General features: G+C 43.0%; 8 protein-coding genes, 1 long non-coding RNA gene and 2 other non-coding genes across 17 annotated transcripts; 8 read left to right on the top strand and 3 right to left on the bottom strand.

Moving 5' to 3' along the window:
* Nucleotides 1-275: 275 nt before the first annotated feature.
* Nucleotides 276-3,690, top strand: LOC146668771 (uncharacterized). Its single transcript, XR_014912010.1, has 4 exons — nucleotides 276-1,025; nucleotides 1,949-2,097; nucleotides 2,797-2,961; nucleotides 3,039-3,690. It is a non-coding gene; the product is annotated as an uncharacterized LOC146668771 (long non-coding RNA).
* Nucleotides 3,691-12,425: 8,735 nt separating this feature from the next.
* exosc9 (exosome component 9) lies at nucleotides 12,426-20,565 on the bottom strand. 2 transcript variants are annotated; one of them, XM_085410760.1, is made up of 12 exons: nucleotides 20,420-20,565; nucleotides 20,115-20,209; nucleotides 19,906-20,025; nucleotides 19,033-19,135; nucleotides 18,795-18,932; nucleotides 18,570-18,652; nucleotides 17,621-17,753; nucleotides 16,982-17,070; nucleotides 16,713-16,859; nucleotides 12,730-12,899; nucleotides 12,601-12,673; nucleotides 12,426-12,504 (listed from the first exon to the last, which is right to left on the bottom strand). In XM_085410760.1, the coding sequence occupies exons 1-12, from the start codon at nucleotides 20,483-20,485 to the stop codon at nucleotides 12,441-12,443; spliced, it is 1,281 nt and encodes a 426-aa protein (XP_085266886.1). In that variant the 5' UTR covers nucleotides 20,486-20,565; the 3' UTR covers nucleotides 12,426-12,440. The 2 variants fall into 2 exon arrangements, with proteins under 2 accessions (XP_085266886.1, XP_085266885.1); XM_085410759.1 differs by lacking the exons at nucleotides 12,426-12,504; nucleotides 12,601-12,673; nucleotides 12,730-12,899 and adding exons at nucleotides 15,615-15,953; nucleotides 16,052-16,127; nucleotides 16,234-16,400.
* trnai-aau (transfer RNA isoleucine (anticodon AAU)) lies at nucleotides 15,002-15,075 on the top strand. The gene has a single exon. It is a non-coding gene; the product is annotated as a tRNA-Ile (tRNA).
* Nucleotides 15,370-15,441, top strand: trnaq-cug (transfer RNA glutamine (anticodon CUG)). Its single transcript has one exon. It is a non-coding gene; the product is annotated as a tRNA-Gln (tRNA).
* A 1,482-nt stretch (nucleotides 20,566-22,047) lies between the features above and the next one.
* On the top strand, nucleotides 22,048-30,456 carry clgn (calmegin). Its single transcript, XM_085410761.1, has 15 exons — nucleotides 22,048-22,266; nucleotides 24,853-25,110; nucleotides 25,216-25,289; nucleotides 25,454-25,512; nucleotides 26,340-26,481; nucleotides 26,563-26,644; nucleotides 26,787-26,979; nucleotides 27,120-27,309; nucleotides 27,683-27,796; nucleotides 27,887-28,043; nucleotides 28,310-28,525; nucleotides 28,639-28,755; nucleotides 28,847-28,976; nucleotides 29,070-29,209; nucleotides 30,153-30,456. The coding sequence occupies exons 2-15, from the start codon at nucleotides 24,853-24,855 to the stop codon at nucleotides 30,225-30,227; spliced, it is 1,947 nt and encodes a 648-aa protein (XP_085266887.1). The 5' UTR covers nucleotides 22,048-22,266; the 3' UTR covers nucleotides 30,228-30,456.
* A 2,223-nt stretch (nucleotides 30,457-32,679) lies between these two features.
* On the bottom strand, nucleotides 32,680-40,929 carry scoca (short coiled-coil protein a). 2 transcript variants are annotated; one of them, XM_085410762.1, is made up of 4 exons: nucleotides 40,688-40,929; nucleotides 35,179-35,250; nucleotides 34,980-35,060; nucleotides 32,680-34,315 (listed from the first exon to the last, which is right to left on the bottom strand). In XM_085410762.1, the coding sequence occupies exons 1-4, from the start codon at nucleotides 40,749-40,751 to the stop codon at nucleotides 34,173-34,175; spliced, it is 360 nt and encodes a 119-aa protein (XP_085266888.1). In that variant the 5' UTR covers nucleotides 40,752-40,929; the 3' UTR covers nucleotides 32,680-34,172. The 2 variants fall into 2 exon arrangements, with proteins under 2 accessions (XP_085266888.1, XP_085266889.1); XM_085410763.1 differs by lacking the exon at nucleotides 40,688-40,929 and adding an exon at nucleotides 37,308-37,431.
* Nucleotides 40,930-70,741: 29,812 nt separating this feature from the next.
* On the top strand, nucleotides 70,742-207,946 carry maml3 (mastermind-like transcriptional coactivator 3). Its single transcript, XM_085410764.1, has 6 exons — nucleotides 70,742-71,883; nucleotides 131,314-132,057; nucleotides 138,761-139,699; nucleotides 200,719-200,964; nucleotides 205,256-205,334; nucleotides 206,714-207,946. Exons 1-6 carry the CDS (start codon nucleotides 71,506-71,508, stop codon nucleotides 207,784-207,786), a joined length of 3,459 nt encoding a protein of 1,152 aa, XP_085266890.1. The 5' UTR covers nucleotides 70,742-71,505; the 3' UTR covers nucleotides 207,787-207,946.
* LOC146668778 (general transcription factor II-I repeat domain-containing protein 2A-like) lies at nucleotides 162,554-163,779 on the bottom strand. The gene has a single exon (XM_085408360.1). The coding sequence runs from the start codon at nucleotides 163,727-163,729 to the stop codon at nucleotides 162,554-162,556; it is 1,176 nt and encodes a 391-aa protein (XP_085264486.1). The 5' UTR covers nucleotides 163,730-163,779.
* A 17,759-nt stretch (nucleotides 207,947-225,705) lies between the features above and the next one.
* Nucleotides 225,706-246,631, top strand: naa15b (N-alpha-acetyltransferase 15, NatA auxiliary subunit b). The gene is made up of 20 exons (XM_085410772.1): nucleotides 225,706-225,902; nucleotides 236,099-236,183; nucleotides 236,274-236,378; nucleotides 238,290-238,447; nucleotides 239,089-239,223; nucleotides 240,758-240,911; nucleotides 241,298-241,417; nucleotides 241,518-241,613; nucleotides 242,063-242,169; nucleotides 242,506-242,578; nucleotides 242,694-242,863; nucleotides 242,959-243,111; nucleotides 243,668-243,796; nucleotides 243,912-244,125; nucleotides 244,222-244,415; nucleotides 244,504-244,612; nucleotides 244,704-244,802; nucleotides 244,945-245,088; nucleotides 245,770-245,867; nucleotides 246,290-246,631. Exons 1-20 carry the CDS (start codon nucleotides 225,849-225,851, stop codon nucleotides 246,485-246,487), a joined length of 2,595 nt encoding a protein of 864 aa, XP_085266898.1. The 5' UTR covers nucleotides 225,706-225,848; the 3' UTR covers nucleotides 246,488-246,631.
* Nucleotides 246,632-249,911: 3,280 nt separating this feature from the next.
* On the top strand, nucleotides 249,912-257,508 carry LOC146668780 (ras-related protein Rab-33B-like). The gene is made up of 3 exons (XM_085410779.1): nucleotides 249,912-250,480; nucleotides 253,119-253,297; nucleotides 253,386-257,508. Exons 1-3 carry the CDS (start codon nucleotides 250,262-250,264, stop codon nucleotides 253,711-253,713), a joined length of 726 nt encoding a protein of 241 aa, XP_085266905.1. The 5' UTR covers nucleotides 249,912-250,261; the 3' UTR covers nucleotides 253,714-257,508.
* On the top strand, nucleotides 257,334-276,548 carry LOC146668781 (uncharacterized). 5 transcript variants are annotated; one of them, XM_085410777.1, is made up of 9 exons: nucleotides 257,339-257,578; nucleotides 262,221-262,457; nucleotides 265,378-265,475; nucleotides 267,241-267,313; nucleotides 269,655-269,993; nucleotides 271,649-271,861; nucleotides 271,967-272,440; nucleotides 274,148-274,210; nucleotides 274,501-276,548. In XM_085410777.1, exons 2-8 carry the CDS (start codon nucleotides 262,385-262,387, stop codon nucleotides 274,192-274,194), a joined length of 1,317 nt encoding a protein of 438 aa, XP_085266903.1. In that variant the 5' UTR covers nucleotides 257,339-257,578; nucleotides 262,221-262,384; the 3' UTR covers nucleotides 274,195-274,210; nucleotides 274,501-276,548. The 5 variants fall into 5 exon arrangements, with proteins under 5 accessions (XP_085266902.1, XP_085266899.1, XP_085266900.1 ...); XM_085410773.1 differs by having other exon boundaries at nucleotides 257,338-257,578; nucleotides 271,649-272,440; XM_085410774.1 differs by having other exon boundaries at nucleotides 257,338-257,578; nucleotides 262,292-262,457; nucleotides 271,649-272,440.
* Nucleotides 276,549-279,317: the final 2,769 nt, after the last annotated feature.

Here is a 279,317-nt window from a genome sequence, read left to right on the forward strand (position 1 = left end):
GCAATCTAAGTTTGATGGTGTAAATGGCATAAATATTTATTCACTATAATGAGGCTGTGAATTATACTGTGTGTTTTCTTTGTGTGCATGTGTGTGCGAAGGGAGAGGACGGGATACCTGGCAATTACCCTTTAAGAGAAGATGGTAGGAAACTGAATATTCAAATAAAAGCTAGAAATATTTGCTTAAAAATATACTGGTGGCAGGGGTGGGGGGCCAAAGCCTAAAGACCCTAACCCCCCCCCCCCCCCCCCCCCCCCCACACACACACACACACACCCCTAACCCCACAAACACATTATGAATATGGTGAGTTAACAAACAGTAGACACAATACACACATTCAAATACTGTACTTTAGTTATAAATTTTGATAAAGCATTACTATAATGGATAATATATAATATGTAATATAATATATCTATATCACTAAAGCACTTCTGGATGGATGCAAACTGCATTTCGTTGCCCTGTACCTGTGCATGTGCAATGACAATAAAGTTGAATTCTATTCTATTCTATTCTATTCTATTCTATTTTCTACTCCAAGGCATTACTTTTGAGATTATTATATATTTTTGAAAATATAGCATAATGATAATACTAGTTATTGTAAACTTTACAAACCACCCAGCAGTATGTAAAGTCAAATTATGAAATACAAGTAAATAACAATTGCAGAACAGAATGTCAGTGTAATGAACACACACTTCGTTTTGACAAAGCACACTGCTTAGGTAAATGATCTGAGTAGTTGTTCATCACTGAGCAATTTGTTAATATGTGTTTCGAGCCAAATAAATGACAGGGAGAGAGACAGTGACGTCAGAACACGTCATACTATAACCTCCCGGGAGCGGACGGAGGGGGTCAGTCGTTGGGATGCGCATGCGCAGACAGAGTGCTCGAGCGGCGGGCCTTGACCTTTCGGGAAAAAAAACTCACGGACGGTGACAGCGAAACGGATAACAGTCTTCAGTACCTGCTGGACTTTGAAGCTGTGGATTCTGGGACTGTTAGAAAAGGTAAAACATTTTCATTAAAACCTTATTACTGTTTTGTTTTTGTTACTCGTCATTGTAGCTTGCTGTTGATGTTGTGCTAACAGTAGCGATTAGCTAGATACGTTAGCCGTTGACGTCAGCGCAATTTAGTATCCGGTATACAGAAACTGTTTTCCTAACAAAACCACTGTTATAATTAAGTGAAGCTGCTCCCAGATAATTTGAACCTTTGGCTTCTAAAATATGTGGTTCAATTGCGTGCCTGAAGCCTGTTGTGAGCTCTGTGTCTGATCTAGAAACTCTGAAATCTTGTAGATCTGAGCCGTACATTAAATACTCACATGAACCTGTACTTTGAATTCTGTATGAGCTGTATAAAATGCAGCTATGCATAAGAGTTTTGAATGAATAATTAGATTAGATAACTCTTTATTGTCTAATCGAATTATATAGAAATGAATAGAACGTGGTTCTTTAGACTGATGCCATAGAAGAACCTTTTTTGGTGCCACAAAGAACCTTTCAAACAATGGTTTCAAACATGAGAAGGTGTGTCTTTGACTGTTCCTGCATAACTTAGTTTCGGACTAGTTGACAAGTTATGCTCCGGTCATTTGATGTTTCCAAGATAGATGTTCTTTTGTAATATAGTTAATTTTTTTGTATATTTCATTTATCCACCATCATACATCATACATACAAGCTAAGAAGAGGTCGTTATACTAACAAGAGGTATCAACGCTGGGCCAAAGTTCAGCACATGGTTAAAGTTTGTAATCCAGCCAGGGTGTAAATATCACTCAGCAGCCAGAGCTGAAGCAGGTAGCATCAACACATAAATCTACTCTACCCGGCTTAAATCACAAGAGCACCTCTGACCAAAAAGCTGTAGATTTTTCTTGTTTGCACAAATTAATCCAGATTCACATTAATTGTGTTCACAGCTCCAACAAAATGAGGAAGAGGAGGGGGAGAAACACAATTAGGTTGAATTACAATTGGATGGAAGGCGAGGACAAGAAGAAGGAAGCTTAGGATGAGGAGGAAGAGAAGCAGCAGGAGCATCTTTAGGGATCCCTATGATGTCATTGAGGTTTGTTTCATTAATATGGTCCTCTCACAAAGAAAGATGACTTGTTTTAGTTCACCTACTTCCTGTATTAAATAGTGATATGCAAAATGTTGTGAAAAACCATGGAACAGGCACGTATAGTGCATCTGCAGGTAAATGAACATCAAATCTCTGAGACAGACTGAAATCTGTATATTTATCACCCTTATGATAAAACCCATGTCAGCCATTGGTTTATGGACTTTGTATTTTGAAGCCTCAATATTTGCTTTATTGCTGTTGCTATGTTGGGACCATATTAGGATGAGGGATCAGAATCTGGAGTCGTGCACACTATTGTTTCATTTAGTGTGTATCCATAAGATTTGTACAGCAGATCCAAGTTGTGCCTTGAAAACAGGAAAGTCGTCTGCATAGAGGAGAACTGTAATAGCAGGCTTGTACAAAGTGAGGCTTTGTGCACTCGTTTTACTTCTGTCACCCTGTTTTGATGCAGATTTCACTTGAAATCAGGCAAGAACTGGACTTATTTTTTATGTGTTCTTGTGAATTGATTGTGTATCGCATATGTTTGATTTGACTTTCTGCAAGACAACAGTCGTCCACTGGCCAAAAAAGTTTTCCAAATACCTCCACGTGATCTAGCCTGGATTTAGAAAAGAATAGCAAAAAAAAATCTGCACCTCCTGCTTCAGATGAAATTTGTGTTTCTGTGTTCAGAGGCAGCGGCGAGAGGGGAGACCTCGGCTCATCCAGCTGGAGAGCCTGACCAGGAGGAGTCGAACATTAACTCATTTCTTCCAGGGCACCCTGCAGACTCGGCTACTGGCAACAGCAAGGGATGACGTGAACGCCAAACTGGAGTCCATCACAGGTCAACTGCAGGTATGCGAGTCAGACCTTCTGGGGAGGGTTTCACTTTTCTCTCTTCTTTATAATTGACTCTTTTCTCTCTCTTTCAGCTCCTTGTCTCAGAGTGAGAGGGATTTGAAGCACAAAGGGAGGAACTTGTCGTTTGGTTGGCTGATATGGATGTCCGCCTGAGAGGTTGACCAGCTGACAGGAAACACCAGTGAAAAACTGAAACAACTGCAGGTGTGGGCTTGTTTTGATATGACATATATTTGATATGAAACATACGTCAGAGACATTATCCTAAACTGGACTAACCAAGGACCATGAGTACAACATGAAACGTACATTACATAGTGTAAGGCTGAAGTTCATTGATCATTTTAATCATAAACTTGTTGTTGAAATATTTTTACTGAACATGCAAACATCTGCTGATGAAAATGTGTTGATTTATTGGTCTGTTATGAAGCTATTGCTATTTCTAATGTGTTTTATCACTTTCTGATGTTTTATTAATTAAACAATACATGTATTATTTGTTGTGTTATCTGTAGATATAGTATTTATATATATTTATTTATAGTATAGCCAATATATTTAATTATTACTGTTTAAAACACTAATATGTGACATGTATTAGTAGTGATGTTGTGCTGAGGGTTAAAATGCCTTTTTGTCTTTTGGTAACTACAAAATGACAATAAACCATTAATATATGTCTATGCTGTGCTCGTATTTATTTTACCCTACTCAAATTCAATTTATGATGCATTTTATTTTGAAAGATTTAAAATGGTTTTTTAAAGAACCACTCAAAAAAGGTTCTTTAAAATGGTTCTTTTAAAGAACCATTTGAAGGAGCTTTTTAAAAAAGGTTCTTTAAAGAACCATTTTTAAAAAGGTTCTTTGAAAAACCATTAAAGGTGCCCCAAAGAACCATTTCTTGATGGTTCTTTGGGGCACCTTTAAAGGTTCTTCAATGAACCACTGAAAGAAATGGTTCTTCAAAGAACCATTGTTTGAAAGGTTCTTTGTGGCACCAAAAAAGGTTCTTCTATGGCATCAGTCTAAAGAACCACTTTTGGTTCCAGTTGGCACCTTTATTTTTCTGAGTGCAGGAAAATGGTGTTGATGGTGAAACTGCCAGCAGAGGGGGAAGAGGACAGAAAAAGTGGTTTAAAGATGAGGTAAGAGAGGATGTACAGGAGGCTAGCATGACAGAGGAAGATGAAGATGAAAAAGATAGAAGGAGATGAAAACCACCCAAGAGGAGCAAGTTGAAAGAAGAGGTTATGACATGAATGTAAAATAATAATTTCGTTAAGGCCTCGGCACAGAGAGCTGTGATTATTGTTAGCTCAGTGGTTAGCATTAAACAGTCATTTGACAACACTGAGCGAATAGCTTTGCAAAAGATAAAATAGTAACAGAAAAGGGAAAGAAAGTTGAAACACACAAACAGTTTGTGCATTCCTCTTATACACAAACAGTGCATCAGCAGGATCAGGCACTAAGCCCTACAGCCTCTGGGGTCTTGTCTTAAAGCATGAAAAGCACAGGTACTTTTTTACCCAAAAAAGATGAAAAGGAACATTTTTTTTAAAGGTCGCTGCACAGACAAGTGCAACTTGTATGTGCATGCACTCATGAAGACATGCACATGTATGACACTTCCTGAAAAGGAGTTACAGGTGTGACGGGTAGCTGCAGCTGATTGACATCTGGGAGGCCTCACCTCTGCTAGTTCAAATCCCTGAACTGAGCCTCTCGGTCATGTCTGTGCTTTTTGGGCTTTTTTGATGCAATTATGTGAGAAGCAGCTTCTGTGTTTAATTTTTGCTGAGTGAACCTTGATTTTATTAGCACCAATTATCAGATCTGCACGTCTGCTTTGCATACGTTCAGTTTATGAATGCAGCTTACTAACCAAGCTAGCTTGTTACCTGCTAATATAATACTCCAGCCTCTCGTGCAAATATGGTTATGTTTGGCTCTGAAAACATACAGCCATGGCCAAATCCTAACGTTGAGGTTTTAAATACAGAGAGTCGTTTTTACTGAATGACTTTCTGTGTGTTGTTTAGAAAAATTCTCTTTAGTGTCAGTGTCAGAGGAATATTTGCTAATTTCTAGTTGTGTGAATACTTCTGTTAAATAAATAAACTTCAGTTTATTTTACCTTTTGTTTGGTAAAAGTCAGACCAGATGCCTTAAGGGAAGAACAGTAAAGGTCTTAAAGGACTGAAGCCTCATAAGCTTTACACGTCACACTGCCACCAACTGCCTGAAAGTGTCTGTTTGACTTGTTGTTATAAGATTGAATGATGAATTAGCTGGAAACATGGTCAGAGTTGTTGTTTCAAGAACCAATTATGGTTCAGTGAAACTGGTACTTTTAGGGCTTTAACCCAAGAGCCATGTAAATCTACTGGAGCAGACTGAAGTATGCCTCAGTCATACACACAGCTACTCTTATAGATCAATTCGAAAACATTAATAGCTCTTTTATGATAGCACATATTCTGTCTCCCCATGCCAGCATTAAATTGCCCTAGACCCCACATGTGAGAGTTATTCTGCATAGCTATGGCTGGTTAAATGTTCCTTTGAAATCCAAAAATGGATCCATTCAACAGTTCAGGTGGTAGTTTGGGGATTTCTATCAAATCCAGTAAATTCAGGCTATATTTAAAATAAACAGCTGTATATATGTAAACACACAGAAAGATCCTGATCATTTTGAACAAGACCCATCACGTTTGCACTGCTAGAAAACTGTCTATGTTGTAACTTCCCTGACACAAAGTCCTGCACTTTGACTTGTGGCCACCAGCACCCCAACCAGAACTATTAATACAGACTGCACAAGTGCAAACGCTCTCATGTGACCAAGTTTCATTTCATCGCTTCTGCTCCAACAGTTTGTCACTCAAACGCCATTTGAGCTTGCAGCTACACCACCAGCTATGATGAGTGACTTCCACACGCATCGCCTTCATAACTTCTCTAAGGACTGGAAAGTTGAAGGGAGCTCTTTGATAGGCCGAGCGTCAAGTCTCAGATATCGCTTCCTCACTCATGCAGTGCCTGTGTCCAATCTAAACCCAGTTCCATTCATTTGAACCAAAAACAAATGAAGATAAGTGCCCTTGCCAAAAGCCTGGCAGCAGAATGACACCACGAAATTGTTGGAAGCATTATGGGATGGGGCTATACAAAGAAATCAGCAGTGACTGACGGACACTGCAGGCAAATTCTGCCCACCGTGATATTGTTGCTTAAAAGAGTGGAAGCTTCTGGCACAACGTTCATGCACGGAGAAATAAAGTGAGTGAAAGTTTCCAACAGCACAACTTTGATAGTTTCATAGACACATTTTTGGCTTCTGTTCTTCATCCTTGTAGACACGATTGGAATAGAGTCTAAAAAAATAAAAACAATCAACCATATGCATTCACATATATATCTACCAAAGATGGGGCAAGATGGGGTTAAAACGAATCACTAAAGAGGGAGTGCCCATAAGAATACGTGGGTTGCATTATATTTAGTCCATATAAACAGGAGAAGGGGTGATGTTTGAGTTTAGCTCCACCTAGTGTCGCACAACTCCATTGATTTTTTTTTTTAAAAGGCAAGTCAAAATAGATTACTAAGATGTGAAAGTTGTGCTTTATAGCAAAATCCTCTTTGCCACAGAAATAAGCTTCAGGTTCAGCTGAGGTCTTGGTTCAGTGTCACTCTCTATAACAGGTGGATGCAATCAACACACTCCTCTAATTAGGACAAAGGAGCTCAGGTTTCAGAGCAAAGGATGCTGTAGATGTTAATAATAGCTGTTTTCCTGCTAGCTGGGGAATCATTGCAGACAATTTTTCCTGGAAAAAATTATCTTCCTTCTAGGGACATGAAAGATTGAACATGAAACATCATAAAAATTAGACCTTTAACTTTAAAACCCAACAAAATAAGACCTAGAACTGCAAGATCTAATGAAAGTTATTTATGCTGCTTTAGTGTCACTGCCTGCCAAAAGGCCCAGTTCGTGTTGTTAGTAGTAGTTAGTCAGTGTCAAGTAGCTTTTCTGTGTTAACTGGTTTCTGCTTTTATCCAAATTTCATTACTTCAGAGTAAAGTTCTGGTCTTCAGCAGTGGGTCTGAAAAATCTCCCACTGCAGCCATGCAAGAACTGGCACTCAGCTCCTGAAGCCAGTGTGAAAACGTCTTCACAGATTACAGAGAAACACACTGATGCCTCTTCATGTTGGGGAGAAAATTCTTCTTGCAACAGCTCCAACAAAAAAAATGTTTTAGCCTCGATAGATAGTTTTTCCCTTCATAACAACTCAGAGTAGTGTGAATTTTTTATAACTCGTCCACACGGACATATATATAAGAGCATGGCCTGTTTGATAAGAAGGTGTCTAAACACATGCTGTCTGGCAGGTCCCACCTCCACTGCTTCATGCCATTAAACTGCAGCACTTCACTGTATGTGGAGTTTGTGCTTTATTCCTCCCAAACTGGTTAAGTCTGATCCGTGATGATCATCTCTGGAAAAAGGAAACTCCAGCTCTAAACAACATTTTTCTTTGAATGTGTTAAAATGCCTCACTGGGAGTTTATATCAACAATAATAATGACAACAATATGACTTTTTTTTTTTACTGGTGTGTGAGCAGAGACTCATTTGCAAACTTGCAAAAAGGTGCTTCTAATTTGCATTTGTTTTAAAGTCAGTACAGCATTTCCCATCAGAAATGTTAATATCAACTAAGAGTAAAAGGTGCAGTGATGGTGAATAATATGTAAATTTGGTTCCCCCAGCTTTTGTTTTCAAGGCAGCAGCACTCAACAAATGTTATGCAAAACCTGATAACCCAGCACGAACTTCCCAAGAGCTACTTGTGATGACAGGAATGTTTGGCTAAACCAGTCTTCAAGTGCCCCCATAAATGGATTTGTTATGTGGCTGTGAAGGAAAGTAAATGACAGTCAGCCATTCTTGGTCCTCTCTGGTTTTCTTGGGAAGCTTTGAGATGTGTTTGGGCTCCTCATCATACTGTATGAATCCTTCTCCACAAAAAGATGAAAAAGACCAAATTTTCTGAAAAATCTTCAAAGTGGGTTCACCTTTAAATATGGTATGTCTCAGCTTACCCTGCATGAAGTCATTTAAAGGCACTACTCTACAAAAACACATCTGAAGCATATGTGAAGGTGTTGGTGCCTGTACTCCAAGTGCACACAATCATTGGCAACCACCAATGTTCCCTCTAAGCTGCGCGCGTGCGCAATTGCGCACTGCTGGCACGGTCTCTGCGCACAGAAAATCTGCGTTTCGCACAAAAACAAATCTAACCTGAATTGAAATTAAAGTAAATACGTTAACAATTCTGTTTTGCAGTGTTAGTCAGTAAGTGACTGGCTGCTCCCGTATGGGATTAGAACGATGCCACCTTATCCCACAGTCCAGCCAATAATGCGATTCACATTCATATATACGCAGCTAATCAACGTCGCTGACAGGCTATGACAGCGTCCTTATGTGCCGACACCGGTGTTTTAGCTAGCAAAGCGGCGTGGCTGATGTGGAGTGATGCCACGTTAATGACAACGTGTACAACCATTGGAGATGTGAGCAGGACAGACGAAACAATTGACGGACAAAGTGTGGACTTTATACCAGTTTTTAAATGGTGTTGATCGGTCACGTAAAACCAGAGTAATGATAAAAATATCTGCAATGTTTGTTTTTTTCCTGAATACTGTCGTTGTTTATATTTACTGCGGGAAGAAACGGTAAAAACGGCGTTTTATAAGGAAAACTCTCGAAAGCGCTCTCCACCTGTGAGCAAAGACAACCCCCCTCCCCCAGCCTTTCCTGTTGGTGGAAAAATGTACTATGTGGACCAATCAAAAAATTATATGGCAACATGGCATTTATTGTTTAGGAAGGAAGGAAGTTTTAGGAGTGACGGCGGTGTTTTGAGATGTGAGAGATTTGCGACGTTTAGCGCAAATCTTGTGTAGTTAGTGTGTAGTGTAGTCAAAAGTTTTGTTGTGTGTGTCAGAACAATGAGGCGACTGCTGAATGTTACAGGTGTTACAGCAGTGATACATCTCCTGTTGTCACAACTGCAGGTATCAGGCTGTTGTTCTCCTTTATCTCATAGTGGACATAAATTATTTTTTGGAGTGGCACAAACAATTTGTGTGGCATCAGATTTGATGCAGAACAGCTGATTGTTCTGTGAATAGTTTGAAATGTTTCTTTAAAAAAAAACGCCTTGGCTGCATTTTTAGGTAAACAGCTGCAAAAAACGTTGTTGTTTGCATAACTCAGTTACTTTTTTGAAGAAGTAACTATATAATTAATTGCCCAACATTGGTCATTATATACTGTATTTTGCAGACAGAGAGTTACAGGACTCTCTCCTAGACCACAGACTCATAATACAAGTCAGAGCAAAAAATAAAAATAAAAAAATAAAGTTGTGTTTTCAAAATTGGAGTTCAAGTTATTTTTACTTCCAATAGCGTTAACATACTACACAGGTCATGAACAAGATTTTTTTTTTTTTAATTTTCATTGTAAGTGGGTTGAAGCAGTTAATTAAAAGTCGTCTAACATAAATGTAAATGCTGTAATTTAATAAACCATGTAACTTGGATGGATTTGATGCTGGCGTGACCACAGTGCACACGCCTAATGTTGCTCACAGTGGTCCAAGTGTCCGCTCAGGGAGTTTGTGTGTTCGCTCAGACACATAAAAAATTAGCGGGAGCATTGGTTACCACCATCCCTACCTGCCATATTTGTCCCACCTGTAACTTTGTCTTGTTCCCCAACATGAAATTAAGTTCAAAAGTTTCAAAATTCTGGAAAAGATCTTTAATGTAATGAAAGTTATCACAACAGGACTTCCACAGATCCAGAAATGGAAGCTTCAGTGGAAGTGTTGCAGTATTGCCCAAGCTGACAACTTAAAATGGGAGCTTTTTACTCCATATCTTTATGCTTAGAATAGCTTTGCATTATTCACAGTCCAAAATAATCCTTATTTACCTTACACTGGGTCTTGATGCAGCTCCACGTAGCGCCTCTACTTTTAAACAACTTTCTTCCTATTGGCTGTCCCTCGTAAACAGAATGACCAAACAGCAGGTAGGTGGGGCTTCTGCACTCATGGCCAGAACTGTGTGCCTGCGATGGCCATACTTAGTATCTCTGCTCTCACTGACATCATGCAGAGCCAATAGCAGAAGAGCATCTTTTTTATGTATATTTAAAAAGCTGCAAAGAGAGTGAGCTCAGGTACACTTAACCCTGTGATAAATCTAGCCAAGTTAAGAGACTTAACCTGTTCCAGCACTGTAATACAGTATTGGCTATTAAATAACCTGGTGGAGTGTCTGCTATTGGAGTAATATAGACCCTGCTTGTGCACTGAGTGGTCACATTACGAGTTTGATTTAACACAGCATCCCTGTGTGTCACTGAATACACCCACTAGGCCACCTTGGGTTGTGTGTCAGACCACTGATGGCAGTGATGAGGGGTGGTGAGCATTCACAGTCACTGCTTTGTTCAGTACTTTTCCACTGACTGAGACACCAGGCCGTGCACGTGTATTTGTTTGTAAGTGTGTCTGCCCGGGGAAAAAAAGACAGGAACCGTTGCTGTATCTTATCAGCCAACCAGAAGAAAAAAGACATAAAAAAAAACTGAGTAGGCTTTAATGAAGAATTGAGGAAGAATGTAATTAGAGGATTACACAGTCATACAGGACTTTACCAGAGCAAATCTGACAGAGTTACATAGCAGTATATCATGTGTTTCTGTTTTGAGGAAATAACTTTGGAAACACAGACATCTGAAGTGAAAGCAGAGGTGTGGCTCTGCGATGGGTTTTAGATCCTTCATCACCATGTACTGGTGCACTAGGGAACAAGTCCCGAGCTGCTTCACAATCCTGACCTCTGATTCATCAAATAAACTAGTACACAAAGGATGCTGCACAGGTGATCAAGCCGATACGGGTAAAAGCATGCAGATGCACAAGAAAAGAGAATTTGAGTCATGTGAGTATTTGCATCAGGTGCCAAGAGGCTTCCAGGAACAGCACGTCTGATTTACAGGGGCTTAAAAGACTTTTTTTGTTTTTCTAGTGATTACATATCACTCCATCAGTAACCAAACAGGATTGGTGACTTTGTTAAGATAAAAAATACATACAGATATATCGTTATATAATCTTCTATGCACATGCGGAATTGATCAGACGTAACCTTAAAACTACCTGCCTAATGTTGATTAGGCGACCTTGCACAGCCAAAATTGCTCTGATTCCCAGAGCTTGGGTACCGGACCTCTGGGTGTGTCCGCTTTGACGTTTGTAACGGATCCTTTGTGGATCTTTTAGGTTACAAGCGTAGGCTGTATTTAAAAGGTGGACATAGCTACTGCATTGTCGCCCTTTGAACTCCATATTCTGTGGTCTGAGAGCAACTATATTGATGATATTTGATGCCAGGTTGTTTGAAGCCGCTTACATAATCTTACCTCTCTGAAATAGTTGTGAGTCTGAATCTGTGTTTGAGGTATTAAATGTTGGCTGTGATCTATCCCAATTAGAAGCCCTAGGCACACAATGTACCAGTTACTCAAAGAGAAAAGAATCCCGCCCCACTAATTACATAATAAGTGGACTTGCCATGTTTCATTTTGTCAGATGTCAGCTGCAAGCTTCATAAATGTATTACATCATCTTTAAAAAGTAAAATCATATTTTAGATTTAAACCACACACATCGCCAGTTATCCTTTTCTAGGATCTGTGCAATTTCCTTACTGATTTAAACTATGTATGTCCCATTGTTGTCTGTGCTTATTATCTGAGGTTTGCTGTTCATGTCTACTTTTTTTCATTGCACAAACAAGTGTGTTATACCAGTTTCATATCTATTTAATTCAGTTTTATGAGTGTTTTCATGAGCAGGATTTGCAGGAGGTTATGCAGTGAGGATTAGAAGAGCAGAGGAAGTGAAGATGGATGGATGGAAAAGTAAAAGGTAAGTTTGGCAAGATGGTAGTGAGACCTGCTATGATGTATGGATTGGAGACGATGGCACTGACAGTAGACAGGAAGTTGAGGTGTAGGTGAGGATGCTAAGTTTTTCATTGGGAGTGACCAGGAAGTGACAAATAGAGGAGATGTTGAGGGCTAGTGTGACAGAGGAAGACAAGGTGAGATGGGGAGCAGATGACCTGTGGTGACCCCTAATGGGAGCAACTGGAAGCAGAAGAACAGGAGCATATGATGCTTTAAACGGTTTAAAGGTTTGATAATCTTTAATGAAGCAAATAACCAAAAATCTGTATTCAGTACAGTTAGAAACAGCATGTTAATGTTTTGTTAATGAGTTGCAGTCTCATTTAAATCCAGCTCAGTGTTTATAATCAAACGTTTTGACGTTTTGGAACAAATCTCCATCTGCAGCCTTTCCTCATTTTCTCTGCCGTTTCTTGGATGCTGCTGCCCCCTTCTGGTGAGACTTGGAGCCTGTATTTCTGAGAGCAATAAAAAATGAATTGAGAACCACATCAATATGTGCGTAGCCCTTTGTCTGTTGACTGTATTCATTTGAAAATAACAGCTTTGCTTACTTTGGTTTTTCTGACACCTCTGGGTTTAGTATGACCACCTCCTCCTCTTCAATGTCTGATATCTCAACCACATCTCCCAGTTCAAACATCACTTTTACATTAAACTGTCCAAATAAATAAATAATAAACCACCTTCGCCCACGTCCATCTTTGTCACTTCTTCCACTTGCTCGTCACCACTGTTGTCATTTTTTTCCTCTTCATAGTCATCTTCATCATCCTCCTCCAGTCCCCAGCTGTTCTGCAGCCCCTGCCCCACCTGTCCAACACCAGGGACTGGCACCACTGGGGATGGCACCCTAGCATGTGTGGTTAAGGAGACTAAGAACAAGGACGTGAAACACATTTTCTTTGTTGCTATCAATTTTTTTCTCAGCATTAGCATAGCCTAGCCTAAAAATCAAACACAAGAACAAAATGCCTATAGCTTGTTAGCTTCTGATTGGCTGCTCCTTGTAAACAAAAGATTTAAACAGAAGGTATTGAGGGATATCTTTCTAAATTTATATGGCATGGGAAGAAATCTAGACTAAAGATACAGATTTTACAACTGCCTACAGATGAGGGGGGCCAGGAACTTCCTAACCTTTTATATTATTACTGGGCTTGCTATGCACAAATAATCTCAGGGTGGTTACATTCCTTTCTATTCTTCTTGGAGGTTGAAAGAGGAGTTAATAAATAACTTCATTGTGTTCAGCTTTACCTCAAGGAGATAAATATGATCGTCTGTCTGCTGTGAAACATTTATATACAGTATACTGTCTTCTCTGCCCATTATAACAGTTGGTGCACAATTAAGAAGTGTTTATGGATGTTGACAGAAAGCAGAAAGGCAGCTTGGCGTTCTGCAAGCTACCCTCTCATTATCCGACAATTAAAAGTTTGGAAGTGTCCGTCTCGTGAAAGTGAATCTCCAGGCGGGCAAACAGTTGGTTATACAGGAACTACCACATCCCAGGCCCCCTGTACCCCGAGCTTTAGTTGGCTGTTGGCTCTTTAAATAATGTCTGAGCGAGACAGAAAAGGTCTCACTCAGACACATGGTGTCGTCTTCTTCTCCGGTCTCACTAATAGTTAGTCTAGAGACACAAACACCCACTTTCAATGTTACAGGCTTTCCCCGACCCTGACGTGGGTGTGTCTGAGAACCATTAGACCAGTGCTTCCAAAAGTGGAGGGCGCTTGGACAATACTCACAAGGCATCTAATTTTGTGTTTCTTTTCAATTACCTTCATCATTTCAAATGTTGATAACTAAAAACAGTATTTTGGATTTTGTCTCACTGGTTCCCTTGGCCAGAGTTTATTCAATAAAGAAAGAAACTGCAAATTTTACATTAGCTCGAGTGATTCATATATTTGGCTGGTGAAGACTCACAACTTAGGAATGGACAAAATGCATACAGCCAGGAGTGGTCCTAGCCTGTTTGGTGCCCACACACTCCCTCTGTTGTCCCCTGCCCCCCTACCCCCCGACACACACACACACACACACACACACACAAAACATATTAAGGATTGCACATTGACATATTTTATTGTGAAAACTGTTGTCGAAACCATACTGGATTTAACCAGATAAATATTTTACATAGTGAGAGATAGAGAGTATCCAAATGGAATCTTTTCTCTTTTTTTCTAAACCGAGGACCTGATGGCTTTGACCTTTTCTTGTCCATCTTCCATCAGTAATTTTGCACTCCAGTATCAACACCCAACCCCACAACATAACCTAACAGACCTACACTTCAGTGCACAGATTAGGTTTGTAGAGGTTTTTTGTTTTTGTTTTTTTTTTAGATTTCACACAACTCAGGGAAATAGTTAACACATAATGGGCTTGCACTGACAATATTATGAATGAAATGTGCACTATTTGGAAGCAGCATGCCCCCTCCCCTTTCGACAGGTTCAGTTTGAGCAGCAGCAGCAAGGGGGCGCACCGAGGGCCCTCGCGCTCACTTTTTGCATATATGTGTGTGATAAAATTTAGTGAGCAACTCTTATTTTTAACTGGAGAGTTAAGCAAGGTTTATTAGCTTTTACAAGAAAACTACAATGTTTTGCTGATTTGGTGAAGGGTTTTCTTATTTGTGTGTAGAGTTTTGCAAAAATAGCCAATAGTTACAAATAATGTGCTTAAGCCATCAGAAAAAAATGTAAATGGTTTAAAGCTTTCAGCACATAACCAAAAATCTGTAGTCAGTACTCAACAGCCTACATTTAAGTGTGAACACCAGGGTGTAGGACCAAAAGTGATTTAAAAACTGATTTAAATGTGATTTCGCATTAGCGGTTTGAGTGGTGTTCTAACATCCGCCACAGAGGTGCTATGTAGCTGCCATTTGTTATGAAACGTGTGAGTTATTTAAGTATGACTGATGGGCAGGTTCAACGTGGCCGGTTAGCTCAGTTGGTTAGAGCGTGGTGCTAATAACGCCAAGGTCGCGGGTTCGATCCCCGTACGGGCCAACTTTATTTTCTTTTATGTTGTTTCAAGCAATTCGCTAATACAAACATCTGGTCATCCGGCAGTTTTCTTCCATTTATCGAGGTTTTGTTCGCATGCTAGTCCATATCGGGGCTAGCTCATCACAAGTATGCTAACTAACTTCAGCTAACTTGCTTAATGAAGCAAGAACATTTTTCTTTTCTTTTTCAGAAAATCTGTATCGTTCTCAGTGAGGAAAAGTAGTTTTATAGACTTTAACGAAATGCCATCATGTTGTCTATATCGATCAAACCTTCTCATTGTGTCACAACGGTGGTTCCATGGTGTAATGGTTAGCACTCTGGACTCTGAATCCAGCGATCCGAGTTCAAATCTCGGTGGAACCTAAATTTTTACTTCTCTCCAGCTGCTACTCCTTATCATTATCATAATTGTAAATGTCTTCCATTGACAACACGTGCTTACTTTAATTAGTTTACACATTGAAACGATGTTAGGATATTTACAGATTCTCAGTTTGCATTTATCATTCATAAAACCCATTAGATGAAGCCAGAAACGCTGTTAGAAAAAAAGCTATTTAATTTTATTTGAAATCGACGTAGGAAATACATCCCTGCAAACAAACTGAAATATAAAAGTCTGGTGTGCACAGATGAACTATCTTTTAACATTTTCACTTTCTGTACATTTGTTTGAAACAGTTACAAACATCAAGTTAATGTTTTATTTCTGAGCTGCAGTCACTTCAGGTGGGACTCGTTGAAATCCAGCTCAGTGTTTATAATAAAACCTTTTGACGTTTTGGAACAAATCCCCATCTGCAGTCGTTCCTCATTTTTTCTGCCGTTTCTTGGATGCTGCTGCCCCCTTCTGGTGAGACTTGGAGCCTGTAGTTCTGAGAGCAATAAAAAATCAATTAAGAACAACCACATCAATATAAAAATAATATTTATCTGTTAATTACATTCATTAGAAAAGAACAGCTGTGCTTACTTTGGTTTTTCTGGCACCTCAGGATTTAGTATGACCACATCCTCCTCTTCACTGTCTGATATCTCAACCACATCTCCTGTAAGACAACAAACTCTCAGTTCAGGCACATTTTTATTCTTTTCCTCTAATCAGCAAACCTGACTTTTACATCAAACTGTCCAAATAAATAAATAATAAACCACCTTCGCCCACGTCCATCTTTGTCACTTCTTCCACTTGCTCGTCACCACTGTTGTCATTTTTTTCCTCTTCATAATCATCTTCATCATCCTCCTCCAGTCCCCAGCTGTTCTGCAGCCCCTGCCCCACCTTTCCAACACCAGGGACTGGCACCACTGGGGATGGCACCCTAGCATGTGTGGTTAAGGAGACTAAGAACAAGGACGTGAAACACATTTTCTTTGTTGATATCACAGACTGTATATAAAATCTTGATGTAGTCATTCAGTTATAAACCTTAAAAATAAAATTCATGTTGTTGACTTAAAACTGCCAAGACCACTAACTCATTACAAAAGCATTTATAGACGTAACAAATCCAGTGAAAAGTGGCATCTGTTTTTGGCAATTGCCCCCTGCTGGCCATTTGAAAGAATGCCATGACACAGTGTCCCATTTTTCATATGCTTTATATCCAAGCTTGTAATTCGGTTCAGGATACGTCTGAGGTGCAGCTTCGCCCTTCTGGATAATGCCATTGGCTGTTTCTGTCACATCTGTCATCTCAACCGGAGTCTCGTCCTTTTTCAGAGCTGTGATTCGGTCCTGTGGCATGGACTCTGCAAATCCACACTTTCCACCGGCCTTCCTGTATTTAAAATACGCATTTTAAATACAGGAACACAGGAAAATACACTGTTTTTAATTTAGCTTCGAAAATGATTCTAGTTTAAGACTGAAGTTTGGCAGTGAGACTAAGTCTCTGCTCACCTGGCTTTCCTGTCATTCAGCAGGGCTTCACTGATGAGCTCTGTGATCTCAGACACTTTGACACCAGCTATCTTACTGCACCTCATCACCTTCAACAAAACACAGAAAAATATCTATTGCTCTGATAAAGAATTATTGTACTGAACAGTTATTTCACCAACATATCAGCCAAGTATCTGTTGATTTTAGAGTAAGCAAAAAAAAAATCATTTGGGCCTTGTAATATTTCACTGGCAGAGGGATGAACTGATTCAATTATATTCCAGCAGATTTTGGGAGCAGCCTGTTTCAAACAAAGCTGAAGATCAGACAACTGGACAAAGATCTTAATTAAACCTCATGAGGTTCTGCCATGATGTCTACAGACCTCTGTGGCCTAGTCACAGAAAATCTGTGGACAGACCTCAGCGGGGAGTGTATGCAACAACATTTGCAGGACAAATAGTTGGAAAACTCCAAACAAGAAAGACTCTGCTGCTGCAGATACCTTCAGCACATGTCATATCTCCCATTCATAAGTCCTCATGAAACTTTGCATTTTGAGAAAAACAAAATAGAATTAATTTCTTAATTTATGCCTTTTGGAAATCAGCCCATTTTCACTCACTCACAGTAACAAAGAGCTTTTAAGGAGCTCACCTGCTCTTTAAGCAGCATAATGCCTCCGCTGGACTGGATGGAGCAGATCTCCCTGTGTTTGTTCATGGCGATTACCAACAGGCCATCCATCACTCGCTCCTCCCGCTCACACGGGTCCACCAGCAGGTAAGTGCTGCAGGGAAACAATGAGGAAGGTTAATGTTCAAACAAGTGGTCACCTGCAGGTACTCAGAAGGTCAGCAGAAAATAAGAGGACTGTTTTAAGAAAACAGCCCGAGATCAGTTAAGTTACTCTCCTGATCGCCTGCATGTTACTACAGTTAAATGCTGAGGCTGGATCAGGTGACCCTGAACGCGCACTCAGTTGTGCCGCTAAAGTCAAATTTATATTCACTCTCACTGGCAAATTTATTAGGTACACCTCGCCAGTATCAGGTTGAGATGATCTGAGTTTTATCATGTGTGCACTGATCATAAACATGTTGAGCAACAACCCTCAGGCAGGCTGTGGAGTTGAAACAATGCACATTTGTTCCTGAGGAACCCAGAGTTTCCCAAAAAAAAGGTCCCTCATAATATCACACCATCACAGGCAGGGTGGATTCATGCTTTCACATCGTTTACCCCAAATTCAGTTGCTATCATGCAAATGTCACAGCAGAAATCAAGGTGCTGTCAGACCAGGTGATGTTTTTGCATGTGGGAAAAGAAGATCAGCAGTTTCTGAAATACCCTGGCCCGTGTAACACCAGCAACCACGGCACTGTCTTCATGCCTCAATGCACTGAGCTTCCTCTCACTCCCCAGCTGGTCGTGGCAGGCTGATGAGGGCTGCCCCTCCACGAGTTTTGTGCTGGTGGAGGTCTGAAGTGACTCTCTATAAACACTACTGAATATACTGAGTTAACTAAAACCTGCTGCACCTGTAAACATGACATTAACATTTTGATACAGAGGAGAAGAAATCTTGTGAGAAGCAGTGTTTTACCCTTGTTGGAAGAAGGCGAAGCTGACGCTGATGGGCATGTGGTAGATACTCAGAGGAATGGGGTCTCTCTCCTCTGGACTGTACTGAAGACAGAAATTAAAAAAAAAAAAAAAAAAATACAGCTAACATAAAGCAGAATTCTCATGAAAACAATAACATCATCAATTTTCTCCCAGCAGGTCCAGGGAAGCTCAGACACCACCTGCTGTGGTGCTGCTGACTCACCACTGTGACTTCCTGTCCTTGGGTGCTGACGTCAGGGCGCCTGAAGTGGCACAGAGCGGTGATGGCGGCGATGCTGGCGGCATCCATCAGGTTTCCATCATTATTCAGTGTGTGAACATCCACCCTGATCTGCCACACCTAGAGACCCGCAAGCAGGCACCACCACCATCATCATCATCATCATCAATAGATAAAGCTTCTCTCTGTCTGTCGTGTCTGTCTTGTGTGTATGTGTTACCTTTTCTCCAGACACCACACACAGAGACTCTGTATCGATGCACTTGGAGTTTCTCAGGCATCTCTCCAGCTGTCTGTTTAGCTTCACTGACAGCTCAGACTGTCTGGAAACACAGAAAACCCCACAGATGATTTACACTCTCTGCACCAGCAGTCTGTCTAAATGAACCAGACAGCCCCAGGGGACGACCACTACTTGGAAACTTGTGATTAACAATAACTGCACAGGTCATCTATAATTCACCAGCTATCATTCTCCAAACACAGAGGTCCTCTTACATATTATTTCCATGTAAACCAGAATTGTTGGTAAGCTAAGGTAGCTACTGTAGATCAAGTCTTAATTACCTCACTTCGAAGCCAGGAGCAGGAGACACATAGATCAGATGCCCAAGCCACCTCAGCTAGTTCCTTACGCTATGAAGGAGTAGCAGCTGTACTCTGCGCGCCTCCTGAAAGAACGAGCTCCACACCCTGGCTCTAAGACTGAGCACAGACGGCCTTTGGAGGAGCTCATGTCTGTCGCTGGCATCCACAATCTCAGTCACTAACCACAGCTCGTGGTGACATAGATGAACAGCTGTTGTTTCATGGTAACCTTTCTCCTCACCAAAACAAAAGTGCCACCAGTCCTTTTATCAGTCTCCCGCTGCATACATCCCCAACCCAATTGGTACTCCACCCTCATCCAACTGGGAACCACGGCCTCAGAACATGGAAGCTTATTATGGATGCTTTCCAGTCACCAGATCTAATTAAATTCAGGAACAATGTCCCTACACTCCATAGAAAAAAAAAACCCCAAGCTTATTTCTTTATATTCCAGCGAACATAAATGAATGAGCTGAATTCAAAGAGTGAGGTTCGTCCTCACCTTCCCTGCTCAAATCCCGGTGAGGCCATCGGGGACAGCTCGATGTTGAAGAACATGATTCCTTCATTCGGTCGGTTTTCTTTAGGAGCCACCAGCTCGCACGACACCTGCGCCATGACCCTGCGGGGAGCCGTACAGTGAATACAGAGCTCAGTGTACACAGATGCTCAGTTTGGCACACGATTGCAAACATGTGGCTGCAGCTTCACCTGGTTTGTCCCAGATCCACAAAGCAGCACCCATAGTCAGTCCCAAAGCTGATCTTAATCTTCCTGTAGTCATAGGTCTGCCGTCCATCCAGGCGCTGAAGGAAGAGAACAGAAACAGGACCCATGAGTGCGGATGAAAGCCTGTAGGTGTGCTATGGTAAGGCACTATAATACACATAAATCCTCTCTAAAACAGAGCAACGATGCCAGGATAGGACACTGATATATGACCATCATGTTAAATCCTCAGGCTGCGCGCGCGCACACACACACACATAACAGCGCGTGCTGATTATCGCACCCACCTTTTTCTCTTCGATGGCTTTAAGCAGGAAGTCCCGCTCGCAGTTGGACAGCGGTGTGTCCTTCATTCTGTTTTTGTTATAATATACTGATCTAATTCACCGTTCCAAAAAGCATGTGGCCGCCATCGATGTTTTTTTAAACTCTAACCCGGAAGTGCAGAAGACACGTGAACGTAAAAGCGGCTAGATGATATATTTTTTTAAAATAATTGGCGTATCTAAAATTATTAATATTAAGTATTTTATTAAACTCGTTTAAATTCATTTAGAATCTTTATTTGTGTCGTATTTCATTATTTTTGATATGTTGGGCGTAGAATTTATTGATACGGGTCTTTTATTTTGAAATCCCAGCGCGGTGTGATGGTTTGATGCCTTTAGTGACATATTGAAAGCTTGTCCTTTATAGCTCTCAGTAGCTGCTTTTTATTGTTTTGGAGGAATTTGGAAATTTTGGAAAACACATTACAAAGCAATAAAAAAAATGGGCAAAATGTATTTAGTATGAGGATATTCCATTCTTTAAATGTTGTTTTATGTTATGCATGAAAAATAATAATAAAATTCATGTTTTGTCACTCAGTTACACTGAAATATATTTGATAGAAATGTCTGTGAAGGTTCTCAGTCATCCAGGTGAGAGTCCTCTTTTCCTCATGCCTGGCAGCTCCATCTTCAATGCCCTCCTCTGCACAAGTCCAAACTATCCCAGCCTGCCTCTTTAGCTTTGTCTGTTAACTGCTCCAAAACTGACTTCTCCCTCTGATGTACTCATTTCTGATCTTGTCCATCCTAGAGGCTCACAATGAAAATTTTAGCATGTTTAACTCCACCTCCAGCTCGGCTTCCTGTCTTTTTATCAGGACCACCTTCACAGCAGGTCTCATACCATCATGAAAGCCTTCACTTTCATTCTTGCTACTGTCTTTCTACCACAAATCATCACTAACACGTGTCTAAATCCCCTCTACCTGCACTTTCTTCTTCATGTGTTGCTTTGGATGGTTGACTCCAGGAATCAAAATACTTTATTCATTCAAGAGGAAATTATGTTATATGTCATATTTAAAATAATCTACCTTCACTAGCTTTGGTTTCTTCTGTCTTCACCATTAGGTCTGCCTCCCTGTTCTAGTCTTGGTTTTTCCGATTTTCATTCTTCTTCACTCCAGAGAATACCTCCACCCTTTCAGACTCTCTTCTAACTCCTCCCTACTCTCAGGTCACAGGTTAATCTGCAAATCATAGTTCATGGAGACTCCTCCTTCACATCATCTGTTAGCTTGACCTTTACCCTGACAGACAAGAAAGAGCTCTGAACTTGTTTATTTTACTTTTTTCTCTAAATTTTGTATTAATAAATGTATTATTTAGAGAAATGTATTTTTCTCTAAATAATGTCATTAAGCTTTTTCATTTGTGTAATTTGTAAGCTATTTTTATTTATATATGTATTCATTTACATTTTTTTTTAAATATTCAATATTCAAGATTTGTTTAGTTATGTGTTTAATGCTGAGTGTTCCTTTTCAGTCATTTCATACTTATGAATACCGCTATGCTCTTAATTTCTGCGGTGCCTGAATGCACCCTTTACGCTTCCAGCCACCCTGGTGCGCATGCTCAGTCGCAAAGGAACCTGTCCTCAGCGGCGCACCGTTATCCGGGCCGAGCTGTCATCCACGGTCCATCTCCTCCAGCAGATAACCGTGCTCTCCTCGACTGTATCCTAGTAGTATTCAGCGGGCTCACCCCACATAACTCTTCCCGTGTTTTTGCGTGGAGAAGCAGTTTTCATCGACGGAGTTTTTTTTTTCTTTTCTCCGTGATATCCAGAAGGCGCAAAGGTTTGTTTGCGCTCATTCAATCTCTCTCCATCCTCCCTGTGCGACATCACTGCTAATGTAGCCAGCTAACCGTTGCTGTTCATTCATTTCTGCAACCGAAGAATGCGATATTCGGCGGCCTTTTGCTTTCAAATTAATTATTAGCATCTTTTAATTTAAACACCAGTGTGTGTTGAATTACCGGGCTCCTGGTACGAGCCCGTTAGTTTATTTCTGGCTGAGCTTATCTTGTGCTAACGTTTGCCGTTTGTGACTGGCGCGCTAACGTCAGCTAGCCGAGCAGCTCCTGCAGCCAGAGCCGCTCTCTGAAAGAGCCTGGACGTTGCTGTGTTTGGTGGCAGCCATGTTAGCGCCTCTGACCTTTTATTTTTTTAGTTTGTTTTTTTTATTCCTATTGTGTAAACGTGTGTTATGACAATGGTTATAAATGGAAAAATGTCACATTGGCGCTGTTTAGAGTCAACCAGATGCTGATAAGGCATATAGCCCCTGCACACTTCAGCAGGAGGACTGAAGCGTGACTGTGGGGTAAAGATAATGACAGCTGTTGAGTACTAGATTATGTCCAGTAATAAATCTGTTTGCTAAAGGGGGAGTTACCTGCATAACTGATAGACTGACACCAGGTAAGATATGGTCGATGTGTCCTTGCAGAGTATTAGCATGACAGGCCAAGTTGAGACACCTGAAGCCTAAAACCCCAAACCATAGACAGAATAAAAGATGGGTGTAGCTCCTTGGTTTGAAAAGGGAAGCCAGTGGGGAAGTGGCTTACCTAGTGGTGCTCCAATCCAAATTTTTCCAGTTCCAAGATAAATAACTAGACCTCACATGTCTGCAGATAGGGTTTGATCTAATTGAGCGTTGATCTAATGCCAGTATTTGATTGTGCTGTATTTCTCATTGTGTGAAGGAAACTAGGAATCATTCTCTCGGTGCTAAGGCAACATCAAGCTCAACTTAACTCTGATATACTGACGTTTTAAAATAAACTTAGGAACATTCATACAAGATTTTATAATTTGCTAATAAAAGCTGATAATTTAGTTTAGAAATTGACTCCTTTTATTTCAGTGAGAAGAATAATGCATGACATCAGGCGCAACACAAACAATATATATTTTTTAAAATGTATTGGTAGTTTTCCATTTCTTTTCTGTCTGAGACCTTTTACTGTTCAGCTGAAATTGTGCATCGAGTGTTTCACAACAAGTCACAACAGTGGAACCAGTGTCCTCCTAGCTTCTACCAAATATAATGTCTCTCTGAACAAATGTACAGAGGTATAGTAAACAAATGAGTCTTTGCTGAGCTTCTTGATCCTGGTACCACAGTTTCTAGTTGAATAAAAAATATATTCAAACATGAAGAAAATCAGTTGATGTTGAAGGTGTGAAATACCTCCAGACTGCTGAACCTTTGCTGTTAACTTCCCCCAGTCTAAATTAGCTCTTCAGCATAAATACAGGACATAGAACTGGGCTGTTTATGGGCTGTTTGTTGCGGATATCCCATCCAGCTTTTTGAGTGAGGATCTGGGCCATATCTTTGGTGCATTCCTATTCAATTTAATTATTTTTACCATAAGCCTGATCAGTTGCTCAGGCAGAATAAACTAATTTATTCTGCTATATTTTCAGTTTACTCGTTTACTCAACGTTCATTAAACATCACACCTTTAACCAGACTAGCGCACTTCAACCAGGCATTAGCATCTCCACATGGCTGTCACAACAGGGGAAGATGAAACCGTGATAAAACAGAATGGTTACACCCCATCAAACTTACCTGATTTTTAAATGTTGAGCTCTCTTTCAAACTGAGCTTCGCTTTCAGTCCAAAGATGCAAACACATGAGCAACAGCACAATGCCTTTAAAGATAAGACAGCTTTTTCATTATGCTGCTCTTTCATCATCTCTCCCTTATGTTCATCACAATCCTTTTGATCCTCCTGCACTCTGTTGTTAGCAAACAGAACAACACCAGTTTGGGAATTAAACTTAATTAGGAATTAAGGGAAAGCATGCCGCTGTGCTGTCTCCAGTGATGCTTTTCATTTCCTGCTGCTCGCAACAAGAGCGAGCGGGTGTGGGCTGATCAATGGGAGGTTATTGAAGCTGATGTTCAGCATGCTAAATCGCCACCGTTTAGATTTCAAATGCGTATTCATACTGTGCATGTGCTGCAAAAAATAAGAAAGATATTAAAAGATGTGTAGTGAAGTAGAGGTGTTGCTCCTAAGGCGTTTCTTCTGGTGGAAAAACACAGCAGAAAATGTGCAGATTTTTTATTTTAAGAGTCATGATCTGAAGATACACGTCCCTGATCTTGTAGGATTGTGTCCTAATGTAACCTCCATGTCTGTAGTTTTTTTTTTTTTTTTCCCCTCTAACCCTCACCCACTTGTCTCTCCTCTATTTTTATCCCTGACACGACACACACACTCCCCGTTGTTCTCCATAAATAAAATCCATCTCACTCACACCTGCCTCTTCTTCCCATCCCCCTCCCGCACCCTTTTTTACTCTGGCTCTAACACCATGCACATCCCTTATCTCACACTTCTGTAACCCTCCTGCTACAGATGAAATTGGAAAAAGGCTGGACGTGGCTCCTGCTGCTGCTTCTATCCACCCTGGCTGTGGCAGCTGTGGTGGCCCACGAGAAGCAGTCGGAGGCCGATGTTTCAGACGTCGTCGTTGACGACGACGATGATGACATGGGCTTAGATGAGGAAGAGTTAAAGGTCCTGATGGCGGAGGATGAGAGCGAGCAGGTTAAAGAGACGCACAGCAAGAGCACAGCCAGCGAGAAGGACACTGACTCCAATGTCTCCTTCCAGGTCTGGAGCAGAGCAAAAAATCAGGAAATCTAGTAAAATGAATTGAATCAGAAGATTATTTGATGGCTGCAAAGCCTCTTATTGTATCCTTTATTATATCACCAGGTAACATACAGGACTCCTGTTCCCACTGGAGATGTGTACTTTGCAGAGACATTTGATGATGGTTCACTGGACAGGTATTGTTTAACACACAAACTTCCAAAATACAGCCCAAACTTATTATATGGTCTCCCGCAGAGATTTAGCGGATCAAAGAGTGTTTCTCTGTGTGTGTGTGTGTGTGTGTGTGTGTGTGTGTGTGTGTGTGTGTGTGTGTTTTTCATGATGTTGATCTCCACAGATGGCAGCTGTCAAAAACAGTGAGGGAGGACGCGGATGGTGACATCGCCAAATATGACGGTTTGTTGCTGTTCTCTTCCTCCTATTCAAGATGCGTGTGGGCGTTTTCCTCACATCACGTATTCCTCATGCATGATTCCATTGTTTGAAAGGTCTGAAAATCGTATTTTAAGTTGCATTAAATTCAAAGTAACGCAAGTATATTGAAAGTACTAAACAAAACTATCAATTAAGCCTATAACAATCAAAGCAAACCACGCTTTAAGTCAGGCTCATTGTAACATATGTAAGCGCTCAAATTAGTACCTAAACCAGCCTTTTCTCTCATAGCCAACAGGGGGCGACTTCAGTGGTTCGAAAAGGAAATCCGACTCCTCTGGGTTCTGCGTTTAGTTCTACTTCGATCTTGTCATATCGGCAAAATGGCAAAAATGCTTGATTCTTCACAACAAATTTTCTAACCAATGGGACTGGTTGGCAGTTTTTAAATAACTGACTGAAAATTCGCTCAGTCAGTTATTAAATGTAACTTCTTAAAACCTGCAGAAATTATGCTTTTAAATGATGATGATATTTATAATAGTTGGTCTAACTTGTATAGTATTGGCCACCTTTTCTTTTTGGTGCTAATTGTACTTCATTTGGCAACATAACTGCTGCAGCATGAGGTTACAATACCTGAGCCAGAAACTGGTCCTCTTAAAGCTGTCTGACACACAGTGAGCACCACCACACATCCCAAAAAGTAGGCTTTTATGAAAAACGTTACCATATAACCCACAGGACTAAAAGCTGTGGCAGTAAAAATAAAACTCAGACTTGTTCAAAAGAGAGAATCGTCCATAATAATAAGTGTTACTGTCCATTTACCGTGTCTGTGGCTGCAGGGAAGTGGGCTGTGGAGCAGCTGAAGGAGAACAAGGTTCCAGGAGACCAGGGCCTGGTGCTGAAGTCCCGGGCTAAACACCACGCCATTTCTGCAATGCTGGACAAACCCTTTGTGTTCAAGGATGAACCTCTGGTCATTCAGTGAGTTCACACTTTGTCCCTCGTTATGTAGAGAAGTCGCAACCTGGACCCATTAAACAGTTTTGTTATGTGGCTTCGTAGGTATGAAGTTAATTTCCAAGATGGTATCGACTGTGGTGGAGCATACATCAAACTGCTTTCCGACACTGGCAGTCTCAACCTGGTTTGTATACATGTTTTATAATCCACCATAATTAGCAAAACCTCCAGATTTCTGTGCTGTAATCTGATATTTGTGGTAGAATTGGGTGAATTTCTCTAATCCACCAAATGCTTAAGTATTTTTTTTCTGTTCTGCACTACAGGAGCAGTTCCATGACCGTACACCCTACACCATCATGTTTGGACCGGACAAATGTGGCGAGGACTACAAGCTGCACTTCATCTTCCGCCACAAGAATCCTCTGAACAGAGACATGGAGGAGAAGCACGCAAAGAGAGCCGACGTCGACCTCAAGAAATTCTACACTGACAAGAAGACTCACCTCTACACGCTGCGTATGTAGCTAATTTGAAGACATTTAGCACTCAGTGTTGTTTTGTAGTATGATCTCATTTTGGAGTAAGACTCAGATTTCATCAGATGACATTAAAATCCACTCTACTCTTCTACTTTGGTCACTTCTGTCTGGCATCAGTCCTGAACCCGGACAACAGCTACGAGCTGTTTATCGATCAGTCGAGCGTGAGCCGTGGCAACCTGTTGGAGGACATGGTGCCTCCGGTCAACCCACCCAAAGAGATAGACGACCCAAATGACTCCAAGCCAGACGACTGGGACGAGAGGGCCAAGATTCCCGACCCAGAGGCTGTGAAGCCCGATGACTGGTGACTATAGTCTCCATACTAGTGTACAGAATGACACACAAGTTGAGGCTAGAACTGATGAGCGAAAATGTTCAGTTATTCTCAGTCTGGCTATCTGTCAGAACAACACCATCTACAATTGACAGGCAGAAAACTCTTCCTTGCTCTTATTTTGAAAGTTCAGTTCTGTCCATTTTGTTCATTGGTCTCTGTCTTTGCAGCTAAGCTTGGACAAACTATTTTGTTGTTCTTTAAACCACATCTTTGATATATATTGTGTGTCAACATTAGGAGTACAGCGGAGGTCATCAGATGGGGTCTTTATTGGGTAAAAGAGCTGAAATGTAAAAGCATATTAGCAAATAACAAACCCTGCTGTATGTGTGTAACAAAGGGATGAGGATGCACCTGCAAAGATCGAAGACCCTGATGCACTGAAGCCTGAGGGCTGGTTGGATGATGAGTCGGAGTTTGTCCCTGACCCCAATGCAGAGAAACCAGAAGATTGGTAAACAAACTCTTTCACCGTGGTCTTACAGTCATGCTAACTGGAATGAGGAATGGTTCAGGGTGACAGCTTGTCGCTGTGTTTCCTTAGGGACGAGGAGATGGATGGAGAATGGGAGGCGCCGCAGATCCCTAACCCAGCCTGTGAGACGGCTCCTGGCTGCGGGGTGTGGAAGCGTCCCATGATCAACAATCCTCAGTACAAGGGCAAGTGGAAAGCCCCCCTGGTGGACAATCCTAACTATCAGGTAACTATTGTTCTGTGGTTTTATACACATAACTTAAATTTATGTCACAGTGTCCACCAAGTTGCCCCTGCACGGTTGGTACTTTACGATTTTCATAGTTTTTTTAAATTAATTTATTATTTTTTATCTCTAGACAAAAGCTAAAACCGTGATGTTTGCTAATGTGTATTATTAGTACATCTTATCAGCAAAACAGCATTGGCCAGTATATTTGTATTTGTGGGTCCTTCTGACTGTATCCTCCATGCTTTGTGTTGTCTCCTAAGGGAGTGTGGAAGCCTCGTAAGATCCTTAACCCGGACTATTTTGAGGACCTGCAGCCGTTCAGGATGACACCATTCAAGGCTCTGGGACTGGAGCTGTGGTCCATGACCTCAGATATCTACTTTGACAACTTTATTATCACCTCTCACAAGGAGGTTGCTGACCGCTGGGCGTCTGACAGTTGGGGGCTGAAGAAACTGGTGGCCAGTGCTAACGAGGTCAGGAGCACGTGTGCGGGGTTGCTGTGTGCGTGTGACGTACCACAGAGCTGTCACGTTTCTGTGCAGAAGTTCTCACGGTTTACTCTTTGTCTCTCCCTCCATCTCAACAGCCAGGGATTTTTGCTCAGCTGATGATGGCAGCAGAGGAGCGGCCGTGGCTCTGGGTGATCTACATACTGACAGTAGGCCTGCCTGTGGGACTGCTCGTGCTCTTCTGCTGGCCAAAGGTACTAAGACCCTGCTAAACATTAATTTAGACTTCAGATCATAGGCGCAGCTTCCTGACTTTTGCTGTGATGTCTCGTATTTGCATCCCAGAAATCGGATGATGACTACGTGTACAAAAAGGTGGATCCGCCCAAGGCTGATGTGGAAGAGGAAGAAGAGGAGGAGGAGGAAGAGGAGGAAGACAAAGGAGCTGAAGCTACAGAAGCAGCACCAGCTGCAGGTGACACACATTCACCTACATTTATACTGCACTGTTCTGGATCATATTTTCTCCCCTTACTCTCCTCTTTGTTTTTTTTCCCTAATGCAACAGAAGAAGCCGAGGAGGATGCAGAAGCAGGAGGGGACAATGTAGAGGGTGACGACGATGATGAAGAAGAGGAGGAGGAGGAAGAAGAGGAGGAGGAAGGAGAAGAGGAAAGCAAAGCTCCAGGGAGAACATTAGAAGATGAGGTTGGTGTCATCTGTTCAACAGGGGGAAATGATAAAAAATTAACAGCTGTGCAGTCAGGGAACTTCTCAAGTCTTTGACATATTTTCTTTCTATTTACCACCAGAAGAGGATAAAATGAAACTATCAAGATGTGACTTAAGTTTAGCTTTAATTTAAGGGGTTGAACAGAAACAGTTGCTTAAATTGTGGAGGTATTACAGCCATTAATGCAGTGACTGTTTTGATTTGTCTCACTGTGCTGCTAAAAGCCCAAACTCACTCTCTGTTTACAAGATGACTGAAATGAGATCAAAATATGTTTTTAGAGAAAGTAGATCCAACAGATTTTCCGTAGCTGAACTGGTGGAAGCTTGCCTCTGGATCACTCAGGGTCTCTCAGCCTGTCTCCACGTTTGTTATTGGCACACTCGAGTCTGCTGCTGTCTGGGGCTCTCTTTGCCCTTATAGATATCCTGCAGTAGAGGTGGGCCGGTAGTCCAAAGCATCCCTTAATGAGGGGCTAATGTCCTCGCTCAGAGCGGTGCAAGCAGCAGTAACCCTAAGGGGGCAAAATATGAAAATCCAAACAGCCTCAAACTCCAAACTTCACTTCAGCTGACAGCGATACATCTGACAGGTTTTTTATTTTTTAGCTACACAACGAACAGAGATTTTGATACAGTACACATCACCTGTTTCTTCACCTTTTAACCAAATAAAACTCGACATTGCTGCAGAATTGTAACACAGCCACTAGAATAAAACTTTAATCTTACAGGTCACTTGGGAACTGTCGTTTGCGTTTGCAAGACGGGCTTTATGGTCAAAACTGCCCAATAACTCTCAACCTGACATGTCCCCAACACCTCATAAAGCTTTTAACATTTTAATAACGTGTCAGCTGCACGAGTGCTGTGGTACAGCTCCAGCATCAAAGCTGACGCTTCGCTTTCTGTCTCGCAGATGAAGGATGAAGGAGACGTTGCCGAAGAGAGCCACAAACAAGCAGTGAGAAAGAGGAGGGTACGGAAAGACTGAGGAGGCAAACGTCATGCCCGCTGTCTCCTTTCTGCCCCAACGGGGAAGAGGTGGAAGGGTCATCTCTGCCGCCGCCGCTGCTCCCTCCTCCCTGAGCGGAGCAGCATGCATTTCCTTTAACTGGTAGCCTGCTCTCACCCCACCGGCTGCCCCATCCACTCCTCCTCCTCATCCACCCACCCCCACCACATCCTGTACCATCCCCTCGTCTTGTTTCTCCCTCTTCCCATCTACTCAGATAAGCTCCCCAGAGAGTCTGTGCATTTAGCTGTTTACCCTCCTCCTCCTCCTCCATCCACTTTTCTTCATCCTTCTCTCCTTCTATAAGCCATCGCTGTCGAAACGCCTGTCAGCCCTAAAATGAAAAAGGCCCCGCCTCTCCTCCACCACAGTTCCTGCTCGCCGTGTTTCTTCTGCCATCATATCCTCTCCTCTCGGAGCAGCAGAGAGCGCCTGTGCGTTGTTCGTCCCATTTTTACCGCATATCGTAGGGGCTACTTCTCTCAAGTTAGACTCCATTCTCTCAGTGTCCTTTTTCTTTTTTTAAGAACGTGTTCAAGGACACCGTTTGGCAGATTTTCTAAATGTTCGGGTTTCAAGAGCAGGAGAGGATGCCGGGCTGTGAGGAAGGCTGTGTGAGATGTTACTACAGCTTCAGGACAGACAAATTCGTCTCAGCTTAGGGTTAAAGATTACCTCTTCTAAAAAATAAAAAAAAATGATATGTTTAGATTTCAGCTAGTTTGTAATGAGCATTAGTTCCTTTCATGTGTGTTTTATACTAAGTTATAGCATTTAAGAACTGAGGATTAGCACTGGTTACCATATTTATTGTTTTTGGTTGTAATTTCTTTTGCAGTACAGATAAATTTAATATTGCAGTGTTTTAAATGACTCGAGGCAGATTTCCTGAAACTAAAAGCCTCTGACGTGCTTACTTTGAGCCAAGGTCTGAAATCAAAGTGAAACTTCAGCGCTTTGAGCAAAAATAAGTACAGTTCAAGTCTCGGCCATCAGTTGGAAGACAGAACAAAAAGCCGTGAGGACGTGTCTCATTCAGCAGTGCTTTCCCAGAATCTATCCCGGCTAGCCGGAGGTCAGATCTAGTTTGCAGCCTGGGGAAGACGTTGACGCTCGTTTGTTTTCTATTACTGTCTCAAGCTTTTTGTAGTTCACCTTCTCGCCACACACTGGCAGATATCCCTGTTTACATTTGTTTGCAAATTGTACATTGCTCTTGAAAATAAACTTATTTAATAAGAAAACTTATTCTGGGATTTATTCAGACCGGACAAAGATGCACACACCCTCTGTAAACACTTTTATGATGACTTTATGGACTTCAACAGTTTAGAAATGAATGGTCCCCATTAAAGTCAAAAATAATGATAAAGCAGGGTATGCTTTAGAGGAGGCCTCACTCATCATCTCTGGTTTAAAGCTGTCAATGAATATTAGGAATTTGATTATACAATTTGCGTAAATAATTGATTATGGAGACAGGAGCACAGAATGCAAGGCTGGATTTTTCAGACGTGCTGTTGGGGTCGATGGAGTGCTGTGTATACAGTGTGTTAAAGTCAGAACAGCTGATGGGCGGGGGACTAGGTCAAGCTCTCTAAGCTCAAACAAATGCTGATGGTGGACACACTCATTTTGTGGCTTTAATATCCCTGTGGTACTTTTTTTTTTTTTTTTTATGGCAAACCAAAGAAAAATCATACCCCACCAGTTTTAATCACTGGACAGGTTAGAATCCAGCTGGAGGCCTGTGGAAAATGTGGAGTGCAGAGATTTAGAACTTTTAACTGTATTCTTATAAACTTTATAAATTTCATAAACCTAATAGTTGTTCTTGTCTTTCTGTGAAATAACAAAAACATTGTTTTATAAATGCACAACAGTCGAACGAGTATCAGGGTCACTTCAGGAAAAACAATCATTTTGAGAATAAAGTTGAGATTAAAGCCTTCTATAAAATGCCTGTGTAGATGAGTCAGTGAAATTTTACTTCAGAATCTGTTTTAATTACAAGGAAACGATTTCTCTTTTAGAACGCGAACGCAATGCGGCGATAAGGACGTCGAAGAGATGGTGCAGAAAGCTGCATCTGCTCAGACGGGAAAGAGAAAACACAAACTTGGAGTCCCGTCAGTCTGAGCCATGAACTACCTGGGCAATAAACTTTTTCTGTAATTTTATAGATTTATCATATTAAAAAAAAAACACAGACATAATGCTGAAGTTGTTCCTTTTTCTTATATTAAGACGTCTCAGGGGTTAAATCTTTAGTTAAGTGTGTGTAGCTCATGATGTCAAATGATTTTTACATCCCTGCTCTACAGTCTGAGAAACACAGCACCAACCAATGGGGGGGTGCCACAGTGGGTATGTCCAGCTTTCATTTACAGACTTCAGGTTGTACAGGTGACCAAAATAACCAGCGAGAGGCTCGATCTCAGGATTTTATTAAAACAGAATTTAAAGGCAAAGGTGCAGAACGTCTACATACAGGATGACACGAGGACGTGTGCAGGCAGGGCACAGGCAGCATGCTGGAAACAAATTAAAATCCTACTGTACAACTGTACAAAATAACATCAATAAATTACACCATGTACAGCACTCACTGCCTCCCTTCGCCTTCCTAATTCCTTACTTTACAAAAAGCACATTACTGTTTAGGATAATTGGGAAAATTCATTTTAAAAGCTAATTAAATCCTCGCTCAAAGTAAATTTCACCTGGCCCCTCCCCTCCACGTCCCTTTTTATCTGAAGAAGACGACAATGTGCACACCCTCCCCCCTCCGAGTACATCAACTCATCTTACGATCAAACCCATCTTGCAGGCCTGGATTAATGGATCGATAACACTCCAGGCCTCTTTGCAGCTTTTTGCTCCTGCAGTTAAAGGGGAAGGCAGGGAACAGATGCAACTTTTAGAGTATTTATCCCGTGGCTTTTGGAATTATTTGGACCAAACACGCACTATTAAGTTCACAGGTCTGCAAAAACACAGAAAATCCGACTTGAGTGATGATAATAAAGACAAAATCTGGTACAGAGTGCAAGTTTACAAGACTTTTAGTATCTGTGCTTTTATTTATATTGCTAACAAGCTTTCAAAGGTATCTGCACATCCTGGATCCACCTACTCTTGATTTAAAAAAGTTCTTGGTAACTTTATACAGTCTGGTTTTCAGTGATTATTGATTTATTGACATCTCAGTAGATATGCTAATCGGCCAAACAAACAAACAAAAAAACATACATAAACAAATATCACTCAAACATGCCAAATACACTCTGCATAATACTGTTCAGCTTGCCAGCTTTTAAGTGGAGGAACACAGTCGTGCTTTACAGAGACAAGGTGACATCCAAGACCTGAACAGATCCAGCTGTCGTACAAAATACTTTACCAAAAATAAATAAATTAAACCAGTGCTGATAATGAGGTTCATGGTCAAAGAGGATCTGTAATATCTGTGGTTTGTTTTGGGGTCGCCTTTAAACAGAACACGTCAAAGGCGGGACATTCGCAGGAAATCAGAACCGGCCTCAAACAGAAACACAGCTTTGTTTTGTTTTGTTTTTACACATATCGGATTGACAGCGAGCATTAGGGACAAACTTGAGGTAAGAAGACCCTCAACCTCTTAATTTACTGTTATTGAGTTAAAGGGGTGACATCTACTTTGTAGTGTTTAGAGGAAGCTGATGAAAAACAGCCCTGGTCCAAATGAAATTATATACACATATTTCTTACATCTATAAGTCCGTTTATGGGGTTATTTGATATTTATTTTGTTAGTTTTGACTCGGGTAAGTGGTTAAAGAAACTCCCATATCTGCTGAGGAAACAAACCCCTCTCCACGTCTCCATGATGGGTTTCCTCTCCCAGCTGCTGGCCCAGGACTCCAGCTTTTTACTGAGGGTAACTCACTTCCTCTTGCTCTTGGTGTCGGTGGTCTGGAAGACGCTCGAGGCCGACATGAGGTTCTCAATGTACTGACCGAGGACCTGGTTCTCAGACTTTAGCTTCAGGTTCTCCTCTTTGACTGCATCGACTCGTGCTGACAGGTCTGGGACAAAAAAGGAAATGGGCAGCTAAAAGGCATACTCTTCCCCATTAGGTCCCCTTTCTTAGCATTTACTGACCCCCTGTACAATTTTTGTCACACAAATTATCACTTAATTATTAGTATTTAATAGATTCGCATTTATCCATCCATGTTGTAAATGGGCCTGGGTCACTCAGGAAGCTGTCTAAGCAGACATGCCCAGACCCATCTTAAAGCTTTAGATGTAGAAATTTACCAGAATACACACTGAAAGATCAACATGTGACTTATGTAAATTATTTCTGTATTTTTTCCTCTATGAGGATTTTTTTTAAAAACCCAAACCAGTTTTTTACTTATCAAAATCTGCATTTAATGCTTTACAGCTCATGCAGTAAGAAAGAATACGTAAAAGGAGAAAAGGCAGCTGCACAGAGAGAAACGTCCAGCGTGTTAAATCAGAAACATGTGATTTTTGGGGGTTTTATTGAATCTGTTTTAGGGAACAAACGCAGGATGTACATACAAAAAAAGGCCCTCGGATATCAGAGGAAGTTTCCAGATATAAAACCAGAAAATGGGCAGCGTGTTGTATCATTTTAGAGTGTTTCATCCATGAGGTCATTGTTCCCGTCTGGTAAAATTTAATTTGTGTGTTAAGAGGGTTTGTTTTTGTTTTTTTTACCTTCCAGTGTGTGCTGAAGTTCCAAAACCTGATTTATCAACCTCGTCTTCTCCTCAACTTCCACCTGATTCTCCATGTCTCCTGAAATAACAACAATACACGTCAGCATCATTATTATCATATTATTATTATTAGTAGTAGTAGTAGTAGTATTTCTACATAAGCTAACCCTGAGGGAGACTGTTTCACCCACACGTACCATCTATGTCGCAGTTCATGGTGATAAGCTCGTTCTCCTGTTTGGTATACAGGGCTGCAGATCCACCATCCACTGTGAGACAAAGAAAAGCGCCGTTATAGCTGTGAGTTGTAACATGGAGTTTATATTTAAGAGGCACTGTACAATCTCTCTCTCTTTTCATAAACAACAGTAAATATGGTGCCATCAGTGTTTACATTTTCATGTCAGTAGAGTTGGTGTGTCAGGCAGGGTGGCCTACTTACATTACAGAACACGCGGACAAGATTCATATGGGGAGGATATAATGGAAAGTCTATATAAGACAGTGATTTTAATTATTAGCAGAATCACTGAACATTACATTTTAGGTTGATTATTATATGCTCTACAGATGACACACTTCCAGCTGTAATGATTCCCCCTTTTGTTTACTCTCAGTCTTACTGCTGGGCAATATGTCCAAAAACTTGAATTTCATATCAGTGGATATCAGTGATCATTACAATATAAGACAAATTCCCTTCAAGTTTAAAGTCACAGTGCTGAAAAATATTGAAACTGCTTCTGGGTAGTTTTCTATATTGTCATAAATATCATTATCATAAATTTTCTTGAATTACTGTGACATAACTTTGAAGCTCTACTGCTCAGCTCCCTGGCACTTTGTTAGTTCATGTCTCCTGCCAACACGAGCTGAGGTATGAACCAGACCGAGACCTGTTCCATCCTGCAGTGTAAAGCCAGGTTTATTCCAATCCTAAAGCACTGAAACTGGGTTACCACAGTAGATCATCTGTCTCCATCTCTCCCTATCCTTTTGTTTTTGGCCAGTAGTAGCAGAGAATCCACCAGCACCCTGTTGTCCAACAACACGGGAAGCTGCGTTTGTTGATTTGGCCAAGATTTTACACGGGATGTCCTTCCTGTCACAATCCTCCCCATTTATCCAGGCTTGAGACCAACACTAGGAGCACTGGCTTGTGACCGGGTTGCACTCTTGTCAAGTTGCCTTTGTCTTAATAAACCTATTAATTTACTTATTACATAATTATAAAGAGCTCACTCATTTACTGATAGTCTGCAGAGATTAAGTGCCTTAACTGTTACAGTAATTCATGACTAATTCTAGACCAAACAGTGACACAAAAAGGATTTTTCTGAATAAGGATGACAGCATTTTTAACCTTCCTACACACTGAGTATGTACTCAGCTCATCCCTAAAATTATAATGAGTGCACCAGCAGCTGAAATAACAGTTACAGTTATTTTAATGCGGAGAATGCTTTATAAAGACTATCATAAGATATTTATTACTATTATTCTACTGTTATTATAAACTATAGAGAATTTGGGAAATTTTGATTCAAATTAAATGCACTGTATCAGTGATTTAACTGATCAACAAAGTAACTTTGATCGTTTGTGTGAATAGTGTAATTTTGTTTGGCTTGTTTGGATTTGGTAACCGTTACCGTGTCTGAGTGAGTGATGATAGCATGATGGGAGCACACACCGCACCCAGGCTGAGAGTGCTGTGGTCATACTGCATCAATAAAACGCGTGTTAGGAGCCAAATGCTGCTTTGGATAAAGGCGCTCATTAGTTCGCCGGTCTGCCGTCCAATAATCGAATCGATGCTGACACTGAAGCAACGATTAAGCAGCAATGAGCGCCAAAACATAGCATTTAGCTAAAAAAACACATACAGATACACAAAGCTCCACCTCCTAGCACATCACGATTCCTACTCGAAGCCACGGCCGAAACATCGGACAAGGTGCTGGAGGCAGTTTTCCCCGACAACACAAGCCAAAACAGCACAAATGTGTCCGATAATGGGCGTAGATAGATTAGCTCCATAAGCTAACTAGCTCAGTGGCCAACCAAGCCAACGATTCTGAAACTTAATTTACTTTCAACACCAAAAACGTTTAAACGCGTCATAAGAAGAAACCAAACAAAACCACCTGGTCTGTCTGATATTTAAATTTTCGCTGACAAATAAAATTTACACCGTGGCACCGAGCGAAGAGCAGCTAACTGCTACAAGCAAATTGTTGGCTAGTTTTAAGTTCAGACAGAAATACGTCCCGAATTTTTATACTTCGAATTTAGGAACACAGCAGATGTAGGAGTATGAACTCACCTAAAGCAACAAAAAAAGTCTTCTCCGATTAGCGGAGTTACCCTTGCAAACAGACACACAGCTGTGATGATGATGACGAGGAGGAGGAGGATGACGATGACGGCTACATCGCTGTGTGTTACCACACCAACCGACTAGTGATGGGTCGTTCGCGAACGAAATGGCTCTTAGAGCCGGCTCTTTGACGTGAACGACGCGAGCCGGCTCCTTATCGCGAGCCGTCACGTGGGTTTTTTTTTTTTTTTCTTTTTCTCAGCCTCTCTCTCGCACTTTTTTCCCGCTTCACTCTGCACGCGAGCCTTGTGCTTTACGCTGGGCAGAGGGGGGGAGGGGCGGTAGTTACACTCAGTAGCACAGGAACAGAGACAGAGAGAGAGAAAGAGAGGCAGGGACAACAACATAAGAAAGGTATAGTAATCATCCACAACTATTTTCGGTTGCAGATGATAAAGGATTCAGAAAGTTTATTCATGCAGGTCCATATGACAGAGAATGTGCATCTTCTGTTTGTTTTCATATTATAATTTATATTTAATTGTGTTGTGGTTTGCAGTGTTTTGTGTTCTTTTCACTTTAAATTTGTAAAAGGAAAAAGCTGAAAATTTAAATAGTTAAAACTTGAAATGTGAATAGTTGATTTTTGTATTATATGATTTATTTATTACATTTTATGTGGAGTGAATAAATAAAAGTATATTTACGGTGGCCCCTAGAGACAAAGCACATACAAACTTCAAATCACGTACGAACTCTGAAGCATGTACAAACTCCAAAACACGTAAAAACACGTACAAACTCCAAAACACGTACAAACTCCGAAGCACGTAAAAACTCAGAAGCATATAAAAACTCAAAACACGTACAAAAGACAACAGAAGTGCTCCAGGATGCTGGGCACAGTGTTGAGCCTTTGTTATCTTGTGGCTACACAAGCCAGCAAGTACCAACGACCGGATTTGGTGTGTGGTAATAACAGGTAAATGAACTTTTTTTTAAATTATTTGAATATATATGAGTGCCTGTGTATAAATACACAAACAATACACACATGCTTTCAATTGTGTAATTTAAGTGATCTAGTAGCTCTGCTTTGGAAGTTCAGTTCATGCTAGAAATGTGTTTTGGAGTTTGTACGTGTTTTGTCTCTAGGGGCCACCGCATATATTTATATATAAACATATATAAATAAAACCACTTTTTTTACGTTAGTAATTCCTTTTGTGCATAATTTTATATTATTGTTAATAATAAATTAATTAAAGCAACAAAACAACCTGAAGAGCCGGCTCTTTCTAGTGAGCCGAACCGAAAGAGCCGGATCTCTAAAAAGAGCCGGAAATCCCATCACTACAACCGACAGGGGGAGCAACATACCACATGCATTACGCACCATCGGAGACTTTCTCTAAACTTCCGGTTTCGTGATGTAACAGAAATGTTGGATTTCGTGGGTTTTTATCATATTTTCATTTTTATTAAATATGTTGGAATTAGTTCTATTTTAGACTCGCAAAATACCTTTATGTGGGTTTGCCACAAGGCTACTAATCCACTTTACGGCACCTGCCATTTTGATTTCAGGCATGAAGCCAGCAGCAGCTGAGACTGTGCCCTTAACCAACCCAATCAGCATGCAGTCTAAGTATAATAAAATAAATTAATGAATAAAAAAGAAGACTCGCCCAACCAAAGTGTGGGGTTGTATATGTAGAGCCAGATGTAATATATTTTAGCCGTTTAGCTCTATTCAATAAGTGTTATGTCACGTGAGTCCCCTGAATTATACCCTGTTTCTTAACAATGAGATATGTCAGCTCTGAACACACACACACAAACACACACAGCTTTCCTAACAGATGCTCGTGCTTAGAAACCCCAGCGCGCGCACACACACACACACACACACACACACACACACACACACACATCTATGCACATCTACAGTTTTCTATGTGAATGCATGAATGAAGTGTTATCTGACCTGTGTGAGCATTATTACATGCCTGCATGTCTGTCTGTCTGTGTGTGGCACCCCTGTGGCCTCAGCTCCATATGCTGCTGCTTGTTAGCCAAACCCAAACCCTGTGGGGGCACTGCTGCCTCAGCCAACAGTTGTCTGAGGCCAGTTTACCCTGTATCCATCCTCCTGTGCGTTCCTTTCTGCTCTGTGGAGTGTGTGTGGCTTCCAAGGTCTTTATGAGTAGCATTCTAGGATTATTAGGTAATAGGAAACTGGGTCTTTAGAGGGGATTTGTAAGAGGAAACACAACACAACTAAGGTTTCCAGTTTGCATAATTGAGGGTGTATCTGCTTTCACTGGCAAGTGGGTAAAGACCACACAGACCACAGATTAAATTTAGGAAACCCTGAGATTCTTTGTGTGTCAGAACTGAATGTGAAAAGCAAGGGATGGATCTCACTGTGAAATTGCACACTCAGTGGCTAATGGCTTGTGATTACAAAATTTTCCATAACCAGAAGCTACAGACATCTTATATATTGTCTGTGATTTGACACAGGCAGCTGAGCAGCATCTAACTGGCTAAACTGTGTAACTGAACTGTAAGACAGCTGCTGATGTTGGTACCTTAATAGTAACACATATATTAACAAGACAATAACTGTTCAAATTAATTTAAAGTTTAATTAGTGCATCAACTTCCACAATAAGTGTTCCGGGCATTTCAAAGTCCGGGCTTCATAGCAGGAATTCACAAACCTGTTGATGATTCTGAAGGTGACTGCAGCCATCTTTATTTACAGTCTGTGGCGTCTACTCTTTTCTCTTTGCTTACATGCTGTTCTCGAGCTACTTACTTCAACTCTAAATAAAATATTATAGTTTGAGATTCATGTGTACATAGTGAAGATTAGTAACAATCGGAGAGTGTGAAATCCAAGAAGTAAAAAGGAGCCACACCCCAGCCAGTAATGCCACACACCCATATAAACACTGTGGTATTGTTTCTACCTTATAGCCCTTTGTGCAGTCACATGCTTGTAACATTAAAAACAACGGTCTCTGACCGTTTGCTCCAGGTAAAATAAATAAATAAATAAATAAATAAATAAATAAATAAATAAATAAATAACAATAATAATCAGAACATAACCTCACCTGTAACCCAAAGAGCGCATGCTTTTGAACAATAAGCTGTTTTTTAAAGCAACTTTTTAGTTTTAAAACATAGAGCTGCACACTGGAATCAGTTTAATAGAGGGGGGTTAGCTCCTGTCTTAGTCTTGAGGCGACTATCTGTGTAAAACTGTGACTGACAGACCGACGTTTACAATCTGGTCGACTGGCTGCAGGCTAAAAGCTGTTTGTGCAAATAGAAATAAAGGACAGGTTAGGGCTAAATCTGAAGAAGTGGATTACCTGTATCGTCTGCCAGAGAGATGTTAGTGAACGTCCCATCATCCTCGTCCACTGTGGCCTCCATGGCCTGAGTTTGCTTTTCGTCCTCCACTTTTATTCCTTTCTTTCTTTGATTATCTCACAGAGTCGTGAATGTGTGTTGATCTTTCCGGGTTTTGTTAGTCTCCGTTTCTTCTTTCTGTTTGTCTGTTCTCCCCCTCTGGCTCTGCCTTCTCTCACACACACCTGCTGCCTTGAATTGCTTGCCACGGTTACCTGCTCTACCTGCCTGGCAGCTCCGGTTACGTGGCTGTCGTGGGAATGGGTCACCATGGCGACCATTTGACCAAAACACGAGACAGACTGCTCAAGCAATAAAGCTATCGGGGGTCAAAGTTTAAGCTCCTGTGAAATGGAGTAATGGCGAAGAGGCACATTTAAAGTATCTTCAAATTAGGATCGTGAGCCATGTGAGCACACTGCAGTCCCCAGCTCGGTGACTCGGGACAGTATGCTCCTCAGTTTTTATTTATTCATTCATTTATTTATTTACATGAGGTTTGAATTTGAAGGCTTCAGCTGACTTAAAATGACCGGAGAAATCTTTAACGACAAAGAGCAGTTTCCTCAAATCTGCGGTGCATCCTGCACTCTGGTGGCTGAAGCTTTGCACTGCAGCTCACTATCCACTGTCTGTGGACTAGAACAGGGGGGTCAAACTCATTGTAGTTCTTAGGAGACTTCCTGCGGGCCAGAGCCTGGATGAATTATCCTGTAGGCATTCAAGGCATGTTCCCAGGGGTCCATGTACAGTTAGAGGCCCATCCAGGAAACCGTGAAAAATAACTTGTCTTCTCTTAAATGTTAATCTTAAAACTATATCTTATCAAAACATAAATAAATATGTTCTTGAAATGACAAAAGCGATATAACTGATAGCCTGTATTTTACCTGGCTCTTTCTCCCCAAAACTGCTGAGGCTAGTAGTTTCTCAAAGTCCTCCAGCTAGTAGAAAGAGTACGTCTGAAATGAATGAATCAGAGAAACAAGAACGTCGATCTTTTATTAAAATGGCTATTTTTACTTCAGTTTAACATTCTAACATCTCTGCTCTGAGTAGCCCCTTGAAAACGTATTACCATATAACACTAAAGGGATGTTTTATAAAAACAAATGTTTTAAAAATTATCTGATACCCCTACAAAATATTGTCTCTTATTTAAACTTTTACATGGATGATATTTGAAATAATAAAGATCAAAATGCTTTCTTAAAGATGTCATTCGGATGGATAGCTGACGTTTGCAAATGTTGTAGGAATGCTCGCTGTTAGCTGGGTTATTTGGGTAACAGATTAAAAAGGGTTTGTCTTATGAAAGATTCCTACAGTGGTGTATGTCCTGAAAACATTTTTATTTTTTATCTCAATAATGATAAAGCCTGCTGTGTGGCACAGACCAGCCAAGACATTTGCAGTTCATTCTTAATGGCCAAGGTTCTAATATTTGATTCATCTGTTAGGAACCTTTAAACAGCCGGTTCCTGTGTTTGTGTTTTGCCCTTATACAACCAAGCTTGGTTGTGTGATCATTTCACCCTCTGCTTTGGCAGCGGCCAATGCTCTAATGGTGAGGCTTTACAATGCAGTCCCCAGAAATAATGTTTAATGTCACATCGGTGTCTTTTGTGTGGAATTTATGGTGCAGACACAGGGAACACCATTAATGCAGATACCCACTGCAGCTGCATTAATCCAGTATGAACAATGGTCAGAAACCTAAGGCTCCAGAGCTGCATGTAGCCTCCATCTCTGCTGGCTCCCTGTGGCTTTGAGAAAGAAAAAAAACCCCACATGAATATGAATACTTTTTTTAACATTCCAGTTTTTATTTATGGTTTCTATAAGTGATTCTTTATGTTCTACAGTTGTATAAATGTGTATCATATGCACCAAATAAAAATAATAGTATGTGAACCAGAGCCAACATCTTTCACCTGGTGCCTTATTAAAGTGGCTGGCATAAATGAATGCACACAAATGTCTAGTCCTGAGCTTTAGACTCCAAATCCCCCCTAAAAATGACAGGAAAACTGAGAATGCAACAGGACCTGGGCACATTTATTTGCCTTTTACTGTTGTGATGGCTGAAGTTACAGCCACTCATATTGGGTAACATCTATCAAACATCACAGCGCTACAACAGACTTATACATAACACTACACATAGTTGTTTTTCCTTTAAATATAGGATTTAATTTACAGGGTAAAAAAGAATTGGTTTTGGTGTAGTGTATTCTAAAATAAGTGTGCACATTTTAGTTTATAGTGTTATGTGTATGATTTAGTCTCCCAGAGTCTGTTGCTCCCAGCCCCTTGAGCTAAGAGGTGGAAAAGGGGTGGAGCAAGCCTATATGGAGACCTGCAAATTGGGTCATACCACAACTCTGGATCATAGGGGGGGGATGGAATTTGTTATGTTGGTTTTAGTGAGTTGTACCCTTTTTGTGTCCTTGTGGGCTGATCAGCTACTATTTAAGTTTTCCCTTTGTCTCATTTCGGTAGGTCCGATTGTTTGAGTTACTAGTATTGGGGCACGCTGGTTTTTGAGTTATGTTCTGTTACCTTGCCCTTATTTATGATTTAGATTTTTGTATAATTTAACCAAGTTTTTTTAACAGGGTAAATAAATAAGGTAACAAACCCTTTTCAGACTTTAACCTGTGCCTGACTTTCCTCAGTCCATCACTACTGATACACTTGATCTGCAGCTGGACTTTAATCAAACTCATATTGAAATTGTCAAGAGCTGTTAAGCTGCTATGTGTTTTAAATATTACCAGACTGGTGTATTTTAAATTTGATTCATATACACAAACACAGCTAGGACCTGCACAGCCTTATAGATACACAGAGACGCTAAACATTCTGATATGAGTATGAATATGTTCTTTTTCTTTTCGTTTGTTTGTTTGCTTCAAATGCAAAGTTATGGAGTCAAAGTTGAAAGTTAAAACTTCCATATTTTAGGCTTTTATTTAATCGAGTCTGTTTTTGTTTCTAAAAGTGTTTTCTGTGTGAATGTTCAGTTTGCACTAAAAAGGACGTTTTTAAAAAAGAACAACAAAAAGAACAACAAAAGCGAAACACAACATCAAGGACCTGAAGACCTAAAACTTTCTGAAGTTTGCAATTAGCATTTTGAATAGGAATCACTGATTAACCTGACATTTACCTCTTCGAACTGTGGTAAGAGGCTGGAGCCCACATTAAATGTAATTACTGGGGTCAGAGCACCATCTTGTGGTCAGATCACTCACAGTGCAGCTAAAACGATATTATACATCAGGTGTGCCCAACAGGAAGCCAGGATCTACTCCGGCTCACTGGATGGATTTATAAATGTGAAAAGTGAGGTCATTAATTGTTCCAATTTTCATTGTAATGCTGGTGTGATAATAGCATCTTAAATGTGGAAAGCATTTTTCTCAGTGAGTTGTCTGATTAATAAAGACTGAAATGCTGAGTTTGATTACCAAAACTCAACATGTGAAGCTCCTGTCCCTTTTTGGTGATCTGTAAATTGTGGTGTGCTCTAGTAAACTCAATGCATGTGAAAAAACTAAGAAATATTCTTTACTTTTATTTTTCTAATCTTTCTGTTTGTCTGATGTGATGAGAAACACAGTAGCATGTTGAAATCTGGTGCTAACGAAGGGATTTGAACAGTTAAGCTCAAACAGATGATAATCTGTCTTCTTGACCAACTGAGGGCCGTGGGGTCCTGGAGCCTATTGCAGGATTAACACAGATGTGACAAATGTGTCCCATTTAGACCTCGGGACTCCCGGGCCGTACTAGGCACAGATGTTCTTGTATACTGTGCCGGCCACTTCGTTATGGCACTCGATGTTTGCCCTGCTTGCTGTTGGATTGTCTCAGGGTCATCTTTACACGTTTTGTCTGGTGTGGATCCAGCCTCTACAGATCTTGTGCTGCGAACTTGTTCCTGTGCTGCCATGATTAGTGCCTCTGTGCTGTCTTTCAGTCCACCAGTGTCCGGATTTCTGGATATCAGCTACTTCTTCTATCTGCCGATGGTGCATGCCGTGTAGGGGCCTGTCCTTCCATGATGGTTCCTCTCCTTGCTCCTCTTCGTTCTCAGATGTCTGTTGCTTGAGGAATTTACTGACCACACTATCAGTCTTCCTCACTACTGACTCACCATTTCTTGACCACCTTCATTGCACTTATATATAACATATATATTTAGATAGATAATAGAAAATGTTAGTATTATTAAGTAGAAATAAAACAGTGCGTAGCTTTAGAAAAAAATCAGCCATCCCTGGACCTTGACAGTTGTGTTAAAGGGAAACCTGGAGAGAGGAGCCAAATGCAGGATGATGAAACAGCAAAATGAACAGAAAGCAAAGTTTTTTCATGGTTGAGGAAAGAACCAAAAACTTCACAAAGTCAAGGACTTACACACAAAAGGAATCCACAGAAGAAGCACAAACGCATAAAACGCATGTTCAGTGCAGGTGAAAGGAAGGAAAAAACAAAAGCATGAAGTAAAACCAAAATAAGACACATGATCGTCCTGATCTTTAAAGTAAAACAGGAAATAATCAAAATACAAAATTACCATTACTGTTAAAGATGTGACAGCACTAAGCAAGAGACAGATTACTGAGAAAGCAGGAGAAACTAGATAACAAATGCAGCAGGGACCTTGACAAACACTGATCAGAGGATAAATGTGGGACAAATGAATGTAAATAAAACTGTGAAGTGCCTGAATCATCCACAGGGGATCATCGCTGCCCTGCAGACTCTGAAATGTTTCACCACTGATCGGAGAAACATTTCAGAGGCAGTGCCAGGTTTGGGGTTGAACTCCTGTTCTTGGTGTGCGCAGTTTTTAGTTGCCCCCACAAAGCTGCAAAGAAAGCGACATTTATATGAACATTTTCACAGGAAGGGGAGAGTCGTTAACAGGAAAAAGTTTGGTAATAATCCAAACTTGCCCTTCAGAGTGCTGCCTCATCAGCTCTCTCCGAGGGCAGCTTCTGCTGATTTCAGATCTGTTTTATTATCACTCACAGAGTATAAAGGACGACACTGCCAGCTAAACTTGGCTGGTGACAGTAAAGCTGCTGTTCCTCACAAAACCCTCGATGAATAGTAGAAGGCAGACGCAGCACGACATTTCAAAGTTTACAGGAGGGTGGTAGACGATGTCGAGTGGGATGGTAAGCGGCCGGTGATGGCTTCTAGCACCTGAGACAGTTTGACCCTTACGCAACCTGGAAGTATACGACTTCAAACATGCACGCACGCACGCACGCACGCACACACACACACACACACACACACACCACAGCTTGATTCTGGGAACAAATGAAGGCACTGAGGAACAAACCGTATTTGACATTTCTTTAGTCTTAAAATGTATTCACTGTGTTTCTTATCTTTTTCTCCTTTTGTGCACTTAATTATTGTAACGTAGTGCCTCCCAACAACCAGAGCAGTATCTGTGGTGGGATCAGCACCATTTACAACTTTAGCGAGAGAGTAAAGCGTGTGTTCTGTTCTCTCTCTTTCTCTTGTGATAGTCCACAGACCAGATGCCCACTTTGGCACCAACACCCAATCAGTGTTATACCAGGCATGGGTATACACACACACACACACACACACGTACACGCACTCTAACAGAAACACAAGAGGCAGTGAAAGAGCACTCATCCATCTGTCCATCTCCCAGATGATGGTGCAGAGAACACATCAGCATGCTTGTGTCTGCTGCAGCCTCTTCAGCGTTTTGTGTGAGCATGTCTGTGAATGAGCCTATAGCTGTTTTCACCTTTTTTGAGACTGTTTAACAGTCTTTAACCTGCAGCTCTCAAGTACAAAGTCCATACAATGTTAGATTGCGCTGATGTGCAAATAGCCCGGCCTGTCTAAGGGCAAAATGTCAAATAGACATGAAAAAGCAATCTGTTTTTTCATTCACACAAGTTTTCTTCTTTTTTGCTACAGTCAGCAGGACTTTGAATGTATTTCTACATGTTATGTGACCTCTCTGTGAGTGAGGTGGCTCATAGGTGTACATGGTACCGAAGCATTTTTGACTCTTTGTTTTGTCATCTGATCTGAGGATGTTTAGAAGGGAGGAGCAGGACTGTCAGATATTTCCGTTCAATTCAGTTCTATTTATACAGCGCCAAAGCACAACAACAGTCACCTTAAGGTGCTTTATATGGTAAGATAAAGACCGAACAAGAATACAGTGAAAACAGAGAAAACCCCAAGAATCACATAACGCCCTGTGAGCAAGCACTATGGCAACAGGGGGAAGGAAAAACTCCCTTTTAACAGGAAGAAACCATCGGCCGAACAATCTCAAGGAGGGCCAGCCATCTGCCGCGACTGGTTGGGGGGGAGAGGAGGAAGACAGGAAGAATTGATCTGCCTGACAGATCTGGTGAAAGCAAACAGGTGGTGAGGATGAAGTAGGAACTCCTATTCAAGGCCTCTGCCAGTGGAGTCCTTAACAATTTCTCTTGCAAGATCAGGGAAGTTGGAGTCCAAATGGAAAATATTCACAGATACCATTGCAGAGCTGGCTGTGAGGAGCTGGACATGGCAGCAACAAAGGACCTGCTGGTGGACTCCAGCGGCGAAGGCTTTCTGGGCCTGGTTGGTCCAGGAGTCTTCTTTTTTTTAAATGTTTATTTATAAGATTTTAAGGTCAAAATTACATAAAATCACACTACACAAAGGAAACAAAATTCAAAAACAATAACATCCAAACACAGAAAGAAAGACAAAAAAGAGAAAAAAACAGAACAGAAAAACAAGAAAAGAAAAGAAAGAATAAACCAGTTAGTCAGTCCAAATCAAAAGTTCAAGAGAAATGCTAGTGTCCGAGGAAGATGATCTTCTGTGTGAGGTTAGACAGGGCAACAGAGAGTTCACCAAGTCAAGAAGATGTGGGGAACAAGTCCAGGAAGAAATTGGGGTCACGTAAACTCAAAGTGCAGTCACATGGGTTAAAGTTTATGTTGAATCCCCCTTAATATGATTGAGAAAAGGACCCCAGAGTTAAACAAATTTAGTGTGAGCGTCAGCCAGACGATAACGAACCTCTTCAATATACAAACATGCAATCGTCTCACGTGGTCCAGGAGTCTTCTGAAGCAGCTCATGTGTATTGAAGGACCAGAGGCTGCAGCCAATGCAGCTGCAGAATACGAAGCTCAAGAGTGGGAGGAATTCAGGGAGGATGACTTACAGGTGGCATAGGGAACAAGTTGAAATTTCACCAATTTATTCAGGCCATGTAGCAAATATATGAATATTTTGACTCTTCGGCCTTATATATATATATATATATCTGTGTGTGTGTTTTCGATCATATGACACTAATCTCAAGTTTTTCATTCATCCACAAACTAGTAAAACTTCACTATCATATAATTCGTTATTGCAAAACCCCATCAGTACTTTATATTAATGCCCTTAGTGTTTGTCCATATAATGGATTTCATTTTAGTTAGTTAAATAGTTTAGTCAGTTAATTTTATTCAATTTTATATTATTAAAAAGAAATATATAAGATCAGGAATTGAGTTACCATGTGACTCTTAAGGCCAATCACCTGCTGCCATTTCCAGCTGCTCTTTTATGCACAATTCACCACAGCAGGCAGCTCCACATGTTTGATTCAGCACAAGTCAGGAAAATGAATCTGCCCAGTTAGGAAGTACCAAGTATTGTGAATCCAGTGTTTTAGTGTCAGAGAAGGTGACAATTTACAAAGGTAAATATGTATAAATTTGCAGGTGGTAGCTACAGACCATTTCTCTTCTTATCCATCCTGACTGATTTTTCTCGAGTTTTGTTCTTAGTTTTCTGACGTTATTTACATTAAGATGTAAGAAACGTCCCCTCTGCTGCAACCGCCTCGCAGATTCATCCCATTATGTGTCCTTACCCACAGCTACAGAAAGGGTCAGCGGCCTCAGACTACTAAAAGATAATCAGCTGTGCTGTTCTGTGTGCAAATAAGTGTGTATGCACGAGCCATTATATACCATCTGTGATGCTCAGTGTGTGTGTGTGTGTGTGTGTCCTTCTTTGTAGCTTTATCTGTGGAGTAATTTAATCACTCTAAAATATTTAAGAGCTTGTGGGCAAATGAGGCACTTGACTGAGGATCTACATTTTCCCTTATCTATCTATCTATGGTAAAAGTCCATTCCAGGATTTGCAGGCAGCCACAGGCTTCAGTGTTACTTTAAGGTCTTCAGCATTCATGTCCCCCACACTCACATTTCTCTATCCCCCCCTTTTCTCATTCACCCTACTCACTCTCATCCCACTCACACACACTCTGCAGGGGGAACACACACACATATGCGCGCGAGCACACACACACTCCTGAAGGAGGACTTGAGGTAAGAGGGAAGTCGCCTGCACTGTGAACTGCCGTTTCTTTAAGCCACTGGACAGGAGAACAGCGGAGGATTGTATCAGCAGTCTTCCCCACACTAGAATACAATGCACTTACACTGTGGCTGTAAACTAAGCAGCATTTAGTCGACACAGGCAGAGCGTTAATTAAACACACAGAGGCTGCTTGAATTAATTTGATTACCAATTAACAGCATATATACCGTTATATTGCATTAGTGACTGCTCCATCCATTCATCAGTTTTCTGCTTCTTATCTGTGTCTGTTGATTTTAAATCTTCTTCTTCTGGTCATTAATCGCAGTTCGTGACCATAGGTGAGAGTAGGAATGTAGACTAACTGGTAAGACCTGTTTCACCTTTACCCTTATCTCTCTCTTTGCTACAACAAACCAGCACAGTGTCAACACAGTCTCAGGATGTTCCACAAATACCATACTTCTAACTCATGAAGACGTCTGTGAAGGTTCTCAGTCATCCAGGTCAGAGTAATCCAAGGAGCTTGGAAATAAAAGCGACTGGACTTCTTTATGTTGAGGACCCTGAGATATAAGATCTAAACAGATTCAGTGGCAAAAGGCAGCTGCAGTCCAGTGAATGCTTATTGTTAGCATTGGAAACTAAACGCTTGCTGCAATGCTGGTCTCCACCAATAAAATTTACGGCTTAAAAACATCCCACATAAAATAAATTATTCTTATACAGTCGTTATGAAGGTAGAAGTGAACTATCGAGGTCAAAATTGTTCATTGCATCTCAACTTGTTTGGAGTTTTAACACACGAGTCTGGGAGATTGATTCATTTTTTGAAGCAAGCCTCAAGTGGCCAGTGGTGGAAGTGCAAGTGTATTCACTTTCTTTTTAGCTTCTTTTTAGCGCTTGAGCCTCATTTTTGAGATACATAAAATCCAGCACAGTATTCTGTGAAAAAAAAATACTACTTAAAGTATAAGTCAATAAGGAAAGTTTGATACCATCATCCTCTCACACCACTCACTCACCCACTCACAGTTTCTGATGTTAAACATTAATCTGATTTTGGTCATTTTCATAGAAGAATTTCATAAAAGAGCTCTCTTTTGGATCAAACCGGTTTTTAATAACTCTTTGGCTCATTTAAGTCCCTCAGAAGCAAAGGATAAGCTTAATGAGACATGTTAGATGAGCTTTTAAAAAAGGCTACTTATCTCATTTCTTGAAAAGTTGGCATTTTGAAAGTATAAAGGTTTCTACCCCCAGTACTGAGACACAGATGCATTTAGGGCCCCCTGTGAGTTGGGGGCCTGGGGCTTAATCCACCCACCATCATCAGTTGCATGGTGTACAGTGACTTTAATTTTAAAAAGAAAAGTTTATCTCCTATAGCGTGACTGACTTTTAGGTAATGGAAGTTCAGTCCTCCAAACAAATATGTGCTCCGACATGCACACTCCAATAGACAGTGACATTTCCTGCATCTCTTCCAGAGCTTCGTCTCCCCAGAAACAATGGATGGATCGTCTGGATGGCTGCTGGTATGAGATGTTGATGTATGGAAGACAAAGACAACCAGAAAGACACAACTATGTGTGTGAATGTGTCAAAGACAGAGATAACCCAAATTACCTCCAGAGATGGTCTGTTTTGCACGTCACGTAGAAGCAGAAATAATCACATCTATTTCCCTAAAACTAAATCAAACATGCAGCTGGATCAAATATACGCCAAAATAGTTTCTTAAAGAGGCAATCACAATCCATCCATTTTTTCCCACTTATCCATATCAGGGTCTCAGGGGAGCTGGAGCCTATCCCAGCTGTCATAGGCCAAGACAGGGGCGGTCGCCAATCTGTCTCAGGGCTAACAGAGAGACAGATAAACATTTGCACTCGCACTGATACTTACGGCCAATTTAGAATCACATATTAACCTAGCATGCATGCCTTTGGACTGTGGAGGGAAGGCCAAGTATCCAGAGAAAACCCACACAGGCCCACTTATTGGCAGCACTACAGTGAGAATAAGCAGATTTCTCCAGTTGGCCGCTAGATTCAAACACAGGATCTTCTTGCTGTGAGGCGACACTGCTAACCACTGTGCTGCCACCATACGCAGCAGCTATTCAGTACAGAACAAAATAAATCCTGACATCTTGAGTGAACTTGATTAAACACCGTGGGTGGCTGAAGGAATATTTTCCCATTTCGGCATCAGAGAATAGTTTTAATGTCAAATCCAGTTAAAACGACTTCTAAAATTCCATTCAGTGGATTTAAAAACGATAAACTGAATTCTATTCAGTTTTATTTTTGTAGCGCCCAATCACAACAACAGTGTCCACAAGGTGCTTTACATTGTAAGGTAAAAATGCTACAATAATAGAAAGAAATCCCCAACAATTAAACAACCCCATATGGGCAGCCACTTGGCAACTGTGGAAAGGAAAAACTCCCTTTTAACAGGAAGTAACCTCCAGGCAGAACCAGGAAGAGCATGCACTCTGGTGTTCAACAGTATCTTCTTTCTTTTTAGCTCTGTTTTGGTCTCCGCCATATCCTGTTAAGCGTTACCTTACATTCAGCAGCAGCTTCAGCCTGTCTGCTGTTTGGATGCGCAGTTAGACTGCAGCATGTCTCGAACTTCTTTCTTAAAACAGAGCAGAAGAAAACAATGTAATGAAGAGACACCAAGTAGGACTAAAAGGAGCTGACATCTGATCTACTGTCACTCCAAAATTACTGACTATAGCTGCTTTTTTGAGGAGTGAAATTTTTGCTGTGAAATTTTTGCTTTTAAATCAGAAATACTAAAAAAAATTAAATTCTAGATAAAATTCAGGGATGGCGCTGCCTTTTTGTTTTTCTGTTTTTGCTCAGACGACAGTCAGATTTAATTGTTCTTTCTGCCTTGCGTCACCATGACATGACAAGAAAGTGTGAAATAACAGTGATTAAAGGATATTCAGTGAGTGTTTGGTGAGTCAGTGTGTGTGTGTGTGTGTGTGTGTGTGTGTGTGTGTGTGTGTGTGTGTGTTTGTGTGTGTGTGTGTGTGTGTGTGTGTGTGTGTGTGTGTGTGTGTGTGTGTGTGTGTGTGGTTATTGACATCAGCTGGTGCTTCTCCATCTCCCTCGTGCTGTTACGTCATGATGGTGTCATGAAGTCAAAAACATATATTATAGCTTAAATTTAGAAGTCTGTCACATTGTTATGTGTCAGCTGGTTGGAGGTGGTCATGGAGGATTTAAGCAGATTTTGTTTATTAAAATCATTTTCACTTGTCCCTTTTGTCTAAATTGATTTTATATTTTTTATGCTTTTCCTGTATTACACACATGTCATTACCACCTGAGCCATCCCCGACTCTGCCCTTTCCTCTAACAGCCTGCAGACTCATTTACATGTGAAGAACTTGGATTTTCCATTAAATTCAGTGGATAAAATATAAACTGAGATATTGTATTTAGTATTTGAAAGTGATGACATGGGAAGCCACACAGGTTTAGCCACTGAGCTGCTACAATTTAGCATTTTCCAAAAAGTAAATCTGGACTCCTGACTTTTGGAAATTCACAGTTTTCTGCTCATTTGGTCAAACGGGAATGTGACTGAAACTGTGAGAGGTTTAGGGCTAACATCAGTTTATTTTTGCTTGGTTTGCTAGTTCTGGATAATGTTAGCTTTGTAATGTATGCACAGTACTGTGCAAAAGTCTTGAGCCACCCTTCATTTCTTTATATTTTGAAAAGAAAATATGAAACAGGTGCAGCAAATTAACTTAAACATGCAAAATAAATGTAAATACTCTATACAAGTATTTTCATACAAACAGAGATTATAATAATGGAATGATCTTGAAGGTCAATATTTGGTACAACCACCTTTATTCTTCAACACAGCCTGAACTCTCTCTTTAAGTAGTGTTCAGGAATGGTTCTCCAGGCTTCCTGAAGGACATTCAAAGCTTTTCTTTGGATGTTGGCTTCCTCCCCCATGTTTTACAGATAGCTGTAAACCAGCGGTGTCAGACATAAGGCCTGGGGACCAGAATCAGCCTGGCAAAGACTCCAATCCGGCCCACTGGGTGGCTTTGGAAAATATGAAGGAGGTTGAAGTTATTCATTTTTGGACTTTTAACTGTATTTTTATAAGTTTTACAGCTTTTCCTGCTCATAAAGCTGAGTTGAGATTCTACTTTATTGCATATAAACATATGTCAGGTATTAAATGTGTAGTGAAACATCTTTACACTGACAGAAAGTAGAGCTTCACTCGTCCGGCCCACTTTAGATCAAAGTGGGGTGAATGTAGCACTCGATGTAAAATGAGTTCGACGTCCCTGCTGTAAACCTTCACTAACCTGACCTCCTCCACATTCAGCAATACAACAATATGAACCGAAAATTTCAAATTTTGCTCCATCACCATGAGAATTGTTGATGCTTTTTCACTCCAGTAGTTGAGAACTATTGCTCCATTTTCAGCTAACATTATGAATTAAGCGTTGGCAGAATTATAAAGCTATGTCGCCTACGCCATGAAATTAAGACTTTATTTATAGTCTTGTATGTGTGGTGGTCTAGTATTGCACACACTTGCTAATATGCTCACTCACCAGTTGTTCCATAAGAGTCCACCAACACCCTGTGGCTGGTTTCTCCTTCCTTGGCCCGCTGTTAGTAGATCCTCACTAAAACACATTTGCCCTTTTCCATTAATTTCCCTCTTCACATCTGCACATTTTCCCTCCACTGAACACATGAGAACTGCAGGTTAACGTCTTGTCTATGCCAGACCTTAACATGCAGCATTGTTACAACATAATCGACATGATTCGCTTCATCTCTGAGTCATCATTATGTCTCGTTCACAGACACGAGTGTGTGCACATGATTGTCTTCCATAAAATCCAGTGTCACAGTATTGTTTATGGCAGCCATGTAATCCCCATGGTTTCAATACGATCATCACTATATCATTCTCATATGTAAATAGAGCCTCGTGTCTGTGTGTTTATAACATTTATTTGTGAGGACAAACATAGAGCAAGTCCTCCTCCTGTTACTCATTAGATTTTACAGCGATGACTTGGTTTAAGGTGAGCATAAAGTTAGATTTAGGTCAGGAAAGCAGTGCTCATGTGGTAAATCTAAAGGAAATGAATGAAAGTCCATGTAATGTCCCCTGAAGTGATGGAAGTATGTGTATTTTTGTGTGTTTGAAGGCCTGTGTGTCTGTTTTTGTGTATGCATACAGAGTTAAGATGCACTCCACTATTAACCGCAGCGGTGTGTCAGTTATAATTGTGTGTGTGCGCCTCTGTGTGCGAGTCCTCGTACGACTCGGTAGCGTGTAGTGTACTTAAGAAATTAACATATTTTGAAAGGAAAGAAGATGTCGTTCCTTAATGAGAGAGGGCATGTGCATCTCATTACAGCATCATTAGCATAATTACCCAGCATCCTTTGTGATCATGACACGCATGCTGCATGAGAGTGTGTGTGTGTGTGTTTGCATTGTTTACACCAAAGATTATTTTTCTCTGCCTTTTTATTGTCATTAACAGTCCACCCCCACATTCTCTTACCTTTGTCACTCTAATTTGTTTTATCCACTCATGCTCATTTATCTTTTTTTCCCTCCACCTCCTGAAAATCTAGTCCAGCAGCAATAAGAGAAAAAAAAAAGATCTCCGTCCCATATTTTTTAAAATAAGTCTTTCTTCAGTGGAAGTCTGGTTTCGAACCCATCTTTTCTCTTTAGCTTTTTAAAACAGCTGATCCTGCAAAAACACATGTGATTCTCCTCTGCAGCCTTCATGGCGAGTGCGGTCACTGCTTCTTGTTACCCAGCCAGAGGTTTTTAAGGCTGTCGCAGTGCTGTGCACAGAGAGTAAACACTGTGGTAATGTGTGTGCATGTGTGGGTAACAATAACATTCCTGTAAGAAAAGCAGCCGTTATTGCAGCACATCTGAGCCTTAGGACGGGCCACCACAGGGAGAGAATATTCACACACACACACACACACACACACACACACACACACACACAGTCCATGTGCAACATGAAGTGAGGCATCAAACCTAAACAAAAGAAAGAAAGAAAAAGAAAGAAAGCTAAGCATAATCTTAGCAGTCTAGTCTGGATGGACAGCGTGCATCTATTCCACGCGATAGAGAACAGAGTAGATTGTTAACTAAACACTTTCTCTGGTGCAAAACATGAGCGATTACTGTCATAAAGAGGTGTGATAATGCTTCAACTCCAAAGTCCTTCATCACACCGCCGGTTTTTGTAAACTTTTCTGCAGCCTGACCTGATATCAGTCACATTCTCCTTTCAATCCTGCATTGCTCCATCCTTGGACCTGATCTCTGTCAAGACTTCTTGATGAGGTTGTGGGCTCAGTCATTAATTAACCCTTGTGTGGTGTTCGTATTTTTGTTACTCAGCCAGTGTTCATGGGTCTGGTGGACCCGCTAGAGTTTTGGCTTTCCAAATTAACACTATCAAACAATTTTATGTTAAATTACTCAACAGATGTTTACTTCATCCCAATTACAAGCCATATGAACAGTAAACATGGTTAATTTTTTTCCCTTTACCTTTGTTAGATCACATTTATGAATTAATGTGCTTCTCGTTTTTCTTTTATATAAAATGTTATAAATAAATCAGTTATAATCAAGTGGAGTGAGTGGAAAGACACAACACATTTACACGTGAAAAAATAATTAATTGTTTAATTTTTCTTTTGAAAAAAACTGAACACGGGTCTCACAGACCCGAACACCATACAAGGGTTAAATAAACAATGAGTGACATCACGTGTTTTATACCACCTGTTGCTGTATTACACTCTCAGAAAAGGACTTTATTATGCCTTGATGATGGCTTGTCAGCTACTTATTTCTACTTTTGTGGTTAACACTTATAAAAAGAAAAAAAAAATTTTTTAGTAAATAGTAAATTTAGTAAATCCATCCATCTATTCTCTTCTTCTTATCCAGTTCAGGGTCACGTGGGGCTGGAGCCTAATCCAGCAATTCCCCTTTTTTAAATTTGCTTGGAAATGGACTGGCAGATGAAAATACCATAGTTTGCTTTGTTTTTTTAGTTACACTTGGAGTAAACTTACTGACCACTCTGAGTTTGATCTCCCTGACATCTGCTTCTAGCACAGGAACAGCACAGGCTCAAACCCAGAACTCCTTTGAAGGAATAATGCTGGTATGCTGCTGGTAAAAAAGGAAACCTGTCAAAAGATAATAAATGCTTCATTTATTACATTTATCATGCTTGTGATTTACTTACAGGAACCTTAAAGTATATGAGTAAAATGAACATTTTAACTGATTAATTTTTAATTAGACTGAATTCAGACTCTCTCATGTTACTGCATCTTAAACTCTAGAGGAAGGAGTTCAAATCTGTACTTTTACTGCTTGGGAACTAATGTGTACATTTTCAACCCTCTAATCGGTATGCATGGCTATGTAGAAGTTCCTTTTTACTGCACTTCTGTTTGTGAGAATGAAGTTTACAGCACCAAAAGGTGTGTCTGCGGGGACATTCTGCCATGATCGCACACACAGACAATACCAGCTGCTGGTAAACATCTGGATGTGGACAGTGAACAAGCATCAGTGTGCTCTTAAGTAAGGTTGTCTTTCTATTTTTTCTGGCCATCCTTGTCCTTTTATTCCTCAGTTTCTCACCACCACCACCACCTCCTTCCTTCCATCCCCTCCTCTGCTCTCCCTGTGGCTCATCAATATATCAACCAGTGTGATTCTCTCTTTATCTCGCTCTTGGAGGCAGTGCCACGTACATTAAATATTCAAAGGAAGACCGTCTAGTGCAACAACCCAGCAACCTCTGCACAAAGAGAGAGAGAGACAGAGGCTCGGTGTTCTCCATCTCTCTGCCACCCTGGGGATGGGAGTCTCCAGAAGAGCCCAAAGGGAAGGAGAACCCCTTTCTCCCTCTGGTTATCACTGAGCGCGTGCCGAGGGTCATCTCTGGGTGAACAGTGTGGCCTGAATGTCAAAAAGCTGCAGAAGCTGATTTGTGGAGCTCAGAGGAAAACAGAAAAGACCACAGCAGGAGGAGGAGGAGTTATGTGGTGTAAGTGTGGGAGGAAATGTTCAAATTGGGTTTAGCACATTTCCCTTTGTGGATGTTTGTGCTTGAATCCCTTTGATTGGTTTTTAATTTAACATAGAGAGCCACAAAGATGCAGCAGATACACGGGCATCCCAGTTCGCCCTGCTGATTTTCACGACAGTTCTCAACCCTGAGTGAGTGTGTGTGGGTGTGCATGTGTGTGTTTGTGTGTCAATGTGTGTGCCTTTTGTGTAAACTCATTCTTTGCCACCCACACTTGAAGTCGTGAGCAGACAAACCGGCATGACAGTAAGAAGAGAAATACGTCTCTGCCTTGTTAAGGAGTGAACAACAAATGATCTTTTGTGCTTCTGTGCAAGTGAAAAAGTCAGAGGCAAATCCAGTGAAAACAGCTATTAACATGTCTTAATAATCACTTTAGCTCTGTCTCTCAAAAGCAACTGCCTCCTTTAATGGCAAAGACTGGCTAACTGTGTGTGTGAAGCACCATCTCCAGCAGCATTATACCTTTACATGTTGAGGCATAAATGATCTGAATGCTGAGAGCTCGGGCCGGAGCTTTTTCCTTGTCTTTTTTTTTTCCTATGGTGAGAAACCCATATTTTAACTTAACAATGGCTGCCTCAGAGACCAAATGCAGCTGGACACTCCCCCGCTCAAAAATCCTGCAAACATCCACACACAACCACCCACTCCCACAGTGTCAGTGCTGACAACTGAAATGGATGGAAAATAAAACCGCCTCACTTTAAAAAAAAAAAAAAAAGGCCGTGAGTGTATGTATGCGTGTGTGTGTGTGTGTGTGTGTGTGTGTGTGTGTGTGTGTGTGTGTGTGTGTGTGTGTGTGTGTGTGTGTGTGTGTGTGTGTCTTCCTATGTTTGTAACTGGTTCTGCTGCCCATTCTGGATGGCTTAGTCCTTCAGGAATGAATGGAATGTTATTTTACACACACACACACACAGACACACACACACACACAGCACTGACTGTCTTTATCAAACTGCTTGCTTGTAGTAGTAGCAGTCATGTGTTAGGTGCACAGGGGAATAAAGGAGGAAGTTACACTGATACGTCAGGCCAAGGTCAAATATTTGCAAGCCTTGTTTTGATTTGGTCTTAAATGGTTTTGTTTTTTCCTGTTTTTGTTGTTTGGGTTTGTTTTGTTTTTTGTTGCTGTTGTTGTTGTTGTTCGCTTTGTTTTTTGTTAATAGCCTTATTAAACACCGTATAAATATTGCACGAGCTATTTGAAACCACTAATCAGATTTCTCTATAGTCCACTATAATTTAAAAGTCACTGAAATGGGTGGATAAAACTCTTGATATCGGATTAGTTTGAGTGTGGCTAACCTTGTCAGTGCTGGCACCAGCACCCTTCCTTTGTTGCACATTGATGTCCACATGCCTGTGTGAAATGTGCCACACCAATAAGCTGAAATTTATTTCTGCTCAATATAAATTTTTATCTCTTTAAAAGCTTATAGTGTGACTCCGTTTCTCTTGTGGCCCTGTTTGCTCGCTCAGTCCAAAAGCAGTACGGTCAGTAAGCCTAGAAAGATGCCGTAGATCTGCCAGTCAGTTCCCCAGTGTTTGAATAGTAATCTAAGTTCATCTAATCTTAGCATGAATTTTTTTTGCAGCTTTTTTAAATGGTCAGTGTTTGTAGCATCACATTAAGGTAGGAAACTGTTATTTGAGGTTCAAGATTTGTCTCTGAAACACACGAGTACAAATAAGTATCCCCTGTTAAGGGTACATTAGCAGACCTTAGAAGCTGTCATCCCATAGTCAGTGCACACTCAAAGTTTAAATTCTTTACTTTCTGAGCGTATAACTCATACAAGTTATAATGCTGGCTTTAAAGTCCAAACTGTAGAACATAGCTCACATATTTTTGGTGTAATTCCCATGAGTTACACTTCCCAGCAATTACAGACAATGAATCCCATTATTTAATAAGACTGGAAGCTAATTTGGAAAACATGATGTTAGTTGGTGAAAAAATTAAGCCATGTTATTTTGTTTATTGGAGAATTGAATTATGTTCATTTGGCCAAAGCGATAAATAATAATTGCAATAAATCTTCACAAGCAATACAAACTATATGCCAACTAAAAGATGAAATATTCATGTTTAGCTGTTAGAGATGTCACTGTTACTCTGTTGGTTGGTTTTATCCCCACTTTGAATGAAAACACAGCTATTTAATATTTTGCTATTAATTCTGGTACAGACATTCACGTACCAAGGACTGAGTCGCATTAGCTTTGCTGATCTTCAAATTGAAATATATGTGGTGGTTTCTCTAGGTGTGGAGAACAATATAGCATGAACATGTTGACTAAATAGGAGATTTTTTTTTATCTGAACAGGTGTATGCCTGAATGAGAATTGTTGCTTTAAACAGTGGTGGTAATAGTTGGGTTTATCAGCTAATAGGCTGTTGTGATTCAGGTGTATTAATGACTTCATCAAATTACTTATTTAATAAAGGCTCCTTTGTCTGGTCGAAGATTAAAAGCTGTAGTTCTGCAACCTGCGATTAGTCTGAATGCCAGAAACAGTTTAGACTTTAGGTCTTCCTTTTTTTTTTAAAAAATGAACTATCCATAACTAAAGAGTTGACTTCTTTTTTTATTTTTTATTTAACCCCTTCTTTAATGTTACAGTTAAAAGCAACACAACAACTTTTGCTGAACTAGTCCAACACTCGTTCACCCAAAGTGATGCGCAAAGTTTTCACAGAGTTTGGGCCCCATCAGCTGTTGAAGAACACGCTCACATGTCAGTTCACATTTGCATTTACATAAGGAGTGTTGTGGTTATTGGTGAAATAGGAGCCCAAAGGAGACACGCGAGCAGGCAAGGATCAAAATAAATATGAACCTTTGTAGCAGTAGCCCAAAAGGCAACTAACTAACACGTCCATGGATGAGCAGAGGAAGCACTAGGGAAAATACCAGGAACTCGGGAACCACAGGGGATAGCAGAAAACCCACAGTAAACAGTATGACGTGACAACAAGCAGAAACAGACTGAGGGTAAAAAATACACACAGAGACACTCAGGGAAGGTGAACACAGCTGAGGCAAACACTCAGGTGCAAGCAATCAGGGAAACGAGTCTGAGTAAAGTAAGCCTGAATACTAACACCCGAAAAAAGGGTTACCAAAATAAAACAGGAAATGGGGAACACCTAACGCAGACACGAAGGTACAAGGGCAAGCAGAGAACCGTAACTGTGAAAATATAAGACCAATCAGAGAGCAACGCAACTAATACCTATAATGGAAGGAGCATATTAAGGAAATACACAAAGTTGAAAAGCTAAACAGTGAGTTAAAAATCAAAATGAACACAGTAAATAATAAAGAGAACTTAATATCATAAATACCCCCAAAAACAATCATTTCTCATGATATTACTTCTAAAAGACTCAAACATTTGGAAATGAATTGCATTTCATGGCCCATAACATGTTGTTCAATCAGGAAACTGCAACACAACACTGCACATCCTGTTCAGATCGAATGTGCCGTACTCCCTTCTTTCCTCTATGTGCCTGCCAGTGTGTGAGCTAAGCTTCCCATTTTGTTCTCTTTAACTTTACTAAATTAGCAGCTTTATTCCATTCATTAGTGTTGACCACTGCTTGTTATTGTTTCCATTTTCCTTGAAGGTAACAATGATGTGTAACACCTGAGTGGAAATTCCTCAAAGTCAGTCAGCTGTTTAATGGCGATACTCTGTTCCTCGTACTTGGACTGGACTGTGAGTGCAAATAGTACTCAGCTTATTTAAAGTAGAGACATGCAATCTAAGTCTTCCTTCTTGACCTTTGCTCTTATGTATTTTATAAATTTATATTAAATGCTATCTGTCAGCGATTGTCTCTAAACTACAGACACACAGCAGTTCGCTTCATAATGAGCACAAAACTGAGATTAATCACACTCCTGACACGTATACTACAAAATAGCTGTGTGGTGCAGTTGTTAGCAGTCACTGTTTCATTGCTTTGTGATCAAAAAACAATGTGTGCTAATTTAACTCTGGCAGCCACTCTTCATTGGCTCCCTGTTAAATCCAGTTTTAACTTAAAATCCTTGTCCTCACATGAAAACGCCCTGAAGGATCAGACCTCGTTATTCCTAAAGCCCTCACAGGGTGATATTTCCTAATAGAGCACTTTGCTCATACACTGCAGGCTTACCCGTGGTTCCTCGAGTTTCTAAAAGCATAACCAGAGGCAGAGCCTTCAGCTATCAGGCCCCTCTCCTGTGGAACCAGCTCCCAGTTTGGATTGAGGAGGCAGAAACCTCTCTGCTTTTAAGGTTAGGCTTCACTTTTCTTTTCGCTAAAGCTTGTAGTCAGGGCTGGATCAGGTGACCCTCAACCCTCCATTAGTTTCGCTGCTATAGGCTCAGGCTGCTGGGGGAACTTCCTATGATGCTGAGTATTTTTTCTCTTGTTTTCACTCCACATCTATCACTTCTCTTTCCATTGTTTTCCCTTTTTTGACAAATTGTCATAGAAGGCGCCTGCTCTTCCCCGACCCTGTTTCTGTTGGAGGCCTCTTTGGCCTTAAAATGGAGTTCTTCCTCCCCGCTGTCACCAAGCGCTTGCTCGTAGGCAGTGGTGTTCTCCAGCCCTCCGTGATCCTGAATTGGAAAAGTTGTCAAGAAAATGGATGAATGAGTGAATTTAACATAGCACAATCTGTTATGTTTATGTCTACGCACTGTTCAGGTGTGCTGTCATTGTCAGTAGCTGTAGTAACAGTCTTCCCAGCATTTCTGTTTGTGCTCTGTTACCTCGCTGGTCTCTCGTTAAGTTTTAACATTCATCAATATCTTTTTTTGTCTTTTTTATCTTTTATTTTGATGGTTAGTTTTTCATCAAATGACCTAAAGGTAATCTTTTGTTAGATATTTTTGCATCAATTCTGCATTTGGGGCCTCAAATGCTCAATGTGAAAAGGGCCTAGAGAGTAATCATAATAGAGCAGCAGGAATAACACAGGAGCATCCGTGGAAGAATAAATATGAAAACACAGCCCATCCATCGTGTGTGCTTTGCTTCCTGAATGATTAATTGAACATTTTTAGGTAGTCTAAGTAATTACCTCATCATTTTGGATGGATAGATGGCTGCCAGCTTGTGAATATCTGAGTTTAAATGAGCACCAGTTGGAGGATAATGATCCGTAGCCTAAATGTTCCAGGTAAACTTTTTATCACTGTAAAAACCGAGTCCTCTATAATTTAGTCACAATGCTAGGTGCTATCAGTTTTTAAGATAGATACAGGAATGGACAGTGCACAAGAGAGGTGAAGAGGAGAGAGGGTGGAGCAGGTGGGCATGAGTGTCAGGGGTGATTTGTTAGCATAGCAGCAAGAGTGAAAGGAAAAAGGTTTACAAGATGGATGTGAGACCTGCTATGATGTATGGTAGCAATGACAACAAGACAGGAGGCCGAGCTGACGGCGGCAGAGCTGAAGACGTTAAGATTTTTGTGACCAAGGTGGACAGGATTAGAAATGAGTATGCCAGAGGGACAGTTCATTTTCAGCAGTTTGGAGACAACTCTTTAGTTATTATTAATCTCTGTCTCTTCACCCCCAACTGGTCGCTACAGATGGCCGCCCCTCCCTGAGCCTGGTTCTGCTGGAGATTTCTTCCGGTTAAAAGGGAGTTTTTCCTTCCCACTGTCGCCAAAGTGCTTGCTCATAGAGGACCATCTGATTGTTGGGGCATTCTCTGTTTTCTCTATATTATTGTGGGGTCTTCATCTTACAATATAAATCAGCTTGAGGCAACTGCTGTTGTGGCTTTGTGCTATATATAAAAAAATAAAACTGAATTGAAAATAAGGTTAAAATGGTTGAGACTGTGGAAATGATGTTGAATTTGAGACTGCCGGGCAGAAGGCAGAGAGACAGTTGGTGTGACTTTTTTACTCTCCCCGAGCACAACATGCCACATTCACCTAAGCACTTTTTTTCTATGCTTTTAAGAGCTTTCTAACTGACATTCACATTCTGATGGATACATCAGAGAGTAACTAGGGGTTAGTATCTTACCCAAGGATATTTCACATGCGGACTGGGGGAGCCAGGGATCGAACCACCAACCTCAGGAGGCTCAGGAGGCCGAGCAGGTCATCTGCTCGGCCTCCTGAGCTACAGCCACCTGTGATGCTGAATGTATGAAAAGTAGGAGATATTTCAAGATCTTGACAAACTGTTTTGATAAAGAGTATCAAAGAGTATATAGAGATCCAAAAAGCTTACATGAAATCTGAATTATAAAGCGCATGTCAGAGGACATATTGTATGCTAATTTTTTATGACAAAATTCATCTGCTTTGAAAGTGGTTCATTAAATGTGAATTTTGTATCTACTATGAAAGGCAGGCTTTTTTGCAGTAAGTTTAACTGTCCAGTGGGCTTGAGATCAAATTGCGCTGCAGATATCTCATGAGCTAACATGAGTTTGGCACCGATGATATCAACATATAAAATTTGCAACTGCACATCAAGATACTGTCACCGAGGAAAGTTCAGTCACTGGGGATGTGTGCTTATTTACACTGTGATGAATCCTTCTTTAGTTTCTTGGATTGATTTATCTCAGATTGACAGATATGAACATAGTTGTTCAGCTGATGAGGTGACTGTAATCCCACGTACTGGATTCCAGTGTTTACCATGAAGCCACTCATCCTACGAGCTTATATGGGATGAGTGCATAACCAGGGCTTTGATCCAGCTGCTATGCCAATTGAATGATATTTCATAGCCTTATAGACCAGAAGTACAACCAGAGGAAATGATGATTGATCTTACTTACTGATACAGTTTGGACCAAACATAACATTAATTATTCCAAGGGGGAAGGATCCACAGTAGAATTTCATATCCACAGACGCTGACTCGAATCTAAAAAGGAACTCTCTCAGTCGGGGGATCGCACTCTTCTGAGGTGTAGAGCAGTATAAGCACGTAAAAAAAGAGCACCGGATAAGTTATTTGAGCCAATATTTCGCCCAGGGCTAGTGGAGACATCTCCTTGCTCAACCCAGAACAACGAGGAGTGAACCAAAGCCTTTCGTCTGTCTACAAAGCAAAGCGAAAGCCAAGATGTTCCAAGAAAATCCTCGTGGCTTCGGGTCTAGCAGATCGGGGATGATGAAACACAGGGAAACAGTGTAGTAAGAATTTGCTTCTGCCACTATATTTCTTTCCATAACATTGGCATGTCAACGAAGATGTGGGGTCCCTGTTTTTACATTTCAGGGTTAGAGCTGCTGCTGTTTGACACCAAACTCCACGCAGATTACTCGGCCATTAAATGTTCTTTCAGGACTCTGAATATTTTTTCCTGTGTGACAGTCAGTTGATGCAGTTGAGTTCTCTGTCTGTCCATTTAGTTATAACTGCTCTTTTAACTAGTTCCTATTTTATTTAAAGTAATCACTGTTATTGATGAGCCCTTCCTGTGGGCTGCAGGGCTTTCTCACAAAAACACAGTTCATTATTATTATTATTATTATTATTATTATTATTATTATTATTATTATTATTATTATTATTATTATTATTATTATGAGGGACTTCTTTACTGAAGATGCTGGTTGGCAACCTGGAGGCTCGTAAGACAATTTTGTTCCAGGTAGGAAACTGTATTACAGATAGAGAAATCATAACAGCTGTTCATAGATGATAAGAGATTGCACAGATAAGAAGCTAGTTTACCCAGCATGGCTTTGTAAATACAGATACACCAATGCTGTTGTCTCCTTTGGCATAATGAAAGCCAAGATAAATAGATTTGATATTAAATGTAAACAACAGTAATACACAGATTTCAGACACATTATCAGGACAATATGCAAGAAGGTCCTGAGTTTGACTCCATCGTCCGTCCGGGGGATGTCAGTGTGGAGTTTGGGTGGGTTCTTTCCGGATACTCCAGCTTCCTCGGATGATACTTTTTAAATTACATCCTCTCCCAAAGTACAGATGCCATCATTACTGTAACCACAACTGCTGTCGTTTCTTAACTCTGAAGCTAACCACCGCCACACCGCCGCGCGGTGTCATACGACTTGTGTCAAGTGTCATTACTAGCTCCGGAAGTGGTGTGCTCCAACACGTCACAAGCAAGACCATACACAGCGCTCGGTGAAGAAATGTCATGACTTTCTCTTTAAAATTTTAATCTGACAATCTCCACAGCTTTTCATACGCTCTAGTTTTTGCTATGGTTTGGGAAAGATGGCTCACAGAGGTCAGAATATTTCTAAGCCTCAATAAACGGTTTCTCCTCATCTCTTACGCTCCACACAAACGAGACACCAACAGCAGTAAGCCGCTAAAGCGGAGCTAAGAAGGGAGCGAGTGGAGGAAAAAACAGTTTTCTCCTCCACTTTTTTCAGGAATGGTGTGTCTGTTGTCACATAGCAGCACGTCAACAATCACCAACACACTGAGGGTTGCATAGGAAAAATCACAGCACCAGCCATTTATAACAGATGGATGCAACAGCCATGACATCTCCCAGTGGTTTTGGTTTTGTCAGTATTTTGGCTGCACCATGTTGGGTTTTTGTGACCATATTTGTTGGACGGGCTGCACCACGTAGTGGAGTGAATTAGTTGTCATATTAATCAAAAAACTCAGTTTCAGGGCGTTTTTTTCTACTTCAGGTTCTGTATGATGTCAGTAAGAGAACATATCACTAATGCTGATATCTCAGCAGCACTGCTTATCCCTGAGCCGCTGGCTGTGAACACAGAAGCCCTGACCAACTCATTTTGATTGCGATGGGCAGCCAATCAAAAGAAAGTTGGCTTAAAGGGGCGAGAGCTAAAATCTGGGGTCTGCACCAGCATTCAATGAAAGACAAATAAGGATTATTTTCACCTGTATATCACGTAGCCTTCATCTCAGTCATCAGTTAAAATAGCATGTGCCTTTCTTTAGATTTTTGCTTAGTAGAAAAAAATTAATACACCCAGTCATGTACATCCAGGATCCACCAATGAAGCGCCAGCAAGGATGGGCTGGGCTAAAGTTGTTCTTCATACTGCAAGTGTTGCTGCAGCATCATCCTCTTTAGACTTTTGCTCTTCTTTGTGCACACCGTGAGTCTGTGAGGATGTGCCCGAAACCTTTCTGAGTTTCTACAACTGTGAATCATGCAAAGCTACTCCAAAGTCCAAAATAAACACATGGAAATTTGCATATTAGGTCTCAAGATATTAGACATCTTTTGTCTTTCTTTTTTTTCCCTAACAAATCTTAACGCATTCTTTGCCTGAATCTAACAATATAAAATAGACATATTTTTCACCAGTTTTTGAAGTCAAAGACATGAAATGTTTTTCTGTTAACTGGACTCTCAGATCAGAAAACACCTCTATGTTTAGCTCAAAAGCACAGCTGCAAAAACATATTGCGTCATTCAATTAAAATGAATTGCAACAAAAAAGGTTGGGAAACCGTGGTCTGTGGTATCGGTGTGGAAGAGTCCTCACGGAATAATCTTAACACAAATGACTTTTAGCTTCAAAACACTCCAAGAGGATGTTTTGAAACTAAGACCATCAAATATGGTGAACTTCCTGTAGACGAAGAGAAAGCTAAATCTGCCCTCTGCGAGCGAAGCAATCGTGATCACTGGTGCTCGTGCAGGAACCAAATAACCTTTTAACACTGAGACAGGAAACAGAAATGAATAACATGCAATGGAGTGGAAGCAGAGACACATGCTGCCCATGTTTAATTGCCAAGCAGAGTGCGATTGTGTGCGTGCGTATGTCTCTGTTGGTGTACAGTATGTGAGGGGGTGAAGGACTGTGCGTGTGAGTACATGCGTGTGTGTTGGTGGGATGGTTAGAAAGAGACAAGGGAGCACATATGGCCCGAACAGTCGGGGATGGAGCTCAGAACTCCCACATGACATGGCAGATAAAAATAAAAATGGGAGAGAGAGGTGCACAGACAGTGACGGAGAGAGAGATAACTGGGCTCTGCTGCGACGTAACAGAAAAAAAACCACATGTGTTTGTCTGGGTAACATTCACATTGCTGTCCATTTGTGTGTGTGTGTGTGTGTGTGTATGTGTGTCCAAGTCTGTGGTACTCTTTGGTGAAATGAGAAGAAGAACAGAGTGTGTAGACTGTATATAAAAGATGGATGTCACCCACTGGTTGGTCAGGTCCTGTTTAAAAGTCTTAATTTTAGCATTCTGGCTGCCAAAATGGTTTTTTTTTCTGGTGCCAGATGTGAACGTATTTGGACAAAAGGTTGGAGTGCCAAACTATTTAATTCAGTTTTATTTTTTATTCACAACAACAGTTGCCTCAAGGTGCTTTATATTGTGAGATAAAGACCCTACAACAATACAGCGAAAGCAGAGAATACCCCATCGATCATGTGACACCCTATGAGCAAGCGCTTTGGAGACAGTGGGAAGGAAAACCTCCCTTTTAACAGGAAGAAACCTTCAGCAGAACCAGGCTCAGGGAGGGACGGCCATCTGCCGTGACCGTTTGGGGTTAGGGGAGGAAGACACAACACAGACACGCTGTGGAAGAGAGCCACAGATTAACAGTAACTACCAGCTAATGTTAGCAGCTTGGTTAACAAGGTAAATCCACAGACCACATGGGTGCATCTCACAGACCCAGATACCGCTTCAATCATCATCATCATCTGGTTTGTTCCAGTGCATACACACAGCTGATGCTCCAGCTGTTGTCACTGGAGCAACTGCAAGATCTACCCAAGGTTCTTCATAAATGACGGCGTCAGTGTATCCGGTGCGTGGAGCACCACACAGTCGCTTCCATCCTGCAACACTTGCATCAGACTGTGGGCCTGCCTGGATCGGATAAGTGCGAGGTAGCCGCTGAAGATGTGCAAGCCACCGCTCTTGCCATTGTGCAGGCAAAACAGGTGTGGGAGGTTTCTGTGTTGTCAGTCTGACCATAGCAGCTCCATATTATCTAATTCATCCCTTATCAGGCGATCGTGGCTCAAGAGTTAGGAGTTCGCCTTGTAATCGGAAGGTTACCGGTTCGAGCCCCGGCTCGTACAGTCTCGGTCGTTGTGTCCTTGGGCAAGACACTTCACCTGTTGCCTACTGGTGGTGGTCAGAGGGCCCGGTGGCGCCAGTGTCCGGCAGCCTCGCCTCTGTCAGTGCGCCCCAGGGTGGCTGTGGCTACAATGTAGCTTGCCATCACCAGTGTGTGAATGTGTGGATGACTGGATATGTAAAGCGCTTTGGGGTCCTTAGGGACTAGTAAAGCGCTATATAAATACAGGCCATTTACCATTTATCCCTCTTCTCCACATGTCCGAACCAGCTCAACCTTGCCTCTCCAAATGGTCTCCAAACAGCTCAACCTGAGCTGTCCATCTGATGACTAAAGTCCAGCTGTGGATCAAGCATACAGATGAAGCTGCATGGACCCCCGGTTTAGCCAATGTGCACTCTTAGGTTAGGAAAACATCATGCAGGTCAAAATGTAGTCACGAATGTAGAAAAGTGACAAAAAAAAGTAGGACACACACCAAAGGACATGCTGTGTGTCAAAACTGCACTAATTGAGGCTCCAGAGATGAAAATGTGCTGATAAATTGTTTTGATGAAGCAAATTAGCCTTGGAGCATAAACCTTTTCATATGTACAAGACTATGAATATGTTTAATTCTTTGTTATTTTTTATTTATTTATTTTTTGGAGCCACCTTTAAGTGGCCATCATGGGACCTGTCGTTTTTTCAGTGTTGGGTTCATAATTTGGTGATTATAACTTGGATGGTCATGTGTCAGTGAAACATGCAAAATATCTGTGATTCATGACATGCACTGAGCATGAGAAGTCAGATACTGGAAAGTGATAAGAAGACATGAATTACATGGTCACCAGTTCAGTGGATCAGCACTTGTTATTAATACTAAAGGTCTTTAAATTTAATTGGATACACTTTCACTCTCATAAAGAACATCTGAATGTTTAAGAAGAAGCACACCAGCAAACATCTTAATGAAAGAGAGGCCTGAGAATAAAACGGCTATGTCATCATTATCACTTCCTGCTTAAATTCTTTCAGCGGTGATTCACCAGCCCCTGAAAAGATCTCACTTTGCACATTTAAAAGTCATTTTTTACACCTTTTTAAATAAGCGCGGCCAGGATTTGTGATTAGTGTGTGTCATATTCAACAATAATGGCTTCCTGTAGTGGACATTAATACAAATATTTGCATTTAGTGTTTAAAAATTGACGTTAAACCTTCCAAACTCCCATCTTCTGTTTTCAGCTAACAATCTGTATGCTGAACTCAATTTAAAAAATAGTCATTATAAAATAACATGTTCAGTCCTCTTTAAAAATGCTCCAGCGATGGATAATTACAAGTTATAGTCATGGACTTCAGTCTGAGGAGGAACTCATTTCCACCCGTTTACCTGTGTGAAATGGGTGTAACCTGCAGTGGGCCTGCAGAGCTCAACACACCACGACTTGAGTAAATAGGCAAAACAAGCAAATCAAGAAAACACCATCATCTGTTTGGCAACACAAGTGGAGCTTCTTCTTTCTTTTTTTTAAAGGAAGCTGCAACTGCTGAGCCATCAATCAAAGAGGGGCCTTTGTGTAATCCATACATTTGGCTGCTGTCTCTGTTTTTGTTTGTTGTCTGTATGTGAAGAGTATTTCTGTACCTGCGCCTTGCTTCCATATCTTCTGGAGAGATTTCTGTATTTGTGAAAACTAAACTTAAACTGGTATGAAGTGTGTAAATATTTAAAAGGCCTTAACTATCTGCCGCAATAGAGGACAGATGCTACATTTAAACTTTTGCCTTCCAACGAGCTGCCTTGCTTTGTTGTGTTGTGCATTTATAGTTTGTTTTTTGTTTTTTGCACACTTTTCGCTCATTTTTGCATTTTGTTGTTTTAAAGTTTGTATGTTTGAGCTAATTTTTAAATTCTTGGATTGTTTTATGAAGTTGCAAAAAACTGAGTAACTGCTTAATTTGGTATGATGCGATCTTATGCGCAAGAATCAAGTGATAATAATTTATTTATAAATCTCCAAACAGTAAAGCCCAACCACCCCTGCAAGTTTAAACTATGGCTGACTTTAATGAAATTTTGAAACTACCTCTTGTGTTTGGGCTTTTTTCCCTACTCGTTTCTGCTGAGTTTTAGATTTTCAAAGACATTTAACATTTTGATTCTTCATCTATATTTGCGGCTCATTTTTAGTGTTGTATAGTCTTGCGTTTCTTTTTACCCCCTAAACGCAGTTTCTGTCTCTTTGCGTGCTTCTCCCTTAAGTTCCAATATGTTAACCTTTCTCTTAACCCTTTATTAACCCGTTAAAACAGCTCAGGACAGGTCACACGTCCCCTGGTGGATTCCACTCCGTGTTTTCCTGGTTTCCACCATCGGGCTCTTCGCACAGCCTTTAGCTGGTTTTTACTAAACTCCTGATATCACTCCGCTGGCATGGTGGAGAAGCGGACCTGATTATTGTGATGGTGGCAGGCAGTGACTAGAGACTTCCGCCACTGCTTCCCGTATCCGCGTTTTGCGCCGTCTGTCCTACTATCTGGTTGCTTCACAATCGGACTACCGAAGGCGCTTGTGCGCTTTCCCCCCAACTCAACAACATCTTACCCGGGATTTCTTTCAAACCAAAACCAGATGAGATGCAAGTTCACTGGGAAACTCTGGAGCCCGTTCGGTTTAGGCAGCAAAACTTTTTCTCAGAGGACGGCACGGTGAACCGGAGAGTGGACTGTTGCTGTAGCCGCCGCTGCTCCTCTGCGGGACGGTTTGTGCGCATATGAGCGCTGGGTGCCCACTCGCACCGTCGCTGTACCGCTGTGTGTTTTTGCTCTTATCAGCGTGGCAGCGGCTTTATTGTTGAATTCAGTTTGGGGGCTTTGTGTTGTTTGTGTTCAGCACTTGGAAAGAAAAGAAGAGACGCTCAGCCGCATGACCGAGAGCCTCGCAGCCCTTTAAACCTTCCACTCCCGGTTGTTGCCCTCTTCTTCAGCGGCCGTATCTTCCGCCCGCTGCTCGGGACCTTTCGCCGGCGGAGGACGCGCAGAGAAAGCGGACTCTAGGTGGTGGAGTGGAGGTGGAGGTGGAAGGAGGAGGAGGTGGCGGCGGTGGCGCTGAGCTTAACTGGGAGAAAAGTTCTTCCAAAATAGCCGCCGCTCGGCCCCGTGATGGGGGACTTCGCCTCCCCCGCTGCCGGACCCAACGGCAGTATCTGCATCAACAACAGCATGAACCCGGCCGCCGCGAGCATGGGGCCCGCCGCGAGCGTGGTGGGAATACCTAAGCACAGCACGGTGGTGGAGAGGCTGAGGCAGCGGATAGAGGGCTGCAGGAAACACCACATAACCTGCGAGAACAGGTACCAGCAAGCCCACGCCGAGCAGATGGAGATAGACCGCAGGGACACGGTCAACCTGTACCAGCGGACTCTGGAGCAAAGGGCCAAAAAGTCCGCTAGCGGCAGCAGCACCAAGCAGCCCCAGAGCAAGCAGCTGGACCCGGACTCTGCGTCCTCCGCGGAGCAGAGGAATAACACGCTCATAGCGGTAAGGACGAGCTGACTGCGACGGCCACCTACAACTCACACACAAACACGACACACTTTCGCTCATTTCCCCTCCATCTCTGCTTCCCAGCCTCTCTCTCCCCCCCAACCCCAAGCAAGCTGCACAGCTTCTTCTTGTTCATCACTCAGAAAACTTGTTGAAAACATGCTCGCTAATCGCTGCTTTCTTTCTCAGCGCTCGCTTCACTTTCTTTCCTCCAAGTTCTTTTGTTTACAAAGAAGTCCGGCCCCTCGTTGGAGCCAACAGGCTGCAGTTTGGGGCTTGGATTGTGCTCTGTGTGGAAATTAGAAGCCTGGCAACTGATATTTGATCTTATTCTGCGAGATCAGTGTTTTTTGTTTTGTTTTTTGGGAGGGGGCACTTTCAGTTGTCAGGTTCTGAAACTAGTCAGTAACTTCTGGAGGATGGCTCGCGGTGTGTTTGCATCTAAAAAATAACTTCTGCTTTCTTGTTCTTGGGTGGAAATTGTTCTGCAACACAGGAGAGCATTAGCATTGCAACACTGCTTCCTTGCTCTCGGCAGCAGCAGCAGTTAATGCTCCAGCCTGCACTGTAACCTTTGTCACATACTCTCAAAATCTGCAGTCTGTCCCCAGTGTCACACACACACACACACACACACACACACACACACACACACACACACACACACACACACACACACACACACACACACACACACACAGCTGACTTCAGATGAATGCCACAGTAGTTTGTGAACATTTGTTACACTGTCATTAACTCCTAGCTCTTCAGGTTCGCTCGTGAATGCAGCGATCGCATAACATGCCTCAATAGCTGCATGCCCTTGTGAAGATATTGCACTTGTCATTTGTCATTACAGTCAGAGTGGGTTTTATAGGAGTGCTAGGGTGTTTTCCTGTTGGTAGGGGGCAGTGGTAACATATGGAGGGCTGGTGAGTTGCTCGTGGCTGTCCAGGCTGTGAGAGATCTTCACTCCCGGTGTTTGGCTGTTTGTGTGAGAGAGGTTGTAGGCAGACACTGGCAAACTGTGTGGTGTCCCTGCCTGCTCCCCGTCTCCCGTGGGCTCTGCTTTCCTTTAGAAAAGACCAAAGGATGCATGTGGGGAATGTCAACATTGTTATCCCTTTTGTTGCTGCAATGAGCCCAGTTCCCCCCCTTTTGAAATGCAAAATACGGAGCGTCTTTTAATTTCTGAGGCAGCCTCGCTTGTTATTTAAGAGCAAACCAGAGCAGCTCCAGCATGAGACGAGCGGCAGGGATTTTAATAGTGCAGGAGCTCCCAGCGGCCCTTGTGGACATTAAACCGAACCGCCCATTAGATGGCCGGCAACAAATGCTCCGAGAATGGAAGGATTACTGCTTAAAGGCACAGTGGCATCCCTCTCCGTCTCTCTCTCTGCTCCTTTCCCATTCACTGATGGCGACAGCTTGTACGCAAACACAGCATTCAATAGCTGAAACACACAGAGCTGTGTGTTAGCACCCTCTTTATGTTACATTGTAAGTTCTTGGCAGTGTGCAGTCGCGGAGATTAAAAGGAAAGTCTCCCATCCCTCGCCGTTTTACCCCTCAGAAGAAGGGAGCTGCAGCTAGATGGCTGTATGTAGTCACTTCACAAGCAGGCATTCGAGGAAAGCCAAGTATTCCGATGATGGGATTATGCAGATGTGCATGCACAATTTCAACAGAGGCCGTAATGTGTAGCGTGTATGTTGCAGACCGTATGGGGAGGGTGTGCTGTGAACATAGTATTGGCTGAAAAAGCACAATCATTTCACGATTTAGTTAAAAAGATGAAAAGCTGACATCATAAGACTAAATTCACACACACTTCAGCTGTGAAACGTTTGTGCTCTACTACAGGTTGGCTTTGAGTGCCAGTATAGTAATCACCACTTTGAAGAATGTCAGGAATGCCTACAGTGTGCAAAAAAACCCCAACCCCAACATCAGCCAGTTTAAAGTGCAAAAGCAGCAATACAGTTAAATACCTTCAAATGCAAATAATGTCTTTCTGAACCAAATCCAAACTGTGTCAGTGTAATCTTTTATATTTGGTATTGTGATGCTCATCTCAGCACACTGTGCTTTGGTCTAATGGTTCTCAGACACACCCACGTCAGGGTCGGGGAAAGCCTGTAATCATGGAAAGTGGGTGTTTGTGTCTCTAGACTAACTATTAGTGAGACCGGAGAAGAAGACGACACCATGTGTCTGAGTGAGACCTTTTCTGTCTCGCTCAGACATTATTTAAAGAGCCAACAGCCAACTAAAGCTCGGGGTACAGGGGGCCTGGGATGTGGTAGTTCCTGTATAACCAACTGTTTGCCCGCCTGGAGATTCACTTTCACGAGACGGACACTTCCAAACTTTTAATTGTCGGATAATGAGAGGGTAGCTTGCAGAACGCCAAGCTGCCTTTCTGCTTTCTGTCAACATCCATATATCGTGTTACACTAACAGTGGAATAGTTGAACGCTCATTTACATATTAAACACTTCTTAATTGTGCACCAACTGTTATAATGGGCAGAGAAGACAGTATACTGTATATAAATGTTTCACAGCAGACAGACGATCATATTTATCTCCTTGAGGTAAAGCTGAACACAATGAAGTTATTTATTAACTCCTCTTTCAACCTCCAAGAAGAATGAATAAAGTTTTGATTTTGTCACTTACCATGGCTATCAGTACAACATATTCATGCTTAGTTAATATTAAACTGGACCTGTTACACATTTCCTTGTTAATACAGGATACTCGCTTTAAACATGGTCAAGATTTCAAATAAAACCAGAATCTCAGGTTTAATACTGCTCTGAACACTTTTTTCTGCTTTTGGCTTTTGCATGATGTCGCTGAAGGCAGAGATCCCTAATATGGTCATCTTTGGGATCAGATGACCATATGCCCCACCCACCTTCGGTTTAAATCTTTTGTTTACAAGGAGCAGCCAATCAGAAGCAAGCAAGCTATAGGCATTTTTTCTTGTGTTTGATTTTTAGGCTAGGCTATACTAATGCTGAGGAAAAAAGATGGCCCAGTAATTTATGATAAAAATAAATGTTTATTAGCAAACAGAAGCTAAATTTACTGAGTGTCTGAGGAGGCGTTTTCACCCCTTCTGTGAGCTTGTACGATCAGCGCTTGCAGCCCGCAAGCCATCATAGATAAAATCTGGACTGTCATAGCGTAAATGGACATAAAGCTAAATTTGAGCTCTAACCGTGTCAAGTGGGATGCAAGTACAACAGAAATACAGAGGCTAGTAACAACATTGTTACTGTGGGTTACTAAGTAGGTGAGGCACAGTTCCATAAAATGTGCTGCTGTAGTTGTACGATCAACAAACAAGACCATTTTACAACAAAATGAGACCTGCTGCAAGGTCAGGTGCACACCTGTAAAGCTTTGGGACTGCATCCTGCACATGGTGACAAAATATGCCAAGAGAGATGGACAGATATGCAAATTGTGTTAGGTCAAAGGTCAAAGTTCAGCTCACACTTACTGCACAATTAAGAATTTTGAATACGTTCTACAATTCTAAAAGTGTTTTTTGGGTTTTTTGACTAACTGCCCTACCTCCTACCGTAAGCCCCCTGCTACCACACACTCTCATGGCACTTCATGACATTGTCATCACCTCTAATCTACTTATTTGGGTTTTTGGAGCCAAATTTTCCAGCATTTTGTGTCACTGGACTCATCTTTATCAGTCTGCCTGGTCTTAAATGTGCAAATAGTCTCCGTATACAGATGTAATATTTTCTACTTTTAAAAAACGACCACATTTGAAGGTAAATCATTTTACTGCTCACTCCAAAGCCTGCGCTTAAAGTTATACTCGTGGCAGATTTTTGTACTTCATGTGTCTGAAGCGCTTATCCAATTCAGGGTCACAGGACCAGGCTGAGCTCAACCCAGCTGTCGTAGGGTGAGAGACACGGTGCAACCCGGACAGGTCACGAGTCCATCACAGGGAGACACGAACCGTTCACCTTCACACCTACAGGTGATTTAGAATCAGCGGCTAACCACACCTGCATGTCTTTGGACTGCGGGAGGAGAAACTATACAAACTCCAAACAGAGAAACACCAGGCAGCCGATCGAATTGTGCTGCGTTCCTTTGCCTCAGAAGTTGGATGATGACATCATACTCAAGTTGACCACATCTTAGTAGCAGAAATCATTTGTTTTTCTCCCTGCCAAATTAGCACCCTCACAAGCAATACCACTTACTGATTTCTGCTGTTTAGGGCGAGTCATCACTGTGTTGTTTTGACAATATATATGCTGCAGACACGAGATGTACTTCCTGTTGAAATACAGTTAAAAACATGAACATTTTTATCCATGAAACCAAACAAATACGCTTCTGAGATTTAAAATCTTTGCACCTGGTTGGTGATTTTGTTTCCGTATCCCGTTCAGCATGAAATAAAACTTGTGTTTGTGTTATGATTGTTTTAAATGATCTGCCTTTAGGTTGTTGAGCAAGGGGTCAAAAGTTTGTCACCGTGTACGCCCATTTCTTTGCTTTATTTTAATGAGATGGGGGTGTTTTTGATTAGGGTTTGGGCAGCTCTGCTCCTCCTTTAAGATTAAATAGTGTCAGAAACGTTAACACCGACAGCTCAGAAACTGGATAACAGATGAATTTTTTGTCAATATTCTTCCACTGCTGAATATTAAAGTCCATGATGTCAGTATGATCCCCTATATTTATCCATTTGATGCGTTCATCTTCCCAGAATGACATTTGACAGTCCACAGGGAGCAGGTGTGAAGCTGTTCATTACATCTGTTGGTGGGGAGAGAATTAGTGATGGCAGCTCGGGCCTTTGAGACCACAGTCAGGAGAGAAATTAGTGTGTAATCTTGCTTTTTTCCACCCTTCTATGACAACTGAATTCAAAAGTCTAAAAGTGAAAATTGCATGTTGATAATGAGGGAGTGACACACAAATCTGATTCGGGTGTATCTAATGTCTTAACACGACGAGACGTTACCTCCAACAGAACACGTTCACGAGTGGCTGCCGTGTTTTAGCGTTTTTGCTGACGTCGTGATGGAAGCACGGGGGAGGAGGGGGAATGTTGCGAGGATCCAGCCCGTGACCTTTCAGTCAGAGGCACGTGTCTCCGATCCAATGGGCCGTGATGTTGCTTAAAAGCAGAATCGTGACCCGTACTTTTTTCTGACAAAACATCCAGTCAGATCTGATTACCTCGTCGCTAACAAGTTTGCAGCTGCGAGGCCGAGGTGCACAGCAAGGGGCTCGTTAGTTCCACTAAAACACAGTAGCTCAGGACAGTCTGTCTTCGGCTCTGCTCGCTCCTTGGCATTCACCTCGCAGAGGAATGTCTCTCTCTCTCTCACACACACACACACACACACACACACACACACACACACACACACACACACACACACACACACTGTTGTCCTGCTCGACTCTTGGCAGCAAAGGCCTGAGTGTGGGCGGCTGAGTTTTCATGAATCTGAGGCCATCCCTCCCTTCCTCTCTCCCTCCCTCTGTTCAACACTTCTCTGGTTTCAGCGTTAGTAAAGCACTAATGTAGCGTACATGGTCCTGGTAGCTATAGCATTGTTAAAGTCAGCTGGGACCGTTGCCCATTTGCTATATTTAAACCAGCGTGCTGGCGAGGAGCTTACACTCACCAGTACGCGCAGGCACACACGCAGAGCGTGACGTCGGCGAACACCCGTGACATCACAGTCATGCTGTTTTCAACTCATTACACGCTAATTTGACTGACTCCCTCTGCTTTTTTTCTGACTGTTCCTTTTTAACTCCCTCTCTTCTGCTCTCATGTGCTCCGTGTTAACATTTTTGTCACTCTCCAAAAAGTTGATTCTGTTCATCTGGACGCAGCGTTTTGTGGGAGAAACGTTTCGTCACTCATCCAGGTGACTTCTTCAGTCTCAGCTGACTGCAGGTTTCAATCTTATAAACAGCACATTTGCATAATGACTGAAAGCAGCCCACTGAAGGAACAATGGGCTGGGAGGTCAGTTCCTTAATCTTAATTATGCAAATTCTCATGACCATTGAGAAGCATCAAGACATTTTTGTCACTCTTTTTTTTTTCTTGCTCCTTCTCACCCTCGGCCCTGAGTCCCTGCACACACACACACATGCACACAGCTCTGGATGTTTTTGATTTGGGGCGGCTGCGACCACATTCCCTTCCTCCCACGCTTGTTCACATGTTCTACAGGAACACACACACAATCTGCAGAGACCCTTGAATATTCAGAGGACTCTTGGCTCTTTAGAAAGTTTTAACTAGCTGAAACAAAAAGGATTTCAAAATAAAATTTAAAGCTAATCCGAGGTAATAAATCGTTCTCGATGAGAGTTCTTCCTCTTTGATGCCCGTACAGGGATCCAGAGGGTCGTCACGTTCGCGTTTCAGGCCTCAAACGTTTTCTTACCTGTTTTCACAGGATTTACAACTTTGTGTTGTTTTCACCTGCTGAAAGAAATCATTTAAATTTCAAATTTATGACTTTTAGAAAACCTTCATCCCTTAATCGTCGATTCCATATCAAAGGCGTTCGCACGTGTTCACAGTCTGCAGCTGCTTTGTAAAGTCACTGTTTTCTACTCTGTGCACAGATTTCTCAGCTTGACTGTAGTTGATTTTTTAGGGCATTTTTGTTCCAGTTTTGGATGGATGACAGAAAGTGAGGTGACATGTGACAAGAGGCATTAAAACCCACACTGCTGTTTCCTCTTCAGTCGACCCACCTGCTTGTAGGTAGCTGCTGAAGGGAAAAAAGCGAAGAGCTACAGGATTATCTCCCTGTTTTTACATTTTTTTTTTGCTCTTTACCGTGTGTTAATATGCTGTATACACAGCAGAACATGTTTGAGAATCAAATCCAGGTGAATTAAATATTTTTTATTGTCATAATGAAGGCTTGGCGACTGTCTGCTGTAATTTTCAATTGTGGAAGACTTAAAATGGCCAAGCTTTGATTTTATAGCCTATAATTTTCTGCACTTACTGTATGAACCAGAAACCATCAGCTGACATATTATTTAATCACAGACAGGCAGGTAATTTGCAATTTTGATGATCACGTGTTCATTATAGGCACCGGTAGTAAGTTTGTGAAATTTCTTCCTTCCTGGTTATAACAACTGTAAGTGGGATTATTACAAAGTGGGAGCGTTTAAGGACCACAGCAACTCATCCATGAAGTGGCAGACCACGTAAAGATACAGAGCGAGGTCTGAGGAGTGTAGTGTGCAGAAGTCACCAACTCTCTGCTGACTCAGGAACCGCAGAGCTGCAAACCTCCTCTGGCATTAACATCAGCACAAAACATGTGAGCTGGGAGCTTCATGACATGGGTTTCCATGTTAGGTGTCATGTGTAGGTGAGCCAGTACTTTTGTAGGGTTTTACCTTACCTTACAATAAATAAAATTGAATTGAATTAAATTAAATAGTCTTTTCCTATTTTAGTAACTTTCAGAGGGAAATATTGTAATTCTTTAGCTGAAGTCGTCACCTTACATATTATTAATTGGCATGAATGTCAACTGGATAGATGGGTAAATGTTAAAATATTAGTTCCCAATGTTTTTAGCTACCAACCCATTACATAAAAGAAGTGATATTTCTCTGATTTGTTTGCTATATAAGATATACAGAGCATAAAGATCAGCAAAAGCATAAGATTAGGTAAGATGTACTGTAATCATCCCAAAAGTTAAGAAATTGTTGTGTCAATGGGGCCAGAACATGAAAAATAATCCAGCTCCGTGAGATAAATACGACATCATGGAACAAAATAACTCAGAAAGTTTAGAATAAAAGTGATGAAACTTTAACAGGTTTTGTGTTGGAGTGTTTGTGTAATCCTGCTAACAGACAGACAAATGTTGCTGTATTCACACTTAGTCTATATGACCAATAGCTCATGGTGTCTAAGGTTAGCCAAAGTTCAGTTCTGACCCCGCCGCAGTGTTCTCTGTAACATTAACTATTATCCTCTCACAGTAAAAATGGCGCAGTCTCACTAAGTAAACAGCAAACCTCTGGAAAGAGTCGAGTATCTGTTGTCTTATCTCTCTGGCCTGTGCGCTGCCTTTTGTTTGGATTGTGCCAGAAGGCTGCTCGCTTTCTCCACTGTATTCACGTCAGTAAGTGTAGTATTAAAGGAGCAATACTCAGCGGCAGTTTAGATTTTGCATTATTGATAGCAGGATGGTGGGAAGCCATCTTTGTTGCTTTCACCCCTGGTGTACTCACACAAACACTGAGTTGGTAAAATATGGATGAGGTGGTTATCGGAGATGCCCGGGTCCCCTCCGATCCTCTGCGAGTAAATGCGCTTTACTTAGAAACGTCAGAATGAAGGAATGGTGACGGCTACAACTCTCTCTGTGAAGACCGAATGAACAATTTGCTGTTTTAACATGTAGCGTCTGACTTGGTAGTTTGATCTGTACACACCACACACACCAAATGAAAAACATTTTGGCTGTGGCTTTTTTTCCTCAAACACCAGCACTCTGCGAGCTAAGCATCATCCACACAGAAACCATTCTACAGCTAAACAGGGTTTCTAAAACAATGGCCTTAGTAAGGGAGTCCTGTCATAAAGACGTAATTCCCTCTGCCTATTAAACTGGGACACAGAACAGGAACATTGCCACATATGGATTCATACATGTGTGTGCACGGGAGAGGGTGCAGAGATACTGTGAGAGTTTGTTTTTAGGGAAATACTGTAACAACACACTTTGTCTGCAGCAGATGGGACCACATTTGTGTTTGCTGAAGGTTGCAGTCCAGTAGTAAGAAGGGGTAGAGTCGACTCCTCCACATAACCGTAGAAATTGCAGCGAGGCCCGGGCAGCAGTTTAAAAATATTTTCTTATTACTAAGAAAGAAAAGAACCACTGTATTTGGGAATTTAATACCAAATGTGGCCACAATACAAACTCAACCAAAAACTCCTCAGTGTGCCTGGTTGTCAGTATTTCTTCCAACATTTTCCCCTAAATAGGCCCCACTCCTACTAAAACTTCGAAGGGAACGTACTGTGACAACCTTCTAACAAGATCTTGGTGTAATTGTTTTGTTCTCTTGCAGGGAAATTGGCAGAGTATTAAAATGACTTGTTATTTTTAAACCGAGTCTTGCCGGTGTTGATCTTTGGAATTGTTACGAACTCGCTTATCTGCCTCGTGCTTTGTGAATTCAAGTATTGTACTATGATTCCAGCATTTCTGCCGGAGCTGTTAGCCACCAGATAACGCCACATGACATTTTCATCATATGCAAATGCTGCTGTCTTTATAGCAGCAGTGGAAAAGAAAAAAAAAACCTATTGTATTCAAAATTTGTCTTCATTAAGAGTGCAGAAGAATGTGTTATATTCTTATTAGATTTAAGTATCCTGCTACATCTGCACTTTTTTTCTGTTGCTTATGGTGGAGACTTGAAAGTTAGTTTAGTCCACTGGTTCCCAATGAGCGGCGTAACCCTTCTGAAAGGTCACACGATAAATCTGTGGAGTCATGACATGATTAATGGGAGATGACAGAAGAAAACTTCATGCGTAACTCCACTGTTTACACGAGATCCTGATAATTTAACCTCCTTTGGCCCTAGCCTGGCTTTCAGCATGCTGGTATGTTAACAGACCTTAAACTAGAACATTAACTAGACTCTTGCTCCTCCTGTGGGCTCTGTTTTAGGCTTTAGATAATCTAGTCAGATTAGACAGAGCAGAAGACTTTGGCCAATCACACGTGTTTTCAGAGCACATCTGTGAAGGAAGACACAGAGGACTGTCACCTGGGAGAGCGGGTATGGAATCTCGTGTGAAACTAGTGTTGACTTCCTTGTAGTTTGTGTCAATGTGACGTTTGTAAGGTGGGAGGAGCTTACAGCAGAGAAGAGACGTCTAAAAACACTGCAGCCAGAGCTTCAAGTCTATGTGCTTAAATATAAACATGCAAAGTAACAAGTTTCAACATCTCGCCCTGAAATGTAAATGAAATAAACAACATAAGGAGGCAGAATGTAGAAATAATGTGAAATTATGTCCAGCTGACTTTGAAACACTTTTCTGTTCAAGGCTAAAGCTTTTATTTTTTTTGGCATTTTTGAAGCTTATTTGAATGACACACGTTAATTTCATGTTAGTCTGACTTGCTGTGCATTTACAGTGAAACACTTGAGGGTAGCTACAGAGGAAATATCACCTAATCTTTGACAACCAGTTTTCAGTTTCCTGTTGGTGGCGGGCGGCAACCCTCTGACCTTCCTCTTACTGATTTGTCAAACTCAGGGACAGTTTCCATCACTTTTTCACTCTCCCCGCCAAAAAACAAACAAAAAAGAAAAACAGTATCGTGGCACTTTTAAATCATTTGTTTGTCCTCCAGTTTTCCTCCTGTTACTCATTTGTGCCCATCGCACAGTGACTGCTTCTAATTCCCACGCAATTTGGTCCTTTGTTGATCGTCTCTCTCCTCCTACCTTCTTTTGACCTTTCTTTGTCGTCCTTACACTCTGTCCTCCCTTCTTTCCTTTCAGTCATTCAAATCCACCCTTTTCTTTTTTCCCCTCCACCTTGCCACCCCTCCCTCCATCCATCACTGCGCTCCATGCCTCCGGTGATCTCCGGTTCAGTCTCAGGTAGCAGGCTTAGCCCTCTAAAGCTTTCTCCACGTAGGCCGGTGTCAGGAAGAAATCCTGTGCTAAGAGGGAATTACCCACCACATGTGCTCCTGCAGCACACACAGGCACGTAGACACAGGATTTTACTGCACGCTGGACTTAACCCATCGGCTCTTCGTGCTAACGTTGTTCATATGAACATCATCTGCATTTTTCTGTGTTGCTGAATGTTAAAGCTGGTATCGTGTGCCTCTTCCCTCCTTTGTTAGATGACATTTGTTGTTCTTTCCAGTGCCGGCCAGATCCCCCGCACCTTCCTATCGAGCCAGCGTCATGAATTTTTTATGAATGTTTGCGTGTGCAACTGTGTGCAGGGGGCCCTCAGCTGCATCAATAGCCATTAGTGGAGCAGCTGGGGTAATTGTGCCACAGTGGCTGCAGTGCAGGAGGAAAAACACACACACACACACACATTATCTGATAATACTGCAGAGGGCAATAAGGAGGAAGAGGGGGAGCGAGGCGCAGTGGGGAAGAGCGGGATGGTGTGAGCGAGGATATTAACTGTGTGGTGGAACAGTTAGCGGCGTGCTACGACGCTGACTGATAGCTGATTTTTACCTGGTGATTGCAGCCTGGAAGTCTTTAGAATGTGCAGCAGCGCGACCGACATGCTGCCTATGACAGTGATTGTCTGGAGACCGTCAGTGCTGCACAGAAGCACACACATCTGGCTGAAAACGAGGGCCCAGGGGCAGATGTTGTCAGTGCTGGCTGGTTTATTTCGCCTCACGCGGCACTGGAACAAATTTCACTGTTAAATTTCAGCAAATTATCTGCAGCTGGATTTTCCTGCATCTAAAGCCGTGTCTGACCTTTTTTTTTTCCACACGTTACTTGTGCAAATAGTGTAAACTCACCAAATATTGCCCCACAGCAGCCAACATGAGAAGGACGAGCCGATAGCTGGAATCAAGTTTCACAAATATATTTTCAGAACTTTCCAGGAAGTCCTGTGATTTTGTTCACTTTTCTTCTTTCCTTTTCTTTTTTTTTGGTTCTGTCTCTATATGAGAGAAAGTTCAATCACACCGCTACAGCTGCCCAAAACTAGCAAACAATAATCTTGTCCCCTATTTCTGATACCTCTATTCTCCCGGCACGGATTTTTGCAGATTTAATCAACAGCTTTGAGTTTATTTCACAGTGTAATCTAACCTCACAGCTTCTTACTTTAGAAAACGTTACAGTTTCATGCTGTAGCTGAGAGGTTAGCACGGTGGCCTCACAGACAGAGGGACCTGGGTTTAAACTTGGTGTTTGCCTGTTTCTTGTGCGGGTTTTCTCGTCGTGGAGCTCCATTTCTCACGGTTTAGTTAATTAAAAAGGTTTCCTATTTTAAGGCAAATAAGCTACATGCTGTTTGTTTACCATAGTACTGTCCTTTTAATATTCCTGCTGTGTTCAGTACAAGTAAAAGATTATTATGAGCTTTTTTTCTTTTACTACGCTGTAACTTTACTTATTATTGCTTCTCATTTGGGCAGCGGGAGCGCCGTGGTTAGCACTGTCTCCTCATCGAAAGAAGGTCCTTGGTTGAAGTCCCAGCTGAGGCCTTGCTGTGTAGAGTTTGCATGTTCTTCATCAGGCTTGCATGAGTACTCCAGCTTCCTCTCACAGCCTAAAGATGTGTGGGTTAGGTTAATTGGTGATTCATAATCAGCTGTACGTGTGAATAGTTGTGAACGCCTCTCTGTGTCAGCCTAGCAGCCTGTCCAGGGTGTCGGCCTGTGACAGCTGAGATAGGCTTCAGCTCCCCCGCGACGCTGGACAGGATAAGTGTAAGAAGATGGATGGATGGGTATCTCTTCTGAGCAGGATCTCAGCTTGCATGGCTTCACCTGTATGCCATGAATTTAGTTTCTTGCAGCTGCATTCAACATTATAACACAGTGAAGATGATTATGACCAGATTATGGATCTTCCTGGTGAATCATTTCTTAGTACATTAAATGGTTTGAGACTAATTTGCGAGTCTCAAAGTTCAAAAACACTCAGGAGCACTGATGGTTGAGCAAAATCTGACAGAGCCACAGTTAAACATTGGCCACGAAAATATTGTGCGTGTGTTTAAGAGCTATTTTAAGCCGTTAATCACATTATTCAATGACTAAATCACATTTTGAACGACTCTGAAATGCTTGACTCTTGCACTCTTGCACATCACGTCACATTAGTGTGCAGTGTGAGGCTAACATTAGCATTGTTAGCACCAGCAGCCTCCTGCTACTAATGCTTAGCTGCGAAAATTTTAGAAACTGGAGTAAACTGGTACATGTGTATGAATAAAATATGAATAATTCGTCTAACCACCAAACATTTCTGGTACCGCCTGCAGGTTCACCAGCGCTTAATTGCTTGGTTTACTAATCAGACATATCCACAGGCCAGATGTGATTAATTTCTACCGCAGTCTCTGTCACGTGGCCTTTGTTAGTGAAACCTTATAACCTCATGCGTGGACTCGTACACACACTGACATACTGTAAAGAGAAAACAATACTTTAGTATGCTATAAAAACGCACAGCAGCTCACTGTTGTGCTTTTTCCCTCGAGGGATCAGCATTTACAGGAATTAACTTCAAAGAATGGTATTTTGGTATATTTTTATAGAAATTTGTTAAATTAATTGACTTGTGGGGATCCGTGAACTGCTATTAGAGACAAAAACGTCTTGTGGTTTGAGCAGCACAGCAGCTCTCAGAGTCATGTAGTCCATATTTGCCCTCAGATGCCGCTGAGAGCTTCGGAAAAGTAGACATATTTATTTTTTTGTTTCAATTAAGCTCTAAGAAAGGGTTTCCCATGGTTATGGCATTTACACAAGCCTTCCTCGCAGATCCTTGTTCGTTTTTAGCCTTTTTTAGCAAAGAAAGCCAGTACAGCATGGAGGTCTTGAGCTGTGTACTTAAAGAGGATTTGGCTATCCCGAATCTGGGTAAAAATCTGTTGCGATCGTGCAAATTGTGGCTCCTTTAAGCCGTTTTCTAACTGAACTTGACTCATCCCTTTAATTTCCTCCAACGCTGAGAATGAACTATACCCACCCCTGTGATAGTGAAGGGTAACAGGCATCAGTATCCAGTGGCTGAAACATGCTGTACGGTGCTACAAGACTTGTCAAATGCAATCTTAGAGAAATTGATTTTTACAAAATGTGTTGGAGAGAAAAGGTCAAGTCTGTCAAGATTTAATCCAGCAAGAGATAATACATCTGAACAGTCATGATGAAACTGGATCAAATGCACCGCGTAGCACACTGGTGCTACAGCGCCTAACGCATTTCCCAGAAGTAAATGAAACAGTAGATATATACACAGAAAGATCCAGATGTGCTGCTCCCTCCTCGTTATTCTGCTCTCTTTTTCTCTGCTACGTTCACTTGTGCTTGTTTTGGTTCGCGATGAGTTGAGCGTTGTTTGGTTGAGCTGAATTACTCCGTCAGCAGCCTGTCTCTAGATCACTTCCTGGATGGTTCCTAAAATAGAAGCAACAACGATCACAACCAAGGAAACATGCCAGCTGCTCTTTTCAAAAGCACTCTCACTTTCTGCCCTCTCTCTCTCACCGTGTGGTATTAACTGTATTCATCAAATACAGTTGTCAGAATCACAAACTGTCAGCCAAGACTTTTGACTGCTATTCACTGCGCTTCTTTAGGTTATGCAAAATTTCAAATGATTTATTTATTAGAAAATAGAAGAATTCAACTGTTTATATTGTTTATTACTGAAAGCGTTTAGAATGAATAAAACTGTGAGAGTTTGTGCAGACCTGGAGGAGGGTGAACGAGAGTTTAGACATCGTCTGACAAAGAATCAACAGCTACAAAGTAATCTCACACGAAATGCTCAACCTCCGTTTGGGAAACAAACCACAAGAAGAGTGCAGCACACGTGCAGTCGACTCGTCTACAGGTGCCACTTCTTTCTGCTGTTCCCTCAACAGTAGACTCGGAGAAAAGTCACGTAATTTAATGGCGACGTTGCCAGACGGTAACGGTAACATAAACTCAAGTATGATGATCACAGCTGTGAGTGAGAGGGATGCCTGGTTTATATTTTCCACATTAAATTAAAAAAAAAAAATCTGAATCTCTAAATTGAGAAAACAGATACTTTAAATATAGGTTCAAGTGGGCCAAAAGGTACCTTACTTTTTCATTAGTCACACAGTTGATTATTGTTATGATCATCCCTTTGTTTGGATGAGTTTTGCACTTCCCTGTTCGCCTCTCTGTTACAGAGATTTTAATCTGAAGGGACTTTCTGGAAAACTACAGGTGCAGCACAAAGATTCATTAATAAACAGGGGATGATATTTAAAGAATGACGACCTGAGATTAAGGCAAGTTGCACCACTTTTATCATAAATGTGAAGCCATAAAGAGCGGAAGCTTCCAGTCCTACCCGCTCACTTTATTTTTCCAAGAAAGGGTAAAAACTTTTTTCCTTTAATACCTTTAATATCTCTGGTGCCTAAATTTCTTTCTTGTACAGTGAGTGCAAGGATAGCTAAGCTAAGCTAATCTAACAAGGAGGCATATAATGACAGAAAAGATGTCATAAATATTCCTACAGAAACCGAAATTTTTTAAATATTAAACCGTTCCTTGAAAATTTAAGTGCATGCTAGTGCAAAACACTGCGTTCTATTTTCTGGGACCTTGAAACTCTGTCAGCGCGGTGTCACGACCGCCACGCAGAGAATGTAAACAGGCAGCGACGACTGGTGCGTCGCTGCATTCCTGCTATAAACGGCGGCCCTGCTGGACGGAGTGCTGGAGATTCCCAAGATACCGTTGTGCAGTTTGATAGTAGTGGATATGACACTTGGCTGGTAGTATTGTTTCTCCAGAAAGTTTTACTGCCTTTTGCAAGAATGCGTATCTACAGTATGTCATTTCGTCTGTCTCTGTGTGCATCTTAGTGTGTCTGTTACACGCTCTGTGACCCGACTTCACTTCTTTCTTGTCGACACTCTCGGCAGTGCATCTTTTTTCAGTTTTTTTCTGCCTTCACCTTTCAGGCTCATCGCCCGCTCCCCCTCTCCCGTCTTTCTGCCTGTCAGCCTTTGCGGATCCCACCATCTTCTCATCCTCTGCTATCTGTACCTCCCTTTCCTCCTCTCTGTGCCTTCTAGTCTGCTCTGGCAGAGACTGAGGACTCTACTGAGGAGACGAGATCGGCAGATGTTTACCCGGCTCTCTGCTGTCACAAACCGTTCACTTCAGTGTATCAGCAAAGCACTGGAACTCACAGGATGATTGCAGAGTAGTAAAAATAGCCAAGAAAAAAACTACATTTCCCTGAAGATTTTGAGCAGATTTGGGTCAGACGTGGTTTGATTTTTGTCAAGCAAGCTTTGTGGAGTTAGAGGCTTAAAGCTCAGCTGAAACTCTTTAGTGATAATGCCCTCAAAGTCTGTGAGAAGTTGTAGCAGTTTTAAAATGCGACTGAACGCAGGGGAAAGCAGTGATTATGCTCTTTTTAAAGCTTTGTAATTGACACTTTTCCCGATTCGTGAAAACAGCGAGTCTGGGATTCTTGCTTTATTTTCGGCTTGTTGACAGTTAAGGAGCCATTGGGTTTTTTTTAATGGATACTTAATGACTCCAGCTCGAAACATAACAAAGAAAGCCCCCCTCGAGGATCCTAACTGTCAGCCAGCGGAAGTCCCCGGAGAGAAGGAAAAGTCCTAATCTTTGTTTTGCACATACGCTAAATATTTTTGGAACATTAACAGTATATTTTCCACATCATTGCTTTTCCAGTTCATTACACCTGTGTGCAGAAGAAAATGGGTTGGGGAAATAAAAACAATGTGGTATTTTAAAATGCCGACTCCTTTCAGCGCGCAGACAGCAAGAGAGCGAGATCCTTTTACTTTTAATGTCTTAAATCAGACTGGAATCACTCTGGGAGCGGACCTTATCCCTCATAACTTTTAGACATACTAAAGACGTCTAAAGCTCTCTTCATATCTCAGATGTAGAATCACAGAGTATGTAACCTAGGCCTATTGTAAAATTCTCATACTTGTGTTTAGCAGTTTGGCAGACATGCAATCTATATTTTGTGCAAAATAAAAAAAAATCTCATTATGACAAATAACTCTTCTTTCAGATCTTAGTTTGCTCTTGAAGTTAATACGAGAAAAAAAAGCACTTGTTTCATTCTTTAAGGCCTCATTTCCTCACTGTATGAGAAGAAACCCCATCAAGCTGGAGGTCCACTCTAAATAGCATCATGTGGGTGAACCAGTACTGGTTAGGCTGAACCTCCAGTTTGCAGCTGATTTCACTACACGAACGAGGCCTACTGTCACTGGGGTCTTAGATTGCAGCTGGTAGCTGCAGTTCTTCTGCTCCTGATAGCTGCTGCAAGCTAGAGGGCCACTCTAAGCAGAACCTGCAGCAGGTGGAGAACTGGTTCATTCGTGTGATGATATGCAGAGCTCAGTAAATATGGAGTTCATTCCCTGGATGGGAGACAAAGCTGATCATGGCGCTCAGTCATTCATTTGTCACAAACTACCTAAATAACAATATAAATCACTAATGTGCACACACACGCGCGCGCCAGGTTAGTCAATGTGCGCTGTAATTGCATTGCACCTGAAGTGGCTTTGTTAGATAGCATTACTGAAAAGAAGATGAAGGTGGAAGACTGAACATTTATACAATTTTGAACAACAGTGTATGAATGCATCTGCACTGTTGCCCTTTATGTACCCACAGGGACAGCAAAGACTCCCATGGGGTAAGTCCTGCATGGTGACACAGATAATCACTCTCTTAAAACAGGAAGTCCGGCTGTAGTGTGCCTGGTGACAGCACGCACATCTCAAAACGAGTCTCAGTGGCTGCTTTGGATGTGAGTGGTCAGAATCTGAATGATCCAGCTGTGGGGACTGTGACGCAACCCCACAGCGGGCCAGTATTTGCATTTATTTCTCTGAGCGTGACTCTGTGTAACTCTCACACTCACAAAGGCACAAAGAAGGGGAACCGCGCTCGTGGCACATGAAACGCAGCTCTCCCGTTGGTGAGGAGGCGCTTTCTGCCCTGAAGGGGAAGCAGAGTTGAGAAGCTGGTAAAAGAAATGGCACGCAGCCCGAGCTGGTACAGCTACAGTCCACATGAGCGCTCTCTCTCTCTTTGTCTGTCTGTCTCTCTCTCCCCCTCGCTCCTCCCATCAAGTGGCTGTTTTTGTGGATTGTTCTCCTGCCGTTGTCATAGCGACTGTGATGCAGACATCCCGAACAGGCTGCCTGTCTGCTTGGATATGTCAAGTGTGTGTGTGTGTATGTGTGTGTGCGTGTGATAAAACGCCAGAGTGCTCTTGGCTTAGAGAGGAAGTGTTTTGAGAATTATGTAATGTCCTCTTTTTTAAAAGGGGGGCAAACGTCAAGAAGAAGAAAAAACATCCTATCTGTCCGTATCTATGTTGCCGTCTGCTTTATTTCTCACTAAAAAGGAGAGTGTGGTGTATTAGCGCCATGGAGGTTGTGTTATTTTTCTCCATGTGTAGGTAGACGTTTATATCCTTACCGTCTCTTTTTGTAAGTAAGATGCCGTTTTTTAAAAATGTGCACGCACTGTCAGGCTGTCAGGGTGACATGAGGCTCTTTCCTGTGCGTAAAGTTTCCACTGTAACTGTGGGCTCGGTGCCAGTTTCCACCATGGATAGACGGAGGGGTGGAAGGGGGCGGCTGAAAAAGGAGGAGGAGGAGGAGGAGAACATAGGGATGGGATGGGAGGACTGAGCAAAACAGGAGAGAGAGAGAGTGAGAGAGCTCAGTGCCAAGTGGGAGGTGTGTGAATCCTTGTGATGCTGCCATTCTCCTGCAGAGAGCCCTGTTATTGGACATCATAAGGGGGTCTATAAATAGACCCCTAATCTGTGAAAGAGAGAGCTAAAAATAGAGACAGAGCAATGCAAACACGGAAAGAGGGGGACGAGGGAGTTTGCAGGCAGCAGTTTGATGATAACGACCTGGAAAGAGTTGTGAACGGCGCAAGAAAGTTCAGAAAAGTCTGGAAACACAAAGCAGCCGCGGTTGTGGAAAAGTTTGATTAAGAAAAAGGGTCGTGGGTACCTGTAGCTGTAGGCCTGCTGCTACTTTAAGGGACCGAACTTTTGTCAGCTCACTGACATTTTGAAAAGAGGTTTTCCTCAAGCAGCTACAATCTGGAGTTAATCCAGCACTTTGCTTTTAGTTCAATCAACTCCTAATGGAGCGTTCACCATCAGAGAAAACGCTTTCTTGGTGGCGCATTCAAGAAAGCTTGGCTGTCCAAAGGCTGCTAAAGAGTTCAATTCAAAAATCTATATTTAGAGTTTTAGCACAGAAACATAAGTTCTTTTTACAGCTCTGTAAATTGTGCAACCTCAACAACCTCTGACCCACTAAATCCAACCCTAGCCTAAAAAGAAAATCTAAACATGCCAACACGATACTAAAGGTTCCAGCACCTGTGCTGAACATCTGACAGAAGCACATTTGTATTTCAAACTCATCATGACGTCATGACTTTAATGGCTGTCTAAATTCAAAACACACAAGCTCCTTCTCATGGGTTAGCTACTGTCACACGAGTAAAGCGAGGAAAAAGGAATAAATAATATTCATGTAGAAAATGAGTTCTTTGTGTTTGACACAAGCTTCAGTGTGTGGATCTCTGAATGCTTGCCTGACCTTCTGATGAAAAAAACACGGTTGAGCTAAATGGTTCCAGTGAGAGATAGTTAGTTAAGGCCGGGATCGTACTTGTGGACGAGCAGTTGTCAGTCTTGTGCGCTTCTCTTATTGGATATTGGAGTGAAGGGTATTCAGACATGAGCACAGAGCCATTGGACTACACTCTGAAGACTGTTTCAAACCAGCGAACCTCCACATTATCGTGCAGACATCATAGCAGTGGGCGGCACTTCAGGCGATTAGTATTATGTGTTTAGCCTGTGATGGATGGACGACCTCTTCACATTCACACACACTGACTCTGACCCTAAAATGGATAAGCAGTTAAGATGGATGAATGGATGTTTTGGAGACATTTTTATATTCTGTTAACTGCTACTAGGGGTGGGGGAAAAAATCGATACTGTGTAGTATCGTGATATTTTGTTTGCTAATAATGTATCGATACAGGGACAGCAGAAATCGATATTTTGTTACAAAAAAAATTTTTGTGGACTGGAACCATGTTGATCAGCTCCTTTTTCTGAGCAAGAATCCTGACATTCCTTCACTGTCCAAATGTGTTTAACTTTTTTTTTGGCAGCAATAAACATGACAGTTTACTTATTTTAATTTAAGACATGTTATGGGCAGGGATAGCTCAGTAGGTAAAGTGGTCGCCCCATGATCGGAAGGTCGGCGGTTCGAATCCACTTAACGGCTACCCTGAGGTACCCCTGAGCAAGGTACCGTCCCTACATACTGCTCCCCGGGCGCCTGCTTAGTGGGCTGCCCACTGCTTCACTGAGTGAATGGGTCAAATGCAGAGAAAAACAAGTAATTTCCCCATGGGGATCAATAAAGTATCCATTATTATTATTATTATTATTTTATTTTAATTAAGCTTAAAACTTTTTTATTTAATGTAAAATTATATTTTGTTTTAATTTACTTTCAAATTCTTCAGTTGCTGAATGGGCTGCAAAGTTTTCATAAATTGCGAAAGTTCAGAATAGCTATAATTGTACCAGATGGTTGCATTCAGTTAAGTTGGACTAGACTGTAATACAAACCGTCCAGTTTGTCAACAATAAAACTGACTGAAATGAGAGAAAGACTGAGTGTGAGACTTTGATATTAGATAAAATGAATATTGATAAAGTTTACCTTTATGTACAGAATCTGAATATCGCAAAATATTTTAAAAAATTGCAATAATATCGTATCGTGCGTTAAGTATTGTGATAATATCGTATCGTGGGATGTATGGTGATTCCCACCTCTAACTGCTACAACCAGTTTTTCAATGCTACAGGTAGCACACATGCATCTACAGGTAATGTGCTGCACTGTGATTTAGGGCGCATTCATGAATGAAATGATCACTCGGATTACCACATGACACATGGACCTTATGCCTAACATGTTTCTGTTATGAACACTGATTTCTTTTTCTTTCTTTTTACTGAAAACATGGAGCATAAGTGTGACTGCTTCAAAAAACAAAACAAACAAAAAAGCATATCTTAATTAAAAACCTGAAAAACCGGATATCAAAATAGCCAATTATTCTGGCACAGCTGTAAACATGTCACAGTAGGTTTTTGCAAATCTGTGAAATCTGAAATCAGTTTACAAACAGTGAGCAGATTTGTGTGGGGTTTTTGTTCCTCGGTTGAAACCTGGGGTTTGACTAGTCTTACTGCATTTTTTTAAAGGTTGTATTAATAACTGTACTCAAAATGTGGTGTTAGCTGCAACTAGCCTAATAAACTTTAGCCAATCTAGAAGCTAGAGAAAGAAAAATGGATGCAAAACACCGTGAATGGAACCTTTTACTACAATCACACACACTTTTTTGTATTCCCATCATCTAATGGATGCATCATGGACATCAGGGGTTCGGTATCTTGCCCAAGCATGCTTTGACAAGATGACCCTCCTAAGCCACAGTCGCCAACATCCAACATGAGGGCGTGTTCCTCCTCCCTCAAGTTTAAGAGCATTAAAAATAACCTTGACATCGCCGGTTGCATCTGAAAGATTCAGGGTGAAATGATCTCATACACTATTAGAAAGCCTTCATCCCAACAGCGCATTCTTCTAATAGAACACACAGGTGTAATTACATCAGATCTACCTGGGCTTTAATCACGGGGCAGCGGGAACACACACAGTCAGCATTTTTATCAGCTTTACAAGCCTTTGTTTTTCCCACTTTTGCACTTACTGAACACCACTTTTCCTGCAACACGCAACTGTGTTGCTTTGAGTCTGTATTATGTGTAGTTTTCTCATTGCTTGTAAAATCAGCCACTAAACCTATCCATGTTTGCGATTGTTCACCATCTCTTTCATGCAAACAAGCTGATAGCTAGACTGGAAAATGCTGGGTTGATTTGCCGAGCTGATAACCACCTTTGTGTGGTCACTTAGTCTGACTGACGTTAGGGTAAGTGAAGCCAGATAAGGAAAAGATATATATGATGAACTTGCCGTACAGTACAGTCATCTGACTTTCTGTATCACTGCCTGAATTAGTGCAACTTCTTGTTTTTTTCCCCCCACTTACTTTTTCAAGAATGCACAGAATGAACACTTTTAGACTCGTGGCAGTAATGATACGAATAACCGAATCACTTTTGTCTGTCCTTGATAAACAGACGTAGATGTTGTGAAAGAGATAAAGTCAGGTTAGCGATTGCTTGCATTAAATGGCTGCAAATCGGCTCCTGTCACACAAGAAGGAGTTGCTTGATAAAATGCTTCTGACAACATTAAAGGCAATTAAAGGTTTATGATGATGGATCATCTGTGTCAAGCAGGATTCCTGTGTCTACAAGTCATGTGGAAATCAGTGGCTGCAGAGCGGCGTGTGGGTTTATTAAATCATGTCGAACGCTAAGGTGCAAAAGTGAGAACTACGGGGACTCAGTGTGAAGTTTCCTCCTGAATTTCAACTCCTAAGATAAACTTTGCAAACTTCGACTCTCCTCCAACCTCTCCCCCTCCTTCTCTCATTCATAGCGAGTCTTTAATTATGTTCGCTTGCTGAGTGAGTGGGGAGGCTGGGGGTGCATGTGTGTACTCTACAGTTGCCCGCATGTTTAAGCCTGTAATTAGTGTTCTTTAAGACGACAAAAATTCTGAGAAAATGTTAAAAAGAGCAGGCCGAGGCGCATGCGCGATCGCGCGCGGGGCAGGCGGCGAGAAGTGAACAGAAGAAAAGAAGGAGGCTGCGCCACAGTCCTCCTTAAAAATAATCTTTGCCTCTGCTCTCAGAACTTTGAGAAAAAGGTCACCGAAATGTTGCAGTGGAGAAGAAAAGGTAATAATTTGTCATGACTGAGCACATGTCGGTGTGTTCATCAGGACTTAAAAGGGAAAGTTACAGAGAGAGTGGTGGACTTGCTGTGAATTTGAGTATAATGAGGCTATATTTAAAGCTGTATGTCTGCGTGTGTGTGTGCGCGCGCGTGTGTGTGCTCTTCACAAAGTGACTCATCTTTTGTATTTGTGCACACAGAGTAACCCAACCCAACCCAGCGAAGCAGCAGAGCAGCACTCTCGCTGGGCCTGCCGTTTCTTTCCTGTTATTTTCTTCGTTTTTTCTCTTCCTTCTCTGAGACCCGCGTTGCCCTTTCTGCCATTTTTTCTTCCCTTCTTTCTACGTTAGCTTTTTGTCCTCTCATTCCTCTCACGTTTCTTGCTGACTTTGCTGACTTTGTGGCTCTGTAGCTTTTTCTTGCAGTCAAAAACTCTCACCAGGGTTGTGTCTCTGGTTTGTCACAGGCAGAGTGAAACCACTTCGTCACTTCCCCCCTTGAGCTTCAGGTTGCGTGAGGTCTTCCTGCCCTCCACTGGGGTTCCAACACTGCACTGAGTTTCTAGGGTGCAGCTGCAGTCCACGCACAGCTTGGAACTCATTTAACAGACTTTAATGTGAAAACAAGCAACCAGTGCAGCTGACTGATGATTTAAATGCTGAAAAAAAATCCTGTGAAATGTATGTGATAGGTCCCTGTTGTCCAACCGGGGGTGATTTCAGTGCATTTCACGATGTAGCACAATCAGCACATGCAGGTGCAGTCACTAGGTCTTTGCCTCAATCCATATTGCTCCTTTGGGTGTGCATGTGTTTGCTGGGTTCATTGTGTCAGCACTAACTAGGTGACTGGGACCAGAAAAAGTCCCACAATCAGGACTCCTCAAAGAAAAATGTAAGCTGTGAACTGGATCAGAGCTTTTGTAGATCTTCTGTAGTCTTTCTTTTTTGCTTTGCAACTTAGGCTCAAGTTACCGTAGGGTGGGGATTCCTGAACAGTTCACAGACGAAGACAACAAAGAAAGTAATATTTGTCTGTCACCTTTTCTCTTTTCTCTCGGTTTATAGCTGTCAGCACCATCTGTAAAGATTTGGTTCCTGCATCACGTGATTGAAGTATGGGAAAGACGAGCAGCACAGCTTCTGTGCGCGACCACCGCGCCTGGTCATGTAGTATCCTCAAAGGTTATTTTTGTCCAAGATGAAGTAGCAGACATGGTTGCTGTTGTCGTCTTTTGCTACGTGTGTGTTTGTCCCGTTTGTACCGCAGCATCTCACTGCGCCAGCCACGCTTTATCGGTCTGACGCTCAGTAGTAGCGTGTTACATCCTAGTGGGCGCCAGTGAAAACGAGGGGAACGTATTTCAAAGCAAGAAAGGGATGACAGTCTCTTCATGCTTGAATGAACGACAGGTACGTTGGAGGAATAACTGCACAAACCCATTAAATATAACTCAGACGTCCTGTCTCGCTTTCTGCTGGAATATTTACTTACACTACATCATTTAGTCCCCCTGGCCTTCATCGGGAATGTGGCTAACATCCTTGCATTCCCATATAGTATTTGCACACGAAGGAAATGCCTTAATCGTTCCAACATTCAATAAAAGAACTACTGGGAGTAATCTGAGTAATGAGTCTGCCCCTTGCCTGTATATGTGCCAGCAGCCAGCCAATAGCATTAACAGGACCATCAATGGGACCATATTAATCTCAGATTACATCTATATAAGTTCAAAGTGCTTTAGATTCAGAGAAAAACACAGTGGGGTCTAATCCAAACACTGTGGTACGTCAAAACAGAGCGTTATTGACCACCAGCCACTCATACTGTACACAATGAACGGAGTAAAATTGGAAGTATCATTAAGTATTCATAGGTTTGTCCAATCACAGCCCTATAGAGGTTAGATATTACAGCTCCAACTGAACCAATGACTATTTGGTCCATCTTTTTTTGCAGTCCTCTGATTGGATGTAGAGATGACTGGGACATTTCCTATGTGTTTGTATGCATACACAGTATATAAGAATGTAGGGAGCAGACTCCATGGAAGACCGCTCAGCTGGCTGGGAGATGGTCTGCGTAGACTTAGACTGGAGGAGTCAAAAATCATGACCATCGCTACTATTAAAGAGGTCCAGAACTAAATATATAAATTATTGGCTCTTGGTGAGAGCATTTATTAAGGCACAAATGAGTGGGCAAAATGTTAACTAAGGTGTTGAAGAAAATCGCACATCTTTATTGGTAGGTAAAGATGTGGTTGTGCCAAGATGTCCAGCCCTTCTTTTCTATTTATTCACGCATCTCAAAGAAACGGTCTGTGAGTGTCTCTGCCTCTGGTCAGTCTTCCTGCCCACCCTTCTGCTTCCCCCTCTCCTCTTCCTCTCTCTGCTTTTCGTCTCTGACTGTCATTCCACATTTATGACCGGCCTGTGATGTGTACCCAAGACCAACGGGGCACGGCAAGATGGCCACTGTTGCCCTGGCAACAGAGTGGAGAGCAGGAGGAGAGAGTGAGAGATGTTTTTTCCTCCCTTTTCCTTTCCTTTTTGGTTGGATGTTCAGGTTAGAGGGGAAAGATGGAGACTGTGAGAAAAGGGCAGCAGTGACACAAGAAGAGAAGCTAAAGCCTGTGCTCGTAATCGATATCCTTACACTCTCACTTCTTGGTTTTGGAGTGAGGATAGTTTTACTTTGTTCATCGGTTATTTGACAGAGACCCCTAGTCTGTGGGCGTCTGGGACTGTAAGAGCGAGTGTGTGCTGCTGTGTTTGTGTGTAAGTAAGGGAGCACTGGTTGTGGTCTTTCGCTGTCTTTCTTGATGCGGTGCTGGATTAGAGGGGTTACATAATGCGCTCTGAGCTTCAAGCAGCATACGCTAAGAGGATTACCACAAGTCTACTAAAGACACTGGTCCACAGACACACTTGCACGCGCACACACACACACCGCGTGCAGCCGTGCTCTAAAATGCAGTGTCCACCAGCGTGTACAAATATACTCACATGTACAACGCGGTGCACATCTTGTGTCATTTGTTTTGGCTACTCGCAGGCTAACTATACAGGTACTAATGGACACACACACTCAGGATATCTCTGACTGGGGATATGCTAACGTGAGCTTCTAATCTCACTCGTCTGTCACCAGCCACAAACACAAAATAGAATTTTCTAATCTACATCTGACATCTAATAGAAAGTTCTAGAAAGTAATAAAATGATGGTTGTGTACCCAAAAAGAAGTGCAACCACGCTCCAGCCACGCTTAAAGCTGAGTTCCCTCTGTGGTTTTCCAGCCTGCTTCAGTTTTATTCATATAGAGCTACTTCACAACAGCAATCATCACAAGGTGCTATATATTGTGAGGAAAAGTTCCTGCAACCCCAGTGGTCTGGCACTCCCCTATGAGCAAACGCTTGTAGACGGTGGCGTGGAAGAGATCTCCAGAGAAAACACCAAATGAGGGGGTAGTCGTCAGCGAGCGGGGTTGAATGGAAAGAAATCTATAGGAGAGATCGTAGACAAAAGTTAACGACCTGAAACGGTGGTATATAAACAGCCGGAGAGTGAAAATTTCATCATTATAAATCATTATATGCACACTTTTGTTTACAACAGATAAAGTTAAAAAAACTAAACTAAGCAAATCATTGAGAGAGAAGAAGAAGAGCGAAGCAAAGAAAACAAACTTAGAAAAATGAAAAGCAGTAGATTGAATATGAGCACCTTCTCTGTATGTAACTGCTCAGATTCAGGTGTAATTATCAAGTTAAAGCACTAATTAACTACTATATTAAATAAATATGGTGTAGGAATGGCTTTAAATTGTAGAATTTGCTTCACTAAGTTATTTGAAGATGCGAATTTGTTTGTTTGGAGGCAATGTTTGTTTGATTGATATGTGACAGCGGGATCGTTGGGAGATTTGCATGTAAAACACTGACGTAGCCACCGGGTTGGAAAAGTGAGGCCAGCGGGGAAGTGTCTTAACGTGCAGAGACCTGCTGAGGGTCGCTACACGCTGGTTTCAAAACAAATCTGCATCACTCAGAATATAAAACTTCATATATTTTTCCATGAGTCATCGTGGTTTGGAGGGTAAGATGAGATCAGATGGGTAGGGATGTTTTTATTGATCCCTTTAGGGAAACCCATTCAGCCATCCTGAGCAGTAGGGGCGTTGAGGAGCCACCATGCAGAGCCTGTGAAGAAGCTCTAGATATGTAAACTTGTGCCTTGATTAAAGGTAAAATGCAGGAGAATTTATCTGTAGTATGTAACCTTCCTCCTGTGAGGCAACAGTGAACCATGTGCTGCTGAACGTCACGAGCTAAATTCACTCTTTCTGATCTCGTGGTCCTCTTTCAGTCTAAATGAGCAGATGTGATGCCTTAAAGAAAAGTCCAAAGAGAAGTTTCAAGCGTGACCTGTCACCGTCCTCTCACCCAAATATGGTTACTTCTCACTCCAGAAAACAAGGCCAGAATGTTAAGGACTTCCCAATAATAGTTGACGACCGACATCACGGTGGCTACTTCCGCTTGTGTGGTTACGATCTCTTGCGTCGTACGGTTTGAATTCCATTCAGAAAACTTCCATTATAAATGAGTTTTAAAGTCAACGCTCTTTTGTGCTGTAAAAAGGAAGAGGTCTATCTCGTGTTTGCTGTTACTTTAAAGGGAAGTGGTCAAGGCCAAAGCCGTGTGGCACCGAGTGATTCAAATCAGTGTGTCGCCTGAATCAGTGTAGCAGATCGTTAAATGTCTTCATACTTTAGCATAAATCTTTACTATGATGTCTGTTCTGCATGAAAAAAATTGGCAAAAAAAATGAATCAGAGGCTTCAAAATTTTTAGCTTTTTAGTTGCGAGGGAAGCTAACGGGAGATCAGCTCTGAGCATGCTGTAAGCATGCAAAACACAGAAGCTCGGGGAAGCTGCTGCAAACACGGCAGAAAAACCTGGATATTGTTTGGCAAAAGTGATTAAATTCGATCAGGCACCGTCTTTGACGTCTTTGAGTTCTTCTCTGTCATCGGTGAAATACATCTGCTGTTTACAGGCGACACAAACGTGTCTCCTCCTGGACTTCATGTGGGTCCTGTTTTTGGAGTTAACTGATGCAGGATGTCTGTTGTTATTGATCGATACCCACATTTATACGTGCACATAGGTGCATCCAGACAGGTGTAAGTACTTGGCGTGGTTGTTGTCACTGCGACTGCTAGACCTCTGACCTCGCCTAATTGGAGTCATCCTGCCCTCCTCTGGCCTTGGCCTTCAGGGAACAGGTTGCCTTGAAAGGAGGCAGAGGATCTGCTGGGTGTGTGTGTGTGTGTTTGTGTGCGTCTGCAGGCTGAAGTGCATTTGCCAACAAGATCAGTGTCTAATCTTGTTGTGAGAGGACCTGAGTGTGTTTACTGGCTGCCACCCACTTGCCCTCGCTAAGGCACGATTGCCAGGTATCTACTCAACGTGAGCTCGTCTGGTTCAGGTTTTCAGGTTTTAATTTTAGGGGGTTTTTTCTGGACATTTCTTCAGTGTTTGTACAGTTGTGAGTCAAGAACTGATGCTAAAGCTAAGGTGAGAGTGAATGCATGTTAAAGGCAGGGGTTTGATTATTGGTGTAAATCTGTAAGTCTGCATCTGCAGTTAATGGACACATTCAAACAACAGGCCAGGTGAGAGGTCAGCAGGAGTGCACCAACCACAGTTTTAGAAGCTTGCACATAAATAGCAGCCATGTGTGTGTTTATCTGCCTAACTCGGACAGGGAAAGAAAGAAGCTAGCTTTGGGGAGGGCTAGTGGGGGGGGGGGGGGGCTTGGAGCAGTTGGAGATTTTATAGGTACGTAAAAAAACAATAGGAACCCTGGAGGAAGGAAGTAGTGACAGACCAAACCCTTCCCCCCACATCTACACTCGTGCACATACCTGCTCTTCATTTCCTGCAGTAATTGACCCATCTCTCCTCTCTCCTTTATCCCTACAATTACACCATCTTTACCTACTCACACACACACACACACACACACACACACACACACACACACACACACACACACACACACACACACATAACAATCGATGACCAGTCTCTGACCTGTCACCACATGCAAACTGAAGACATGCAGAGTGAGTGCAAGAGGAGAAGGTGAGGGTGCAGGGCAATGGGTAGAGATAAGAGACTTGCTTTTCTTATTATGTGAAGAATCTGAGGCAGGCATGGAGCATCACATTATTGATCAGGTGACACACGTGCATGCATTAAGTCTGACGGACTTAGAGAACTGGAAAATTCTGCAACTGAAAAGACGGTGGTAAAAGTACATCTTTTTAAACAATTTAAGCTTATTTTTCAGCACGTTTTACTTGACACGATTCTTCACAGCAGTTTTTAGTTAAGATGGTTCAGAATTGAAGTTAAATAAAATTATTCTTCAAAAAAACTGCCCAGATGCATTTTTTGGGTGTACAGCTGAATCTGTGCCTTTGCTTTAACAAATGCACCACATTGCTGCACTTTTCTCCACATCGCCTGGCAGAACTGTGTGTTTCTCAGACATTAAGCAGTCTTCACCCTGCCGGCTCCTTCGTGATGTCTGAGGACTTTGTCCGGGGAAGTTATAGGCGCGAGTGGTCCTCCTGTGGCTGGCAGCTCCCTCGCCTAAACCGAGTGCACACGAGCATGCATCTAAAGGACACCGTCTCCTGCCATGTGCTATATGCGAGGAAGGGCAACTGCAGATAATATCCCGACTGAATAAAAACACTGTTTACGTCTGAACATTTTTCATTACCAGCTGTGACAGCCTGGCCTTGTGGGTCTGCCTCTCTGTGTTGTTATGCAGTGTTTTGTTGGATCTGGTCATGTGCACTGATTGTTAAAAGCCCTCCAACCCATGCGGATATAAACCTGAAGGAAAGAAGGCTGCGGGTGGTGGCACTGCAGATGCTAGCCACACCATGCATCACGCAAGGGGCTCAAACATTTCAGCAGCAGATTATAAAGGATTGTGACGAACAGTCTCAAATGACCCTCAAAAATGATATTTGTCGTGGATGATTTTGTTTTCTGGGAATTTTCTTGATTTTAGTCTCTTCAGCTAGTCAGATATTAACTGGTAACTACCAAAGAGAAGGTCTGCACGTTTTTAATGACAGCTTCAAAGCCATGAAATATACAGTGAAAAACAAAAGTTCAGTTCAGCAGTTAGTCTCATTCTTCAAATGTTTTAGAAACAAGTAATATTTCTGGTTACAAAACTCTTGGTTGGTCTGATTCCATCTTCAAATAACATCACTGTCAGTGTATGATTAACAAACACAGTAAAACATCATAAAGCTGCATTACTGGCACTATTTCTGGTTTAGTGATCCACCAGAGTAACAGGATATAACGATAGATCAGGGTTTTTCCCGGCTCGAGGTGAGTCTTTGGAGGGTAACCAAACAAAAACACGCAAGTTCAGACTATGTATCGTAAAGGTAACGAGCCTCTCCTGATATTTCTTACCACCTGATGAACAAATGTCTTATTTGCATGTAAATTAGTCTCTAGTTTTATCTTTTGGGTCTGACTAAAACTTAAGGAGGAACCAAATTTTGATTTATGCAGAAAAAAAAGCCTCCAGATGACTTCACAGCCCCGCAGTATCTGCAACAGGTGTCGTCACTGACGCTGACACGAGGACTGAGCAATCAGATTCAGATGTGGGTTTGTTTTGCCATCAGGCTGGGAGGGTGCACACAGGTATTGTTCAGATGAAGCCTCACTTGTTGTGTTTTTAATTAAGCTGCATGCAGATTAGCCTGCGAGTTCCGACAAAGTCTCGGCAGCTTGTGTTGCTGCAAAACTATGAGGCAAAAAAAAAAGTGAGTCACAGACACAAATGTATACTTGTAATTGATGGGTTACCCACACTCACTTAACAGTGACCTGTTCCATTTATGGTTGAGTGGAAATACTGTTATTGCTGCCTTAGAAACATTTCTTTTTAAACAGAACAATAACTACGACCTTCTGTGAAGACATAGAAGGTCGTGGTTATTTACACAAAGCTGTTATTTACTTCGTCACCTGCATTTTTGAGCAATTATGCAGCTATGAAGAGAAAACATTAGCTGTCTTTTGAGGCGGGGAAATATTTGCTTACCACTATTTAAACTTATCTCGCTGCAGTCACAGCTTTAAATGTTATATGTTTGAAAAAGCTAACAGATTCCTGACCTGTTAACCCTGAGACTGCAAATTGCGCAGTCACCCGTCAACAAAGGCAATCATGCATGAAAGGTTTGTTGCATGGTTGTAGATTTGCTTCATCTTCCCCACACGAGCAGCACAAAGTGTATTTAAAGTAGTTCTCTGAGACGGCTGCATCTGTCTTTGGTCACCGACACCCCGGGCTGTCTGATCGAAGCTTCCAGTGACCTCACCTGACATGTTCTGCTCGAAGCACACAAACGCTACTCAGCAGTGAACGATTATTACTAATATTGCAGGCGTGCCTTTCAGTTAACTTCTTTAATGCATGGCTGACACTTATCTTTTTGCCATTTCGGCCTAAATCTTGACCAGAAGTATCAATAACAGCCAAGTGTGAAATGAAAGTTTTACATGGAAATCTTTGACTGTTTCTGGAGTCGGATGCTTAGATGTAATTATATATAATACACTTCCTCTGCAGATGATATCGCAGTGTATAGCATGATCACGTGATCTCGGTGTTAACGAAATCCTTCACATCCACAGAGAAAACTGAGAAACATGTTTAAAGGAATTACTGCATTCTTGAGTTGGTTCCTGTTCCTAGTTTGCTCATTTCCATCCCAATATTTTTTATTCTTGGGTTTTAATAGCGTATAGCTTAAGGAAGTAAGGGCGTATAAATACTTACAGTACTTAAGTAGAATTTTCAGGTATCTGTACTTTACTTGAGTAGTTACTTTTATTTACACCTTTTAATTTTACTCCCTACATTTCTAAACAAATATCTGTGCTTTTTACTCCTTACACTCTTCTTTCTTTTGAAAATCTTTTTATTAGACAAAGGTTTCAATGCAATGTATAATACAAAGTGGGGGAAGAAGAGTCTTTCCACTTAAGCAAAATAGCTCGCCTGGCCGGCAGTAATAAAAAGTCTCCTTACACTCTTAACACGCACTCGTTACTTTTGTTTTGAAGCATTTGGGGGGGGAGTCATTATTTCACGTCACTGCAGGCCTTCAAAGTTCAAACCCATTTAAACCTAAACAGTAACACGCGAAAGGCGATTCTGTTCATGTATTAATCACCTGGGTGCATAAAAGAGATGAAAGATGCAAAACCGTGTGTAAAAGTCAGGGGTTAAGGTGTGCCTGTGTTTTTATTCATCTGTTTTTTTGCACACCAGAACGACTGCAGGTGTCCATAAATTGCAGTCGCAGTACTTTAGTATCTAGCTAGCCCTACAGAAGGAGGGAGTGACGTTTTGTCACTGTGGCAGGTAATTTCAAATGCAACGTTTCTATCAGCTTGCCAAACATCAGCAAACACACAAACTGTTTGTGTGCAGTTTGTCACAAAGTGTGTTGCTAGCTAAAGGTCCAGCTGCTGTATTTCACAGAAAGAGCTAACTTCACTCAGAAATGGAGAAAGATAAGAAAGACAGGAGAGGAGAGGAGGAAGAGAGGTTAGATTTAAAGGCAAGGACTGCTCAGTGGGGTTTGATAAACTCGGTCTGTACATGTGAATGTTGTGTTATCATATTGTGAAACATGCTGTGTACTGTGAGTGTAGAGGATGGAAATCAGCCAGGACAGCTCATGAAACATCTGCTGACATGTTGTTTAATTCGGGTGTATAAATCCACAAAGAGCAGGAGGTCAGCTGATCAAACGTTAGCTCATAAAACGATTATTGTGTTGAATCCCACTTCAACCTCTCCCCTACTCATTTTCCTGTTTAACTTTAAAAAAAGAACTAAAAATTAATCCTCTAAAAATTATCCTCTAATGGGCCTCCGTTCCGCCTTTGAATTCACCCTCCTCTTCCTCTAAGCCCACTTTCTGATTGGCTGTCCTGCTCAAAACGATGTCTTGACCAGCAAGCAGGTGGTTTCCACCCCTGCCAGTAGGTGAGGGTTTGTTTGGGTTTGAGTTACAGAAATTTCATCCTCCAGAGATTCGATATAGACAGCCAAGAAGGGTCTTTGGTCTTTTTTGTGACCCTGTGAACTCGACACCTTCACTCCAGCGTAAGAACTATTCATGTGTCCTGGACCTGAAAAAGAACATGAATGACTGTTTTTGCATCAAGTCAGCAAACAAGTAACTTTCCTGTATGTGTGGACTTTATTAGACCAGCTTTGCATGATTCACGGTTCAGAATAATCTTTTTTTTATCTGAGGCCGCAGTCACCCTGGTCCAGAGACCACTCAGCCATCTGCTATTAACCAGCGGTTGCTACGGAAACATGAATATTCTCCAACTTTTTGATGTGTTTGCGGAAGTTTTACTCCTACTCGGCAAGTAGTTGGAGAGTGTTTGTGACAAGGCAACATGTTCCATGCAAATCCGCTGGTGACCAAAGCAATCACGGGGGTGGTTACACCAACCTCTTCTTGACCAATTTCACCCGACAACAGCCAGAAACCTTCAGCAACCACTTACCAATAGATAAGGGAATACACCTTTTTCCTAAAGACAGGTGGTTGCCAGGGGGCGGGTCCATAGGCATGTGTGACAGAGCTCATATTCTGTCAGTTCATCCATTGTCTGAAACAAGCTGTTTCCTATACCTTTAAGGTCATTCCTTTTTCAAGTCACCTTTCTTCTGATTGGCTGCCATTTGTAATTATAACGTTTAAAAATAAAAATAAAATGGTGATACATACAGATAAAAACCCAACAACCATATGACCCCCTTATGAGCAAGCACTTTGGCGACAGTGGGAAGGAAGAACTCCCTTTTAACAGGAAGAAACCTCCAGCAGAACCAGGCTCAGGGAGGGGCGGGGCCATCTGCTGCGACTGGTTGGAGTGAGAGAAGGAAGACAGGACAAAAGACATGCTGTGGAAGAGAGACAGAGATTAATAACAAGTATGATTCAGTGCAGAGAGGTCTGCTAACACACATTGACACACTGACTTCATTATTTAAAGCTTAAGTCATGTTCAGCTATTATTAAATATGTTTTATTGTTAGTGTTTAATATGAATCCACGTCTTTAACATTATATATATGCTAGAAAAGGAGAGAGAGTAGTTCTATTGTCATGGCTAACTCTTCTGATAGAAATGATGGGATGCTGTTTCTGTGGTGGAGACACTTTCCGTAGTTTGAAACATGGTAGAAAAGCGCTTCAGTTCCTCCTCCTTGCCGTTCTGCTTCTGTCTTGTTCTCGCCACCACTTTAACTTTTGTCTTTCTCTTTCATCTTCTCCCTGCCTAACTGAAGTGCTTGGGTTTCCTCGGGTAGAAAGACACAAAAAAGGGAAAGCGGGTGGGTGGTTTGGAGGGTTGAACGTCAGCAGCAGGTAACGTTTGGCACTTAGGAAACTTTTTGCTGTGGCTTGAATATATTTCCTCTCTCTTGGTTTCTCTCTGCGTGTCGCTTTCTTCTCTTTTAATTTCCTCTGGTTGATCTCCATCTTACTTTTGCTTTTCTAGCAAATTACCTACAAGCTTCTCCCTGTCTCTCGGTTTCTCAATCTCTCTGCTGGTCTCACCCTCTCTCTTTCTCTCTCTCTCTCCCTTGCTCACTATCTCCCTCTGTCTCTCACTCGATCTGCACACAGCCAGCCACAGGAATGTATCTCGAGGAACGCCTGGCGAGACGAACTGGATCAAACGAGTTCAGAGCAGTGCTGGAGCCCGGCTGTCTCTCTCAGCTTCCATCTCTTCGCCCTCTCCCTCCTCATCCTCTTCCTCAGCACTCCCCCTCCTGTTCCTAAGTCTCCTGTTCCACGTTTTCTCTGTCTCCCCCTCCTCCTCCTCCTTCAGGTCTCCCTCTTTTCCTCCTTGCTTTCCTGCAAAATCCTTTTGCTGCTCTTTTTCTCCTCTTTGCCCTCCCTCCCGCCTTCCCCTCTCACTCTCTCTCTCTCCTCTATTTCTCTGGCACGATAGAGAGACAAAGAGATCTTTTGAATGCGTGTAGGAGGTGGACCTCAAGGGAGGGGATCGTGTGGATGTTTGCCCTGTGTGTGTTAGACTGTGTTTATGTGCACATATTAGAGCCCTTTAGCCCAAAGCTTTAGCTTTAAGAGTGAGGAATTCAATTTGATACAAAGGCGCGCACACACACACCTTCTCCACATCAGACAGCCAGCCGTGTCGTGCTCTCCACCCTGTCTGTCAGTCACTCAGGCGGCACTCATAATTGGCTTATAATGTCCTTGTTACCATACAGGGACCCCTTTGCCCCAACCCCCACTTCTGTCTGCTAGCCGGTTTGTAACTCTTCAAAACAGGCCGTCAAGCATGGGGGTGGGTTAATGTCTCTGTGTGTGTGTGTGTGTGTGTGTGTGTGTGTGTGTGTGTGTGTGTGTGTGTGTGTGTGCATTCATGTGGAGGTTAAGGGGTGGGTGCAGAATCAGGTCTCCCCCTGGGGCACTTGCACAGGGATGCACTCCCATCTTTGTCTGGGGGACAATGGAGATCTGTGGGTGTGTGGGTGAGAGTGCGTGTTCGTAGACATCCATGCGTTCATCGCTTTGATCGGGCTTGTTTTCGTGCTTCGGCTTGTGTGTCAGCGTGTGTGTGTGTGTATGTGTGTGTGTGTGTGTGTGTGTGTGTGTGTGTGTGTGTGTGTGTGTGTGTGTGCGTGCGCGCATAGATAATTAGTCCCATTTGTGTATGAGACTGGTGACTCCTAACAGATTCCAAGGTCAAAGATGTTCCTGTCTTGACTTGAGTCCTGCTAGCTGGAGCTAAATGCTAGCAGACTTTATGTAATTCTGTTGGATAAACAGGTTTTTGCATTAGTACTGTTTAATGGGGTTACTGGAAATATTGTTTTTTACACCAGAACGGGGGTTGTTATCTTTACTGTCGAAGTGACAGTCAATCACATCATATTATGGGATGGCCTTGCAGAAGGCCTTGCGGTTACAACTTACCTGTGAAGTAAATTTAACTGAGAAGTATAAATCCACTGTTGGGGGTGAAAGCAGGGCCACAGGGATCCCCTGGAGATGGACGAAAGCGCTGCGTGTGGCACAGGTTTGAGACCCCTGCACAAGAGGAACATGCTGGAACATGTTAATAATCTCAATTTCGTCTTTTTACATCTCAAATCAACATTAGTCTGAGGTTTGTGGAGGACCAAAACTGTTTATATTATAATTTATATTTTCTGTTTTATTTATTTATTGTTAAATGTATTTATTTATGTATGTATTTGACTGAAGTTATTTCTGCATATTTTAATAGTTACATTGTAGCTTTTTGCCTTATAATGCAGATAATGGGGTGTCATTCAGAGTCATGGGGATTTTAAACGCCAGGCTTGCAAAAAGCTGGCTCCAGCTGGGGTGTTTAGCCCATCGAGCTGATAATTAAATTAGTAAAAACTAAAATACTAAGCTGAGGAGAACACATTCAGGTGTTAATTCTCCCTGTAAAGGACCCCTTCGTTGATATTTTACATTAAGCTGTGAATCGGAGCTGGAAGTAAGTGTGGTAGGTCCCCTTTAAATAAAGACATTGTGGCAAGTGGTTGCACGTTATAGTAGTTTTCTTAGTCATATGCAGGGTTGCACAACTATCAAATTCTAGTAACTGCTATTTTATAGAAAAATGATTTGCATATACTGAAAATGTCTCTTCTATCTGTTTCTCTGCTTCTCTGTCTTGCTCTGTGTGGATGTGTGTGTCTGTGTGTCCAATGCCTCTTTAAACCACATGTCTTTTGAAATAAGGAAGTGGCTTCTGATTGGCTGCTTTGTTGGGCTGTGGGCGTGTTAGAGCCGCTGCAACTGAGCTGGGGATAAAAGCCGAAGCGGCTTCTGAGCCGAGGCAGACTGCGAGTTTCTAGATGATCTCCCAATGGCGCGCACACACACACGCACACACACTCACGCAAAAGAAAATCAGTGTGACAGAGATGAGTGATCTGTGTGGGTGAACAGGAAGAAAGACAACACAGATGAAGTAAAAGTGGAATAGAAAAGGAGGGAGGGGCGGGATTGAATGAGGAGCTTGAGGGCAGCTTATGAGGGACAAAATCAGAAGCAAAAATGATGAAAGATGAAAAGGAGTCAGGAGAGAGGGAAATTGGAGATGTGAAGGAGCGCGGCGGAGATGGGAAATTAGAGCAAAAGGGCTGACACGGTGAACAAAACGCTAGGAAAACAAGGGTGGTTGGAGGAGAGAGGTGCATGTTACAGCTGGGATGCACAAGAGCGGGGATAGAGGAGTAGAAGAGGAGGAGAGGAAAAGGTACATGTGACTGGGAGCGAAGGATAGACGAGGGGGGAGGTGAGGAGGGAGGAGAAGAGTGGCGTATGTCAGCTGGAGAACAATAAGAGGCGTTCATGACACGTCTCCAGGGGTATCGACTCAACGTGTTCCTCCTAATAGGAGCTAAAATAATTAATAACTTCCTCCGCGGTTTCGGTTTCTCCGTCTCCCTCTGTTGCTCACACACAGAGCCGTTCAGATGCTGCACATATGTAGGCGCGCACACACTGGCGAGTAAACGACAAGTTCCCCTTCCTCCGAAAAGCACACACATTGTAGTGAGACGGGGGAGAGGGAGACTCCTGTTCTAATGTTCTCTCACATGAATAAGTGATGGTGTTAGGAAGTGACAGTACGGGCGGGAGGGTGGTCATGTACGTGAGCGTGTGTGTGTGTGTGTGTGTGTGTGTGTGTGTGTGTGTGTGTATGCAAACACACTTCCTTTTCTTTTTTGCATGGCTGGTTCCTCGGGACCCCAGAACCATTGCTCTGGAACAAAGCCTACCACTGGTGTTCATCAGTTTTGTTGGTGTGTGTGTGTTCATTGTGTTTCATGGCCATGTGTGTGACATGCTGATGTTTATGGCCTGAGGGCACGAGGGGAGAGCGTGAGTAGGAGGAGGAGGAGAAAAAGGCAGAACTACAGATAGAGAGGGAGGAGAGAGAGACGAGTGTGTGTAGTCATTGAGATGTTGAAAGCGAGCCGCAGGCAGTCTGTGTGCTCTCTCTCTCTTTAATTCCCCCCCACCCCTCTCTCTCTTTCTCTCTCGTCTTTGTGAGCTTGGAGAGCAGATAAAAGCCGTCCTAGTCTTGAGGACAATAACGGCCATCACAGCTTTGCAGCAGTCGCCGTCGCCTACCTGCCTCCTCTTGTCTTTGTAGCATGAGTGTCTCCGGTGCCGGTTTAATGTGTATATGCTGCAGACAGCGACACAGACAAACACTGACTGCCTGTATAGATGTAGAGTGCTTCAGCCTGAGCTCCGTCTGGTGTCACATTAAGCCCTTCCACCCCCTTGTTTTCAGCCTGTGAGCTCCTCGCTCATGCAGCTGCAAAGTTATAGGCTGCTTTATCTGCTGTAGCTCCTCTATAGAGGATGAATAGGGATGTAACTTTTCATCTTTTTCACATCTGACGCTCACGACGACACCGTGACTTGTGGTAGCCGTCGATCCACAGTCGAATTATTTTACACATAAAGTGGAGTTTGTGGTTGCTTGTGTAGTTACTTGATAATAACTATGCATCCTATGCAGATGAGCTTGTGTTCAGTCAGGCCTGACCGAGAAGAGGCCACGCATAGGTAGAATGCTGATTGGTTGCTTGAACAGGAAGGGAAGTGACAGCGGAGCTCACCACAAGGGGGAGAAGTGCGAAAAATCATCAGATGTCAACGAAGCAGCATGAGAAGCACAGATGTTGGCTGTAGAGGACAGTTTGATTGTTGTTAACAGTCGTGTTTACATGTTATCTTAATTAACATGCACAAAGCTGTTCGTCTTTAACACTGCCCCCTAGTGACAGGAAACAGCTGCAACATGTAGACAATGATCTACAAAGTGCAGAGTAGGACCAGCGGACAACCATGCATGTCCCTGAAGGCAACACCAGGCTTAACTTTAATCAAATGCAACAAATAAATACATCTATTAATACAAATGTACAGAAATTCTTTTATTAGTAACATCGCAAGTTTGCATTTATAATTTTAGGATTTATTTTTGATAAAATAATGAAGATTAGACACGAAAGTCAGGGGAGAGAGTGAAAGAAGCCATATAGGGTGAACCCGGGTTAATGCATTAAACCTTACAGCATATGATCACATGCAGAATCTTGTGCACTAATTTTCACAAAAACCTCCTCACACATGGAGCAAAACCAGAACGACATGGGTGAAGGGAAGAGCTCGACTGACGACAAATCATTATGTTAGCATTTGTAAGATAACCGTAGAGACGCTGAGTGAGCCCTTAAAGGAGGACTGAACTACAGCACCTCAAATAAACAAGGAAAACTCTGAGAAAGGAGAAATGAAACACCTCCAACCTGCTGACCCTACGCTCTTAGCTTTCTTCCCCATGCCTCCAGCACCCAGCATGCTGTTTGTAGAGTGTGCCATAGCAAAGACAGCACAACATAGAATTAAGCACAGAGTGAAATTATAGCCTGCTGTCGCAAATACTCAGTATAGCTTTTTGGGTCAGGATATTTGATCCAAATTTTAAAGCAGTGCATCCCTAATTGATAGTATTAGTCTGGATAAATAACTAATCAGGATAAATATTTTCTGGTTACCTAAAGCCAAAGTTACACAGGTGTAGAGACTCTCAGATTTCATCCAGCGACAGCAAACAACCTCCAGCAACCACTCACCAACTGGTTGGGGAATATACACCCTAGTGACCAGATGTTGCCAGGGGGGTCTCCAGCTGGTCTCTAGGCTTGTGTTACTGGAGCCTAAAATGCCCCTGCCGTACCCCTTTGACAACACAAACAACCCAAAATTAGAAAAACAAAGAGCGCTGCTGTAGCTTAAAGACGACATTTCAGTGGAAGTGATTATTAGTAGATATATCTGAGCCACTCTGAGCCGCTTCAATCTTTTTACACTCAAAGTCTTGACTGTGTATCGGAGCAGAACTCTTAAAGAGTCTGTATACTTTCACTCAACCTTGACCTCATAAATAAACGTCTCTCCACATCAGCAAGCATCAAGTAAGCAACAGTCACCTGTCAGTGTTTGTGCTGCATTTGCTGCACCGCGTTGGCAGCCATGTTTTCCCCATACATCAGGGTCGGATTAAACGCCATCAGAACCAGCAGCGCGAGTCTATTTTTAAAAGCTGTGTGTGAGGTTAACGCAGAGTTTTTGGATTGCGTGTGTTTGTTTGTGTGTGATGCGCTGAAATTATGTGTAACCAATATCACATTTACTGCTGTGTGTGTGTGTGTGGCTACATTAGCAGATGTGTTTGGCTGGAAGTCATTTATATGGTAATGATGTCATTTACCTCTGAAATGCATCTTCCTCAACACTGCCAAATAGGGCTTATCCATATTGGCAAAGCTGCTGTGTGTGTGTGTGTGTGTGTGTGTATTTGCTTTCTGGAAGCATAGCATGGGGTTGCAACATCTGCATCCTGTAATATATCAAGATAAATTGTATTTGCAAGTGTTTGTTTGTGTGTGCGTGCACAGTGGTTTGTTTACCTTATGTTGATAGGAATGTGAAATTTCCAAGGTTTTGCGGGGCAAATGCAGAAGTCATTTGACCAGAGTGCCTGCAGCTACACAGCCTCACTTCCCTTTTGCTGATGGGCAACAGCACATGTGCACACACACAACACACAAACATACCACTTACGTTTGATCAGGCGACATGCAATCTAAGAGCGCTCCAGGGTGCATATGACGTCACCTTTCCTCAGCCACCGCGCACACATACATACCGCAGTCCCGGGGAAATAACGAAGACGTTGGCGAGCTCTGAGGGTGACAGACAGACAGCAGGAAGTGATCCTGCCTGAAGATTTGACCCAACGAGCCCCAGAGCACCCTCATTAGAACACCAGCCCGCCCCCGACCCAACCTCGCGTGTGCATGTTTGTATTTGTGTGCTCGGTCTGCCAGCCTCTCACTGGTATCCACAGGCCTTAAATAACCACGCAGAGCCTGTTGCTTTTGCGATAACTATCATTAACATGCTGATTACAGGTCTGGGCATCTTAAAATAACACATACACACTGGGGCCGTGGATCAATACTTGCATGCTGGGGTAATGATGGGTCTGCCTGGCCTGCACAGATGAGAGAGATGATGCATTACGCGGGATGGAGGGAGATGTAGTGAGAGGAGAGCAGAGGAGGAGGGGCGAACAGCTGAAAACGAGTGAGACAGAGAGGTGAAGACGGATGAATGAAGAGTGATGACGACGGCGATTTACAGGCAGGCTAAAAGTCTGTTTAGTACGGTATAAAAGTGCAGTTTACACGTGGCCAGCGACAGTGACCACACACACACATGTATGAACAAAGCAAACACATGGAAACAAAAAGCCACAGCACAAAGTTGTTGTTGCATTAAATGAAAATCAGTCTGCCATAAGATGGGATCAATGGGATGAAAGAGGATGAGAGAGAGAGAGGCAGGGAAAGAGGAGAGATGTATTGTAGAGGTCTTGATAGATTAGTATATCTGTCTTTTGTCATCCCTCATGATTTCTGCCCAGAGGCAGCGCGGCGAACAAACACACTCGCACACACGCCAGCCGTAGACAAAGATGTCCATTTACAATGTACAGTGGCAGAACAATTGGTCGGGTCCTTTAGTAAGTCAAATAACATCGGAAAATAACGCGTGACCGTGCAGTTTGTGCTGGATTTATATAGCGCTGTCCATCTGCTGCAACCATAGTACAAAACATGGACGCAGCTTTTGCATCTGGCCTGCTTTTAACCTCCATTCTCTTTATGGCCAGCAGGGGGCGACTTCTATGGTTGCTTTTTTTTATTTTGGAAAATAACTACCACAGACCCGTGCAGGTGTTTGCTGATTCGCCTACTTCTCAAGTCGAGCGAAAGACTGTATATAAAAGAGGGATCTGATAAGTAATGCGCCACAAACATGCATTGTTCCTATCTGCCTGCAGGGGGCGGCCTCTGTGACTGTAAAAAGAAAGCCAGTTGTGTCCTTGAGTTTCGACTCTTTCTTAATAAAACGTTTAAATTTAGTCAGTTTTTTTCCCATGTGGAGTAAAAAGGATGACAGTGCAGGGTATTCTGTAGAGGAGGCCCACTTTATGATTGGTAAATCGCCAGAGTGCAGCGTCCTCGGTTTCTCGGATCGGTCCATCAGATGGTGATGGCTGAAAAACATCAACTTGAGGCTTTAAAACAAGAATTCACAAACCAGTGTCACAGTGTTGTGATGTCTCCTTCCATTTTTTTTTACACCTAACATGAATGTGGCCTTTACCTGTAAGAAACCTTGTTTTTTTTGTACTATGATAACAGGCTGGCTGCACTGTCAGTGCTTTTTTTTTTTACTCAGGTACAGCTGTAAACAAAAACAAGAGCAGAAAACACTGTTTTGAGGTATACTAATTCCTCCACTCGGTAACCTATGATAAAGTAAGTAAATGATCTCTTTGCTGAAGTGCGAGCGCGTGTTTGTGTTTTCTCACACACGCTTGGATCTTGCATTTGTTTCCTACGTGCTGCACGCAGCACACCGGATTGGACTTTGTTCTTTCCAGGTCTGGTAGAGATGTGTGTTTAAGCAGTGTAAACACACGCGTGTACGCTCAGACGCAGTCAAAGAATCACAGCAGCGAGACAACAGCCGTCTACTACTGCATGACCTAGTTATGCACACGGGAAAATTAGACAGGGGATGGAAACGGCAGCCTTTCATCCAGACACCATCCTGCTCGTGTCTCAACAGGTGATATTATAAAGGCCAGCTGATCAATTGTTTGATGAGTCCACAGGGAAGCTGGTGCATATTGCCTCCTCTAAATAAATTGTAGAGAATGATCTGATCTGGTTTCTTGACCTTTATTTAGCCTAAAGGACACGATAATATTGGTATATTTGTATTTATAAAGACTTAAGAGCTGCTATTTGTACCCAAGACCTTTTATAGACCTCAGTCAGGCTCCAACCTTCAAATCTCGCTAAAGCTTAATGATTTGTCTTGTGTTTGGGAGAGTTCAAAGACTGTAAAACACTGTATTTGATATTCCTAATGCACACTTTCCATCATGTGCCTTGGTTGTTTGGCCTCACTTTTGTAGCCATTGTCTGTTTTTGTTATGCTCGAGTTTATGTCACGAAAACAATTCACTTTGTTGGTTTGGTAAAATAAAGTTTAAATAAATGAAAAGGTCGAGTTTAAGTAGAAGAGCAAGTGGAGCTTGGATGTGAGAGACTCCATTCCACACACACACACACACACACACACACACACACACACACACACACACACACACACACACACACACACACACACACACACACACACACCATTCAGCATGTCCTCTGGTCAACACATACTCCTTCAAACCGATGCAGCCAGTGAGATTCTGGTGTCACTGCCAAGTAGCCATCAGGGCCCCTCCACTCGCTGCCACAGTGATCTGTTACCATAGCAGCCTCTCTCTCTCGCTGTAGTCCATGCTCGCTCTACCCCTCTCGCTCTCGCTCTCTGTCTTCCCCCCCTCAGCTCAGAGGCACCACTGTAGAGAGCAAAAACTGGTGAAAAAGAGAGGGGAGAAAGCTGTCGTTCCTGCTACGAGAGCATCCATAAATCTGTGCGCGCGTGCACGTGCACCAGTCTGCCCTCACGACAGGCTCTGGCGGCGGCAGAAGCCGACTGGGTTTTGACACAGCCAATCGTACTCTCGCCTTCTGTGGCACATCGCCCGGCCGAGCCAATCAGAGAAGATCGCATGTAGCGCACGCAGATACACACATAGCGCGCACTCGGGTACAGACAAACACTGACACTACATACTTTGTTTTTTGGGCTGCAGATGTCATCCTCAACACGAAACATAGGTGGAAACTTGCCACCTGTGTCTTTGATCTTTCTCAATCTGTTCTTATGTGTCAGTGTCTTTCTTTTCTCCTCACTTGCTCTCCTTCTTCCACTGCATCCCTGTCTTTCGTTTCTCGCCTCCTTTCTGCTTCTCACTCGGCCTGTTTGATGTTGCCCATGTTGCCTCGCTCGCTCTTTTGTTGTCGGGTCCACAGAGGACAGGTGTTGGACACAATCTGTCCCTATCTTACGCTCTTTCTCCTGCACATATACACACTGAAGCCTGGACACACACACGCACACAGCTGTCAGGCCCCTCCTGGTGACCATCTGGCCACGAAGCCAAGAGTCCCCCCCTTCACTCCTTCTTTCACTTCTCTTTTTTGCTCTTGTACTAATCTTTTTCATATAGCTGCAGGCTGGACTCCTATTGGATTTGCTCCCCCATGTAGCATGATAATAACAATGTAATAGACAATGACAATCCACCTTACAAGGTGACCAACAGATCAGAGAAATTAGCAGCCGCAGGCAGAAATGTAACAACAGAAATGTCCGTCTCAAACTGAGTCTCTGTCAATATGGACTTCAAGTGTGATATTTCTGCTTCCCTACATTAAGACAGCTGCACGGTGCACAGAGTAGTGAACCCCGGTCAGATTGTATATTTGTGTATTTCTTCATTACAGATGGAGACAGAAGTATTGGTCCAAGTCTCCTGTCTTGAGAAACTTTGTGCAGGCTTTCATCAACATCAGCACTGACAGCTGACAGTTTTTTAGGCTTTAATCCTGGACTAACTAATAAGCCAGTTTGGTGACCAGGATGAGAGTACAAGCAGGTTTTACTGCCAATAAAGATCACAAAAGTAATTTGGACAAACTCTGTGCTACAGTTACACTTTATCAACACACCTGAATCAAATGATTAGTTCATTACCAGGCCTCTGAAGAACTTCAAGACATGTTGAGGAGGTCATTTGGCATTTTAAATCAGCTGTGTTGGATCAAGGACACATGTAAAACCTGCAGGACACCGACCCTCGAGGCCTGGAGTTCGACACTCCTGGTCTAGATCAGAACTGGCTTCTTAATCTTAGATTACAGCCTAGACATTCAATAATCATTTTATGACCCTTTTCACCTAGCTAATGTTCCAGTTATATCTATGTATTAGCTTTTTTTAGTAATACATGATAAAAACATTCATTAGAACATTTATATTTAATAAAACCCACTTTTTCCTTTTAATTTTTACACTGTGAAACAATGCAAACCACAGTTTCTCTATAGCTTTATGCATGAATCTACAGAAAGTTTCAAACCAAAGCAGGTTTTTTGTTTTTCTTTGTTTTGTTGAAATATGAGGTAGAGGAGTTCATTTTCACTTATCATTTCACTTATTTGGAGTCAGAAGAGACTCAAAAATAATTTTATGTGAAACTATGCTGCTTATACTAGACCTTCAAAATATCATTAAAACTGTTGCCACTATACCTCCTTGAGCTGGCAGCCCATATACTAGAGTCTCCACAGCATGATCCTACATTCAGACCACTTTCTGTGTGTCACTGCCCTCACACTCTCCTCGTGTTTCATGTCTAATCCCTGCGCTGTCCTGGGCCAAACATGGCCCAAAAGTCATGAGCTGGTCGGCATGGGTTACAGCCAGATGTGTCCCAAATGTCACCACACACCTAATATCTGGTCTTGGTAAAGTCAGCCTGTCGTTTCTGTGTTAAATCTACGCTGTAGGTACATAATAGCAAACCCTTCTGAAACCCACCATCTCTGTAGAAATGTAGCTACGTCGTGCCAACCGAGCCCCCATCACAGGCTTGACATGAACTCAGTGCAGAAGTATAAATAAAGCTTGAGTCAGTGTTGTCATCAACATTCATCTATCTAGGAATTTACTAGCTTTAAATTTAGCTAATTTGCCAAACTCTGATCAAAATCTGGTGCTGTAGTATATCCGCAGTCTTATTCTTTCAGTCTCTACCCAGAGCTCGTGAGCACAGGCCAGGGTTGGAACGTAGATCAACCTGTAATGTACGTGCAGCTCTCTCCTCGCCACAGCAGACAAGTACCATCCTTCTCAGTGTCCCGCTCAACTAAGAACAAGACCCCGACATAAAAGCTGCTTGACTTGGGGCAGCAGCTCATCCCTGACCTGCAGTGGTCACTCTGCGCTTCTCTGGATGATCACAGACTTTACGATCGTCGATCTTCTGCTTCACACGCAGTTGACAACCAATCCAGTGCAAGCTGGAGGTCAATGTCTGATAAAGGGAAGAGAATTACATCATCTGCAAAAATGCTGAGATGATATCCTGAAACCTGCGCTGGCAGAGACCACCCTCACCGTGAACAACTCTGACGTTGTGCCGTCAGTGTGAACCCGAGTCCTGCTACGGCAGTAGCAGAACTAAAAACCATCTAAAGTTAAATACACACTGCAGGCAGTTAGAGCATATTTGCCTCATGCTAGGCTCAGGGCATGCTGGTGTGTGACAGGAGGAGCAAACAGTTTCTAGCTTCCTGTCTGTGTTTCAGGAGCAAACGCCTTTTTCAAGTCGATTTTCCAGCGTAGCGGAGCGCGGTCACATCAGCAGGTGGGGGGTCATTCTCAGGAGGGTCGTTGCTCGTCGGATTAGGACTCACAGTGTAGCAGGACCACCTCTACTTTTCATGTGCTTCATGAGCAGAGCACACAGCCGTCTCAGATAGACGGCTGGTGACGTCTCCAACATCCAGATAACGAGGCTGGAAAGTATAATAGTTTTTTTTTTTAATTAAAACTGCATATGCTGAATTTGGTGCTCTTGACATGAGTTTTTAAAAAGCAATAATCCAAACAGAAATGGAAAACGATGATGTAACGTCATTAGGAAAAGTAAGAAAACCCACCTGTGAGATACGGTAAAAACTGTACCTCTGGGGTCTGCGTGGACCCCGGCCGGTAGGATGAGAATTAAAGATGATATTTATAAAGGTAATTGTTCAACAGTTGGTGCTTATAAACTATAAACTGTAATTTCATGTGAGCAATCATCTCAACAGTTTTGTTTTTTGGTTTTTTTTATAATCGTCAGTGTCCCACTGAGCTGCACAACAATAATTTCATCATCACATGCAAAAATATCTCCCTAATTATGCCGTTATGCTCTGTGTATTTTGTCTGTTTCTTTCTCCTGTTCCTCCTCTGTTGTTCGTCGCTGCTGGTTGGACCCATGTTGTTGAGTAAGAGAGGAGAGGGGAGGAAGAAGGGAGGGGGACAGAGAGCGAGAGAGAGGGGGTGGATCTGTTGATTTACTAAAGACTCAAACACGACCAGTGTCCCCTCCCACACACCCACACTTCCTCTCTCTCCTCACCTCTCCTGTTCCCTCTCTCTCTCTCTCTCCCTCGCTCTCTGTGTCTCTCTGGGTCTCTCTCTCGGCCCCCACCCCCTCCTGGCGCGATGGTACAGCTCCAGAAACAGGAAGGAGCCGCAGCTCTATAAATAGAGAGGAGCAGCTCAGCCAGGAACCACACACACACACACACACACACACACACACACACACACACACACACACACACACACACACAGTTTCCCCTCTCTTGTCCCCTCATTTTCTCTCTCTCTCTCTCTCTCTCTCGCAGTGTTGCTTCTCTGCTCTCACTCTTTGCCCTCTTTTTTACTTACTTTATCTTGAAAATGTAAACACACACACACACACACACACAGACACACACTTGTAGCGATGCACACAGTCCTTGACTCGGAAGATAATTAGTTGTGCGTTCAATGCTAATGGTTTGTAAAAGTGTTTGTTAGCACACGTGACTCCTTAGCCTTCCTCATTTGTATTTTTACCCCCCCGCCCCCCCTCCTGTCACTGCTCTCTCACACTCACACATATCAGGGTCTCTGTTATTGAGTCAGTGGGGTTGGAGGTGGAGGAGGGAAGATGGGGAAGGAAAAAGTGATGGGTTTCTCTGGCCTCTAGGTTTTTATGTCAGGTCAGCAGGTTTGAAAGTGCTGATGACACATGTGCACACACACTCTCTTGTTTCTTTCTGCGCACTAACACAACATGCAACATGCTCAGTGACAAACACCTGCTATAAGCTACACCACAGTTGTGTTTTTGGCGAGTGCTCTTATTGTTGTGATCCTTATTTAAGATGTGAGAGTTTGTCCTGAAACGTGGCACGTTTGAGTTGGATACATTTGAGTGGATGTAGCTTCCTCTTCTGTAGGGTGAAGACAACGCGAAAGAGCCTTAAATTTAAATTCTTTTTAATGGCCACAAGGGGGCGATAGCTGTGGTTTGCGGTCCTATAGAAGTCTATGGGAAAAAGGCCTTCTTCCCTGAAGTCTGTAAACACTTTCCTGATGATTTTATAGGCTCAGTCACACATTTCAGGTCACACTGAATAAAATAAGTCCATTTTGTAAATTCTGAGGGTTCCTGAGGGAACTGTTAGTCATTCTTCCACAGGTTCATCTCTGGAAACCTTGTGAGTTTTACTTCCTCAGACTCTCGTTGTTTAAAGGTTCCTTTTTAGTGATCTTGGCTCAAGCTGAATAACACACGAGTTAGTTTTATGTAGTTAGCAGAAGCCAAAATCATAGTTAGCCCAGCCCTAGGTAGTGCTCCTGTAACCATCCCTGAGGCAGTAGCATGCTTGTCCAGCAACAGGAACTAAGTGGTTTTAAAGTTTTGGTTGATCCTTTTTAAATGTACAACTTCCAAAGGCAAGTTTTTCTTCAGTTCAAAGACTTTTGAGTTTCTGCACGAAACAGCAAAGGCTAGACTGACGTCGTTGCACATAATCTTGTTATTTTTTTCTAGCTGAAAAAGAGGAATTACATCTGTGAACGTGTGCAGAATATTGAATCTAGGGGTGGAAAAAGTGGGTTGATTTAAAAAAAAAAATAGTAAAAAGAAAAAAAAGGTGTTTAGAGGATTAGAAGTGTGTGTGTGTGTCTGTGTGTGAGTGTATTGAAATCAGGGGTGTAGAGGTCCCCCGTGTACAGGAGGCAGACTGGCAGGCGCTTTCTCACACATACACCCTTTTCTGGGACGGCAGCCAAATGTTTCTTTTGTTTGTACCTTCCTCTTGTCACTTGGAGTTTTCTGTCCTTCACTCACACAGACGCTTTGTTTTTGTCCATTTAATGCTCCGAGTTTTGGGATCTGGTCAGTAAAAAGCCAACGACCGTGTGTCTAAAAAGATTCACATATAAAACGAGTGTAAAGGATTAGAAGGTGAGAACTGTACAGGCCAGTGTTTCACACACACAACTTGACTTTTCCCCTGAATGTGAGAAGAAATCAAAGTCGGTGGTTTGTTCCATACATTTCCGGTCCATGTACACGTTTTGCATGTCAGCATGAGAGTGGTCGCAGTTTGAAACCAAACCCTTACACTGCTCATCTAAGGACCAAAGTTTCCTTCTGGTCCAGAACCAAGCTCAAGTCTCTTATTATCGACAGGTGTTTCCAGCCAAGCAAAGCCCCCGTATGTCAGGAACATTCATGTTAAAGCTGTCCTGAAGGCTTTCGGTGTCTTGCTCAAGGACACTCCAGCAGGATGGATGCTTGCTGACGTGTGCTTGAACCAGTGTCATTGACTGGAAGGACATACTGTCACGTACTCCTGCCTGTTTTCACACGCTCCCGTTGTTTTCACTGAAATTCAACAGGAAGACTGCGTATCATAAAAGTTAACTCCACGTCTAAAATCCCTCCATCTGTATGTGGAGTGTCAACCTCTCAGTCTTGCAGCGAGCCAAAACCAGACCCTCTTTTCACTTTGCCTCTGGTCACATATAGAAAATGCAAAGAGGGGGATTGTGAGATATCACAGCAAATACTAACTTCTCCTCGGCAGCTGCTCCCGGTTTCTTTTAAAAAGAGCCAGCCAGGAAACCACTGAAGTCATCTGTCACTTTTCTATAGAGGATATGAGGATCAATAGAAGTGTAGCCGTGCTGCAGCTTGTGTGAAAAACTTAACATACATCTCACAAACAAGTGCGGTAACAAATGTTTTTTCTCTCTGTACGCCTTTGTGTCTCCTTGACAATGTTCGTGGTGAAGTAATACCAACAAATACATTTAAATAAGTTTTTTCCACATAATATTTACATGCAGTAAATATTATGCAAAGAGAACATAGAGAACAGTCTGTGTTGCTCCAGATGTGTTTACCTTACATTATCATTGCAATATAGAACCGCACAAAAACACGTGAATAAAATCCACTATTTCAACAGAATAGGCATAAAACTGGGATATAGATAGTGACTTTACCCACTGGTTATGACAGTTGGGCTATAAAGTCTACAATGATGTTGGATGTGAAGAGGGGGTTGGATGAACCGCATGCTCATTGACTTGTGAGTGAACTAAGTAGCTCCTTAGATTGCCATGACCTGGATGACTGAGAACCTTCACAGACGACCTTTGAGTGAAAACTCCAAAAGTTGATTCTGTTCATCTGGACGTAGCATTTTCAATGGGAGAAAACGCTACGTCCAGATGAACAGAATCAACTTTTGCAGATTTACTTACCTGGATGATTGAGGATGCATCAAGACCCTTTGAGTGAAAAGTTATTAGCCAGTGCCCATTCCTGGATAATCCTCCTTTCATTTATAAATTATTTTATTTACTGTCTTAAAACTAACAACTGAGCCAATAAAGTTTTAAACTGCTCACTGAGGTCACAGTGGAGCAGAGGGTTTTTTGGGACTTTTATGTTTTCAACCTTGTTTTTTTGTAACTCGAGCAGTCGCCCCCTGCTGGTTATGAAAATAAGTGCAGATTTCACTCATTCTGGTTTTGGTATTACATTTCAGACAAAGAATCTACATCCGTCTTTCATAGTGTCTATGTTTAGCCGTAGATGCTATGGAAACATCTACAGTAGGAGAACCACAGGAGTCGCCCCCTGCTGGCCGTTAAATAGAATGCAGGTTCAAGGCACTTTTGCACTGGCTTTGCGGTTCAGATCTAGAAGCTCTTTTATTTTGTCTGTGGTAGGCACCCAGTTAGCATTTACAGAGTCAAATTTATACAACAAAACTGAGATTTTACTGGTGACTTATTATCTTGTCAATTAAATGGGAGAAAGAAATATCACACTATTCAGCTCGTCTAAAAGCCAGAAACACTAAAACTTGAAACTGCAATCAAAGCACAAAACAACAGGGAAGCTGTCATCAGTTTATCAGGAGAAGCTGACAAACATGGTGCCAAATCAGCTGAAGAGTACCTTGGAACTTCAAAAGAGCACTGAATCTCTAAAATGGTCATTTCAAATTAAAACCCTGATCAGTGTTCACTTGGAACTGTTCAGCTATTCTTTGGACGTGACTACTCACCCCATACAGGTTTCTGATGTGCTAGCTTTACATGGCAGAGTTTACAGTGAACCTTATTATAGTTTATTTTTTAAAGTGCTTAAAAAGTCTGATAGGTAGACGAAAGCAAGGCTGACAGTAAAGTACGTTTTATATGAGGTGGCGCCATCGGAGAATATTATCAAAAGAGGAATTAAGGACACATGTAATAAAGACTGTTCCAAGCAGGAGTGAATGCAGATCTACTTTGAAATTTTTGCACTGACCCTTGATTTTTGTCGGCCGCAGAATGTTTGAAAACCGCCGTATAACAGCCTGTTAGACAGGTGATGGTTTGAAATTTGGTGGTTACAAGCCTTTAGCCATCCGCCCATTATTACCACACCACACACACACACGCACACAAACACATTTCCTTATTAAAGACCTGTTTGATTTAATTGACTCATTTCACAGTCTAGTGGGCCAGACCAGGAACAACCACACTCTCACAAACACACTCAAAGCGTGGCACACACAGGCCCGCACCAGGGAAAACAAGTGAAATTTAAATTATGGCTGATACTCATGCGTCTGTTTGTTTCAGTGGGTGCAGAAATGTAACTACTTGAACACACTCGATCCACAGGGTGTAATTCCTCTCTGCAGCCTCACTTTACAGAGCCTTCGTCTCTCCTCATAGACAGGTGTGCAGGTGTACTCGCTTTTTGGACGGGCTCGCTAAATCTTCACCGCTGTGGTTTTAGCGTCAGTTCAAAAAAAAAAAAATAAAGCTCTGCTGGTTCCTTTGTGCTGTGGACTCGGCTGCTGAGTTCATGGATCAGAGATACTGACAAGAAAATCATTAGGTGTGCTAGAGGTAGCTTTGAGTTGCTCAAATACTGTAATTTTTACTATACAATAATCTAAGTGCTAGCAAAAATAAAGGTTATTCTTTTATTTTCTGTCTAACCAGCCAAGTGTTAAATCAGTGTGCAGCTTGGTGTGTTTGTGTCTCTGGGAGTTGGACTGTAAAGCGCCTCAGAAGCCAAAAAAAATCTCTTAAATGTGGCCTGCCATGTCATTTGCAACCCGAGTTGAATCAAAGTCCTTCCTCTTGCCTAACCTTCAATACCACAACCAGCATCCTGGGGGGGAAAGTGAGAACCAGATTTTCGGTAGTTAGCACTGGTCTCTTACTGCCCAAAATGTTCTGGCTGGGCATAAATAAATAAAGTGCTGGATAAACACATGACAAAAAAAGGAGTCTGTTTCTATACACCTCATTGAGACCCATTCAGCCTACCAGAGCGGAATCTCAACTGGCATGTGGTTACATGTTATTCCCATTACAATGCTTTAAACCTGCATTCTTTCTAATGGCCAGCAGGGGGCGACCCGTGTGGTTGCCAAAAGAAGTCCGGTTGTATAGAAGTCTATGAGAAAATGACGCTGCTGCACACTTGATTTATGACCTTATTAAACATTTTCCTGATGGGTTTTTGGTCTCAGTTGCTTTTTCAACTCTTATACCGCAGGGTCTTCATTTTCTTATGTGTGGCCAGATTTATAGTGAAATATCCAGCAAGTCTTAGCTATTTCTGAGCCAGATTCAGATAAGTAGTGCCAGTGTGGACTGGGTTTTTGCCTTTAAAAAAGCACTACTGTCACTATTTACAAATTTACTGATCTACTAACGTTTGCAACATGCCATTTACTGCTATTTAATGATGTTTAACCCTGAAAACATGTCTTAATTAATTTTGACATTGAAATAAACTGACTGTGCCTGTGTTTAGAAATCAGTGCAGCTTTTGTAAGTCACCTGTAAAACCGAGCACGCCTATGAGCACTATTTGCGGATTGTTATCACACGCTTAGTTTCCAGAACTAAGATGGCCAAAATGGTCAAGTTGAAGTTTACAAACCAGTGGGTGACGTCACGGGGAGTACGTCCGTCTCTCGTGTGCAGGGACAGGTAAGAAAAGCGGGAGTGGAGGAAGAACTGACTTGCAAAGGAAGGTGTGATGAACAGCTTCGTGGCATTGATGAAATGTGTTGCAGTTATTTTTCACAGAAGATGCCACTGTTATATGTCTTTTGGTTAGGTGTATCTTCAGTGATGTTGTCGTAGTAACAATAAATGAGTCTCATTTTAGAGACAAATGATTTCACGTTTTTTCCCCCTTAGATTAAGAAACATGAAGCTAGCTACCTTCACATATAGTTTGTAATTTGAAATAAATACCCCGAACTGTCTCGACGCGGAGTCGTTCCTTTAATGCTGGGACTCGAATTTGATGCAATGCTTAAGTTTCCAGAAGAGCGAGCCAAAGAAAGGAAGGAGGGAAGAGAGAGAGGAGGAGAGGGAGGGAGAGAAGGCAGGGTGTCGGAGAGTGAGTAAGTGAGCGAGAGGAGGAGAAGGAAAAAGGAGGAAGACGAAGAAGACGGAGGACGCTGCGCACAAAGCACCAGAGCAGCAGGTTGCTATAACAACAGCACCTTAGTGGCTCCATCTCTGTCTCTCTTCTCTGCCTCCCTCTCCTTCTCTGATCACCCTCTCATCGTTTGCTCCCCGCTGTCATTTGGAGCGCTATGCCTTTCCATCAAGCCACCTATCTAGCCCCCCCCCCCTCCACACCTCTTTCTCTGCTTCACCCTTTCTCCTCCTCTTTCTCCTCTTCTTCATCTTCATGTTCTGGTAGCTCCTCCGCTCAAAGGAGAAAGACCATCTGCCTGACAAATAAATCCCTTCTTCCTCCTCGCGAGCGTGCGTGTCTCTCTCTTTCACCTTTGTCTCTCCTCGCTTTTGTCGTTCTCCCTCTGTCTGTTGTGGGAGCAGGCAGAGGAGCAGTCAGCAGGTGTTTATGTCAAAGAATACAGGAGGCAAAACAAGCAGCGCTCTCCTTTTTTTTTCCCTCTCCTGTCTTTAGTCTTTTATATTTTTTTTATTTTTTGAACTCCAATGCTCTTTTCTTCCCTCTAGCTCTCGCTAACCACTCCAGCTTGATTAAACTACTTCAAAAATCTTTGTCTATGAGTCTCGATGTCATCTCTCTTCTCGCGGCCTGGATTCTTTCTCTTACACATGCAAACGCTCCTCCATTCCTCTCGATTCCGTCGGCTTCAAAGGTATTTCATTGCTGTGATTGTCAGAAAGAAACACTGCTAGGTTCAGTGTGATTCACAGGTTTAATTAGGTTGTTAATTGTGCTAAAATAAAAGAAATTTGCTACAGTGAATACTTAAAGTATTTTGCACCAGCACCGGATCCTTTCACGTTCCCTCGGGCAGCAGCATGCTGACTCCCCGAGCAGGCAGGACCACAGTGCTTTGGTCTGGTCTCCTCTTTTTTTGTTTCCTTTGTTTCTTTCTCCAGATTCACGATCCTATTAAGAAGGTTAAATGTTTTTTTTTGTGTGTTTTTTTTTTTAAGTGGGTGTGTATTTAAAACCTGTACGTGTGTGTGTGCGTGTGTGGGAGGGTGCGACAGTTCACACCACCTGGATAATTATGGGAGTTTTTATAGGTGGGCTTTGAAAGACGAGTCTGTTATTACCAACATGAGTCACTGGCATTTAGGGAAAGCCTGTAACACACACACACTCAGACACACAAACACACACAGACAGAGGAGGCCTGAATTATTTAAACCCATTGATTGCAGGACCACACACACACACACACACACACTGAAATCGTGTCGTGACAGTGGAAACGCGTGTTTTCCTTTTTTTTTGTTCCTTAGTTGTTGCTTTAATGGCTAAGAGATCAACACACACACACACAGACACACACACAAATGCATACACTGTAGTTTCTTTTTTGGTTGCCAATACTAATACTGTTTATCATGTCATGAAGATAATTATGCTGACTGTCAGTCAATGTGGAGAGCAGAAGAGGAACCTCTAGCACACACACACACACACACACACACACACACACACTGCAACATGAAGCACACATCATCCTTTTTTTTTTACTTTCTTGGTTTACTGGAGTGTGAATGTGTGTGTGTGTGTGTGTGTGTGTGTGTGTGTGTGTGTGTGTGTGTGTGTGTGTGTGTGTGTGTGTGTGTGAGTGTTTTCCTGCCAGCTTGAATGGGTCCACCTCCGGGTCAGAATACAATCTGAATATATTTTGTCTGTTGTTCCATCTGAATAACAAAGAGCTAAGTGCGCATTTGCACACATACACGTATCGGTGGTGCTTCCATTGTGTACGTGTGTGTGTCTGTGTGTGTGTTTGACTCTTTCACATGCGACAGTGGAGAGTGTGGATTTTACAAAATATTTTGCGGCTTCTGAGCTGAGGAGGCTGTTTGAAATGTAGATGTGCAGGCGGCACGTGCTGTATAAAAGACTTGTAAAAGGCTCCCATCCACGCGTGTTGGTGAGTCTTTGCATCTTTGTTCAAGCAGCTTTTCTACACGTTGATAACAACCACTATATAAAACCATTAATGCAATATAAGATTACAGCTGTTTTCTATACAAACCATGGGTGAGGTCACCATCCTGAACTCCAATCCTACGCCATCAGAATTTGTATTTATTAGGAATTGTTCTCTCAAATCAGGTGACAAATAACAATCAAGACAGGAAGCGATTAGGTGTGATTTCGCAACCAGAGAATGCAGAAAGTCAATGATATTTAGCAACTTGAGAAATAAGCGCTGATGATGTGAAGTGAGGCAGGTTGGTCTCGATTTGAACTCTTCTCAAGTTCAAAGCTGATTCCAAATTCAAGAGAAGCAGACATCTCCAAAACAGTCTCGAACAGAGGTCAGAGGAAGAACAGGTACATTCGATTTGAGGGTGACCTGTCCCTTTACGATTGTAAAGATGGAAGTATTTATAGCATCCGGTCTTTGGACATGAAATTGAAAGTGAAGCCATGACTAAAAATGATAATCTTTTTGATTGAATCCTGCACTATTTCTAAGGTTCGTGTGGGAGCATCAAATTTGTACCCTGGGAACCTTTCATAAATGAGGTCCCCGCTTCCCATTCGTCATTTTAATAGCATCAGCTATTTTTCTGCCAACTTCATTAGGGTTTGAAATTAACAGGAGTTGGGGGTAAAATTGAGATTGAGAGTTTATTAAATTGCACAGAAATTGCACAGGAACCTAACTTGTTATTCTCTTTGCCTCTTTTTTTTTTCATGGCAATTTGATTCTTGCACATTTCTTAGCGTTTACTTGCGTCTGCGTTGTGCCCGCTTCTATGTTTAATCTCGCATGGGCAGTGAATGCATTCAGCTTTGATTTAAACATGTGGCCATCATCTTTATTGTTTCTTAACAACTCAATCTCAGGTGCTGTAGAAAATACATTCCTACTAAAATAGATCCACGTTCAGAGTTTTTTTTATCTTCGGGAAAGCAATGATAAAAGTATCACTGCTGCACTGAGCTGAAAGCCCTCTATCATCAGTCACACTCAGTTGTTAGCTAACTGTAAAACTCCCCCCTGCTGACAATTATACAGCAGAGTCTTCCCCGTCACCACTGCTCCGTAAGACTGTCGATTTTTAACTGTATCCACTTGAAAAGCTCATTTTTGCTTTTATAAAAAAAAAAAAAGGCCAAACTGGTGGGATTTTTTTTAGATTTTCTGCCTCTTTCTTTGTCTCGGGTGTCTCCTGCCATTACTCGGGTTATGTCACATGCCTCCGTACATCCTGTCCTCTCCCACACAGGTCTATGACAGTGATTACCTTAACTGCCAGCCAGCGTTTGTTAGCACCCCGTCGTTATCTTATGCTGTGAGACACGGAGCGGCGGAGGCTTCCTACAGTAAGATGTGGGGCCGATGTTAATAATGGGCCAAATACTCCAGATGTTCCTTTGACGTTTCTTTACCTCCTCGGAAAAACAAATGCTGGTATTGTTCATCAGGAGGGCTGCTAGCCTTCTCTTGTCTTTCCTCCTGTTTTAGTTACTTTGTTTGGGATTAAAACTTTATTCAGGTTAGCTGTCATGAATGTTTTTACTGGCAGAGGGCTCTGATGTGTCTGAGATAGATCAGATTCTGCAGATCAGCAGGTTTATCGAACTAAAACCAGATGTGCAAAAACAAAATAAAAATGCGACTTTTATAAAAAAGAGAATTAACTGATATTGTGTTCTTACAAAACTGAAAAAAACATATACAGGAAATGTCTTTTTCAGTTTGTTCCACTATGTCATCACATCCTTGACTATCAGGGTTTTCTCTATTATTCTAAGAGAATTTTGGTTTTTGTGTGCTGATAAAAGCTGGTCACTTCTTTCCTCACGGACACCAGCCATGATTTCTTAAAAGAAATGCAGATTTTATTGTTCACTTTTGTGCTTCACCTCAGTTCACCATCTTTGGCCCAGTGAAGCTTTTCTGAATCATGTTCATATGATCATTTTCTTTATACGATTTTAACTTTTGTGGATGCAGTGTGAAATGATGCTCACTGACACTGGTTTTAAGAAGTGTTCATGAGCCCTTGCAGTTACTTCCGCTACAAAATCCTGTCTCTTTTTATCGCAGTTTGGCCCGGGGCAGCTCAGTATTGTTTTCCAGCCTAGTCCCTCACATGCAGAGATTTCTCTGAATCATTTATTGATATTATGTATTCTTTCCTGTTTTGCGTTCTTCTTAAATCGTGAACTATTTGCCCACAGTCTTTCGCAGAGCGTTGAACCCATCTCCACCTTTGCTTCTGGAAAAGTTTGCTGTGGCTTCCCCAACTCATTGTTGCAACGCAAAATTGGCATTTATATTTTTTTACAGCAAGTAATTTGACAGTTTTGCCATTTGATATGGTGGTTTTTTTAAATACAGGCTTTAACTCTTTTCCAAATTGCTCACTTTTAGTAGCGTCTGAACATATTTGGAAAAACACTTGTTGAGAAATCAATTTCTAAGCATAATATCTTCGCCCTGTCTTCCACTTGACCAAAGAGCAGTTGCAGAGAGCAAACACCACATTAATTTTCGCTTACAGACTCATCACCACCACTGTGTATATAGCACTGTCATCATGACAAATTGTGTGAGTAAATGCGGCAACGCTGTGATAATTTACTTAACTTTAATTTTTTCATGTAAACTGAATGTTCGAATGTTCATTATCTTGTTCCATTTCAGAACGAGCACTTTAATGTAATTTTGGACACCACTTTGCACTCTCCTGTTTTTTTTCCTTTTTTTGTCATTTTAAGTGCTCTGAACTGTTGTCTCACTTACATGATTTTTTGTGCAGAAAGATTACTCTAATTCTCGGGTGGGTTTCTACCATTAATCGTCACGATAAAGATTAAAATATATCCACAGTGTAAAGTTGATATTTAAAAGAATTTCTCCCGAGGCGAGTGTTGGGAAACATGCCCTGAAACCCTCCTACAGGATTTACATCTTTTTCTGTGTTTTTTCTTTCTTTCTTTCTTTTTTTTTATTGCATCCATGAAGAAATAGGGAACGTGGACTGAGAAAAATCCCTGGCCTGCACGCCTAATTTCAGAGAATGAATCCGAGCTTAACATGTAATTGATTTGTCTTGGTGATATTTTGATCTTCAGTACACTTACTTCCTTCCCTCCTTCTCATGACAGTTCTCTGTGTGTGGAGAGGAAGAAGCCTGTTGTTATATTGATTTGTATCTCATGTTGTGTTCATGATTAGCCCCCTGAAGACCACAGAAAAGTTCCTGTTACTAACACGTTCCATCTCTGGTGGCCTCCAGCTTTAAAGGACACTCATTGGGGGGTTTTTCTTCTTGTGTTCTGCTTTGAGTGGCTTTGCATAAATCATAGTTTCTTAAACTAGGCCGCGGTACAGCCATCCATTCTCTGAAATAAGCTACCTTAGCTCTGCTGTATTGCTAGCATGCTGTAGCGATAATCACAATCATAAGGTGATTATGGGGTTGCTTTCTGAATGTGAATTGATCCAAATGAGACCATCCTTCCAAACAGAAGATAAGACACACAAGATAACTTCTTAAAGTGGTCGTATTGAGCTTATTTCCAGGGTCACATTAGCATCCTTTGCAGGATTCACAGTTCAACATAGCACAGTCCCTCAGTCGATCCAGTGACTGAAATAAGCCACTGTATCTCTTCCCATTTAAAGCCAACTTTCTTCTAATTGGCTAGCTCTCAGAAGCAGGAGGCTTGACAAGCACTAGGTTGGAGCGTCTGTGCTTGAGATGGCTCTGTTGTGGACACCTCTTTCTGATAGCAAACAGTTCCAAGAGTAGAAAAACTTTTGGCTCACAGGGATTATTTGCACATACAGTTTGTGAGTATATCTAGATAACTGTAAATAACAAAAGTGTAATTCGGCCTCTTTACCATCTTTTATTTCTGTTTCAGCTCCAGGAGACTGTAAAGAGAAAACTGGACAGCGCACGATCGCCCCTCAACGGAGACCAGAATGGGATCTGTGATGGAGGCAACTACTCGCCGACCACCAAACGGGTACGGAAGGAAGGCTCCAGCGGCATGGACTCACTAACAGGACTCCCTAATAACAATAATAACAACAATGTGCCGCCCATCTCTCCACTGCATCACCAAATGGACATTAAGCCCTTACACTGCGGGCCTAACACTTCTGCCGGTAACAACACTACAAACAGCAATGGGAACCATGTAGGCCGGACATCAGATGAGCTGGGGAAGAACGGTGGCAGCCACCTTCCAGACATGAAGCTAAATGGCTCACTGGACTTGGAGGACAGCTTCGGCCTCCTCAAAGACTTGAAACAGGAGCCCCTGGATGACGGGGGTGGAATGGAGTCGTCTGATCCCCAGTCTCTGTCCAATCAGAACAAGCTGTTCTCTGACATTAACCTCAACGACCAGGAGTGGCAGGAGCTGATCGATGAGCTGGCCAATACTGTGCCAGAGGACGATATGCACGACCTCTTCAACGAGGACTTTGACGAAAAGAAAGAGGCTGAGTTTGGCAGGCCGGCAAACAATCAGACGCCGGGCCCACAGGAAGCAGCCGGGAATACGACAACAGCGGGAGGGGGGGCCGCGCCAGCAGCACTGCCTCCTCCTCCACCTCAGCCTCCACAGGGAGGCCCACAGGTTCCCATGGGTTCACCACAGGTCAGTATCAAGAAAGTCAACACGATGTCCACTGGAAGGGGTATTTAACCCAAACTCATAATCTAAGTCATGACCACCTCAGGTGAATCAGACTTCTGTATTTATTTATATGATATATGTCTCTCACTGTTATTTCTGAAGATAAAATTATAGCTCTTAGAGCGCAGTCGCTGCTCTTTTAAGATTTCTTCACTGATTCAACTTTTTGATCCGATTGATTTAAGTCCAAACTGGTTTTAAACGACTAATACCTGAATGAAGCTGTTAATTATGTGATCAACAAGAAACAAACCTGAAGTGGTTTCTAAGTGTATGAGAGTATTGATGTGTTTCATAAGCTACCTGTGAAGCATTTTGGTCTTACACAAGCAGCTTTTAGCAAAACACAAAAATGAATAAAGGAAAAAAATCTCTAAAGTAAGCAAAACTTCTACTTAGGAATTTGCTGCATTTCTGCAGTTCATTAATCCTCGATTGTATTCTCCGCATCCATCCAAGTGATGTAAATTGTGTCATCAGCTTGAGACCTGATTCCTGAGAGTCATTCCTGTTATGCTTCTTTGAGGTTAGATTGATGCACAGTTCAGTACAGAAATGATATATACTGCCCAACGGAATATAATCAGCCCGGAATGCAGGCCAACACAGAAAATGTCCAACTTTCTGGACATTTCTCAGCTGTTCTAACTGCATTAAAGTGAAGTTGGTAACACATTTGCCTAACATGTGGAAGACCTCTAGTTTGAAACTTGGGAGGAAACATAGGTCCCTGGGAGTGTTGTGTCAGTACGGGCATCTGGCATAAAAATCTGTGCCATATGAAAATATGAAAATTCATCCTCTGTGACGACCTGTTGTGAATAAGGCTGCAGCTGAAAGAAGCTTCTAAGTAAAATGACAACTGCCTTGCCAGCTAAAGTTATTGGGCCTAGATGCTCTGTAGGCTCTGTGGTGGTCGCACAAGATAGATTAACTCTCTGTGGTGTTATTATGAAATACAGCAAGCAGTTTATCCGGTGGTTGGCAGTCTTCATTGTTACAAGCGTCTCTGTGAAGCTTAAATTCAGAAGCACAGAGGTTTCCAAATAGCACAGAGAGAGAAACAGCTGCTTCTATTTCATTTTTTCAGTTTTCTAGCGACACCTAGCACCTCAAAGACTCCAGAAAATCAAGCTTTGTTGGCCTGTTGATGCCATTTCATGCAAGCAATGAGCAATGCAGCAACCACAGCTGTGGCTTCCTGGTCTTGCTGTAATTGGGGCAAACTTACAGTTACAAAGTAAACCTTACAAATGGAACAAATGCACTATCATAAGTTAACTTCATCGGAAGGTAAAGGCGACTTCCTTTTCAAGCCAAATAGCATTCAGCAGTAAACTGCTTGTTAGTTTTGTCACGGTCCGCTGTGACAGACCGTGTGGAGAGTGCATGGAGGACTCAGGTGCGGACACGAGTGACACCGGAGTAAACTTTAAACAAAAGCGAGCCTTTTATTGTGGCTGGTAACGCAAGAGAAACAAACAAGAATAAGGGCAGCTCAAAAGCAATAACTAAACAGAAACCTAAACTGGGAATGAACTAAGGTAAGGCTATGAATACAACAGACCGGGCATGGAAACATGGAGGGTGGGAACACAGACGACGCGACACAGACTGTATGAAACACAGAGACTAAATACACATGAGGGATGATCAGGGGAAGTGGATGCACACGGGGAACACAGGTGACACTGATAATCATAACAAGACACGGCAGGAGTGAACGTAACACTGATGGGAGATGGGCAAAGTAAAACAGGAAGTACACAGAGGTTCAAACAGGAGGAGAGAGAGCACGGGGAGAACGCAGACATAACGGGCTGGGGAAAACATAGAATAAAACACAAAGAGAGACGAGGGCTCATAAATACACAGAGGGGCACACAGGGGGTAAGAGTCACGAAGGGAAAACACATAAGGAACAACGTAACAGATCAACCCAGGAAGCATGGCCTAAATAAAGAACAAAATACAAAAATACATGAAAACTAAGAATACTGGGCCCACATGGCCCAGGACCATGACATCACCCCCCCCTAAAGGGCTGGCTCCCGACAGCCCAAACCCGAGAAACAAAACAAAAACAGAAAAAAAACCCACCCAGGGCGGGAGGCGGGGGACCAGGACGGAGGGACCAGAACGGGAAACAAAAACAAACAACAGAAAACACAGGAGCACATGACTATAGTCCAAATAAGGTTCAGGGGGCCGACCCAGAGCCCACAGGCACAAGAGTTCACGGGTCACACGGTCAGGGGGCCGACCAGGCGGGTGGCACAGGTGACAGAGCTGGTCCGGAGGCCGGCCGCGCGGAAGGCAGCGGCGGCGGCGAAGGAGACGACGGAGCAGTTCAGGGGGCCGACCACGCGGTAGGCAGCGGCGGCGGCGAAGGAGACGACGGAGCAGTTCAGGGGGCCGACCGCGCGGAAGGCAGCGGCGGCTCTCCAGTCTCAGGCGTGTTGGCCATGGCCTGGTGGGCACAGGACCAGTCGAGGCAGGACCAGACGAGGCAGGACCAGACGATGGCGATGCGGGGGCCGGACCAGGCGTCGCTGCAGAGGCTGAGGCTGGACCAGGCGAGGATAAAGACTCGGATGAAGCTGGACCAGGCGAAGCACAGGCTGAAGCTGGGCCAGGAGGAGCAGAAGCCAAAGTTGAAGCTGGGCCAGACGAGGACGAAGACTCTGAGGCTGGGCCAGACGAGGACGAAGACTCTGAGGCTGGGCCAGGCGAGGACGAAGACTCTGAGGCTGGGCCAGGCGAGGACGAAGACTCTGAGGCTGGGCCAGGCGAAGCACAGGCTGGAGCTGCAGCAGACGAAGCACAGGCTGGAGCTGCAGCAGACGAAGCACAGGCTGGAGCTGCAGCAGACGAAGCACAGGCTGGAGCTGCAGCAGACGAAGCACAGGCTGGAGCTGGACCAGGAGGAGCAGAAGCAGAAGGTGGCTGGATGGGCGGCTCGGGCCCCCCAGCAGACGTGGCGTGAGGCTGAACGGGCGGCTCGGGCCCTCCAGCTGACGTGGCGTGAGGCTGAACGGGCTCCTCGGGCCCTCCAGCTGACGTGGCGTGAGGCTGAACGGGCTCCTCGGGCCCTCCAGCGGACGAGGCGTGAGGCCATTGCGGCGGTGATGAGACCCTGGGGCCTATAATGGAAGCATCAGTTGGTGCAGGCGCCTGCAGAGCGTCAACCGCTCCCACCCGAGTGCCTAGGCTGGGTGCGGAGCTCAGCTGTGCACTGACTGGCATAACCTTGGGAACCAACCTGGGTGTAGGAACAAACCGGACGGCAGCCATTCCCACCTGAGGTGCAGATGCAGGTGCAGGATATGGCTGACCTACGGCTGCCCTGACCCCAGTGGTGAGAACTAGCTCAGGTGCTGGCTGGGTGACCCCTGCCTCTACCTGGAGATCAGACGCAGGTGAGAGGTCAGGCAACGCCACAGCCACCCTGGGAGTGAGCACAAAGTTCCAGATATTGACTTTGTCAGGTGCAAGCAGAGGAGCAACAACAGACAAAGACCTTAAAGTCTCTAAGCCCTTAACATAGTCCAAATTGTCCTTAGTTGCCCTTCTTGGGGAGCTAAACACATCTTCTGTCTTGGAGCATGATTCAAACAACATTTCAGACCTGAAATAAGTTGGCTCAGTGACACAAGTGATAGTTATACTGTCCCAGGAAGCATGATTCTTAAGGCCAAGACATGATTCATGAACCCACATAAAACAACCAGGACTATGTGCAGATGATTTTAACATAATAATTTGGCAGTCACATAGGAAATAACTACGCTTATTGGAGTCTAAGCCCCCCGTAGGCGAGACTGAGTTAAGGGGGGATTCAGCCACACACACTAATCGGCTGTGGAAGGCTAGTGAGTGGAATGCACATGGACCTGGCTTTGCACAGAAAACATAGTGGACTGGCTCTGAGCCATCCGGCTGAATTGTCTTTAGATCGGCCAGTTCATTAACTGCTGTCAAAAGGTCCTGGCCCAGGGGTGCAGTTAAAGGGCTAGCTGGGTTGTAATGGCTAGCATGGCGCTCCCCCCCGACAGCCTTTGAAACATGAAATTCAGCCTTGTCATTGGATAATGCGGGAGCATAACTTAAACAGTCCTTCAGTGTTGTATTAACGGAAATTGCAATGTCATTCACAGACATAGGGAAACCTGGCAGACCCATAATAATCGTCCCGGCCCGATGGACTGGTGTAGAAAAGCAGTCGCTGATGTCGGGCTCCAAAGCACTCACTCTGGTCAAACCATCAGCAGAGTGAGGAACATGGGGACCGATCAGCACAGGATCATAACAGACATTTTCATGATCAACACTGGACATTTCTTCTTTCGCTGGTCTAGTTATATAAACAGAACATTTGTTATTTGACTCGGGAACAAAGTAAACTGACTCGGAAATGGGGGTGCTAGCCAAGGGCAATACAGTCTTACTACTGGTCAGATCAGAAGCTTTCTCACTTGATTTGCGGTTAACAGACAGCAGGGGCTGAGACACGGTCTTAAATAAGGCCCCAAATGCCCTAGCGGTCTTAAAAGAAGCCCTCTCAGTGGAAGATGGAGGTTCTGGGTGTGCAGAATCATTAGTACATCCTTTTTCGCTAATGTCCCCCTCATCCTGCTCATACGTAATACCAGGGTTTAACAGTACATCACTTGGTTTAATTCTCAGGACTGAAGAGTCTATGGTCGGTTTGGCAGTGTCGGTTTCACAGTTCGGTGATGGCAGTGTGTCTTCCCCAAGAATAGCGTGCCCAACACCAGAAAGTTTAGCTTTGTTGTCAAAACACAACGTGGGCACAGGATTAACACCTTCAACATTAGCAGTCAGAGGCATGGAAAAGGCAGCTTCTTCACTGGCCCCCGAAAAAACAGACCGTGATGAGGTGCATGGGGGGGTGACAGAGTTAACAGTACAGGTAAATTGTGTCTCCATCTCCGAGACCTTAATTGTCTTTCCAAGGCCCTCGCCCTCACTACATCCAGGGCGTTTCAGTGGCAACAGAACGTTATCACTAACCTCTGAGTGCCGTGTAGAGCGACGCCGACGCCGCTTCCTCCTCGGAGCGGCCGCGAGCGCGGCAGCGTTAACTGTTGGGATCGAGTCTTCCTCCTCTGCCCACATCCTCGCCAGACAAGCGGCCGGAGACGTGAAGTCCTCGCGAGGGGGTGACGGTGAGTGGCCGGTCTGAAGCAGGGCGATAGGTGGGAGCTCCTCCTCGGGAATGAGCCAAGGCTTCCAACGGAGCTCCTCCTCCCGATAAGCCCGCAACACCTGCTGACGCTCATCGTCACCAAAATCTATGGCCTCCATCGCCTCCGTGTGCTGGTCAGTGCAGCTTGACTGTGGCGGAAACGAGGAAGCCGATCCACGGTGAGGCGATGGCTGAGTGGAAGTGGACCTCAGCGTTCCACCTCTCACAGCCTCTGGCTCATGAGGCAGCGGCGATGACACCCGTCCACGGGACGGAGGTGTGGGTGCTGAGGCGGCATTCAGGACCCTCTGGGCCAGCGCACGGGCACGAAGCTCCTCCTTAAGGGGGCCCAGGGAGTCAAACGCCTCGACGAGGTGGGGGAGCTGTCGCAACCATGGCTCCCGCAACAAAACGGCGTCCACGGCCGCCAATCCCGTGGAAACCACACTTGGATCCGCGCATCCGATGATGCGATCCATAATGCGGCAGAGCCGGTTCAGCTCCTCCCCTACCTCCTCTGAAATGTCCGCTGAGTCCGTCATGGTCGCGTCGTACTGTCACGGTCCGCTGTGACAGACCGTGTGGAGAGTGCGTGGAGGACTCAGGTGCGGACACGAGTGACACGGGAGTAAACTTTAAACAAAAGCGAGCCTTTTATTGTGGCTGGTAACGCAAGAGAAACAAACAAGAATAAGGGCAGCTCAAAAGCAATAACTAAACAGAAACCTAAACTGGGAATGAACTAAGGTAAGGCTATGAATACAACAGACCGGGCATGGAAACATGGAGGGTGGGAACACAGACGACGCGACACAGACTGTATGAAACACAGAGACTAAATACACATGAGGGATGATCAGGGGAAGTGGATGCACACGGGGAACACAGGTGACACTGATAATCATAACAAGACACGGCAGGAGTGAACGTAACACTGATGGGAGATGGGCAAAGTAAAACAGGAAGTACACAGAGGTTCAAACAGGAGGAGAGAGAGCACGGGGAGAACGCAGACATAACGGGCTGGGGAAAACATAGAATAAAACACAAAGAGAGACGAGGGCTCATAAATACACAGAGGGGCACACAGGGGGTAAGAGTCACGAAGGGAAAACACATAAGGAACAACGTAACAGATCAACCCAGGAAGCATGGCCTAAATAAAGAACAAAATACAAAAATACATGAAAACTAAGAATACTGGGCCCACATGGCCCAGGACCATGACAAGTTTAGCTTAGTTATTATGGCTATACACAAATTGTTTGGTATTTAAAATGTTTGGTACTCAAAATGGTACCAAACCCCATCCGTATAAAATTTATGGTGGCAATGGCCCATAAAGTCTCGAATGATCATTTTCAGTTTGCTTTTCGTATTCTGATTAAAAAATATGTTATGTAGAAAACTTGCAAGGTGCGAGCCTGAGCTAATGTCCTTTTGGTTTCTCCTCAGGTGCGACCATCTTCATCAGGCCCTCAGTTTGCCACCACTGCCAATGGGACGCCTCCTCAGCAACCTTTGCAGCAGTCTCCAGCCGTTGCTATGGCATCAGGTTCGCCATTGCACAACTGCGTGGCTCGCTCCCCTCAGACTCCAACCCAAGCTCAGACACAAGCAGTCTCTAGGCCTGGGAATGGATACATGATGAACCCGGGGCCAGGAGTCAGTCAGGCGGGCACTGGACCTGGAGCAGCGGGGATACCGCCTGGAAGTCAGTCTGTAGGACCAGTAACGCCTGAGCTTTCCCATGCAGAGCAGCTGAAAGCATTTGCTCAGCAGCGTAATAAAATGATGCAGAAGCAGCAGCAGCAGCAAGCAGCTAACTGGTCACCTGCAGCCGCTCCAACCAGTCCCTATAACTCCGCTCACTTTAACCACGACAAACCCAACAGCCCCATGATGTATCCACCGCAAGCCTTTAATACACCACAGGGCCCTCTAGTGGGTGGCATGGCCCCCAACAACGGTCCCAAAGCCCCCATGAACAACTACCTCCCTCACAACCACATGGGCATGATGGGCCAGCAGCAGCCAAACAGCATAAACCAGAACGCCCTGTCCAAACAGCAGCAACAGCAGCAGCAAACAGCAGGCATGTTGTCCTACAGCAACACCAAACCGCTGAGTCACTTCAGTGGCAGCGGGGTGGATCACATAGGTCAGAGAATGACCCCGCCCATGCCAGGGAACAGTCAGGTCAAGAACCCCATGATGCCACCTTATATGGGCGGTGCGGGAGGTGGTGGCCAGGGTCCGGGGCCGGGTCAGACGCAAGGGCCAATCCCAGGACAGACAGCTCACCTGAGTGAAGAGCAGAAGAGGATGTTACTGATGAAACAGAAAGTGTTGAACCAGAACATGCCCTACAACACCATGCAGCCTCATGGACAGGTAAGGGGACAGCTTGGCGTTGTTGGTCTTAAGAACATGGAGGTTGAATTATTTCCAAAGCAGTTCATGTGCAGTCAGTACTGTTGCTTAAACTTAAGTCCAGAGTGTTTCCATCATCTGCAGGTTGTGTGATTTGGAGAGTGGATGAATATTTGGACTGTCAGTGAATATCTGAGTCCAGTGTTTCTGGTTCTGTTTTCTGCCTTTATAATAATTCAGTTCTGTAAATAATGAACTTTATACACCGCCTCCCTCATTATTCTTGTGTTGAACTGCAGTTGAGAGTCTTACCATATATGACTAGCAAATGTACCACCAAGGAGACCTGGCATTGACTGGTTGATATTAAGTACTGTATATAAGTCAATGAGAAGTTTCTGACCCAATGCAAGACCCCGGAGTCCAGGCTAGGTAAGCTAGTTGAAGAGCTATTGGACTGGTCTGTTAAAGTGTTTGTGGCTTTGATTATGAGAGCATGTTAGGGAGAGAGGGAGGTTACAATAGACTGCATAAGAAAGATGTACATCGTCACCCATCGCTTTGGAAAGTCATGTTTTTGAGTACTGAGCTGAGGCATTTCATGAATGCGGGCAGATCTGACTGTGACACTCCAGCTCATTTGATAGCGACGGACATATCAGTTATCAGTTAAGCGTTTTCTCAAGTGAGTTGTGGAATTTTATTCTTTAATACAGCACACTTTTTTTTTGCAAGCAGACAAATCGCCCCCTGCTGGTCATTAGAAACGTGCTTCTGCATTGGCTACCATACCTGGAAGCTACAGCCATCTTTTTCATACAGTCTGTGTGTCTGGGAAAATTCAACCTATGACCTTCTGCTCATCCTTTGAATAAGAGCTAAATAAACTCCCCGTGCACTGGAGGTTTCCTATAAAATTCATTTGGACCCCATTTTTAAGCAGAATGCCCAAAAAATGCCCCCCAAAATAGAGGAGCTAAGAGTGTTTGACCAGTTGCTTGGGACGTACTGCAGAACATGGATTGCTGTTTTAAAAAAAGCCTTCCAGAGGTGCAGCCAGGGAAGGTAAAATGGCGGTAGTTGCCCCAGCAACAAGCCAGGGCTGGGAATAGGCATAGGAAAATGGCCTGTCGAGAGTGTATTGATGCCTCTGCAACACTAGCAGCACTGATAGCCTCCCCCCACCTCCTCCCCTCAGACACACAAGCGCGCACACACCACAGCAAGCACCACAGCTAAACGGCTCCTTAGCTCATATCCCCAATCTGTCACAGCTGACTGATGGCTGAGATTGGACCACTAAGCCAAGCTAGCTGCTGTCATTACCGAAAGCCCACCTCGGGCAGTTTGTTTCCTGAGCCCGGCGATCAGCACAGCCCACTCTGAATGCTCCAGCGGTTCAGCCAGGTGTCAGGTGTCCTTAATAATCCACCGGACGGAGGACGTTTGAGTGTGGGTGGACTCTATCTTAACAAATATTCACATACTCGAGTGAAACCTCACACTTGTGTGGCTCTGGCGCTCCTCATTATCTCAGGGCTGATGTGCGGTTATCAATAGAAATTGCGTGTGCGAGTGCTTGTTGATGGCGCACTTTACGTCTCTGTCTGTCTCCTTCTGCTCGCCATGTCCTGATGATACAGCTACAGTCAGTCAGTCACCTCCTCCTCCCCTCTGGTGATCTCTGCGTCTCCTGTCCTGCTCCTCCTCCTTCCTCCCCCTCTCCTCCCTCGTTCTCTGCCAGAGACACTCAGCACCAATAAAGGAGCAGATTTATTAATATGAGGCCTTTGTGGCTGCTGCCTGGAGCGCTGTGTGTTTGTGTGCGTGAGTGGGTCAATGCACATGTATGTTTGAGTGTGTTGCATAGATTTTTTTGAGGGGGGACGGGTGTAAGGGGAGGGTGGAGAGATTTATTTGAGTGAGCAGAGGAGAGTTGGAGACCAGGAAGAGAGAGGGAGAGAGAGAGGAGAAAGGCAAATGCAGAAAGCGAAAGATTTATTATGGAGGGAGGATGGAGCATATTACAAAGAAAGTCAAGGGCCTGGAAAGAGAGAAATAAGTGAGCAATGCCGAGTGGAGTGTCTGAAATGCAAAATATTCACTTATCTACACGCGTGCAGCCCGACTGCATTGACTGTAATTAGCGAGTTTTATTTTTAGTGACACGTCTCAAATAAAATCAGCACAATCAACTATAAAACGTTAAAACGTGGGACAAATATGTCATTTATTCTTTTTTTTTTTACTAGGTGTAGCACTTGAAGGGAAATTTCACAGATTTCAGACACCGAGATCACTTCTTAGGTCATTTATAACGCTGCTCAGCCTGTGAAAGCAACATATAATTGGTCTCTCATGATTTCTCCAAACCTATCAAAGTGCAAAACAAAATCTCAAGAATAGCTTAACTGTAATCAGTGTTACTGAGGTGGGTCGTATTAGATTTAATGCCAATTGGCAATATTGTTGTGCCAGTTAAAAAAAAATGTCTAGTAATCTCAGTTTCTTAGTTTTGGACTTTCCAACCATCTGTGCCCAAACTGTAGGCCCAGTGGATAAAAAGCTGCAAAATTCCTTCAGCATGTCATGGTGAGAACTCTTGAAAATAATTACAGCATATGCCAAAAACAACAAATTAATAGTCCTGGAAAAAAGATCGCAGCTTATCTCCCCTACTATGAATCTGAACGGGGTATTAAATGCACATGCTCTTTATGGGAAAGACAGATAATAAGCGGTGTTTATTATAATTATTGCTTTCAGGTGTATTCGGTAGTTTTCCCACTGCAAAGCCAGCATATTGCTGAGTAACCAGTTGCATTATTAGTAGCAGCTTCATCGCTGCTTATCCTTTATTTGTCCCGCACAGCTAATGCAGAGATCACGTGATGATTAGCTACTTGTTTCTTTGCACCAGTATTAGTATTTCCTCTGTGTTAAATGCAAAATATCATCCTGTTCTTGGAGTTCTTTAAAGATGATTGTGTCTGACGTATTCAGATAAACCACAGTGTGTTAAATCTGCTGATGACTGTCAAAGCTTGATAAGGAAGAGGTTAAGGAGAGCTGAAGTGAAACCAAAACATCTGGGTTCTGCTCCAGAAGAAAAGCTCTTTTAAAATCCCACTGACACTTACAGCAAGGCTACAGAGCAGGGCACCGAATACGCAGAAGACTTCTGAGTTTAGATCCAGAAAGATGGAAAAACCAAAACAAGTAACCAACACTGAAGTGTCCATCAGTCTTAGCTGATGATAGCTGAGTCGTAGCTCAGTTTTTAACTGTAATCTGTAACTTTTTTCAAATTATGATGTGAAGTAAAGAGGAGGTTTGGCTTAGAATTTGAGGAGAAATCTATAATAAAAGACCATTGAAAGAAATGCTAAATAGGATCTTATGACTTCATCAATCGGCAAACTTATGATCCAAAACGCTTGGGGTAAATTGGGCAGTGTGTATATCAGCTTGGATGAAGTATGAAGCTTCTTGCGGTCGACTTCTCGGTGCTGGAGAAATCGGCTGGTGAAAGCACGGATGGATGATCGGTTAAGAGAAGCTCAAAAAACTGCAAGGCTTGTGGAGTAAGGCCACGGTCTCGTGTTTGTGTTTGTGTAGCTCTATGGCCACGTAGGGAGAGCGATTTTAACCCGTTCAGAGAATCCCGTGAGTTCTCCAAAAAGGCAACAACACATTTTGCGGCCTGGTGGCCATGACAATAAGCGTAAGTTGAATGCTGATTGGTTGAAAGTTCACTTGCACAGGAAAGGTAGCCACAGCGGAGTTCACCGCAAAGAGGAAGAAGCACCAAAATACACCAAAGATCAAAAAAGCTCAGACAGTGACTCTGCTTCTCATCCATGGACCGTTTTCAGTTTTCTTACTTTTAGTTCTTTACTAAGAAGTTCTTAGCCTCAATGAGAGAACGTTTTTTTAATGCTTCCCCCATGTGAGAGTACCCAGGTACAACAGCATGCAAGGCCTGGGTAGCAACTTTTCTTTGCCTTTTACCATGATGGGACCTTTAGTGAAACTCACCATGAATCAACAGCACAGTGTGAGGAATGGAAATTTCCTCACACTTTCCTTTTACATAGCGCTAAACGATTGGAGAATTTTCTTTATGTCAAACATTGCGGTTGTCTGATCATTCCCCTGACGAGCCAATCATCTGCTTTATAAGAGCACCATGGGACACAGACCAGCAGACGTTCAGTTTTTGACACAACCTTGTTTGTTAGCGTTCTTGATCGAGTTGTTACCAAAGACCTTATTTTAAGGCTAAGCCACCAAATTATTTTAAGCTTTTTGTTTAAATGCTCTGACTGGATGCACGTTGTTCGTTATAGTGTTCCCCTGCTTTGCAAATATTGCTTGAGCTTCATTTTCAGATCCTCTCTCAGTTGCTGAATTAGAGGTGCCGGTGGTTGTTGACTTAAATTAGGCCCAGTTAATGAAGTTCTGTTACTTTACAAGTATAAGTGTCCTCGAGTGTTCAAATACTTTAATTATGTTTAATTGGTAGAAATACTCCTTCTTAATGTCTGTTTGCTGCAGGGTTTGTATTCACTTGAAAAATCGGTAAAAACGTGCGTTTGTATTTGTGATGGGAGTCTCTCTTTTTTTCGTTCCTAGCCGTTATTCTCTTTGTCTGCGTTGGTGTGGATGCTAGCCTTTAGCTTGGTGTGTGTTTGTGTGTCTGTGTTGGCTCACAGGTGGTGCTTAAGCATCACCGTCTCCCTGCTCCGTCCTCCCTCTCTCCCTCTCTCTGTTTCTGTGTGTAGGCTAATCCAGTTAGCAGCTGCTCGGGGAAACTTCAGCCTCGCTCCTCAAAAGCTCGTTAGTCAAGCTTTAATTGTTGCTCCCTCGCTTTGCATATCGCCATGACACTAATTTATGCCCGTTGTCGCGGTTACCGTCGCCACGGTGGTGGATCTCTCAGTGGAAGCAGCAAGTGGGGGGAAGCAAAGGCGTGTGCTTGATGCTTGTGTGGATGTCTGCATGTGGTGGATGACGCGGCTGTCTCAGTGTGTGTGTGTGTGAGAGAGAGAGAGAGAGAGAGAGGCGGATGTGGCTTGTTGCACAGAAGTGTGTGCAGCTGTGTGAAGCCAGCAGCTCGTGGGCGGATCTCTGGGGTTATCTGAGTAATGATTGGATGAGAGTGGATTGACAGGCGGTGGCCTCAGAGGAGAGCTTCTACTGATGAATTTGAGCGGGAGGTTTGACTGTGTGTATGTGTGAACGAGTGTAGGAGATCACGGCGTCACACACCAACCGAGGTGCACGAAGGAGCCTGCTGATGGCCCCGTGAGTCACGACAGCAACCCACTCTCAGATGCACACACATGTATGCACGCACTCAGCAGCGTACACAGGGTTTGAAAAACACCCACAGGCATGCACACTCTGATAAATCCTTTCCTGCTTCTTACTTTCTCCACCCCTCTATTTCCAGAGGTAAAGCCTCTCTGTCTTCTTTTTTCATCCCTTTCTTCATCCTCCTACGGAGGACATCCACAAAGCTGCAAACTTAAAACACACACACACTTTTTAAGTACACCCAACTAGAGCCCAGAATTTCAGGGACTGGGTCCTAAGTGTAGATTCCAAGGACAATGCACGAAATGCATCTCCACCCTTATTTACAGCTCATGGTTTTGTCCCCTCATGGTTTTGATAATAAGTGATAAGCAGGGAGTTCACTTAAATGAAAGAGAATTTATTCACCGTAACCTAACCAAGAGACAAATATCACCAGTACGTTGATGCAACGTGAAGTGAATTAGAGAGACTGAGCAGCTCACCTGGGATAGCTTTTATAGCCTGGAAGATTCAGGTGAGCTGCGTTAGGTGAGGATCCTTCCATGCCAGTCAATTATCAGTCACAGCAGGACAGCACTTTCTTGACACACCCTCATCTGTCTCATCTAGGGTTAGAAAACCTGCAGCATTAGTGGAAATGACATTTATATAAAAGTTTTCTAGTCTTATTGACCCTTCATTCATACAGTGCTTTCATCTACAAACATTCAGCACTTGATCTAACTCACATCCGCGGCTAATTCACAGCCACTCGTGGATATCGTTGGACCGGGGAAGAAGCTAGAGTTTGGTTTTGAACATTAGCATGGGATTGCTTAAACTTTAAATCTTCCTGAAAATTATCAGCAGTTAAAGGTAAGGAGCAGATAAATTAAAATGGACGGATTTATCACTGACTTCACTGGGTGATACGTGCACATTTAAGCAGGAGAAATGATCCCAGAATTGTCTGAAGCCAGACAAACACAAAATAGGACCGAAATCGTGCCTGTATGTGTGCTGACTTATGTGCATGGGTAATATTAAATGAGAAAACCTGAAAGTAATTATTTGAAATAATAAGCCTCGGTGGATTATATTCCACCCTATTTTCAACTGTTTTCTGGTACCTAAAAGTGAAATGACATTTTCACTATGCGCCGAAGCAGGAGAGGCATAAAGTGCTGCAAAAACATTTACCATAATTAAATATCTGAAGCTCCCCAAAACCTCCCACTCAGTGTGTCTACACACCCTCCACTGCTCAGTCAAGACTCAAGCCCATGCACTGTAAATATTATCAGCTGATTTTATGACAGTCAGCTTCTATGTTCAGTCACTCTGAGAGCATTTTTCCTCAAACATGTGTCACAGAAACAAGAACAGCTGTGTCTTTGAAATTCAAATCTGAGCAGGAAAAAAATGTTCTGAATTCAGAAATCAGAGTACTAATGTGCAGTAGACTGTGGCTCCAGCAGGGGATGTTTGCAGAATCACTTGTGTATTTCAGTGGGTGCCAAAGTGGGTAATGCACCATGATGGGATGCCTCAAGGATGCCCAAAGATTTGTTCCTGTGCATGAAATTTAACGTGAACAAAACAAATAAAAATCCACACGATCATTTTGCAAACGTGTTTTTTTAATTCTTTGACTATTATAGGTTTTAATAATTAATAATAACAGCATAAAACGAAGAATTATACATTTTTTTCCTTTTACAACAGTAGGGTTTGTTTCCAGAGAGGAGTTTCTCTGTGTGCTCACATAGTGAGGCATAGTGCATAGGGAGTGCTAAAAATAAAAGCACATATATGTCTCACACACACACACACACACACACACACACACACACACACACACACACACACACACACACACACACACACACACACACACACACACACACAAATACATTCATGTCCCAGCTACACTTAAGAAGAAAATTCTAAATGACAGTTAAAATGACAAATAAAAATATCAAAGAAACAAGCACAGAAGTTGTGTATGATCTCCAAAAAATTGAAAATAAAGCGAATATTTTTTGTAAGTAAGATCAGTAAAAACAAGTCATTTTAACTGCCTTTCCCTGCAAAAGCTCAGTTTAAGTCAGTAATTTTCAGCAATATTTTTTTTCTCTATATGGGCTCAGTGAGAGTGGATACCTGTGGATACATTTTGCACACATAGAAGCCCTGCCCATTTTCTGTTCTAACCCTCCGTTTGAAGTGGACAGCCAATCAGAAGTAATTTACCTTGAAGTGTCAGAAAGGGAGCTGAAACGGCTTCTTTTAGACAGAAAACAAACTGAGCATCAGGTCACACGACGCCACTCGAGTAGAGTCCATAAACAAATACCGAGCTGGAAATGAGCAAAATTCAGAATGTATCGTATATTAGTATATATTGGAACTGTTTTTTAAATAATTATCAGCAATGCTCAAAAACTAAGAAATGCATTAGGGGATATATCTGTGTTAACGTTTTTTATTGTCAATCCATATCGAATATCAAATATCCGCTGGGCTCTGCTGCAAACCTCATGTTGAAACATGGAGGAAAGGACAGCACAACCCCGGACCAAGTAATTTCTCTCCATTTATTCCCAGGAGCAGCCGATATTACCTTCCCTCCGCCCCTCCCTCCTTCTCTCACATACACACATCTCCTGCTCGCTCTGTAACCCCCCCACCTCCACACACACACACACACACACACACGTTGTCTGAGTCGCCACACACATGCACACCCCTCCATCTCCCTCTCTGTCTCTCAGGCACACGTGTCAGGGCTTGAGTTGAGCTGCTCTCAGATCCTGTAGAGAGAAGATGGGTGGAGGGGTGGAGGTTGTGAAGAGGTGTTTGGGTGAAGCAGAGGGGTGGGTGGGTGGAGACTGTTCTGGTGTGTATTAGCTCTCTCTGTCTCCTCTGAGATGCTTCTTGTTAAGACAAACACCAGACAAACAGCTCTCTCTGTGTTGCCACTGTCCATTTCCCCCCCTCCTATTTTCTGACTTTGCTTCCTCTCTCCTGCTGTCACCTCTCCTCTTCCTCCTCCTCCCTCCCTTCGCCTCTCCTTGCTCGCCTCCTTAACCACTCCACCTCTCCTGTGCTTAGAGAGGGCTGTTAGCGCCGAGCTCCACTTCACTACTCCCGATCAATATTGTGTGTGCGTTTGTGTGTCACTGCTTGTGTATATTCCTGATGTATACTGTATGTATGTGGCTTGCTGTGTTTGCGACTTTAATTTAAAATTGTGTGTGTGTGATACAGAGTAAATATGCATGAAAGCGAGTTTATTATGCAAATTCCCGGAGATAAGAGAGGCCACGTGTGTGTGTGTGTGTGTGTGTGTGTGTGTGTGTGTGTGTGTGTGTGTGTGTGTGTGTGTGTGTGTGTGTGTGTGTGTGTGAGGGAGCAGCATCTGTAGCAGCAGGAGAGAAAACGATTCCCAGGGACCTCCCCCCTCCCCAAACACACACCACCACTGCCAAAAGTGTTTGGTTCAGTTTGTCAGCGCCAGAGAAAACACAGTGAGACAGACCATCTCCACCCATTCGACACGCCCTGGGGGTGTGAATACAGGGTTGGAGAGGAAATATCAATACTCACCTCCACCAACAGGCTTTTTAAGGGGATGTGACTCCATAGAGTTCCTATGTGTGTGTCTGTAATCAAGCACTCTCTAATATTAACCTCATCTGCAATATTGACCTGCAGGCCTCACCTTGGAGCAAACAGGTCATGACACAATGAGTCTGTGTGCTGTCTGAGTGTGTGTGTGCGTGCTTGCGCCCGTGCATCTGTGGAAGAGCAGTCGCAGCCGAGCATGTGCACATGTGTTCATGGGACGGCGGAGAGTGAGGGGTAGTAGTGATGGTGGGGGTCATTCTCATGCAGTGTCTGTGGGCCAAAGAGAGGGAGATGCAGTCAGAAGGCTGCATACTAAACAGACTGCTGTCACCCCGCCAGGACCTCACACACACACACACACACACACACACACACACACACACACACACACACACACACACACACACACAGAAGTCAATGCATGCTTGGGTGCCCTACCTCTTATATGCACACGCTCATAAACGGCACACACACACACACACTCCCCTCATGCCAGCTCAAACTTTGGCTGCCTTGCTCGGCTGCCGGTTGCCACGGCAACCGTTGCCCACAGCACTTTGCAGCCCAAATCAATGGCAGCTCCGAGACGAGGCTCGCTTGTGCGGTGCGTCTGTGCGTTCGCACATGCGACAGTCTGTCTCCGTCCAAATGTTTGCGGCTATAAGCAGGTTGTACTTGTTGTATGGTTTGTGATAAATACGGCATAAGGCTCAGCTGCAGATTGCCTTAACAGTGCGCTATCAGTGTTGCACAAACTGGATTTGAGCCCAGAATAAACAGAATGCCTTTTTTTTCCCCCCAGACATGTTGAGAGAGGTTGGTGGGAAAACTGCTGGCTCTTAGGGGGAGAGCGAGCGGGTCAGCGGTTTAGTTTAGAGCAATAATAATGTGTTTGTCCCAACTTGCTAATCACCTTGTTTGTGTGTTGATGGCTCCAAATGTGGCCGCCATGCCAAGTGACACATACACACCAAGACAAATGTGAGGGGACGACACAGATGTGACCCCGCCCTTGTCCCTAAAATGCACTCCATCCGCCCCATCTGCTCAGTCAGATGCTAACACACACACACGCACACACACACACGTTGCCACTTACCATCAACAGCACTGTTTGATGACATGCTCGAGCAGGTATACGCTTTCACGCACACACAACAAAAGCAGACAGTCTTGTAAAGTCATACGGTTCGCCCACGTGTGTCTATCCCCCCCCTCCACGCGCACACACACACACACACACACACACCAGCCCACCCCTCCGCCTCCTCCCACAGGTATCTCGCTCCTCGGTGTGGGCTGACAGAATCGAGAAGGGAAAAGTGAAACAGAAAGGGGAAAGCAGACAGGGGGAGGTGCAGTAAGGCTCTTTGAGGATTAGGTTGAGAATTTTGACTCTGTTTTACAGAGGAGGGAGGAGGAGGAGGTAGCGATGGTGGTGGAAGCGGCGGAAGGGGGTAGATCGACTCCTCGGAGCAATTTACCTCAAACGGCTCCGACACAGCTAATCCGCTCTTAAAGGAGCCTAATCCAACAGACTTGTACCTGATACTGAGAAGAGAGAGAAAGGAGAGTGGCAGAAGGAAGACAGGAAAACTGAGAGAAAAAGGCGGGAGGCTGTGGGAGAAGCATAAGTACAGAGAGAGAGCTGTGTGTGCTGCTTGTATACTCCAGACAAAATCACATTTACTGTCTTTAGATGGACAAAATGGCTAATTTCTAATTAAAAAATAAAACAATGTTGAACTCAATTACTCCTAGAGTGGGTAGTATCTTTCACCTCAGGGGTCTTAAGCCTCATGATTTAGTTTTACTTCAGTTTTTTGAGGAACTTCCAAGTCTGCCTGCTAATAGAAGTATAACCTGGATTATGCTCTGTTGCATTCCTGTTATTCCTGTTACTTTGAAGTCTACCACTTGGTGTAGTTGGTACATTTATAATGCAAATGCTTTGCGGTTGAGTCCACTCTTCACAAAACACAGATACGTAGGCATCCGCTCAAACTCTCACGCTCACCGTCTGATGACGAAAGTACAATCCAGGGTTTAGTTTTTCAAACATTAGCATTAAAGGCAAGCTAACCAGCAGGTATGACTCTTGAGATTAAGGCTGTCCTTGTACAGATAGGCAGGATTACGTTTTCAGATGGTCGAGAAAACCAAGCGAAAAACATGAAAATCCAAGAATAAGGATGCACCCATCTGATATTGGTATCGGATATCAGTCTCCAAAACCTGGATCGGATATCACTCACAATGTGCCAGTGTATGGCACTGTGTGCTAGCAGCAGAGCTATAGTAGCATGGATCAAGCTAACAGCATAGCTTCAGCAGTTTTAGAGTTTATTTTAGAGAGTCTGACCAATTCTACCCAATATTATTTGCCAGAATCAGGTATTTGCCGATCTATTGGTGTCTGCGCTTATAACGGCAGGTTAATACCAAGTTAAAAAGTAAAGAAGAGCTGCAAGGAACACCTGCTAACCATGGTATGCTTGTTGATGTTGCACAGTAGGGCTGCCACAAACGATTATTTTGATAGTCGACTAGTCACTGATTATTTTTGCGATTAGTCGACTAATCAGATCATCATCCATTAGACGTAAAACTACAGCTTATTGCACCAGCAGCATCTGCTCTTATATAACTATCATTAGCTTACAGCTTTAAGTGTTTAAGGTCTGTGCTAACTAAAAATAAAGACAAGATGATAGTTTATTAAATTTTAATTAAATTTGCAGATTGTTTCGGTGAAGTTTAATAAACTCCTTGCTATCTAAAATATAACAGGACACTGGAGTATATTCTGGAGCATCTCACACTTCTGATAATCAGCTGTCTGCTTGACGTTTATTCAGCTGTGTAAAAACTATAACTTTAATCTCAGACAAACTGATTTACTCAGGAACAAATAAAATACTAAAAAAAAAAAAAAGCCAAACAATAACATTTTAAGTTATCTAAGTGACTCATATATATTTAACCTGAGTAGCGAAAGACGGTGGTGGGTTTGAAAACGATTTGCGGGGAGTCCGGTGTTCTCAGGGCGCTAGTGAGCCTAGCCCCCGGCTCGCTAACGAGCTAGTGGGTAACAGATGTCTCCGAAAACGTCGGAGCGCTTTTGAAAATATGTGGTGTCCTGATAAACTGAGCAGATATTTGAAGTTTACACAGCTACATTCTCGCCTGAAAATATGTTAAACGTTTATTTTGTGACCCAGAAAGAATAATAAGAGTAACATTAAAACTAACTAGCTGCCGCCATTGTTGGAAACTGCGCTGGGCCGCGCTATGAATTCTAGGACACAGCTGCTTCTTCTTCTTCTTCGGGGTTTAACGGTAGCTGACATCCTTGTACATGCAATGCTGCCATCTTCTGTTTCAGTCCGTTATTACACTCTTAAATCCTGCCACTTATTCCTGCGTCTTTTGTGATCGTACAAAGTTTCAAACGACGCGTCGACTATTAAATCAGTCGTCGACGATTTTGATAGTCGACGTAATCGTGACTAGTCGACAAATCGTGGCAGCCCTATTGCACAGTTTGTCCACCAGAGTGAAGTTTGCAGCTTCCTGTTTTGCTACAAGTATATTTGGATCGCAGCAAAGGCAAAACCAGCTGATCTGCGCTGTCGGCCATTGTTGTAAGCTTAGCAATACAGATGCTAGATTTAAGACTGTTTATTCATCTATAGCAATTTTTTGTCTCAAAAAAAGCCCACCTAAGGCTGTTGGTTAACCGGGACGCAGTTCTGTCTGTTTGTCGCTATCAGAAGAAACTGAAATCAAACTACATCAAAGTGCAGCACATCTGTCTATTTATGGACAGATGTGATCCAGAACTCGATGTTTTTCTCGCTTTCTTACTCACTCTGTGCTCCTCTGTGAGCTGCAGCACTCTGACTCAGCCTCAGAGAAAGGTTGGAGACACCCGCTGCTTCTAATTTTCTCTCTTACTGACAATTTTATTCAAAAATGTGGTCAAAACCAAGCTGAAACATCTGGGGCTTTGAAATAAAGCCAAAAGTACAAAAAACTGCAGTTCCTCTGATGGCCTCTTGAGGCTGGCTTGAGTCAGTCACCCCAGACTGAACTTTAAGCTTTAAAAAGCACACAATTAAAGTCAGTTTTGGTCTTGTAGTGAATTTCTCCCTGCATCACGACTGCACAGGTTTGAAATCACTCCTGCAAACTTAATAAAGTTCACAGGAGTGATTTCAGAGTTAGGGAGCTGTAGCTGAAGGCTGTCAGCTAATTCATGTCACCTCTCAGCGTTGGGAGCATTTTCAGTCCAAATTTCTGACAAATAATTTGGCTTGCTGTGAGGTTAATTGTGATAACAGACCCGTGCTGCAGCTTTGGTGGTAAAATTAAACATTTTATTTCTATGTTATTTAGCACTGATTAGCAGGTGTGTGTGTGTGTGTGTGTTTGTGTGTGATGAACAATTTGTGGATGAATCTCGCTAACCAAGCTTGCAAGCATACACTGGTAACTTCACCACTTTATCCAAATATTCTTTATGGTGCTAATACAGAGCTAATCAGCTGTAATTGTTTGCACTATTTGGGGCTTTTCAGCTCTCGGTTGAGCTGCAGACAGTGCCATAGTGTCACTGAAAGGTAGAAAAACGCAGAGTTCTGGATGATAAACAGGTTAAAAAAAAAAGGAGTTTAATAGCAAGGAGGAATAGTGAGTCACGTAGTCATAGGACAGTATGACACAGAGAAATGGGCTGCACTGGAAAAAGTAAACTGGATGGGAACTTGGGCAGATAGACTCATGGATTATATGCTTTCACAGGTCAGAGAAGGAATATGGCAGAGTACTGGAAGCTGATTATAGCATGAGATGCTCATACAAGAGAGTGGGGGCAAAGAGGCGGACACAGTGAGAGTAACCTACATACAGATGTCCAAATTGTTATGAAGTGCGACGGAAGCACAGGCGGAGAGCAGCAGGGACGGAGTAGTGATTGAGGGGGACGGAGATGGAGGAAGCCCTGGTCTCTCATTAGAGCTCTGAGACGGGCTGCGGGCTCAGAAGCACACACACACACACACACACATCGATATGTGCACCTTTTCTTTCTTTCGAGAGGTTTGTTCCTCGTGTGAGGAGGGAGTATCTGCTTCCAGGGTTAGTTTACGTTTCCTGTACTGGTTTGGTCAATACAACAGTAGTGCGCCCTGGTGCACGCTGCATGCTGATGCTTACATTAATGCCTGTGCACAGTTACTCCACATATTCATCGTCTTATAGATGCATTTTTACCTCATGTCTTCCCCTCTCTTCTGCTTCTCCTCATCCTCTCCCTCCCAGGTACCGCCTCCCTCCCCGTGCTGTTTTCTCCTATGTCTTCCTCCTTTCCTCTCCATCCCCCAGCTCCTCTCCCTCTGCTGTGTATATCAAAGAAAAATGAAGCCAAATAAACTTGAACCCCAAGAAGGTGATTGATGGTTGCACAAAGCTCCCTCTCTCCATCTCTTTCCTTTCCACCCTGTCTTTATTCCCACACTCCCTGCCGCCTCCTACTCCTCGCTCCCACTGGTGCTGCGGCTCCTTCTCATTCACACACAGTTTGTATAGTTTGATTAATTATTTGGGTCTGCAGGGTACAGCTACGCTCATGTAAGTCATTTTTATATACTGGAGTGTTTACTGCAAGATGCACGATGATTTCAGATGCTACTGATAATAAAAAAACTTGCTTACTTGGTTAAAGCAGTCATCGGCAATGTTTGCACATAAATAAATGCTCATTTTGAGGCTCTCTGTCACCCACTTACTCGGTCATTAAGGTGGAAATACCCAACATGGATTAACTGAACAGTCAAGAGCGCCACCTACAGCTGTTGCCTGCATAACAAATATGAATTTATTTGAGTTGTACTTGAAATATTCTTTCCAATTCTCTTCATGAAGCATTCAGCTTCCACAGGTTTACGGGCTGATTTGCTTAAAGTGCAGGATTTTTTTTTTTTCTACAGTAACCTGCAGAAAGAAAAGTTCTGTTACTGCGACACAAGCTTTAAGATCAGAGATACCTGCAGCACCTCAGGGTTTTTTTTATGAGGAACAAAAAGAACTGTAGTGACTGTAGTTCATGTTTAAAAAAAAAAAGCTGCATTATTAATTTGTGAATTGGACTGGAAATATGTGCATTTAAAAAACAAACAAACATTGATATCAGCCCCAAATTAATTATCAGTGTTGTGATAGTTTAACACATCCATGGCGCACATACGGAGGCTTTGCCACTGTGATGCTGCACATTGATTTGTGACGTCCTGCTGTGAAGCCTCAAGCTGTCGGCATCTCGGTGTTTTGATGTGACGAGCGAGGGGTGGATCTGACGGAGAAACCGAGGGATGCTGCACGCAGACTTGTCAGTCACAGAGTGGGCCCACCCTAATCTGTACCATAATTTACCAAAAGAATACCATGCTGGATTCAGTGAGACTTTAAGCTAATAATTTAGAGCATAATCTCATCACCAAAGTGTTCTCTGAGGTCAGAGAGCGAGGGAGCCGGGGGATGCTCTCTTCCTCGTCTTCTATACAATCAGACTTCATTCTGCAACCAGAACCTCCTCATTGAAAGAATGAAGGTTTAAGTGCATTGATAGTAGCTTCATTTGTCAGACCCAGAATCTGCATCATTCTTCTTTTATAAACACAGTTTGAGCACGAACACCGGCACACATGTGCAGAACGTGGACCTTAAACTGTTATCCATGATCATTATTATAGGTACTGTGGATGTTCCTGGGCACTAATTTACTAGCAAGCAAGAGAATAAAAATTTGACCAGCTGACTAGTCTAAAAGTCAGAAAACACTCTGAGCATACTCTAATGGGTGAGATAGACATTGTAAATTTGGCGTTGTGTTTAAAGTGTAAAATGTTGTGTATATTAAACACAGAGTGTCAGATTAGGCCTGTGGATCTGGCTAATGTTAGGAGTACTCTTCCTTTCTTTCTTGCAGGCTAGCATCCACACGCCTGTGCAGGATGTGGTTACACATCTTTGTAGTTGTGTGGTTATACGCCAGTTTGCTCTGACACATAAAACCGCCCATTTTCTACATCAAAGTACTGCAGGACTGTGAACACCTTAGCACACCTGTCACCTGCCTCGCTTCCTCCTGCCTCCTTTACACCTTCACGTCACAGAGAGACAGAGAGAAAGAAGTGACGGGTGGCATCATAACATCAAACAGGTAACTGTTGTTTGTACATTAATAAAATAAAAATAATTTATTTAACCAACTAGTCTTTCTGGTTCCGACTACCAAGAGCACCAACTTTAAAAGATCTAGTCGCACACATCGCCAACAGGGAGCAGATTTAATTTGGAAGTATACAAAAAAAATAAAAAAAATTTGTGCTCCTCTGACCCTATTGGATCAATCAGGCGCTGTATGCTGTGATTGGCTGCTCTCAAATAACTGGCATCTGTCTGGGCATTTGAAAGTTAAATGGGCCGCTTGGATAAGTTTCCTCTTTAATGGTTTTTCTAAATTAGTTTCAAAAACCTCCGAATTGTGACTTTGCACTGATGACTGAGAGCATAAACGTGTTTCAGCAGGTCTCTGTACCAACCCTAAATTGTTAGTAAAAACTAAGAACACGGCCTCACAGGTCGAAGTGACACCATCACAGTGTTCCCTTTGTCCAAGCAACACCTCAGACTTCTACGCTATCACGATTACTGCAAAGCAAACGGCAAATTCACACATTTGAAAAGCTGAAAGTTTTTTAAATTAGAGTTTCATCTCTACTTTACGTTTCATGCCCGACTCTGAGCTCTGAAGGGATTTGTCTTAAAACGCCAGCGTAATCGCAATGAGTGAGTCACACTGAGTCAAAGAGTCCAAATTGTCTATATTTGAATGTATAAAATGTGCAACGTGAGGGGAGTATGTATGTTTTTGACCTTTCTTTGTCCACTCAACCGGAGACGGTCAGGAAACAACCAATCACAGCACAGCGTCCCTCCCACCGAACCAATCAAAACCACTGTTTATTTAACCTTTTTTTCCATTTATAAATTTCTTTGACAAGAGATATGTTACAGGTAGACACAGAACTTTTCATCTCACTTACAACAAATGAATAAAAATCATTAACAAATGATTGCAAATAATCAATATTTAATTCCAGGCTAATGCGTCAGCAGATCCTGTGTTTGTGTGTGCGAGTGTAATGCATCAGTCCACAGGTTTGTGTGTGTGTGACTGTACTGGCCGAGCCCATCTATCAGTCAGCGTGACAGCTGTGGTGGAGGGAGGCAGCGTTATCAGGCATGGCACAGGACACCTATCAGGGGTCCTATTGTCTCATCCGCCATGATAAGTCACACTGAGAGAAAGATGGAAGAGGTCTGTTGTGGGAAACGGACTACTGTTCTGTTTGCGTAACACAAATGTCTAACACACAGACACACACTAATGGTGAAAACAGGAGGGGACACATGTTTTATTAGAACTATTTTAGGAAAACATCTGATTTAAAGCTTTTTCTTTGAATGGGGTGAAGAAAAAAACAAAATTTTTGTGTCAAATAAATGTTTGCCTGTTCACTGCCTGTTCACGCCGTCCTTGTGAAAGCAGTACTCAAACAAGTGGTGTGCGCACGCGCGAGTTTCATGAGTATGTGTGTATTTGGTCTGCCCCCCCCCTCCTCCATGTTATTTCTCAATGTTATATCGCTATTTCCCAAGCTTCCTTGCCAGCTTCATTTCCATCTGCACAAATAAACACACACACCCTTACCCAGAAAGATGTGCTGTCACAGTCATTCCAGGATACACACCCACATATTATAACTTTAGGGGGTGACACGGAGACGCAGAGACAGGCAGCTCCAGCGAGCCAGAGATAATTCACTTTAGACAGAGTTGTAATTTTGACAGCGTCAGTCTCAAAGTCTTCACGTTACTCTCCGCTGTGAAAATCCATTCGCCTGTTGTGGGAGGGTTAAAGGTTTAGGATTTCTGCTCTCCTTTCTGCATGTTTAGATTGTTTGTGATTGTTGGATGTATGCGCTCCATTTCAACACGGGCTCGTCCCAGGGCGTCAAATTCTGACGCCGTGTCAGACGACGCAGCACAGGTCCTTTGATGTGGTTGGCAGAACAGACCAACTGCAGCCATGTTTAACTGGGATGGATAACAGTCCTCACGTGGTTAGGAATAGTGCACTTTTTTCTGCATTTTGTTTCGCTGCTTGTTTCGGTTGAAGTCAAGTCGCAGTCGTGGAAACGCTGAAGTTGGGAAAAGCACAGTTCCTCTAGATGCCGCTTGAGGCTGGTTAAGAAGCATATCTGTGGATAGTTTCCTCCATTATAAGAATTTTACTGTGAGTGCTTTTTTTAAGCTACAAACCCCCAGAAACTGGAGTCCATCAGTATCTGTTAGACTCCAGCTCCACAACTTTGTTTGTGCGTGAATATTTTACCGGTTTCTAGATTAATCTTTGACATTTGTGCCTAACTTGTTTCTTTTTGTCTGGTATTTAGCACTAATTAGTAATTTTGTATGTCTGTGTGTTGCACCCACAATTGTGAATGCAGATTTCTAACCAATCTTACCAGCATTAGATGAAAACGGCACACTCTAGTCTTTCATACATTAAAAGTAACCTCTGGCCCCAAAAAATCCAATATGGCGGTGACCAGTCCAAAACCCGTTGGTGATGCCATGGTGGCAAAATCCTTCTTTTATATACAGTCTATAATTACGGTCTGGGGAAAAGGCTGGGTTTGTGTTAAAATACTCTCAACTGTAGTGTGGGCATCCGTACGTGCTGAGTTGGGAGTAAAAGCGCTGTTGCCGGCAGCGTCAAACACTGACACCAAATTACACTGTGAGATTCCAGTGGCTTTGACAAAAACAAACACAAAAAAGGCTGTCCTGGAAACTAGAACACAGTGTGTGTTTCTATAGATAGTTTCACCCTTATCAGTAGTTCCCGTTAAGTTTCTCTGGTTTCCTGGTCTCTTGCACACACACCATCCAACTACCACTTACACATGATCAGCCAGCCACTGTCGAGCGGACATGTGTGAGCAACAATTTAACAAAATTTGGCTTGCGTAGGAGATGTGGAGATGAGTCCCAAATAGTACTAACGTTTCAGTTTATCCAGCACTCATACTTCCAAAAAGTCCCGTGGATGGGGACTGCATCAACGAGCACACAGTTAGTCGCCGATGTAATGAGAACTTTTACAGATTAAGCGGCAGGTAACTTTCATTTTATTTTGAAATTTGGGATTTCGGTTAATGTCTTATTTATCAGTCAGCAACACAGATCCAGATATCAGGTCGATATACAGCACCCCTGCTTTAAAGGCCTGGCATTTATCTGGGGACTCTATAAAGGCCTTTCTGTGCTCATATACAGATACCGTATGCCAATAAGCTGAGTGGTGTTAGTCATTACCTTCTTTGCGCCTTTTCTCAGCTCGTGGCAGAGCAGAAACTGCGTTCATGTCTTGGTGCAGGCATGCGGTCACATTATTTAGCTCTACCTGCGAGCGTGCCCTGTGCTGCTGCCACGCTAGAGACATTGAGACAGGCAAAGCAAAGAGTCCTCCCCTTTCTCTGTGCATTTTCTGACCTTCTTCCCTCATCTACCGTCATTTTGTTGAAGGTAAGCACTAAAACACATTGTCATTCTCCTGAGCCCTCCCTCCCCTGCCTCTCCTCCCCCTCTTCCCTCCATCCTCCCTCCCTCCCTCCCTCCCTCCTACTATCCTTTATTGTAGTTTTTGTGCAAGAAAGCAGAAAATCTGCTTACCCCACACACGGGGATGTTTGCCAGTCTCACACAAAGTTCAAACTGCTTGGGAAAGCACAGCATTACCTGCACCATCAACAGCAAACGTGTGTGTGTGTGTACAGTAAACAATACCTGTTCATATTTTGGTGAGGTTGTGTCTCTGCCCCTTGTAAATAGGGACAGATTTTTCTTCCTTGAGGGCACGCACCTTCAAATGGGAACACGGTGATGTTCTATTAGCACCTTTTACTGAAGAGCTAATTTGTTAATTGACAGTTTAGTGCGGTTCATTTCCTTCGGAAACCCTGCGCAGAGCTCGGTGTTACATAAAGTGCTGCTGAGTCATCTTACCTGCTTCTTTATATTCTATAAAGTTGAGACAAGGAACAAGTTGAACAGGCTCTGAGAACCAGCATGAAACACAGAGTCTGTACAGAGTGTATTTTATGAGGCAATATTGATGTGAAGGAAAAAAGAATCAAACTTTCAAAACTCCTTGGGGTGTATTTTTGTTTATTACACATTCTGCAGCACCTATCAGCAGTGAAAAGGCCAAGAGGGATGGAAAGTAGAAGAGAGCGGTACCCTGAAAAGAAAAGCCACAATAGGCGAACAGCAGCAGAATTTAACGCCAAGCTTCCTAAAATAATCTCAGTGTGTAGAACAGCAAATTCCTCAGCGGTAGAGATTGTATTCTGTCATTGTTAGCAGCGGGAATCCTGCCTGTCAGCACATCGGCGATGGCGAGAGCACCGGACAGCTCCCGTTTCCCCCCCGTGGTCCCAGAATCAGCACCTCGGAGAGCAGCGGCGACGCACACGGGCGCGCGCACACAATATTATAAGCTGCACAGAAAAGCGTGTTGGCGTGGTGCTGCTTGCAAAGAAAAAAAAAAAACATATTCTTTTATTTAAAAAAAAAAAAAAAGGCCGACATGCTGTAATGGCTTAAAATTGGAAAATTAGCTCATTAGTGGCGTTTTGTTTCCATCCATCTCCGTCGAACAACTTTTACCTTACTGAAGTGGCGATAATTAACTCTGAAACCGCTTCCTGGTCGACTGTAGTTCTGGTGTGAAAGCAGCTGGCGTGTTAATGCGGCATAATCACGTAGTGGATTCATGCTCAGGTAGCAAAACAGCAATTATGATCACAGTGTACACTGTCCTGTAGGGGATACAAAGTGTTAGAGTGTGTGCGTCTGTGTGAGTGTGTGTGCGCTGCTAAAGCCATGCTGCAGGGGAAGGGTCGAATGGAAATGCAATAACATACCATGGTGCATGATTGGAAGCGTTAATATCCTGCGGTCTGCCTCGCAAACAAGTCAGACGTCATTTATCATTTTTTTTCCAAGATATCGAGTCATGTTTGGCGAGGGCACCGTGTTCCTTTTTAAAAGTAGAGAGCCAGAGCAAAACAAGTGAAAGTTATCATTCCCGTGTCTCCACAATGTGGACAAAATGTTAAAATCACAGTAGAAAAGCTGGAAATGTGTCAAAAGGTGTTTTTCATGGTGATTATTGAAACAGAAGTCCTAAAGGAAAGATGTCCCCAAAATTTGGGCCCTGAACATACCAGCTACCATGGGATGAATCTGACGCAGGGCTAACACAGAGAGACATCCGCATTCATAGTAGGATCACCAATTACACCAACTCCAGTACCTACGTATCTTTGGACTGTGGGAAGAAGCTGGAGAACCCACGCAGACATGCGAACAGAAAGACTCAGCTCCCCAGTAGATTCAAACCTGCTTCCTGCTGTGTGATGACACTGTGAGATGGCTGGGTGCCATTTAGGAGAAAATCATATGTCATTTTCAGTTTTGTAATTTAAATGATCATTTTATTTACATTTGTTGACAACAAACCAATGAAACAAAGCCCCTGGATTTTTTCTTTGTGATGTAACAAAGTCAAACCTTTGCCACCCTTTGTGCTCCCCACTCACTGACGGCACAAAACCAGGGTCAGCTTCAAATCGAGAAAATCTAAATACCTGCATTACATCCTTTAATACATGTGTGGTTATGTAGGCTAATCCTCAGCAGCACAGTTCACTGTTACAGAGCCTAATTCTGCTCCGCAGTAGCCAACATGCTGTTTGGACCATAATAGACTACGGATCATGCTGACAGTACCAGTCAGAAGACTATTTCTGGGCATTAGAGGTTGTATGTTTCTGTTTAGAGAGCAAGCCGACGCGCACACACACACACACACACACACACACACACACACAGAGGCATGCAGAGCCACCATCAGTCTTCAGTAACCGTTTGACACCTGGGCTCTTGGCTGACTGCTATATTTTGCGTCACAGAGGTCATTTGGGTCTCTTTTGGACCGTCTTGGACAGTGTCGCATGACAGAAATATATACATCACACACACACACACACACCTCAGTGCGTGGATCACAATGTCATCCTTGAAGACCTGAAATAGAAATTTTGCTGACCAGGTGTCACACGGCTGATAAGCACACACGGTGAAGTCAGCAAAAATATACCAAATGTGATCTCGCTTCATTTGGCTTCACATCTCCGCCATTATTCATGGACCAAAAACCACAATATGAATAAAAATGTGGATGCGGTTTCTTTGTTTCCCAATCTGGGAATCCAGCAGATATCATCTGATGTTCTAGCCCAGGGGTGGGCAAACTTTTTGATTCGTGGGCCACATTGAATTCTAACATTTGACAAAGGGGCCGGAACAGGAGTAGATAGATGGCATGCTTTGAAAACATCACCTCATTGGGGGAAAAATACACATCTTGGGATATGGAGAAAACATGTGCTTTAATTTCCAATGAAAATGAAGAAAAGCATTACAATAAAATCTCTGACTTCGAAATGAGCCTTTAAACACTGAAAATCAAATAAATGAATATTTTATTTTAAAGCACTGAAAGTTCTGTTATCCTTCAGGATATCACATCACTCTCCTCCTAACTCTTTTTTTTTTTTCCAAAAACGGTAGGAGATGCAGATGTACTTGTCCTGTTCCTTTTATTCAATTTGTTTCCCCGGTGCCAAAAGTCAACAACGACCAGTGCAAGGACGAAACAGTTGCAGCAAGTCAGTCTGTGAAGCGTTATAGTTGATCTGCGCGCACTGTTCATTTTAACAACGTGCGTATCACGGAGAGACACACATTTTAATGGGAGCAGTGTTGTTGGTCTCCTTTTTTAGCCAGCGCATCAAAGTCTGGAGTTAGTTTTGTTGTGGCGATTCTCAGGATTGATCTGAGGTGTAGGTCTGTTAACTTGGATCTGTGGCTGGCTTTGTTGATGTTCATGACGCTGAATGTCTGTTCACACACGAAGGTAGAGCCGAACAAAGCCAACATCATCTGCGCTCTTCGCCTTAGATTTGGAAACGCGGCATCATTGAGTGAAGCATAGAAGTCATTTAGTTTCAGAGAGCTGAACTTCTCTTTTAAGGCAGGGTCAGACTGAAGGTCGATGAGTTCGAGCTGAAGCTCCTCTGGAGCTGTTTCGGGGTCTTGTGACAGAGGAAAGGCCACCAATTGAAGTGACTTGTCAATTTTATCGAAATCCAAAAACCGACGGCAGAATTCTCCGTGCAGTGCATCCAGTGACTCACTGTATTTCTTTACTTTTGCTCCAGCCTCTTTCAGCGTGGCTAGTGTAGGAAAATGAGTGAATGACTTGTTCAAAATCTGCCTGGAGAATAAAGCCAGCTTGGATTTGAAGGCTTTCACGTTTGTGTGCATGTCATGCACAAACTGCTCCTTCCCCTGCAGTTTCACATTGAGCTCATTCAAGTGTGAAAATACGTCTGTAGCAAACGCGAAGTCACACATCCAGCTCTTGTTGCTCTGCTCAGGAAATTCATCAGTCTTCCCCTGCCGCTCCAAAAACACGCCAATCTCCTCTTTGAGCTCCCACACTCGTTGAAACACTTTTCCCAAACTCAACCAGCGGACACGGGAGTGATAAAGCAGGTCCTGGTGATCCGCATCAGTTTCCTCCAGGAACGCAATGAACTGACGGTGCTGAAGTCCCCGTGCGCGTATGAAGTTGACAAGTTTCACCACAGGATTCACAACATGATTCAGCTGTAACACCGATTTACATAGAGATTCCTGGTGGATGATGCAGTGGAGGAAAATCACATCCTGGTCAGAGTTTTCATCTTTCACTTTATTCTGGATTCTCCTCAGCAGGCCAACGTTTTTTCCCGTTAAATTTGGAGATCCATCTGTGGTGACGTTAACAAGCTTACTCCAGGGAAGCTTCATGTTTTCGATGGCAGCAGACACTCGTTCAAACAAGTCCTCTCCCCGTGTTTGTCCTTTCAGAGACTCCATTGTCAAAAACTCCTCCGTTATTTCAAAGGTTTCGTTGATTCCTCGGATAAAAATGAGGAGCTGAGCAGTGTCTTTGACATCGTTGCTTTCATCCAGTGCTAAAGAATAAAAAGTGAATGACTTCGCCTTTTTGTTTAATATGCTGGTGATATCTTCATCTATTAGTTCTACACGGCGAGTCACTGTCCGCCGTGATAAACTGATTTTCTCAAATTTGTCTTTGGTCTCCGGGCACAAAATACCTGCTGTCTCTACCATACATTCTTTTAAAAACTCGCCCTCTGACAGTGGTTTGCTGGCCTTTGCTATTTTGAATGAAAGCATAAAACTGGCCTTGGTACTTGACTCTTGAATGGCAGTTTGACGGTGAAAAAAACTTTGCTGAGCCTTCAAATTAGCTGCCAACTTCTCAGCAGCAGATTCCCGTTCTTTTGTTGAGAGCTTGCTAGCATAATTTGCGTGCTTTGTGGCAAAGTGACGGCTAATATTATACTCTTTAAAAACCGCCACAGTTTCTTGGCATATCAGGCAAACAGCAGATGATCGGTGTTCAGTGAAAAAATATTTAGTTGTCCACTCCTTTTTGAACACTCGACATTCTCTGTCCACTTTCCTTTTCTTGGGACCGCTCATCTTCATAGAGGGGCGGTAGGTCACAGGGTAAAGTGCAAACGTGGAGTAATAGGCCTACGCCGCTTCACCTCAACAAAGCCAATATATCTAGAGTGCGCCATCTAGTGAGGAAACATCAGAATTGCAGGGGAAATAAAACATTAACAAGGTTAATTTATTAAATTTTTTTCAAGTTTGGCGGGCCGGATCAAAACGTTTAACGGGCCGCACGTGGCCCCCGGGCCGTAGTTCGCCCATGCCTGTTCTAGCCTCTGGAGACAGAAGCCATTTTTTCACGGCTTCTAGTGGGAATCCAGGCCAAGAATTCCTGTTCCATCCATCAGTCAGTGGTTAGAAATGCAGATAATTGTTTTCCCCTCTTTTGCTCCTGCTATGCCGGGCTTTCATGCCAAAAAGAAAAAAAAACTGCCACATTAACAAGTATTTATTTCTGCTTTTAGGAATAAACTTGAGATTTGGTCAGTAAAATGTTGAAAGCATAGACAGTATGAAAGATGGGTGTAGCTTCCAGGTATGAAAAGTAAAGCCAATGCAGAAGGGCCAGAAGGGGGCGATTCCTCTGGAGGTTCTAGGTGCATAGAAGTCTATCCGATTGTTCAGTCTGACGTCACTAGCCGTGTCTGGACCTAAACTCCGCTGCAGGTCCATATATCAAACGATCACTATGGCATTACTGAGAGTTGAAAAACTGTCTAAAGTCTTTCATCTTTAATAAAATGATCAGCGTTCTGCTCTACCAGGTGTAACAATTGAGTTTAACATCCAGGCATCCATGAAAACGGAATTTATGACATTTAACGGAGTTAGAAGTTAGCAGGGAGTTAGCTCGCTAGCTTCTATCTAAATACAATATAGCATGTCCTGACTGCAGGGTTTTGGAAACAAATTAAAACGTACAACTCTGTTATCACTTCCAACATAAATGAAGACAGAAAACTAAACAGCAGTGACGTTTGTAGGGTTACTGAAGTTTGGCTAGCTGCTATATAATGATGTGCTACGTGACCGCTAGCGACACAGCTATGTTAGCATAATATAAACAAGCTAACTTTTTTTCCACTCGATAAAAGTTAACGTGAGTGTTCTCAGTGGTCAGGAACAAATGTAATCGCATGGCAGGATGCTGTAAAAGGACCAAACTTCAGCCAGGAGAACAACTGAGATAATCCATCCACAATACGAGGTTAGTCATTCATATACTGCTGCATGGGCTGGGCTGTAGTTAAGGTTTTAAAAACTGAGCTTAAATAAATGATTAGCGGTAATAAAAGCCGAGGGAGGTCAACAGTGATCACTGACTGTTTTAGGAGCTTTTTGAGATCAAATAGAAGAAAATACATAACATTAAACATGTTAACAACACAAAAGCCATATTAAACGCAGACTACTTTAGACCCGGAAGTAGGATTCGTCGCATCATCACTGAACAACCGGATAGAAAAACAGCCCATGGCTGCCTTTACTCGGTGACCTCTAGTTAACACTTTCCAGTAAATCAGTTTTGTAAATTTGGGTCATTCTCACAGTGAGAAAGGACAATTATACATATATACAAAGTGTGGCCATTGGCTGAGGACTTGTCAGCCAGGTGAGTTTCTTAGTGAGATCGGCACCTCGCTCAACGCATGCAAAACACCCAAGATGGCGAAATGATGGAAATTCTCAGTTTCAAGCTTCACTAACCAACGCGTGAAATCGCTACATTTGTCCTTTATTCTGTCTGTGGTGGAAAGTCCAAAACAAAACTAAAGCTTATCACATACAAAGGAAAAACTGTGTTCGTGAAGTGGAGTAGAGTCTTTAAAATAGCCATACAGTGCAGAAATGGCCAATGGCGACACAGTAAAGACACAGCAAGAGCACTTTGACCAAAAGCTGCTCAAACATGAATCATAAAGACTGTAAATGGAAACCAGGAAGTTTTCTGTAGCAAAAATCAGGGCTACAGTCTTTTAACCCAAGTATATTCCACCTCATCTCCACGCTGGGAGTGGGCGAGATAACCACCTGCTTGCTACACAATCCTTACATTAAGAAAAAGGCTTTAATGGTTGCAGCTCAGAGATGTGGAGCTGGTATGATTCAAAAGAAGCCCGACACTGAAATGGTGGGGGAGAGTTCAAAATGGTAACCAAATGAAAAAGTGACGCCATGCGACATCTTTGGCTCGTGTGCAATCTGCAGACCTGCACATCTCCACGTCGTTATTGTGCCGCTGATTGCCGAAGGTAGATGGAAAAAATAAATCATCCTGTGTCCGACAGTTATTCCAGAGTCACTGCTCGCCGGACCAGTGGTTCGCTACGAGCACATCTATTTGTTTTCCTACTCCATTTCACCTTGACGTGGACGGCGGGCTCAGGTTTATGACATTGTGCGTGCGTGTATGTGTGTGTGTTTGTCTTTCAAAAGGCGGGCTGGTGTATGTTTTCCTCTTGTGGAAAGCAATCTCCCAGGTTGAGCTCATAAATCAAGGTGGGGGATGGGAGCAAACGCAAACGAGAGCCTTTTCACCGAGCTCATACCTGTCCTTAGTGTGCGCATCTCCTCGGATGCTCTATTTTCTTTGCTCGTCCATGACACGATCGAACTCTCTCATGGCTTCCTGTTTCGTGCTCGTGGTGGGATTAGACCACAGGGCGCCCCATTGAAAATGAAGAGCGATTTAGGAAACTAATGAGCTGTAATGGACAATGTGCCCTCAGAGCAACCGTATTGCAGTCGCTCATAAGGCTCGCTCCTCCCCGTCCCCTTCCAAAGTGTGAGATGAGAGAAACCTGTGGTGTGTGTACGTGTGAGGGAAAGAGTGAGAGACAAGCTCAGTGAGGTGACCTGCCCGTTTCATCTCGCATCTCTGTCTTTGTGTGTGTCTCTCTGTGTCTCCCAGCTCTCCTCTTGTCCCGTTGACTTTCTGCAACATGCGGTTTGACAATCGGAGGTGAACAGATGCTCTGATGTAAAGCTCAATGGACTAAATTAATAATTTTGTGCTAAAAACTCAAAGGTTTGCTTACAGAGCATCTAAAACAGCAGTATGGGAGTTGACGACATCATTCAGACTGTGCATTTGAGTGCAATGATGAGACCCCTCGTTGTTCGACTGTTCGCATCCAAATGGACATTTTCTGCTTAACGTCCTTCCAAGCAGAACGTACCAACTTGGCTCAGGGTTTTAGCCTTAAGTACCAGTTGAGCTATAAGGGCACCCCATCACTGAGCCCATTATGCTCATTTCCAGCTCCATATTTGTATTCCTGGACTCGAGCGCGTGGTTCAGAATTCAAAATGATCCTTATTTATCCCGTTTTAGGCGGTTTTAGATCCTCTCCCTTTAAAACAGTTGTCTTCTAACTGGGTGCCCTTTGCAAACTGAAGGTTTGCAGTGCAGACCATGTTAAAGAGATTCAACCTGCAGCAGCAGACCTGTGCAAAAGATTTCTGGAGGGAATAAAATGCACCGTGCCAATATCTGGTTTGTTAAATAACGACTTGCAACTGTGAAGCAGTGAAAGACTTTATATCATTAAAGTCCTTCACTAAATTCCTGTTAAGAAAATTTTATGTAATCGTTTGGAGACACTAAGATGGCATTGAGTCTTTCTGATACGTGCCATTTAAAAGTCAGGAATATGAACCTTTGTTTCACAGGGTCTTTGCTTCAGTAGTAGGGAGGCAGCACACCTCCTCCGGTACTCAGAGTACCCACAGAAGTACAAGTACCCCTTATCTTAGAGCGACTGTTGTAGATAATGATCGTTGGCTGTCTAATAATGCATGGCATGCTCGTCATCTTAAGTTACATAAAGCCTTACGTGAGTGCAAATACCGTAACATCAGATGGCATGCTTGGCCCATGCTACATTTTAAGCCTGTTTTGTGCATGGTGTGTGTTCTGGAAACACACACACAAATGAAAGGGGTAAAAACAGTGTGCATACCAAACTATTTTAGACATTTTGAATTACATGCTGATATTTTTTTCCAACGCTGCAATGAACAAACAGAGAATATGTGAATATACACTCAGTATTCATCTTCTACTAAATGCTTCAATAGAGTTTTTCCATTTTCATACTTTTTCCTCAGATATTTTTTTGTCTTTCTCCTTAAACAACAGCTTTACAGTCATTTATGCCCCACCCGTCTTTATCTGGATGGTTTCTTTCCTTTCTCTCGGTGCCTTTTTTACTGTCTCCTCTGTCGCATCAGCATTACAAATCCAGTATTTCACCTTTATAAGTTCAAGCCGCAGATATATTCTGAGCCAATTAGGCTGAAACGCCTTGGACTGCTGCTTCACCATAGTAACGTTGATGTTACCTATAAGAGCATCCGGAGGATTCACATTGTTAACATTGACTTCACTCGGGCTTCTGTTTGGGATGGCATTTTTGGTTTTAGGTGGTGGATTTTTCTGAGTGAGTTTCCCATCAGTTCATGGGGAGTCATGCATCATTGTTAGCTCCTGGTCCACATTTCGATGCCTTCATGTTTACATCTGCCCAGGTCAGTCCACCTCTGCAGCGCTTCTGGAAAGTTGCTCTGCACCTGTGCAAAGTTTGGATTGCTCAAATTGTGTAATTATTAAATATGCTAGAGTTAGAGGAATCCTGCATGGATTCTGCTCAAGAACAGCGATGCCATAAGGAACCTGAGCGATGTTGAGTATGCACCACATCAATCCTATGATTCAAAATTCAGGCGAATATAAAACATGAACTTGAGCGGGATTTCAATGCAACACACACCAGCTACGCTGTGAACCAGTGCGTCATCTAGTGCACATCAACTAATGGGTGTATCACACGTTCACCGTGGCTTAGCTGGGATGTGTCAAACCAAGAGCACGTGTGATAAAGTACTTTTTCCAAAGAGTTGACATGTGTTAACACCCGGAAATAGGGAAGTTGCATCCTGCAGAGCTGATATACAGATCTGAGAAAACGTTTTAGGAACTGCGAGGGATACCATCAAGGAGGCGTTTGATAAGTCCTCTATTCTTTCTCCGGCATTACAGCAACCTTGAGCATACAGTCATAAGAATAAAGCGTCCTGCAGCAGATGTTACGGCCCCCACGGGTCTCAGCATCCTGTAGTGAATTGGGATCACATAAAGATAAAGAAAAACAATGAGACAAACATGTTCTGCAACCCTGAACTCTTCTAGGCATCACCCAGCAGAGGTGAAGTGAAAACACAAATATCCGATTCACTCGGTTCTGAAAGTAAACAGACGCCCAGCAGAAGGTCCGTGTGATGTCAGATTGAGGCAGTGTCTGAATAGATCAGGGAATCGTCAATAGAAATAACAGCAAGGGGATGGAAGTCATGTGACCTGCCTTTGCCTAAATGGCTTATTTCAAGTAATGAGGATGCGTCAGACTTGGAGAAGACTTGGTTGTGTGTCGCCGTGAAAAAGAACGTGTCTGGACCTGATCCGTCTGAAATCGTCTGGAAATCCTGCATGAAAACATCCACAGGAAAACTCCGGCAGATTACCTGACACTAAATATGAAGTCTTTTTTTTCTGTTTGCATTCCATTTCATTGATTTCAATCCTAAATTAAAGTTGTTCATGACATTATTTTAGGGAAAAAATGCAAAAATATGAAAATGTTTTGCTCTGTTCTGTAAATGAGATAGATGTGGGTGTTTTCATACATACCAGATGTTGGGATTGTGTAATTCTATCAGAATCAGAATCAGAAACTTTATTGTCATTGTCATGAGAACAACGAAATTAAGAATGGTCCCCGATCATTGCATCATCCCTAGCAATATCAAAATATAAATAAAACAATAAAATTCAATAAATAAAATAGATAGAATACTTAAAATACTAATAAGATGTAACAGTAAAACATTCACATACATTCCCACACACATGCTTCAGACCGTGCATAGATTAACACAAGAGTGGCGTGATGGACATTTTTTTGTAGTATTCAGATGTGTTATTGCAGTTGGATAACAGCTGTGTTTGAGTCTATTAGTCCTTGCTCTGATTGCCCTGTACCGTCTGCCTGAGGGCAACAGTTCGAACAGGGAGTGGCCAGGATGTGAGGTGTCTTTTATGATGTTTTGGGCCTTTTTAAAACAGTGGGCGTTGTGTAGAACTTCCAGTGTGGGGAGAGGGCAGCCAGTGATCTTTTGGGCGGTGTTAATGATCCCTTGGAGTGCTTTCCTCTGAGCCCCTGTGCAGCTAGTGTACCAGATGCATATGCAGTAAGTTAGAACACTCTCAATGGTGGCTCTGTAGAAGGACACCAGCAGTCTCTGTGTGATGTTATTCCTCCTGAGAATTCTCAGGAAGTACAGTCTCTGTTGGGCCTTTTTCAGCAGCTCGGAGGTGTTCACACTCCAGGAAAGGTTCTCCTCTATATTGACTCCCAGGAAGCGGAAGCTTGCCACCCTTTCTACACAGTCCCCATTTATGAATAGTGGTTGGATCTCTGCCTTTTTCCTTCTGAAGTCTATTATGAGTTCTTTGGTTTTTGAAGTGTTGAGGAGGAGGTTATTGGCCTTACACCATGACGTCAGCTGCTCCACCTCGTCTCTGTACGTAGACTCGTCTCCCTTGGAAATGAGCCCCACCACTGTGGTGTCATCTGCAAATTTCACAAAGATGTTGCTGTGGTGGCGAGGAGTGCAGTCGTGTGTGTAGAGAGAGTAGAGCAGTGGACTGAGCACACAGCCCTGGGGTGAGCCAGTGCTGAGACTCAGGGCTGAGGATGTGTGATGGCCAACTCTGACTCTCTGTCTACGGCCTGAGAGGAAGCTATTGATCCACATGCAGGTGCTGTCTGGAAGCCCCAGGTCTTGTAGCTTGGCCACCAGTTTGTGTGGAAGGATGGTGTTAAAAGCTGAGCAGTAATCCACGAAGAGCATCCGCACATAGCTACCATGCTCTTCCAGGTGAGTTAATGCAGCATGGAGTGCTGTGGCTACAGCGTCTTCCGTGGATCGGTTTGCTCTGTAGGCAAACTGGTGTGGATCCAGGCTGCGGGGCAGGGCTGCTGTGATGTGTCTGCGGACCAGCTTCTCAAAGCATTTCATTACCACTGGGGTGAGTGCCACCGGTCTGTAGTCATTCAGGCCGGTGATGTGGGGCTTCTTAGGCAAGGGGACTATGGTGGAGGACTTCAGGCAGAGTGGGACAGTCGCCTGTGCGAGGGATTTGTTGAAAATCCTGGTGAAGATCCCAGCCAGCTGTCCTGCACAATCCCTCAATATTCGACCTGGCACACCATCAGGACCCGCCGCCTTCCTCGGGTTAACAGCCTGCAGCATGCGCCTCACCTCGTGCTCTTCCAGGGTGAGGGTGGTGCTGCTATGGGTGGCGTGTTGCTGCTGTGGCTCCAATACCTCCGGTACCCTGGTCTCAAAGCGGGCAAAGAAGATATTCAGCTCCTCTGCCAGCTCCAGGTCACCGTCCGCAGCTCCGAGATTGATCTTATAGTTGGTTAGGTGCTGGATGCCTTGCCACACCTGCCGGCTGGTATTACTCTTGTCACTGTTTCTAATCCCTGCATATGCCCCCCTCAAGAAAACTGCTCTTACCATCACAAAGAATATTACCATATGGCCAGAGGGTGCCTCTCAGCAGCTGCAGGACTGTTTTGACAGGACTAACTGGGATATCTTTGAACATCAGGACTTGGAAATGTTCACAGACGGTGTCCTCTGCTATATAAAACACTGCATAGACACTGTTACAGCAGTCAAACGGATCCGGGCTTATCCCAACCAAAAGCCCTGGATGACCCGGGAGGTCAGGCAGCTGCTGAAGGAGAGGAACATTGCGTTCAGGTCTGGCAACAGGGATTACTACACCACAGCCCGATCCAACCTGAAGAGAGGCATCAGAGAGGCAAAGGGGGACTATAGGAGGAGGATCGAGGACCATTTGAAGAGTAAATGAGATAGATGTGGGTGTTTTCATACATACCAGATGTTGGGATTGTGTAATTCTACTAGCTTCACTTTGATTTAAAACTTACCAGTAAAGTGAACAGTTTTTTTTAGCTCTGTGTTATATTCAATGAATGTACCGCCTTACACACTTAAAGCGTAACTTCCAGAAAACCACTGTTATTAATGACACCAGAGGCCACTGTGGGATTTACAGACAGTACTTTGTTGCTTGGACTCCAAAAGCAGTGGTTGGGGAAATGTGTTGCATAAAAAGTTGAGTGGTTGTTGGAGGTTACTGGAGATCTCTTAGATCAAGTTATAGACACCAGAAAAAGTCCTTGCAATTACTTTGGTAAGCGATAAAAAGAAATATTCTCTTTCTGCCCTTGATGATTACTGGAGCCAACAGCACAGCAGGATTTAGGCGTTGTGATTAAAACGGTATGTAAACAGCGCATGAGTACAGCGTCAAAGGTCGCCTCGGTAGGTTATGGCACGCCCAATATGGCAGACAACAATAAAACAGGATCTAATAGACGAAAGAGTTGCATGGAGCACATTTAAGATGAACTTCTTTTAGCTGTTTGTAGCTTAGCTAAAACCACTGCCTTGCTTCTTCTCCGTGCTGTGTTTTTCATAGTTTTGTATCTTTAAATCAGGTGGGGGTGAGCTGAAGAGGTTTATGAAATTCGATGAGCTAATCTGACTTGATTGAATGGAAACCAGCTCTTATTGGCCCGGGCCTCTGTTGGGCTTTCTTTTCTCTGTGCTGCCGTGTTCTTCAGACGGCAGGTTAGCAGCAGTGCTTAGCTTGAAGGATGCTTGTGTACGGTTTGTCTGGTTTAATACAATGTAAGCTCTCCTGTCTCACCATTGTCAAGGAGTCTTAGGAGCGCTTCTTATCCAAATGCTACACCACTGAGCTGATTAGGGAGGAAGTCTGTATGAGTGTGCGTGCGCATGTGTTTGTGTGTGTATTTGTATGTTTGCGTGTGATTTGTGTGAATTCTGTCAATCTGCCTGTACATCATGTTAGTGCTGCGTGCAGGCGTTTGTGCACGTGTGTGTGTGTGAAAAGCATGATTCCTGTAACAACTGCAAGCCCTTGTGCCTCAGTGAGCTCGTGCACGTGTGGGTGTGTGTGTGTGTGGGTCTTTTGAGGGCTTCTCAAAAGCTGCCTTTTCCCTCTCATGTGGCTTCTCTGGTATGTTTGGTATTTCACAAAGCCTCAGATCCTCCTCTCCTCAGCGGCTGGGGGAGGTGTGTGTGCGTGCGTGCGTGTGTGTGTGTGTGTGTGTGTGTGTGTGTGTGTGTGTGTGTGTGTGTGTGTGTGTGTGTGTGTGTGTGTGGAAGTAAGAGAAATGCTGGGTAACACACATGCACAGACACTCGTAGATCTTAAGTGTCATTTCTCTGCCTTGTGTTGGGGGGGGTGGGGTTGTAAGGGAGTGTTCATGACACTGTGATTAACACACACATGCACACAGACACTGTGTTTGCGTCGCTCCAAGTTCCTCCCCTTGTTAGTCTGCATGGTAGGGATTTCTTGGTTGGCTGGAGAGGCAGCGTTTGTGTGTTCGTATGCACATATGCTGTGTATGTGCGTGTGTCTAAGGAGACCAGGATGTAATTAGACACAATGGCAGTAGCTAATGGAACAGCTGCCTCTTTGTAAATGTTGCTTGCCGCTGCCATGTGAACGCACACACACACACACACACTTTTCTTGACCCACCATTCGCCCGGAGGGCACCTCGTCGGGTCCTTTTTGTTTCTTTTCTTTTCTTTCGTCAACTCTCTGCCACCTCTGCATTCTTCTTCTTCCACTTGCCTGTATTTTACTCTTTCTTCTGAACTCTCTGATCTTTTTTTTCCACACAAAAAAATCTCTCTCTTTTCAATCTCCCTGCCATTTTTTTTTCTCCACCTCTTTTCACTTTCTCTCCCTTGCCCTGTTTTTCCTCTGTCCGTCTCTCTCTTTGTGTCTGCTCGGCTCCTTTGTGTGGCACTATGTCTCTATCTCTGCCTCACTCTTCCTTTCCCTCCCTCCCTTTTTTCTTGGCTATCAGACCATTTTTCCAGCAATGAGAATCGTCACCCCTCCCCCTTTTCTGTCCTCTCCCTCCTCCCTCTCCTCTTGTGGCAGAGCTCCTATCAGAGAAATGATAACACTACGTCACTCTGTAATCTGGCAGAGGAAGGCTGCGGCGCACACACACACACACACACACACACACACACACACACACACACACACACACACACACACACACACACACACACACACACACTCCGTCACTGCTGTAGCAAAGAACCAATGCGTCTTGTTTTCCCTCTGTCACTCTCCCCCTCTTCTTTGCTTTTTCTTTTTTTACTCCTGTCCCACCTCCTTCCTGTCTTTCACCCTCTGCACTCGAGACCTTGTTGCGTGCGTTCGTGTCACACAGTCACAGCGGTCGCCTCTGATGTCACACCGCTATAAAATCTCCATAGAAACGTGACCTTGTCCATCGCAGACCTCCATCTCATCCCCGTTTCCATCTTTCCGCGTCTGTCCGTCTCGCTTTCCTCTGACGGGCAGCTGTTTGCTCGTGTTGATAAGGAAGTAAATCTCTCGCTGACCTCGATGTGGGCGGGCTCTGCTGCAGCTCTGCCTCATGAGATGAAGTGAGCGGGAGAGCCTGGAGATAGCAGGGGTGCAGTTGTTTGTATTCATGTATCTTAGAGGTCAACAAGCCTCCAATCATCTCTGCCATCTAACTACTGAGAACGAGTGTACTGAGAAAAAGGTTAAACTTTTTCATGGTGACGTCCTGGCGAAGCTGATAGTTTAATGTCAGCCGCTGCCGTGTCATCCTGATCCGGGACAGCACAGACAGTTCCTGCTGAAGCTGTACAAACTCTGTTCCCCCGCTATCAGCCTTGATTGTGGCCTCTCTTTTTATCGCCCTCTCTTTCCTCCTTTTGACGTCTCACACGCTCACTCGAAGAGTTGGAACCACATATGGCTGTTCATATTTCTGACAACCGACCTCTCCGGTTTAATCAGGGTCTTTTAACCTTATGTGTGGCTGTAAACAGTGTTTCCCAATGCAGGCCTCACTTGGGTGGGGTACGTGTATTTCTTTCATTGGACAGTCTCCTATGGGCAGGCTTTCATTCATCTATATTGAGTCTGTCATCCTGCAGTCAGACACTCTAACGCAGGGGTGTCGAACTCCAGGCCTCGTGGGCCGGTGTCCTGCAGGTTTTAGATCTCACCCTGGCTCAACACACCTGAATCAAATGATTAGTTCATTTTCAGGCCTCTGGAGAACTTCAAGACATGTTGAGGAGTAATTTAGCCATTTGAATCAGCTGTGTTGGATCAAGGACACATCTAAAACCTGTGGGACACAGTCCCGCGAGGCCTGGAGTTTGACACCCCCGCTCAAACGCAGACGTTTTGGACTGCATCTGCCTTCCGATTGGTGGACGACCTGCTCTACCTCCACATTGGCCCCGGTGTGTCTGCACTCCTCTGAATGAGACTGAGCTGATCATGCTGGACGTAAAGCAAATAAATACTGAATAAAAGTTACTTTTAAGTAAGGAAATTAAGACCTTAGAAGTGATTGAGTTCATAGTACTATGTTTACATGGAAGAATAAGTTGTGAGCTGTGCTAATATGTTCTTTTCACACATTATACATTACAAATCGATCGAATTGCATTGTTGCAGTTCATTTTGCTGCAGCATGTAGTTTCTTATCCTGGAAGGTTTGATGTAAACACGAACTCACTAATGTGAGTTAACCTAATGTCCAAACAGAGGCAGGATTTTAATTTGCTGAATTTTCAGCCAGCTTTCAAATGGTTTGGTCCTTATTTCAGATTTTCCATCACCCTCCCTCACTGGTTATTGGTGCTCCCTTGTGCCAACCCATTAAAAACAAAGCGCCACTCATCCCGACACCTTATATGGACTTTGTCGCTCTTTCATAACAGAGGTTTTCTCTCAGCATCCAATAATACCGTGGCCGGTGAAAACAAAGCGAGCCAAAGCTCCAGTTTTAGAAACCCGGAAACGAGAAGTGGTTGGTGTGTTTATGTGCAGTCGGCTAATTTCACTGCATATGTTTCAGTTCTTGGAGTGTAAACAGTTTTACGTGTTTGTTTGAAGGAACCATTCATCATTTTCAGTGCCTCTGCAATGTTTCCTGCACTCATTTGGAAGGAGAAACAAACGACCATGGAAAAAGTAGTGACATATAAAGGTCATGTGAAACACTCCTCGCCACACCTGTAGCAGCTGTTCTGATATGAACAGATACCTGGTGGGTCACACACCCCAAGCTGTGTGACTAGTCATGTGAGACGTGCGTCGGAAGAACACGCGCACACAGTGTACTCATTTCTGTGTACTCATGTGTGGGGTGGGGGATGTTTTCATCCCAGTTACCTTGTATTTTTCCTTTCCTTATCCTTCCTCCCTCCCCCTCATGCTTCCTTCCTTCTGTCTCTCCTCTCCCTCCGTGGAAGGTCAGGGATATGAGGACAAACACAGAATCACATGACTGTTTCTCTGAGCACTCGGACTCCAAAAACTTCCACATTCACCAGCGAGTGGAAACTTTTTGCACCACAGCTTAGGAGAGGATATCTGAGACTCTTTGGCCTCACATTGTCTCCAGTTTTTCTGTCCTCTCTGGCTGTTGTGTAATGTCTGTAAACTTCATGGGATGATTGTGGTCTCTCCATTTCTGTTTCCCCATTCCTGATTCCTCCCTGTCTCCGTCTTCCTCCACCAGCAGCAGAAGAAGCGGCGGCAGCAGGAGGAGGAGGAGGAAACAGTATTATTCTTCTCTGGAATGTCGCATCGGGCTAAATTTAGAGCCTTAGTTTCCGTTCTTCCTTCTCCTCCCCTCCCACTCCTCTACTCATGCTCCTCCTGTTCCCCCTCCATGCAGATGAGACTGAAATAGCAGGCGTTGTGTCTTGAATCTCACCTGGGAGTAGGGGCCCTAAACGCTAAATCCCCATCAACTTCTGTATCCTTTAGGCGCAGATAGTGACCTCGGCATGGGGTCGTAGCCAGCATCTCACTCTAGTTCCTTGAGTAAAGTAATGCGATTACAATATATTTTGTATATTTTTATGTAGAACATCAGATTAGTATCTAAAATTAGCTGTCACCTAATTTGCCGGGTCTTTTAGAGTTTGGATATCCGTTATAAGTTTGGCTGGATGTCCTGAAAGTGACACACCCAGGGGTTTGTGGATATGATAGAAAAACTGAGGGATTGTGAACCTCATGTAATAGTGATGCACTATAAAGCAGTTACTCTTTACGTCATATTACATTGCACACCAAATTACCTACAAACTGAACATCGTGCTGGATTGAAACCAGCCTTTAGAGACTCATTTTCTGGTAGGTCTGTTGTTTGGCCATTAGAAATAATCCAGGTTTTGAAGCACCTCTGCATTGACTTCACTTTTTCGTATAAACAGTACCTGCAGTTGGGGCAATTTTAATCAACATTTCTCTCAACCAGAGAGAAAAATCAGAAGAATCCTGAATTTGAATTTCTGGGAGAACAGCAAAGGCAGTGGCAGAGCTGTAACGAAGTCTACAAGTTTTTCAAAGAGATTTTATTGGTGAGTTGGAATTAGCGTTTATTTAGCTAATGCTTCAAATACAAACAGCAATGCGTGCCTCTAGATGGACTTTTAAGTCCCGTTCTCCTCGTGACAGGGAGAATCGTTTTCCTCAGTTCTCTGTGACTTCAAACACTGCGTGAAAGCTGCAGCCCTCTCGTTCAGTGCTGTGAGGAAGCTGCAGTGCAGGTGCAGATGCTTTTATGACAAGAATATGGCAAATGCAAAATTGAGCTCGGCTCAACTTTTGTGCGCTGTGATGAAATTGGGTGTGACATTAGTTTGGAACGTGGCCTCTGTACTAATTTTTGAACTAACTTTGATGAAAATGATCAGAAAACGCTTCAAACTGCTGCAGTGTTTGATCTGGACATTTTTCATAGGTTGTTAAATGAGCAGAAAGGGGGCAGAGAGGTACGAAACTGTCATCAGCTGCTAATTGTCCTGTTAGCACATCTGTTTTTTTTCTCTCCTTCATGATCAGCTGATCAGCTGTGACTCTGATTGGATGTTCCCGCCTGCTATTTTATGTGTGTATCTCTGCCTAGATGCTTCAACACGTGTTACCATTTATCAATACCGGCCACTCTTGTAGCCATTACCACTGATTCATGCCTTGGCCCTAATGGTTGAATCATTAACATTATTTAGACCACAGGCTGTTTGTGGACGTGAGTCATTCGCTCCTTGCATGTTAGCCCACTGAGGAATGTTAGCGTGTTTATATCACGTATGTGTGTGTGTGACTGTCCTCAGGCCACTCTTAAGTATTGATCTCCATATGGTCAATGAGCAAGGCTAACGACGCTACATTATGCCGCTCTCCCCCACCCTTAATCAATCCCAGCAGCCGTGGCACAAACAGGCCTCTGTGGTCGGTCAGAGGACCTCACGCATTAGCCCACCACGGCCGACATTAGCCAGCGCTAATGGACGCCTCCAGGTACAAACAACAGCGTCGCTGGTGAGGATTAGCTGATAAGTAAGCATATTTTAGCTTAAACTTAGCTACAAGTTTGTGTGTTGTGTGTGCAAACATAAACATTCGTAAACACACGTGTGCTGCTGCCCAACCCTTCATTGGATTTCTAAGGTGGAAGGGTTGTGTTGTCATTGATTTCTCTGCAGTAGAAACTAGAGGCATACCATTAGTCCCCCAGGACACACACACACACACACACAGATATGTGGAAGATGTCAATACAGCGGGTCAATAATCTGGGATATCTCATCTGTTTAAAGAAGCAGCTGTTTGTGCTGTTGGATGGAAAGGAGGATAAAAAGTCAGAGCTGAGGAGGAGAGAAACGATACGCAGGGATATCCCTCCTTCCTTCCGCAGCATGTTCCTCTCTTCCTGCATCTCCTGAGGCTCAGCGAGAGGCAGAAAAGCATAAAACAGAAAGCGAAATCAAGAGAAGGAGCGACGTTACAGGCGCACTGGTAGCATTACCTTCACTGCTGCTCCCTGTAGAGTTCCCTATCACTCACTAACACCAGTACGGCACAGTTAAACACTTACACGCTCGGTGAGTCATTCATTGCACTCCTTTACTCCCCCTCCCCCTCTTCCTCCCCCCCTCTCTCTTTCCCTAACTGTTTGAGGTCTAAATCCCTCCATACTCAGCGACTTAACCCCTCTCTTTCATTTCGCCCCTTCACTCATGCTTGGATCTACCGGTAACCATTAGCTGGAGTGTGCCTGTGTGTGCGCGCATATGTGTGCGTGTGTATGTGATCAGTAAACTAATGCTTTGTCGAGCGCCACGTTCCTGGCACGTGGCAAACCTCACTGCCAGAAGAAAACTTCAAATGAGCCTCTCAGCATAGGCTGAAACACACAGAGGTACTCTTCCTCTTTAACATTTAACATCTTGTTTATCCCCGGGAGAATACACCAGCATGAAGCCATACAGTATGTATGTTATATGTACCTGTCAGCAGGCATATATAAGTCCAGATGCACGCCATATATTAGCCTTTGGTTCATATTTCAGGAATTTTACTCTATTTTCTTGACAGAATCTGCTTACCTATCTGAGGAAAAATGTACCCGAGTATGTCTTCATTAATGTTTCTTAGAGCTCATTTTTTTTGACTGCAGCTTTTCTTCTTGTGTTCAGATGGTATCAGGATGTGTTTGCTTCATTCAGTGTTTTTAAAATGCAAACATTCAGTGCCGATTCAGTGATACCAGTGCCTCATTGTCCAAAACAAGGCTTTCCTGCATCACACTGAGAGAAATGTGTTAAAGTGGGTTTGGCACATGTTCCCCTGCAGCCAGTGCATGAACGTGGTACGAACAATAAAAGTAGTAAACGAAAAACTGGACTGCTTTTAAAGCATGGAAGAAATTATCCATAGTAAGCCTGTTAAAATTTCAGTTTTTCCACGTTTCCATGCAGGGAAACAGACTCTGTGGTCACTGTGGGTTTCTACCCAAACGAGAAACCCACACAGTATGCTAACGTTTGGCTTCGGCTGTATTGTTATGCTAGCTACCAAATTAAAGCATAAATAATTTATCTACACATGCTAACATTTCAGCTTTCGCAATGTTGGTTTGAGAAAGTCTTTGTGTCGTTCTTGCACCAGGACTGCGGTAATAAGAGCGGAAATGCTGGATGTAAAATAAAAGAGTGTAACTTCACTGCAATGCACCCACCTGGGCTCAACATAGACTACATATACATACACAAAAGAGGCGCCTTTAACCAGCCCAGATTATTTTTGAAAGCCGACTGTTCATGGAGAATCTGTTTTATTTGCACTTCTTTGTTTTTATTTAAATATTTCCAGTGTTTAATGTTGAAATGAGCCAAAAGTAAATACTTCATATTTACCGACATGACTTAACCATAATTTTCAATTCTTTTTCTCATATAAATAAACAAAACACACATGTTGGTGCCACCGTACCCCACCTGGATGAGCATGCACCGAGCGATTTCTTACATTTATCCGCCTTCACTCTTTCCCTACTTTCCTGTCACTTTCTGCATTTTCCTGTAGATAAAGGCACAACTTGTCATATACATGTTTGAACAATAAAAAGAAAGCAGAAGACATCTACTGCTCTTTATATTTATAGAAAAAAAAACTACAAAAAAAGAGCAAAAACAAGTTGGTTTGTTTTTTTGTTTTTTGGAACAAATCACCAGAAAAAAACCGCTCAGTTTTCATCTGGACCTGTTTTTTTCTGCACAGTTGCTTCTGGGAGAGCATCAGCAATGCTTCTTTGGTATTGAGCTTAAAAATTCTTCGTCTTCCTGTTTCTGAGAACGCCCCTGTCTTGTCTCAGCAGCGGTTATTAGACCACAGTCAGTGTTTAAAGATGACTTCCCCTCATTGACATGCCAGTGTGTGCATTATCCTCAACACTAAATGAGGCTTTTTAATTGTTAGTTTATGTAAAAGCTGCTCAACGCATGGGTAAACAGACGTCACAACTTCGTCCCCTGGGGTTTAGCTCCTTTTTTCCCTTCCTCTCTCCCTCTCTTACTTTGATGGAGTCATTTCAGATAACTTCAGACCCACCTCGCTGCCGCCTCCCTCCCTTCCACCTCCTCCTCTACTCTCTCATCCGTCCATTTTGTTCATGTCAACCCCCACCCTCCTTCTCCCCCCCCCCAGCTCACCTTCCCTCCATCTTTTTTTCTTTTCCTCCCTCTCTCCTCGGTCCCTCCCACCCGAGTAGTGCGGATCCTTTGGTAAGCGTCTGGTGCCTTGCAGAGCTTGTCAGTAAAGCCAGAGCTAATTAGAGGAATCACAGAATAATTAGTTTTTCTTCTTGTCGTTTAATTCCCACCATCCTTTCATCACCCCCATCCCTCTCCCCCCATCTAGTTTTTTTTCGCTGTCAACAATCAACACAGCCACTAAGCTATAGGACGTTTCCACACCTTCTATCACCCTCTAAACGTTCCACTTTGTCTTGATTTTCATTTCAATCGCTCATCTGTTTTTTTTTTCTCTACATCTCTCTTAATCTCTAGGCATCTCCCTCCTTCTCCTCTCCGTCTCTTTCTACATCTCTGTGCCTGGCTCCTTTCTACATCTGTCTCCTCTCTCCCCGTGGAGTGTTTTCCCGCCCACACCTTTTTCTCTATTGAGGTTTCTCTTGCCGCTGTTGACTTAAACACATGGTCGAGCTTGTTTTCTCACTCTGTGCCTTCCTCCCACTCTGCTCCCACCCTCCCCTCCCTCTTTTCTCTCTCTCGCGCTCTCTTTTCTTTCTCCCTGGCTCACTCTTGTTTATCCGTATAGCCACTGTTTGTTTACACATCTATTTCTCCCTCCAGGTTGGCCGACAGTCCGCTCCTTCAAAAACGATTTCCCCTATACATCCCTCCATCCTCTGCTACTTGTCTTCATCTCCTCAGAGTGCCTGTTTACTCCCTTCCTTTATCAACATCTTTCCTTCCACTCCTCCTTATAAGTTATGCCTCCTTCTATTGGCCCCCCTCCCTTCTTTTTTTCTCTTAACCACCCCTCGATTGCTCTTGTTTTGTAAAAATGATAAGGCGGCTGGGAGGAGGAAGGGTCTCTGGTCACAGCCGAGGTAATTGCCACTTTATGGCTCATGTTTTGTGTTGAGAGTGCTTCGGTTTAGTCTGACTTTGCAGCCTTAACGCCAGAGCCCCATGACGTCGTGTCAGCTAAACTAACAGTAAAGGTCTGCAATTATCTGCACAGGCCGACTTTCAAAGACGTAATACGTCCACGAAAACAAGCAGATGGAGGATATTTGATGAGTAAGTCCTCTCATGCTTTGTCATCACAGTCACAAATCCATCTCATGAGCTACAGTCATGAGGAAAATAAGTACATCCCGAGGACTGCTGACTTTTTGGGACGTGTTTGGACGAGAAAACGTGAGATGTAAAAATATAAACACGTCATGTTCTCCAGTGGAAAAATGTTCACTAGTTATTTTTGCCCCCTTTGGAAGAAATTATTTCAAGTAGAAAAGCTTAATTTATTATTCTAAGTCCTCCAGTTCCAAGATGTTTGAGGGTCTTCCTGACCCTTTTAAATCCTCCCACTCCATTTCAGTCAGGTTCAGATGTGGGCATGGCTCCATTAAACTCGGTTTTTTTCTTGTTGAGCAGTTCTTTGGTAGGATGGTTAATGTGCCTTAGCATAACTGTTGCGTTGAAAGGCCAACCTTTGGTTCAGCTTTCAGACAGATGGCCCCACATTATCTTCAATCACTCTTTGATTGCAAACATTTACAGAGACATGAGAGTTGAGGAATCCTTGAGCATGTTTATGAGGTTTGAGGTCCTATGAGCGGGATCATTGATGTTTTAGTAAAAATGTGTACTTCATTTTTACGATAGTTTTTCTTTTCTTGGCTCTTAAATTGAGCTGTGAAGAAGCTGTGATGTGTTTTTGCTTATATTTAGAAGTATAGCTTTCAAGTTAAAGAAACCCTTATTAAAGACAGCTTTTTTTATTTATCAGATTTGACCTATGACTCCTAACACCCACATTTTGTGCCATGATGGCCGTCGACACAACCACTGAAACGGTCCGTACCTCTGCCAGGCTTTTAAAAAATCTCTCCTCAGCAGGCAGAAACTGAGTCTCTGGACAAAGAAGGAAATCTGGCTTTTGATTTATTTGTGATATTTTCCTGAGAACATCAAGAAGACATCTCCCTATTTTTCTCATTTCAATTTGAGATGCATTTCCAAAGATAAGACCCCAAATATCCAATATCGCGCTCTCACATTGGTGAATGATTCTTCCAAAAAGCCCCGACTATTATAAATTTTAATTCAGAGCTGTCCGTAACTTTATGAGTAGTTCTGCTAACAAACAAAAGAAAATGACAGAAGCAGTGTGGCAGATGTGATTGCAGTTATAGTTGTGGGCCTTAGTGACATGGCTGCTGAATGGCAAGACCTGCTTCTAAAAGGACTCCACAGAGACAGTGAAACATTTCCACCTTAATTACATATCTGCATATAACATATCTACCGTCATATGAGCAAAAAGCTGTCTTTCATTCATTTGATCCATATTGATCGGGATCAGGCCGTCGGGAACGTCCCCTGCTACAGTGAAGAAGACATCCTACCATGCAGGTGTATACACATGCACACTTTGGTTCTTGGCTTTAAGGATGACTAAAAACAGCATATTAGCTCTCCACATCGTCTTCAGTCTGCACACACATCGCATCACCCTTTTGTTCTGTCTACTACAGTATACCTCTAACTCTTTCTGTCCTTCTCTCCCTCTCTCTGTCCATCTGTTCTGCTGAGTCGTGCGATCATGAGAGGGTCTATACATCACCTCTCCACCTCCCGTGGGACAACGCAGTGGAGGAGGGGAGAAAAAGAAAAGGGGGAGAGAGTGGACTGGTTCTATCTCTCTTTCTCTTTTTTTTTTTCTTCTCTGCACACACACACACACTCAAACCGCCTTCACGGCAGCAGCAGCAGCAGCTGTTAGCAATGACTGCAAATTGTTTTCCCTGCACCTATTTGTGGCACGCTACTGATTGCAAGGTCCTTTCTCTTCTGCATTTGCGTGCATGAGCGGTCACGTCCACGCCGGTCCGTCCGCATGCGTGCGCGAGCCGGATTAGCGTTTTAGCTGCATTAGGAAGAGACTGAGACCAACACTTAGTTTAATGGAATTTCCATTTTCTACTTTTTTGAGAGCACGGTGTTATCTGATGACGGATCAACGCGCTCTCGTGGAGAGCCGCATAGAGAGCCGAGAGAGCGAGCGATGAAGAGACGGACGGGGGGAGAAAGCAAGAGACAGGGAAAGCAATTGATGGGAAGAGACAGAGTTGTGTGACTGATGAAGGGAGGGGTTTTACTAAACACGCAGCGAGAAAGAGACAAACTGAGTGAAATGAAGAGAATTTAGAGAAAGACACAGTAATGCTCTGAATGTGGGAGGGAGGGCGGCGGCAGAGGGAGATGAGTAGAATGCAATAATGTGATAAAGCAGCTGAGGAATGGAGGTTTTTCTACACTCTGACGCTTTTAGTCCCATTTCTACTTTTTACGGCAGATTTCATCATATTACCAAAGGCCATTTTGGCTCTATTGTGGATAATAGGCTGCTGTGGAATTATTGGAGATGCTGCCTTAGATAATGGTCACTCTCCCTCGCTCTCTGTCTCCCCTGCATGTGAGAGGGAGAGGTAAAGCAGAGGAAGCAAAGGGAGGAGGAGAGAGATTAATAGCATACAAAGATGGGCAGAGTTGGGGGCGATGAAGATAGCAGAAGGTGCAGCATGTAGAAAGGCAGCTAAATGTGTAAGACAAAGTGAGGGGGAGATGGGTTGTGCTCCGTAGTTTGTATGTTTGTGTGCACGCTCAGACAGATTTGTGGATGTTTTCTTCTAATACAATAAGTGGATCAGAAAATTGGATTTATTCGTCATTATAGCCCTTCTCCAGAGCAAGGAAAGCACCAGAATTCATATATTAAAGGCTCACACTATCTTAAATATCTGGCTTTTTTGGCTATCTTATCCACAGATTGCTTGCATCTCTGAAACATACTGAAAAAGTATGTTTTTGAGGAAAGCTGCAGCATTTAATGGGATTGAAATCACCAAGAAGACAAATAACATCGGTTGCTAGTTTGGTTAGGGATGTGCACAGTTACTAAAATAGTGGATTCAACATTGACACCCTCACTAGCTGTAACCAAAAACAGTAGTCATTTAAACAAATGATTCTTAATTTGCTCATGCTAAAAAGGTTGGTAATGTACTGTTAGACAGCAGCCCGCTCCCTTCATATGGAGCAAGAGGGAAAGTGAGACAGACGGCATCTCATAAGGTTGGTTCTTCAGTGTTTTGATGTAGGGAACGAAAAACTGTGGTTGTCTAGGCTGTAAAATGATTTAAAACTGCTCGACATTAATATACAGGCGAGAAACAAAGGCTGCTAATGCTAGCAGCTAAGCCAAACTCTCCACACCAGCCTGATATAGTGTGCATAATGTCGCACACAGTGCATCCTTTTGTCTAACCGTAAATGGTGTAAAAAGGGGCATGGCTTCCAGTTCTGAAACATAAAACCAAACAGTTACGTAAATCTGCATTCTTTTTAATCACCACCAGGGGGCAAACCTGTGGTTTTACAGCATAAAAAGGAAAACGCCCCTTAGCCCTTTTCTCTGTTACCTCAGCCGACACTTTCCTGATGATTTTATGGGGTCGTTCACTAGTTTTAGGTTCAAACATTAAGTTTTAGGAAACTGCGATCGTTCTAAGGCATTAGCTAATGAAAGTGCTGTTTGACAATTGGATCCACCCCTCACTCGTCACACTTTTAAAATGCCAAAACTGCAGATTGAGGCATAGTGGGACTTGAGTTTAACAAGTCATTAGCCAGTGAAATTTATATCATTGACTCAAAGTTGTACTTAATGTGACCCAAACTGAGTGAATTTATCTGAAAAGTGTTTACTGAGGTCAGGGTCGAGGCCTCTTTTATCATAGATTTAAACAGGGCTGCAATCTTTCCACAGCGACTGGGTTCGCCCCCTGGTGGCCATTAAAAAGCACGCAGGTTTACGGCACTTCTGTGTTTTTCACACAGTTTTTCACATTCTGTGTGTTTTCACTTTTAAAAGGGAAAATGGAAGCTTCGTCCATCTTTTATAGAGTCTATGGCTGTAATTATTCTCAAATTCCTCACAGCTTCCACTAGACTAGCATGCTTTAACGAGGCATTAACCACAGCTCCACATGGCACATCACCGAAGCCATTTCTCTAAATATATTTAAAAAGCGTGCCTTTCACACCAATAAATCACGTAAACAGACTCTCGTTTAAACTGTTTATTTCACCGCATGGTTGGCTAACATCCTTTCAGTTTGCTGTCACAGTGGTCCCATAATCCAGTATCTCAGTTTGCATTTTTACACTGAGCTTAAACAGGAAGATGGAACAGCAGCTACAGACCTCTGAATTTACATCCATGTTTATGAGCTTGTAATCTTCTCCTTCACAATCAAACATTATAGTTTTCCTTCTTACTTTGCATATTACTCCTCCCCAGCTGTTCAGATACAGTAAAATATGACACGGTCATATAAACAGGGTACATATATGTGTTGGTTTGGACTCTTGGTTGGCTGCAACAGTGGATTTGAAGACATCATTATAAGATCTCCGTTATTAGAGAAAGTAATATTTAGTTGTTGGCCTGATTCATCGCTTCTTCGGTGTTGCAGCTGATTCCTACGATAGAAATATATGCTAAGAATTGAACCGATGGAGAGATTTAGTGCACGTACATAACTGTAGGTGTAAGTGTAGCAGCCACAGACAGCACAGTATAGATTGCCTATAAGCCCACAGCTATAGAAGACGATCTCACTGGAATATGGTAGGATAGAAGGTGGGGGCAGTTAAAGGGGTGGAGGAATCAAGATGGAGGGAAGGTGAAGTGGATTGAAGCAGAAGGAAGGATGTGAAGTCGAGAGGAGGAGAGAAAAAAGCGCCTGAAGAAACACAGGAAGGGAGAGAGAAGGAGAAACTGAGGAAGAATGACAGAGGGAAGGAGGGAAGGGGAACCCATTGCCCTGAGACTAAAGCAGAGTGAAAAAGAGTGAAAAGAGAAGGAGAGCGCAGAAGAGTGATAGCCTTACAGCAGCACCTAATGGCTTCTCTGGAGAGAGGGAGAAAGAGAGAGGGATGGGAGGAGAAGGCATAATGAGGGGGCTATGACAGAGGCAGAGATAGATTTAGAGAGGTAGATGGAGAGAGAGACAAAGAGAGGTGGAGGTTACACGGCCGCTCAGTAAAGATGGAGTCAAAGAAAACAGGAGAAGAGAGTGAAAAGCGGTAAATGGTGAAAGGGAGGAGAGGGTGGAGACGAGGGAGTTGAATGATGGCCGCTGAGGTGGGGGGGAGGGATGGATACAGCCGCTAAATGAGCAACAGTGGGAATAAAGATGGATGAGCGTGGACGAAGAAAAACAAATGTGAAACAGGTAGAAAAACAAATGAAAGCGTGAAAGAATGAGGCGGGTGAGAAGGGTGCAAACAAAGCAGGGCGGAGGAATAAATGGGAAGATGGATGGAGCTGAAGGGGTGGATGGAGAACAAGGGGGAGGGAGGAAATGGTGGCATGGGGTGGAGGAGTGAAGAAAAAAAGTGGAAAAGCAATCAGATGAAGAAGAGATTGAGAGAATGGAAGACAGAGCTGGTGTGACAGCAGAGGAGGAAATTGAAGAGGAGGCTGTTGAGTGAGAGATGGAGGATGCTGTACGGATAAAAAGGCAGTTTACTGTCACAACGAGGGGGAGGAGAGGGGAGGGGAGGTAGACGGAGAAGGGAGGATGGACGGATGCGTGGAACGTATCTTCACCTCCGTTAACAGCCGTGTAATAGCACTGATCACAGCTGTGAATAATTCAAAACCTCTAGTTGGGAATTCTCTCAGGGAAGAGACGGAGCAGTCGCCGTGGCGATATCACACGTACCCGCACGCCTTTGAGACGTACGCTCGTGTTTGTGTGTTTGCACAACGCATGTCGTGATATAGACGAGTGAAGAGAAGAGACAGAGCGGTCCGCCTGCTGCAGCTCAAAGTCGTCCCTCAGATGTTCCATTCTCAGCCGCCATGATTAGATTACACAGGAACACATCAGTCTTCTCTCTCATAACACACACGCGCTGACATCGCTCAATCACTCACACACACACCGTCAGATCCCAGCTTCCCTCTCGTCTGCCTCCCCGTTTTGTCTTTAAGGTCTCCATGGCGACCGTTTCCAAGGTGATTTACTGTAGCACCTGGTCCCTCTCAGGGTGGTACACTCGCCTGCTCGCCTCAATCACTCCCCGGCCACCAATGATCTCATCCCTCCGCTCTCCTCCTCTTCTTCTTCCTCTCCTCCTGCCGTGTTGTCGCAGACGTGATTTACACCCGTCTTCTGTCCTCCCGCCGCTCGTCATGTTCAGCCGTCCGTGACCGTTTATTCACCTTATATAAAGCATCAGGATGATATAGAGGTGGTAATAAAGGTATTCATAAGAAGGAGGTCATTAGATTAGCTTATGAAATGCTTTACAAGGCTCAACAAACATTAGTGATTAATAGTGTTGAACCAGACGCTTAATTGATTAGGGATGATTAACAGAAAATTTATAATCACCCTAAGCTCAGCGAGGAAGATGTGAGGGAGTCCTGGCCTGGGTTTGAACCGACACTGTCTAACCGCGGAGCCACGAGCAGCAGGAACTCCTTCGCGTCGATGGTTTTAGCTGTTTAGGTCCTTTTTAAAGGTACATCAGTCAGCCACAACACTAAAACCACCTGCCAAATACTGTGTAGGCCTCGTTTGTGTCACCACAGCAGCTCTGAGCTACATCAGTGTCCTCTGTTGTCTGACACCAGGGCCTTAGCTGGAGATCAGTGCAGATGTGTTCGGTGGGTCGGGTTTCTTCTGGTCCTCCAGGCACTCCGTGAGATTGGGCTGATGGGACTCTATGGGCTCTTTGTCACATTCTTTTCCACATTTTTGTGACGCTGGGGGAGGACTCTGCCATCTGAGAGTGTTTTTGCAATGAGGGGTGTGCTCAGTGACAGCCTCTCTACCTGTAAGATGGATGGATTTGGAACCCCAAACCGTCCCTAGTTACGCTTCTATTGGTCTGGCTGCTGAGGGACTTCCCATGATGCACTGAGCATTTCTCCTTTACTCCTGTCTTTGTACTCCTGCTTCATCTTTGTCTTTTCTCTCCTACTTTGTCCTTGTCTCTCTATGCTCATCGTTTTGTCTCTCCTCTCTTTCCCCTCAGCTCCTGCTGGTCACAGTAGATGGCTGCCCCTCCTCTGGTCCGACTGGAGGTCTTTTTCTGTTAAAAGGGAGTTCTTCTTCCCTGTTGTCACCATAAAGTGATGGTCACAGCGGGTCATCTGATTTTCTGTGCTCTATCTCTAATATTGCAGGGCTTTTACCTTGCAGTATAAAGCGCCTTGATGCATTTGTTGTTGTGAATTAGCTCTGTGTAAATAAAACTGAATTGAAAGTGTGTGCAATCCGGTCTGCTGTCCTAGCCTCAGGGGGCAGTGAGGAATACTTTGGGGGCTTACAGTGTAGGCGCTGTATATTTGTGTGTTTGGTTTGGACTGTATGATTAGATTAAAAAAGCTCATGCATGGAAGTTTATCTGGGACCAGACTCAGATTCCCGCCTTTGTACATTTTGGGTTGCACGTGCTGCCTGTTTTAAATCCCCTCACAGGATTTACAGTTGTGCAGTCTGAGGAAAAAACTGTAATTAATTCAATAACCTGGTTCTTTCGTATTTTTTCAACCTGTTCTTCCTGTAACAGGCAGTTTTTAGACGACATTTTAAGGTAACAGTAAGCTAAACTTACACACTGGCTAACCTGACAGTAGCTTAAAGAAACATCTTAAAATGTGCTACATTTAAAAGGAAAAAAACCTTCATTTTTAGAGGTTTTCCAACACTCTAGTGGAAACCCTGGCATCCAAACTTCATGGGAATAAGAGTTTCAGTCTAAAGTGTTCATATAATGCATATAATGTTCTTATTTTTAACTGTAATAATAAATGTGAATCAATACAGTTTTTTGTTGTTGTTGGGTTTTTTTTGCAGAGATCATAGTTTAAAGAATTTCACGCTACACGACTGCAAACGAGCGTGAAGTGACATTCCAGGCTTGCTGCTGTCTGTGGGTGGCATCCTGTGTCTGCACAGAAATCCCTCGGTTAAACACAGAGCCTCCAAACAGCGTTCATGCTGCAGGGACTCATTTAGTCAAACTGATCCACTCCTGCATGCCTACATGCATTTCACAGCGTCGCTGCATGGCATCATGTCGCTTCAGTTATGGTTAAAGGATGATCCCCAAGAAACCCTGTTAACCCAGTCGATTGTTTTTGAGCATGTGAGGTGAATTTTATGAAGGGGGAAAAAAGGAAAGTGGAAGGTTGAGTGTGTTTCACTTTGACATTGATCTGTAAATTATGTGTGCGTGAGGGTGAGTGTGCGTAGATTCAAAAGATTCCGAAATAGGCCAGTTAGGGTTTAAAGTAGAGAGATGTTAGAGATTAAACAGACCTCTGTGGGGAGCAAAACTCCTCTCCAGCAGTTTAAATATAACTCTCTTCTGGGAGAAACTGAGTAAGTCTACAAGTGTGTGTGCCTGTGTGTGTTTGAGGGGGCCGGGCTGGGTTAGTGGGTTTATGTGTTGTTCTACATGTGAAAAATATGTGGCTAAGAAACTTTGATCTGTCCTTATTGCTCCGTGCATATTTGTATTTGGGGAGCAAATGTGTTTACATATTCGGTTTTATTTTTCCCTGTGGGAGAAAACCTTCATGTTTTAGGATGAAGACTTGTTTTTGGGCCAGTTTAAGCTTCCAGGAAATTCATGTAAAGCGATGTAATGCCCTCTGAAGCGATGGAAACGTGACTGTGTGTGTGTGTGATTCTTGAAGTGATGTCTTCTTTACCTTGGAAGCTGTGGGGATAGTTCAACACTGTAAGGTCTGCCTTCACCATCTGCTTGGTGTTAGTGTGTATGTGGGATTATGTATATGCATGTGAATCACTCAGCAGGAGCTGCATAACATGCATAAAGCTTGCGTTTAACCATAAGCTGCAGTGCACCATCTTTTATTTTTAATCAAATACTTTCTTCACCAAGTCACTGACTTCCTATCTTTGTGCTAAACACATATTTAAAAGCATAGCAAGCTGTCTGTTTGACGACAAGCTAAAGACGACCTTTATAGAAGATTTTATTGATGCAGAAATCGATGTACAGGTGTCAAAAAGTGCAGTTCCACTAATGGCCACACGAGGCTACATGCAAACACAGTCACTCCCTACAGATTCATGTGTTGACATGCCTAACTTTACAACAGAAATAAACGTGTTTATAGCCTGAAATCAAAAAACTGTTTAAGCTTCTGAAGCTATCGCTCCTTCAGAACAATTCAAGAGGTTTGGGAGGCTGGAACGTGGAATATTTGAAAATCTCGCATCGAATTAGAGCACAGAGGCCAAAGGAAATCTTTTCTCTGAACAAGCCACAGCAGCTTTGAGAATCAGCTGGAACCAGAGCTTTCTGCCTTGGTTGTGCTGTCAGTGCCCTTTGGAGCATTTTTAATGGGTTCCTGAGAAATAGTTTGGCCTGTGGTACGGTACAGCCCTTCCAAGAGGTTTTTCTTTTAGTTGAATTCGATTCTAGTATTTTAATAGTTTACTGCTTAGCGCTAATTAGCAGAAATTCTTGTATACCGAGCATTAGCTGATACAGCAGCTTAGCATTCCCACCTGTTGTCCAAATATGGTGACTTCTGGCTCCAAAAAAAAATAAACACTGCAGTTATTAAAAACAGTGAGGTTTCAACATGCAGGGTCCAGAAACTATCGGGTCATGTCATGGTTTCTATGTCCAGTTTTATATGCAGTAATCATCCTCTGTCCAATTCTGTTTCCATCTTTATCTTTTCCTGTTGTTTATTAGTCTCATATGTGGCTTTCCTCACTCGGCATTGGATTCATTAGACTTAATTGCACTTAATTAGAGTTAATTACTCTTAATTATGTTTGAATTACATAAAAAGTAACAATGTTTTAGTACTGATGAATGGAAATTGATGATGGGTAATAAAAAGCCAAATGACAGTCAAGTTTAAGACAAAGAGTGGGAAAATGAAAACAGTGGATTATAGACTAAATAACGTAATTATTGCTTTTATCCTCAAAAACAAACTCTGGCTTTCAAATTAAAGGAAAATTCTGTCCCCATGTTTTCACATATTGTGGGAATTTGGGGGTTGACAACACAAAGGAAATTGTGTGCTATAGCCTGTATGTGAGCATACGGTGTCTTCTGCCATCCATTTCACAGCTTTTGAAATATAATCCCTCATGCGTCTGTAGCTGCTGTCTACATCTCCATTCATTCAGGCTGAAACCTTTGAAAATAACAAACTCCACTCCAGCAAACAGGCACATTTGGCAGTCACATTGCCACCTCATTCTTCACGATGCAGTGCTTTTGATTTGCATATTTTGCCACACCTCTCATGCGTCACGGGAGGGGGTCACAGTTTAAGGTCAGCCAGCATGAATCCCAAGGACATTCAGGCATGGATGAGCCCTGGCTGCGAAGGCGCCTTCTGTGACCTTCAGCTGGCTACGGTAACCAGGGACACGGCTTGGATTTGCCCATAAACCTTCACCTGCTGCAGATCTTCTGCTCATCTGAATAGAGACTTGGGGAAAAAACCCGATACATTTCCTGCTCACTGTCTCAGTCTGATTGCAGCTGTAGCCTCTGTAACAGACTAATGAAGCATCTCCTTATCCACCCAACCCTCGCTTTGCATCTCCTCTTCACACCCTCCCCCTCCTCCTCTTACACAAGCGGGTGACAGATGTGAGCCACTCTGGAGAGCACGCAGACACCCAGCGCTCGGCTGCCAGGCGCCGATGCTCTTATAGGTTGTGTGTGAGTGTGTGTGTGTGTTTCTTTTGCATAAACTTGTAGTAGTGCTGTAGTAATCTGTCCCTTTTTCTTTGCTTTTCCAGTGTGGGTGCATGTGTTTAGGTGTGTGTGTTATTTCAGTGTAGCAAGTGCAGCCTTTAATCTCACTGCTGTGTGGTCGCAGATGGGATTTTCATCTCAGCTGGAGAGTGGATGTTCATGCCAACAGGGGTATTTCCAGTATTTTCTAAATGGTGTAGAATTGAGGGGGGGCTAGTCCTGTTAGCTCATGAGCAAATTTCCTGCATTTGGAGGCATGGCTGCCGCTTAACAGTATGGCAGCAGATGTTTCAGTAATGAAGCTGAGAAAATGCAGAATTGTTACAACTGTCAATGTGTTTTATTCTACTCAATGGTAGAAGTAGTTGTTTAGCTTAGCTTACTTTAGCTAAATAAAGGGTTTAGAGAATTACAGGAAGTGGACCAAGCCACTGCGGCGCATTTAAGGGGGAGTCCATTTTTGTCTAAGATGGACCGTCTCCTAGGCTAGGCGCTTCGCTCATGTCCTATCGGGAGGAGTCCCTGGGGCAGACCAGTGCTCACTGAGTGGAACAGATCTCTCGGTTAGCTTGGGAACACCTTGGTATCCCCCCCGGAAGAGGTCGCCAGGGTGAAGAAAGTCTGAGCTTCTCTGCTTAGACTCCTGCCCTCCTGTGAGCTGAACCTAGATAAGAGATAGAAAATGGATGGATCCCTTATCTTCTACTTATCCAAAGTCAGGTCATGGTTGTAGCAAGGCAAACAGGGTATTCCAGATGTCCTTTTTCACAGCAACACTTTGGGATCCCCGGGAAGAACTGCAAAGTGTTCCAGGCCAGATGAAATATATAATCTGTCCCGCAGGTTCTGGGTCTTCCCTTCCCCTCCAAGTTGTATGTACCCAGAAACTCCACAGAGACCCATCCAGGCAACACTCTGATCAAATGCCTGAACCACCTCACCTGTCTCCCAGGAAGGAAACTCTATCCTGAGCCCTTCCAGCTCTCAGAGCATTTCACCTTATCACTAAAGCCTCAGTTATACTTTTCACGTCCACTCGGGTCCAAGTGGGGTAAATTTCATGAACAGTGAACATGAGGGTCCATGTGGATGTCCACCTGCTTGCCTGTTTCAATGATTGCGCAAACTCATCTGTAGAGAATTTATATTACAATGCACCGACTAGGCATGCGCCCCAGGCAGTGGACTTTAAAGAAATATAACAGGAATAACTACTTAGCCATTGGATCTCCAGCCATCCGTGTCCGTAACAGAGTATGATCAAGGCCTAAGGCTGAGCCCAGCCACCCTGTGGAGAAAACCCATTTTAGCTGCTTGTATGCCCAACCTTATTTTTGCGGGCATATCTCACATTTCATGACCACAGGCCAGGGTTGGAGGGTTGGAGGGTTGATCAGCTGATAAATCGAAAGCTTTGCCTGCCTTCCTTCAGCTTCTGCTGTCACAGTGTCCAATTTTCCCCAATGTGGGGGGTCGTTGCTCAAAATAATGCAGTACACATCGATTACTTTTAGAAAATATCATGCTTAACATTACTTAAGTACTCTGTCAAGAAGGTAATTTTTCACTACTGCTTCTGTAACATGGCCTGAAATACCCTGTCACATTATCATACCAGTGAACAATACAAACATGTTAGCACACCAATTCAAATCCCAGTCCTAATGATGACACGCAAAGTCGGTAAAAAAATCAAATCAAAAGCCCAAGAGGTTACCTGTTTTGTTACCTTTTGGAGATGATTCAATTCAAGTTTATTTAAATAGCGCCAAATCACAACAACAGTCGCCTCAAGGCGCTTTATATTGTAAGGTAGACCCTGCAGGCTCTGGCTGCTTGGCTGGAGTCTGCATGCGCTCAGCGTTAAAGTCATTTTGAGTTCTTTATCAGCTTTTATGCAGATGCTCACAAAGAGTTGGTTTTGTGTTAGCAGCAGTGATCTTTAGACAGGATACAGTTTGCTATTGTGTTCTTTCCCTTTCGTGCAATTACAGTTAAGCTACTGTTCATATCTAAATTCCTTAAAAACTGTTGACTGTGACGCCATTTCCCTCCAACCTGCACACAAACTGAAGTCGGATGATTGCAGCACGAGGAAAGAAAATTGCATGTTTGGAGGGGTTTTGTATCTACTTGTCTTGTAGGTGACTGAGGAGCCATAATTGCATCAGATTATTGAGTTTAGGGCAGAAATATCTTACATTACTGCCATATAGAAAAATGTAATGTGATTACCGTAATGTGTTACACACAGTGCTGACTTTTTGTTAAGGGTCAAGTAACTAATAGTAATAGAAAATTAAAAAAGGTCAGGTCACATGGCAGCAACTGAGTGAATTAGACATGGACAAGATGAAAAGTTGGGGGGGGAAAGGTGATTTAAGTGACATGCATGGTTGTTGGTGCCAGACGGACTGGTCTGAGTACTTCAGACTGCTGATCTACTGGGATTTTCCTGCATATCTATCATTAGGGTTAATAGAGAATGGTAAAACTAAGAAGAAAAAAAACAATCAGCTGCAGTTCTCTGGGTGAAAATGACTTGTTGATGTCCGAGGTCAGACTTTTTGATAGAAAGACAACAGTAACTCCACTCTTTACAACAAAGGTATGCAAGAGAGCATCCATAAAACCTTGAAGGAGATGGGCTACGGCAGCAGAACACTACACCAGGTGCCAATAACAGGAAACTTTGGCTAAAAGATTTGGACAGTAGAAGATTGGGCTCATTAGTACCAAGTGATCATCATTTAAACAGCCAAGGTCTCTCTGGGTGATTTTGCTGACCCATCTTCTGATGGCTGCTTCCAGCGGGGGAAAAACAGGCCATGTCACAAAGTTCAGAACATCTCAAACAGCTTTCTTGAACACTCATTGTTCTGTCTACCTCGTCTCACACACAACCAGTTGGGAAAGATGGCCGCCCCCCTGAGCCTGGTTCTCCCAAAGCTTTCTTCCTTTCAAAAGGGAGTTTTTCCTCCACACTATCGCCAAGTGCTTGTTCAATAGGGAATCATCTGATTGTTGGGTTTTTCTCTCTGTTATTGTAAGGTCAATAAGGGACTGCTGTTTATGAATTGGCGCTATATAAATAAAACTGAATTGAATCGAACTAAATTTTACTCGATGCCCTCCACAGTTACCAGATCTCAATCCAATAGAGCACCTATGGGATGTCGTGGAACGGGAGGTTTGCATCATGGATGCACGGAAGACAAATCTACAGCAATAGAGACCAAAATCTCTGAGGAATATTTCTGGCAACTTGTTGAATCGAAGTCTCAAACAGTTAAGGCAGTTCTGAAGCTAAATAGGGGTCCGATCCAGTACAGCTTTACCGAATGAAGTAGCCCAAAGTGTATTTACCTAAACTAATTAATGCATTATTATCTCTTATAAGTAAAGAGATAAATAAACAATGAAGTGACTAAACCAATGTGAACAGATGCCACTGATATATGGTGTACTCACTCTGTGCACAGAAAATCATGACCCTGAAATAGAGCACCAGACTGCAGTGACTCAATCAGACCCGAACAAACTGGGTGCCAGTCCCTGCATACCAATGCATTCACATAAACACAAATACAGTTAATGCAGCAGACGCATATTTCAGTCTCTCTTATACACGCACACACACACACACACACACACATGCACACACACATATTTCCGCTCACTTCATGTGTAATGTAATCACCTAGGCTCTCCATGCCTGCTAACCCAATAAAGCTGACAGTCTCCAACACACACAGTTACATACACACAAACAAACACACACATGCTCCAGAATACATTCAACTCTCTCTTGGTTTCTTCTCCTTTCCGCCTCAGTTTTTCTGCCACTAACTGTCCGACTTACAGGAACTGTTTCAGTTACAAACTTCAGCCTCTGACTGAGCTCTTATTTGTTAGCAGCTAAGCTTCAAGTCACTTTATCCACTGACCCATTTCTGCTGAACAGCTCAGAGTTTGGGGCTGACTCGAGCCGGTCCGAGGTGCCAAAACGAAGCGTCTGGGGGAGAGAGAGTTGGATCGACGGGGCTGACAGAGAAAACAGACACAGAGCGTGCTCTTTCTTACATTATTAACAACGCTCACACGAGAGGACAAAGAGAGTGGAAGATTGGTCGAACACATTAATGCTGCACGGGAGACTCGTTTGTACCCGCGTGTACTGTCTGCTGTTTGTTCGGGTCTGCCCGGTTGTTGCGGAGGGTGACCAGGCGCGGCGGCCATAACCGCTCCTCCGAGCGCCATCTGCTCCACGCTGCAGCAACTGTTGCCAGGGTACCTGCTCTCCTCTCCTCCCCTCCAGCCCACCTTTTACTCCTCCTCCTCTTTTGGCTCATCACCTCCATCGCATCCTCTCGATTTTTCTCCCCAAACAAGATCTACGCTCAAATCCTCCTCCTGTGGTTGTCCTTCTGCTCTCATGCCTCGTTTCTCTCCACACACATGCTCTTTTCTCTTCCCTCCAATTAATTTAATTTGCCTTTTCATTCTGAAGAGGATACCTGCTTTTGATTTAATGAGCTTTATTGGCGTGAGATTTAATTCTTTGTATATTAGCGACGCTCCAGTGAAGTATTAACAGCGCTGAAATAGTACTAATTCTAATTCATTTACTGTGTTTCCATTATTTTACTCTTCGTGTCTGCCTTCTCCGTGTGTCTTTATTTAACTAGAAGATGTGTCAGAGCTGTGCTTTCTTTAGGAAGATGCCACTGTGCTGCTTTTTCACCACCTCCAGGAAAATCTTTAAGACTTTTTCCTCTCCTCTTTCCTCTCTAACCCGTCTTTCTTCCGTTTTTTCACTCCTTTGCAGTTGTGTGGACATGACTCAGGGCCCCTTCTCTTCAGAGAAGAGATGGAACCAAAGAAAGAGTCGAGAAAAGAGGACTTTGATGGGGCGGGGGGTGTTTAGAGAGAAGGAAAGAAAAGTGGTAGAGTGAGAGAGGGAGAGATCGTAGATCAGAGCCGTCATGATTGAGCCATCTGCTGAGAGGAGGCCAGTGAGACCCGCACACACACGCCTGTGCTTAAAGATCACCACTGCCACCCGCTGGTCATTTCCCAACACTACAGCTCGCCGTCCTTCCCCACTCTCATGCATCGTCTAACTGCTGCGCTGCCATCCGGGCACAAACATGCCATCCAAAGATGAGACACGTAGCTCTGAACATCGATCAGTCTGGTCTGGCTGTCTGGTGAGCCAGTCCTAAGCAGCCGATTCTGTTTGCTCCACAGGGCTTTTTGTGCTCTAATATATGAGGTTTATCTACACGTAACTCCTTTCTAAGAAGAGCCGAGCCTCAATGCGGATTATGAGGCTTTGGCTCTTTCAAAACATATTGAGTATACTGGTGTGTTACTGACGCGAGCCAGCGCTGTGATTTGGTGCTGTAATCCCGCGTTCGCTGTTTCATTCTTGCCCTGCAGTTAAATGTGATTTGTTGTACACTCTTTGTTCCTGTGTGCTGGTGCATTTTTATGCGAGCAAACACTCTTTACTGGCCTGAATCATTCTTTCCTCTCCTCTCAGTCCTCCCCCTTTCTATTGCTGGCAGGCCTAAACAATGTCCACTCTCGTTCAGCTGTCTAACCTTTAATAGATCCATAAACACTCCACTCCCATTGGCCAGAGCAGGCCATTTCATCCTATTAGAGATTAGCATACGCCTGAGTGGAGGAGGAAGTGCTCTTTATATGCTAATGAGGAGATAATGTATGCAGCACAGCGAGGACAAGCCGGTGCCCCCGTTGGGAGGACTCAGGGTGGCCCAGCGTGCTGAATCTTGAGGCAGTCTTGTCTTTATCTTGTTTTTCACTGTCATTCACAGACAGCTGGACTGTGTCTTTGTGAGTTAAAATACATCACAAGGCTCGACTGCAGCGTTATGCCAAAAAAGGACCATGCAAAGCCGGCAGTCTAAATGCCTCCATCTCTGATAGTGTATAAAATATGCCTTCCTTATGTATCTGATCTTATTGTGTGGCATTCACTTGTGATAAAGAGCGATAACAATGACTCGGTGGAGAGGAGATTTTCAGAGTCTGAAATGGTTTTGTTAGATGCCGAGAAGCTCCTTTTTGTTTGGTTTTACGCCTTTAACCGAGCATACATGATTAAAAATGGCTTCAGTGGAATATTTAAACATCTTGGAAAATACATATACTTTGCTTTCTTGCAAAGAGAGTGTTAGCACTGAGAGTTTTGACCTGTATGGTTTACAATTACACCTTCGCGTGTATTCTTTTGACTCACTTGGCATTGCTAAAGAGAAATTCTTAACAGAAAAACTGTAAGAGTTTGTTTACCATGTGGCTAAATGCTACCTAGCTATACAGCATGTAGTGATTCACTGGTGACCTCGTGGAAGTTCTTTCTTTGCCTTCCCGTCATCGAGTTTCGTGTAATTTCTCCTGGTATACTGACAGACAAATAGACAACATACATACAAGCTGGTTAGGAATAATATTATTGCAGCTGTAGCTTTATAGAGCTTTAGGGGGCGATCGTGGCTCAAGAGTTGGGCGTTCGCCTTGTAATCGGAAGGTTGCCGGTTCGAGCCCCGGCTTGGACAGTCTCGGTCGTTGTGTCCTTGGGCAAGACACTTCACCCGTTGCCTACTGGTGGTGGTCAGAGGGCCCGGTGGCGCCAGTGTCCGGCAGCCTCGCCTCTGTCAGTGCGCCCCAGGGTGGCTGTGGCTACAATGTAGCTGCCATCACCAGTGTGTGAGTGTGTGGATGACTGGATATGTAAAGCGCTTTGGGGTCCTTAGGGACTAGTAAAGCACTATATAAATACAGGCCATTTATAGATGCTAGTTGGCTGATTTTTTTTTTTAGCTTTTCACACAGAAGGTGGAGCTACAGCCTACTGTTTCCTGTCTATAGACTGTATATAAAAAGTTGCCATAGCTTCTGGATATGAGAAGGTTTATGATGCAGAACCATCATCAACCTGCATTCTTTCTAATGGTCAGCAGGGGTCAAGTCCTCTGACTACCCACTTTACTCTGTGACCTCATTAAATTCATTGTATTTTGTTAATTGTTGTCATTATTAAACTCAAGAAGGGTGACAGAGAAGGGCCTGCTTTAGGGAGGAGCCAACTGATGACATCATAGTGGCTACCTTCACCTCTTATATACAGTCCATGCTTTATCCTAGGCTAAGCCATCTGGCTGCTAGCGTCATATTTAAATGACAGCTGTGCAAGTGTGCTGTGATGTCTTATTAGCGATAGCCCACCTGACCTGCTGCCTTCTTCTTTCTAGGAGCAAGGTGTGGTGGGGATGTCACGACCACCTGGCGCCATACCACCTCCTCACCCCGCTGGCGGCGTTGCCTCTGGGGTGGGCCCCAACCAGGGATCAGGTCCGCCTCCGGTCTACCGGCAGGACGTGATGAAGCAGATGATGGTGATGGAGCAGGAGAAGAGGGCGCAGATGCACATGATGGAGCAGCAGAAACAGCAGCTCTTAAGAGAGCAGAGACAGCAGCAGCAACTCTTGGCTGAACAGGTGAGTTTATGTTCATGTCATTCAGTGGGGTGATGATTAAACAGGAAGGAAGGCCTCTGTGACTCATCTGTCACCCATTAAATTATAATTTGTGCGTGTGTGTGTGTGTGTGTGTGTGTTTGCCTTGTTTGTTCATACATCCATGTAGATTTGTCAGCATCTTCAGCTCAAACAAGAGCAGCTCATCCTCTCTTCTTCCTTACTGTTGTCTGGTTGCATGTATAATTACCCTCAACCAGCCCCCTCTTGACTACTTCCTTTTCATCTCTTCAGTGTGTGTCTGTGTGTGTGTAGATGTGTTTTTGTCACATGCCGCCTGCTGTGATAATATGGTGTTTTCTTTTTATTTCTCTCTCTGTGAGGGAATCAAGTGTTAAAAGAGTTCTGAACTCTGAAGTCACCACCCACTACGAAGGGTTTTAATTGGATCTGCAAAAACATACACAGACACGCAAATATGGGTGCCCAAAAGGAACGCCATCCTGCTGGGATTTAGTGTATGTTGTTAACTGAGTATAAAATGAGCAACCTGTCCATGCATACATTCAGGACCCGCTTTAAAATGTGCAGACTGCTTATTAATGACCAGACCTTTCAGGTTTCTCTTTATACCTGCAGAACAAACTGTGGCTACGTCATTACACTAATCAGTTATGATGCTGTTAATGCAAACGAGCGTCACACAGGTTATGTACGCAAATCTCTCTTCTTCTCTACCAAAACATCTGTTTTAGTACAGTTATACCCAACATCTGCCTAAACCCAACAGTAAAAACATCTGCCTAAATTCAATTACAGCAATATCTGTCCTAACTCAGCTGTATCAGCATCTGTCTTAACTCAACCAACATCTGTCTCAGCTCAGCTGTATCAGCATCTGTCAGAACCTGTCTTGACTCAGCTGTGCCAACATCTGCCTGAACTGGCTGTACCAACATCTATTTTAACTCCACTGTATCAGGTGGCCAACATATAACAAACTCTAGCAACACCTGTCTTAACTTCATTATACCAGCATCTGTGTTAATGCAATTATATCATCCATCTTAACTCAATTGTACCAGTGCCTGTCTTAACTCAGCTGTACCAACATCTGGCTAAACTCAGCTGTAACAACATCTGTCTTAATGCAATTATACCATCTATCTTAACTCAGTTATACCAACATCTGTCTGAACTCAACTGTTCTGATATCTTCTTCTGCTGTCCCCAATGCTGTTTACCCAACACATCTTCCCAAAGCACCAAATCACAAAAGCAGTTGCCTTAAGAGGCTTTATGTTGTAAGGTAAAGACCCTACAATGAGGCGAAAACCCCAACAATCAAAGGACCTTTGAGCAAGCACTTGGCGACAGTGGGAAGGAAAAACTTCCTTTTAATGGGAAGAAACCTAGGATCAGGGAGGGGCGGCCTCTCTCAGGTAGAGGCGGCCTCTCCTGAGCCTGGGTGACTTTGTTTAGGATGAGGGGAGGAAGAGAGGACAAAGACCTTAGTGCAGCATTCGATACTGTCAACCATAATATCCTATTAGAGCGATTAGAAGGTATTACAGGTACTGTGCTGCAGTGGTTTGTATCATATCTATCTAATAGACTCCAATTTGTACATGTAAATGGAGAGTCCTCTTCACACACTGAGGTTAATTATGGAGTTCAACAGGGTTCAGTGCTAGGACCAATTCTGTTTACATTATACATGCTTCCCTTAGGCAGTATCATTAGAAGACATAGCATACATTTTCACTGCTATGCAGATGACACCCAGCTCTATCTGTCCATGAAGCCAGATAACACACACCAATTAGTTAAACTGCAGGAATGTCTTAAAGACATAAAGACCTGGATGGCCGCTAACTTTCTGCTTCTTAATTCAGATCAAACTGAGGTTATTGTACTCGGCCCTGAAAAGCCTAGAAATATGGTATCTAACCAGATTCTTACTCTGGATGGCATTACCTTGGCCTCCAGTAACGCTGTGAGGGACCTTGGAGTCATTTTTTACCAGGACATGTCCTTCAATGCACATATTAAACAAATATGTAAGACTGCATTCTTCCATTTGTGCAACATCTCTAAAGTTAGAAATATCCTGTCTCAGAGTGACGCTGAAAAACTAGTTCATGCATTTATTACTTCCAGGCTGGACGACTGTAATTCATTATTATCAGGATGTCCAAAAAACTCACTGAAAAGCCTTCAGCTAATCCAAAATGCTGCAGCAAGAGTGCTGACAGGGACTAGAAAGAGAGAGCATATTTCTCCTGTTTTGGCTTCCCTTCATTGGCTTCCTGTTAAATCCAGAATTGAATTCAAAATCCTGCTCCTCACATACAAGGTCTTAAATAATCAGGCCCCATCTTATCTTAATGACCTTGTAGTACCATATCACCCTATTAGAGCACTTCGCTCTCGCTCTGCAGGCCTACTTGTTGTTCCTAGAGTATTTAAAAGTAGAATGGGAGGGAGAGCCTTCAGTTTTCAGGCCCCTCTTCTGTGGAACCAGCTTCCAGTTTGGATTCGGGAGACAGACACTATGTCTACTTTCAAGATTAGGCTTCAAACTTTCCTTTTTGCTAAAGCATATAGTTAGGGCTGGACCAGGTGACCCTGAATCCTCCCTTAGTTATGCTGCAATAGACGTAGGCAGGTTTTTCTTTTCCAGTCACCTTTCTCACTCACTATGTGTTAACAGACCTCTCTGCATTGAATCATATCTGTTATTAACCTCTGTCTCTCTTCCACAGCATGTCTTTATCCTGTCTTCCTTCTCTCACCCCAACCGGTCGCAGCAGATGGCCGCCCCTCCCTGAGCCTGGTTCTGCTGGAAGTTTCTTCCTGTTAAAAGGGAGTTTTTCCTTCCCACTGTCGCCAAAGTGCTTGCTCATAGGGGGTCATATGATTGTTGGGTTTTTCTCTGTATCTATGAAGCACCTTGAGGCGACTTTTGTTGTGATTTGGCACTATATAAATAAAATTGAATTGAATTGAAAGACACGCTGTGGAAGAGAACCAGAGATTAATATTAACTAATGATGAAATGCAGAGTAGGGCTGCAGCTTAAACAGATTATTTTGGTAGTTGACTAATCTGCCAATTTTCTTTGATTAGTCGTTTAGTCAATGATTACTTGTCTCTTATCTCCACTTCCTGTGGGCAAACTTCCTGTTCTAGGCTCCAGTGACTCACCTGCTTAAGTCTGCCCACCTGTGATTAGCACCCTGTTGTCTCGTCCCACAGCATATGAAAATAATGACCTAGGAAACACATGAATTTGAAAATAATAAAATGTATTTTTAACATTACATTAAAAATGAAATAAATAAAAATATTAGGTAAAACAAGTTAAAATGCTAGTATTTAAACAAAAAAATAACGTGCAAATAGGAAACAAAAAATGGCTTCTGCCCATAAGTTTAAATAAAGCTTCAAATTAAATCAGAAAGATTTTGTGCCCCGATATTGCAGTATAACAGAGAGTGGGTTCAGGGTCACCTGATCTGGACCTAACTATATGTTTTATCAAAAAAGAAAGTTTTAAGCCTAATCTTGAAAGTACAGAGGGTGTCTGTCTCAAATCCAAACTGGGAGCTGGTTCCACAGAGAGGGGCCTGAAAGCTGAAGGCTCTGCCTCCCATTCTGCTTTTAAATGCTCGAGGAATGCTGCAGTCTCAGAGCGAAGTGCCTTGTTAGGGGGATATAGTAATATGAACTCTTTAAGATAAAATGGAGCCTGATTATTCGAGACCTTGTATGTGAGGTCGCCGCTGTTCCCAGCATCTATAGAACTTCATCAAACTTTAACTGTATCAGTATTGTGGAATATCGGTGCCTGATCTTGACAGTATGAACAACTGTCTCAAGTCTCACTGCCTCACTGTACCGGAACCCTTATTGTACCTGGACTTAACTAACATCTACTGTAACAAGCATCCGTCTGTTCTCAGCTACATCTGTCTCTACCTTAAAATCTCCTTCATCAAACATTTGTGTACCTACATCTTTATATTATTTACTTTTGGCTGTTATTGGCTCTTTAAGGGCAGGCATGGGTCCAGCTCAAGTGGCCATTGGAGGAAGTGCAGTTTTTAGCACTTTACCACATTGGCTTCAATCCGGCTATAGAGGAGCAAAAGAAAGGTTCTTCTGCTAAACTATTCGTACTGTCAAGTGTGATTCTGTTCTTCTGTGTATCTCACGCCCTAATGATACAAAATTCATGAAATAGGTATGAGCAGCTGTAACACGCTTTCAGCATACTTGCTTAACAACTTCCATCTGTCTGTGTCTGCAGCTCCAGCAGCAGCAACATCTCCCCAGACAAATCGGCCAGGGCCAGAGGAATCCATATCCCCAAGTCAATCAGTACCAAGGTGAGACACATGAGCACGTGCGTTCATGTCACCTGTGCAGCAATGCACACACGGCATGCGCCTGCGCAAGAATAGCTGCACCCCACAAGATTTTCTAACACATTATTATTTATTGGAAAATTAGAAAATGGATTTAGCACCCAGATGGTTATGTGTGTGTGTGTGGGGGGGGGGGGTGGTGGCTACAATTACACACGCATGTTTTGTCAGCAACAAGTATGGTATACATGGTGGCGCTCCAAGACATTTAGGGACGTAACAGATTTTGCAGTTCATTCGGTGCCATGTTCACAGACAGATATGTATGCAAACAACAGCACTGACCAAACATCACCCTGAAACCAAGCCTCGTCCTTTCTGTCTGTCTCTGTCAGATACATCAGTTGGCGCTCAGATGCTCTCCAGCCTCTCTCTCTCCTCCTCCTCTCTCCGGGAAAAAAAATACAAAATAAAAAAATAAAAAATTCTGCTCTGCCTGTTACCACGGCAACTTGTCTGTCCTGGATCCCCCAGAGTTCCGGTGAAGTCGGAGAGATGGATGAGAGCAGGGGAAGTGGGAGAGAATGGGAGGAGGAGTGAGAGCGGGGTGGCTGGCAAGTAGAGGAAAAGGTAGATGGTTCGGTGGGTAGAAGGAGAGGTTGAACGGAGAGATGAGATGATGAAGAGACAAAGAAAATACAGAGGAAACGACAGAGAGAGGAGGAGAATGAGGAAGAGAGTCAGGCTGAAAAACCATTTATAGCCATCAGTGTCTGCAAATGAAAGAGATAATATGGAGAGGAAGAGGAAGCTCCGGTGTGAAACTCCGGCCTACAGATATACACATTAACTCAGCTGTCCTGCAGTGTATCTGTGATTGTGCTCATATCACCTACAAATCTCACAGTCGATATATTTGTGATCTGTGAAGTATATAGACAGTTACCTGCAACTCTACTCGCTTCCTACTTACTGGAGTGAGTGATCCTCTTCATTCTCGCTCCTCTGTTACATTTTCAGCCTGAGCTGTGAGGTGGGGGATTAGTGGAATGATGTCAGAAGTGGGTTTATTATAGGATTTAAAGCCATTTCCACGCTAGCAGACCTCCTCAGCTCAGCTACTTCTGAACATCTAATAGCAAAAAGTAGAGGAGTGAGATGCTTCAGTGTGTTTAGTTTTATTTTGGTGGGGCAGGATTTGGGCCAAATTGGATGGGAAGCATTCGTTTCCAGAGTAAAGGGGCTGTCCTGCAACATAAATCTTTGCCTCAGCAATGACTTATTAGAGCCGTCTTATGGCCTTTGGTTCATTTAAGTGGCTCTACTGTGTAAGCTCTCAGATTTTCCCCTACAACTATTTCCTCATCTGTTTGCTAACTCCTCTTATTTTCCACTCCTAGGTACTCCTCAGGCTCTCCAGAACATCCGGGCTACCCGCCTCCTGCAGCAGCCGCAAACTCAGCAGCAGATGGTCCAGATGAGTTCTGTTCAGGCCCAGGGTGGTTCTGTGGGACCCCAAACTGACATGGGACTACCCTACAGTAACCAGGGATCCAACCAGGGTTCCCTGTATGGGCTCAACCCCTCCATGAGCCAAATGATCCACCAGCAGCAGCACCAGAGCCAAAGCGTCCAAGCCTCCATGGGTCTTCCGCCACAGCACAACCCCACCGGAGGGCCACCCCGGCAGGCAGGTGCGGGTCCTGGAGTCGGAGGTATGCCTGGAGGACCCGGAGGTGGTGGAGCTGGAGGTTATGGAGGGCAAGGGATGTTAATGAACTCCATGACCCAACAACCTCTTAAAGGACCTCCTAATGCCAAAGCTCAAACACAGAGACTGCAGAGCATGCTGGGAGGAGGCGGTGGGGGAATGGCAGCAAGTGGCTGGCCGCAGCAGCAAGGACAGAGTCTGCAGGCCATGGGGGGTGGAGTTGGAAGGACTACAGGAGGAGGGGGAGGAGATATGGTGGGGTTCAGCTCTGCCCAGGGTTATGGGATGCAGCCGGGTCAACCCCCACGCATGGCTAAACAACACTTTCAGGGCCCAGGACAAGGGATGGGCCAGGGGATGGACCCCAGGTTGGGCAACCCAGCTGCGGGTATGGCTGGCCCAATGATGGGCCCTCACATGGGTGGTCAACCAAGGACCAACCAACCCCGCCCTATGGTTATGAACCAGGGAATGAACCAGGGGGTGATGGGCCAGGGAATAACTGGGATGGGGGGTTTCGTGCCAGGCCCTGGGGGGCCAGGATTAGGGGCAAGTGGAGGTGGAGGAGGTGGATCTTACGGACCAGGGGCAGTCGGGGTTGGAGGTCAGCCGCAGGGCTACCAGAGGACAGCCAATCAGGACATGTCATCCTATGGATACGGGGGCGGGCCCTCAGGCGGAGGAGCCTTCGGATTGGGGGACGGCTCGGGGGCAGAGCTGGACTCAAGTGACGGTTGGATGGAGGAGTTTTTCTCGAGCTAATAGCCAACGGGGAAAGTTGTTACTGGATGAAATAAAAATGTTTAAAGTTGGACAAATTTTAAAATCTGAGAAAGTAAAACAAAAACGATAACATGACGTGGACTGGCATGTTTTTGTTTTGTAAAACATGAGCAAGATTATAAATGAGTTCCTGTGTTACGTTTTGTGCGTATGTATGTGTGTGTGTGATGGAGAGAGCTATCATTTTGTCTTGTGCATATTAATGAAAAACCAATATAGAGATTAAGAAGTGTGTTTCCTAATTTTCCCTTTTTTCTCTATGGAATAAATTTTCTTCAGTGTTTGAAAGCGAGGCCCATTCACGCAGCAGCGCTTTGAGCCCGAGCTTCAGCAGGGGCTGATTGGAAACTGTAGACTGATGAAGGGGAAGCAAGACTTGTTCTCAAGACAGCAATTTATTTGTGTTTGTGTGTTTGTGCCACCCTGATCAGCGCTTCAGATCTCTCAACTACGCGAGGAGCTGAAGGGAGTAGAAAGCACTCTCAACGCTCCCATTCCTCCTCTTAGATTTGAGCCCCCCCTCGTACAGACACACAAACACACGCACTCACAAATCTGATTCCCTCACGCTCCTTCACTCTGTTCCTTTCACTTGATTTCCCTCTCATCCTCCATTCCTCTCTCCTCCCGTCTTTCCCACCCTCTCTCCAGAGACTCGTTCCTCGCTCTCAACGCTCCTTTCTCTGTTTAAACTGTGCACATCACAACAGAACAAATGATGCTCCTCTATTGTGCCACGCAGGCTCGCTCTGCCCTCTAGTGCTTTTGCTAGGCAACCAACCTGAGTGGCATTTTTATTTAATTTTTTTAAAGGGGGGTTGTGGTTCATTTCCTGTGTTGTGTCGCTGTGGTTGCACATGTAGACAAAGACAAAGGCAGTAAAAAGCTGAGAAAAGGAGGAGAGATTAGGCAGCTAAAGCAAGCACACGTAGACAACAACAAACGGACAAACAAGCGTCAGCCCGGGAGGATGTGCAGATGTGTGAGAGGCAGCAAACAGAACTAATATTAGGCTACACATTAAACCTTCTGTCTGCGTGACACAAACCACATCGCATGCATCAGGCAGACAGAAACAATCGCTGGGCACTGAATGTATTCAAGCACCACAAGTGACTTCTTCTTCTTAAAGAGACGAGAAAAAAAGCTCATTGAAAAGCCGCCCGCGGTGTTTTATTTTGTCGCTGTGTTTTTCTTTTACAGTGAATCTGGTAGTTTGTCAATTACACACGGAAAAGAAAGTTTAAATTAGTTTTTGCTGAGCTTTGTTTCTTAGTTCGTCATCTTTTGAAAATCTGTTTGGTAAAAAATCTGTGGCTCAGCTTGTCGTCACTCACCGTAGCCCTGCTTTACATCGTGGCTTCTCTCAGCTGTAAAACGCCCTCGTTTCAAACTATAACTGTGCTATACTGTAACACTACTGTGAAGAAATACAAGTCGGGCCCTTCTGGCGCTTTACAAGGAAAATGAACCACTGCTAAGCCTTGAGTTTGTTTTAAAGAGAGAGAGAGAGGCTTCAGATAGCCTTTAAGGGACAGCTCACCCCAAAGATAAAATTCTCATACTTTTCATCAGGTGTGCAGTTTTATTTGTCCTTCGTCCGGTCAGCTGCAGAGATTTCAACCTTCACTTAAGTGTAATGGAAATAAATCGCATTGCAGAAATCATGATCTGGTTACTCAGAAAACATCCACAAACCATGTGCTTTACCAAACTACAGCCACCAACAACATCAATGTGCAGAAGTAAGAGTGTAACTACCAATGATGAGAAGCTTGTACAATAGTAGTGATGGAGTTGAGTGTCAGTGCTAACTACACACTTCTATTGGCTGTAATTCAGCATAAAGAAAGAAAATCTGTTGGTTTTGAAGTCCTAATCTTGGCTTGTGGCCACGACTCTGAAGGTTTTTCTGACCCAAATATGACTCTATTTGTATGAGACAGTGGACTGCTAAGCTATGAGCTCACACTTGCATGCTTGGTTAGGAAACCGCATCATTAAACTGTACAGGTGCACTGCACATCCACAGGTACCTGCTAGTTAGTGCCAACTAACAGATTTAACATGCGAGCATTTTACTCATCAAAACTGAAGCACGGGTTGCTCCAAAAGACACCGAATGGTGAGAGGTCCAGTTCAGTGACCCCCAATTGGCATTTCTGAGGCTTATCAGCCAGCCATCATCTGTTGCTATCAAAGTTACCATGGGATGGGTGTAACATATAACAAAACTATACCCACTGCACAGGTGATATAAAGGGGTAAGTTATCTCTAGAGATCAATGCCATATTTGTTTAGCACCAGGGTGTAAACATGTTTAATTCTGCTGTAAAGCTGGGCATTTTAACATGGGAGTCTATGGGGACTGAATCATATTTGAAGGCAGCCTCAAGTGGCCACTAGAGGAACTGCAACTTTAATTATCATTATTATTATTTATTTTACACACGATTTATGTGATGTTTGGAGTAACCGTTTCATGATTCGTAGAATAAAAATATTTGCAAAAAGTGCTGTTTCATAGAGATGAATAAAGAAAACTGGAGGCTGAAGGAAAAACATATAAAATGAAGGCTGGGGTGATCAGTCCCTTTAAAGTGTGACAGCAGTTAGTATCGAGATAATCAGTGCTTCCACTGAAGTTAGTGTCTCCCTTCCCTCTCGACTTCCTCTGCCCTGATGTGTGCATAATGAATATGTGTCAAAAAGGTTTTATTACTGTACTTGTTGGTAACATCTTACATCGCTAACGCTTTAAAAGATGAATGAAAGCGTGTCTGCATTACTTTGTATTTAGCTCATCAGAGTGAAAGTGTGGAGGACGATGCTGTAATCAACAAAACCAAAAAAGCCTTCTTCTCTGTAAACTAACTCCTTGTCATCATCTGTTCTCATGGTTGTTGGTGTTGTATAATCCAACCCTTTAAATACGAACTTTAACCACCACGCCCGTCGTCCTGTAAGCGCCGCTGTGTTTGGCAGCACCCGCGAATGAATTTCTCTACTTTTTTGGGGGGTTCTGTCACCTTTGGGGAGTCCTCCATCTCACTGTATGGAGACTGAATGTCAAGAATGGGCGGATATGTAGGGTTTTTATAGCATTCCCGAGTTTTACCAGGGGGAGCACGGTCACAAATTTAAAACCCTCTCGGTCGTTGAGCCTGCCTCGTGTAGGAAAAGCAGCGGAGCGCCCAAACCTGCGGGGGCTCCAATGCTCATGCTTCCAAAAGTTTGATGCCAGTCCAGGCAGGCTCATAAATCACATGTTAGAGGCAGTTTGTGGGAAAACACCTAAGGATTACGAGTCCAACGCGGAGGCAGGAAGCTATAGAAACATGTGTGGGTCAGTGTTAAGGTCACAGCCAAAGTGAGGCTGCGTGACCTGGTTTGAAATCCCTTCAGGAAGAGAAAGGAAGCTTCCTCCAAATATCATTATGTACCGGGACCAAGTCTGTAGACAACATTTTAACGAAAACTGTTGTTATTGATGTTCTTTGTTTTATTTTATTTTTTTTTACTGGTGCTGACATATATGTGATTATGAGAAAAAAAAACTATATAAAAGATAATGGCTATTTGTAAATATGTTTTTACAGGTTTAAATACATCAGATAATACAGTCTCTACTCTGTAAAGAATTTACTGTTTGTTGGAAAATAGAGAAGTATTTTTATTTTGAAGTTTTTTGGTTTCACTTTTAACCCATCTGAGCTATGCCATTGCACTTCAGACAATGTCTTACTACTAATTTGTATTGTAAACCTCCTCTCTTTTTTGGTATTTTTTTCAGTTGTTTTTTCTAGTTTGAGATTTGACTCGGTTCTTAAGCAGTGCTTATTTCTTTTTATCCTGTACAGAATTCTGAAAATGTTAACAAAAGATAATTACAAGAGACTTTTTTTTTGTTTGTTTTTTCAAAAAGATAAAATAAAGAGAGACTATTCTCGCTGATCATATTACATGAAAGCTTCTGTTTACACCTGGTTCATTTACATCATTTACACAGCAGCTGTCAACACGTGAAACGTGCACTCACTGGACACTGTTAGGTACACCTGGTTAGTAATGGGATGGACCCACTTTTTTACCTTAGTTCTTAATTGCATTGATTTAACAAGGTGCTGGACAACTTCCTCCGAGGTTTTTGTCCATATTGATATGATGGCGTCTGCAAGCACATCCGTGAGGTTTCTGAACGTCAGCGGTTCGCCTTGACCGTGAACAGGTGGCTGGTGAGTGTTTATAAACATTTACTTGGATTTCACTCCATATTGCTCCAATCACGTCCAGACTGACCCATTAGGCTAAATTAACTGAACAAAAAGGCTCAACTAAACTTTGGGCAACTTTTAGAATCACGTTATCTGAATACAGCTTCACTCTCAGACTGCAGAGATACATACCATCTCTACTTTTAAGGTTAGTCTTCAAACTTGTAGCCTAACCTTGATGGCATGATAAAGTAACCTTGAACCATCCTTTATTTATGCTGCTTTGGCCTCAAGCTCCTGTGAGATTTACCATCATTCACCGAGTCATCCCCATGCATTTATATGCCAGTATTTCTTTGCCATAATTTTGTCTGCTCTCCCTATAGTTGGTGTATGGGTACACTCATATACTCATCTTTTCTGTTGTCTCCTCTCTCTCACCTCCACAGCAGTGGGAGCTGATTGTCGAACAAGCCTGGTTCTGCTGAGGTCTCTTCCTGTTAAAAAGGAGTTCTTCATTCCCACCTTTTGCCATGACTCACTCATAGGGAACTTTGTGATCATTGGGATTCTCTTTGTAGCATTGTATGGCAAATTTATATTGTAAGCTTTACCTTGCAATATAAAACGCTTGTGCTTGTTATAGATGCAAAATAATACATGTTCATGCTTTAAAAGATGATAGGAGGTGGTTGGATCGGCTGCACCTATTCCCAAAATTCCAGGAATTATCTTGGAATTATTATAATATAGGTTAACTCCATCCATCCATTGTAATATGACACTATGCTTTTTTTTTTAACCCTGATATTTTTACATTACTTTTTTTTTTCTTCCACAGATGGGTGAGGACCTGTTGGGTTCTTTGTGTCCTCTTTTGCAATAAAAATTGAAACATCCGGTCTCAGGATGATGGCGAAAAACTAGCTCATGCATTTATTACTTCTCAGATGTTATATGATTTATATTTATTATAATTTAAATCTACTACATATATTCTTCTCACATTGGCTTCACTTGATTTCTTTCCCTGTTAAATTCAGAATTAAATTTAAAATCCTTTTCCTCAGATACAATGTGTTGAATATTCAGGTCCGATCTTATCTTTTTTTTTTTTTTTTTTTTTTTTTTTTTTTTGCTCTGTGTCTTATGTCCTGTTTTATTTAGATAGTCACTCGTTCATGTTCAGATTAGCTTCACCTGTCTCGTAAATAACACACACATCTGATTTTCTTTTCATTGTGTAGTAGAGAAAGCATACAATTATCATTATCTTCAACACATTTATCATTAGTAAGTAAATAGTAGCAATCAAAGTGACACTACAGTTGAGTATGCAAGCAACCACTTAACTAAGGTAACTTAGTAACTAAAATATTTTCTTACAGCTAAAAAAAACCATATATTTGTGCTGCAATGAGGAATTTATTTTTAGTTGGCAGTCAAAGCAAAAAGTGTAGGAGCGCCACTGTAGTAGATCATGTTTCTGTAGTGACCCAACCTGGTTTTCTTCATCTCCTGAATCAAGAAAGAACACATAAACACATTTGGTTATTCACACAAAGGAAACTAAACAAAGAGATCCAACTTTATTCCTTTTTTTTTTTTTTTTTTTTTTTTGGCCTGTCCCGTTTGGCTCTTTTGCCATCAGAATTGTTGTCTAAAGGCAAAGAAAGATGCCCAACGGATTTACTTTACCAAACTGACCATCCCAGCCTTGCCGTAGTGGTCCATTTGATTCACCTTTTATTGTTTATTTTATTTTCACTTACTGAATACGGGACAGACTTGACTGGGGGAAAGAAGGGGAGAAAGAAAGAGGGAAAGAGAAACAGCTGAGAAGAGGGACGGGGGAGAAGGGCAAAAGACAAAAACCAACAGAACGGGCAGAGAAAAAAAAATGCATATATCAATCACCTGGATCACCTGCTGAGAAAGAAAAAAGAAAGCAAGCAGAAGAGAACAAGAGTAATAGAATAAACAACATCACAATGATATATGGGAATATGACAGTAAATACTAAATGTTAAACATTATTGTGCAGCACATAAGATCAACAGAACACAGTGTGCTTTGAGGTAGGAGCCAAAAAGGGTGTAGTTTGTGGGTGTGATCACCCGTGTGTACACCTGTGAGCATGGACGCGCTTGTTTTTTGTTTTTTTAAAAGGTTCCTAATAATCTGCTAGAGGGTGTGGGGGGGCCACAGCCCCGTCCTCCAGGGCGTGAAGCAGGTGTGGAGGAGATCAAAACTCCAGACATCCAGAGGCCCCCAGAACACAAGAGACCAAGGAAGACCAACAGAGGGGCAGCTGCGCCACTGTCCCAGTAAGAGCTGAGGAGAGTCCCAGATGAGGGCTCACTCAGCAGCCGCGGAGCAGAAGCCAGGGGGAGTTGCAGTGACGCGCCCGTGAGCTCCGCCGGCAGCCAGCTGCGCCTGAGTGACCGAGCCCCAGGCCGAGAGGCCGGGGGCACCCCACCTCCGAAGTGGCCCGAGCGAGCCCCAGGCTCCAGGCCCCGATAAGCGGCCGCCAAGGAGTGAGCCGGTGTGTACCTGGACGCCCATCCCCGGACACAAAGAACCACCAACGCACCGACACCTGAGGGAGTCCGCCACTGGCAGGGGAAGTGGTGGTAGGGGGAGATAGGCCTCCAAACCTTGGAGGGCCTGAGATGTCCCCAGAGAGGTGGCGCCTGACACCCAACCTGACATATAGACACAGACATACAGGCACACACAGATACAAATATCCATTCCCACCCTCATGCTCTCATATGCACTTACTCCACACTCAACCAACGTGGAGACAGACATAAAGAGACGCTGTACACACGATCACACTCCCCAAGCGTACTCTACAAACCGGGTCTAGGTGCCCTCGCCCCTGGAGGGGGGAACTGCACCCAGACCCAGGTGGTGTTTCCCTTTTCCCTGCGGTGGGGGGAGGCAGACCGCCCCGACTCCGCAGCAGCAGGAAGGCTCCACACTCCAGACCGCAGTCGGACGGCCAACTCCTCCTCCTAGCCCCCCTGCTCCAGCAGGTCGCAGAGAACGGGGGTGAGAGAAGACTCCAAACCTCCCTCCACCCGCTCATTGTAGTGTTGATGCATGTGTGTTCTAAGGTGCATTTAAAACCCAGGAGGGCATGGAGCTACCTGCCAGAGAGCAGCAGGTAAGCGCATGGTCCCTCCTGCTAGCCCTCAATGTCTACGTGTATTTAAAATTGAGAGGTGGGCAACGATGCCAGGGGTGGGGTGTACACCCTGATGGTACTTTGGACTCCGTGTATCGTGCCCACCCCCAAGATCCTATATGTATGTGTAATGAGAGTGTGAGTAATGTGAATGTCTAAGTTGTGGGATAAAATTGAGGCAGAGGCAGCCAGAAGGGGACAGAGGGGGGGGGGGTAGCCTCCTCTGCACCCTGGTGACATACCCCTACTCCAAGGCCCTGCATGTGTGGGTGGTTGTGGTGGAGCGGGAAGAGGGAGGCAGCTGGAGATGGGGAGGGAAGGAAGGGAGGTCCGATCTTATCTTAAAGAACTCACAGCACTGTTTCACCCCAACAGAGCACTTTGCTCTCAGACTGCTGGCTAACTTGTAGTTCCTAGGGCATTTAAAGTAAAATGGCAGGCAGAGCCTTTAGCTTTCACTCAATCTTATTTTATTTTGATACTGCGCCCCTTCATACATTAGTGCACTTCAGAGTGCTTTTCTTTGAACTGACAGTTATAAGCTGGTAATAAGAAAGAGCAAACTTGGCAAAACAAAACAATTAAAGATTAAAAGCCAACATGAAATAAGAAAATATATAAGAAAATCTGCAATCATCAATAAACTAAAAGTAATTTAATAATGTGTTGCTGGAAAAAATAAAAGACGAAAGGATTAAACAAGTGGTAAAATTAAGAAATCCTGCAAATGGATTAAGAAGAGAAATCGTTAAAAAAAAATCTGCAAAAATTAAAAAATTAAAAATAATTGGAAAAAAATGAGTTAAAAATATGAAACAAAGTTGAAAATATTTTAATATAGTGATGCTGGATAAAATTGATTCAGACTGACAAAAAGCCAGAAAATAATAATTTAAATATAAACCTGACAGAAATGAGAAGGTAAAAGTGATATATATAACAGGGGTGTTAAACATCTGGCCCAGATGTTCAAACCAGCCCACCAAAGGCTCCAAAAAATGAAAACTGCAAAAGAGGGCATAAAGACTGGACTGTACAGTGCATTCTCATTTTTTTGCATGTCCGCTGCCACACCAAAATAAGGAATACGACATTAAATGGCAGAAATAAAGACATAAAGGTGGTTTTCAATATTATTAATGCTACATAAAATAACAGAACCTACTTCCTGTTTTTCACTTTTTACCATAGAATTTCCTGTTTTGTAAACAGTACAATACATTTTTTTATAAATTCACAGAAAATGTATTAGTCAGGGTAAAGAGCTGCCAGTACCTTTTCTGTAATAGTTTGCATTTATTCACAAAGTCCTTTTTCTTACATTGTAAGCGCAGGGAGCTGTGTTGGAGAGTTTCTTTGAATCAGCTTCTTTGCTACAGCAGCATTTCTTTCTAAGGTAGAAAACTGGACATTTTTCTCAAGACATCTCAGAGCTTAAACATGTAGTTAAACTTCTTTACACTGTAGGAAAGGGGAACAATCTGGAGGTGGTTTCTTTTTCCATGGGTAATTAGGCCAAACTTTTACTTGTCCATCTCACTAAACACAAAACTCGGTCGTGCAAAACCACGGTGTAAAATTAATTTGAGCCAGGGTGACGATGAAGGTTTTCTGTTTATACATCTATAGATTTCAACACGTTCAGGTTCTCCTGCAGGCTGGTCCGTGGCTGGTGGTAGTTGGTGGTTGCATACAATGACTATGTGTGTGTGTGCACAGGGAACATTCACACTTACTCTGTTAAGTAGACAAGCTCATTTCATTCCAAGGTTGCAAGACTGACAGAGACAAATGCACACACAATCATGTGGCACCTAAAAGCAGACTGACTAACTGCTTCAGTAATGTTTTGTCTAACACACCCAATTTACATAATTAGACTGGAATATGCTAAAGAGCAGAGCCTTAATGCTGTCTGCTTGTAACTGTGACAATGAATAAGGGACACCCTGTTGGTGTCAGGCAGACAGAGAGACAGACAGACCACATGCAGGGCCACGACCTTTTCGTCAAAATACATCTTTTCCATCCCTTTCAAACTCTTCCTTATTCCTCTTTGTGCCACTACTCTTCATCTTCATCCCTTTTCTTTGCCATGGCCACCATACTCTTCTTCTTCCTCCTATATTTCTGCCACATCTTTCCCGTCTCTCCCATGCTGCTTTGGTTCTTATCCACTCACTATCCCCCACCCAACATCACCACCCCCGCACACACATACACAGATATCCACCAAACACTCCGGCTTTCCCTTCTGACATTGATAAATGGAGACTTGCAGAGATGACAGCATCATTACTCATGTTCAGCAGCGACACCACCTAGGACAGAAAAAAAAACCGAGCGTAAGAGGGAGGATGAAGGACAGGATGGGAGGGAGATGGTGAGTGAAGGGGGTGGAGAAGAGAGGTTGCAGTTGGAGGTGTTTGCTACAAATGTTAACATCTCCAGAGAACACGATGTTGAGCTGTTCATTACTGATGTGAAAAGCAGAATAACTGTGAACTGTAGCATCTGAGTGGTTGAAAGTAATCAGTTACAGACATCAACCAAATAAAGCTGCAAGAAACTAATATGTTCTTTGTCAAGAACTCTTTTAATTGGTCACTTAGTGTATAAATCTCAACAGTAAAGCATCTGTCAGATATCAACAGACATCAAAACAAACTTTTTAATATGAATTTTTAATAAGAACTATGTCTAAAAGCTGGATTTTTTTACCTTATCATCTTCAGCTCTAGTAGAGTGGCTTTGCATGATTTGCAGTTCAAAGTAATGCAGTTTATTTCAAACTCGTCCTTGGTGTGGCCTCACGTCCTACTTTGTATGAAAGAAGCTGATTTTCTCCTCCTTTATTAGGCTAACTTGCTGATTGGCTGCCCGTTATAGAAGTATAAACAGCAGGTAGGCGGAGCTTCACAGTTAGAGTTGTATGCCTGAAATGACCATATTAGGGATTTCCTCTATGGATTTGTGTACAAATCCACTCACCAGCCAGGGCCTGTCTGTTTCGAGTCTTGGTGTTCTTCCTGTGTGGTTTTCTCTCCTGATATTCTGCTTTACTTTTTGCTAGTGTCCTTGCAGCATGAAATGATACCTGCAGCCCTTTGAGTTGGAACAGGTAGTCCAGCTCTTCCAGGATAGCACATCCATACTTACCAGGAAGGTCCTCGGTAGGTGGAGCTAAGATGTAAGGAGAGGAATTTAGAATCTGGAAAATACAAATGGGGGTAGGGCTTCCCCATCATGTTTTTTTTATAAGTGTCTCTTTTTATTGTGTTATTCTCATTAATCCACCTTTCTCATATCACACTGCACATGCCCGATTCCTTTTATTGCATCTCAGTCACTCCCACCTGAGACGAGGAGGAGGAGCTGAGGAGGCGAGGAAGAAGCACGAGGAAGAAGCACGAGGAGAGAAGCGAAGGCAGCAGACGTTCAACAAGATGAGACATCCTCATTTTAAAGTGATGTCATTTAACTTTGACTAGTGCTGGATTTTATGATGTAACAGTGCTCAGTGCACTATATTTAAATTTAAAGCCATCTTAATTAAATTCACAAAAAGATTGTGCAACATGGAAAAATATTATGATTTGTTTGTTTTGTGAAAAGAAATTTTAAGAGTCGTCCTCCTTCGGTGGGTTGTACATTCCAGCTGTGCGCTTTACATCTTTTTCTCACTGAAGGTAAAAATACTTTTGCAAAGGATACACCAGAGCATCCTCCTGCACCCATCTTTCCTCTTTCATCTATGGGCATTTTAGGAGTTGAGACAACCGTCAGCACAACACACTGAGATTGATTTCTGGGTCACAGGCAGGAGGAGGAAGGACAGAGGAGACGAGGAGGCCAACTCAGAGAAGTGAGAAAAGCCTTTTGTCTCTTATTTTTTGATTCTACACACTTGCAATAGAGCAAAAAGTTCTCATGCCAGCACAAAATACCAAAGAAAGTGCCCACTTATTCGCAGGTCACACAAAAACAAAGAAGCAATAAAGAAATCATTTAAATGCCTCACTTTTTGTGGGAAAGTGTGGGGGTGTCAGCTTTGTTTTTGTGTTCAATGTCCATCAAAAAAAACAAAACAAACCAACTATATTTCAGATGGGTTCATTTCACCGAGCAGAAATACTCAGCCAGTAACCTCTGAATGAGCTTGCAACAGCTTCTCTAAACATTTACAGATTCATCCTCAGGCTGAGATTCAGGAAGTTTATTCATGTTGAAATTGTTGCTGCCCACCCTTTTGATACAAAAAGCACACAAAGGTCGAGAGTGAGTTTGTGGCTGGCTGATTGAATGCATTGTCTGGATGGGTTTTTTCACAGCATCAGGATAAAGAGAAAAACAGGTCAGGGGTGTCAAAGTGAGCTCAATAACAGTAGAAGAGCAACAGTAAGATAAATACTATCACATGTTTTCTTTTATGGCCAGTTAAGCATCCAAAATATGTCAGAAAAATAACTGAACTGCATGATTCAAGTAACAGCTAACTACATTTTAAAATATACTTTTATACTAACAGGACATTATACAATAAATCTTTTTTCCCCCCAGAGCTGTTTCACCGTCACCCACATTTTAGTTTCACAGATAATCTTCTATTACACATTTAATATGTATGCCATCTAGTTCAAGTGGATTTAACTCATACTTAATTTAGTCATTTTTCCATCCTCAACACACATACTTAAAGCCTGCTTAGAATAAGTATGTACTATGGATTAGAGGCGCACTGTTAATTTAAGGTCTTCACACAATAAGAAGTGAAAAGAAGTGTCTGTATTGGGGGGTCCATTTTCCAAAAAGCTAAGACGCTGGGTCAGATACAAAGAAGACTTCAATAATGTGCAAAACCCATCAAAAAGACATCTAAATGGCGCGTACCAGTCAAGGTTAACATCTGTTTAAAAAGCAGCATATACCTTTTTAAAAATACTTTTTATTTGGCTGTGAAATGGTAAATAGTTCTATATTTTGGTTTCTGTTTGTTTTTTTATTGAAGTTCTAGTTTTTTAATTTTTGTTGTACCGACTTTTGGAATTCTGTTTTGGCCGCCCCTCCCCGAGCCTGGTTCTGCCGGAGATTTCTTCCTGTTAAAAGGGCATTTTTCCTTCCCACTGTCGCCAAAGTGCTTGCTCATAGGGCAGGGGTGGGCAATTCCAGGCCCCGAGGGCCGGTGTCCTGCAGGTTTTAGATCTCACTTTGGGTCAACACACCTGAATCACATGGTTAGTTCGTTACCAGGCCTCTGGAGAACTGCAGGAGCTAATTTAGCCATTTAAATCAGCTGTGTTGGTTCAAGGACACATCTAAAACCTGCAGGGACACCAGCCCTCAAGGCCTGGAGTTGCCCACCCCTGTCATAGGGGGTCATAAGATTGTTGGGTTCTTCTTATTGTTGTAGGGTCTACCTTAAAATATAAAGTGCCTTGAGGTGACCGTTGTTGTGATTTGGCACTGTATAAATAAAACTGAATTGAAGTATCATGGGAGTAATGTTTGACTTTAGCTCTTGCTGTATTATTCGAGTCCTGGTTCCTGTTGTAAGATATCTTCGAGTCCAAAAAGAACCTTTTAAGCTTGATGTCATGAGCATTAATGACCGCACCCCAAATACAGCTCAAAACTTAGAAGATACCGCCATGTTTGAGCAATTGTCTTGTAAATATTTGGACAGGGACACAGTTTTTGTGACTTTGTCTCTGCACATCACCGCAGTAGATTTTAAAACAAACAATCAAGCTGTGATTGAAGTGCAGACTTTCAGCTTTAATTCAAGGGCTTTGAATAAAGTATTGTGTTAACTGTTTAGGAATTACAGCCCTCTTTATATGTAGTCCCTCATTTTCAGAGGTTCCACAGCAGACATGGAGACATAAGTAGATAAGTAAGTGATAAACACTTTGATGGCCAGTTGAGACCTGCTCCCTTGTTATTCTATGACAAATCAAGCAGATTAAAGATCTAGAGTTAATTCCAAGTGTCTAACTTGCATTTGGTAGCTTGTTTGGTAGATTTGGTTGATTTAAAATGCTCTGTGGTTGTGTACAGAGGCAAAATTACAACAACAACAAAAGTAAGATTAAGTTACAAAGTGTTTTGGGTGTTTGGAGGAGGTTATTCATCACAAAGTTAGAGTCACGTTATTTCTTCTTGCATTTGAAGTTTATTCATTGTGTTCCTTCCCCCTGCCTCAGCTATCTGTTAGTGTCTGTTTCCTGCCTCTGCTGTCATGTTCAGTGTGAAGTCTTCTTGTTTCTGCCCTCTTTACTTTGGAGGTTGCTTTTTGCTGTTTGTTTTTCTTGTTCCAGTTTGAGTAATGAAAATGCTGATTACAGCATTTAGGTGTGTACTGCAAAGGGTGGAAATACTTCAGTTTTCGGTGCATGGTCTTTTGCTTACTGTGTCTAAGTTAGTTTGGGCCTGTATACCTTTAGTATAGTGGAGAAATCCAAGGATTAAAAAATGAAAATTCTTTATGAGATGATGAGAGATGAGATAGCCTTTATTTGTCAGTTGCAGGTCTTTTGCCCAGGGAGTATAAATGTCTGCACTTCTTTTTATGTTAGATTTCTAAAGATGTAGGTAAAAAGCACCTAATCTCTTTCTTGGTTAGATTAACAAAGTGCAATTTCATTATTGCGCAGGGGAGGTGGTAAAAGGCCTCATGAACTCTCACAAATGTCTTCATCGGTCCTCAAAAATCGTCAGCGGCGCAGACAGCGAGTTAATTACAGCGCGTTTCCTCCTGTAGCCAAACGCTTCCAGACACACACCGTCAGCCTTGTGCACACTCCAGAGGCACTGTTATGGGCTCTAATCACAACGACAAATGAAGTGTCACAAAGAGTGGGAGATGAGTTAGAAGAATCATTCACTCTCTCCCCTCTCTGAGAGTAATAAGATGAAGAAATGTAGCCGGAGAAGTGTGGAGTGGAAAGACATATGGAGGGGAAGAAGGGAACAGGGGAAGGGATGGTGCAGAGCGAGAGAGAGAAAAGTGTGCGTGTCAAGTTGATAAATGTGGTAGCAGAAGACATTGTGGCGGTGGAGGAGTAGGAGGCCACCAGATAACAGCAGAGCAAGGCCCAAGCTGTCTCACACCGTGAATAAAGCACCCCTCTGTCGCACACGCAAACACACACAGATTTCTAATTACCTTCAGATGACTTTATCACTGTTTCATTGAGTTATTTAAATGAAAAACGTCGCACTGTGCAAAAGTGTTCTCTACGCCGCCCCAGCATGTTCAGGGTGTATAAATATATACGTGTACTTAATCACATGCTTAGTGAAGTGTCCACTCGCTCAGTTTTAAAGTAGCGCAGAAGTAGTCTGCTTGTTGGCAAATAGGCAACAAATTACGTGGCGGTGAGCGATGATAGGGCAATGATAGGTTTCGCCTCTTTTATATTCATTTGGTGTCCTCTAGTGGCTGAAATGGGAAGTGGCTCCCTTGTACGTTTGTCCACTTTGCCAACCTTTTGCACAGGACATTTATGTCACATCAGATTTTATCTGAAGCTTATCGCTGGAATGTTGCTGCCTTTCATGCTGTGCTGAGAAATTTTACGCACAAACATGTATTTACGTGTTGCTTAACCGTTTTTTTCTTCTTCAAACAAACAAACAAACAAACACTGTTTTGGTGGCTTTTACTGAATCTCCTTACTTCCGGTAACATAAGAAAAAACTGCGGTTTGGTGCTGTACTCAATGATGACTGGATATTTCTGTTGTCTTTGCGTTTATGTAAATAATTGTCCTTCTTTACTGTGTCTGAACTAAATTTATTTTATTAAATTTATTTTATTAAAAACAACTTCAGACCTAAAAAAATATGGATGCGTTTATTTGTATTGCACTTTTTTAAAAACAGACAGTTACAACTTGTTTGGATAAAACGTGTGTTAATAAGTGCACATATCCCAATGTGCCAACACACTTATGTTCCTTCATACATATCAGGGGTAGGCAACTCCAGGCCTCGAGTGCTGGTGTCCTGCAGGTTTTAGATGTGTACTTGAGCCAACACAGCTGATTCAAATAGCTAAATTACCTCCTCAGCATGTCTTGAATTTCTCCAGAGGCCTGGTAATCAACTAATCATCTGATTCAGGTGTGTTGACCCAGGGTGTTATCTAAAACATGCAGGACACCGGCAGTTGAGGCCTGGAGTTGCCTACCCATACAACAACATAAGCCAGGTGAGGGCTTTGCAGCTTATAAATGATGAAAAGAGTGGGGTAAACATGCACAAGGTGTGGCGGTGACAGAGAACAGATAGCAATATGTGATTCATTTAACTCTGGAAGAGCTTTGTAGGTCACAGTGCTTTTGCCTTTGCTCTAAACCAGGGGTGTCCAACTCCAAGCCTCAAGGTCAGCTGTGTTGGATCAAGGACACATCTAAAACCTGCAGGATACCGGCCCTTGAGGCCTGGAGTTGGACACCCCTGATCTAAAGCATTAACTATGCAACACACCAACCAACATACGTGACAAAAATGTTAAACTGCCAAAGCAAAAACAGGAAGGAAGCAACACTTTGTGTACCATTCAGCAACTGCCTTCTACAGGTTGAGTCAAATCCTCAAAGAGACAAAAATCAGAACTCAAAATCACAAAAAAGTTTTTATTGATCTAAAAACAACAACAAACACCAGTCAAGGACTTGGGCTTGCCAAGAGCTAACATACTAGTCCAATTTCCCAGCTCTGTTGAATACTGTACTTTTTGTCTTGTAAGTTGCCAAAACATTTGGAAAATATTTACATTTTCGTTACATATCTCAGTTATGGGTGGCTGCAGCTCGGGTGGCGGAGAAGATCATCTATATATTGTAAAGTCACTGGATCAATCCCTGACTCTTCTTTCTGTATCAAAGTCTCCTCGGGCAATATTCTGAACCCCAAGGTACCTGTGATATGTGTGCTGAGGTCTAGATAAAAGCCCTGCATGAATCTGTGTGTGAATGGGTGAATGAAAACTTGTACTAGAAAGTGCTTTGAGGGCTTTTGGGGGGTAATTTTAGCACATATTTTAAATGACTGTGAAAGTCAAGGATAAATGTAGTTACAGAAACAAAAGAAGGAAACTTTTTAATTAATTTGTCTTCTTTCGGTAACATGGGATACAGGGTTGCTCTTTAGAGTGACACCTTCAATCTAATTGGGCAAGAATGGAAAAATACAAAATATATAAAAGAGCGCTGACTTTTGGTGTAGCTGTCACGCTACTCTTCCTTTTCCAGACTAAATATGTTTTGGTAACAGGGTTGCACATGTGGTGTGGGAGACACAACTTGCAGTATAATTTCCGTTCTTTAAAATATGTTGATGTTAAACAACAGTTTAATAGCTATCAGAGACATGCCAACAAAATCAAAACAAAAAAATTGGATTTATAAATGTTATATTCGAATACTGCAACCATTTGAACTACTGTCAAACCTGTTGGCCATCAGTGTTGGTCAAGTTACTTGAAAAAAGTAATCAGTAACTAATTACTGATTACTTCCCCCAAAAAGTAATCCCATTACTTTACTGATTACTTATTTTCAAAAGTAATTAATTACTTAGTTACTTAGTTACTTTTTAAAAACACGATTTACAAACTGAATAGGTGATAAAGCAATAGATCTGTCAGCCCAGTTCTACTTTTTCTGCATAATCCATCATACAAAATGTAATCAAATGGAAAAGTCTCTTTTTAAAACGTGTTTTATTAGTTTGAATCTTTTAACTTTATGCATCAAGCAAAAATTTAATTATATGTAACATTCTCTGACTGGAAGAAATTTGTTTAACATTTAAACCTATTTTCTGCACATTCCAGCACATAAAATAAAATATTTTTTTGTGTTTACACTCACTCTTTCAAATAGATGCAAGTGAAACACAGCAGAAACACAGCATGCTCATACTCTCTCCCGCACTTAATATATTATCCATTGTTGACACAGCACACAGCTGTTGTCACGAACATTGCACTGGCTTACTTCACGGTCATGAGACATTCTTGCAAAAAAATAAAATAAAATCACGGTTTTAGTAACCCAGCGTTCCTACGGGAAAGTAACGGTAATCTAATTACCGTTTTTGCAATAGTAATCCCTTACTTTACTCATTACCTGAAAAAAGTAATCGGATTACAGTAACGCTTTACTGCCCATCTCTGTTGGCCATTGCACTACATCTCACAAGCAGCTCTGTTTATAGATTTAAATATTTGTCCTATCTTATTATTTTATTCCCTTGTCCTTTATCTTTCTTAATTCTTCTTTATAATAAGGTGCTCAGCGGTATTTTTCACTTTACGTGAAGCTGTAGAATGGCCCAAGTCCTTATGCATTAAAGGATACTTAAACGACACTTTTCATTTTATTTATCTCAAATATGTCATGATCAGTCCACCTGAACTCTCTTTCCCCGCCATTTTGGAAGCTGTCGGAGCTTCCGTCAATGTGAGGAGGAAGTGAGTGAAAAGAGAAAACGGAGCAATCGAGCGGAGCGGCCGAAGCGGGCGAGCCAGGGCTAAAAAACAATCACTCAACTCGTCTTGACTACCCGGGCTAACTTTAGCTACATGTGCTGAGGTCGAGGGGGGAAACTGATCTCACCTGCAACCATGCCGACAGTTACTTTACCGCCGAAAGAGAACGCTCTCTTCAAGAGGATCCTGGTGAGTTGGTTTTTAAGGTGCTGCACAGCGACGGCAGCCGAGTTTGGAGCTCTGTTGGCGGCAGTCCGGCTCTTACCGGAGCTCTCCGGCTGGTAGCGCTTAGCCTGTTAGCAAAATGGCATCATTGAATGGGGTTAGCTCGGCTAGCCCGGCCCCTGATGTGCGCTGTCACTGCGGTACAAAGCCAGAATGGTTGTTCATGACTTTGATGTTATTCCGATATATGCTTCCAGTGTGGTTAAATTGCACTACAAACATTTGGATTTTGGATTAAATTGTCGGTATTTGTGGTTCATTTGCGACAGGCCTTAGCACTGGGAAAAGCACGTTAATGCTCCTTTCAGCGGCAGCTAGCCCGTTAGCCGTGTGTGCTGCTGAATTAGCTTGCACTTACTTAGCTTCTCACTCAGTTTTGTGAATGTTGTGGCATTTTAGTTCCTGGCTGCGTGCATAGCTGCTGTCTTCTTAGCCGGATTGTGTTTAGTTGGTCAGATGTGTGCCATCTGACAAAGTAACGTGCTTGCAGGCCACCTGGCGTTACTTAATCGGCTAACTCTACCGAGCTAGATATCTTGGTATGTGAGGCACTAAACAAATGTCAGTAGCACTCTCTGAGTTGTGGGGGCCTGCAGGCTCCGTCATGATGAACCTTAGAGGCTCGCATAGGCCGACGTAGATGTGTATGATGTGTGAAAGCCACTGGAAGTCCGGGGAGTACCGGTGTGGCCGTGTCAGCAAATCTGTAGCCGCCCCAGGCCTGCTGAGCTACTGATCCATCCCTCCCTTTCTCCCGTGTTGCTGGGTTGTTCATGTCCTATCTGCGGGCAGTTTTACGTGGGCCACACGTGTAGCTGAACAAGTGTGAGTTAAGGCTTGTCACAGTATTTTTCAGGAAGTGCGGTTAACTTTCTGTGCGCTGCATGCCAAACTAGTCCCCCCCCCCGCCACCATGCCTGGTGCTTGGCGGTGTGTACCACTAAACAGTGCTGCATGGGCATCTAGCAACGCACTTTCCAGGAACTGTGGGGACTTGTGGGCAGTGAGCACTTCAGCGTCACAAACTGGATCTGATAAACATCATTGTTTTAAAAGGCAGGGGCTCAGCTGGGACTTAGCGGCTCTTTATCTGAGTATTGGCAGTCCCTATAGCTCTGGCACAGAAAACAAACCTGTGGGACTTGCACCTGAACTTGAGACGTTAGTGGCTGTACGTGTTGCATTCCTCAGTGGGAGTTTAGCCTTTCATGGAACTGGTGATAATCGGTTGACATTACATACGTTCCATATTTTAAAAAAAATGTAGAAGTTGTGCAAAAACTCTTAATTTAGGTAACTAGTAGTATAAATACTTGGATCTTTCTTAAGGTAGGAAATAGTTAACAGAAAATCTTCCACCAACAGACTCAGTGTTTGCTTGTTAACTTTGATGTCATGAGCCAGGTCCAAATTCACCTTCATTACCCAAAAGAAAACAAACACTCAGGCACTGCAGAGAGTTACAGACAATCCGGTTTCTTTCTTCTCCAATAAAAATATCAGTGCGTCTTTAACACTCTGACCTCCATAAAAAGAGGATTGTGTTTAGGTTAAATACAATGTTCTGACTTAATTATTTGCAGAAGAAAAGAATGCATAGCTCCGCTATAACACTTGGATTTAATTTAAGACTGAAACTGACCAAACTTCAGCCAAGAGACTGAAGTTTGGTGAGATGATCCCATCCGCCAGACGAGGTTCAGTCATTGATATTGTGTGATCTGGATAACTTGCTATGAAAAAGTCCTGCTCCCCAACGGAAGTCTTAGTTGGTCCAACATTGATTCTATTCTGAAATGTTCAAATGTTTGCTTTTTAAATGATGCTAATAAAAGGCAGAAGAGGCCTAAAACGAGGAGCTCAGCCTGATTTTAAAAGAGAGATAGCGAGACAGTAAGAGCCTCATCCAGCACAGTAGAAGCTTGATTTAGCAACAGCAGTTACGTCATCACATAACAAGTAGAAACATTCTTGTTATACTTTGTGCAGTCCTGAATTGCTTTTCAGTTTGAGTGGTCTTTAATTTTGTACAATCTCTGTAAACATTTCACATACTGCGAACGTCATTTTAACAAAAACTCTATAATAGAACCAGGTGAACTTTACGTCTTTTTCAGAGTTAACAAGGACTTTGAAATCATTTGGTGGAGTTGTAGAAAATGAAATTACTATTATTACTCTTCCTGCCGCAGAGATGTGATGCAAGCTTTGTCCTCCTCTGGCTATAGCCAGGAGCAGACCACACCTCTCTTTATTATTGCTTTCCCAGAGTGAATTCCCAAGTGCATTATTGGAAGTTGGCAGTCGTCTGCTTTTGATTGACAGTTGAGGTGGATACGTTTCCATTTTGTGGTTTCAGGATTCACAAACACGCTGCTCTCCTCCTGCCTCACCTAACAGTGGGCCCTGTACCGGTAATCTTAATGTAATGGTGGTTTTCATCAGCTGTCCTGTTAATGCTTTTGAATTTGCAGGGCAGTGCAATCCATCTAACAAGTGCATCACAGGAAGGAGAAAAAAAGCAGCGGCAAGCACATGTATTTGTTGTACTATCTATGCTGTTATAACTTATCTGCACTTTTCAGGTCCATAAACTGCTGTGTGTGTTGTTCTGTGATGCATTCAGCCACGAGACATGTGGATAAAAGGGTTTCTAGGGTTGTCAAACTAAGGGGAGATGCTCTTACAGCTCTTCTTGCTCTGTCCTCCAATTACATGATATGTAGGTCACAAATCAAGTATATATTTAGATTAATGCCCCATTAATTCATTACGTTTATATTGGTCTGTAAGATTCATAGTAGGGCTGGGCCATATCATACCGTTCACGGTAATACCGGTATAATGTTGGGCAACGATAAGAAAATGAAATATCGCGATAGAATATGGGTAAAGCGCGCATGCGCAGTGCCTTTGTTTTCATACGCACATGGCGGAAAAAGCATGGCGGAGAATGAGAAGGGCGAAAGCGATCGTTAAATGAAACGGATGAACCAGAATTGGTTTGTAAAAATGCTGCAACTTCAGTGGTGTGGAACTGGTTTAACTTTCGTCCGTCAGAAACGCAACAAAGCACTATTTTTGGTAGCGCATGCTAGCGGGCCGTCGTTATTACCATGTTTTTTTGGAAAATACGGCACACTTAAAATCAATCCTTTGATTTTTCTGAAAATCGACAGTGCCCCTTATAATCCTGTGTGCCTTATGTATGAATTCTGGTTGTGTTTACTGACCTCGAAACGATTTTATGTACACGGCGCTCGAGAATTTGTCAAATGCTTTAGTACGACTTTGCTAAGCTAGGAACCCGCACCGCTTGATGGATTGTCGGAGCATTACGGCTATCGTAGGCAGGATCCTCGCGGAGTGATACGTACTGTGCTTCAACATAATATTACCGTATTGTGTGTGTATAACCTCTTTAAGTTTTGCGGTTATTATACATGGTTATGCTGAGGATATGTCGGCCAATTTCCACTGGAAATGCCTTTTGGTTAAACTGTCAGCAACGAATTTGCATTTGCACTGTTAAATTTTTATATAGCTTTAATGCACATAGAAAACAGCTGCTTGTTTAAGTGAAAATACACTAATTTGGCACTAATAAAGTTGTGGAGTTGTAAAGTATTTTGTCTAGTGTCAATTATATCGTCAGTTATATCGTTATCGCAAATTTTCAAATGTATATGGTGATAAATATTTTTGGTCATATCGCTCTAATTCATAGTAAAATCTCCCTCAAATCTTTGCCCTATATGAAATAAAAGTGTGTGGTGACCAGCTTCATCCATCATCTTTAAACGAGCGAAAACAGAAGGAGGGCGTTTATGTCTGTTGATTTGATTTGAAATTGGAGCAGAGACGTTTGTATATCTCCACCGGGCATTTGTGAAAGACATGGCTGTGTGTGGTGAAGAGCTGAGTAAAAACCTGGGAGACATTTCACATGTATTTAAAAAAAAAAAAAAAAAAAAAAAAGACTGAACAATTAGAGCATGAAGAAAGTAAAGAGCCAGGCAAGTTGTTTCAGCTGTTCAGCTGATATCATCCTCTAATTTTTCACTAATTACATCAGGCTAAATTAATAAGTTGTTTGTGAACAACATGGAGTTCAACCAACTGCTGAACTTTAAACTTTGTCTAAGCCTCTTTGGCTTTATTATAGGTAATATTTTGAGTTTAAAGGAAAGATTAAGTTTTAGCGGGATTACTAATGATTGGTGTTTTTTCTGAGGGCTCTGTCTGTGATGATAAAGTGAGTTCACACCCCAGCACTGAGTGAGAAGTCACTACTGACATGAACTCCTGTGAGTTGGGCTTTCATTTTCACGTCCTCCGTTCCACCATGATTTTGATCTGAAATAATCAAACTATGCATTGAAATGTCTAATCGAAATCTAGCATTGGTACTGGGGACTTCTTGCAGCGATCTGTGCAGCTTAGAGCTGAGACTGACTTCTCTGGTGGTGGCAGAGAGTATTCTTGATAGCACAGCTGATAGTCTTAATGCTTCTAAATTTATATGAAGCACACACAGTATTATCTCAGAGGACTGATTACTTATTGTCTGGGTCAACGGATCATAATTATTTAAAAATGAATCATTTAAAATGTAGTTTTATATAGAAAGGACTGAGAGAACCAGCAGACACAGTTTAACAGTGACTCAGTGTACTTTACTTTTTACCGGTGTGCACTGCTCATTGATTAATACCCACTTGAGTCTGGCATTGACCTAATGCATTCTTGATATTATTTCTCTAAATACATACCAAACATTGTGTTCTTCACTCTGGCTTGTGTTACATGCCTCTTCCTTCTCTTTTGGGTTTCCAGGGAAGAGAAATCATAACTTCCACTCCAGTTTCACTTGGAGGAAACTTTGGGAAATATTCCTAGAGGGACAGTTAGCTCTTATGAAATGACAATGTAGAGCACAAGACGCTGTCATTTGGATTTGTTGTTCTACAATTAAACCAGTGTTGCTGATTATTGGTAATTGACGAGACAATATTTAGCATCTCATTTAGACTTGCAGTAAAAACACAACATATGTTAGAATATTGAATTAAATGAAGCTTGGCTTCAGGTTTTTGCATTGTACACATGTGTTGTGGCAGGAAAGCGGTCATTCAGAACTCAGACTGCAGACCAGATCTGCCTCTTTTACATGACCTGATAATGAGGGATGGTGCACTGTTGATCCTTAAATAAAAGTGCAGTAAAACAAATGAAGGCAGGATCCACACGGGTGTGTTTCAGGCTTCAGTGCTCTCGCTTACTGTTCATTTTAAGTAGGGTTGTGTCATGTATTGGCAAACTGAATTTCGGATCCTGTGCTCGGACAACGAAAGTCAACAGAATTTCAACTTTGAGTGCCAGTGGAAGCACGAGCATTTCATATCATGTTCATTTAAAGTCCCCTGTGCCTTTATCTTAAATCAAGAGAGTGATGTTGGGTAATCATCACGTTGATCATTGCAGTGAATAAACAGATTGTTAAAGAACAAAGTTACTCACAGGCAGCGAGCTCAGTAATTGGGCCTGCTGCATGTTCTTTAAATGGATTTATTAAACAAAGGACTGACAATGTGTTTAGCACTGGGCTATGAGGTGCCACAGAGGTGCACTACATGGAGGCACCTAAAGAAAGCTCCAGGAGAGAAAAAGGACAACTGGTGCCTAAAGGAAAACCCTCTGAATGTGTCAGGAGTATTGGAACAGCTGAGACGCATTTTCTCTAAACACAGTCTCTGTGGCTTTCAAACCCAAAAACGCGGTGCACCAAAATTGGTCCACCAAAAGTATCGGGTCCCTTAACACAAAAAGAGTAATATAGTAAAAGCTGTTAAGTGCCGTGATTTATACATCAGCGAAACCAAACAACCTCTGGCTAAGCCGATGGCACAACACAGAAGAGCTACCTCGTCAGGCCAGGACTCTGCAGTCTATTTACACCTACAGGCCAGTGGACACTCTTTCAATGATGAGGATGTGCACATCCTGGACAGGGAGGAACATTGGTTTGAGCGCGGAGTCAAGGAGGCCTAGTTTCACTCATTATGCAAATGTACCGGTTATTAGGTTGAGGAAACCTGCAGTCAGCGGAGACTGAAGAGTCACTTGGATGAGCAATGAAACGTTTCTCCCTCTGCTACGTCCAGATGAACAGAATCAACTTTTGGGATTTCCTTACCTGAGTGATTGAGCATCCATCAGGACAGATGCATGACATTCTGTAACCTTGAACACAGTTTGAGTGTCCTTTGTGTGGCAGCACAGACAAAAAAGTGGAGCTGCATATGTGCACATCTGGACACGGGTGAAGAGAGTAGCGAGACATCAGGTGGTTTATTTAATTTCCACTTCCAGCACGAAGAGTAAGTAATGCATACAGATCCACAACAAGCACGCTGCCATATATGGGCTCATTTACATGGTCTCAGTATACCTTAATGAAAACAAACCTGAACTCATATTTATGCAGGATTACCTTGAAGACTGTCTTACAGCCATGAACAGCTATTCTTTTGTTCCAGAGTACAATAAGAAGATGGAGCCTTACACTCCAGCCGCAGGCAGGACCTGAGCCTCTTTCTTTCTGTCCTCCAGCTCCACATCTCAGCTGGTGGTGTAACTATCCCCATAGTTCAACAGTGGATTGCTTAATTTCGTAACCAACCTTGGCACCCATATGTGATGTTGACGTCATCTCTGGGGTTTTGTTTTGTTTTTTTTCCACTGTTGGTGGAGCTGCTGGTGGTACAACGCAATGCCATCTGCCAGCTTAACTCTTCCTGCCTCCCTCACAAACACACAGTCTCCTCTGACCACCAGCTTAAAAACAGAGGGGGTTTATTGCTGAATGAGCATCTGCTTGCTTATTGGAAATGTAGAACCAGCGTAGCTAGTTTTTAATATTTTCGGAAGGAAATCGTAGATGCTCAGAACTATGTCTGATATGTTTCGCTGCAGTAATACAGGGAGACTGTGGTAGTTTATGACTACAACTTTTAAGTGTTGACTGACCAAAAATCTGTTGTTCAAGGTGTTTAAATGCGCAGTTCCACTGAGCAGCATGACCACACGTTTGTATCTTTTCAGGCTTTTCCTGGCTCAGACGGGTAGTACAGTGGGGCAAAAAAGTATTTAGTCAGCCACCGATTGTGCAAGTTCCCCCACCTAAAATGATGACAGAGGTCAGTAATTTGCACCAGAGGTACACTTCAACTGTGAGAGACAGAATGTGAAAAAAAAAAAATCCATGAATCCACATGGTAGGATTTGTAAAGAATTTATTCGTAAATCAGGGTGGAAAATAAGTATTTGGTCAATAACAAAAATACAACTCAATACTTTGTAACATAACCTTTGTTGGCAATAACAGAGGTCAAACGTTTACTATAGGTCTTTACCAGGTTTGCACACACAGTAGCTGGTATTTTGGCCCATTCCTCCATGCAGATCTTCTCGAGAGCAGTGATGTTTTGGGGCTGTCGCCGAGCAACACGGACTTTCAACTCCCGCCACCGATTTTCTATGGGGTTGAGGTCTGGAGACTGGCTAGGCCACTCCAGGACTTTCAAATGCTTCTTACGGAGCCACTCCTTTGTTGCCCGGGCGGTGTGTTTTAGATCATTGTCATGTTGGAAGACCCAGCCGCGTTTCATCTTCAAAGTTCTCACTGATGGAAGGAGGTTTTGGCTCAAAATCTCACGATACATGGCCCCATTCATTCTGTCCTTAACACGGATCAGTCGTCCTGTCCCCTTGGCAGAAAAACAGCCCCATAGCATGATGTTTCCACCCCCATGCTTCACAGTAGGTATGGTGTTCTTGGGATGCAACTCAGTATTCTTCGTCCTCCAAACACGACGAGTTGAGTTTATACCAAAAAGTTCTACTTTGGTTTCATCTGACCACATGACATTCTCCCAATCCTCTGCCGTATCATCCATGTGCTCTCTGGCAAACTTCAGACGGGCCTGGACATGCACTGGCTTCAGCAGCGGAACACGTCTGGCACTGCGGGATTTGATTCCCTGCCGTTGTAGTGTGTTACTGATGGTGACCTTTGTTACTTTGGTCCCAGCTCTCTGCAGGTCATTCACCAGGTCCCCCTGTGTGGTTCTGGGATCTTTGCTCACCGTTCTCATGATCATTTTGACCCCACGGGATGAGATCTTGCGTGGAGCCCCAGATCGAGGGAGATTATCAGTGGTCTTGTATGTCTTCCATTTTCTGATGATTGCTCCCACAGTTGATTTCTTCACACCAAGCTGCTTGCCTATTGTAGATTCACTCTTCCCAGTCTGGTGCAGGTCTACAATACTTTTCCTGGTGTCCTTCGAGAGCTCTTTGGTCTTGGCCATGGCGGAGTTTGGAGTCTGACTGTTTGAGGCTGTGGACAGGTGTCTTTTATACAGATGATGAGTTCAAACAAGTGCCATTCATACAGGTAACGAGTGGGGGACAGAAAAGCTTCTTACAGAAGACGTTACAGGTCTGTGAGAGCCAGAGATTTTCCATGTTTGAGGTGACCAAATACTTATTTGCCACCCTGATTTACGAATAAATTCTTTACAAATCCTACCATGTGAATTCATGGATTTTTTTTTTTTTTTTTCACATTCTGTCTCTCACAGTTGAAGTGTACCTCTGGTGCAAATTACTGACCTCTGTCATCATTTTAGGTGGGGGAACTTGCACAATCGGTGGCTGACTAAATACTTTTTTGCCCCACTGTATGTAGTAGATGGCAATAAATGCAAATTGGACTGCGATGAGCTTGTGTTATTTATCACTATTATTCAACTGATTAAAGTCAATTCCTACATTATAAAGCACTGAAAGCATCGCTGTCAGTATTAAACAGGTGTTACAGGGTAAAGATAAACAGCTGTACAGTTGGATTTGTGAATTAAAAAGTAAATTTTTTTTTTTAGAGTCCTTGTTGATTTTTCTTATCTGAAAGGAATTATTAAATGTATGGCAACTGGTGAACCGTCCTTTTGAAGTTTGCATGCTATGATATAATCTTTGTACTGAATAGTGCTGCAGCAGCTATGTTTTTGGCCCCCGTTTTCTATTTCCAGAAGGTTGGCTTTTTTTTTTTCTTCTTTTTTTTAAATAATAAAAGACCATCAGTATACCCACTAAATAGAAGCTTTAGCCTCATGTGACTTCAAACTTTCTCTCCGATTGGTCATTTAACTTGTGCTTATAGTCAAACTCAGACAGTTTTATTGTGTGGACTTTATCAGCGAAGAGAAGCAGGCTAACAGTGTCTTTGAAGTAAAGACTGGTTTACTTTAGTTGTAATAGCCTTTACAACGGCTTTTTTTTTCTTTTTCTTTTTTTAAATTAGCTGAATTAAAATATGTGCAAAGAAAACAGGAGAGAAGTTTTGCTGTGGGCTAGAAAGGCATACTGGTTTTCCTGTTGTTGTGGGGACTGTTTGTTTTCTCTGATACCTGGAATGGGTGATACGGACCTGCACCGGTGCTTGAACAACGCAAAGGCACGTGTCACGAGTATCGGCAGGCCTGTAATGTACTACTGATAAAGCCACCGGGAGAATCTGGGCTGTAACTGACGGCGTTTCCTGACGAGCGTTCGGACTGCGGGCGATAAAAGTCTAAAACACTGCAGCTTAGCCAGCTGAGCCGGCGTGTGTGTAAAATATAGCAGCTGTAGATAAGAGGAGAGTTGAGTGCTGGAAGTTGGACACTATACTTCATGTTTATGTGCTGCATGTTCAATCGCTGTCTGTGATTAAGCACATTTGCATTTTAAATTACTCAAATAAAATTCTCATGATTTTTCTTTGGCGTTGATTAAAACGGCTTTGGGGACGGCGCCAGAAGTTTCTGTTTAGGGGGAAAAAGGAACGTGCATATGATTGGGTCCAAGAATCTTAATCACGATTATTTTGGGCGACACTGATTACTTGCAGACTTTGGAAAAAAATGTGTTATTATACTTTAATAAAACTGAACGTGTCTTAGCAATGTTGAAAAATCCATTTCCTGGATGAAGGCAGTTGGTAGTAAATAGATGCAAAAGAAGAACGAGCAGAGACCCAGAACACGGGCTTGACCCGCTGACCTGTTTAAAAGTCACTTTGGCCTAAAGCGATTTCTCTGTCCTTCCTCTCGCAGCGATGTTACGAACACAAACAATACAGAAATGGGCTCAAGTTCTGCAAACAAATCCTGTCCAACCCCAAGTTTGCTGAGCATGGAGGTAAGCAGCAAAAATGTAGCTGTACGGAGAATTTTTCTTTTTCTCTTAAATGTATTTTTCACCATCTACTGCATCCCTTTCTTGCTGCAGAGACCCTGGCAATGAAGGGCTTGACCCTGAACTGTTTGGGGAAGAAGGAGGAGGCATACGACCTGGTGAGGAGAGGCCTTCGCAATGACCTCAAGAGCCATGTCTGTATCCTTATAGACAGCACTGCATCCTCTGGGTTAAGCAGCTGTCGCTTTGAACTATTAGCTGTGTGTGTGTGTGTGTGGGGGGGGGATGCTAAAAGGACCTTGAGGTGCCTCACATTGTGTAGAAGAGCTCTGCTCTCGGTGGAGCACTGTCAGCACATTCTCTCTGTGATTCTCTTGCAGAGAGTGAAGTCTGTGCACGTTGCTGGTGGATGAGGTCTATCTGAACCTAAACCCTGCCTAAAGTCAAGACAGAGCAGCTCTCTGCAGATACACTGCTATCTCTTTAGCTTCCACAGTAAGTCAGTATCCAGGGCATGTTTCCGTCCCTCAGAGGGCGTACTTTGGTGCACGTATGCAAAATAAAAAGTGTGTTCCTTTATAATAGCTGAGGCTTTGCAACACATCAGGATTTTAAATCACGGAGTTATGCGTTGCATAAGCTCATAATTATGATTGGTAGTTCATTTAGATCATTGCTTTGTCATTAATCAGTTTTTAGAATAATCATGTTCAGCCACATTGGAGATGAAGCCTGAACAGCCTCAGAAACAGTATCCTGTTTTATGGATTTATCTCTTACTAGCCTTTTAGATTTGCCTCTCCCTGCTTTAGTTTCTGTGGTGCCAGATAAAAACTTCATCAAAACACTGTTTACACAGGATTTAGACTTGGCAGCACAGCAGCTAGTGCTAGTAGTTTTTACTTTGTGTTCGACCCATGTTGAACACAGCGTTGAGATGATTTTTGAACAGCATGAACAGCTTCATAGTTAGCTACTGTTGGAGGTAATAGCCTCTTCCCCCCCCCCCCCCCCCCCCCCCCCCCTTTGTTTGCGCAGGAGGAACTGTAGAAGCCATAATTGTTACAACTCTATTTAAGGATCTTTTTTTAGCTCCTGCAGAAGGATAGGAAATGTCCCAGTATTCAGAGACCTTTGAGTGTAGGTTACAGTTACTGGTCCAGCTCCTAATGTTCGTGGATTGTTGGGACACATGAATACAGCACCAGAAGCAGCCATTAAAAACACAGCTTTTAAAGTTGTTTTTCTAAACTAAAAGTATTAAAGTAGCTTAAATATAATTTTGCTGTGTGTCTCAATGTAGATCATTCAGTGCAGCCTGTTTTATTAAATCCTCACACTTAAATTTTTGTGGGGAAAATTGGTTAAAGATAACAGAAGTTTAATAAGATGCACTTTATCTTATGCGAGGTCCATGTTGGCCCAGCAGTGCGGCTGTTGGACTACGGAAAGGGTAAGAAGCAAGTTTGATGACAAATGGCGTGAGAATAACAATTACTCTTCACAGTTTAAGCCAGAAGTGCTTGTATGTCGAAGGTGCTTCAAACTGGGGACAAAGTTTTTATTTTTACATTTGAGCAACATCTATAAACACAACCAAACACGTCTCATTTAGTCTCCCTGTTGATTTTAAACTGATATACATGTAATTACTCGTACAAAGTCTACTTTCACTATCGTGTCAACATTCTTGTAAATGTGGATATTCTGATGGAACAAAACAAGGACACAGAAATCATCAGTGAAGGTTTTAAATGAATCATACGAAATGAAACATGGTGGCATCACAATGGCTCCCACCACGCAGCAACACAATGAAGAGGATGACACAGGGCTGCAAGTAAAGGAAAGACCACATGATGCATAACTAGTGTTTAGCTATTACAAGGCTTCAGAGTTCATATAACAGAAAATGCAGGAAGGTGCCTCGTTCCTGAGAAGTGAGCACTTCTGAGATCCTTTCGCTCTGAAAGCAGCTTCTTAAAAGATCACATCACTTCAGTTCAACCACAAGAGAAGAGGCTCATTGAACCCCTCTCCCCTTTTCTGTACTTCATTTGATAGCATCATACAAATTGTGCATCTTCCTTAACTGGCCTTGCGTACCAGGCTGGCATGTGTACGGTTTACTCCAGCGCTCGGACAAGAAGTACGATGAGGCCATCAAGTGTTACCGCAACGCTCTCAAGTGGGACAAGGACAACCTGCAGATCCTCCGAGACCTGTCCCTGCTGCAGATCCAGATGAGGGACCTGGAGGGCTACAGGGTGAGTCAGAGGTGGATTGTGTCTCTTTAAGTAGTAATTGAGAGATGTTGCATGTTCTTAATCAAAAGCTGGGAGGTTTTGATGAAACGTTTGGCCACAGGAGATAAATCCTGTTGGCAGAGGCATGTTTTAAAAAATCAGTAAACTTTTTATAAAGGAAAACAAAAACAGTCCTCAGTTAGTGGGGAAAGAACTTTCCTGAAGGGAAGCACACACTTCCATCTGTCGCCCTGCCTCGTCCAGGACGCAGTATGGCTCTGAATTAGAGAGGACTGGGCGAATCAGCATCCAGATATCAGGTTGCAGTCAGTCTTCACAATGTAGAACAGCTCTCCTGGGATTTAGATGCTTTTATAGTGAGAGGTATGAAATGGCAAGAGGAAAGTCTGGCTGAAAGGATTAAAAAATATGGATGAGAGGACAGGGAGGGGCTCCCACTCGGAGTGTATTAGGTGTTAATTTTAGTTCTCCCTGAGCCAGCTAGCAACATCCTGGTGTCACTACCATGAGTCAGCACAATCACTTTCTCTTTATCTTCCCAGCACTGCCTCACGTTTGAGATAATGTGGGCTTATAGGGAACGTAGAATTTTTCCACCTGATATCAAATGAACTCAATGCTGGCACATTGTCTTTCTCCAGGAGACACGGTACCAGCTGCTGCAGCTGCGTCCAGCCCAGCGGGCCTCCTGGATCGGCTATGCCATCGCCTATCACCTCCTGGAAGACTATGAGATGGCAGCAAAGATCATTGAGGAATTCAGGAAAACACAACAGGTTAGACACAGCGACAGTTTCGCATTTCTCTTACCCGAACCAGGAGATGACTTTCAGTTGTTGTCAGTTTTGTTGTCACCCTGTCGTGCAGCTGGCCTGAATTTCAGTTTGAATTTCAGTGATCTCAGCGCCAAGGTCAGAGGTCAAACTTTCTGACAGTATTGTGAATGCAAGAACTGGAGAAGGAAGTCACCTTGGACTTTGACATTCATACCATACGTGCATCTGCTAGGAGGCTGAGGGGGATGCACTGGAGGCCGCTGATGTTGCAGTTTTAAATAGAGTGGCCACTTGCTCACATCAGTAGCACCTTCTGCCAGTGGGATACAGCGTAAATGATACAAACACAGACTATTCAGTCGAGACTCTGCAGCTGTGCAGAGGCCAGTACTGCAGACACAGACCAGGCACCTATTTTAGAGAGTGTTTCAGAGCTGCCACAGCTGGAGTCGGTGCGTTAGATTTCAGTACAAGCTCTGGCCAAGAAGCCAAGATAAATCTTAACAGCTTACCTTAAGCAAAATTTGTAGTTTTTCTCTTAATTTTTTTGTCCAAAAATATCTTTGACTGGAATTAAAAAAATAAATAAATAAATTAAAAAAAAAAATTAAGAAGTTGCATTTTCACTGATAGAGACCATCTTACCTATTCTTAAAAGTAGGGGTACAAGTAGCTGTTACAGCCAACTGGTCCTTACAATCCTTCGGTCTAAAAACCTGTGATTGTGCTGAAAGTTGCTGGCGGAGTGTGGGCTGATCTTATTTGCTTGTGGCGTTGTTGATGCTTTAGCTTTCCACCTGCTGCGGCGAAAACAGAACACAAAGACAAAGAACTTTAACGCTGTTCACTGCAGCTGCTGTTTGTGCTGCTCATTTGCACTTTTTTTCTCCTCCTTTGTGGTGAACCTTCCTGTCATTCAATCAGCACACACTGATTTGGCTACACCCTGTTGGCTTTTTAAAGCACTGCACCGGAGTCGTCGCCATAGTTTCTGCGTTGGCCACATTCCTGCAGTGTTTGTTTCTGCGCAGCAGGGGCGGTACGCAGACGCACACCAGTGTGGACCAATAGCTCCTGCTGCATGGAAAGTTTGTGCAAGGGAGAACCCCTGCCACTAAAGAAGCTTGGTTTTGAACTATTTTGTATACTACAGGCACCATGCACTGCTCCACGCTTTGATGAGTAACAGGCTTACTCGTATTCGTGACGCTGTAGGTGTCTGACTCGCTGATTTACAGTGAGCGCTTTGTAGCTTTGCAGCCGGTGGGTGTTTTTTCTGTCGTCTCTGCATTGGTCACAACAGCAGTAGAGCTCACTCGCTTTCACTCTGGCGTGCTCCTGATAAGACCAGCCTGCTTCCTGTCTTTGTGCCATCTGTGTAATACAGTGAGCTGGTGTGACCGTGCACACACACACTGAATAATTCAGAGTTTCCTGAAAAGCACAGCGGCTCCTGGAGGTTTTCAGTCATGCGTGCCTGGTACAAAATGTTACTGACACTCAGAGTGGTCTGTTCTTTTTCTGGTCTGTTCAGACGTCTCCGGACAAAGTGGACTACGAGTACAGCGAGCTGCTGCTCTACCAGAACCAGGTGCTGAGAGAAGCAGGTTTGCACAAGGAGGCCCTCGAGCATCTGTCCAACTACGAGAAGCAGATCTGCGATAAACTGGCAGTGGAGGAGACGCGAGGTGGGTGACTGCGGAGTCTCTCTGTTAATCTTCGGAAGTGCAAACATCTTTACCAAAGTAACACCAAACAAGCAAAACTTTATTGAAAGAGCACATTTCATTCACAGTGGTGGAATGGTGTTAATGGTGTGATAAAACCTGCTGCCACTAGGGGGAGCAGTGATGCCATCAGTAATCTGGCATAATGCAGGTGCTGCAGGAGAGAAAGGCAAACAAGCTTCAATAAGTCATCTAGAAAACTTTTCTGAGGCTGATTTAATTTTTCCGTCTCTGACACTCCTGTGAGCAGAAGTTTGTTGGGTTTTTTGTTTTGTTTTTGCTGGCAGCCATGATTTTTCTTGGCTTGTAATCTCGATTTAACAGTGTTTGCGCTCATGTTTCTGTAGGAGAGTTACTGTTGAAGCTGGAGCGTCTGGATGAAGCAACAGAAGTCTACCGCCGTCTGCTGGAGAGGAACCCAGAGAACTGGTCCTATTATCACGGCCTGGAGAAGGCCCTCAAACCAAGTATGACACGAGTCTTGTCACCGCTGACTTCCAAAACATCCAAATCGGTGGTGAAGCTAAATCCTGAATTCCTCTGGATTTTTATTTATTTTATTTTCAGGTACTGTAGAGGAGAGATACAAAATCTTTGAAGAAGCCTGGGAGAAATTTCCCAAAGGGCTGGTGCCTCGCCGCCTACCCCTCAACTTCCTTTCTGGTATGCAGCTCATTTCTCCGCTAAATCAAACAGAATAAAGCCAGTGTTCACTTATATTTCTAAAACACCCTTTAGCTCTAGTCATAATTTAGGCCTGTAATTAGTTTAGTTTTAGTTTATATTTAGTTGACTAAGTATCATAAGATTATCGTAGACTAAATCTGAAGTTGATTCAGTGACTAAAATATAAAGAGGTTGGTTGTTTTGTTCCAAAATAGTTTGCAAAGCTTCGTATTTTCATCTCATTTTAGTGATGAAAGTGTAAGTACATTTCATCATAGCTTTTGTCCTTGTATGTTAGTTTTTGTTTAGTTATCGGCTTTTTCCATCAGGGGGAAAAAAGTTTGTTAATGAAAACTGGCCAAAATTATTAGTCAATGAAAGTAACAATCAAACTACAGAGTAAAGATTAATTTTCTTTTGCGTTGTCTTTTTGTTTTTCTCTGAAGGTGACAAGTTCAGAGAGTGTCTGGACAGGTATCTGAGGATGAACTTCAGTAAAGGCTGCCCGCCCGTCTTCACCACACTCAAATCGCTGTACAACGACAAAGAAAAGGTGACGGCACACCTGCTGACTGATCTAAAATTAAATCACAGTCACAGCCTCGGACCAAAAGAGTCTTAAAGAGGCTCAATTCCAACTCATTCCAACATTTAAAATAAATAAATAAAAAAATTGGAATAGCTTTGCATGAGTTAAAAATTATCCCTTATTATCTTATCCTGGGCCTCAGTGAAGCCCTTCAGCTCATCCTCTGTATAAAACGTATGAAATTAGCATCGACCGTTGTAAGAAATATTTATGAACAATAAGTCACTGTATTAACTGCACGATTCTGAAAATCCCCTTTGCGTCACGCTTCATATTTACTTTGTCCTCCTTTCCTTTTAGGTGGCAATTATAGAGGAACTGGTGGTCGGCTATGAAACCTCATTAAAAAGCTGCCGAATGTTCAACCAGAACGGTGAGAGAAACATTTCAGCATCCTAACAAACCAGACGAAGTTAAACCAGCTGTAAGTTTTTGTGTAGCTGTTGCAGTCGTTTGGTTCCAACCCTAACGAGCGTCTGCTGTTCCAGATGACGGTAAGGAGGAGCCTCCAACCACGTTGCTCTGGGTGCAGTACTTCCTGGCACAGCACTATGACATGATCGGCCAGCAGACACTGGCTCTAGAATATATCAACACGGCCATCGAGAGCACGCCCACGCTCATCGAGCTCTTCCTCATCAAAGCCAAGATTTACAAGGTGGCGCGCGTGTCTGATTTGTACGATTGTTTACTATTTTAGACGCGTAGTTCTGCTGCGGTGGTGTTCTCGACTGACCTTTTTCGCTCCTGCAGCATGCTGGCAACATCAAAGAGGCTGCCCAGTGGATGGATGAGGCCCAGGCTCTGGACACCGCTGACAGATTCATCAACTCCAAGTGTGCCAAGTACATGCTGAAGGCGACCATGATCAAAGAGGCCGAGGAAATGTGCTCCAAGTTCACCCGGGTGAGAGAAATTGTGCAAAGTGACAGCTGACCAACCGATGAGGACTTTTAAAAATGTCAAAACAAAATGTTGGCAAATGATGATGAGTACAATCAGTACTCATCATAATGAGTACTTTCTATCTTTAGATCTCTGATAGACTGATGGAGAGAGAGATTCCCACTTTTCGTACAAGTTCTAGTGATTAATGACAAAGTAATTGACTGTGATCAATCGCAGCGGCCTATTTCCCAACATTGTTTTAAAGTGGAGGGTGAGCCATAAACAAAAACATCTCCATAGTCAAGCACACGCAGAATTGTGGGCTTTAAAATAATCCTACATTAGCAGGATTCTAGCTATTCTAATGTTCTTGACCAGTTAACTCGATAACCCTCTTTAAAGTATCTTTGGTAAGCATTTATAAGACTCATGGAGGGTTTTAATGCAGACTATAGGTTCAACACTGTTAGTTCACCTCATCAATAGCATTCAGTTAAGAATGGATCCCCATGGAACACGTACAGTAATGGTCAGACTGCCAGTGCTCATGTGTATATGTCTCATGTTTCTGCAGGAGGGAGCATCAGCAGTGGAGAACCTGAACGAGATGCAGTGTATGTGGTTCCAGACTGAGTGCGCGCTCGCCTACAAAGCCATGAACAAGTTTGGAGAAGCCCTGAAGAAGTGCCACGAGATCGAGAGGGTGAGGCTTTTCTGACGGGATTTTAAACTCTGTGTGAAAGTACACGCTCCCTAACTGCCCACAAAGTCTTTCTGGGTGTTAAAATTGTTCCTTTTTTACTCTTTAATCTCATCAGCATTTTGTGGAGATCACGGACGATCAGTTTGATTTCCACACTTACTGCATGAGGAAGATGACGCTACGCTCATATGTGGACCTGCTGAAGCTGGAGGATGTGCTCCGGATGCACCCGTTCTACTACAAGGCCGCAATCACGGCCATCCAGATCTACCTGAGCCTCCACGACAATCCGCTGACGGATGACAGCAAAGAGCTGCAGGCGGACACTGGTGAGAGACGCACAGTGAAGATCCAGCTCTGAGTCAACGAGGCTCTTATCAAGGGAAGGGCTTCACTGACAGTCCTTTTTGTCTTCATTTCTCTAGCAAACCTATCGGACAAAGAGCTGAAAAAGCTGAGGAACAAGCAGCGAAGAGCCCAGAAGAAGGCCCAGCTGGAGGAAGAGAAGAAGAACGCGGAGAAGGAGAAGCAACTCAAGAACCAGAAAAAGAAGAAGGAGGATGACGACGAGGAGATCGGAGGGCCCAAAGAAGAGCTCATTCCTGACAAGCTGGTGAAGGTCAGTGGCTGATACGTGAAGTATTAAGGTCTGGTTATCAGTTTTTAGGACTCGAGTTTTACTTTGTTTTGCACATTTGCTTTTACAGGTAGAAAATCCACTGGAAGAAGCCATCAAGTTCCTGACGCCTCTCAAGCACCTGGTCAAAGACAAGATTGACACCCACCTACTGGCCTTTGAGATCTACTTCAGGAAAGGTTGGCGCGCACATGTTATGTGTTTTTTACTCCGCCAGTACCGTCTTCGTCCCCATTTCTGCCTCACACGTTTACTGTGTTCTCCTTTCAGAAAAATACCTGTTGATGCTCCAGTCAGTGAAGAGAGCTTTGGCAATCGACCCCGACCATCCGTGGCTGCACCAGTGTCTCGTACGCTTCTTTAAAGGAGGTATGAGAGGATTCATTATTTAACTACCAGCACATGCTCCTAAGCGCTCGGTTTTAATTGCCTCTCTATGCTGTTGCTCTTCTCGTTCCTCTGCCTCCACCTCATCCTTACATAATCCTTTTTCTCTGTTCCCTCTTTGCAGTTTCAGAGAGCAAGGAGCTTCCAGAGGTGGTCAGGACGGTGCTGAAGCAGGAGATCACCCGGCTGTTCGGAGACAGCAACGCTAAGAGCTTCAACCAGGCCTACCTCACCAAGCACTCCAGCTCCATACCACACAGACTGGCTGGTAAGTCTCTTTGACCCTCACTTCTAATACTTTGGTACTTAATGCAACAACAGTTCAATTGACACTGAAGAGCAGTACTCATGAAAACATTTAAGGTTATTTGACATGACCTGGGGGCCGTTTCTTCCATTGTTGCAAATGTTTTTTGCTTGAATGTCACTCCGTTTGTTTGTTTTCCCCCCCTTCTTAGTTCATCTTTGCACCCAACGATCCCTTAAAATGTAATTTTTCAAGCCCTGTCCACAGGGCTTTGTAGCTGCTGGGTGGTCTCTAGCAGACATTTCAGGTTTCAGTTTTTGTTTTTGTTTTTTTTGTTTTTTTGTTTTGGGGGGGGGTTGCTGCTCGTTGGTCTCATTGGTCCCCTTGTGGAAACTTTGCACCTAAAGACTGATAGATAAGCACAGACGATGGCCAACCTGTTCTACCTTAGTGAAGGCACTGATTCACATCATGCATGCCCTTGCCTCTTACCTTAATATTAATCACCTTACTAAACTCCCGACTCCAACCTCGGTCCTAACATGAAACCCAAAACAGAGACTTACCCCTGGAACATGCCTTTTAAAGGTTTGTGGACCAGCCTCACGCTGCAGAAATATTTCTGCGATGGATTGATCTTAAAATGTAGAATTATTAAAAACACACTTTCTCTCAGACTCACCTTCTCTCTCCCGCCCGTAGCTGCGAAGATGATGGTGTATCTGGACTCCTCGATGCAAACGAAAGCAGCAGAACTGGCCGGTGCACTGGATGAGTCCCTGAACAACAGAACCATACAGGTACGTATTGGCATCATGTAAGAAGACGGGAGGGAAGCAAAGAAACAGTTACGACTATTCTTATGCTAAACACACACTGGAGTCTCTGCTGTTGTGCAAATATCAAAAGTGGAATAAAAGTTAGTCTATCAGGTCCTCATGGCTCACATGCTGAGAGTATCCATCTCTCTTGGATCAACCTGAAAAAGGGCTGGAGCAGAACAAACGAGTTTCTTCAGTGAAGTGAAACCAGCCAGACAGGTTTTCCTAAAAAGTTGGTCAAAGGACCGACCGCAATCGAGAAGTTGCGACAAAAACTGTGGTAACCAATAACATCAGGAAGTACAGCAGTTCCTTTTGAGTTGGGATTGTGACTGTGATAAACTGTCCACTCCTCCCTGCCTGAACGTAGCTTCTTTTAACCTTTGTCCTCTCGTCTTCAGATCTGCACGGAGATCCTCGACTGTCTTCGCAGCGGCGCCCTGGGCGACTGTAAGGAGCACGCAGAGTCGTACCGCGCCGAGTGCCACAAGCTTTATCCCTACACGTTAGCTTTCATGCCCCCCGGATACGAGGAGAACACAAAGATTGCCAACGGAGACGTTTCCACGGAAACGGAGGAGCTAGCCAACGAGATGTGAGCACGGCGGTACAGCAGCGGATGAGAAAAGGAACTGGGCCGAGCACGGAGCCTTGTGGTACGCCTGTGGCAGCCATTTTTGTAGAGCCGGACACAGGAAGCGAAAAATGGGTGTTTCGTCCTCAGGCTCAGCTCAGCTCTGACCTGGCTCGGCTCGGCTCTCTCCCACATGGGTGAAAATCAGGACTCTGTGTGTGCGTGCGTGCGTGTGTGTGTGTGGAGGGCGTGTTTGTGTGCGTGCATGTGTGCGGTTGTGTATTTGTTGGAAACAGAAGGAGGAGGGAGGGGAAGAAGAAGATAAGTGTCCATTTTACTTTTTTAAAACAGAGCTGGCAATGCTGAACATGAAAATAAAGAATCGGGAGAAACTGAGCGCTGGTTTTCCTCTGATTAATAACAATAACGCCAACCACTCGGGCGTGACTCCCAACACGTTGCATACTCTGCTCCTCTTATTTTAAAATAAAAGCTAATCTAAATGAATATGGGACACGGCTGTCGGTGAGGGGCGGGGGATGGGGGGGACTGAGCGGAGCGGATCTGATCTCTGACATGTCCGCAGGAAGCCGAGCGGGAAGAGTTACCTGAAACGGACACTGAGGACGACCACAGGTGTTTCTGTATCTGCTGTGACGCTCACTCAAGTAAAACGCCAGAGAAAGCCGCCTCGCACGTCGAACAGCTCCCCCCCCCCCCCCCCAAAAAAAAGTGCTTCCCTCGCAGTTCCAGGTCCAACATGGGAACACGTAACCCTCTGTCCTCGTGGAGCACCTCGTAGCACAGAATAAAAACTGTAAAGATTGTGTGATGCGTTCTGTTTCAACTACACAGCTACTCTTAACTTTTCTATATAGCTCTGAGAGAGATGGATAGACCTAAGCAATACCACAGACATTCTTACCGATGATAATCATTTCAGGATCTGGTTGAAGCGGTTACACGGAGTCTCCGGGCGGTCACTTTTATTTATGCAGCACATTTAGTAACAGGAGTTTGGCCCCGGGTGCTTTCCAGACGAGGCAGAGTCACTTGTGTTGTTGCTCTTTAGAAATGGTTTTATCTGCATGATGTACAGAGACTCTTTCGGTGAAGGCGTTTATGAGCCTGTAGTGCTTTCAGAGGGATCTTCTTCTCTGCTAACTTTGAAAGTCTGAAGTCAACATCCACTGCCCCCCCCTTTGCCAAAATGGTAAGACACGAACAAAGGCGAGTAAACGTACAAACATCTGGAAGCTGTTTTACTTCTTCTGTACCACCCCCACATCTTGTTTTTCTTCCCCTTCTTCCTCTGATTTTGGTTCTAATGTGAAAGATGAAATCTGAGATGGTGATGTATGATATCTCTGGATTTTTGTATTAAAACCAACAGGAAAAAAATGCTTGTTAGCCTCCCTGAGCTGCCCGTGTTTTCTTTGCAGGGGTTAGGTAAAGCTTTCGCGAAGACCAGGTTTTACCTGCTGTTTCAAACAAACTAACCTTGAGTGGAAGTGGGTTACGAAGCCCTCTGACACCGACGCGGGCTTAGTAACCAAACGTCAAGAATGTGCAGCACCTGTTTTGTGTGAGCTGGAGGAAAATCCACACGCCTGCAAAAAATTTTGTTCTGTGTGATTATTTTCAGGAGGACTGTTTCACCAATAAAATAAAATGAAATGGCTTTCATGATTTTTCAAATGGTGCTTCATAGTGTCAAGTGTTAAAAATCCCAATAATAATAAAAAAAGACGAGTGGGAACATTTCAAATCGGAGTAGGAAGAGTTTCCTGTCGGTGATCTTAATGCAGCAGCCTTTATGAGAAAGGACAGGGCATCTCAGTCTCTACCTTAGACAGAATAATGGACGAATACAATATAAACATTTCATTCACAGAAAATTCAAGCACAAACTCGACCGTGAAGAAGTCTGTGTGGACTCATGTGGCCTTTAGAAAAACTGCAGTTGTTGTTACTGCTGTGTTGGCTTGATTATCCAACACCAGGGGTTTCCCTTTTGTGTCAGCACTACCTCTTTATTTAGAGACAGTTCAGTGGTAACAAAGGTGATTTCGTACCTGCCACGAAGTAGGAAGGTGCAGGGTTTTTCCTGCACTTTAACCAACCAGGTTTGGCCTCGTACCAAATGAAATTCACCAGGACTGTGGTTTAAAAAAAACTGTTTGGCCAGTTCTTATTTTTTAAAAGCTGGTTTTAAGTTACTGAGTTTAAAGTACTTCTTTATCAAATGGCCAAAAATAACAGAACAACGCACGGACTTCTGTCAGATAACAGACTTTTATACTTCCTCTCTGTGCTGATCAGTGCTTACGTGTTGTAGGGAAAATCCCAGAATTAGGTCCTGGTACTTTATAGCGGAGCCTTTCCCTGCTCACACAGGCATGATCACACTGTGTGCTTTAAAGGCTTTGCCCCTGTATTTGACAGAAATTTGTGCATTCACTTATGTTCAGCAAATCCTGCCTAACAAAACGGGATAAATCATTTTATAGCCACGCTGGTGACTTCCCTTGCTTGGGTAGTCTAAAATGTTTTATTTTGAAACCGCTTGTGAAGTTCAGGGTCAGTGGAACCCACTCCAACTGTCAGAGGGCAGGCGGCGCAGGCCAGTACAGAGAGAACGTTAATTTAAAATCACCAAATAGCCTAATATCCTTCACGAGCACACAGAGAACATTGAAAACCTGAACCTGAGATCCTCTTGGTGTGCGATGGCAGTGCTCCTACTGTAACAATAAAGATGATGGTAAAAGTATATCTGGTTACTAAGAGCTGAAAACCTTATTTTAGGGGAGGAAAAAAAATCAGTATTTTTATTTTTTATTTTTTTTAAATCATGTTTGATTGTTAATCTAAGCATGCAGTTTTTGGTTAATTATGAGTGAAAACCTGGTGTGGATGCTACCAGAAAAAGTCCTTTGAAAACACCTTTTTTTCCCCAAACACAAAAGTAGACCTTCTCTCTAATCCATCACGTTGGCACTGAAAACTTCCAAAGCACCAATTTAACTTAAAGCTGTGATTTTAATAAAGTTTTAATGTTTGTGCCCTTGTCAGTTACAACCAGGAAACCTGTGATTCTCACTAACCAGTGTTTGTTTTTCCTCTGCTATCCTAAAATTCCTATAAACTCTAGTAGTTTTTAAAATGTAGCCGTCTCCTGTCACAGAGTGAGGCTTCATCTCTGCACTCAGGTGGCACCACGGTTCATGCTGACCAAATCATCATGTACAATATAAAGTATAATTAAGCAGAAAAGAAGAAACAGAGCATTAAAGGGAACCACCAAACTTGATATATGAGTGGGAAGCAGGATGCGGAGTCACTTGGCGTCCCCACCAGGAGGGGGCAACATCGTGTTGAAGAGGTCAGCTGCAGTGAACGTGCGCGTCTTTATGTTCTGACCCCCCCCCCCCCCCCAAAAAAAGATGACCTGTTATTTCTAGGAGAAGGTATCACCATGTCCCGCGCTGTTGTGGATTAAAAACACTTAAAAGGGAAAGGAACTAAAAGCAGCCAATCACGTTAATGTGCCAGGAAGCTGAGACCCTGGATTCTCCACCCTCATCACCACAGTGAAACGCCGGGTCCTCCTCCTCACACCCACGCTGGGCAGCACTGTGAATAGTCTGCACGGAGTTGCTGGAAAGGTTTTCGAAACCAGCAGAAGATTTTGTGTTTGCAGAAGTTTTGGTCAGGGGAGGCTGCATCTTTGGAGACGCCGTTTGAAGCCAAGTGCGCATTTTTGCGCTTTGTTATTACCTTGAAGGACTCGGGCTACATGGATTCGTCTCTCGAGTTTTCCAGTTCTTTGGGTAGTGTTTCCTCACTGCTAACCCGCTGTCGAACATTTAAGGTGCTTGTGATTGGAGACTCCGGGGTGGGTAAAACCTGCCTCACCCACCGACTGTGCGCCGGGGAGTTTCCCTGCAGATCGGAGGCTACCATCGGCGTGGACTTCCGCGAAAGAGTGCTTGAAATCGATGGAGAGAAAATCAAGGTAACTGGTGATTATCATCCACCACTAAAAAGCTAGCATTAATGAACCCAGCTGGAGATATTTGCCCGAATAAGGGTTCTGAACGACAACTTTTACGCATAGCTAAAACTCTTATTTTGAAAATCCCCAAACAATTAAGTAACTTTTGGTTTGTTGAAGTTTTGGAAATAATTTCTGTGAGTTCATTTGTTTGTTTTTCAAATTACCCTCATGATAAAAGGAAAAACGGATAAGCACGTGTGAGCCGGGCTTCGATTCCTCGTGTTTATGTGTTGTTAAAACGTTTTTATCTCCTCTGTCCTGATGTTCTCAGGATCGCTGTTAATTAAGTGTCTACACTGCAGTGTGGCTCTGCTGCATTAACACACACTTATTTGTCCCAGACTGAACAACTGAAAAATTCTCTGGATGGCAGAAAATCAGCAGACCCGCTTGTGTTTGCAGACCTGTGTCAGCCTCTAAATCACTGCGAGCTTCCACAGCCACAAAAACACACATTAGATTTTTAGGCTGTAGTTAGGATGTGAAGAAAGTTTGTTTTGTTGAAATGAAAATCGAATCCGGTATTAACTAAAAATGTGAGTCTCAGTTGGTCTTTTGAAATGACCACATGATAGAGGAAGTGTGTCTGAGTGGTGACACAGGATTTGTAACCTTAGGTTATTTTTTCCCTTTTGCTTAGCGGTGCATTTAGTTACCAATGTCTGACACAGTTTAACAACAGCCCAGGATCTTAAACCGTAAGTTCGTGATCAAGTCAGTCGACAGAAGTTTTCTAGGTCCATCCAGTGCAGTCAAACCGTAAAATGGACATTCTTTCTAATGACCAGCGGGTGGCGACTCCTAAGATTCAATTGAACTGAAATTCAGTGATAATGAAAACCAGATAATCAGGATGAATCATTTATGTTTTAGTAATGTTTCTATAAGCGGCTCCAAAATAATTCAGAAGTGTTTCAGAGCTTTAGAGGCAGTTACTTCAGGTCCTGCCTCAAGCAGGTCTGTTCAGACTCCCAGCTCTATGGTAACAAGTAAAGACTAGATCCTGGTGGTGTGGGTAGTAAGCATATTTTAAATGTTGCCTTTGGAGTTTCAGAGCATAGATCTAATTACCTAAAATACTGAACTTCTGTACATGAGTGGCTCGTAAAGTGGTGACACATCAAGTCAAATATTTATCAAAAAGTTTCAGGAAGTAAACCCTTTCATATAGTTTATAAGAATATGCTTTAACGCCACCTGCTAATGCTGATTTGATCCAACAGTATTGTTCCTGGGATGCTTGCTTCTGTTTCAGGAGTCACTGGGATCAGGAGTGGCCAGAGTCCTCACCCCAAACTGACTCACTGACTGAGGCTAATGTGCTGACAACTGAATCAAAAAAGATTAGAAGATAAAAATATCACTGAACTCAAAATGTAATTTGGCATACATCGGGTCTAAAGTCTGATATGCACCACTGCTTAGGTTGCTGATGAAGCATCCATCTACTTTCATGTCACTGGGTCCAGGTCTTTGCAGCAGGAGTTTAAGCAGAGATGTCCAGAACTCGTTCACCTCCTTCCGCTCCTCTAGGTAGACCCTGACGTGCTTTTGAGCAATCTAAGAAGCAGAATCTCTCTATCGCATCCTGGATCTCCTCCAGTTCGACATGCCTGAAATATCTCGTGTAGCAGTTGGGAGGCATCTGGAGGCGCCCCTGTAGAAACTGAGCTCCTCACCCTGTCTCTAAGAGAAAACCAGCACTCCTCAGAGTGTCACTAACCACTCCTTATCAGTTATAGGTGTGGGCAAGAATATATTGACTGTAGCCAGATTGAGAAGGTCTGGTCCACAGGCCACGTCTAACCTTTGGGACCTGTTTGGTTTTGTCCGTTTGCAGCTCAGCCGCCATCTTGGTCCGAATCCAGACAGTTATTTGAAGCCCCTAAATGACTGAATGGGAAGACAACACATGCACACAGGTTTGCACCGTTATGGCTGCATCCCACAGGAGAACCGAACAAACAGCATGTTTTGTTTCCGGTTTAAAACTCTCGAAGAGCTGCGCATCCAATAAGTTACATTAATAAACTCACCACCATCTTTACTAAGATCACATGTAGAGGCGTGCAGTGCAATGGGATGACTGGCTAATGCATTTGCTGTTTCAGCTGTTGATTGGCTTTTAAAGGCCAAGGCCACCAACTTTGGCATTTCAGAGCTCCTCCACAGATTTCTGTTCGGGATTGTTTTTGGGTGCCATGTCTCCTGGTCTGCGTGCCCCTCTGTCAAGTTTCTTCCCTATTTTTGCATTAATGTAGTTATTTTTAATGTCTTTTCTGCAGACATGAGGACTGTATTTCTGAGGGGTCGGGGGGGGTCTGTTTTGAAACTTTGAATAAACGTTGACAAAGCCTTGAAGAGAAATTGTTGGTTTAAAAAAAAAAAAAACAGGATCGGCTTGTTTATTCCTTTTTTTTTTTGGTTCCCTCTCAGAAATGACTCATGTCTCTGTGCATGTCACTGAGTTTAACGAATATCAACACTTCCTCACTGTTCCTTCCGTCCTTTTCCTCGTGCTTGTGCCAGCACCACCTTTCAAGAAGAATCAACCTCTCACTTTCTTTCCTTTCTTACTTCCCCTCCTCACCATCAGCTCCAGCTGTGGGACACAGCCGGACAGGAGCGCTTTCGTAAATCCATGGTGCAACACTACTACCGTAACGTCCACGCGGTGCTCTTCATTTATGATGTCACCTCTCCTGCCAGCTTTAGCAGCCTGACTTCCTGGGTAGAAGAATGCCGGCAGCACTCCCTCGGCCAGGACATACCCAGGTACCTGCATCACTTCTCTGTGTGCAAAAGTGTTTGTTTAACTTGGACCAGACTCTTTGTGACGTTTCATTTCCTCGTCTCCTCTCAGATTCCTGGTGGGGAATAAGAGCGACCTCCGTGACCCCAAAAAGACTGACAGCCAGGTGAGCCAGGATCGGGCAATGAGCTTTTCCAAAGCCCACGGCATGATCTTCTTTGAGACATCTGCCAAGGATCCTCCAAAGAAAGGCACAAGTGGACAACAAGGTAGCAGGCAGGCACTGTATCAGCAGGATAATGTGGAGGACATCGTCACTGCTGTTAGCCTCAAGCTGAAGAGACAGAAGAAACTCCCGACAGCGAATTCCCTGGCGTACAGCGGCTCCTTTAAACTCGCTAACAAGAAGGCCGAGAAGGAGCCGATGACCTGCTGCTGAGAGCGAGGAGGACGAGGACATGCCAATCCAGTCACTCTCACACAGAACTTTAATATTTAAACTCTTAAAAATGCAAAACGTGCCACTCAGAAATTTAGTGTATATTTGTGATCTCAGTGTTTATAAAAGCTGCAAAATAAAATACTGTGAATGTAAACATGCAAGTGAGCTTTCGATGCAGTGACGCTGTTTGTTTTCAGCGTGTGTGGTCCCAGTGGCTGAGCTCAGGGTTTTCTCATTTCCCTGTTTTGTGCCTCCTTGTCTCCTCTTTCCTTCTTGTATCTCAGTGCCTACAGTGCGTCTCGAGGAGAGAGGAGGCTTTGCAGGAGCAGCTATGAGTGAGGAAGCACAGGTGTGTAATCTCCATCTGTGACGTATGCACAAATATGCAAACCACGGCAGGATGAGGACTCTATAAAAAGGTGTTTTATTTCTGTTTTTACGATGAATAAAATAATAAAAATGCATGATATTCACACATTGTTGTGACATTGTGCCCACTCTGCAAGTTGATTTAAAGCTAGAGAGATAATTTATCAGGAACTCTGATACACGTGTGACAGATCGCGAACTATAACGATCTGCTTTCCCACATCACGTTTAATTCATGTAAAATAACAGCTCAGAAACAGGGCTGCGATTTACCAACATGGAGTAAATAGTCATGAAAATTTTGAGCCATGACTGTGGATTTAGAAAGTGTCAGGCGATTACTTCTCACACATAAATACAACGTAATGCAATCGTCTACGAGCAGCTCAACTTTCGCAGAATTTAACAGAAAACCCTGTAACTCAGCAGCGCACTCAACTCCAAATGCTAAACTCCTACCTGGCACGAGTCACATTAAACTTACAGCTTCCTCAGCTGCTGTTATTCACTGACTCAGACTGAATGTGCACCCAGGAACTGATACCACAGATCCAACATGTCCAATATGACTGGATGCATTAAAGCAAGGCACATAGCTCTGAGAATGAGCTCTTTATCCGTATCAATCAGGGATGTAAACAGAGAACCAGCCAGTCAAAGGGTCCAGTCAAGAAAATGTGAAAATTGCAAAGCAGGAGGTCAACAGTTTTTGATTTTTACTTGTATTCTTGTTGGTCTAACAGCCTAGTGTAGTACACCAAAGTAAGCAAAAGATTAACTATTAAATCTGTTCCTTGTTCACCACAGAATTTCGTTCTTTTTCTTTTTTAAAGTGGGTCCATAAGAAATTTTCTGTAAATTAAAAAAAGAATTCAGGTTTTAATTATATGACCAAGTCCAGGTAATGAGCTTTTGTGTATTTATTACTCAAAGTGTAAACCCAAGGAGCGGTGCAGGTGTGTTTATTTGAGGCAGTACTGTGGTTTCAGTGGCCAAACTGGGCTGTAAGTTTGACACCGCTGGTCTGGATGCTCTTTCTGTGAGTTTTCTCGTTTTGGAAATGTCAGCTGCAAAGATGTGAGCCGTCTCTGGGATGTGATGGCACCAAAATATAACTCCAGGCTTTTGGAAAAACTGACTCTTAGTGTGATATTGTGCAACGTCTTTTCTTCCTACTGTCACACCCACCAACCCTGGCACTGTGCCTCCATCTACCATAATGAGTCACCGTGTCATTTGGTTCAATAACATTCAAAAGAAAGCAAACATCTCGGCTTCTGATTTCTCCAGTGCTTAAAAACTTTGAGTCAAATCATCCTGTGCCAGGGGTGTCAAACATGCAGCCCATCCAAGGGTCACAGAGTGAAATTTACTCAGTTAAAATTTACTCAAATAGTTCCAATGAGATGAGAAGAAGAAGGAGGCGTGAAAGCATTTGGACACTTTACTGGAAAAACAAAGACATTAAACGTGGCGGTTTTTGCCTTTCCTCTGAATCTGATTTGTGGTAAACATGTACAGACTCACTGAATGTGGAAAATAATACATATTTTTCTCAAGACATTTCAGGCTGTTTATAAACAGATGCTTCATTAAATGTTTTCAGAATATACTTCTTTATCACAGAAAGGTCAAATTAATTTTTATTGTTTTATCTAAATGGCTCTTTTCTGATTCGATTAGTTAGAGGTTCTGGGGTAAAACTTCTTAAATGTAATCTTGTGGTGAGCTGGTCCTTTTCTCTGGAGGATAAAACATATTTAACACATATGTGATTCACTAAGTGTGTAATATGAGCTGGTGCTGTTTTGATGCATCACCATCTCATCCTGGCTGCCCGCGGACTCGGCAGCAGTCATGCTCGGGTCTTGTGCGTGATGTGGGTGTTGGAAAAGTGCATCACATGTGGTTTCACGACTTTGTCTAATTGATGATTCAGAGCTTGTCACATGATTAAGGACGTGTGCACACACGAAAGTATCACAGCTGTGCAACATTCAACAGCTCAGAAGTAGGCGTGTCTCTCTGAATGCAGGGAAGAGTGGAACCAGAGGAGAGGCTGCTTTCCTTAATCTGAGATTTTTAAGTAAAATCTTAATTGCTGTTTTTGTACGTTTACTGCACCTGTAAACTTACCAAAAGAAGCTCTATGAAGCTCCTGCAGGTGGTTCAAGAGAGGAAAGGCCTCCTGATAATTGGGGGTTTAGCTTGGAGCATGTAAACTTTGAACAGTTTTTAATGAGTTTTAAACTGGGGACTAAAAAATGACTTGGGAACTCAGTATGAAGCGAGTGTAGGGTCTGATGTCTTTTCTAAGTCTTATAACACAATGTCCATTATATCAGAAAAATGCTAAGTCTGACTTTAATGAGATAATATTTTGGCACTTCTTGGTCTGACCTAACCAGCAATGTATGATGGTTGAACAGGAAACATCTCAGAGTAAAATTACTCACTTTATCTCAAATTTCCACTTCAGCTACAGGTTTAAGGCTTTGCCGCGACCCTGCACACTGTAAAGATTCAATCATTTTATTTTACTTACAAAAATAATACAAAGTAATTGCCACAAAAAGGCCAAGTACTATTAACTATAAGCTATTCCTATTTTTTTTTTAAATTAAAAGCCTTTTTACAAAGTTTTTAATTATTGTAAATATTTTATGATTGCAAAGTTGTGACCTGTTTTTGATTCGTGTGTATTGTGCGTCAATGTAATTGATATATGCATACTTATATTTTTACAAATGTAAAACCTTACAATGGATGGAACAGCCAAATTATGTGGACTTTTTTGCATCTACGTTCTTGTGTCATTAACTTTTGTCTTCTCTCTTCTGTGCTTAGTGTTTTGTATTTATGTCATCTGTCTTCCTTCACGTCCTAACTGCTCACAGCATTTGGCCTTGCTGAATCTGCCTCTGCTGGAGGTCGCTTCCTACTAAAAGGGACTTCTTCCTCCCCGCCATCGCCAAGTGCTTATGGAGGATCAACTGGACACAGATGAGTTTTTCGCTTTAATATTGTGGTTTTTGTGATTTACACCTTTGAATATAAAGCACCTGTTGTTTTTGTGAGGTGGTACTAAATGAATAAAACCGAACATATTATGGGATGTTACACAGACCTTGCATATAAGTGATTACTGTCAGTTCAGGAGAAGTCAAACTTTGTGTTAGCGCCATTTATAGTTATTACATGTTTTATTTTGAAAAGCCTGAAAAGGATATGGTGCTTTTGTTGTGAAAGTTTTGTGAGAAATAAAGTAAGCGAATGGCGGAGCGACACGATGGTTTTACCGTCGTTGTTGCACAAACCGACGCGTAAAACAGCCTCTTGTCCATCCAGACTCTTATTTTAGATATAAGAGAAATAGAGAACTCCAAGAAGAAACAAAGATAGCCACTACATTAAGTAAAACCATCATGCTCCCGAGCAAGACGACTGCATCGCTATGAGATCGTGAAACTGATGAGACAACTGGGTGTAGAAGGTAAGAAGACAAAATTCATGCTTCGCACAATGGGACAAGAAAAGATGGTGACAAGTTATCACCTGTCAGGATTAGAAGTGTGTGGTTTAAATGAGAACACCTATATAGATCTTCCTGACATTTACACTCATGCAGACATTCCAGTGTCTAGAGAGAACATCCCTACACAGGATGATTTAAAAAAGGTGGCCACATCTTCGGCAAATCAAGTTCCCACATTCAGACGCAGACATTGGACTTTTGATAGGATGTGATGTGCACAAGGCTATGGAACCATGGGAGATTATTCATAGTAACGATAATGGTCCATATGCTGTTCGAACAGTCCTGGGTTGGGTTATCAATGGCCCTCTCAAGAGAGATTCTTGCTCTACTCCTTCTGACAGAGAGCTGAGTGTTTCAGTAAATCGCATCTCTGTCACTAATGTTGAGAATCTTTTGATGCAACAGCTCAACTATGATTTTCCAGAGAAAGCTTCTGAGGAAAAACAGGAAATGTCACGAGAAGACATCATGTTTATGGATTCTGTCAATGGCACAGCTGAAAGGATTAATGGTCATTATCGCATAGGTCTTCCTTTGAGAAACAAAGCTGTCAAAATGCCAAACAACCGCAGTGCAGTAATGCAGAGGGCAGAGAATCTGAAAAGAAAATTAATCAGAAACACAGAGTTTCACGAGGAGTATCAGAGCTTCATGTCTGACTTGCTGAATAAAGGCTACGCAGTTCAGGTACCAAACACAAAGACTACCCCTGAAAATGAGAGAGTTTGGTACATACCACACCATGGGGTGTACCACACCATGGGGTGTACCACCCCCAGAAAAGAAAACTCCGTGTAGTTTTTGACTGTGCAGCATCCTTTCAAGGGAAATCACTGAACGAAGAACTCTTGCAAGGGCCAGACCTAACTAACACACTGATTGGGGTACTAACAAGGTTTAGGTGGGATCACATTGCCTTGATGTCAGACATAGAAGCTATGTATCACCAGGTGCGAGTACCTCCAGAGGACAGTGATCTTTTGCGTTTTCTCTGGTGGCCAAATGGGAACTTGAATGAACCTCTGCAAGAATACAAAATGATGGTGCACTTGTTTGGGGCAACATCCTCCCCAAGCTGTGCAAACTATGCACTAAAAAAGGCAGCAGAAGATGCTAAAGAAAAAATGCCACTAGCAGCAGTTAATGCTGTTCTGAACAACTTTTATGTAGATGATTGTCTTCTGTCAGTTTCAGATGAAACAGAGGCATGTACTATGGTCAGGGACCTGACTGCATTGTGTGAGAGTGGAGGATTTCACTTAACAAAGTGGATGAGCAACAGCAGAGTTGTCCTTGCTTCCATTCCTGAAAAGGAAAGAGCAAAAGAGATGAAAGATTTGGATTTGAGACATGATGCACTACCAGAGGAAAGAGTCCTAGGAGTGAACTGGTGCACAGAGACAGATGTATTCAAGATCAGGATAACTGAAAAACCTGTGCCAAAGACTAGGCGAGGCATCCTCTCATTTGTAAGTGCAATATATGACCCATTGGGTTTTTTGTCTCCTGTCATTCTGACAGCAAAAATCATCCTGCGAGAGCTATGTGGCAGGAAGATTTCATGGGATGAGGAAATCCCAGCTGAACTGGCTCAAAGGTCACAAGTTTGGCATTCAGAGCTTTCAAAACTTCATGGCTTTACCGTCAACAGGTGTTTGAAACCTGCTGGATTTGGAGTGGTCATATCTACACAATTGCACCACTTCGCTGATGCCAGTGAGAGAGGTTACGGAGTCGTTACTTACCTTCGTATCACAAACCAGAAAAGAGAAACTCACTGCTCATTCATTATGGGCAAGTCCAGAGTGTCTCCTCTGAAGCAGATAACAATTCCACGTCTGGAGTTGACAGCAGCTGCAGTTGCTGTAAAAATGGACAAGCTCATGAGAAAGGAGCTTCAAATGCCACAAGAAGAATCTGTGTTTTGGTCTGACAGTAGCACTGTTTTAAAGTACATTTCCAGCGAGAACATCAGATTTAAGACATTTGTAGCAAATAGAGTGTCACTTATTAGAGACAACACAAAACCAAGTCAGTGGATGTATGTAAACTCTGAATTAAACCCTGCTGACCACGCTTCAAGAGGAATGAACACAGAGACATTCATGAAGTGTTCAAACTGGATTGCTGGGCCAGAGTTTTTGACAAAAGATAAGAAAAACTGGCCAATTCCACCTGACATTAAAGAAATACCAAAAAATGATGTCGAAGTCAAAGAGGTAATGAGTGTGGATGTTACAAAATTACATGAAAATCCAGTGAACAAACTGATCTCTCACTATTCAGACTGGTACCGTCTAAAAAAGGCAGTTTCCTGGATACTTACATTCAAGCAGCTGCTTGGCAGGTTAAGTGCGCATCGGAAGCTTCTCATGTCACAAGCAAGTGGCTGTGACAGCACTAAAAGGAAATTTGAAAAGGTTGCAGGTCAAATGCAGCAGTTCAAAACATGTATTAAAGGATCTTCACTTACCACTGCAGATGTTGCAAAGGGAGAAACTGAGATTGTTAAGTTTTGTCAAAATCAAAGCTTCGCAGAAGAAATTGCAAGTCTTCAAAAAGGTGACAAGCTTAAAAGGAGCAGTCACATTGTGAAGCTGGATCCTTTTGTCCAGGATGGAGTTTTAAGGGTTGGCGGTAGGTTGCATGAGTCTGCACTACCAGCCGATGTTAAGCATCAAGTGATTCTCCCTAAAGGTCATCATGTTTCTACTTTGATTCTGAGACACATTCACCAAGAAACAGGCCATGGAGGAAGGAATTACATATTATCCAGGCTGAGAGAAAGATTCTGGATTCCACAGGCAGATTCAGCAATAAGAAAGATCCTGTCAAAGTGTGTAACATGTAGAAGGACATCTGCGAAACCTGGTGAACAAAGAATGGCAAACTTGCCACAAGATCGCCTGATTCCTGACAAACCTCCATTCACAAATGTGGGCGTAGACTATTTTGGACCTTTTGAGGTCAAGCATGGGCGCAGCAGAGTTAAGCGATATGGTGTATTGTTTACATGTCTTGCTGTTAGAGCAATACACATAGAAGTTGCCCACTCACTTGAGACTGATTCTTGCATAAATGCATTCAGGAGGTTTATTGCAAGACGAGGTCAAGTGTCTGTCATGAGATCAGACAATGGCACTAACCTTGTGGGTGCAGAAAGGGAAATGCGTGAAGCAATCAAGGGATGGAATCATTCAAAAATCTCAGAAATGCTCATGCAAAAGGGCATCACCTGGATATTTAACCCCCCAGCAGGGTCACATTTTGGAGGAATCTGGGAGAGACAAATTCGCTCAGTTAGAAGAATTCTTAACCAGATCCTAAAGCAGCAACCTCTGGATGATGAATGCTTGCGGACATTGCTATGTGAAGTTGAAGCAATTGTCAACGGCAGGCCAATAACAAGAGCGTCTAATGACCCCAATGATTTAGACGCACTTACACCTAATCATCTACTTCTTCTTAAAGGGCAGCCAGTACTGCCACCTGGATTGTTTCAAAGAGAGGACTTGTATGCAAAAAAAAGGTGGAGACAGGTGCAGTACCTGTCAGACATTTTTTGGAAGCGTTGGACTAAAGAGTATTTGCCGCTTCTACAAGAAAGACAGAAGTGGTTAGTGACTAGGAGAAATCTGAGACCAGGAGATGTTGTTCTCATAGTTGATGACAGTGCACCAAGAAGTTCCTGGTTAATGGGAAAGGTTGAGAGAACAGTTCCAGACTCACATGGACTTGTCAGACGTGTGTTTGTCAAAACCAAAACTAGCGTTTTGGAGAGGCCTATCGACAAGTTATGTTTGTTGCTCGAAATGGAGGCAACAGTTTGAATATCAGCCTCATGTGTAACAGATATATGTTCAACACATATGACTTATGTTTCATATAATGTTTGGTTAAGCCAGTTAGATTATGAGTGTTGATATTAAATGACGCTTTATTGTGTTAATATGTAATTGTTATGCCTTAGCAGTAACAATTAGGGGCCGGAATGTTAGCGCCATTTATAGTTATTACATGTTTTATTTTGAAAAGCCTGAAAAGGATATGGTGCTTTTGTTGTGAAAGTTTTGTGAGAAATAAAGTAAGCGAATGGCGGAGCGACACGATGGTTTTACCGTCGTTGTTGCACAAACCGACGCGTAAAACAGCCTCTTGTCCATCCAGACTCTTATTTTAGATATAAGAGAAATAGAGAACTCCAAGAAGAAACAAAGATAGCCACTACACTTTGATAAAGTCTCACGTCCGCGTTGTGTTTTTATGGATGTCCAGATCTGATCTACAGGCCAGTCTTTTGTCCTTGACTCTGTCACTCCGTGCACACTCTGACAGAGATCGCATTACGCAACCAGAGCTGACGTTGTCATGCAACTGAACTAGAATGTGATGCGCTTAAAACCAGCCTGCGGGATCTCTCCTTCTCACAGTCACAGCTGAGAGAGAGGGCAGAATGATTTAATGAAGGAAGAGGGGGATTATATGATATATGGAGGTCAACATCTGCCTCAGAAGGATCCAAACACCAGGAGAAAATACAAATCACAGCTCTGCTCATTCTTTGGTGCTTCAGTTCCTGCTATTTGTGTTCTGTTAGATTCTCGTCTGCAGGGGGCGTGCTGGTGGAGCTGTCTGCTTTTGAATGGGGGTGTGCTCTGTTCCCATCAGCACTGGTAAGCAGCAGCTGAGCGCTTCCCATCATTTCGCTGTAAAACCTGCCGGAGAAAAACTCGCTTAGCTGCAGCTGATACCCGAGCAATCATGTTCTGCAGACGGGCATGGCAGAGAGTCGGGCCGCTGGCACGGAGGTCTTTCAAGCCGACACCCAGATACGGTGAGTCAGGACATTTAATGGGACTTTCCAGGAATTATTACTGTGGCGTTAATTAGAGTAATTAAGTAGAGTTTATAGAATAGTTGCGCTCGTTTATTTTCTGCTGCTGCCAGTTCAGTTTATTTTATTTTTTTAATGATTTTGTGGGTTGAGAAAGGGAAAAGTAAAAGTCCAATAAAGAGACGCACTTGCGGGCTTTCCAGTCGAGCTGCAGCAGTCTGATAAAGAAGGTGTGTGCTCTGGGAACACACAGAAGTGTACCACTTGAAATATTACATATTTCAACTTTGTTACAATAAATAATAACTAATCCAATATTTGAACAAAAATAACAATTAAAGGCGATTCTTTATGATGCATCTAAGGAGTGTAGACGATGAAATCACGTCCTAAATCCAGTTTATCTGGATAACAACGTTTATAACCTATTAGTGAACAAAACATCTGTTTTTCAGAATAATTATTTTTAAAATCTGAATCCAGAGAGCGTGCAATGACGGATATTTCAGACTGGCTCTGTTTTCACGCATGCCTGCCTGCCTGGCCCGGATCATCCTTTAGTTTGGGATCAGAGCTTTGTGGAATTCAGCCCGAGGCAAAGCTGCTGCTTCTGCTGCTGCTGCTTTAATTTCCTGCTGAGAAAGCTGTGGCAAAATGCTGCAAACCAGGCTACATCTGGCCACGATAGAAGGTTTTTGTGTTTTTGAACTTACAAGCAGGCAAAAAAAAACAAAAAACTAAACCCCAGAAGATGTGAAAGAAAGGAGGTGAATACTGCTACTGCTTTCTAACTACACACCAGCTCGACACACTGCATCCTAAGTATGCAGCAGGTCCCTTCCTGTTTGACCATCATGTCCTCAGACATGTCTATCTTGTCTGCTGTTCCCTGACATGCGTGTCTATGTTTACAGGCTTGAACCCAGCAGCCAGGATTAAGTGATTACCTGTATAAATAACCTGTATAAGTAACCTGTCCCTGCACTGTGCTGCTGTGTCATTGGTATTAGAGCAGGAGGGAGGACAAACCTCAGCTCTGTTTTGGGTTTGTAATTCAGTGTAGCTGCAGTGAAACTTTGCACAGTGCTCTTAAATATAAAGTCAAAAACAGAGACAGCGAGTCGGCTTCGATAAAAGGTTGATGGGACGGTAAAAGCTGCAGCTTAGCACAAAGAGTGGGAAGAGGAGGGAAATGGTTCTGCCCAAAGATAAAAATAATCTAAAAGCATCTCTAAAGCTCACTGAAGCCATTTTTACAACTCACGCATGAACTCCAGACGATGCTGAAGAGTCACTTTAGGAAACAGATGTAGCATATAAATGTAAAAGGTCTGTATGATGGCCAGACATACTAGCAATGCTAGAAGAACCCTGGTTTAGTCAGACAGTTGCCTGCAGTCATGCAGGTTTAACAGGACATGACACAGACTTTGTGTTATATGCATATATCCTGTTGGGACTTTTATGTGTTTTCTCACTGTTTACTTTCACTCAAAACTACCATCAAAGGTTTAAGCTCTGAAAGCTCATTGGTTAAGTTTAGGCACTGAAGGAAAAGCATGTTTGGTTAGGTTCTGGCAGAACAGCTAAACAATTACATCAATTCAGTTTAAAGCTTTTTGAAGCCAATGAATGAGGCTGTAGATAGAGTTAAGCCTTAGTGCTTTCTGGGTTCACGGTGTCATTTCAGCTACTTTAAAGGGAACACATTATGCTTTTATTTTTTATCTCTAGTGCTCTACAAGAGTAGCTTTGCTTGATCCACGGTTCAAAACAATCCTTCCTTCCAGAGCTGTGTGCCTGATGTAAGCGATGTCCGCTTTCACTGACATCATCCAGAGCCAACAGTAGAAAATAGTTTGAAGCAGGCTGAAGCTTGAACTTTTGGTTCACAGGAATTGTTTTCACCTCATAATTTAAAACCTTAGTAAATAGTAATATGCACATCCACCGTTCTAACAGTTAATATATGACAGAAAATGTGCAAAAGCATAATGGATCTCATTTAAGATTTCAAAATGTGTCTAGGCCATTTGGCGCAGTTCTTCTGAACCTGTGAGAACAAAGTGACGTTTATAAGAGAAGCCTTTTTCTTGTATTATTATTAAACCAGTTTCAACCTTGTGAAAAGCAGTGGCTGGCGAGGTATGTGCTGGATGACAAAGAACAATCGATAAAGTTTAAATGTCAGTCAGTGGAAAAGTCAAAAGTGACAGGATGGGTTAGGATTTGCATGAACACACACAAACAAAGAGGGGTGAGATGTGCTGCACCCTGTGTTCTGTGACTGCACACTCTCACAGTGTGTGAGAGTGAGAGGTCCAGATAGGAAGAGATTAGATTGAGGCTGTGTGATTTTTATTTATGCCAACCTGCTTGCACCACCTTTAAACACCAGCTGATCTTTTTGCAGCAGCACTCGTCACCAACACCACAGCGGCAGTCCTGATTTGTGCTAAATGACTATTCCATATGAATTTGAACCCATTGCTTTATGTTGTTTGTTTTGATGCAAATCTGAGATCATCATTCAGGAAGTCTTAGTGTTTGTGTAGTGTGTGTGTGCGTGTGTGCCGGGGGTTTAATTTAAGCAAAGATTCAGTGTTTGGCTTGGCTGCTGCTAAATCTTTCCATCTCCTCTGCTACAAATGACCGGGCTGTATTGTGTAACTGGATTAAGGGATGGAGACATGTTGACGCTGTTGATGCACTGTTCTTCGTGCCCGTCGTGCTTGTGATGGAGCGACAGTTTTCTGAACAAAATAAACTCACAAAGTATCAGAGCTGTAGTGGTTTCTATCCATGACTCTCCAGTATTAGTACTGATTCTCATTTTAAATGCACTTACGTGTGTTTATATAAATAAATGTCTTTATTACAAGCTCGCCGGATAACTGTACCCGTGTGTGTCTCTCCACAGCTCCAGTGCGACACATGGCCTTCGGTGTTCCTGGAGGCTCCACCAACATGACGTACTTTGTTTTATGTGGCGGCGGCCTCACTGCTGCAGTTGTTTATGTGAGTATCAGATCAGGTTATAGGCGATGGTTTGTAAGTCCACATTTTCACCGTGTGTGTACTGTTTTTGACTGCTGTAAGCAGGTGTTACACATGGATTTTTCAGGTGAGGAACCTGAACTTGTGCTACAGCGTGGGCAAAAGAAAATCTTTGCGATCATTTGTATTAATATTCATTATTTGTGTTGTTTTCCTTTATATGAGCCGTGATCAGCTGCCCTGTGTGCTGCTGCTCTGAGGTTTACTTCTCTTTCTTGATTTAGACAAGGTAATTCAGTAATAAGCAGGTGTTATACACTGATTTTGCACTTTCTACTCCAGATGCCCATCCTGCTGCCACCACAAAGGGATTCATGTCTAAATTGAACACTGATGACTGCTAACATCAATCTAACCCAGTTTTTTTCAAACTTTTCCTCACATTTCGTTTCAAAAGCTGAAAAAGTTCATGCCTCACAGCCTGTATTTTTTTTAATCAGTAGTTAAACATAAACAAATCCATGTTAAATTTCACATAAATAGAGGTGCATGTCATCAGTGCAGTAGCATCATTAAATTAATTTATTTCCCCTTCGAAGAAAATCATTTTCACCTGGTTGTTCATGTCCGATCAGAGGTGCCCATCCCAGAGTATGAGAACCTACAAGAACCACTGCGTGCTCTGCACCTGGCTTACCTCATCACTGCAAAATGAGGTTAACCTGCACAAGACCACCTAGTACTACAGATTCACTGTAGTTAACATGAATTACAACATTACAAGTAACCTTTAAATTTAAGATGATCAAATAACACTTGTTGACCAATCCTTACCTTTGTCTGTTTCACACAGTTTTTTTTATTCTTGGCTCTGTGTGATGTCACTGGGAGAGGATATCCCTAATATGGTCATCTCTGGCACACAAGTCACCTGCTGCTTAAACACGTGGTTTACAGGAGACAGAATAATTAAATATTACTGCTGCACACATTCTCAATGAGAATAAATGTATTAAGTCACAAAGTTTAGCTAAACGTGCAGCAGTTATATTCAGTTATTTCGTTAAAGACTTGTCATGTGTTCAGGTGTGCAGAGATTTTGAACTAGTTGTTTACGTGAAGAAAGTTTTCCAAAAGGGAGGGGGTGGTGGGGTTAAGATAGAGGATGAACGGAGAGGTTCAAGGTCCAATACAAGATGACTGAGGATTATTTTGAAGTGTTAGTCATGCAAAGCTAGTGCAAGAATAGAAACACAGAGCTGGAAATGAAAGTAACTCATCCCCCTTTTTCTACTTTTCAATAAATTCGTGTTTTTCAGTGTTATACAGGAGTGTAAAAAAGGTCTGCTCTCTTTTTACATCTTCAAAGAAACAAAATCCTCTAGTGCGTTTTTTTTAATACTCATTCAAAACCAGAACAACAAGCTGCTGTACTGGATATATGCAGTTACCTGGTAGTTTTACAGGCTTCTGTCCTTGCTGGTGCAAACTGGGAGCGATGCAGTCTGAAGCCAGGCTGGTCTGCAGACGTTACCACAGCTCAGACGCTGGACGGGACAAAAGAGGCTCTTTGTGCTTTTTGACAATCTCTCCCTTTTTGCTGCCATTGTTCGGTCAAATTTGTCACCCATTCACCGTCAGGCTCTTGGCAAAGCAAACAAGTGTGTCTGACTGTGTTGGTCCATGTTGGACAAAATGTCAGCTTGAGGTTGGATTTTGTTTCGTGCCGTTATCATTAGCTGTGTGCTGGAATGTAATGAGTACATGTCTGCTGTGTTTCTCTCAGGCATACAAGACGGTCAACGATGATACCGAGCGTTACGAGGAAAGACTCGCCAACATGGGCTCCACGGCGAAGGGTTAGCTACTTTCTCACACACAAACACACACACACACTCAAAAACAAACACTGTTACCCACAACTCAGCTTTGTGAACATGACATTGTGCAAGCCGTACACGCTGCACAGACAAGACACACCGATTTCAACTTATGTGATCGCAGCTAAAGCAAGAGATGGTCTGATATGCAACTTAAAACACTAATTTCTTGTAAATTAAATGATTTTCAAACCTTCTATTTAACCAGTATGTGAAACTCAAGGATAGGCAGCACCAGCCTAGCTTGTTTTTGATAGTAGAAAAGCTGGAGATCCTACAGGAAACTCACACAGCCACAGTGAGAGAGTGCAAACTCCCCACAGAGCTCCCGTGTGTGGGTTCAAACACAGCGATGAATGAAGAGCCCCGAAACACCATCCATGACTGTAAAAGGACCGGTTTTATCAAAGAAATCCCTCACTGTGAGCCTCCTCTCTAAAACAGGTTAAAATGGTGCTACTTCAGCTTGTGCTATTAAGATTAAAATTCCCCAAGGTGTGACAGCCTGTCGGAGTCTGTAACTGTTTAATCGAAGACAGAGAAAGCAGAAAGGAAGAAGCGAATGTATTTCAGGGCTGATTCCAGCTTCACCAGCTGCACGGTAGACTGATCACTCTGAATGGCTTCATCGTGCCTGTCTGTTTTGATTTCTGTCTGCGCAATTTTTGTCTACTCAGCCCGGAGAGGCCATGGCGCTGTGCCCAGAGCCGTTAACTGTGCTGTAATGGTGCTAAGCAGCAGCTGTCAGTGGGTTAGTTGTGATCATGCAGCATTGAAGTGTTGTTTTCACTCCGAAATAAGAAGTCAAAGTGCTGCTGCTTACAGCGATGGAGAGGAAACCACCGCTGGTCTTTAAGGAGCTGAATGCACACATTAACCTGACGTGCTTTGCATCTATAACAAAGATGGGAAAGCTTTCCATAACATTTAGTGTGTTTAGGGGAGTTTTGACCATTCTTCCAGAAGTGCATTTCTGAGGTCAGACACCAATGATGGACGAGAAGGCCGACATCACTGTGTTCATCCCAAAGGTGTTCTATCAGGTTGAGGTCAGGACTCTGTGCAGGCCAGTCAAGTTCTTCCACGCCAAACTCATCCATGTCTTTATGGACCTTGCCTCGTGCACTGCAGTGCAGTCATGTTGGAACAGGAAGGAGCCATCCCCAGACTGTTGCCACACAGTTAAACGTCTTACTGTGCTGAAGCATTAAGTTCTTTTCACTGGAGCTAAGGGGCCGAGCCCAGTTCCTGAAAACAAGCCGTGCACCATAAACCCCCCTACACCAAACCTTACACTTGGCACAATGCAGTCAGACAAGTCAGACAGTTGGCAACTCGCTCTGTGATTTTTCTTGGCCTACCACTTCAATGCTGAGTTTGTCATTCCCAATCACTTCCACTTTGTTATAATGCCCCCATAGTATATAGTGCTTGATTTTATACACCTGTGGCCATGGAAGTGAGTGGAACACCTGAGCTCCGTGAGTAAATACGTTTGGCAAAATAGTCCAAGTTCCTTGAAAGGAACAGTATAGACTGAAAGATTGACGTAGTTTACAGGTTTGAAAGGTGGGAGTTAAACCTGCATTCTTTCTAATGGCCAGTAGGGGGTGAATTGTGTCGCTGTAAAAACCAGTACAGTAAACAAAAATGTGAGAAAAACAAACCTACCGCTCACGTGATGTAAAACCTCAGAAAAAGCTTTCCAGCTGGGTTTATGTCATTATAGTACGATTGGTCTGTTAGAGGAAAATAAAAAAAATAAATAAGTGTATGATGTAAGGCCAGTCTAACTTATGAGTGACAACTCAGTACTCTACGCATGTGCTCTGTTTCCCAGTTAATGATACTGGTTTCAGAAATCTAATATGGCAACAGCCAAAAATGTCTATAATATTAGCTCAGATTTGGAGACTGAGACGTTAAACTTTATCTCTAAAGTGCTGACTGAAGTCGTGCTGAGCTTTGATTCTGACCTTTTCACTCCACAATCTTCAATAAGCAGTTATAGGAGTGGTAATAATATATTTCTGTCTTTCACTGACATGTTAGGATAAGGATTATCCTTCACTTTGCTCATGTTTACAGTTTTAACAGCAGCTATGTCACCTTTTAGTCCTCAAAGACCTAAAGTCTTGACCTTTAAGCCTCCTTTCTCTGCTACTGAAACCTGCATTAATAAAAGTGCACAGTTGCTTTCATCTTTAATCTCCAGAGGTTAACACTTTATTCAGGCACAGATAAAACAAGCATCATACAGCTAACATGTACTAGAGTGAAATCTTTCACGTGTTTCTCTTTCTGGCCTCTTACGCTGCAGCTTCTTCAGCAAAGGCAGCACCAGAGGCAGCTCCACCTGCAGTTGAGCCTGCACCGGTGGAGGAGGAAGCCCCTGCTGCTGAGGTCATCGCTGAGTCGGCCCCGGCTACTGCTGCTGCAGAACCTGTAGGAGAGACAGCTGCTGAACCTGTTGTGGAAGCTGCGTCTGAAGAAGCAGAAGCCGCCGCCGCCGTCTCTGAGGCGGTCGTTCCAGAGGCAGCAGCTGAGACGGCAGCTGAGTCAGCAGAGACGGAGGACGCCGCTCCACCTGTGGAGGCAGAGGTGGTTGCTGAAGTGGCTGTGGAGGCCCCAGCAGAGGAACCTGTGGCAGAAAACGCTGGTACGGCAGCAGTAGATCTCACTCCACCTGCTGAAGCCGAGGTGGCCCCTGCTGCAGAGGTGGCTGCTTAAACCTGTGATGGCTCGATAGTTCACCCAGTTGGATGTGCTCTGTCCCTCCTCCCTGCCCCAGAAAAACAGACTCATTAACCCAATTTTTTTTGATAATGAGGGGGGGAAAAAAAGTAGTTTCAGTCTTTTTAAAAAATCTGTTGGGGGTTCATCAGTCCAGTTTTCAGCTCCCCTCCTTCCCTTAGCTCTCCTAATGCTTCACATCCAAAAACATCTGGAATTAGTCTGTGTGATTAGAGCCACTGTGGAAAATTATGTCCGTATAGAAAATCTATCACAAAAAGGAAGAAATCCAAATTATAATTTGGATACTGTACAGTACACGGGGTAAATATAATGGACAGAACTAAGTTGGTAATTAATGCTTTCGAAAAATCTGATTTTAAGTGCTCTTAAAACAGGACAGCCCTGTTTCTTGTTCCTTTCCAGCAGGTTTAGATGGTATTTTATGTGTTCAGCCATGTTTTCTTTCAACCTCTAAACTCACCGTGAAGAGTTACCTGAACCAGTTAGCTCTTTGTTAGCAGACTGCAGTGCTGGTCTTGTGTTCTCAAACTATAAAACAGTTTTTGCACAGAGTGAGACGTGGTTAAAACTTCATTTCCTACTTTGTCTTCTTTTTTAAAAATCTCGTGCAGTAAGATGCTTTCTCATATTCATCATTACCACATATCCATATTATTCTTCTACAGCTACACCAGCCTGCACTCACTTTATTTGCCTGGCACACATTTCTATTTTGTTGCCAATTTGTTCCCTAAAAAATCAAAGTTCTCTTTTTGTTGCTGCTGTCTCTTTCCTCTTTTACAGAAAATGCATTCACCCTTATGTCCGTGCATTGAAAATGGTCTTTGGTACAGCTGTAATAAAGATTTTCTTTAGTCTCTCAGATGTTTTTGCTTGTCGCTCCACACCATTAATATTGTATTTGGAGTAGAAACACCTACTTCCTGTAGAAAAGCTCCTTATCCTGAAGAATCCCTGTGCTGTGTTCATGCTCCTGTCTGGCTTCAGCTCGACTGCCATCAAACTAAGAAGTTTTTCCAGCCTTCATAATTGATTTCACAGTATTTCCCACTCACAGAATAATGAGCAGAAAGAAACCTCTGTTAAAAAAATGCTGAAAAATAAACATAAATGCAAAAATAAACACATGGTTGCAAGTGCACAGAGGGGATATGACTAATACTTGTTTACGCTTGATTGTTTGAAAAAGAAATTCATCTGGAGAACAATATAAGAATGTGAATAAGGAATTAGTCAGTGTCTACAATACCAGAAAAGAGTATATTGCATTAAACCTGGGATTTGTAGTCTTCTGTAGAGTGCCTGAACCTGTGGTGACTGTAAAATATCCAGTTATAGATTCCTGGTCAAGGTAAGTTGAATTAATAGAAGATGTAAGAAATTATGTTTTTCATTCATAAAAATTAGTGAGAAGGCTTTAAATTCCATTTAGCGCAAAACTAAAGTAGATTTTAAAATGTTGGCATTGAAGTAAATCTGTTGATTTTTAACAGCTAGAAGGTTTTTCATCAAAACCTGTTTCTCAGCCATTACCTCATGTCTTTTTCCCTCCATCAGAGTCCGCACCAGAGCTGCTCACAGATGTTAAGCTCTTGACCGGCTCAACAGCTGAAATTGCCGCAGCTTCTGTTGGTGAGAAGGATCCGATGGAGACTGTCCAACAAACTGAAGGTGAAGGAAAGGGACACGAGGTGCTTGAAACAGAAGCTTTGGAAGAAGCCTCAGAGGCAGTGGCCAAGGAAGCATCTGAAGAGGGAGCAGTTGTAGAAGGTGAGGAGGAGGTGAAGTCTGGAGAGGGTGAGAAAAGTGCAGAAGATGCTCAGACTCCAGCTGCTGAAGAAGTGATAACGGAGGTGACATCTGCTCTGGCTGCAGCTGTGGACGAGGAGGCAGCGGCTGGATCTCATCCTGAAGAAACAACATCTCCAATGACCACTGTGGACGAGGCAGAGGCTGAAGTTCGACCTGCTCCTGAGGAGGCCATCGCTGCTGAAGATGTTGCTCCTGCTGAGGAGGCCACAGTCACCAGTGAAGCTGCCCCACTGGATGAGATTTCACCAGCTGACCAGGCAGCAGCTGAAACACCTGCAGAGGAGACAGCTGAAGCTGCTGTCAGCACGACTCAGCTGGCAGCAGCCTCCGCTGGAGCGGACCTAAAGGTTCTTTCAGTTGTAGAAGCAGAGCCTACATCAGGAGCTCCTGTGCATGAGGAGAAACCCTGCCACTCCTGCCACTCTGCTCCCTCAGCAGGAGAGGAGGTGGCGCCACCTGCTGCTGTAGGAGAGGAGTTGATCACTGATGGTGCTGTGGATACTTCACAAGAAGCCAAGGATGCAGCCTCAGCACAAAGTAAGAATAAAAACCCTCCACTTAAACACTGTTTCGGCTGAAATTCTGCATCATCTGTAGTATGTCCCAACCCGGTCTGAGAAGCAAGGGATCAACAGTGTAGTGAAACTGTGAAGTGAGAATTATTTACCACTTCACAAAGTTAAAACAGTATTGAAAGTATTAATATCAAATTGTAGTTTTGAAACAAATAGGTTTTAGTTTTACCTCAAAATGCAAAAATCAGACAAAAACTAAAATCCTAGGTTTTAGTTTAGTTTAGTTCTGCTCGAACAAAACTGAACAAACAAAAGACAAAGAGGAACCTGGAGTGCAGGATCTGTTGCTTTTAGCCTACTTTATCTTGTCAGGCAGCTTCTATTTTTGGGATTTCTCGGTAAAGCAGGTCTGCCAGCAGTCAGTCCTGGGCATGCACACAGTGAATCGGTTAATTCATGATTTAACAAGAGGGGGCAATTACTTTGTCAGGTAATGTCAGGTTGGTTTGGATACCATTTTTCCTTAATAAATGTAAAAATATAAAATCTGTATTTCATTGGGTTATCCTTGTCTGATGATCTGAAACAAAACAAATCAAACAAAAACAAACAAAAAAAAACTAAGAAATCAAAAAGAGGAAAGATACTTTTTCACAGCACTGTAAATATTGGCTGATCACACGGCACAATAATAATAATTGCAAAGACACAAAAACAGCAGTGATGGTATATGAAATCAATGGTGATGTCATCATTTTTATTTGCATGTTTATGTAATATGTACATAAAAATAAGGATAAGTTGGTATGTTGACTTCATAGTTGTGTGACTTGAAGTGCAGCCACAGTGACACGGGGAGGAATTCAGTAGACTTACAGCTCTGTCTGGTGATATTTCTGTAGCACTTCCCTATCAAGTTGAACAAACAAGTTTTATCTTTTAGTATAAAAAGGTCTTGAACTTAGTTTGTAGTGTGTATTAATATATTTGCACTTTACTGCTGTTTAAGGATCAGGGAAAAAGAGGAATTGTGACTATATGAAGAATAAAATATTGGGAAGTGAAACCCAAAACATCACACAAAAGAAAACAATTATCAAATTGTTAAAGTAAAACAGGAAACGGCCAAAAGGAAAGAACACTGAGACTAACGCCAAACAAGATGGCATAAAAAAGGAAACACAAGAGATCAGAGGAGCTCGTGCAGAAACAAAGAGAGAGGGAAACAATGAGGGCGCTAGAAACACAAGAACCAAAGCAGAGCTCCAAGGAATGAAGATCAAAAAATCAAAACAGGAATCCAAAAATTCAACAAACACAAAAATCAAATCTCAAAGAAAAAAAGAAACTAACAACACAATCATTGGATAAATACAGGGAGTTATACTACGTTTAGATAAAGCTAAGATAAAAATAAAAAGAATCACCACAGGAAGGCAAAACCTCAGGTTCTCAGAGGTGAACAAGACCAAAGTTATGGCCATCAAAGCTGATGAACCTTCCCAGATGACCAAATACAACACATTATCAGTAAATAAATAAAGTAGTAGGTCACTCACTGGTTCCCTAACGGCCTCCTTGCCACTCATTCGTGAAAACTTTGTGAACTCCCCCAAACGCTAAATGTATCCCTGTTCGAGTTTGCCCTCGAAAACAAGCAAGCAAAGACAGCAGTAAAGCCTTTCTTGTATTAGGCTCTGACCAGATGTATTTCTGCCTGTATCCACAGAGACAAAGGAGTCTAACTGGACTGTAAAACGCTGCTCAGTCATGTAATTTTACAGTTAAGAAGGTAAAGCAGCACAGCTGTACACAGACCTAAAGAGAGCTAAATGGACAAATATGCACACATTTTAGCAGCTCACACTGTAACAGCTCCAGTGGGTCTCATAAACATTCACAGACACTTTTCTCTGCTTCAAATGTTAAAAGATAGTTCAAGCTGCACAGCTGTGAATTCAATATTTAAAATCCTATTTTTTAAACTGTAGAAAATGTGCACTGCAAAATCCTACAGTCATGTACACCGAGTGAATGCGTTTCTGTCTCCTTTAAGTTGAAGTTGTGCTTGTTTTCTTGCAGCCATGGAGGCGATGGTGGTGGTGATAGCCCAGTCGTGACGGGACAGACAGTGTGCCTTCCACAACACTCGCCTATCTGTCAACTAAGCCAGAGCGACCGGCAGAAAACAAAAAACATGAATAGAGGTAGTCGCAGGTGTAACCGACTCAAACGTCCTTTCTGAAATGTTATCAGAGTTGTCTTCTGTATTAGTGCTTGTGAGGTGATTCCTATCATGTCCTCTAGGTGCCACTGTTGCAAAACCTTTCATGATCAGCTGAGGCTTCTTTAAATCTTTCAGTAGGCAGTGGAAGTGGGTTACTGTAATACTGTGGTGTATTTTAGCACGGTGATAGACCACTTTTATAGACAATAAGTTTGCCAATGTGGACAAGAATTTTTAATGGGAGTGTCACCTCAGTGTGATTTACCTGCTCATATCAGCTCACATACATATGATAACTTTATTTCAGAACCAGAGTTACAAAGTTCTTCAAAATATTTACAAAAACCAATCTTAAAACAGGAGAAAGTTTATAAAATGAGAACTGCACAAATAGATTTATAAAGGCGAGGAAAAGCATCAGATTCAATAACAGATAACAAAATTCAAAAGAGCAAATACACAGAGAACTAAAGAGGAAAACTACAGACAATGAAGTGAAGAGTAGGGGCACCTTCAGAATTTTTTTCCATAGGGGTGGCCATGTGGGGGCCACTAAAAATATTGGGAATTTCCAGTTTTATTATGCTGTTGTCAAATATTGGTTACTTAAAAAAATGAGAAGAGAAGAGAAGAAAAGGGCAGGACTATTTATACACCTGGGGCTAACCAGTTTTGTGTTACTCTAACGAAATGGTACTAAAACAGGAGAATGAGACACAGGTGAAAGTAATCAGGATATTCAGACAGATGAGTAAAACCCAAAACAAACTAACAAAATAAAATAAAAAACAATCCACAAGACAGGAAGAAACACTGAGCATGTGAGAAATCCATCTATCGATCCATTCAAGTATGAGTTATTGTGCTTGTTGTTACAGGCTGTTCAGTTCTTTTGCAACACAGTGAGAGCTTGGTCCATATTGCCAATAATACGGTATGTTTTGTTTTGGGTTTTTTTGCCTGTCCCATTTGGTTCTTTAGCCGTCAGAATTGTTGTCTGAAGACCAACAAGGATACCCAATGGATTTACTTTGCCAAATGGATCATCATGGCATTGCCGTATTGGTCCATTTGATCGACCTTTGTTTTTATTATTTATTTTATTTTATTTTCAGTTGTTACAGACGGGACAGACATGAGTGAGGGATAGGAAAGGGAGAAAGAAAGAGGAAGGAAAAGAAAAACAGAAGAGGAGAGGGACAGTGAGAAAGGGAAAAAAATCTCCTGGATCACCTGTTGAGAGAGAAAGAATAGAAAACAAGCCAAAAAAACAAAAAAACAAAGCAACATACTAAACACAACACCATCGCATTAATCTAGCTAAGTGTAAACAGCAGTAAATACTAAATATAAAATTTTGTTGTGCAGCACGCAGGACAGACAGCGCACAATGTGCTTTGAAGTAGCAGCCAAGAAAGGTGTAATTTAAGTCTACGAACAGTGAACACGCGTGTGCACACCTGTGTGGATCAGCGCGCTTGTATTCAAATGGTTTCCCCATGTAATGGTCTGCAAGAGGATGTAGAGAGCCATAGCCCCGTCCCCCAGGGCATGAAGGAGGCATGGAGGAGATCCAGGCCCCAGAGTGCGAGTGATAGGTTTGTAGCTTGAACCCATCCGCTGGAACGTTGGAGACAATATAATTACACTGCAAAGCAAGACACGAAGTAGGCAAAGTTCTTCATGTTTCTCGTGCACGGGAGAGACCGGACAGGCGCCGTTCCTTCACTTGACCCCAGTTGCTCTCTCTCCCGTAACACTGCTCTTTTATTGAGGTTACATGAATATGCATAGGGTCATTAACATATAACATCTCACATAGGTATACATGTAAACAAAGAATACTGTGTGTGTGTGTGTGTGTGTGTGTGTGTGTGTGTGTGTGTGTGTGTGTGTGTGTGTGTGTGTGTGTGTGTGTGTGTGTGTGTGTGTGTGTGTGTGACCCCATAAACGACTTCCTTAACCTGCTGGTCTGGAAAATCCAACAGTTCATCTAAACACAAAAGCACTTAGACTAGAACAGACGTAGCTACGTTAATCCTACAATAAAACAAGGTACGACCTCTCCATGCTCCTAGGATGTAGGTGTGCATTCCAGTGTGGAATACACACCAAGCCTTTGCAGCCTGCTAAAGATCACAGTCCTATCACAACACAATTGATTATACACCTCTAAGCATATATGGTTAAATATTTCTAAGCATAAATGACAATCAACAATACAAAACCTAACAGCGAGAGCCCAAGGAGGCCCACCGGAGGGGTATCCGTGCCACCCTCATGGGAAGGGCTGAGGATCCCCGACGAGGCGCCACCCAGTAGCCACCGAGCAGAAGCTAGAGGGGTCTGCACCGGCGTGCCCGCCGGTTCTGCCGGCAGCCAGCTGTGCCAGAGTGAACCGAGCCGCAGGCCCAGAGGCCGGAGGCCCGAGGGCCCCCCGCACCCGCGGTATGTTGGATTTAGTCCTGATCGCAGTTTGACAGCCAGTGCTGTCCTCTGTCTGGGATTCCTAATTTTTATGGACAGGATTTCTGTGTGTAGGCAAGTAGTCTCCAGTTTTGTGGCCGCTTGATCTCAAGTGCTTTGAGTGCTCAAGCAGAGTAGAAAAGTGCTATATAAGAATCAGTCTATTTGCCATCTCATATCTGTTTTTATGGATGCTGTGGTTCTGTTGGCTTCATCAGGTGACAACCTCCAGCTCGCACTGGGGTGGTTCGCAGCTGAGTTTGAAGCAATGAGAATGAAAATGATCTCCTCTGAGCCTGGGTGGAGTGCTCACTCTGGGTGAGAGATGAGTTGTTGTGCCAAGTGAAAAAGTTTAAGTATCTCGGGGTCTTGTTCACAAGTGAAACGAACAGGAGACTGACAAACAGATCAGTGTTGCATCTGCAGTGTGGACACTGTACCGGTCTGTTGTGGTGAAGAAAGAGCTGAGCATGAAAATAAAGCTGTCCATTTACCAGTTACCAACCTTACCTATGGTCACAAGCTCAAGGTAGTGAATACAATGATGTAATCTCAAATACAAGTAATGGAAATTCCTCTAACTTAGAAATAGGGTGAAGAGCTCAGTCATTTATGAGTGTCTTAGATTAGAGCCGCTACCCCTCAGCATCGAAAGGAGCCAGCTGAAGTGATTCAAGCATCTGACTACGATACTTCCTGGGTGCCCTCTGGGTGAGGGCAGACCCAGCACACGCTGGAGAGATTATATCGCTCAGCTGGCTTGGACACATCTTGCTGTCGCCATAAATAAGGTGGAGGAGGTGCCTGGGTAGAGGGAGGTCTGGGCTTCTCTGCGTAAGCTGCTCCCCCACGATCCAAACCCAGATAAGTGGCAGAGGATGGATGGATGGATGGATGGATGGATGGATGGATGGATGACAATCTTTTTCTCATAATACAAAGGCAGGTACTTACATGACTGTCTTATTATCCATACATATCAGAATTTTCTAGGTTTTAGTCTTCCTCTACAACTGCAATAAAAAAAATAAGTGGGGTTTAATTTACTCAAAGGAAAAAAGAATTTTGTTTGTCAAATGGCAGAAAAATATTGTTGTTATTTATATTTTAGCTCCTGCAACAAAAGTTTGCTTTAAGTGGTTTAAATGTTAAGTATGTGAACATCAGTGCTTCCAGTTATGTAAGATTGACACAAAAGCTTTATTTTACATACAGAAATAAATGTGTTATTGATGCACTTTTCCTTCTTTTCTGATACCACTAGCACCTAAAATAGTTTAGAAAAAAGTGTTGAAAGGTCAAACACAGACACATATACACACATACGGAGGTGAAAAATACCTGAAGCAAGAAAATATCCGGTAAACACATTTCCACATCCATACCAACACCTGTCTATACTTACACAAATCTCCATTTATGTGCAGACTGGGTAAGAGAATAAGAGAAAATGATTGTAGATATATAGATTGAAACTTTGTTTAATATATCTGCATATTAAACAGTAACTTTAATTAGCTTGTAATTAGCAAATTGCTCTGCAAATGACTTCTCTGTTGTCTGATAATGTACTCAAATTTTAAATAAAGTGAATTAATAACTAATGAGATTACATGTTTTTGAGCATTTGTCTGTTCTTTTTTATCTTTTTGGAATAACTTGGTCAAAAGCAAACAGAAGAAGGATAAATATGTGCCCCCTTAGCTAAAGTTTGTGGTGCAGAACAGGTCGATCTGTTGTCAGATAATTGCATTTCTCTAATAAAAACACTTAAAAGAATAATTTAGAGACTAGACAATTTACTGACAAGCAGTTTCATGGCCAGGTGAGACCTGTTACCTCATTATTTCATGAAAAATAAGCAGATACAAGATCTGGAGTTGATTCCATGTTGTGTTGTTGAACTTAGTAGCTGTTCACTGGAATTCCCATCAGCCACCATTAAGTTGAATACCAAAAAACCTAAAAACTTTAGAAGTGCCTAACTCTACAGTCCACTATATTCTTAGAAAAGGAGGATTATTGTTATTGCTGAGCACTGGCCAGTTCAACAATAACAAAAGGCCATGAAGACCACAGAAGACATCTAAGGTGGGCGATTGCTGAATTCTTTCCTTGGTTAAGAAAAACATATCGAGTCAAAGTCTACAATCAAGAGATACATTAATGTACCCGAGACAAAATTAGACTTTACAAGAAAACACCT

This window comes from Rhamphochromis longiceps, linkage group LG6 (genome assembly GCF_057381845.1).
Source record: "Rhamphochromis longiceps isolate RC_006_pf linkage group LG6, R_longiceps_female_GT1.1, whole genome shotgun sequence".
NCBI lineage: Eukaryota > Metazoa > Chordata > Actinopteri > Cichliformes > Cichlidae > Rhamphochromis > Rhamphochromis longiceps.

Coding starts and splice junctions, on each gene's coding strand:
- exosc9 (XM_085410760.1), bottom strand. CDS start 20,485: ATGAAGGACACACCGCTGTCCAACTGCGAGCGGGACTTCCTGCTTAAA. Junction 17,071..17,620: donor TTATGCTGCTTAAAGAGCAG/GTGAGCTCCTTA, acceptor GTTTTGTTGAAG/GTGATGAGGTGCAGTAAGAT. Junction 12,674..12,729: donor GATGGACGTGGGCGAAGGTG/GTTTATTATTTA, acceptor TTGAACTGGGAG/ATGTGGTTGAGATATCAGAC.
- clgn (XM_085410761.1), top strand. CDS start 24,853: ATGAAATTGGAAAAAGGCTGGACGTGGCTCCTGCTGCTGCTTCTATCC. Junction 25,513..26,339: donor TGACATCGCCAAATATGACG/GTTTGTTGCTGT, acceptor CTGTGGCTGCAG/GGAAGTGGGCTGTGGAGCAG. Junction 26,645..26,786: donor ACACTGGCAGTCTCAACCTG/GTTTGTATACAT, acceptor TCTGCACTACAG/GAGCAGTTCCATGACCGTAC.
- scoca (XM_085410762.1), bottom strand. CDS start 40,751: ATGGAGGCCACAGTGGACGAGGATGATGGGACGTTCACTAACATCTCT. Junction 35,251..40,687: donor CTCTCTGGCAGACGATACAG/GTAATCCACTTC, acceptor TTTGTCTCACAG/TGGATGGTGGATCTGCAGCC. Junction 34,316..34,979: donor ACTTCAGCACACACTGGAAG/GTAAAAAAAACA, acceptor TTTTTGTCCCAG/ACCTGTCAGCACGAGTCGAT.
- maml3 (XM_085410764.1), top strand. CDS start 71,506: ATGGGGGACTTCGCCTCCCCCGCTGCCGGACCCAACGGCAGTATCTGC. Junction 139,700..200,718: donor CCATGCAGCCTCATGGACAG/GTAAGGGGACAG, acceptor TCTTCTTTCTAG/GAGCAAGGTGTGGTGGGGAT. Junction 205,335..206,713: donor CCAAGTCAATCAGTACCAAG/GTGAGACACATG, acceptor TTCCACTCCTAG/GTACTCCTCAGGCTCTCCAG.
- LOC146668778 (XM_085408360.1), bottom strand. CDS start 163,729: ATGGAGTCTCTGAAAGGACAAACACGGGGAGAGGACTTGTTTGAACGA.
- naa15b (XM_085410772.1), top strand. CDS start 225,849: ATGCCGACAGTTACTTTACCGCCGAAAGAGAACGCTCTCTTCAAGAGG. Junction 240,912..241,297: donor GGCAGTGGAGGAGACGCGAG/GTGGGTGACTGC, acceptor ATGTTTCTGTAG/GAGAGTTACTGTTGAAGCTG. Junction 244,126..244,221: donor AGAGCTGCAGGCGGACACTG/GTGAGAGACGCA, acceptor TCATTTCTCTAG/CAAACCTATCGGACAAAGAG.
- LOC146668780 (XM_085410779.1), top strand. CDS start 250,262: ATGGATTCGTCTCTCGAGTTTTCCAGTTCTTTGGGTAGTGTTTCCTCA. Junction 250,481..253,118: donor TCGATGGAGAGAAAATCAAG/GTAACTGGTGAT, acceptor CCTCACCATCAG/CTCCAGCTGTGGGACACAGC. Junction 253,298..253,385: donor CTCGGCCAGGACATACCCAG/GTACCTGCATCA, acceptor GTCTCCTCTCAG/ATTCCTGGTGGGGAATAAGA.
- LOC146668781 (XM_085410773.1), top strand. CDS start 262,385: ATGTTCTGCAGACGGGCATGGCAGAGAGTCGGGCCGCTGGCACGGAGG. Junction 269,994..271,648: donor ACCTGTGGCAGAAAACGCTG/GTACGGCAGCAG, acceptor TCCCTCCATCAG/AGTCCGCACCAGAGCTGCTC. Junction 272,441..274,147: donor GGATGCAGCCTCAGCACAAA/GTAAGAATAAAA, acceptor CTGTATCCACAG/AGACAAAGGAGTCTAACTGG.